Source organism: Leguminivora glycinivorella, chromosome 22 (genome assembly GCF_023078275.1).
Source record: "Leguminivora glycinivorella isolate SPB_JAAS2020 chromosome 22, LegGlyc_1.1, whole genome shotgun sequence".
Classification (NCBI taxonomy): Eukaryota; Metazoa; Arthropoda; class Insecta; order Lepidoptera; family Tortricidae; genus Leguminivora; species Leguminivora glycinivorella.
This window is the reverse complement of record NC_062992.1, coordinates 13001610-13240820: the sequence shown is the minus strand read 5'-3', so window position 1 is coordinate 13240820 and position 239211 is coordinate 13001610. Positions and strand designations below refer to the sequence as shown.

At 39.6% G+C, this 239211-nt stretch overlaps 18 protein-coding genes and 1 long non-coding RNA gene across 28 annotated transcripts; 8 read left to right on the top strand and 11 right to left on the bottom strand.

Moving 5' to 3' along the window:
* Positions 1-1069: 1069 nt before the first annotated feature.
* Positions 1070-1959, top strand: LOC125237767. Its single transcript, XM_048144942.1, has 2 exons — positions 1070-1602; positions 1658-1959. Exons 1-2 carry the CDS (start codon positions 1145-1147, stop codon positions 1680-1682), a joined length of 483 nt encoding a protein of 160 aa, XP_048000899.1. The 5' UTR covers positions 1070-1144; the 3' UTR covers positions 1683-1959.
* Positions 1960-5941: 3982 nt separating this feature from the next.
* On the top strand, positions 5942-19387 carry LOC125237764 (gastrulation defective protein 1 homolog). Its single transcript, XM_048144939.1, is given in 7 exon segments — positions 5942-6444; positions 6805-7047; positions 8001-8112; positions 9090-9285; positions 17927-18123; positions 18421-19278; positions 19281-19387. Coding segments are annotated over 7 exon segments (1956 nt in total). The 5' UTR covers positions 5942-6165; the 3' UTR covers positions 19352-19387.
* A 619-nt stretch (positions 19388-20006) lies between these two features.
* On the top strand, positions 20007-36504 carry LOC125237766 (39S ribosomal protein L39, mitochondrial). Its single transcript, XM_048144941.1, has 8 exons — positions 20007-20156; positions 20239-20418; positions 22415-22515; positions 23078-23219; positions 25062-25277; positions 26362-26475; positions 34810-34916; positions 36379-36504. The coding sequence occupies exons 1-8, from the start codon at positions 20084-20086 to the stop codon at positions 36436-36438; spliced, it is 993 nt and encodes a 330-aa protein (XP_048000898.1). The 5' UTR covers positions 20007-20083; the 3' UTR covers positions 36439-36504.
* Positions 36505-49453: 12949 nt separating this feature from the next.
* Positions 49454-51661, bottom strand: LOC125238116 (zinc finger protein 805-like). Its single transcript, XM_048145403.1, has 3 exons — positions 51552-51661; positions 50779-50990; positions 49454-49743 (listed from the first exon to the last, which is right to left on the bottom strand). Exons 2-3 carry the CDS (start codon positions 50975-50977, stop codon positions 49454-49456), a joined length of 489 nt encoding a protein of 162 aa, XP_048001360.1. The 5' UTR covers positions 50978-50990; positions 51552-51661.
* A 449-nt stretch (positions 51662-52110) lies between these two features.
* Positions 52111-80598, top strand: LOC125237919 (zinc finger protein 271-like). 5 transcript variants are annotated; one of them, XM_048145157.1, is made up of 6 exons: positions 52111-52349; positions 52616-52757; positions 54513-54575; positions 56257-56319; positions 58449-58508; positions 79454-80598. In XM_048145157.1, the coding sequence occupies exons 1-6, from the start codon at positions 52221-52223 to the stop codon at positions 80446-80448; spliced, it is 1452 nt and encodes a 483-aa protein (XP_048001114.1). In that variant the 5' UTR covers positions 52111-52220; the 3' UTR covers positions 80449-80598. The 5 variants fall into 5 exon arrangements, with proteins under 5 accessions (XP_048001114.1, XP_048001117.1, XP_048001113.1 ...); XM_048145160.1 differs by lacking the exon at positions 79454-80598 and adding an exon at positions 74025-75837; XM_048145156.1 differs by lacking the exon at positions 79454-80598 and adding an exon at positions 66591-67678.
* Positions 80599-86199: 5601 nt separating this feature from the next.
* On the bottom strand, positions 86200-91692 carry LOC125237963 (gastrula zinc finger protein XlCGF57.1-like). 2 transcript variants are annotated; one of them, XM_048145215.1, is made up of 6 exons: positions 91393-91692; positions 90855-90981; positions 90656-90721; positions 89737-89799; positions 89120-89182; positions 86200-88252 (listed from the first exon to the last, which is right to left on the bottom strand). In XM_048145215.1, exons 1-6 carry the CDS (start codon positions 91519-91521, stop codon positions 86982-86984), a joined length of 1719 nt encoding a protein of 572 aa, XP_048001172.1. In that variant the 5' UTR covers positions 91522-91692; the 3' UTR covers positions 86200-86981. The 2 variants fall into 2 exon arrangements, with proteins under 2 accessions (XP_048001172.1, XP_048001173.1); XM_048145216.1 differs by having other exon boundaries at positions 86200-88249.
* A 390-nt stretch (positions 91693-92082) lies between these two features.
* LOC125237958 (zinc finger protein OZF-like) lies at positions 92083-104119 on the top strand. Of its 2 annotated transcripts, XM_048145207.1 has the most exons (9): positions 92083-92122; positions 92217-92442; positions 92549-92687; positions 93145-93216; positions 94315-94386; positions 98556-98618; positions 99289-99351; positions 100614-101290; positions 103084-104119. In XM_048145207.1, the coding sequence occupies exons 2-9, from the start codon at positions 92314-92316 to the stop codon at positions 103624-103626; spliced, it is 1758 nt and encodes a 585-aa protein (XP_048001164.1). In that variant the 5' UTR covers positions 92083-92122; positions 92217-92313; the 3' UTR covers positions 103627-104119. The 2 variants fall into 2 exon arrangements, with proteins under 2 accessions (XP_048001164.1, XP_048001165.1); XM_048145208.1 differs by lacking the exons at positions 92083-92122; positions 94315-94386 and having other exon boundaries at positions 92130-92442.
* A 3199-nt stretch (positions 104120-107318) lies between these two features.
* Positions 107319-136165, bottom strand: LOC125237695 (zinc finger protein 260-like). Of its 2 annotated transcripts, none has more exons than XM_048144845.1 (3): positions 136019-136165; positions 110977-111281; positions 107319-110066 (listed from the first exon to the last, which is right to left on the bottom strand). In XM_048144845.1, the coding sequence occupies exons 2-3, from the start codon at positions 111242-111244 to the stop codon at positions 108226-108228; spliced, it is 2109 nt and encodes a 702-aa protein (XP_048000802.1). In that variant the 5' UTR covers positions 111245-111281; positions 136019-136165; the 3' UTR covers positions 107319-108225. The 2 variants fall into 2 exon arrangements, with proteins under 2 accessions (XP_048000802.1, XP_048000804.1); XM_048144847.1 differs by lacking the exons at positions 107319-110066; positions 110977-111281 and adding exons at positions 125438-128390; positions 129409-129778.
* LOC125237696 (zinc finger protein 624-like) lies at positions 125438-127906 on the bottom strand. The gene is made up of 2 exons (XM_048144848.1): positions 126669-127906; positions 125438-125882 (listed from the first exon to the last, which is right to left on the bottom strand). The coding sequence occupies exons 1-2, from the start codon at positions 127904-127906 to the stop codon at positions 125726-125728; spliced, it is 1395 nt and encodes a 464-aa protein (XP_048000805.1). The 3' UTR covers positions 125438-125725.
* Positions 136166-151103: 14938 nt separating the features above from the next.
* On the bottom strand, positions 151104-154082 carry LOC125238114 (zinc finger protein 260-like). Its single transcript, XM_048145402.1, has 2 exons — positions 153806-154082; positions 151104-153086 (listed from the first exon to the last, which is right to left on the bottom strand). The coding sequence occupies exons 1-2, from the start codon at positions 154080-154082 to the stop codon at positions 151309-151311; spliced, it is 2055 nt and encodes a 684-aa protein (XP_048001359.1). The 3' UTR covers positions 151104-151308.
* A 27210-nt stretch (positions 154083-181292) lies between these two features.
* On the top strand, positions 181293-185146 carry LOC125237834 (zinc finger protein 79-like). Its single transcript, XM_048145045.1, has 3 exons — positions 181293-181444; positions 181699-182240; positions 183751-185146. Exons 2-3 carry the CDS (start codon positions 181778-181780, stop codon positions 184539-184541), a joined length of 1254 nt encoding a protein of 417 aa, XP_048001002.1. The 5' UTR covers positions 181293-181444; positions 181699-181777; the 3' UTR covers positions 184542-185146.
* Positions 185147-187594: 2448 nt separating this feature from the next.
* On the bottom strand, positions 187595-191801 carry LOC125237837 (gastrula zinc finger protein XlCGF57.1-like). 2 transcript variants are annotated; one of them, XM_048145048.1, is made up of 3 exons: positions 191593-191801; positions 190061-190526; positions 187595-189364 (listed from the first exon to the last, which is right to left on the bottom strand). In XM_048145048.1, the coding sequence occupies exons 2-3, from the start codon at positions 190488-190490 to the stop codon at positions 188193-188195; spliced, it is 1602 nt and encodes a 533-aa protein (XP_048001005.1). In that variant the 5' UTR covers positions 190491-190526; positions 191593-191801; the 3' UTR covers positions 187595-188192. The 2 variants fall into 2 exon arrangements, with proteins under 2 accessions (XP_048001005.1, XP_048001006.1); XM_048145049.1 differs by having other exon boundaries at positions 190350-190526.
* A 228-nt stretch (positions 191802-192029) lies between these two features.
* On the bottom strand, positions 192030-196431 carry LOC125237679. Of its 2 annotated transcripts, XR_007178360.1 has the most exons (3): positions 195021-196431; positions 192965-194734; positions 192030-192250 (listed from the first exon to the last, which is right to left on the bottom strand). XR_007178360.1 is itself a non-coding variant. In XM_048144820.1 (2 exons), exons 1-2 carry the CDS (start codon positions 196194-196196, stop codon positions 193025-193027), a joined length of 2886 nt encoding a protein of 961 aa, XP_048000777.1. In that variant the 5' UTR covers positions 196197-196431; the 3' UTR covers positions 192550-193024. The 2 variants fall into 2 exon arrangements, 1 of the variants encoding a protein (XP_048000777.1); XM_048144820.1 differs by lacking the exon at positions 192030-192250 and having other exon boundaries at positions 192550-194734.
* Positions 196348-213300, bottom strand: LOC125238113. The gene is made up of 3 exons (XM_048145401.1): positions 212109-213300; positions 196425-196899; positions 196348-196356 (listed from the first exon to the last, which is right to left on the bottom strand). Exons 1-3 carry the CDS (start codon positions 212834-212836, stop codon positions 196348-196350), a joined length of 1212 nt encoding a protein of 403 aa, XP_048001358.1. The 5' UTR covers positions 212837-213300.
* On the bottom strand, positions 198991-201481 carry LOC125237678. Its single transcript, XR_007178359.1, has 3 exons — positions 200772-201481; positions 200512-200636; positions 198991-200133 (listed from the first exon to the last, which is right to left on the bottom strand). It is a non-coding gene; the product is annotated as an uncharacterized LOC125237678 (long non-coding RNA).
* LOC125237677 lies at positions 203006-209540 on the top strand. Its single transcript, XM_048144819.1, has 7 exons — positions 203006-203221; positions 204350-204571; positions 205058-205324; positions 205633-205701; positions 205830-206038; positions 206699-206858; positions 207638-209540. Exons 1-7 carry the CDS (start codon positions 203017-203019, stop codon positions 207763-207765), a joined length of 1260 nt encoding a protein of 419 aa, XP_048000776.1. The 5' UTR covers positions 203006-203016; the 3' UTR covers positions 207766-209540.
* LOC125238112 lies at positions 212904-216491 on the bottom strand. The gene is made up of 3 exons (XM_048145400.1): positions 215408-216491; positions 213247-214180; positions 212904-212960 (listed from the first exon to the last, which is right to left on the bottom strand). The coding sequence occupies exons 2-3, from the start codon at positions 214144-214146 to the stop codon at positions 212904-212906; spliced, it is 957 nt and encodes a 318-aa protein (XP_048001357.1). The 5' UTR covers positions 214147-214180; positions 215408-216491.
* A 2905-nt stretch (positions 216492-219396) lies between these two features.
* Positions 219397-224219, top strand: LOC125237874 (zinc finger protein 782-like). The gene is made up of 3 exons (XM_048145103.1): positions 219397-219581; positions 220700-221060; positions 223125-224219. The coding sequence occupies exons 2-3, from the start codon at positions 220736-220738 to the stop codon at positions 224042-224044; spliced, it is 1245 nt and encodes a 414-aa protein (XP_048001060.1). The 5' UTR covers positions 219397-219581; positions 220700-220735; the 3' UTR covers positions 224045-224219.
* Positions 224220-226375: 2156 nt separating this feature from the next.
* On the bottom strand, positions 226376-238367 carry LOC125238013 (myrosinase 1-like). Its single transcript, XM_048145292.1, has 11 exons — positions 238236-238367; positions 237629-237744; positions 236315-236462; positions 235354-235520; positions 234488-234745; positions 233721-233809; positions 232162-232309; positions 230272-230432; positions 229290-229442; positions 227918-228009; positions 226376-227392 (listed from the first exon to the last, which is right to left on the bottom strand). The coding sequence occupies exons 1-11, from the start codon at positions 238256-238258 to the stop codon at positions 227245-227247; spliced, it is 1503 nt and encodes a 500-aa protein (XP_048001249.1). The 5' UTR covers positions 238259-238367; the 3' UTR covers positions 226376-227244.
* Positions 238368-239211: the final 844 nt, after the last annotated feature.

The window sequence follows — 239211 nt, the reverse complement described above, 5'->3', positions numbered from 1 at the left end:
ATCATTCAAAAGTATTTTTGTATCGATTGGTTTAACATTCGGCAGAGAAAATCGAATACATTTGGTTTTCTTAGAATTAAGAAGTAAATTGTTGACAGTAAACCACTGCAGTACATCAGCTAACGTGCTATTAATTACATTGTAATCCGTAGATTTTCGGTCAGCATTAAAAAGCAGTGATGTATCATCAGCAAAAAGTACTATTTCACAAAAGTTTTTCACTATACATGGCAAATCATTTATATAAACCAAAAACAGGAATGGACCTAAAATTGAGCCTTGTGGCACTCCTAATTGGACTACAGTCCCGCTAGAGCGAGTTTTGTTAACAACTACTGTTTGTGTTCTATTGCTAAGGTAAGAAGACATAAAGTTTAGGGCATTTATAGACAAACCATAGTGTTCTAATTTCAAAATGAGCGTTCCATGATCCACACAATCAAAGGCTTTTGAAAGATCACAAAATATGCCAATTGCATCACAAGAATTTTCCCAAAAATTATATATATGTTTAATGAGTACCGAAGCAGCATCGGTCGTGGAACGGCCCCTTGTGAAACCGAACTGTTTGCTTGTAAGTAATCTATGTCTGTTGAAGTGTCCCAGTAGATTCGTATCCCCACTCGTGCTACCGGGAAAACTCTTGTTCCAGGAGATCTGTACTAGGAAGTTCAAATGGGATGAGATTCTGCCTGAAGACTTGTTGACATCATGGAGGAACATAATTAAAGATTTAAAAGCTGTTAACGAAGTAGAACTGCCCCGACATGTTACAAGTGGAGTAAAGCCGGGTTGTACTAAGTACGAACTACATTGCTTCACTGACGCGTCAATGAATGCATATGCAGCAGTCGTCTACTTGCGTGTCATAACTGAAGAGCATGTATCAACTTCGTTTCTTATGTCTAAGTGCAGAATAACCCCGGCAGAAGACAAGAGCGATCTCAAAATTCCTAGACTTGAATTGCTAGGGTGTCTGATAGGAAGTAGACTTCTGAAGTATGTCAAAAGCCACCTAGACCTAAATATATGCAAGATATATTTGTGGACGGATAGTCAAATTGTCCTAGCTTGGATCGAATCAAGTAGGCTGCTTCCACCATTTGTATTGAGACGAGTCAATGAGATCAAGCAAATTAAGGATATGTTAGGAGTAGAGCAGCGCTATGTTAACTCAAAACAAAACCCTGCAGATATAGCTACTAGGCCAGAACTGTGGCATCAAAAACGGGATCTATGGCTCCATGGTCCAGATTTTCTTCTACAAGACCAAAACAATTGGCCAAAGCAGCAGAAGAACGAAGAATTGTGCTTGGTTGGGAGGGCCCTGGACATGGTGGACGGTCCAGAGATGACAATGAGAGGATATGAAGACCAAGATAATGAACTTGACTTTCCTGAATTGGAAGAAAATTCTGCACCCACTACACTTCATGAAAGTTTGGATTCTTTGCAAGACCTCTCAGAAAAAGAGTCAGTGTCCGAAATAAAGAAGTTGCAAGGAAAATACTTTTCAGAAGAAGTTTCAGGAAAGGTCACTAGTTTGTTACGAAACTTAGGTCTCTTTAGAGATGAAGATGGGATCTTGAGATGCAAAGGAAGGTTCGCAAATGCAAATTTATCATATGATAAGAGATATCCCATTTTGATTCCGAAGAAATCACCCTTCACAACCGAGATAATACTGAAGACGCATAGAGATAACTACCATGTTGGTGTACCGCACACGCTAAGCATATTACGCGAGAAGTATTGGATCCCTCATGGGCGAGCCCAAGTTCAGAAAACCCTAAAGATGTGTTCACAGTGTGAGAAATATGCCGGAGGTCCTTACAAACTGCCACCACCACCTGCACTACCCAGTGAAAGGGTTAACTATAGTTCTCCATTTACCTTCACTGGATTAGACTACCTCGGACCGGTTTTAGTGGAGACAAATACTGGCAGAGAAAAACGATGGATTTGTCTAATGACATGCCTAGCAGTTCGTGCTGTACATTTGGAGTTGGTCAAGGCTTTGACAGCTGAGGAGTGTTTGCTAGCGATACGGCGTTTCGTAGCTGCCAGAGTGGAAATTCATTACGCAGCTTGCACCCTGGCAAGGCGGTTTCTATGAACGTTTAGTTGGACTGGTAAAACACTGCTTGAAGCGCACACTTGATAAGCATTTATTAACTGATGGTCAAATGCAGACAGTAGTGAAGGAGATTGAGGCTGTCTTGAACACTAGACCTTTGACTGCAGTGGGTTCTGACCCAGAGGCAGTGCTGCGGCCAGCAGATTTTCTATCCCTAGGTGAGTGCCTAGAGATAAACTCAGAACTTTGCGAAGGAACCTCACAAGGCACCAATACAAAAGTCGACTTGGTCGAAGGCTGGAAGAGAGGTCAGAGGATACTTAACGAATATAAAGAGATGTTCACCAACCAATACCTACCAAGTCTGCGGGATAGTTTCAGCCACTCTCATAAACAACCGCGAGTGATATCAAAGAAGTCTCCAGAAGTTGGTGACATCGTCCAGATCAAGAATGACTCCAAAAATAGGATCAATTGGAAGGTTGGCAGAATTTCAAGCTTGATCCGAAGCCGTGACGGTGAATGCCGAGCAGCCAAAGTTGTAGTTGGGAATACAGAATTCACGAGATCCATAGCACACCTGTATCCGTTAGAGTCTGACACGTACGGCCCAACAGATTATGCACGTTTACCAACACAAGACACTGAAATGGCAGAGATACCAGCTGAGCCCATGGAGATAGTTGAAATTAGAGAACCCCCGAAAGTACCTGATACGATGGTATCTCCTGAGCCCGAGATGGAGATTGATGAGTTAACAATCCCTACTGAATCGACAATCGAGAGAGAAGTTGTGTTAGATTCTGAAACTAGTCCTATGCAAACTGAGCAAGCTTCTGATAATGATATACCCGACGAGACAGAAGTGAAAGAGACAATTGTTATGGAAGACCAGCCACAGGAAGTGACTAGAGCAAGGCGGAACGCTGCCATTTGGGCTAGAGAACGAATAGCCGAATGGACGCGCCAGCTGATGACGCTACTTATGTGATCTTCTCGCCTTCGGGAGTGTCGCGGAGATCGCGAAGTCTGTTATTGTGGTATGTATCCAAACCGTCACTCTTAGCGTATTCTTCACTGGTAACACTGGCGATGGAGGTGAGCAAGTGTCAGAGGTGACCGCGAGGAGAAAAGAGCGGAAACGAGTTGAGACACGTGGAGAGATGTGCTCTGAGTACTGGTACGTAATTCGCCGTGTGGCACGTGTACGACGCTCTTGGTAAGTGAGACATTGCTATATTTGATATACTCATGGATATTGCAGTGACCATGAGTTAACGGCTACCTTGAGATAGAGCTGAGTTGTTGAGTTGAGCGATATTCTGTGTGTAGCTCGAGTTTGAATGCAACATGTGAGGTGGCTGGTATGCTATCGGTTTGAGTTACTGGAGGTTACTTTATGGAGGCTGATGGATGAGCTGTAGGGGTTGTTGTGGAGGCTCGTCGGGGACCACATGGTTCCCACCTCAGTACTCATCGCAAGTTCTTGAGCATGCCAGTTGTGCCGTGCATCCACCGATAAGAGCCACGGGACTTGGGGCCCTTCTAATTTTCCCTGAGAGAGTTTAGAGGTTGCATTCATAACAAGAGATGAGATCGAGTTAGATTTGAGATGGAATTGTACGCCCATCGAGTGTTGATTCATGGTCGGTGCAATGGCTATGTTGTACTGTGTTATATGTATAGACCCATGTAGCCAGATTGCTGTTACATCCCTTCTAGAGTAAAATCTCCGCTACACCCTTATTTGCCAAGAGTGGCACTGAAATCTGAGTAATTTCATGTGCTCTGCCTACCCCTTCATGGGACACAGGCGTGATTGTATGTATGTATGTATGAAATTTCTATAAAAATATTGTTTCTGTGTTAAGTACATAAACTTTGAGTGATATTAATCTACATTCAAAATGAGAAAAAAGTAAATTTTTAGACAGATCTTATGCTTAATTTGTCAAATTAAGGGATTAGTAGTCAAAGCGGACCTCAGGCTCTCACGAGCCGTGGCGAATGCCGGGACAACGCAAGGAGGATGATGATGATGTACATACATACATACATACAATCACGCCTGTATCCCATGAAGGGGTAGGCAGAGCACATGAAACTACTCAAGTTTCAGTGCCACTCTTGGCAAATAAACGGTTGACAGAAAACGAAACTGTGACATTGCAGATGATGATATTTCGGTATTTAATGATGAAACTGTTAATTTTAAACGTAAATTTAATCAAATACTTTGTACTAGCTACTAACCCCAGGCCCAGAGCTAAGGGGGGAGCGAGCCGGGGCCCTTGCCCGTGCCAAGTCCAAGTTCATTTTAAGGAATTTATAAATATTTTTAGTTTTTACCACTCCTTGAAAAAAGACTAGATCAGGTACTAACTTAACTAACTCAATAGGTATTAGGTATTCGTTGAATTTTATATTAATTGCTAACATGCTCACGTTGTAAAATTTCAAATATTATGATAAAACAACATGTGTCACTAGCATAGCTATTTGAAGGTAATTAAAAATATAGGTGTATTTAATATTCACGTGTAAATAGTTATTTACAATGCTACTACAACAACATTATATCATATGAATTGTCCTAGATGTTTTCATTGTTCATAGAGTATAGAAAAGGCCTGCTGTGATCAATAAATAAACAAATATTGGGGACACCTTACACAGATCAACTTAGCCCCAAACTAAGCAAAGCTTGTACTATGGGTGCTAAACGGCAATATACATACTTATATTACTTATATACATAGAAAACATCCATGACTCGAGAAATAAAATATCTGTGCTCATAACAAAAATAAATGCCCTTACCGGGATTCCAACCCAGGACCAAGGAAATATGCTTAGAAAAAGTGTGAAATACCTTTTTAAACCTACCCACCATAAAATTAACCAACAAATAAAATTCACCAAGATGAAAGAATTATTAAAATGAACCTATTTTTATAGAAATCCAACATAAATATGTAACATTACTTCACTTTCATATAACTTAGGGCATGATGAGATATTAGACAAAAGTCTTGTGCATTTTAATATTGAGCTTAGGAAGTAATGCAGTTAATTTGGACAAGGACTGGACAGTAGCAAAGAACTTAATTGCTCATTTTAGATATAGGTAGGTCTAATATATATGTATATTCACGTAAAAAATATTTTTTATTACCTACTAAATTAGTAAGAATTAATTTGATGTGTAGTATCTGCGCCAATTATATGAAATTATGCTTTAAGAAAGTTTATGGCCAATGCGACACAAATTGAATTAAATATTTATGATTTGAAACAAGAATAATGAAATAAAATTAAGTTTTGAGATTGTAGATGTTGGGAGAAATGCCGGTGGATACATTTATTTTGATGCCAGGGACTGCATGAAGCTAACAAAGCAATAAGTTCATTACCTGAAATCCTTTGTGTTAGTCCTCCTCTATTATCTTGGATTATTAACAAATAATTAGTATTTAACACAAGACTCTTGGAAATTAAAGCGAATAAATGGGATAAACGTAACTCAAGGACATTTTCGATAATTTCGACTAATCAAAACGAATCGAAAATGGTAAATTCGATGATTTATTCCGCTTCATGTCGATTATCGATTCCGTTTTTTGACATAAGTATTATATTTTTGTTTTGTGTACATTATAGGCCTATAGTAGTACAGTATAAATTAAATTATTTACTGATAGTATATGCATAATTGTTTACCTAATTATATAATGTAATTAAGTTCGTAAATCAGTAAATCAGCTATGGTTTCGAAACCGGTAACAGGGAGCGATTTGCCATGGACATCACTATTATTTAAAGTCAATGCCATTGCTGTCAATTTTGACAACTTGCATTGCGTTGGTTGACTTGGTTGAATGATTGATTGATTCGATTGAATTTTATTTAGTGATAACTATCATGCACTGTTAAAATCAGGGATTATAAAACATGAAATAAAGTAATACGTGTATGTACAACATTCAGAAAGTTGCAAAGACATATCCATGAAAGTTTTCTAAGCACAAGAGTTCATCTTATCAGTTTGCACTAGAAAAACTCACTATATCTTAATTTATCACAAAAACATGAGTAAGAAGCCCATATCTTTCGGCAAAATCAGTTTTAACATCGCAAAAGCACCAGAAAATACTAAAAATGAAGAAAACACACCAGACACAGCCACCTCAGGTTTCGGTACTTTTGGTCGCACTCTCATACAGGAACAGAAGGAAATAGATGAGATAACAGACGATCTGGAGAGTCAGCATGTGCAGCAAGTCATGGGGATCAAGAATTTTGGGAAGAAGGCCAAGAATTTCAATGTGGAGGAGATGATGGAACAAGCAAGAAAGACTGCTCAAGAAGTGAGTAATATGTAATACTTTAAAAAAAAATTACTAATAGATTTGTTTAGGGTATGTTTTCGGGCAAAAGCTTCCACTTATTTGCATAATAAGCACTTTTTCCTTATTCCTCTGTCATATTTTACGAACATAGTATGCATAATTCAAAATGTTTTTAAGTGTCACTGAACTCATCTAAGATAGTATAGTAATGTTAAACTATTTTTTGTAACAAATGATGAGGTGCAATATTCTTTTTTATTCTGTTACCATATTTTCTTCCAGATTTTAAATAAAAAAATTGTTTGGCTTTTACAAATATGAACTTTACTTAAAAAATATAAGGAGTTGGTTTTAAGATAAGCATCCTCATTAACACAGGTTAGTAAAAAAAAGTTAGAAGAAGAAGCAGCTAAGCCAGCAGAACCGGAAGATACACCACCAGACGAAGAAGAAGACATCATTGGGCCTCTACCACCTCCGGCCAGTGAGATCCCGACGGCACCAGTACCGGTGGAAAAGAGTAAGAAAGAGCAGAATGGAGATGACAGTTATGATGAGCTCAGCAGTTCTGAAGATGAGGAGGAACTGAGCTTGGAAAAGAGGATACCGAACACTCATGAGGTTTGTTTTTATATTACATATGATTTTAAGAATGAAGTATCTAGAACTACTAACTAACTACTAGTGCGACTGGAACTAGAGTCTACTTGTATAGAGTTGTGCCTGCTACTCCTGCTAGTTCACTAAAAAGATCGCTCCTAAATGGTACAATCTCCGAAGTGTACTAGTTCGTACATCCGGACATTTAGTACAGTAGTACACCGAGATAGTGAGAGACAAATTGTGCATATGGCGTAAAGTAACGCTCGCTCGTAGTAGCAGAGAGCTGTTCGGCCGTTTTCACGCGCTCTCAGTCTGAGTCAGTCGGTTCTAATTCGGTTGCGGTCGGATCGCTTTGCTGTCATTGTCACTCCTCGGCTCTTCGCTCCCATTCTGTTGCGCGTGTGTGAGTGTACTAAATATACTAGAGAGCAGAATCATTCGAGAGTAGTTCGGTCTAGTACAGTATTCTATTCTAAATACTATTCTATATTACTCAAGCCTAATAATAGGCATGGATTACTAAGTAGTAATCACTAATCATATTCAGCAAAACTTCACATATTATTTCACTTAAAATTAGTAAATTGAAAAAATGCACACTCTGAGTGATCTGAAGTTTTTGGGAAGAAATAATAAGAAAAATACAGTCATAAGGGACCGGCCACACTTAAGAGACGCATGTCCTGAGGTGCGGAACCGACGCCCGCGCCACGCCGCCTGAATGTAATTCAAAAAACGTCTCCTCAGTACATTTTGTACAGGAAGGACGTAAGACGCGCCCCCAGACGGCGGACACATCCAGGCGGCGTGGCGGAGACGTCCGTTGCGCGCCCCGAGACACGCGACGCCTAAGTGGGGACGCTACCTAAAGTAACTTATTTAATATCTCAGATGTTTTCTGTCTTTAGGTAATATATGAGATAAATTTTCATACAGCCATTTTTGTTTTAACACCCCACGTTGTATTGCAGGTGGAAATGCTGCACGGCTCCAAAGCTGTGGTGGCGCTGGCTGTGGACCCGTCCGGAGCCCGCCTGGCAACAGGGTCCGTCGACTATGAAGTCTCCTTCTGGGATTTTGCAGGTACTTACATATTATCTTATCTTAAATCTGCGGGGGGCCTTTGATACACTTCGACCCATCGGGATCTTTTGTGCAATTACCCCCTATATACATATCACTAATATATATATATTATTACTAGCTTTTGCTTGCGGCTTCGTTCGCGTTAAATTCGAAAATTGCGGAATGTTCCATGCTAACTTCCACCCCCCTTTTTATTTTGCCCCAACACTGACTGTTACTTAACAATTTATAACACGGTGTGACAGGGACAGCCTGCCATCGCGATGTCCCAGTCACACTCACACCGTGTTATATAACGTTATACAGGGTGTAAACCTAATACGGGCGAACCTCTTAACGGTGGTGAGTAATTGAGTATAGGACATAAAAAATGGAATTATATAACTTTTACTTAAAATTGAAATATTTTATTTATCCATACAAATTAATTCGGCCCGCAACGTAATGCAAACACGCGTTAAACGCTCGTTGACAGTTGTCATTGATTGTCATTGCAACCACGTTTATAGTACATTGCTGCTGGGAAATTTTTCAAAAATTAATTATGGGCTGAAATTTAAGAGTAACTCAAAAACACCTCTTAATTAATGATAACAATATTGAATTACCTATATGCCTGGTTTCATTTATCGCCCTTATTACGTTTACGCGCTGTATAAAAGCCAGTGTGGGACGACCATTAGGGAAGTGGGGGTTAGAAAGAGACAAAAAGTAGCCTATGTCACTCTCCACCCCTTCAACTATCTCCACCTAAAAAATCACATCAATTCGTCGCTCCGTTTTGCCGTGAAAGACGGACAAACAAACAGATTTTAACACTCCCATTTATAATATTAAGTCCATACTAGTTGTTTGTTTAACTTAATTTAAAAATATGTAATACCGCTCTCAGACGTTTCTGGCGTTTCTGCGTGATAATAAACAGATTTAAAACTTATAGATCATTCCCAAAAAAATGTATCAAATTCTTACAGGCATGGATTCCTCAATGCGTTCCTTCCGCACCTTGCAACCCTGCGAGTCACATCCAATCCGGGCGCTCCAGTACTCGGCCACCGGTGACTCCATACTAGTGGTCAGCGGCTCCGCGCAAGCGAAGGTGTTAGACCGGGACGGCTTTGAGATACTCGAGTGTGTGAAGGGGGACCAGTATATCGCTGACATGGCTAGGTAAGTTTGTTTGCTTTTCAAAAATGTCTGCTTTTCAAAAATGCTTTTTATAATTTATTATTATTATTTGTATGTCTTTCGTTTATCTCGGGACCATGGGGTCCCGGACATTTGGAAGGCGTGCGTGGGGCCGAAGCCAACAGCGCAGAGGCCCTTAAGACAATTTAATCTAAAAGGTGATGTGACACCAACCAACGCTTATCCCTGTATGCACTATAGTAATGCACCCAAGGACAAGCCCCGGTTAGTGTAAAACTATTGCAATGAAATGAAAAAAAATATACTGGGCTATTGGGTTGGGTCTCTCTAGGGAGGATACCCGAAACAAAACCGAGCAAGCCCAACGGCTCCGAGGTGGCAGCCCCACCATTGGGCTAGGGTATAGTGGACTAATCCTTCGCTTACCCGAAACTCAACGATTAAAGAAACTGAAACAGTGCAAAACCGGACCGATCAAACTACGACGACTTTTGGCATGAAAATACGGACACGAATTGCTTGCTGGAACGTGCGAACACTGAGCGAAGATAGCCGACTAGCCCAAGCAGAAGCAGAAATGCTCCGATACAAACTGCAAATACTCGGTCTCAGTGAAGTGCGCAGAAATGGATTCGGAGAACTGAGAACGTCCAGGGGCCTCACTTTTCTTTACTCCGGGAAGGAAGACGAAGAGGGTGTACGTGAGAAAGGCGTAGGATTCCTCCTTTCTGATGTTGCGAAGCAGAGCCTACTGGACTGGAAACCCATCTCAGATAGAATCGTCACAGCCCGATTTAACAGTAAGGCCCGCAAGATAACCGTCGTTCAATGTTACGCGCCGACAAACCTGGCATCAAGAGAAGACAAGGACGATTTCTATAGTGCACTCAACCTAACTTTGAAAAACACCCGCAAGCAGGACATAGTCATCGTCATGGGGGATCTCAATGCCAAGGTTGGCACAGACAACGACGGATGTCAGAGACACATGGGCACAAATGGGCTGGGAGTCCGGAATGAGAACGGGGAGAGATTTTTGGAATTCTGCCAAAACAACGACCTTACCATCGGAGGCACATTATTCATTCATGGACACCACCATAAGTACACATGGAACTCACCCGATGGAGTCACCAAGAACCAGATTGACCATCTTGCCATCAGCTCCAAATGGCGTTCATCACTGCTCGACGTTCGTAACCGCCGTGGCGCGGATATCGACAGTGACCACCACCTAGTCGTCGCTGAGGTGCGGCTCAAAGTAGCTGTAGCCCGAGCTGCCAGCGCGACTACCAAGATGGGCAAACGCTTCGAGGTCAACAAGCTGCAGGACCCAGATGTAGGAGACGCCTTTAGACTCGAGCTGCGAAACCGTTTCTCCGTTCTCAAAGCGGACCCTACCACTTCTGTCGACGCGGAGTGGAACCACATCAAAATGGCCTATACAGAGACCAGCTCCGTCGTCCTTGGACACAAAACGCACACACGCGAAGACTGGATGTCACAAAATACCTGGCAACTCATCGAAGAAAGGCGCGGGTTACATCTTCAGCTCCTGGCAACTAGTGACGAGGCAGTGCGCGAAGACCTGAGGCGCCGATACGGACAAGTTCGCAGAAAAATCTACCGCAGTACCCGTCATGACCGTCGAGTATGGGCTGAGGAGGTTGCGGACTGTGCCCAACGCGCTGTCAACTCCGGAAATCTCAGGGAGATGTACAAGGCGACGAAGACCTTGGCCGGAAATAGACCAAACGACCCCGCTACGCTTGCAAGTGCGGCCATGCCCACACAAGGGGTCGTTACAACCGAAGTAGTAATATCCGACTAAAACAGGAGAGACCTCATATGAAAGCCGACATTTGCAAACCAGTAATGTTACTAGTAATATACTCAAGAAGGGAGACCTCAGTGACTGTGGCAATTGGAGAGGCATCAATTCCTTCCAAGGTGCTCTGAGGATCATCTTGGATATATGGGTCGTTACATAAAAATAGATAAAAAATAATTTCTTTTGTGATAAAAAATATTTCTTTTTTATTGATACAAAGGATACATGTTGCACTGTATTATAACAAAAAATATTACCTACCTAACGTCAATTAGTAAACTACCAACATTACCAGTAATATTCCCAATACTACCGAGTATTTTACCAATCTTACTGGTAATATTACTATAGTAGTATGATATGAAAGTTACAATGAATCATAATTTTAAGGAATAATATGGCGAAAATATAACGATTTTTTTTAATCTGTTTTAATTTGTTGTATTAAGGTACCGTACCAATATTAGGGTTCCGTACCTTAATGGAAAAACAGAACCTTATAGGATCACCGTCTGTCTGTCACAGTCATAGCTAATTTTCTCCGAAACTACGGAATCGAATAACTTGAAATTTGATAGACGTATGTAACCTTGTGACCCGAAGACGGACATGTAACTTACATTAATACATTTCTATCATAGGGGTCACTTTTGGGGGTAATGTGAAAATTAAAAATTAAAGATTTTTGAATGAAAGTTTCTTACATACTATCACATGAAAGAGCTTATTATAGAACTATAGGCATCTGAAAAATGTTTGTTTTTAATTAATTTAGAAATAATTTAAGAAAAGAGGCATTAAATAACCCGTTCCAGAACCGAAAGGTGGTAAGGCGGGGTTAGACAGCCGCTGGCTTTGCACTACATCTGTAGCAACGTGTCTGTCTGTATAAACATTTTCATTTATGATTTTTCCCAGCTAAACCGTATTTTTGATCACCTGATCACCAGGGCCGCAGATCCGGAAGGCGAAATAATAGAAATTTTCCTGCATACTCCATATTTCCTATCACCAGTAGAACCAGGACCATAGAACCGAAAGGTGGTAAGGCAGGGTTACACAGCCGTAGGCACACAGATTAGTTTATGTATTGTAAATAGTAGAAAATTAATAAGGTAGTATTTTATTTTTGCTTCAATCTCATCTAACAAATTTTCGTTAAACTGTAAATAGTATAAAAATGGTCCGATAATGGAGTTTCACTTCTTACTGTACCTCCGAGTACAAAAGAGAGAGAAAAAAAAGCGCCCGCCTACTCGTACTTGGCGTGTTTTTTTTTCACATTACCTATTCGGTACAACAACACATAGTCAACACAAAGTTATTGGGTACCTAATGCAGACTTGCATTAAAGTAGATAGGTACCGTAAACTGGGGTTACATTGATCAGTTTATAATTTAAACTTCTCTAACTTCTAAATTTAATAAAAAAAATGGGAACTACTTTTAATGGGATATACTTTTTTTAGTCTTTCGCTGCTAAAAATCTAGAAAGGCTAACAAAATAATGTACGGAGAGAGAAAAAATGACGAAAACTATAATTTTTTTGGTAATCGAATGTAACCCCTTACAGAAGTATTTTATCTCAAGGAAACATAAAAATCGTTTCGCAAGTTCAAAAGTTACAGCTGTTTAATGCTTTTTTGGGGTTACTTTGATCAAAGACATAAATTACCATCTTCGAAAAATCAACTTTATTTAAGATTGTCTCAATATTTATCACAAAAAGAGATCAAATTGTCAGCCTCAATAAGTACCTTAACATAATACACAATAATCAACTTTGTGTACCTAAGTATGGTCAATGTTACCCCATGCAGGTGATCAAAGACACCCCACAAACTAAATAATTAGTAATAAAATGCCTAGTTTGAATTTTAACACAAAACTCAATAGAATGATATACCTAAACATATTTCTGGCAAGCTAATATTCACTGTGAACCTTTTACTTTAATACCCACTAAGTTAGTTTAGAAGTTATTAGAACATGATAAATAGCGATAAACTATACTTACATATTGACAAGAGATTTGCACTGCCCACGACCATACTTGTTCATTGCGTTAGTGCAACTAATGGTAGTAACTATCGATAGTGCCAACGCCTTTAAAAACACCATAAGGGTTCCTGTTGTACCTTTTTGGTATGGAACCCTAAAAATGGACAGATGCGTTGGGACATTTTTTTTTTATACTACGTCGGTGGCAAACAAGTATACGGCCCGCCTGATGTAAAGCGGTCACCGTAACCTATGGACGCCTGCAACTCAAACAGTGTCACATGCGCGTTGCCACCCCATTAGACATGTAGAATTTTGCGTTTAAAGATAAAACGAAGTTTTTATCAATGCAACCCCAAGTATCAAAGTAACCCCACTAGTAAAATAGTTTTTATATATAATGGAACAGGGACAAAATATCCAAATATTAGATATATCTGCCACAAGCCACGAGATACCACAAAATTATACGAAGTATATTTGCAGTTGGTGACAATATAGGAAAGGAATGTTTCCAGTAAGACTGGTAATTTACTCGGTATTATTGGGAATATTACTAGTAAGATTGGTAATTTACTCCTCGGGGCACTCTACGAGTTTTTTTAAGTTTTATGATGGCGACTTAGTAATACATAATTAAAAAAATAACCATCGCGTCTCATAAAAATCGCAAATTTTGTATATTACCCGGTTTTGGTAATATTACCGGTAAGATTGGTATTTTACTGCCTTCGACACCTTGAGATAATATTCCCAAATGGAGTCCCCGAGAAAAAAATACTGGTAACGAAGTATTTTACCGACGACCCATCACTAATCGGCACAGAGGGTGTGGAGACAGTCCACAAATTTACGTACCTTGGTAGTGTAGTGTCGGAAACTGGAGGGACCGAAGAGGACATCGCTTCGAGGATCGCCAAGGCGAGAGCAACCTTCGCACGACTCCGTCCTATATGGCAATCGCGGAAACTGACTCGGAGAGTTAAGCTCAAGATATTCCGGTCCAACGTGAAACCCGTGTTGCTGTACGGATGTGAGACGTGGAAGGTCACTAAGGACATCTCGCAACGGATCCAGGTCTTTGTCAACCGCTGTCTTCGCCGCATTCTCGAAATATACTGGCCCGAGAAAATCTCCAACACAGCTCTGTGGGAACGCTGCGGTGAGACGCCGATCAACCAGCAGATCAAACGCCGCAAATGGAACTGGATTGGCCATACGCTCCGAAGGGACCCCGACCACATACCGAGGCAAGCCCTAGACTGGAATCCCCAAGGAAAGCGAAGACGTGCCCGCCCTAAGCAGTCCTGGCGGAGGACGATCACTGCAGAAGCGAAGGCGATAGGGATGACCTGGAGCGAAGTAAAGCGCGAAGCTCAAAACCGCTCGGGATGGCGACGCACTGTGGATGCCCTCTGCCCCATCTAGGGGACATAGGACATTAAGTCAAGTCAAGTAAGTCATTGGGTTGGGTCAGTGTGCTAGTGACCGGTCTATGGAAAGGTCTATGACATATGCCTTGATCATATGTTTTAAAAACACGAAAAAATAGGCAGGCGGTGACTCGCTAACTCAATATATGGGTCCAGGAAACGGCCGCTCGCACGGAGCGACAAGGGGACAACTTAGCGTGAGCGGCTCAGGGTGTGGAGAGGTGTGCGCCGCTTTGTACCCAGTCTGTACGAAACAGCCACTGTGCCAACTCGCGTCTTATGCATATTTCACTTCCACCCTGCGAGCATATAGCTCTGGCACCCCACTCTGAACGGCCGGTTAAGGCAAGCCAGAGGTGAGAATCCTGCGGCCCCTGCTCAGTGTTCTCTCCAGCCGGCCAGTGAAGGCAAGCCGGAGGGAGGGGCCTGACCGACTCTCGGGGGCATGGGACCCAAGGGACGCCACTTCCCATTCAGCTCGCCACAAGCTGCCCTGCGGGCTTATTATTATTATTTGTTTGTCTTTTCCTTATCTCGGGACCATGGGGTCCCGGACCTTTGGGAGGCATGCGTGGGGCCGAAGCCAACAGCACAGAGACATTTTTAAGACATTTTAATCTAAAGCAACACTTGAAGAGAGGCTAGAGGTTGTCGAGAGGTGAGACTGCGGTAGCCAGATCCCGGTGATCCGTTCAGCAGGCCGCCGACGTTATGACATTTTACACTTCCAACCTGGAGCATAGGTCCCGCTCTTGCGAATCCACTCTGGCCGGCCGGTTAAGGCAAGCTCAGAGGCGAGGGCCATAAAAAAGGGCCCTCTGGAATAGGGGTCCGCGGTGTCGTCAGCGTCACTCACCGTCAGCTCGCCACAAGCTGCCCCCTCGGGCTTATTATTATTATTATAACCTTTATTTATTTCTTTTCTTAGATTATTATTATTTCCTTTATTTATTTTGCTTCTTAGGTTAAGCTTTTTATAATATGAATATAAAAGTAAAATACAAAAACACATACAAAACAATATAAAAACATATAAACACATTATAAAAAACCTAACCTAGGGTGCCGCCAGCAGCGGGGCAGGGCCCAAGCTGCCGGTGGTTAGGGCTGCAGAGAGAGGAACCGTCGGACTATCCGCGCCGTGTCCAAGATCACCGCCTTCTGCATCTGGCCCTTGATCCAGCCACCTAGCGAGAGTCTCTTAAGATGTTGATCGAGACTCTTCGCTATGAGACCGTTCGCTGAAACGACTATCGGAACAATGATCGTTGAATCAACATCCCACATGGCGGTTATCTCGTGAGCCAAGTCTAGGTACTTACTGGACTTGTCCTTCTCGGCTTTCACGAGATTCTCATCATGGGGGATGGTGATGTCAACGAGCACGGCCCGGCGTTGCGGTCGATCTATTATCACAATGTCAGGCTTATTGGCTACAATAGTCCTGTCAGTGATAATAGATCGATCCCAATAGAGCGTGGCACGACCATTTTCAAGAACTGGCGCAGGCAAGTACTTGTAGTACGGTACTTCGCGGTCCACAAGGCCGTATTGAAGAGCAAGTTGCTGGTGAATAATCCTGGCTACGAGATTATGTCTGTGCAGGTACTCGCCGTTAGCAAGATGAGAACAACCGGAAATGATATGCCTGAGTGACTCTCCGGGACGGCGGCATGCCCGACAAATGTCGACCGTACCGTCCTTCAGGATATATTTCCGGTAGTTGTTTGTTATTATTATTATTTGTATGTCTTACCATATCTCGGGACCATGGGGTCCCGGACTTTTGGGAGGCATGTATGGGGCCGAAGCCAACAGCACAGAGGCCCTTTTAGACACTTTAATCTAAAGGCAAGGGATACATCTGGCGGATACCATCCCCGAGCGCACAATATGATACATCCAGAGATGGTCCCCGCCAGGTGTAAAGACTATTTCAGTGCAGCACTTTTGTGTTGCGATGGGAACTAAGGTCATAGGCTATTGTTGTGCAAGTTGGATGGACTGGATAATGGTCTATGGGGGGAGACTATCGGACACCTGCCATGACAACTAGTCTCAAGATTGTAAAAGACAGGCGGTGACTCGCCAACTCATTGAGTGGGCCCTGCAAAACGGCCGCACGCACGGTGCGACAACAGAGCAACACTTGAAGAGTGGCTGAAAGGTTGTCGAGAGGTGAGACTGCGGTAGCCAGATCCCGGTGATCCGTTCAGCAGGCCGCCGACGTTATGACATTTTACACTTCCAACCTGGAGCATAGGTCCCGCTCTTGCGAATCCACTCTGGCCGGCCGGTTAAGGCAAGCTCAGAGGCGAGGGCCATAAAAAAGGGCCCTCTGGAATAGGGGTCCGCGGTGTCGTCAGCGTCACTCACCGTCAGCTCGCCACAAGCTGCCCCCTCGGGCTTATTATTATTATCTTTATTTCTTTCAAATCTTAGGCTAGGCTGTTTATAATATGAGTATAAAAGTAAAATACAAAACCACTTACAAAACAATATAAAACACATATAAACACATTATAAAAAACCTAACCTAGGGTGCCGCCAGCAGCGGGGCAGGGCCCAAGCTGCCGGTGGTTAGGGCTGCAGAGAGAGGAACCGTCGAACTATCCGCGCTGTGTCCAAGATCACCGCCTTCTGCATCTGGCCCTTGATCCAGCCACCTAGCGAGAGTCTCTTAAGATGTTGGTCGAGACTCTTCGCTATGAGACCGTTCGCTGAAACGACTATCGGAACAATGATCGTTGATTCAACATCCCACATGGCGGTTATCTCGTGAGCCAAGTCTAGGTACTTACTGGACTTGTCCTTCTCGGCTTTATTATTATTATTAATAAACTATTATTTAGAGCCTAATGTGTCCCACTGCTGGGCAAAGGCCTCCCTCTTCTTTCTATAGTACGATCTAAAATTTGACGTTTGATTGACCAGTTAACCTACCAACAATCCTGCTTTTTACTACATATTTATCAAACTCATATTTAATTTGATGGAGAAAGGAGGGCGAACAAAATTAACATTTCAATTATCAGGTAAGGTTAGCTATCCAAAGTTTGCTTTTCAAAAATGTCTGTTTTTAAAAAGTAAGGTACAGCGGGACAAATCTCGACTGGGGCGGCAATTGTAACTAATCCATTTTTTCCATTATTATTACACTATAATGTTGAGTATTACATGTATCCATTGAACACGCCTACCATATATAACCGGTGGACACTCAATTTAATAATGCAAACATTGTAAAACATGGACAAAATGGACCAATTACATTTGCCCCCAGTCAAGATTTGCCCCGCTGTACCTTATCTAAAAGTAAACTGTTTGGCCAGTTTAATAAGTGTGTACAAAATTCTGTGTGACAAGTGAGGATGAGATCCATAATCATAATTTCAGAACCAAAGGCCACTGCGCGGCCCTGAACAGCGGCTGCTGGCACCCGCACATCCGCGAGGAGTTCCTGACTTGTTCACAAGATGGCACGCTCCGGCTGTGGCGCGCCGACGCGCCCCGGCAACACAAGGCGGTGATCAAGCCGAGACAACAGGGCGGCCTGAAGACTAACCCTACTGCTTGCGCTTTCTCTAGAGACGGTAATATCTTTGACCTAGAAAAAACACTAAAAATACGAGGATGAAATCACTAAAATAAAATAATGCGAACGATTTTTTGAACAGCTGATAGTTCAAACTAAGAATTCGCCTGGAACTAGCCTCCTAGAAATATTTTCTTTAACCATGAGCAAAAGTTTAGTTATTTATGTTTTAATGCTTTCCTAAAATGTTTGCTTGTCATTTTTGAGGACACTTATTATAATTTAGTGTGTCATAATGTTCCTAAAACGATTTCAACGATATTATTAATTCAAATAAAATTTATCCCTTACGCAGGTAACACGGTCGCCGCCGGCTGTTTCGACGGCTCCATCCAAATGTGGGACCACAGGAAGAACTTCGTCAACACATCAGTCCTGCTCCGAGACGCGCACCAGAAACAGACCGAAATCTCCAGCATCGCCTACTCATATCTAGGATCCTACCTCGCCAGCAGAAGCAATGATGAAACCCTCAAACTATGGGACTTGAGAAACTTCAAGAAACCCCTAAACGTCTTCAGCAATCTATTCTCAAGGTATGAGCAAACTGACTGCGGTTTTAGCCCTGACGATGCTATGGTATTCACCGGAGAGTCTCTACAAAGAAACCAAGAAGTTGGTCGACTGATATTTTACAACACTAAAACTTTTGAAAAGGTCACCGAGATTGGTGTGGCGAAATCACATGTCATTAAAGGAATTTGGCATGCGAAGTTAAATCAGATCTTTGTGAGCTGCGGTAACGGTGTTGTCAAGTGTTACTATGATCAGAAGCGAAGTTTGAGAGGTGCGAAGCTATGTATAGTGAAGACACATAGAAAGAAACATTCAGTTGAAGTAGTAAGCTCTCAACAGATAATAACACCTCATGCTTTACCTCTATTTAGACAAGAGAAGTTAAGAACTAGCAAGAAGAAGATGGAGAAAGAACGGTTAGACCCGGTAAAGTCTCATCGGCCTGACTTACCAATCACTTCAGGACAAGGAGGTAGAGTTGCTGCTTCGGGTAGTACGCTCAGTTCATTCGTGATCAGGAATCTAGGGTTAAGTAAACGTGTGGATGATGACCAGGACCCGAGGGAAGCCATTTTGAAGTACGCTAAGGATGCCGAAGAGAATCCGTTCTGGGTCGCCCCGGCTTATAAGAAAACTCAGCGAAGCCGATCTTTCAGAATGGAGACGAGGATGGAGATGGGCCTTCGGATCCGAAGAAATCGAAATCGTAATTTTATTTGTAAGAAATAAATGTTAAATTAACATTGCTTTTGGTTTTATTTATAAATTGTTGCTACGTATTTCGTTATATTTGATATGTGCAAGTAGTTAATAGTTTTGATAAGAACAAAACTTCACCACAGAGAAGAATATAATATTCGGCAATAGTACATTACGATAAAAGTGCGTAAAAAAGGAAGTTCGAAACGAGTGGCGATAAAATAACACGACCGAAGGGAGTGTTTTAAATCGACACGAGTAATTTCCTTTTCGCAAATGAACGACGCGTTCATTTTATGTCTGGTCGAAACTTCGGAGGGCCATCTGTATTGAAAAACGTCGTGCGATACACTTGCGAAAAGGAAATTCGTTACTCGTGTCGATTTAAAATACTCCCATCGGCACTCGTTTCGAACCTCCTTTTTTACCCACTAGTATTGTAATGTAGATTTTTACTATTATTTGCCAAGACCATCGAGTAAGTGAATTGAATCGATTATCGACGATTTCTTCGAGTCGTACATGGAATTTGCGATATTTACCGGTTTTTTAGCACTACTAGTGTCAGAAAGTCTATTTGAGTCGAGTGACAAGCCGCTCAAGTCTTCAGATTTCCGATTTCGGAAACCGTCATTTGATATGTCTTAAACGTCATTAAAAAGATAACCTAAAATAAAAAAATAACCTCAAAAAATACACTTAACTCGTTTATTTTTATTTATAAATAAATTGAAAGCATAAAAATGAAACGACAAATGATGCATTTATCGCGAAATTTACTACAAAATAAATGCAGTAATACATATTCTTTATCAAGTAAGTATCGCAACTTAATTTTTTAATGTTATAACTTATTCTGCTAAAGAAAACTTTTTACTTAATATCCTGGTTATTTCAGGATATTTAAGTTCACAAGAGGCGATAGAGCGTCGCCACCACCTTTTTTCACTAGAGAAGAAGCGTCAGCTGGAAAGTGTGGGCCGCATTGAGAAGATCGAAGTACAATACAAGGGTGTTCCCAAAGACTGCACTCTGATCATGAATAAAGACATTTCGACTCCTCACGATTGTGCGAAACGTAAGTATTTTGTAACTATTGGGGTGTGTAAAGTAATCAAGTAATTTATTTGCTTTCATGTAGTACTTAAATGCACTTAAAGTTAGAAGTGTCTTATTGTATGGAGAAAACAAGAATTTTCTTGGTAGTTTTCTAGTTTTTGTCTACACACTGAATAATAAATAAAAATAAAATATATAAATATTATAGGACATTCTTATACAGATTGACTGAGTCCCACGGTAAGCTTAAGAAGGCTTGTGTTGCGGGTACTCAGAGAATGATGTATATAATATACAAATACTTATATACATAGAAAACATCCATGACTCAGGAACAAATATCTGTGCTCACCACACAAATAAATGCCCTTACCGGGATTCGAACCCAGGACCGCGGCTTAGCAGGCAGGGTCACTATGCACTAGACCAAACCAGTTGTCATAACATATAACTGACATAGGCGAACTTATCCATTTTAGGGATTTCATCCACTAAACCTTGAAGCAATTTGATCGAGACCTTTAAAATCATTCAAGGGTACTATGACTGTCCAGAACTAGTCGACCTGTTCACTCGAAATTCAAACACGCGCACAAGAGGACACAACATAAAACTTGTAATAACAAAGCACAAAACAAATATCGGTATAAAACTTCATTACAAACAGAATAGTGCAAGCTTGGAACAAATTACCCTCTGAAGTTGTGAACTCTACCAGTGTTAATCAATTTAAAAATAGACTAGACAAACTATCTAAGTAGTGAAATCGTGCAAAGTGAACTATGATTTAGACGTACCAGCATCAGCTGCCTGTCAGGCTTGCCTTCACTGGCCGGCTGGAGTGAACACTGAGCAGGGGCCGCAGGACTCTCACCTCTGGCTTGCCTTAACCGGCCGTCCAGAGTGGGGTGCCAGAGCTATATGCTTGCAGGGTGGAAGTGAAATGTGCATAAGACGCGAGTTGGCACAGTGGCTGTTTCGTACAGACTGGGTAGAAAGCGGCGCACACCTCTCCGCACCCTGAGCCGCTCACGAAATGTTGTCCCCTTGTCGCTCCGTGCGAGCGGCCGTTTTCGGGGACCCATATAGTGAGTTGGCGAGTCACCGCCTGCCTATTTTGTCATGTTTTATAACATATGAGCAAGGCAGTTGCCATAGTATTTCCGATAGCACCGGTTACCAATCCACCAGCAACTCAACCTAATAGCCCGGTTTCTTTTTGTACCATTTTCTTACAATAGTTCTACATTAACCGGGGCTTGTCCTTGGGTGCATTACTATAGTGCAGACAGGGATAATCGCCGGTTAGTGTCACATTACTTTTTAAATTAAACTGTCTTAAAGGGCCTCTGCGCTGTTGGCTTCGGCCCCACGCACGCCTCCCAAAAGTCCGGGACCCCATGGTCCCGAGAACTGGAAAAGACAAACAAATAATAATAATAATTAAGAGAGAATGGACAATTTTCTGGGTACTTTAGTGGATGAAATCCAGCACAATGATCATATGAGAAATTATACAAAAACTAACTTTTGCCCGCGGCTTCGCTCGCGTTAAATTCGAAAATAGGAATGCTCCATACAAACTTTCACCCCTCGTTTTAGGGAAGTGGGGGGTTAGAAAGAGACAAAAAGTAGCCTGTCACCACACCTCGGACACTGGCGATTAAATATATGAAACAGGCGCGTACCTAGCACACAGTGTAAGCTCGTGTAGGTGAACGCGTACTATGCTTGTATGAGTGACATATGACAGGTCGACTGTTCGCGTTTTTGACAGACGGTAACTGTGAGGTAACCGAGAGGGGGTGGGCGGCACTTTCAGCGGGGAGCGGGAGTGGCCATACTGTATGATAATACTCTTTATTATACTGTGCTGTCACTCTGTCCACTTAAAAAATCGCGTCTATTCGTCGCTCCGTTTTGCCGTGAAATATGGACAAACAAACAGACACACACGCTTTCCCATTTATAATATTAGTATAGATATGCTGGCTTACATATATGATATGTTGCAGATCTGAGTGAGTGGCACGCGGAGAGCAGTGCGCTGGCCCTTATTGATGGTGCTGTGCACTGGGACATGCACCGGCCTCTGACCGAAAACTGCACACTTGAAGTAGGTATTTTGTACAATCATCATCATCCTTTCATATCCCCTCTTTTCCTATTTCCTAGGCGAACTTTTCTCGAACAAATCGGGGAAATATTGCAAAAAGGCCAGGTCAGTACTCGAAACCGACGAGCGTGTATGAGAAACGTTATGAAAGTGTGTGAAGCGAAAGTGGATCGTAGTAAATGGAAATCCGTGTGGAAAGGCGTGATTGTATGTATGTATGAATACTAAAGTTAATAATAAAACACATTGCAAGGAATATAATGCCCACAGTAAATACAATTTTAATTATTCTGAGAAAGTGTCATTTTGAATTTTTGTTATTACGAAACTAATTACATTTCGGATATTGGATGTAATACGCCAATGTCATTTTGGCATTTAAATGTATTGAAAATTGGTATTTTTGTAATTTTAGACGTTTTACTACTAATCCGTTTTAACATTGCGACATTCTAAGAACATGGTATTATAAAATTAGGTTGTAACGAACCGTAATAATCTGAATAATTCCTCAGAGCACTCCCCATTATACATGCGATAAAATACTTAAATACAAGTTCAGTTCCAGAGCTACAACAGCGCGGAGCCTCAGCAAGTGAACAAGGCGTTCTGGCGCTCCTGCTCGTTCCTGCTGGGCGCCGTGGCTACGCGCGCATTCAAGGACAAGGTCGAGGTCAAGCTCCACAGCTTCCCGGGACCCGATAGTAAGTAAATATTGATATGATACGATACGATCATTTATTGATAAAATATGTTTTACATGTCATTCTCTTAATTCTAAGTACTTATGCTAACAAATCTGTTACATAGGTTTATCAGTCTTTGGTTCACCAACCAGTTGTTTTTTTTTTTTACATAAATAACGTTTTATTAATGGACGTATTGTGGCTTAATTATATAGCTCAGTCTGGCACTTGAAAATAGTCGTCTAAGGAGTAGTAAGCTTCAGATACTAGTTTATTTTTAAGTTTATTTTTAAACAAGTAATAAGATGTAGCATTTTTGATATCATGCGGTAATGCGTTATATATCTTGGGTCCTACCGTGTGCATACACTTTCTCGACGCCACAAGCCTTGTTCGGGGAGGTCGCAGTTCGTCACACCTCCTGCTGTTCGCCCCTCGTGTGTCGCCCCGTGTAGGAAAGTGCGAGAGATTACGTCTCACATACTTTGCGATTTCGAGGATGTATACACATGGTAAGGTAAGTACCTTTATTTTTTTAAACAGTTCTTGAGCAGGGTGGTCCCAAGAGACTCCTGCCATGCAACGGATCGCGCGTTTCTGCATAAAGAATGGTTTCATGCGGTCGGTTTAACACAGTATAAAACCAGTAATAATTCTTCTAACAAATTTTGCGCTGCGCGGTTTGTCCTTGAGTAGCACTCGCACGCAGCGAGGTGCAGCGAGTACATGCGGAACCGGATGATGCCGGTCGCGTCAGTACGCGACGCGCTGCGTGCTACCAGGGGAGGCTCACTCCGCGATTTTATCGCCGCGCTACAAGTACATCCTAGCGGCCGCGAGTTCGCGGCCTACTCAGGGGTGGCGCGCGTTCTCACGGAATGCACGTTCGCACTTTCTATTGTTACTTTACGTCGCGAGTTTTTTTAAGGTTCATATGCGATGACCGCGTGTCGAATGGCTAATAATACTTAGTTAAATAGACATCATGAATAAAATAAATACCATAGGACATTCTTACACAGATCTATACTACTAATTAAGTCCCACGAAAAAGTTCAATAAGGCTTGTAATGTTGGAACTTGAACAAAAAATATATAAATACAGTATATATACCTAGAAAGTACCCAAGACTTGAATATAATAGTATAACATTTTATGTGAGTATTAATTCGTTTTAATCCATAGGTAACCCTATCGCCGCACGCCGCGCACGTGCGGCTCGTTTCTTTGTAAGAATTTTGTAGGTATTTAAAAAGGCGGCATTTCGTAAACATCAAAGCAGTGAGCCTTCTGTACTTGTACTATTATATATTCTGTGGTGCTACCAAGGTCGCGCGCGGCGCGTGCGAGAGATCCAAATAACGATTCGGCTCAAGATAGAAAGGCGTATAAAGATCTTGTGGAGACCCTATGCACCTATCGGATGATGAATAGGTACGCGATATAATCCGTTTCCATAGTTTTATTTCATGAGTAACTATCGCGGAAACCGAAGACAATAATGTGAGAGTGAACGGGAAAACGTTCCACTTTGTCGATTGCTATAAAGCCGTTTTGTCAGTTCATTCATACAAAGATACAAGTCAATCTCGCCTTAATGGTAACTGACAAAGTGGGACGTTTACTGAACACACTCACATATTTTTTATTTTATTTAATACTAGCTTTTGCCTGCGGCTTCGCTCGCGTTAGAAAGAGACAAAAAGTAGCCTATGTCACTCTCCATCCCTTCAACTATCTCCACTTAAAAAATCACGTCAATTCGTCGCTCCGTTTTGCCGTGAAAGACGGACAAACAAACAGACACACACACTTTCCCATTTATAATATTAGTATGGATAATGTAATTTTCCTTGCAGTCCGCTCGGGCTCGTTCATATACGACGTGGCGCTCTCGTTGCCGGCCTGGCAGCCATCTTCGCAAGAGCTGCACACACTGACAGCTGAGTTTGTATCTCTGAGCCGCCGCGCGGCCGCCATGGAGCGGCTCGAGGTCTCTGAGGAACTTGCGAAGGAGATGTTTGTCGAGAACGAGTTTAAGGTCCAGCAGATACCTAGCATTGCTAAGGCTAATGGTGAGTTTTCACTCGTTTTTTAGGGTTCCGTAGTCAACTAGGAACCCTTATAATTTCGCCATGTCTGTCCGTCCGTCCGTCCGTCCGCGGATAATCTCAGTAACCGTTAGCACTAGAAAGCTGAAATTTGGTATCAATATGTATATCAATCACGCCGACAAAGTGGTAAAATAAAAAGTGGAAAAAAATGTTTTGTTAGGGTACCCCCCCTACATGTAAAGTGGGGACTGATTTTTTTTTTCATTCCAACCCCAACGTGTGATATATTGTTGGATAGGTATTTAAAAATGAATATGGGTTTACTCAAATCGTTTTTTGATAATATTAATATTTTCGGAAATAATCGCTCCTAAAGGAAAAAAAAGTGCGTGCCCCCCTCTAACTTTTGAACCATATGTTTAAAAAATATGAAAAAAATCACAAAAGTAGAACTTTATAAAGACTTTCTAGGAAAATTGTTTTGAATTTGATACGTTCAGTAGTTTTTGAGAAAAATACGGAAAACTACGGAACCCTACACTGAGCGTGGCCCGACACGCTCTTGGCCGGTTTTAAGTTATATTTGTATTGATAGAAATATATTAGACGTCCAGACTTTTAATAACAAAACTACCGTGAGATACTGACATATTAAACATGTAAAATCGGGTAACTTACGTAAAATTCTCCAAAATCGCTCGACATGTTTTGCTCCGTACTGAGGAGCAGTTTCGTTGAGCGTGCGCGATGACGATGGTATCCCGACGCAGACGTAGTGATAACTACAAACTACAGATTTCGTAAATGTTACTTTTATAAGACCAGAAATTAAAGTTATTTGATTAAATTCGTTTAACAGTTAACATTAAGTCTAAAAAACCGTACCTATGAAATTATTAACTGCTTTGCAAATTTTGAGATTTCGTACATTATAAAAAAACACACTCCAGAAAAAAAACTGTTTTTTTTTCATGTTTTTTTAAGCCACAAATAGAACCGTTTTTTTGCAACCCTATAGGCAAGATTGCCATCCTCAGTCAGCTGTTCGAAAATCAAAATAGTCTCTGTGAACTTCTGTGTAAGATTAAGTTTAACTTGTCCGCAGGCAAGGTCACGCTATACAGGGTGGAAAATCACGTTGACATCTCGAAGGGGCCGCTCATAAATCACGCGGCGCAGGTCGGCCGAGTCGGTGTCACCGCCGTTCACAGGCTAGAAGGTATTTTATTTATTTAAACTAAGGTTTAAAATTAAGGTTTAATCTTGCAAGACCTTAAATGACACCTTAATTCATTTTGGCATAATTCAAAATTGAGTGTTCATTAGGGATGTACCGACTAGTCGCCGACTAGTCGGGAAAGCCGACTATCCGGCCACATTTGTAGTCGGCGAGTAGTCGGCGACTAGTCGGCAAAAAGGGCCGATTAGTCGGCACTTCATTAGTGATAGAAAAACAGTACAAAATTAAATTATCAGCTAAAAATTATGGTTGTATTATTTAGCTATTAGTAATTCCTTTTTTTCTCAATACAACAAATATCTGTTATCGCCACAGAAATAAATTTCCTACCTAGGATTATCGACTTCATAGGCAGGATCACTACCCACTAAGCCAAACCAGTTGTTAAAAATGGAAAATGTATATAAATATTGTCATGAACCTTTGCACATCTGTAAAAAATCATGAAAAGCGCGAAGGAAGGACCAAAAATGACATTCAAAATGTGAATTTATCGAAAATTATGTTCTGGCCGACTAGCCGACTAGTCGGCCGACTAATCGGCCACCCAAGCGCCGACTAGTCGGTAGTCGGCCTAGTCGGCCAAATCAATAGTCGGTACATCCCTAGTGTTCATGTCTGGGTTTCGAAAGGCTGAGGTTTAATGTTTCTGCGATAAGTCGTAGAAATGGCGGCGGCGGCGTGATGTGAAAACCTCGCTACGCTCGGTATTCAATTATGGAATCCTTTGCTTCGTTCGGAATTCAACAAACGCCCTCGCAGATACCTCACTTTGCTCCCTTGTTACACATCATCATCATCATCCTCCTTGCGTTGCATTTGCCACGGCTTATGTTAGCCTGGGGCCTTGACAACTAATCCCAAGATTTGGCGTAGGGACTAGTTTTATGAAAGCGACTGCCATCTGACCTTCCAACCCGAAGGGTAACTAGGCCTTATTGGAATTAGTCCGGTTTCCTCACGATGTTTTCCTTCACGGAAAAGCGACTGGCAAATAGCAAATGTCATTTCTCACATAAGTTCAGAAAAACACAACATACATACATACAATCACGCCTGTATTCCATAAAGGGGTAGGCAATACACATGAAAATACTAAAGCTTCAGTGCCACTCTTGGCAAATAAGGGGTTGAAAGAAAACGAAACTGTGACATTGCAGTGACAGGTTGCCAGCCTCTCGCCTACGCCACAATTTAATCCATATCCCACAGTCGCCTTCTATGACACCCACGGAAAGAAGGGGTTGGTGAAATCCTTAACCCGTCACCACACAGGCAACACATTCCACTATTTATTTATTTATTTATTTAAACTTTATTGCACAAATTTACAAAAAAGAGTACAAATGGCGGACTTAACGCCTTGAGGCATTCTCTACCAGTCAACCATTGGGCTAAACAGAAAGCTTAGTTTGGTGCAGGATTTTAAAAATTAAATAAGAAAACACAAGTCTGTATTCATACTTATCGCAATAAACCTACTTATATACATATGTTCAGAATTAAAAAAAAATATATGTATATATTTCGTAATGACAACACCAATAGAACACTGGTTCAAAATTAGCGTCAAGTCATTCTCTCTTGCTCGTAAAAGCTCCGCGCGGTAAGCTGCATTTTGTAGCCCGCTTTCGTCGAATATTTAATTTTCGTATTAGCTGTGTTTAAACTAGTCAAAAGTTGCTAGAAATAGATTCTGTGCCTTGAGATCAGAAGAAGAAGACACTGGAGCTGTGATATATCAGGCGTGCAGGTAACCTTGGAGTATTGGTGAGTACGATCTGGTCTCTGAGGACCTCGCCGCCTGACACAGGAGCTTCTACATCCTACAAGCCCAGGTTAGTTGCCTTCCCTCTGAATTTCAAGGTGTTTTTTCGAAGTAATCTCATAACTGTTTTTTTCGTGTTCATAACCTTGTGTCGATCAAAATTAAAAAACCCAAAATTTACAGCCCGCTTAAACATTATCGCACATTTATTATTTGGTCCTACGACCCGGAGCTTGGAAAGAGCCTGTGGAGCTTTAGTTTTGTCCTGTTTTAAGCTATTCTTCATTAATTTGGTGTAAAATATTTCGTTTCGTGTTCCCACCAAAAATAGAGGGTAAGCTTATAAAATTATAAATTCTTTCGTGTGTGACTCCACAGATACGTGAAATTGTATAGGTCTGTGGAAATTGTGTGAAACGGAACGCAACTTTACCATAGACATTAGTGACAGTGACATTGACGTTAGACTTGTCTTGTGTCATATTATCGTAAACAACTTGGTATTTTCGAAGTTTTCAAACCTTTTCGTAGTGTAGTGCCTAGTTTTATATTCATCAACAATGAGTGACGATGAACCGGGATGTGCTGACAATTCGCGGGTAGCGCGTGACTATGCTGTGTTTAGATTAGAACACATAGAAGCCTCCAATCTTCTTGGTTATGTTGAACAAGACTTGATTGATTTAAGTAATCAGTTTCATAAAGCTCAAATCAAAGTATTAGCAAGTTTAAGCGCTGTACAGAGGCAGTCGGAGTGTGCGTTAACAAGAGAATTTGAGACTAAATTGAAAGCTGTCCAAGCTAGATTGCGCGCTCAGTTACTGAGTGATATCAAACCAGTAGAGGTCGCGACCCCGTTGAACCTGGCTCATTTGCCCAAAATTTCGATAAAAGCCTTCGATGGAGAACTTGAGTCGTGGGTTGCATTTCGTGATTTGTTTGACTCCCTGATTCATCGGCGGAACATACCTAAGGTAGAAAAACTGCATTATTTAGTAACCAGCTGTCAGGGTCATGCTTATGATTTGATAAAAGGATTTCCGTTGTCTGATGACAACTATGATGTTGCATATCAAACATTAGTAAAGTATTACAATAAAAAGCGACAAATTGCTATAGTATATTATGAAAAATTATTAAATTGCGAGTCGATGAAAAATAAGCATGATATTGACAGAGTAAGCCGTCTTTTCTGTGAAAATCTTGACATTTTGTCTAAATTTCAATTGCCTGACAAGAATTTTATGCTGTTTTATCTTTTGTGGTCCAAATTGGATGTTAGTACACGCGAGGCCTTCGAGTTACAGTTGGAATCTAATGTGGATATTCCCAAATTTGAAGACTTACAGTCATTTATAGAAAAAAGAGGTCAAGCCTTGGAAAACTCCAATAGTAAAATAAAAGTACCTGCGGTAAATAATAAATCAAATAAACCCGTTACTCATATAGTTAAAAATAAAACTTCACTGATGGTGCCCTCAGCGCCTATTCTAAACTGCCCAGTGTGTGCTTCCACTGGTCATGAGTTGGAAAAATGTCCCAGTTTTTTAAACTTATCTCCCATTGATAGATTTTCGAAAGTGAAAGAGAAGAGGCTGTGTATTGTATGCCTAAAGCCCTCTCATAGTATGAGACATTGTAGATCAGCTGTTCGCTGCAATAAATGTAGTTTTCGACATAATTCCCTGCTTCATTTCGAAAAGGAAAAGGTGGTTGAGGATGGTCAAGAGTCCAAACCCACTACACAGTTGACTGCATTGTCCGTGCACACTCATGACACACCAGTAGTTTTTGCTACTGCTCTCGCCCGCATTAAAGATGGTATGGGTCGTCTGGTGCCTGTACGGATTCTTTTCGACAACGCTTCGGCTTGTAATTTTATAACTAAGCCGTTTGCAGAGAGACTTGGGCTACCAATAACTAGGTGTCACCGATCTATCAACGGTATCGAGTATATATCAACAGCACCACTGGGGTCCACAGTTTGTGAAATATTTCCCACTAAGGGAAATAACAAATTTTCTTTCGAAGCCTTCGTTCTGTCGACAATTTGTCCGAATATGCCTTATAGTGAATTGGATTCTTCGGCATGGACACATCTGAAGGATCTTGATCTTGCTGATCCTCAGTATTATAACCCAGGGCCTGTTGACATTCTAATGAATGTGGGTCTTTTGGTGTCAGCCCTTCAACCTGGTCTAGTGAAGGGTGAGGAAGGTCAACCCGCAGCGATCAACACTGTCTTTGGTTGGTTAGTCATGGGTGACTGTGGCGTAGATATTGAGTCCTCTCGTTATCGTTCTCGTTCTCGAACAACTCCTGAAAACAAAAAGGATTGTTATCATGTTTCGTCGCTCTCTTTAAGAGAAAATAATAATCAGACTCGGGAAATTAAAAATGTCGTAAGTCCTAGTACTGATTTATTTAAAACCAATTTATCGTGTCGTAGTGGCGATGGCCTCTTGAGTGATCCCAAGATGTGTCTTCTCGTTTCGTCGGTGTCTTTGGACAATAGTATCAAAAGGTTTTGGGAAATAGAAAGTGTCGTTAGCCCAAACTCTGTTACTTTGAGCAAAGATGATTTGTCGTGTGAAAACCTTATGGGTGCGAAATATTGTCGGAATCCTGAAGGAAGAATGGTGGTCCCATTGACTTTCAATAACCTTCAGGATCGCCCCCGGTTTTCCAACTCTCGTGAAATCGCACTTAGGCGACTTCTAAATTTAGAAAAGAAGTTTGATATTAACTCTGAATTTCGGACAGCATATGTCAATTTTATGAATGACTATTTGGAGTGTGGTCACATGGAGGAGGTCAAGGCTCCTTCGTCGGCTGAAGGTCCTTTTTATTATATACCTCATCATGGAATTTTACGCCCCGATTCGGTTTCTACCCCTTTGAGGACGGTCTTTAATGCTAGCGCCAAGGATAGTCAGGGAAAGTCTCTTAATGACACTCTGCTGCCAGGGCCAAAATTACAAAAGAATATTTTCGATTTATTAATTCGGTTTCGTTGGCATGCTGTCGTGTTCACTGGGGACATTAAACAAATGTATCGCCAATTTTTGGTGGATAAGCAAGACTGTGATTATCAACGCATACTTTGGCGTCCGTCTCCTTCTGAACCTGTTAAGGACTTTCGCCTGCTTACGGTAACTTACGGCGTCTCCTGTGCACCCTACCAAGCATTGTGGTGTATCTCGAAGCTGGCGCAGGAGTTTAGCGATACTGCTCCCCTGGGTGCCGCCGTTCTCAACAGGGACACGTACGTTGATGACATCGTATCAGGCGCAGATTCGGTAGAAAATGCCATACTTATTCGTGATGAGTTAATAGAAATCTTAACTTCTGCTCGGTTACATTTAAGGAAATGGACTTCCAACGATCAAGGGTTCCTTGCTAATTTGTCAGATTCCGATTTATATTCGGAACATTTTCGTAATTTCGAAGACGTTCACGACGTCTCCTTAAAGATTTTAGGTTTGTTATGGCAACCTAAATCTGACACATTTTCGTTTAAAACCTCCAACGTTGAGTGCCGTTGCACAAAACGGTCGATACTTTCAGAGATCGCTAGGATCTTTGATCCCTTGGGGTTCCTTTCGCCAGTGGTCTTCCTGGCAAAATATTTTATGCAGTTGTTGTGGGCCTCCGGACTCCACTGGGATGCGGATGCTCCAGCACCCATCGCTGAACAGTGGCTCAAGTTAAAATCTCAACTGTCGTGTTTGAGCGCATTGTCAATACCTCGTCGCATGGTTTTGTCCCATGACATTCAGATTCATGGCTTTTGTGATGCTTCGGAGCGAGGGTATTGCGCAATAGTGTTTTTTCGTATGGTTAATGATGACGAAGACATTATCATTCGTCTTTGTTGCGCCAAAAGTAAAATTTCCCCACTTAAACGGTTGTCCATTGCGCGTTTGGAATTGTTGGCTGCTGTGCTTTTAGCTGATCTTGTAACGTCAGTTCGTCATGCATTAAAGGACTTCCATTTTGACGTCAAAACTTATGCTTGGTCTGATTCCACCGTGGCCTTGACATGGATTCGGTCATGTCCGTCGCGATGGAAAACGTTTGTCGCAAATCGGACCGCGGCGATTCAAGAGCAAATTGCTCCTGATTGCTGGCACCATGTATCGAGTGGTGATAATCCAGCGGATCACGGATCTCGGGGTTGCTTCCCGCTGACTTATTGCAGTGCCAGTCATGGTGGGCGGGGCCTACGTGGTTGTCTTGTCCTGAAAAGGATTGGCCAAAGTCCCTCGTGCAAAGTGACGGAGCGGCATTCGAGGAAGAAAAAGTTTTAACATTGTTTAGCGCAATGAACTCGAGTTTTATCGAGCAAATCCTTTCGAAATATTCGTCATTTCGTCGTATCGTAAATATTTTGGCGTATTGCTTTCGTTTTCTTCATAATTTCATGAACCCTTCGTTGAAAGCCTCGGTTCTGACCCTGTCGACGTGTGAAACCAACTCGGTGATACGATTTCTCGTAAGGCATGTCCAGGAGCATGTCTTTTCGACCGAAATTCGTCTCATCAAAAAGGGTTTAACTAACTCCCTGCACAAACCTCTTCGGAAATTAAATCTGTTTATCGATGAAGAGGATTTGTTGAGGGTGGGCGGAAGGTTGACCCATAATCACACGCTCGACTACGATAAGAAACACCCCATGCTGTTGCCGCGTGAACATCGGCTGACGGCTTTGGTGATAGAAGAATATCATCGTAGGTTTTCCCATCCGGGGTTACAAACCCTGCACAACCTTATTGTTCAGGATTTCTGGATTCTCTCGCCTAAGCGGGCGATCCATTCTGTCGTTTCGTCATGCATCAGATGCTTTCGCGTGCGCCCACAAGTGGCCCCACCTCCTCTCATGGGAGACTTACCGTCATTTCGTATTAGCCAGTTGAAACCATTTTCTTCTGCTGCAGTGGATTATGCAGGGCCTTTCACAATTTCGTTGGGTAGGGCAAGAGGCAGCAAATCCTATAAAGCATATATTTGTGTCTTCGTTTGCACTGCCACCAAGGCAGTCCATTTTGAACTCGTTTCTGAGCTCACTTCAGAAGCCTACTTGGCAGCCCTGCGCCGCTTCATCTCGCGTCGCGGCCGCTGCTCAAGAATTATATCGGACCAAGGCCGAAATTTTATTGGCGCCAGCAATATACTTAAAGATTTAATGGCGAATGCTTCCCAGAAGGAGCAAATTGAATTCGTTTTCAACCCGCCGGGTAGTCCACATTTCTCGGGCTTGGCCGAAGCTGGGGTCAAATCAGTTAAAACTCATCTGTCACGGGTAATAGGTTTACAACGTTTGACTTATGAAGAATTTTATTCTGTCCTGACCCAATTAGAGTCTATGCTGAACTCACGGCCTTTATCGCCCGTCAGTTCAGACCCTAACGACCTATCGGTACTAACTCCTGGTCATTTCCTCACACTCGAACCTTTAACGATATTACCAGAAAGCAATTTCACTGATGTTAAGATTAGTCCACTTCAAAGGTGGAAACTACTTCAAAAAATACACCAAGATTTTTGGCGCAAATGGCACTTGGAATACTTGCACACCTTGCACCAACGCCAAAAATGGTTCAACAAACACCCTGACTTAAAAGTTGGGACTCTTGTTCTCATTGTTAATGAGCAATGCAGCCCACTTAATTGGCCTTTAGGCCGTATCGTGCAATTGCATCCTGGGAACGACGGGATTTGTCGCGTCGCCACCATTCGCACAGCCTCTGGACAGTATAAACGCCCAGTTGTAAAACTGTGCCCTTTACCTCTTAACGATAACTAACGTCCCCGTGGTGCGTCACTCATGTAGAGTCTGAATAAAACTCAAGTGTGTGACAAAAATTAGCAATAATTTAGATATAATTACTTTCCATATAGCTTATAAACTTAAAAAAAAAATAACTTACTGTATTTTTGGTGGGCGGTAATGTTCAGAATTAAAAAAAAATATATGTATATATTTCGTAATGACAACACCAATAGAACACTGGTTCAAAATTAGCGTCAAGTCATTCTCTCTTGCTCGTAAAAGCTCCGCGCGGTAAGCTGCATTTTGTAGCCCGCTTTCGTCGAATATTTAATTTTCGTATTAGCTGTGTTTAAACTAGTCAAAAGTTGCTAGAAATAGATTCTGTGCCTTGAGATCAGAAGAAGAAGACACTGGAGCTGTGATATATCAGGCGTGCAGGTAACCTTGGAGTATTGGTGAGTACGATCTGGTCTCTGAGGACCTCGCCGCCTGACACAGGAGCTTCTACATCCTACAAGCCCAGGTTAGTTGCCTTCCCTCTGAATTTCAAGGTGTTTTTTCGAAGTAATCTCATAACTGTTTTTTCGTGTTCATAACCTTGTGTCGATCAAAATTAAAAAACCCAAAATTTACAGCCCGCTTAAACATTATCGCACAACATATAATAAATACATATTCCGAATAAAATAAAATATATATTAAACATAAATATATATTACCTATACATAAATATATATTATACATACATATATATAATAATTGTTCACCGCAGGTCCGAGCGACTTTCAGTTGTACCGGTTCCAAGGCGTGGCGCTGCCCGCGGGGGTCATTCTGAACCACTTCGCGTTTAAAGTGCTCACTGATCGCGCACAGAAATTGGTAAGATTTCTTGTCTTTGCATTAACTTGAGCCTATCATTAAATCACAGACCAACCCCTATAGACATCCATTACAAGACGACTCGCGGTCGCCAGCCTTCCTAGTATTTGCACTGATATAAGCGCGGGCGCTCGCCGTGCCCGATCAGTAGCGACCAAGTAACAGACCCGAAAGCAGCGCGTGTTTTTCGCAGTAAAAAAACTGAAAAAGGGTATTTTGATGTCTTAAAGATGTCCACCTGTAGTGTGAAATGGTGTGGAAAGGTAACAAGAAGCTCAAATTTAAAAACAGACGTCATTACATTCCACATAAAAGTCATATTTATAATTTATTCAGAGCCGGCATAGGTCAACTTACATTGGCCACTTACGCGTCAGTAGAGGGACAGTCCCTTTTCATCTGGCGCGACTGCCCGCCGTCCTTGAAACGGCCAATCACAACGCGCTTAACACATTCCCCGCCCGCTCCTCGCACCCCTGGCACTGGTGACTCGTATCGCGAACAAAATATACAAGAATGCCACTCTATAGGAGGTTCTCTGTGCATTAAATGAACTCTGGTCTAGCATTGAACTCATGCACTAATAGGCGAAATATCAAATGATATTGGGGGCCTTAGGGCCGGGTGCATCAAACCGTCTGTCATCGTTAAAGCGTTCGTTAACCCTTAAATGCATGTTTTTTTTTTCTTTTAACCATATATGAATATATGTGATAGACAATGGTTTTCTGACTCTGGGAAAAAAAATAAAAAAAAATTATTTAATACCGATTTTAATACTAAATCAGTGTTAGAAGTTAAATAGGCCAAAACTTATATAAATATATAATTATTGGTAAGTTTTATTTGTAAAGTTTGACTACTATTAGAAAGGTACACTATTTGTGAAACCCCCATGATAAAATGTTTAAACATAAACTAATTACTAACTCCGAAAAAATCTGCCTAAATCATATACTAAAAATCGCCATAATCCTGTTTTTTCACACTTTTCCGCCATTTCTTTATCCTTAAATAATAAATAGTAAATCATAATATTATTTAATTTATTTAATTATTTATTAAATAATAATGAATACTGAATAATAATCCATACTAATATTATAAATGGGAAAGTGTGTGTGTCAGTTTGTTTGTCCGTCTTTCACGGCAAAACGGAGCGACGAATTGACGTGATTTTTTAGGTGGAGATAGTTGAAGGGATGGAGAGTGACATAGGCTACTTTTTGTCTCTTTCTAACGCGAGCGAAGCCGCGGGCAAAGGCTAGTTAAGCTATAAATGTGATTTTGGATAGCTACATATTGAGCCACGGGCCATCAAATATATGATGCATATATACATCACCATGCATTTAAGGGTTAAATTGTATTGTACGGGAAGTTCCTAGACGTCTGCAGCGTTAGTCAAATGTGGTATTGATACAACTGGCCCTTACTATAATTATGAATATTTCAATTTCAGAACCCGTCGCGGTCACCGCTCGGGCCGTGGGAGCCCCGCCAGGCGGCGGCGCGGGCGTAGACACACACACTGTACTGATACATAGCTAGACTTGTTATAAGGAATTATAGAATACTGATATAAGTTGCCATGGTGTTTTATTCGTTTCATGACTATTTCATCAAAGACATATGTAACTCCGTATAGACGGATAAGGTCTAAGAAATAAACGTACCTCAAAGTCATAGAGAAAAACGTACGGTGGCCTAGATGGCGTTATACCTTTGGGGAACGCTCGGCTAGATGGCGCTAATATTAATATTTGACATTTTAACACATATCAAGCTAACAATAAGGGCCACATTGTCAAAACTGAGGTTTAAAAGTTTTGTGTCGAGAGATGGCAGTCTGTGCACTGTGATTATGATTACACATTTTACTTTGACAGTAACTCTCTATAATACTCGATCCTCTTTGATTTCATTTATTCCATTGCCAAACGTGTTCATTTGTAGAGTTCGGTCTTACATTTGGTCATTATTAAACATGGTACATGATTAGTTGTTGATTGCTAGCACAGTATTTAAGAGTACTATTTTACAGTATGGCCACTCCCGCTCCCCGCTGAAAGTGCCGCCGAAAGGGGGTGCGGTTACCTCACAGTTACTGCTTGTCAAAAACGCGAACAATCGACCTGTCATATCTCACTCATACAAGCATGCTTCGCGTTCGCCTACACGAGCTTAGACTGTGTGCTAGGAACGCGCCTCTTTCATATATTTGATCGCCAGTGTCCTAAGTGTGCTGCCAGGGTGTACAATATTGGATTTTAAATTAGCCTTCTTTACATTAACGCTTGGAGAAAGGAGATCAGGAAAACCAAAAGATCTTTGTGTCAATGAAATCAAAAACAGCGGGGACAGACTGGATGGAAAAGGCAAAAAAAAGAAGTGATTGGAGGCAGCTGGAGGAGGCCTCCACCCGTATAGGAGCCATGTCTTAACTTGTATATGTATTACCAAAGAGGATCGAGTATTATAGAGAATGACTGTCAAAGTAAAATGTGTAATCACAGTGCATAGACTGCCATCTCTCGACACAAGCTTAAAACTTTTGAACCTCAGTTTTGTCAATTTGGCCCATATTCTTAGCTTGGTATGTTTTAAAATGTCAAATATTGATATTAGCGCCATCTAGCCGAGCGTACCCCAAAGGTGTATCGCCATCTAGCTCACCGTACCTTTTTCTGTATGGTTTTGGGGTACGTTTTTTTCTTAGACTTTATCGGTCTTTACGAAGTTATATAGGTCTTTGGTATTACCTAATTAACTATTTATTTATAGATTACAACTAGGGAACAAATCAAATTATTTTATTGAATATTCTTACATACACTAGTGAAATTTCGTCGGGTACCGCAGCGGGTGGGTGGTCTAGTGGTAAAGACGTTAGCCGCGTAAGCTGAAGACCCTGGTTCGATTCCCGGCTCGGCCACCAGTGGGCCTTGTCGTTTTTTATTTCGTATATGATATCTATTTCAATTAATTATTTATAGATTGTTTAACCCTTCGTATGTGTTTGATAAGGATCTTAACATAAGGTGTTGGACTTTTAAAAAATGATATCAAATCAGTAATTTATTACATAGGTATGTACATAAAATGATTACATTTTGTTTGTGGACAGCTATGAAGTATGAACCTAGGGCACTGCAAATTTATATCCTTAGCTAGCTTACTATCTTAATTGACAACAGTTCAAAATTTTCAATGTCCCTAAATCGAAAACCATTTCGAGATATACGCCTCTAGATCACAAAAATATATTTTTTAATATTTTTTTTCCTTATTTTTTAGTAAAAAATCTTAAAAATAGTTAAAAGGGGAAGTGACGTTACGTAGCTGAGTCAGACTATTCAGAGCTGCCACTATAACCAAAAAAATCTTCCGGTTGGGATGTCACTTGAGTTTGACTATGACGCTTATCATCGCTAGTAGTATGGAGATTAGAGGTAAGGAGCGGAAGCTTTAAGTTTCAGAAGTGCAGATATAAAAACCAGGTGGCGCTGCAATTGCATTGCAGGTACATAAAAGCGTTTGACACGTCATTTTCGACTGGTCTACTTTGACAGATTTCTCTCCGTATACTTCTACAGTCCATAGCTCATATTTGTTGACAGGCAGACATCTCGGACTGTTTAAGCTGACTGTTAAAACTTTTTTTTTTTTTGGAATGATTTTGTCGTTTTCTTAGGTGTATGAAACAACACATGTGACGTCAAAAAGCCGTATCTTGACGTTTGTAACTTACGCTCTTTCTGTTCGAAGTAGTAATAAAAAGGGATTTTCGCATTAAAATAGCAATTTTTGGGAAAAATAAAAAATACGTGTATCTTTAAATATTGAGTTTTTTCAAACCAAACAATAAAAAGTAGTAGTCGAAAATATGAAATGTTGTCAATTCTTCGTGTAGGTGAGCGCGTACCATGCTTTTATGAGTGAGATATGACAGGCTGACTGTTCGCGTATTTGACAGGCGGCAACTGTGCGGTAACCGGGAGGGGGTGCGCGGCACTTTCAGCGGGGAGCGGCAGTGGCCATACTGTACGATAGTACTCTTTATTATACTGTGCTACAGTGTCTCGTCTGCCAAAAACTTAATATTATAACAGTTTACGACTTATATTACAAGCAGAAGGAATTGAAAACAATACTTATTAATACTATTGTAATATTAGCTAAAAATTGTTGAGCATTAGACTTTTCGTTCGTCGCGACATCTATTGACAAGTAGCAGTACTGATAATTTACGATGATAGGCTAGATGTCACTACAAATAACTCGCATTCACTGATGTATGGAGTTACAACTCTTCCGTTACTTATTCCTCTATGGTAACGTCTTAAGAATTTACCACGCCTTTCCTCCCGTGGGTGTAGTAGAAGTCGACTATTGAATATTGGTTCCATTGTGGTGTGGTTTCTTACACCATTACATAGCATAACAGACCAGGTTCAACCGTAAAACATTTTTTTATAAATATTCCAAATTATACTAGTTCTGGTTGTAAACGTCGACACACTTGAATAAAAAAAAAAGTCATTTATTGTCGCAAATAATTTTAAGGTACAATTACTTAAGTATTTATTTCTATCATGCAACTAAGAGTAAGCTACGCTATGATACAGTACAATCATGTCTATGTTCTATATTAGCTATGATCACAACTTTGAGGACTTAAATATTAACTAAGTAACTACCAACAGTTAAATACTAGGTGCGACAATAGGCTCGAGACTCAGCTTGTGCCGCGAGTCTAGTGACTGCACAGCTCTGTTTTTCAGCCCGTACCTATTTCAAATTCCTCCTATTAGTTCCTATTTGAATCAGGCGGTTGTATTTCCATAATGTACAGGGGGGCAAATCTCGACTGGGGGGCAAATGTAACGGTCCCATTTCTTCCATGTTTTACAATGTTTGCATTATTAAATAGAGTGTCCATCGGTTATATATGGTAGGCGTGTTCAGTAGAAACATGTAGAACTCAACATCATAGTGTAATACTGGAAAAAATTTACTAATTACAATTGCCCAAAGTCGAGATTGTCCCGCTGTACCTTACTAAATTACTACGGGAGATCGTATATGCGGTGACTTTGAGTTGGCTTGAATGCTCCGTCTAGGAGTTGAGCCGGCATGCAACTGTCTACCATTTGTGGAACTATGGTACACTGGAGTGCTTTGCTCTGATGTGGCTTTTTAAATTACATTTAGCTCGACAAGCATAGTTACAGTGGCTACACGTATATGGTTTCTGTCCTGTGTATTTCATCAAATGATTTTTCAAATGTGCTCTCTGACTGCATTTGTAATCGCAATGGTTACATGCGTAAGGCTTCTCGCCAGTGTGAGTTCTTATGTGATCTATTAAGTTTTTTTTATTACAGCTTCTGTATTCACAGGAGTCGCATTGGAAATACTTTTCACCAGTGTGTATTAATTCGTGTTGTCTTAAAGTTGATTTATGAAGGCATTTGAAATCGCAACTTTTGCACGAGTGAGGGTACTCCCCGCTGTGTTTTTTCCGGTGAGCTAATAGTAACCGTTTCATAGAGCCAGTGTAGTTGCAATCGCGACACTGATACGGCTTTGGCCCTTTATGTGTTCCCAGGTGTTCCTTCAAATGTGTTTTCTGAGAGAATTTATAATCGCAGTAGGTACAGGTAAATGTTCTGTCGCCAGTGTGTATGATTTCGTAATGAAGCCTTACTACTTAACGTATATTCACAATATCTACATTTGTAAGGGGTTTCTCCGGTGTGTGTCATTACATGACGTCGTAACACAGCCTTGACACTGAACTTAGAGTCACAATAACTACATTTGTAACGTGTCTCTCTTGTGTGTATTTTTTTGTGTTTTTCTAAGTTCGTTCGATTACTTCCTTTGTAATCACAGTCCGTACACGAAAAAGGCTTTTCACCAGTATGCTGTCTGATATGAGTTTCTAAGTATCTTTCATTGCTGCCTTTATAATCACAGTAGTCACATGCGTAAGGTTTGTCACCAGTGTGTTTTCTTAAGTGTAATTGTAAGTGTTTAATGATGAACTAATTGAGCGGACTGTAATTTAATAAAATATCTTTAAGACGAAATTGACAAAGATAACTCGAAATTTTAGAGATTTAAACAAACACTTACTGGGGAAAAAACAGTGCATATGTCACATACCTTTTAGCATGAGGTTCCAGTGGGTTGGTTTCAGCTCGCTTACCATCAGCCTTGGTATGCAAGGCGCACGTGCGGGCCCGGCTTACCGTCTCCTCGAGCCCAGAACTGTTCTTGGAGCAGAGCTTTCTTCCTGTCCACTTTGATAATGTGACTAGCACTGAGTTTAAACTTAATTTAACGACAATTGTTGGGAAAATGTGACTTTAACTATTTAATTAGCAATAAATGGCAATTTTAATGCAGCGACGCGTTCGCAAGTTAGATCGAGAGCGAAAAGAATGTGAGGTAATGGCTACCGGAAATGATTAGTGCCGGGCTAAACACACCGGAAGCTAAAGACAAAATAGTGTTGTTTCTTTAAAAAACCGATATTCATACGAAAGTTGAACATACCGCTCACCTAAATATGCAATATTTACTCTACAAATAGTGCTAGAGTTCGACAAACTACTTAAAAACTATAATGTTAAACTAAGTGATAATACTAGAACGACGAAAGTTAATTTGAAAGTGGTAAAGGACACAGCTTCACAACTGGTCTTCTGTACTGACCAGTGGCAGTTTGAATTGTGACCACTCTACAGACACCGTCAACTCCGGGATGTAAAGCAACGATGCGCCCAAGGGGCCATTTTAAAGGGCTTGTCTGTTCGTTAATCAACAAGACCAAGGAACCCACGACAATGTTTGTATTTACTTTATTCCATTTAGTCCTCTGTTGTAGAGTATGGACGTACTCAGCGTGCCATCTACGCCAGAAGTCTTGATGCATTTTCTGTATCATTTTCCAACGATTACAGACACTTACTTTTTGATCTACAAGATTTTCCTCTGGGACAATCGACAACGGTTCCAGAGTTAAAAAATGGCCTGGAGTTAAGGCTGAGAGATCACTAGGATCCGAGCTAAGAGGTGTCAATGGACGAGAGTTGAGCATAGACTCAATCTGAGTCAGAATTGTATAAAGTTCCTCGAAGGTTAACCTTTGATTACCTACAACCCGTGCGAGGTGAGTCTTAACCGAGCGTATCCCGGCTTCAGCTAATCCGTTAAAATGAGGCGTACCCGGAGGGTTAAACGAGAATTTAATTTCTTGGGCATCAGCAGCACCTTTCATGAGTGAACCAAGATAGTTACTAGCGCCCACAAAATTCCTACCCTGGTCAGAGACAATGTTACTGCATCGACCACGACGAGCGACAAACCGTTTAAGAACACAGAGGAAAGCTTCTGTCGACAACTCTGAAGCAAGCTCTATGTGAATGGCTTTGGTACTAGTACATACAAAAACACAGATGTAACCTTTGTACGTTTTCGCACCACGGCCACGACCGAAAGCGATATCAAATGGTCCTCCATAATCAATGGCGACACTCGAAAAAGGTTTAATTTGCGAGACGCGAAAAGTAGGCAAATTTCCCATAAGCGGCGGAGATGCCGCAGAGGGATTGGCACGAAAGCATTTCACGCAGCCTCCAATCACTGCCTGAATTGCTCGCTTTGGCGACAAAATCCAAAACGTTTGCGCAAGTAAATTTTGTAAAGTTTGGGCACCTGGATGTAGAAATCTTTTATGATATTCGTCAATTATTAAAATAGTGAGTCGGTGGGAGCGAGGCAATAAAATGGGATGTTTGACAGAAAATTTAATAGGAGAATTTGCCAAGCGACCGCCCACCCTGACAATACCCTGACTGTCAATGAATAATGAAAGCTTGCGCAAACCCTTTGGCAATGCGTTCAAACGATCCTCCCTTAATTGATTGATCTCTACACTGAACGAAGTGAGCTGCACATGTTTTACTAAAAACATGAGAGCTGCAGTGGTTTCAGCTGACTGTAGAGATCCGACAACTTTTCCATCCTTAGCTGACCGTAAAAAACGGAAACAGTAGGCTAACACACGCTTTAATGTGAAAAGCGAGGAGAACCTGCTAAGGACTTCATCAATTAAGTTAGGATCGGCCGTCACGAGTAAGCTACAAATACGTTGTTCCTCTACAATACAGTCATTGCTTGGATCGTGCAAAGGTGAGCAAGGCCAATCCTTCTCTTCCTTTACCAACCACGACGGACCCTTCCACCAAATATCACACTCTACCAAATCTTCAGGCAGTAACCCCTGGATCCTGCATCAGCAGGATTGTGGTGTGTACTGACGTGACGCCAGCGATCAGGAGCAACAAGATCCTGGATATGGCTCACACGATTTGCAACAAATGTTTTCCAGCGTGAAGGGCACGACTTGATCCAAGCTAACGTTACGGTCGAGTCTGACCATGCAAATATTTCCTGAACAACATAGAGAGGTTTTAATGCCTCTTGTGTTGACTGCATCAGGTCTGCCAACAACACGGCAGCCTGCAGTTCCAATCGAGGAATTGATAATTTACGCAGAGGCGCAACCTTACTTTTGGCACAGCAAAGCTCTACAAAAGTAGAGCCTTGTGTGTCATCGACACGACAGAAGACGACAGCAGCGTAACCACGCTCCGACGCATCACAAAATCCATGCAATTGTAATGAAACAAACGAATGGATGATGCGACGGGGAATATCGACAGATTTCAACGACGGAAGTTGATCGGTAAATTTCATCCATTCTGATGTGATTGCTTCTGGAGCATCATCGTCCCATTGCACCCCAGATGACCACAAGACCTGCATTAAATATTTAGCGTGAAACGTGACAGGACATAAGAATCCTAGCGGGTCATATATGCGCGCTATATTCGATAAAATAGTACGTTTAGTACATTTCTGATCACGTGGTGTTGCAACCTCAAATTGGAACGAATCTGTTTGTGGACGCCATAACAATCCCAATATTTTAAGGGACAAATCCGAAAGTTCATCAAAATGTTTAAAATCACTCGAATACAACTCAGAAGATGGAAGGTCAACGATAAAACCTTTATGGTTGGAGGTCCATTTTCTCAAATGGAACCCACCCGACGACAAAATTTCAGATAAATCTGATCTAATTTTTAAAGCTTGCTCAATAGAGTCAGCGCCTGTCACGACATCATCAACATAAATGTCTCTCCCAAGCACTTGTGACCCTTCAGGATAGGAGTCAGCAGTCTCCTCCGCTATCTGTGCTATTGTGCGCAAAGCTTGATACGGAGCCGATTTCACACCATAAGTTACCGTCCGCAAACGATAGTCTTTAACTGGGCCGTCAGTCGAAGGTCGCCACAATATCCGCTGATACTCAGCGTCCTCGTTTGGCACGAGGATTTGACGATACATGGCCTTTATGTCACCCGTAAAGACTATTTTATGCCATCGAAACCTAGTAAGGACATCAAAAATATTAGTTTGTAACTTAGGTCCAGCTAGTAGTGTATCATTAAGCGAAATCCCATTGCTGTCACGACAACTTGCGTCAAAAACGGCTCTCAGAGGTGTACTGACAGATTCGGGGCGCAAAATACCATGATGTGGGATGTAATTAAAATTCCCGACACTAGAGACAGGCGGCGCAACCTGCTCCATATGACCACTGACCTCATACTCTTCCATAAAGGAGGCATAAGCTTTACGAAAATCCGCATGCTTTGTAAGCTTGCGTTCCAACGAAAAAAATCTCCGCATTGCAATTTCACGAGTGTGCGAAAAGGTAGGCTTGTTCGAAGGATCGACGAAAGGTAGAGGTACCTCGAACCGGCCTTCACTCGTGCGACAATAATTTGCACGGAAGTTATCTTCACATAGTTGATCCTCTTTCGACAAGATAGGTTTACTCGGACCACAAATATTTTCTAGTTCCCAGAACCTTTTAAGAGAATCATCCAACGACAGCGACAAGTTTGATTGTGAAGCATTCGACACGAAAAAACAATTTTTCCGACAATTAGTGAAAGATTGTGTACGAGAGGCATAACAGTCACCCATCAGAACCCATCCGAAAACAGTCTCCAAAGCCTTTGACTGCCCCTTCCGGCCCTCCTTTTTACCACTTAAAATGGAAGATGCAAAGATCTCTGCATTTAAGAGTAAATCTATTGGGCCCGGCTTCGCAAAGTCAGGGTCAGCGAGAGGTAGACCTTGAATGTGATGCCATTCCGATGTATTGACTCTATAGTATGGTTGCTCCGGACAGATAACTGGAAGCACTGACGCTTGGAAGTCAAAATTAACCATTTCTGATCCAATAGGTTTAACAGAGCATGATAACATACCCTTAGGTGCAACTTCAGATAGTCCAATTCCAGTAATTGGCTCGCTAGTATCATCTACCTGTAAACCTAATCTTCGAGCACAGTCATGGGAAATAAAATTGACACCACTAGCACCGTCCAAAAGAGCACGAGCTATTTGATAATTACCTGAACTATCCCGAACAGCTACCCGAGCAGTAGCAAATAAAACTAATCCATTACTTTGGACCGACGTCAAAGTCACTTTGCTATTTAAACCGCTCACTGTTGGCTGAGGTGCTGGTTCAGCCTCTGGCGAAGCCGGTTCCTTTTTTTCAAAGTGTAATAGAGTGTTGTGGGAACAACCGCATATACTGCACCGACAATCCGATCGACATTGTTTAACTTTATGAGTTTTGGAGAAACAACAAACACACAAGCCCTTGTTTTTCACCACCTTAAACCGCTCCAAAGTGTCTAAAACCTTAAACTTCTTACAATTTTCTAAATTATGCAGTTCAGTACAGAAAACACATATATTTTGTTGTGTGGCAACTAGTGTTACCTTGCCTTTACCTTTATTGGCACTTGCTACGGGCTTAACCTCCGTTACTTCCAGAGCACGGACTTGTTTTTCAACAAACTCTTGTAGTGATTCAAACTTTGGAATTTCATTGGAATTGAACTCGAGGAGGAAGGCCTCCCGAGTCGCCTTGTCTAATTTTCCCCACAACAGATGAAATAACATAAAGTTTTTATTGGGTAAGTCGAACCTTTCTAACACTTGTAATGTTTCTCTAAAAACACGGTTAACTTTATCTAGTTCAGTTGAAGACTTGGTCTTCACCTGTTCACAAAGTAAAATCTTTTCATAGTACCCAAAGGCAATTTGCCGTTTTCTATTGTAAAAATTGTTTAAAGCATTGTAAGCATCCATGTAACTGTTGTCCGAAATTGGGTAATTCTTAATCAAATCTAAAGCCTTACCTTGACACGATGTCATAAGATAATGCAGCTTTTCAATGTTTGAAATATTCCTTTTATGAATTAAAGAATCAAAGAGTTCCTTAAATGACAACCAATTGTGCAAGGAGCCATCAAATGGTTTCACAACAATTTTAGGTAACTTCGCTGAATTATTATCACTACTATCTTGTTTGTCAACAGTTTCATGTTTGCTTGTAATGACAGGCTCAGCTTTCCTTAACCTTGTCAAGACTGACTTTACTTTTTGTTCAAAATCGACAGTAACCGAGAACTCCGTATTTACATCCTTTGTTTTCTTCATTATAGCCTTTTGGGCACGATGAAAGTCTTCAACTATTGGGTTTAAGTCGGCCGCGACATAACCCTCTAAATCTATACAATCAAAGATTAACTCTAACCGCATAACCGCGTAATTGCGTTCAACCCTATCCATGTCAACGTCTCTATTGCTCACATCAATGTCCGACATTTTTCACGTAATAATCACTGTTGATTTATCGAAAAACGAGAACGAAAATATAAATAAACAGTTTACGTTACTCAAGAATATTATATACCATGGATTTTGCGTGCCGACCAATGAGTTGAAGCCAGGTTCATTCACCTTTACTCCTATGTTCTATCTCTTTCCGACACTGTGATGTATTGCCAGATTAGTTACTAAAAAAAACGTATAAAACATTCTTCAATCAAATTGACTTACTTTTCTTTGTATTATACGAAAAAAAACTCAATCAAAAACCTTATTTCTCCGGTATTTACCTCCTGCGTACTATGGGAACACTAATAATAAAAAAATATGCCCAATATGTCAGAATTGTCAAAAGTCATTCACCGATTCAGATATTTATTTTGCGAAATAAACGTTTTTCGACGATTTACTTAAGTTCTGCGCTATGTATTGCATAGTGAACCATTGTGGAAGTAAATGGAAACCGAAATCCGACGTAAAATTTCACAAGTAAGTACTTATTTTACCAAAATGTTCATAAACCTCGCTGGCAATAAATTTTCTGCTATTTTGCTTGTAATCTTGGTTAGTTCTTATCATTATATTGTTTTCATTGTCTCAAATTATATCAAAATTCCCACGAATAGGTTTAGAACGATAAATATGACCTTTAAAGAAAAATAATGCTATGTGTGGTTTTACGACTAGGGTGACCAATCTTTTTTCTTGCATGGTATTTACTCTTATTGAATGGAGCTAAATCTATCAACTTGGTACGGTTTCTATGTTCATAGTTCATATCACAGTATAATAATACCAACTTTATTGTTTATGTCTTTACAATTAACATGAATAATATTAAACTTTTCAGTGTTCCAAAAGATGAAGGAAGGAGGCAGCGTTGGCTGTCGATTGTACCGATAAAAGGAAATGTTTCAGAGCGTTCGACAATTTGCAGATTTGCACTTTAAGCCTGAAGATTATGACACAGAAAGAAATTTTAAAAATCGGTCCAGTAACGACGGAGATATCGTGGCATAAACATTAAATTGAGATACATATATATATATATACATGCGAAGAGAATTGAAATACGTACGAATTGAGAACCACCTTCCTTGAGATTTGGGGCGGCGCTTAAAAATAAAGATACTGTTTTAAAACGTCCTAGTATTTCATTATTTCCCCATTGACAAATACTTCCCTTATATTTTTGTGGCTATTCCCACTAGTTACCACCAAGTTTTTACCTGTCCTAACTACTGGGATTTTCCCCACATTGTTAATTACCACACCGGGGGTTGATAGCTACTGGGATTAGTTTTCCCAGTAGTTACTACCAAAATATTATTGTGATAGTTTAAAGTGACTGAAACATTTTTTAATAAATACAGGTGTCAGTAAAAGAAAAGTTATATTTTAAGCCTCGTGTTGCAACACTCACCACGCTCTTATTCTGGAAAGGTTCTGAAAAAAAAATCCCAGTAGTTTACCACTGGTAAAAACTGTACCGTATTTTGTGGCGTAAGGCAAAGTAACTGCAGAGTGGTATAGAAATGGACCTTATTGGCGGTTGACAAATTAGTAAGGTGCATTAGAGTAATTCCGAATGACAGAAATGTTCAGATAATTCCGAAAGGGGAATCTTGATATGACGGAAATAATGGTGATTTCTATGCGACTTTCCTAATTAGACGACTTTCGGAATTGCCCTAATGTACCTTACTTTTTGAGTTTGTGAGGATGGATGTTCACTTTCGTGATAAAACGATTGATCGGATTTGAATTTAATAAGTTACAAAATTAATCAGTCGTATAAACGTAATACGTCAAATTCCGCGGGATATCCCTAATGTATGCTTAATCATGGACACCCTAAAGAAAGAGATGCAAGACCGGCGTGACGTAATTCAAGGTCAAATTTTCTGGCTTCAACGTAATGTTCGGCACGCAATATCCATGGTATATAATATTCTTGACGTTACTCAATAAAATTAACTTGTTGACTTTGACAATGACAGATGAGATGACAACCGAATTGTTGCCATACACCAAAGCATAGACTAAGACCGAACGAGATGAGCGGATTGAACGAACTGTCACACTGCTACCAACCTAACTAAATTCTACTATAAAAGTCACACTTCCGGTCAGCCATTAACCGAATCGAGAATTAAAAGTTTTACCCACCAATTTATTAGAAAAATATTACGACACGACAAATTTGATATTTTACTAAAAATAGGTAACTTTTCAACGGATCCGGCTCGAAGGACCAAATGTTTAATGATGAACTAATTGAGCGGACTGTAATTTAATAAAATATCTTTAAGACGAAATTGACAAAGATAACTCGAAATTTTAGAGATTTAAACAAACACTTACTGGGAAAAAACAGTGCATATGTCACATACCTTTTAGCATGAGGTTCCAGTGGGTTGGTTTCAGCTCGCTTACCATCAGCCTTGGTATGCAAGGCGCACGTGCGGGCCCGGCTTACCGTCTCCTCGAGCCCAGAACTGTTCTTGGAGCAGAGCTTTCTTCCTGTCCACTTTGATAATGTGACTAGCACTGAGTTTAAACTTAATTTAACGACAATTGTTGGGAAAATGTGACTTTAACTATTTAATTAGCAATAAATGGCAATTTTAATGCAGCGACGCGTTCGCAAGTTAGATCGAGAGCGAAAAGAATGTGAGGTAATGGCTACCGGAAATGATTAGTGCCGGGCTAAACACACCGGAAGCTAAAGACAAAATAGTGTTGTTTCTTTAAAAAACCGATATTCATACGAAAGTTGAACAGTAAGTTAGATTTAAAAATGCATTTGTAATCACAGAGGCTACATTGGAATGGCGTTTCGCCAGTGTGTTTAGATGTCCTTTTACCCGGCAGCTGTAGTCGCACTGGCTACACTTGAACGGCTTCTCCCCAGTGTGTATCATGTGGTGACTACGTAAAAGTGATTCCGAAATGCATTTATAATCACAGTAAGTGCATTGAAAACACTTTTCGCCAGTACGTGTCCTCTTGTGTACCATGGTGAGTGGTTCCTTGGCGTTGCTGTCCGAACCCACTGCAACAAAACAATTGAAACATAACTTATCTATAGCGTACTACTAACAGTCACTCAATAACATCTCGCAATAACGTAACAACAAAATTAAAATTTTTGAAAAACCCCCGACCGTGACATAGTTGACCGATTATCATGAAACATTGCTAAGAACACTCCCGCCTAACGCAGACAAAAAAAACGAAATCTAAATCGGTTCATCCGTTCGGGAGCTACGGTGCCACAGACAGACAGACACGTCAAACTTATAACACCCCGTTTTTTTATGGTAAGTGATGATGCGGTCTACGGTGGAGCACGCTTACCTATGAGATACTTATTTACTCTTGCTTTAAAGAGACCTGGATTGTACTCATGTGGAAACACAGACTCAGGCAGGGCATTCCACTCCTTGGCGGTTCGCAAAATAAATGTTGAAGCTTTATATAATGGAGATAAGTTAGTTTTGAATTTAGACTTTTAGGGTGGTTTGGGATTTGGGTATTTCGGTGTTAGGCTATTTTGAATTTATGTTTATATGAGAATATGTGTTTTTGACTTTATGTTGTACTGTGTAAAAAGGTAATTTGAGTTTAGGTTCAAATGAACCAGAAACTGAAATAATACACCAGCTGCCAGTGCACTCCGCACTAGGACACATCTTCGTTGTCGTATCCTCATGGCTGAGGGACGTGACGAGTGTGGATGCTCTTCACCAGTTGTCTCCACGCCACTCGATCCTGGGCCCGGTGCATGCTAGCCTGCAAAGTGGTCTTTGTCACAGACGTTATTCTGTCTGCCTAACGCGTGCCCATGCTTCCACTTCTTCGCTTCCTTGCCATGCGTCCCGTGATTGTGAGTTTCTCTAGACTATCTGGTGCGGTTCTGCTCAGATGGCCGAAGAAACCCAGCACACGTTGGGTGCAAATAGTGGAGAGTCGCGTTTTGATGCCGAGTTCCTCAAGAATAGAGACGTTTGTACGGCGTTCAGTCCATGAGATCCGGAGCATTCTACACTATACTGAGCATTCGGAGGACACATAGTAACAAACTAACCTTGGCCCACTTCAGGATGAATGTACTCCTCGGGACTCAGCACAAGCTCATCCATAACCACATGGTCAGTGTACAATCTAGCCATGTTCGATCCGCTTGAGCCACTTTCTTCACGCTTCTGTTCTTCCTTCACAGACAGCTCTAAAGGGTCAGCCTTCATACACACCACTTCTACCTTAACACATGTCTCTTGTGACATGTGAGCAGATTAGCTGTGAATGGTAAACAAGAAGAATTATTTAATAAGCATCCATAATAAATGTCATAAAATCACTTGAGTAGTTATATTCCATGATGAAGAACAGATTATATAAGTAATTAGTAATATTAGTAAGATAATCTTTTTGATACTAATTCACGAAAACCAGTTAATTATTACTTTTCCTTCATGTTGTCTCATTTGCTTGAATGAAAGCTTACTCTGAGCTTGTTTGATAGAGGGAGTGATTGAGAAGGCAACTAGCATGGACGGCAAAAGAATATGAAATTTATACATATAACCCCAGCGTATAAAACAAACAAAATAGGGCTAGAACACTTTTCTGTTGGTGAATATTAATTGTAATTTTTAACTTCAGAGATTTCAGTCAGAGGCTGCATAAACGAATCACAGATACCTTATACTATTGTAAGTACAAAGTTTCAGCGCAGACTGTTCTGCGTGGTTCTGCCCTCTCAAAACGATAATGATAGCGTAACTACTCTAATATTAGAGAACCAAGATTTAAACAAATATATCAAAACATAATGTAAGTAATAAAAGTAACACGTACCTTTCTCTCTTCAGATTCGCGCACAAAATCAACGAAAGCGGTCTATTTTCAACTATTTTTTGTATACTTAACAGAAACTACTATAATATGTGGGTATTTATGACTCAAGCTGGTACAAGTACAGGCACAGAAAGAATGATTAAAGTTCGTGCACTGAAGTCTAAAAATAAAACAACGCAGAGAAATCAAGATACATTATTTACATTTTTTATCAGATAAGCCATAAAAATAAGCCCTCCCTCGCTTGACATTTAAGTTTGAGCTGTTTGAGTATATGAATATAGTTTGAGTTTATAAAATGTATACAAGAGCGGCTTTTCACTTGACTTAAACAGGAATATTTGACACACGGAGTGATGTAAAACCGGTAAATAAATAACTTACGAAATTAACACACGATCGGTCCGAACTACAACCTTTGGTAAGAGATCGTATGTGGTGCGGTCGTGTGCTAGCATTTTAAATGGACTGGGCGAAGAATAAAATCATATGCTTATAGTATTTTAATTTATTGGAAGCATTGGCAACTTGGCCATCAGCTCATATGCTTATAGCCTAGCCTGTCAGTGTCATTAATTTTGAGGTTAGGTTAGTTTCGAAATCGTTTTACGTTCTGCCTTTTTCCAGAGCGTTTTATCAAATATATTCGCATACTACACTGATGCCGTAATGGACGTGACACAAGCTTGTGGCTGCTGCCTGCTGCGTCCTCCGGAAAAGGACCTGACGACGCCGTACACACATCTTGGTGAAACGGAGATCTATGCCGACATGCTCAACCATTGCTTCAATATACGAGTAAGTTGAAGCTTCTAAGAGGTCGTGAAACCAAAGAAAGTTCCTGATTTCAAAACTTGGCCCGTAAATGGGCAATAATGCACGGCCAGGATCGCTGCGTGCGGACTCTTAATTTGATTTTGAGTGTGTAAAGAATGTGTTAGATTATTCCGATCACATATGTAGCGACGCTGTCGATCTAACACATAATGATGATGAGACACTTCCCTTGCTGGCTGTGTTACAGAGCCTGTTAATATTAATTTTACTGTGAATTTATCTTGTAGCTGGCACTGGATGCCCCTGGCTCGTGCGGCATCTGCTCTGCGTGCGTGGGCCGCCTGCGAGACGCGAGCGACTTCAAGCTGCAAGTGCAGCGCAGCCAGGCGGAGCTGAGAGCACGGCTGCCAGGGCCAAGCCGAGTCAAAGGTATGAAAACACTTTTTACCCATTAACACTTGATTTACGCCCTTATTCATTATAAAATTACTGAACGATTAATTAAAAAAAGTGTTTTGTCCCTTTCTCACAAGTACACAAGCTAATATGACAGAAAGGGACAAGACACTTTTTTAACTAATCAATTCAGTAATTTTTTTATGAATAAAGGCAGTAAGTCTTTAAACTGTTCCTGTTCAATAAAAATGTCAACATTATTGCACTAGTTTTCGTCTACACAATTGCAATTTTCACTTGTTTGTTCAGTGTTATGTTACAGTAGGCACATCTACATTGGTTGTTTGCCATACAAGGCCATTTCCTTGTAATGTGCTCACTGCTCACTCAGTGTGGACCTGCCTAATAAATCACTTTTTATTTTATTTTATTTATTTCATAAGGAACAATAACATGACATGAGCAGGATACAGTTAAGTAGTATAAAGGAACTGATAACTATTAATTATTGCCTATATTGCAATAACAATTGTACACAACATTTTATTATAAATAATTTAAATCCACACTAAGTACTTATATGTATAAACCTAATACTAACATGCTAGTGCATAATAAATGAAAAGAAACAATTACTTTAATGTTCGAGAACCTTACATCTTACAATATGGCTGATAAAGACATGCTCAAAATTCTGCTCGCTGTTTGTGCTATATAACTATTATTACAATCACTATGCCACACTTCATACTCAAGCAGAAGCTAGTAACATTAATAATTATATCCAAAACAATTTATTTATTTACATGAACATATTTACATAATTATATAAGAAACTAACACTAAACTAAGACTAAACTTAAACAAAGCAAAACAACAATCTATACTTAACTAATCTATTCTTAACTTACTTAACTAACTATCAGTCAAAAATCCCCCCCGCGTCATCCCTGGTGCAAAGGTGCCCAACACGCTCGCAGCATTGCCACGCTGAATCGCGATGGACAACCTCTGCACCAGGAATGACCCGGAGCGGGGATCTAGGCCCCTATCCCTCAACGGTTCAAATCAGTAACATTATCTAATAAAGCTTTTTAGGCTTACAAATATTTGAAGATAACACGACTTTGGAAGAACTGGAGTAAATAATAATATTGTTTCAGATACCACAATAGTTACTCGTTATCAGTATGCGATGTAACCTGTTTCTATAGAAATAAAACTATGGAAACGGGTATAATGAATTTAAAATTCATCCCGACGTTTCGAACACTTTACAACATGACGAAGGCTGTGAGGCATTTGTGTTGTATGGTGTTGGACATTTGCAGTTTGTTCTTTGTCAATTTTGTGTAGATTAATTGGTTAATTATTTTTTAACAGAGTAATGGTAAATTTTTTGAATATTGTATTATAACTGGCTTTATTAATAGTGTGTGAACCTGCCTTAGAAATCTATATTATTTGTGGTCATGGTTCGTTGATATTTCTTGTATGTGGGTAGCTTTTGCACATTGTAATTTTTCCTCAGTCACCCGTTGACCACGAACGCTGTAAAGAGTTCGAAACGTCGGGATGAATTTTAAATTCATTATACGCGATTTAACCCGTTTCCATAATTTTATTTCATAAGTAACTATCGCGGTAACCGAAGATAATATTCTGTTTCCATAGTTTTATTTCATGAAGTAAATAATATTTTGTAAAAAAAAACAAGTCTTTGGCGTCAACTGTAATTCAAAGCCCGTAAAAAAGACTTTATTTTATAATTTATATTGCTTTTTGCAGAAGAACCCGAGGTCAAGTTAGAAATACTGCATGGAGACAGGACTAGTGAGGACCCTTTGTTACGTGAGTATCAGAACAACATAATAGGCTACTTGTTTCCTAGTCAAATCAGCTTCTTTTTAAGAACTGTTAAAACGAGTTTCAATGTCTTGCTCATATGGAATTAATATGAAATCTAATGGAGTAATGTCACTGTCAACTCAGTTAATTTTTCTATTTTTACCTGACTTATTAAAGCGACTGCAATCTGATCTTCGAACCCGAAGGGTAAACTAGGCCTTATTGGAATTAGTCCGTTTCCTCACGATGGTTGTTCCTTCACCGGAAAGCGACTGGCGAATGTCAAATGACATTTTGCACATACCTACTTCTTTGCATCCTGTTACCCTCTGCTGGGGTGTAGCTAGAATCATATTTCTCCATTTACTCCGGTCTTGGGCAGTTTGGGTAACCTCCTCCCACCCCATGCCTAGTACCCTGAGCTCCTGCTGAACCGTGCGACTCCTGGTGGATTTAGGGCGGCATGGTATTGCGCTTTCCGGGTATATTCCAGGTGAGGGCCATTTTGGATAGGTGGGTATCAGGTTTTCTGAGGATGTGTCAATCAATCAATCAATCAATCATTTATTCATAAATAATAATTTACACGTCACATCGTCATATTACAATTAGCATTTCTATTATTAGTGCGGGGCGGAAACGGCTAATTAGTATGAGAGTACAGTCCCTGCTGGCAGAAAGCATGAAACTTGGCATGTATACATATAGCTTATAGGTTTATAAGAAAATATGGAAATAGAAACACGCCGAGGTGTCAATGTTTCCCCTCTTTCCCCCCACTTTTGTTTCCCTGATTTCAGTTTTTTAATATTTCCATGATGTCTAGGAGAAATATTTTCTTCATAAAATTCTCTACAATATTGTCTTTGGAAGTATAAAGCTAGAACTTATAATTTTCAAACTATGCTGATTTTCCCCTAACGATATTTCTCTTTGGCGACCTGAACGATAAGTAAGACTACCGACTTTGTTCTTTTACCTGTGGCGATGTTGCTTCACAAAATTGTTTCTTGGGTCAAACTGATCTGATTTAGCTCAATAGTCATGAAATCGCACGTCACTACCCCCCACAAAGACAAGGGGAAAGGGCCGGTTTGAAAGTATAACTTTCAAAGACAATATTGTAGAGAATTTTATGAAGAATATACTTCTCCTGGACATCGTGATGGTAGCTTTCACGGTTTTCATGGAAATATTAAAAAACTGAAATCAGGGATACAAAAGTGGGGGGAAAGAGGGGAAACATTGACACCTCGGCGTGTTTCTACTTCCATATTTTCTTATAAACCTATAAGCTATATACATGCCAAGTTTCATGCTTTCTGCCAGACCGGACTGTACATCTGGTTAAGAACTCGTACTACATAGTTCGTATGGGTAAAAATAATAATAGTAGGTACTTAATCTAGTATTAAATAGTATTAACCGTAGTTTTATAATTTGCTATTCGTATTACATTTGTAGGTATTTTACATGCATGTTTTTATTTAGTTTAATTCCGAGTATGAATGTTCCGTTTAAGCTGACCGAAAGCTTTGTTTATTAGAGACTTCGCACATAAGTTCAGAAAAACTCATTGGTACGAGCCGGGATTCGAACACGTGACCTCCGGATTATTAATTATTATCTGAATATGTCGCAAGAAATTTTAACGTCTTTAAATATTCTTTCATGTTTGTTTTAGAAGAAGAAGTCCTTATAAAGCTAGAAAAGGAAGACGAAGATCAGACACATGACGAGAATTTGCGTAAGTAACTATTTGAATTTTATTACTTAACTTGTGACGTAATTACTAACGACTTACTTACTTATAAACGTACTCTAAACTTATCAAGTCGATAAAGTTCTTATGACGAGTAAGAACGAGACGGATTAAGATAAAGATGAACAACGGAATTGACCGTAGTTGAGAAAGACCATCGACGATCGTGACGAATACAGAATGGCTTACGAAAGCAGAATCGGACAAATTTTATTACAGTAACTTTGTCGCTTGAATGTATGGGGCAGTATGCGTCAAATCCGGTAGTTCAGAATATTTGCAGACTTGTTTATGATGTTGGCCTAATGAATAATCCAAGTTTGTGACCTCGAGCGCCGAACGCAACTTTGTCAAAAATCGAGAAAACCGCGAAAAAATTGTTTCTTTTTCAAATTTTGGTGATTATAACCCTAAAGGACCAGTTTTTGAAAAACCTTTCTCAGGACGTTTTTAAAGTACACTAAATTTGCTAGAATCTGATACTAAAATTGTAGCAAAGTATATCAGAACTACCGGATTTGATGCACTACGACACACATGTGACTAAGAACGAACGAGACGATCCAAGAGAATACCGTAATTTTGTATGTGGCTGACATGTCAGTTGTGCAAGCTATAGTCATGTGTATTGCGGGCCTAATAGTAAGTTTCATTATTATTCCTAAAAGATGTCTATCTTTTATTCATTTCATTTTCAGAATTTACGTCCCCCCAATTAGCGTAAGTTGTTAACAAATATTAACTCGCTGTTAGATTTGTAACGACAATTAATCATAAAATCTGTCAAAAAAATTACTTGTTTCACATTCTGAATGTAGATTATATCTTAAAATTAATTAACACAAAAACAATATTTTTATTGAAATTTCATGCTTAATTATTGTCACAAAACTAACAGTTAGTCAATTTTTCTTAACCACTTACGCTAATTGGGGGGTCCCAAATTCTGAAAATGCTCAGACTTCGGCATTTTTTGTAGAGTTTTGTTGACAGTAACTCTCTATTGCATATATATCGTCACTACTTTAAAAAAAATCTCGTATCTCACGCTGCTCCTCAAAGTTAAAACGCAGTAAGTCTATATGCATTCCATACATACTTACTACAATTTTCTTTTCATTGACAGACGAAGATACAAGTTTTTTTTTAAGTAGTGACGATATGACAGCAGACTTTAAATAACCTTTCTCTTCATTTAGAATAGGGTACTTGCCTTCTAGTCAAATCAGCTTCTTTTTAAAAACTCTCAAAACGAATTTGAACGATTTTCTAATATAGAATTAATATGAAATTGTGCCGAGTGACGCCACGGTCAACTGATTCACTTTATATCTTTCTCTCCGACTTATAAAATAGAAGTTGGGTTCAAAAATAATTGTGTCCATGTTTTTCTTATAATTATCTAATGCTTTTTTCGTGCATGGAATAATAGTATATTACGATACTAGTGCGAAAAAAAGGAAGTTCGAAACGAGTGGCAATATTAAAACACGACCAGTACTTCTGTACTCTCAATCTTCTGGAAAAGATTAGAAAAAAACTGGTCCTTTTGGGTTATAATCGCCAAAATTTGAAAAAGAAACGATTTTTTCGCGGTTTTTTTCGATTTTTGACAAAGTTGCGTTTGGCGCTCGAGGTCACAAACTTGGATTATTCATTAGGCTAATATCATAAACAAGCCTACGTTTAAGTCTACAATACATGCAATACTACAATACATGTATCGTAATGTACTATTATTTTAACTGCGTAATAGACTGATAAAGTCTAAGAAAAAAACGTACCTCAAAGCCATAGAGAAAAAGGTACGGTGGCCTAGATGGCTTTACACCTTTGGGGAGCGCTTGGCTAGATGGCGCTAATATTAATATTTGATATTTTAACACATATCAAGCAAACAATATGGGCCAAATTGTCAAAACTGAGGTTCAAAAGTTTTAAGCTTGTGTCGAGAGATGGCAGTCTATGCACTGTGATTACACATTTTACTTTGACAATAACTCTATAATACTCGATCCTCTTTGCTACAGGCGAGTAGCCTATTAAGTGTGCGGGTTTCTAGCTCTGTATTATTATAATGTGAGCAACGGCCTGAAGCAGAGTTGTTGTTGTAGTGGAGGAGCGTGCAGTCTCGGAGGCGTCGGACGCGACGAGCGCCGAGGACCGCCAGTCGGGTGAGTTTATTTATTTATTCCTTAAATTAACATTGACAGCCTAATAGCTAAACTTGAAACACACACAGGAGGGTATAAACATGGTACAATTATACAAAATAGTGTGACGGAACATACTACTGGCCTATTTCAGACGATTTATAAAAAAAATATTTTTAAATTAAAGGAAAAATTCACACCGGCAGCTTATTTATTCAATAAAAGTGAAACAGTTTTTACATAACCCAAACTGTAGAACAGCAATGCAATGCAATGTGGTGCAATGTCCGAGAGACATCGCTTTTGATGACTAAAGAGACCTATGCGAGAGCGACATATTTTGCCAAATAGCTGACAAGGGAAGCTTGCAACTGATTGCGACGTTTCGCTATAGTGTCTTTCTCCCATTTGTCAGCAAGTGCCGCAAACCAGGTCTCATCGACGAACTTGCGACCATCTCCAACGCACTTTCGCCACTCCGTCCGCTTCTCCGCAAGCTTCTCCCAGTTTTGGTAGTCGATTTTAAAGGCTGCCATGCCCCTCTTGGCGCAGTCTTTGAAGCGAAGCAATGGTCTCCCAACATATCTTTTGGCTTTTACTTCGCCTAGAAGAACATGGCATAAAATACATAAAATAGTGCTCACACGTGGATCGAACTTGGAGTGGTGATAGACTCCAAGTGACGGGCGCTGACCGCAAGGACTTGCGACTCCGTGCTTGTGAAACAGGTGAATTACTTACCATCAGGTGTGATCGTGGTCAAACGTCTACCTATTCATACTAAAAAAAAAACATATCCAGTTTGCTGTCGCTGGCCAGTATGTCATTGAGAAGGGTTAAAGCGTGGTGCAGTGGAAAGTGCGACAGAGCATAGGAATAGAGTCTGTCGGCGAGGACGGAGTTCTAAACCGGTGACTGGATGCATTTTGAGTGAAATAAGCGACAACAAGGAAGGGTTAGATATTTGGCCGCTTATTAACCTAACATAGACATTAGGTATTGTATTATACATCTACACAATTATGAATGGCCATTGACTTTAATTGTTGATCCGCTTCTTGGACTTTACAGTGGATAAGTCATAGCTTAACTATGAAATAACAAAATTATTGTGGCCTCTAAATGGCTCAACAATTAAAGTCCTTCAGTATACGATTGTGTTTGTACACAAAATTGTAACTTGTAAAAGCGTTTTTAGAAACAAAATGTCATCCTGCTAATTTTTGTTTTGTTGGGCTCGGAATCACTAGCAGAAAAAAAAAGAAAAAAGAAGAAAAAAAACATAGTAGTTTGCAATACCTCACGCGTATACAGCTACAATATTTAGAAGCGGGTAAAACAGCGCACAAAAAGTATAGGACATCCTGAGTTACTTTTTTTAAATATAGACACACCTGTACCGTTCGTGTTCAGAAATATTAGTTTATGAAAATGAAATATTACAAAAGAAAAATTTATTTCAAGTAGGCATATTACAATGCGCATATGAACGTCAAATAAAGCTACGCCGGCTCTAACCCTACGCCTCAGCCTCGAGAAAATTTCAGTCCCCCTCAGTTGGAGGGGGGTATTCACTATGAGACCGGCAAGAAATGCCGCTTCTTTTCAAAACATTACATCTTATCATTAACATGCATTAAATAACAAAATGCAATTTAACATGCAAGAGTATTCATCAAAAAATATTAACAGACTACTGACTTTATAGAAATTTAATTTCAATACAATATATTATTTAATTATTCTTTTCTATGATTAAATACACATCTCTTTTAGTTTATCGGTGAGTTACTTCTGTAGCGTTTTTGATTCGCTACTTTTGCTACTGTGCAAGTGAAAAAAAAATCTTTATTCTTATTAAGGCCTGACTCGTAACGGATTTGTCAAATTCAAAACTGTTTTAACGGTACCAGAGCCGGCCGAATCAAAGTATGTTTTTCTATAATGTGTTTAAAATGTATTTAAAATTTATTATTTATTAGTAAATTCATCATTCTCCATTTCTCCTCGCTCATGTTGTAAGTTTTGTTGTATGCCCTCCATCGTACATCCGACAGTGTTTTTCGACACATTCTTAGTTTTAGTCCTATCAAGGACTATCTTTTTTTAAATATTTTGGTGGCTTATGGTTGGTGTCATTTAAATGAATGAATTTCTTAGACACTCCATCCTATTCCGGTTAATAGGTGAATACTATGAGACTTCGTTAAATTAAGTTTTTTACCCGATTTGAAGAGCGTTGGCTTTAGCAGGCTGCTGGCTTCATAGCTGTGGTGGATGATATCCAGCTATTGTCAGAATAAAGTTGAAAGATCATATTATTAAATAAAATCTGCGAACAGCTTCGTTCAGCAGTTTTTGTTGTAGATTTTTTATCGAAAAGTGGTTACTTTGCTTTAAATGCTTAGTAACGGACACTGCATCGACTGAATTCCTAGTAAAGTGGATATTTGGAGACTCATCTACATTATCATTGTTTCATAGGAATCGTAAAGAAATTGCCTTTCAGATAAGGTATAATGTTGGTTGCCTGGTAGTGTTGAAAATGATTTAAATGCAAGTTTCGTCAACAGGAATCAAGTTTTTGACAGCAATTTGTCGCCGAATTATTTTCAGCGATCACTTTAATTTTATCTATCTAGTTAGTTGAGAATTGCTTTTAAACATGATTCTAACATAATAATTTTGTGAATCTGGCAATTTGAATGGTGTAATGTATATATAAAGTAAGCTAGAAATTATACAAGAAAAAGCACTCTGAATTTGACAAATCCGTTACGAATCAGGCCTTAGTACGTTTTTAGAACGTTTATACGTCACGCATCAGAAGAACAAATGTTTTGGACATCCCTTGTTAGTGGAATGATGGTGAGTGTCGATTCTAGACCGAGCCCCATGATTTTACGATTTGAGAGAATCAGGTTTTCATTATTTTTTCCCATTTATTATTTAAGATCACCAGTGAGTAGACATGAGATTTATCCAAAAAAAAAAATTAACCGGGCATATTAAAAAAATACAAATTGCTTTCAAAATTTACTCTGAATCTACGCGTTTCCAGAAAAAAAAAACCTTTTTAATACACAGTTTAGTCTGTTCAGAAAGAGTCGCGTAATGTATTGGACCCCATACAATTCGCGACTCTTACTTTCCAAACAGACTCTTCTATCTTTAAATGAATGTGTTGCGGGTACTCAGACAACGATAAACATAATATACAAATACTTATATACATAGAAAATATCCATGACTCAGGAACAAATATCTGTGCTCCTCACACAAATAAATGCCCTTACCGGGATTCGAACCCGGGACCGCGGCGTAGCAGGCAGGGTCACTACGCGCTTAGCCAGACCGGTCGTCAACACAGGCTGTACGTATTAACAAAGGCATATATAACTCCGTAAAGACAGATAAAGTCTAAGAAAAAAACGTACCTCAGCTTCTGTATGGTAATACAGAAAAAGGTACATACGGTGACTTAGATGGCATTACACCTTTAGGGTACGCTCAGCTAAATGGCGCTATTATTCATATTTGACATTTTAACACATATCAAGCTAAGAATATGGGACAAATTGTCAACACTGAGGTTCAAAAGTTTCAAGCCTGTGTCAAGAGATGGCAGTCTATGCACTTTGATTAGTTGATTACACATTTTACTTCGACAGTAACTCTCTATAATACTTGATCCTCTTTGGTATTAATAATAGCGGGACAGTGAACGCAGAATCAAACCAAAACCCGTACAAAAAGCATTGCAGATGAAGGTTGGTTTCAAGAAGGATCAAGACCGTATTTAGTAAAGGCAGGATAATTGGATGGAGTGCTAAAATTCCCACCAGGCGGACCGTATACCTGTTTTCCACCGGCGTGGTATAAAAAAGTGATAGTCAAAACTACAGGTTACAAAAATATTTTGGAAGGCAAAAAATGTGAATGCGTTACAAAGACAAAAAAAAAAAATAAGGAATATGTAAAAAAAAATTGGAACAAGGAAAAAAAACGCCAGTTCATAAAAGCGAGGATTCGAGGTATGACAGTGTTATAGGACATCGCCTTATTTGCGTTTTTTGTTTCAGTATGTCCGGCTGGGTCGGCTCGTTCCGTTGTGCTCAAGCGCACTCTCGTAGCGACTGATCACAATATAGACAAACCTTACACCTGCGATCACTGCGGCAAATGTTACACAACCAAGTCTGTTTTAAGAAAACACATACAACTCATTCATTTGTCGATATCAAAACCGAGACGCCGCCCGAAGACAGGCAATGTAGAGAAGCCTATTCTTCAATGTACTTATTGTGACTACAAGACCCATAAAAAGGATCATTTAGTTTGTCACGTAAGAATACACACTGGAGAAAAACCATATAAGTGTAGGCACTGCAACTATAAGAGCACTCGCAAGGGAGGCTTACGAACACATCAAAAGACTCACAACGTGGACAAACCATACACGTGCAGTCATTGCGGATTCAAGTGCTGGCTGAAATCTGACTTGAAAAAACATGAGTTGACACATGGGGAGAAGCTCTTTCATCGATGTACCTACTGTGACTATAAAAGCCATATAAAAGAACGCATACGACGCCATATAAGAACACACACTGGAGAGAAGCCATACAAATGTAGTCATTGCGACTACGCGTCCGCACAGCAGAGTTCCTTAATAAAACACCAAATTCTTCACTCCAAAGAGAAGACTTTTCAATGTAGAAGTTGCTACTTCAGAAGTGGGAAAAAATCTGATTTAGAGAAGCACCAATTGACACATGCTGGCGAGAAGCGATTTGAATGTTGCTACTGTGATTTCAAAAGCAAGTATAATGCAAACCTTCAAGTTCATCTCAGAGTACACACAGGCGAAAAACCTTATTCGTGTAGTTATTGTGATAAAAAATTCAGTCGAAAGGAACGATTTCTCGCACATCAAAAACTACACTCAGGTGAAAAACCTTATGCATGCCGCGAATGCGATAGCAAATTCTACAATAAATCAGGTTTGAATCGTCACCAGAAAAAGCATGGGCATGTAGCGATGGCTAAAACAAATGCAGACACTCCTGTTTAATAAGGTCTATCGCTTTTTCAATAATGAAGGGCGTGGCGATATAAAGTTATATACATAGACGTCATAGACTAATTTCGCTGTCCACTGTGGGACGAGGCTGATACATCTTTAAAATACTAATAGGTTACTTTCAGGTCAGGTATGATAATATTTATTGAAAATAAACGTATTCCTGAATAAAAAGTACAAACATGTTTTATTTCACTTTAGTTCTTTGCCATTCCTACAACCTCAATACGAATATTTTGAAAATGCTCACACTGGAAAAAAATTTTATCTATAAAAAGTTTCGATAGATGGCGTGACTGTGTAAGTAATAATAATAATAAAATAAGTGATGCTCGCATCGGTGAACTGGTTATTCGGGGACTTCTTCAGAGAAACCGAGGGTTTAGCCTGTGCAATTGCGGACGAAGTTATGATGACGAACAACTACCGGACCGGAAATATGTCCTGAAGAACGGTACGGTAGACATTTGTCTGGCATGCCGCCGTCCCGGAGAGTCACTCAGGCATATCATCTCCGGTTGTTCTCATCTTGCTAACGGTGAGTACTTGCACAGACATAATCTCGTAGCCAGGATTATTCACCAGCAGCTTGCTCTTCAATACGGCCTTGTGGACCGCGAAATACCGTACTACAAGTACTTACCTGCGCCAGTTCTCGAAAATGGTCCTGCCACGCTCTATTGGAATCGATCTATTATCACTGACAGGACTATTGTAGCATTTGTAGCCAATAAGCCTGACATTGTGATAATAGATCGACCGCAACGCCGGGCCGTGCTCGTCGACATCACCGTCCCCCATGATGAGAATCTCGTGAAAGCCGAGAAGGACAAGTCCAGTAAGTACCTAGACTAGGCTCACGAGATAACCGCCATGTGGAATGTTGATTCGACGATCATTGTTCCGATAGTCGTTTCAGCTAACGGTCTCATAGCGAAGAGTCTCGACCAACATCTTAGGTGATGCTCGTTGACATCACCATCCCCCACGACGAGAATCTTGAGAAAGACAAGTCCAGTAAGTACCCAAACTTGACTTACGAGTTAACCGCTCTGTGGGATGTTGATGCGGTCCTTCCATTCATTGTCCCGGTAGTCGTTTCAGTAAACGGTCTCTCTCTGTGTTCCTTGCTAAAATACAAGTCAGGGATACTTATTTCCTTTGTTTTGATTTTACTGTTGTAATTGTAGCACCGGTCACAATCTTAGCCTCCAGGTTGACTGGTAGATAATGCTTTAAAGCTTTAAGTCCGCCTTTTGTACTGCAAGATTTTTCTTTCGTGCAATAAAGACTAAATAAATAAAATAAATAAATAAATACTTCATAGTGCGAATGTGGGTTAGACGAAGGCACGGTGGATCACATTTTCTTCTAGTTCGAGATTCAATTACTCTTTGTATGACGTTTTACCTATTTGTATGACGGTTGTCCAGGATCGAACCTGATAACATCTGCATACGAAGCACATTACCACGAGACTACGTCTTGACTTGCTAAATCTGACGAAATCAGCCTACTGTCTCAATAACGTCTAATGTCATGTCATGTCCCTGAGAGACATCTCCTGGCGGAGAAATTTGTAAATCAGTTTACCCTGACAGCCGGTCATTTCTGCGACTGTTCAGCAGCTGTAGAGCTGTATGGCAGATTTGGTGGCATTGTGGTTGTAGGTACTGATAGTAGATGATTGATTTGATGTTTGTATTTATTCTTAATTCATAATTGACACTAATCGATGCAAAAAACAAATGTTACCGAAAGCAGTGGTTTATTTATATGCTAAACCCCTATAACGGAGCTCGTGGACCATAGACTGGTCCACACCATCAAAATACATCCTATATACCAATATTACCAATGACGCTGTTAATTAACAGTTTATGCTATTTCCCCCCCTAGAATTTTCCCAATTGTTGCCACGTGTTTAGGTCTCTCAGGAGGAAAATGGAAAACTTGTGTAATTACACTAATTACTTTTACATTTCGACTATATTAATGCTACTAGTCAGTAGAGATGATGTGCGAGTGCCTAAAACTAAATTCCTATTTAAGTTGACGCGCGCAGGAGGGCAGGCGGATTTGCCTCTATACTTTTGACAGGCGCTACATACTTCAACGCCACGGCTGGGCTCACAACTTTAAATTCCGTCATAACTTTTTTCTGGTACGCCAAAAAAAATTGAAAAAAAGTAAATATTGACTAAGATATCAATTAGTAGTGTTGTCTAGAACTATGTAAACTAAAAATGGTCCAGACATCCTGACGTCAGAATGTCTGGCCACTTTATTCGCTCGATTTTTCGATATCAGTGGAGGTACCAAATATATGTAATCAGGTACCAAATAGTATCAAATAGGTACTAAATTTTAGTATGTACTAAACATCAAATATCTGTAGTGGTCCAGGGGTCCTGACGTTCACCCTTATTTGCCATTTTTTTATGGGATACAGGCGTGATTGTATGTATGTACATAACATAAAACTGTAAACAGTCTTAGTCATTGTCAAAAATTGTATCTATATATATTTCTATGTTTTTTCTTCCTCTATTCCATCCGCTATGTTGCTTGCTTTAAGAAACTGTCATTCGCTTCCCGCTCTTTCTCACTAATGTTGGCACAGTGTTATATGTGTCATTTTGTGTTTGTTTGTGTCGTCCATAACATTGTTTTTTTTTTTTCGTTTTAGGTTCCCAATCTATCCTTCCAATATTACATCAAAATTTCACCGAACACTCGTTTAAAAACGTCAAAAGTTTCCACCTCGACATTGGCAGAATTCACCTTGCTTAAATTAGCGAGGAGTAAAAGCCACGACGGAGACAAAAAAAACGGTCTCATAGCAAAGTGTCTCGACCAGCGTTTCGCGAGACTCATGGCTAGGTAGCTCGATCAAAGGTCAGATCCAGAAGGCAGTGATCTCGGACTTGGCGCTATGGTCCGGCGGTTCCTCTCTCTCCGACCCTTTTATTTTGTTATTTATTCTTTATTCATCGCCTTATTTGCGTTTTTTGTTTCAGTTTGTCCGGCTGGGTCGGCTCGTTCCGTTGTGCTCAAGCGCACTCACGTAGCGACTGATCACAATAAAGACAAACCTTACACCTGCGATCACTGTGCCAAATGTTACACAACCAAGTCTGTTTTAAGAAAACACATACAACGCATTCATTTATCGACATCAAAACCGAGACATCGTCCAAAAACACGCAATGTAGAGAAGCCTATTCTTCAATGTACCTATTGTGACTACAAGACCCGTAAAAAGGATCACTTAATTTGTCACATAAGAATACACACTGGAGAAAAGCCATATAAGTGTAGCCACTGCAACTACAAAAGCACTCGCAAGGGAGACTTACGAACACATCAAAAGACTCACAACGTGGACAAACCATACACGTGCAGCCAATGCGGCTTTAAATGTTGGTTGAAATCGGACTTACAAAAACATGAGATGTCACATGGCGAGAAGCCCTTTCACCGATGTACCTACTGTGACTATAAAACCCATTTAAAAGCAGACATACGACGCCACATAAGAACACACACTGGAGAGAAACCGTATAAATGTAGTCATTGCGACTACAAGTGCACACAGCAGAGTTCCTTAATACAACACCAAATTATTCACTCCAAAGAGAAGACTTTTCAATGTAGAACTTGCTACTTCAAGAGTGCGGAAAAATCTGATTTACGGAAACACCAATTGACACATTCTGTCGATAAGCGATTTAAATGCAGCTACTGTGATTACACACACAAGAATAATTCAAATTTACAAGTTCACCTTAGAATACACACGGGTGAAAAACCATATTCCTGTAGTTTCTGTGATAAAAAATTTGCTCAAAAGCATAATTTTGTCGCACATCAACAAATTCACACTGGAGTAAAAGCTTATGCTTGCAGCGAATGCGATTGCAAGTTCTACAATAAATCAAGTCTGAATCGTCACCAGAAAAAGCATGGGCACGTAGCGATGGCTAAAACAAATGCAGACCCTCCGGTACAATAAGATCTATCGATTTTTCAATAATGAAGGGCGTTGCGATATAAAGTTATATACATACACTAATTTCGCTGCCCACTGGTACGAGGCTGATACATCTTTAAAAACCGGCCAAGAGCATGTCGGGCCACGCTCAGTGTAGGGTTCCGTAGTTTTCCGTATTTTTCTCAAAAACTACTGAACCTATCAAGTTCAAAACAATTTTCCTAGAAAGTCTTTATAAAGTTCTACTTTTGTGATTTTTTTCATATTTTTTAAACATATGGTTCAAAAGTTAGAGGGGGGGGGGACGCACTTTTTTTTCCTTTAGGAGCGATTATTTCCGAAAATATTAATATTATCAAAAAACGATCTTAGTAAACCCTTATTTATTTTTAAATACCTATCCAACAATATATCACACGTCGGGGTTGGAATGAAAAAAAAAAATCAGCCCCCACTTTACATGTAGGGGGGGTACCCTAATAAAACATTTTTTTTCCATTTTTTATTTTTGCACTTTGTTGGCGTGATTGATATACATATTGGTACCAAATTTCAGCTCTCTAGTGCTTACAGTTACTGAGATTATCCGCGGACGGACGGACGGACAGACAGACATGGCGAAACTATAAGGGTTCCTAGTTGACTACGGAACCCTAAAAACCAACAGGTTACTTTCAGATAGATAATATTTATTGAAAATAAAAATATTCCTGAATAAAACACGTAAGAAACATGTTTTATTTCATCTCATTTCCTGGCCATTCCTACAACCTAAATACGATTGTTTTGGTTATGATCACACTGGAAAAAAATGTAATCTATAAAAAGTTTCAGACCATTTACGGTAGATGTCGTGACGAATGAAGTAATAATAATAATAATAATAGGTGATGCTTGTTGACATCACCATCCCCCATGACGAGAATCTTAAGGAAGACAAGACAAGATAACCGCTATGTGGGATGTTGATGCGGTCCTTCGATCATTCTCCCTATGGTCGTTTCATTAAACGGTCTCATAGCTGGATTCAACCTACTGTAAAAGTGTCTCCAGACACTTTTACTGTAGGTTGAGCACGCACGAATCCTCACCACTGATAAGTTGAACTAGAACGCACTACTGCCCATGTACTACTTTAAGTACTGATAAGCTGAGCCAGAACGCACTAATCCTATCTACTATCTGGAGGGGGGTCAAAATGCCCTGGTTTTGGGTGATGACCTTTTTTTAACAGCCACACCGTCGGACTCATTATGTTAGTTGATGTTACCAAGTGGGCGGGGTGTTGGTTCAAGATGTCGCTTTCCTATTGGTCGTTGATATCATTAATGAGGGGTCATTACTAATTACCCTCATTAATTAGGCCACACCCCTTGGATTTAGATGCTGCTCTCCCATTGGTCGTCGGGATCCGGAATAAGGATCATTACTAACTTACACACATTAATTATGTCACATTATTAGGTTTTTCATGGAGAGACTTTCCGATTGGTTTTTGTGATTTATTCTCATTCCTAATGAAATTGCTTGTGTATGATTCCTTATTAACTAAAAAAGTTTAACTGTATGTTTTTAAAGCATAGCGAAAACATGAGTACTTACTCAAACATCGATGTATTGAAACTAGATTTTAATAGCTTTTAAAAAGGAACACTTGAAAAAAGCATTAGGAAAATGTTTGCACTCACGTTGTAACATACTCTTCAGGGATTCATAGTAAAAACCGAAAAATTAAATGTTATAAAATATTTAAAAAGTATCGATTAATCAATTTGTACAAACACATAAGTTAACATCTAAACATGTGACTTATAGTAATCTCATTACTAATTCTACTTACAGTTGAGAAAACATCACTAAACTATAGACTTTTTTTGTATAGTATATTAAATTGTAATATACCTACATGTATTCATAAATCAAACACATGTCTACTATGATAATTTTAATGAAATAATATTCTAAACATGTGACTTATAGTAATATCATTACTAATTCTACTTACAGTTGAGAAAACATCACTAAAATATATTTTTACTTATTTGATATTTTTTTACAAATTCTCTATATATTTGAGAATCAAACTTTCAAGTCGCGTTTTCAGAACTTTCTTTTTTAATACTTATCATTTAGCAGTATAACGATGAAATATAAGTTAGTTAGAGTAATATAGCATTGTTTCGCATTTGAAATGACCCCCAACATCTTGTGCATGACCGTAGTCCAGTCAGAAATGGGGGGTTATCAGTTAAACAATAGCAAAATGTTAACATATGAAAAGGAAAACACATTTCCTCATTAGTTTTAAGTTATTTTTGTTTACTTAATACTTTTGTTTTTGTTTTTGTAACTCATGATTTTTTTGGAGAGTTGGTCTTGACTTGAATCTAAAAATTAAAAACAATCTAAAAACTTTATTGGTGCTGGTGAATATTTTGATTCATTTGCTCGAAAACCACTGGGTTATCATAAAACATTTTTAAAAAGAAATGTCAAGAAGTGGTATTGCAATCACCAATAACTGCAAAGTTATTTTACATCAGTTTGTGGTAAATACTGTTTAGTTTATTTTTATTTATCATTAGTTTTAAGTTATTTTTGTTTACTTAATACTTTTGTTTTTGTTTTTGTAACTCATGATTTTTTTGGAGAGTTGGTCTTGACTTGAATCTAAAAATTAAAAACAATCTAAAAACTTTATTGGTGCTGGTGAATATTTTGATTCATTTGCTCGAAAACCACTGGGTTATCATAAAACATTTTTAAAAATAAATGTCAAGAAGTGGTATTGCAATCACCAATAACTGCAAAGTTATTTTACATCAGTTTGTGGTAAATACTGTTTAGTTTATTTTTATTTATCATTAGTTTTAAGTTATTTTTGTTTACTTAATACTTTTGTTTTTGTAACTCATGATTTTTTTTGGAGAGTTGGTCTTGACTTGAATCTAAAAATTAAAAACAATCTAAAAACTTTATTGGTGCTGGTGAATATTTTGATTCATTTGCTCGAAAACCACTGGGTTATCATAAAACATTTTTAAAAATAAATGTCAAGAAGTGGTATTGCAATCACCAATAACTGCAAAGTTATTTTACATCAGTTTGTGGTAAATACTGTTTAGTTTATTTTTATTTATCATTAGTTTTAAGTTATTTTTGTTTACTTAATACTTTTGTTTTTGTTTTTGTTTTTGTAACTCATGATTTTTTTTGGAGAGTTGGTCTTGACTTGAATCTAAAAATTAAAAACAATCTAATAACTTTATTGGTGCTGGTGAATATTTTGATTCATTTGCTCGAAAACCACTGGGTTATCATAAAACATTTTTAAAAATAAATGTCAAGAAGTGGTATTGCAATCACCAATAACTACAAAGTTATTTTACATCAGTTTGTGGTAAATACTGTTTAGTTTATTTTTATTTATCATTAGTTTTAAGTTATTTTTGTTTACTTAATACTTTTGTTTTTGTTTTTGTAACTCATGATTTTTTAATAGCTACTAAATTCTAACAATTTCCAAGACCGTGGTGGAAATGAAACCACCGTTTAAGTGGATAATTGCCGTAAGAAGAAAAGTGTCATCTATCCTCTGAAGTTTTACTTAAAGTGCGTAATCATTTGATACAAGTATTGAATAGAATTTACGGTGAATTTGCAGTGCAAACTTTATTGGAGGTAGAAAAGCCGATGTTGTTTACTCATGTGTGCTCCTGTGTACAAATCGAAACGGATTGACGAAAATGCGTAAATATCGAGGTTTCAATGGGACGAAGGAGCACGAGAACAATAGAAGCAGGAAGCAGTACATCCACTGAAAGCTTATCACATTTTAAGTTAAATTCCTGATAAATTATTTCATCGCATTGATGTGATATTTGGTAAACCTGAAAATATACATATTAAAAAAAAGTATTACTTTTTTTATTTCAGTACGTTTCAATTAAAAGGTGCAATCTAAAACAAATATTTTATTAGGATTTTATGCTCAGACAGGATGAAAGTGGCACAAGTAACCCATTTTGAACTTGAGAACTTGTATTTATATACCGATATATAAGCTCAGTTTGCTGCAGAAACTTGTGTTTTGCTCGCTGACTCTTCGCCATTAACTGTTTTGTAAATAAAAACACTCCCTTAGTATTGTAATTTATTATTACATATTTTATAGGCTGCCTACACATTTAGGCGACCACAAGTGCACCCAGCAAAGTTCTTTACTAAAACACCAAATTATACACTCTAAAGAGAAAAGTTTTCAATGTACAATTTGCTACTTCAAGAGTCCGGAAAAGTCAGATTTACAAAAACACCAATTGACACATTCTGAGGAGAAGCGTTTTGAATGCAGCTATTGTGATTTCAACAGCAAGTATAATGCTAACTTACAAATTCACCTCAGAGTTCACACAGGGGAAAAGCCTTATTCGTGTAGTTATTGTGATAAAAAATTCGCTCGAAAATATAACTTTATTGCACATGAACAAATACACACTGATGTTGTAAAACGTTATGCATGCAATGAATGTGATTACAAATGCCGTGATAAATCCAACCTGCGTCGTCACCAGAAGAAACATGGGACAAAGCCTAAAATGTAGCAATCGCCTTTACAATGCAATACAATACAATACAATACAATACTCTTTATTGCACACCTAGATAAAATACAACAATACAAAACTAGGAAGCAACTCGAACAAAGGTAAACAACAGGCGGTCTTATCGCTGAAGAGCGATTTCTTCCAGACAACCTTAAGGTAGCGGAAATTGATAAATTTACATAATGTCAGTAGGTGTCAGCAAATTCGAAGAAATAAACTTATCGCACAATATAGACTAAAAATTTAACATACATAAACATACATATATAAAGATAAATAACTAAATGCATTTGGTCGTGGGCAGCGTATTAAGGTGGATGATGTTCTCTCATCATAGTGCAGCACGTCGTTTGGCATTCCGCAGGGTGGCGTGTTGTCTCCATTGTTATTTTCCATTTTTATTAACTCCATAACTTCAAAGCTTGCTTCGCAATATCACCTCTATGCCGACGATCTTCAGATTTACTCACAGGGCGTTATAGGAGATCTTCCATCTATGATCTGTACGATAAATGGCGACTTAGAGACCATCTCGAGTTGGAGTCGTAGTTTTGGCCTTAAAGTCAACCCTGCAAAGACCCAAGCTATTGTTATTGGGAGCTCAAAACTACTTCCCCGGTTAGACTTTGCCAATGTTCCCCCTATTTATTTTGATGCCGTTCTGATTCCGTATACGCAACAAGTAAAGAACCTTGGCATCATCATTGACGGTACGTTATCCTGGGGACCCCAGGTGAGCGAAGTCAGCAGGAAGGTATTTGCGGCAGCTGGTTCTCTTAGGAGACTACGTAACTTCCTCCCCATTCCTACCAAAATTGCCCTCGCACAATCACTTCTCCTTCCCATTTTGGATTACGCTGATGTGGCTTATCTCGTTCTCACTGAGGAGCAACTTAGTATAAGCTTGAGCGTATCCAAAACGTCTGAATTAGGTTTATATTTGGGTTACGCAAATATGACCATGTATCTCACTTCCGTTTGCAGCTCAAGTGGCTCCCTATCCGTCTTCGTCGTAACTTTCACATTTTGTCTCTTCTTTATTCTATCCTATTTAACCCTGCTACTCCCCGCTATCTTAAAAATCGCTTTAGTTATCACAATGTCACAGTTTCGTTTTCTTTCAACCCCTTATTTGCCAAGAGTGGCACTGAAGCTTTAGTAGTTTCATGTGTTCTGCCTACCCCTTTATGGGATACAGGCGTGATTGTATGTATGTATGTAACTAAATGCATAAATATATAAATAAATACACATATAATAGTACCAGGTTATTTAGAAGGAATAATCAGACCAAAATATCATGGAAGAGTTAAAAAATGGAGTTTAATTAGTCTCTTGAAAGAGTTAGGAGACTGAGCACGTCTTATGTCATGAGGTAGAGAATTCCAAAGTCGCACAGCTTGAAAAGTAAAAGAATGATTATAGAATTTTGAAGTAGAGGAGGGGACAGAAAGAATTAAATTCTGGGCGCACCTAGTAGAACAGAGATAACTAAAGCGATTTTTAGGATAGCGGGGAGTAGCAGGGTTAAATAGGATAGAATAAAGAAGAGACAAAATGTGAAAGTTACGACGAAGACGGATAGGGAGCCATTTGAGCTGCAAACGGAAGTGAGATACATGGTCATATTTGCGTAACCCAAATATAAACCTAATTCAGACGTTTTGGATACGCTCAAGCTTATACTAAGTTGCTCCTCAGTGAGATCGAGATAGGCCACATCAGCGTAATCCAAAATGGGAAGGAGAAGTGATTGTGCGAGGGCAAGAAGAGTGACCATGTATCTCACTTCCGTTTGCAGCTCAAGTTATAGGGTAACATGATATTTAAGAGCTTAATATATTTTGTTTCAGTCCGCTCGGACATAACGCCTGCGGCTCGTTCCGTGGGACCAGACCGCCTCGCCGGTGTCGCGACTATTCACACTGTAGACAAACCATATGGCTGCGATCACTGTGGCAAACATTTTAGAAACAAGTCAGTTATAAGGAAACACATACAACGCACTCATTTATGGAGTGCTGCATCCAATCTCCGATGTCGCCAGAGAATAAAAAACAAAGAAAAGTCATTTCATCTATGTACCTACTGTGACTATAAAACCCTTAAAAAAGATCACTTAAAACGTCACATCAGAACACACACAGGAGAAAAACCATTCAAGTGCAGCAACTGTGGCTTCACAGCCGGTCAGAAAGAAGACCTACGAAGACACCAAAAGATTCACTACGCAGACAAACCATACACCTGTAATCAATGCGGATTTAAGAGCTGGTTGAAATCTGACTTACAAAAACATGAGTTGACACATGGAGAGAAGCCCATTCATAAATGTACTTACTGTAACTACACATTCCGTAGAAAAGATCACTTACAACGTCACATTAGAATACACACAGGAGAGAAGCCATACAAATGCAATCATTGCGACTACAAGTGCACCCAGCAGAGTTCTTTACAAACACACCAAATTATACACTCCAAAGAGAATACATTTCATTGTAGAATTTGCTACTTCAAGAGTCCCAAAAAATCAGATTTACAGAAACACCAATTGACACATGCTGACGAGAAGCGTTTTCAATGCAGCTACTGTGATTTCAAAAGCAAGTATAATTCTAACCTACAAGTTCATCTCAGAGTACACACAGGTGAAAAACCATACTCCTGTAGTTATTGTAATAAAAAATTCGCTCTAAAACATACCTTATTTGCACATGAACAAATACACACTGATGCTGAAAAACTTTTTGCATGCAACGAATGCGATTACAAATGCCGTGCTAAATCCACACTACGTCGTCACCAGAAGATCCATCGGACGAAACCTTAAAATGTATCAAGTGCTACAAGTGGTGGAAATCTGTATTGTACAAGGCCGGTCAGAAAGAAGACTTACGACGACACCAAATGATTCACAACGCAGATAAACCATACACGTGTAATCAATGTGGATTCAAGTGCTGGTTGAAATGTGACTTACAAAAACAAAAGTTCACAAATGGTGAGGAGCCCGTTCTTAACTGTACTCACTGTCAGCTCACGTTCCGCAGAAAAGATTACTTCGAACGTCACATAACAATACACACAGGAGAGAAGCCATACAAATGTAGTCATTGCGACTACAAGTGCTCCCAGCAAAGTTCTTTACTGAAACACCAAATTATACACTCTTAAGAGAAAACTTTTCAATGTAGAATTTGCTACTTCAAGAGTCCGAAAAAGTCAGATTTACAGAAACACCAATTGACACATTCTGAGAAGCGTTTTGAATGCAGCTATTGTGATTTCAACAGCAAGTATAATGCTAACTTACAAAGTCACCTCACATTACACACAGGTGAAAAGCATTATTCCTGTAGTTATTGTGATAAAAAATCGCTCAAAAATATAACTTAATTGCACATGAACAAAAAAACACTGATGCTGAAAAACCTTATGCATGCAAAGAATGTTACAAATGCCGTGATAATTCCAACCTACGTCGTCACCAGAAGAAACATGGGACAAAGCCTAAAAAGTAGCGATTGCTTTTACAAAGCCTACAAAATGTCAACCCTCCGTTACAATGAAATGTTACATATTTATAGCTCTTCCGATTTTATGTAATGTTTTGGTCAATATCTGTGATTTCCGCTATAGTACGGTACGAGGCTGTAGCGTATTAAAAAAGTGATTTTATAGCTATGATGAAATGTGTATGAATATTCTTGTGAAATAAGCACCAGTTTTTTTTTCACTTCCTTCCTTGCCATTTCTTCAACCTAGTAGTAACTTAACAACAAGTGTATCACAAAGTATGATGTAAGATTGTCCCTATAATGAATGTTATATTTTTAATATTGTATAGAGATTTAAACTAACACGATCTATACTCATATTATTAAATACTCATAAAGCGGGACTTAATCGCGTAAAACTTACGTTTCTATTTAACCCGACGTTTCGGGCATGACATTACGTCCGCGGTCACGGGTAGACTAAAGACTCTGATAAACGTAATCACATTTAGCACTCACGATGCGTTTTTAACCGATTAAAATGTACACTAAGGAAAATATTTGATTTTCATATTGTTAATCCAAACCAAATTTTGGCGTTACGTACCACATAACACAAAAGCTGAACCACTTTACTGTCAGACCGCCCGTCGAAATTAGTATTTTTGTCCAATCCAGTCCCTTTAGACTCGTGCTTAAGAGAAATGGCGCAGTAATTTAAACAAATTATAGGGTAACATGATATTTAAGAGCTTAATATATTTTGTTTCAGTCCGCTCGGACATAACGCCTGCGGCTCGTTCCGTGGGACCAGACCGCCTCGCCGGTGTCGCGACTATTCACATTGTAGACAAACCATATGGCTGCGATCACTGTGGCAAACATTTTAGAAACAAGTCAGTTATAAGGAAACACATACAACACACTCATTTATCCAGTGCTGCATCCAACCTCCGGCGTTGCCAGAGAATAAAAAACAAAGAAAAGTCGTTTCATCAATGTACCTACTGTGACTATAAAACCCATAAAAAATATCACTTAAACCGTCACATCACAACACACACCGGAGAAAAGCCATTCAAGTGCAGCAGCTGTGGCTACAAGACCGGTCAGAAAGAAGACCTACGAAAACACCAAAAGATTCACAACGCAGACAAACAATATACGTGTAGTCAATGCGGCTTCAAGTGCTGGTTGCAATGTGATCTTGAAAAACACAAGAAGGCACACGATGAGAAGCCTTTTCATCGATGTACTTATTGTGATTACAAAACCTTAAGAAAGATCACTTACGAAGTCACCTAAGAATACACACAGGACAGAAGCCATACAAATGTAGTCATTGCGACTACGCGTGCACACAGCAAAGTTCCTTAATGAAGCACCAAATTATTCACACGAAGGAAAAAACTTTTCAATGCAGAGTTTGCTACTTCAAATGTGGGAAAAAATCTGATTTAGAGAAGCACCAAATGACACATGCAAACGAGAAGCGTTTTGAATGTAGCTACTGTAATTTCAAAAGCAAGTATAATGCAAACCTTCAAGTTCATCTCAGAGTACACACAGGTGAAAAACCTTATTCGTGTAGTTATTGTGATAAAAAATTCAGTCGAAAGGAACGATTTCTCGAACATCAACAACTACACTCAGGTGAAAAACCGTATGCATGCAGCGAATGCGATAACAAATTCTATAATAAATCAGGTTTGAATCGTCACCAGAAAAAACATGGGCATGTAGCGATGGCTAAAACAAATGCAGACACTCCTGTTTAAGAAGATCTATCGCTTATTCAATAATGAATGGCGTGGCCATATAAAGTTATATACATACACTAATTTCGCTGTCCACTATGGTACGATGCTGATACATCTTTTAAATACTAAGCCTTCGTCTGTGTTTGATAAGGATCCTAACATAAGATAATGAACTTTAAAAAATTATATCAAAGTAATTTTTTTATGACAAGTCTACAAATGCCAACCCTTCGTTACAATGAGATGCTACATCTTTACAGTTCTTCCGATTTTATGTAATGTTTTGGTGAATAGTTGTAATTTCAAGCTGGCGAGGACCCCACGAATGACAAATGGACGCGTTCAAGTCATGTTAAGGCAGTGTTGCACGTTTGCGTCCGTGGCCCACAAATGGTCTCGCCGGAAGACCAGCGCTGACTGTATGGTTATCATTATGCTAAGACGGGACCATTTCGTGGTAAACGATAATTTTATATTACGCTACAATACAATACAATACTCTTTATTGCACACCTCACATAGTTTACAAGTAATGCACAAGAAACAAAAACAAATTAAACAGAGGTAACAACAGGCAGTCTTTTCGCTTAAGAGCGATTTCTTCCAGACAAACTTTGGGTACTGGAGTTAATATAATCAGAATATAGGGTAAGTGGCTCTAACAAATATGAGAAGTAGAATTTAAATACAACCAAACAACACAAAACACTCATGCAAATACACATACATAAATAAGTATGACTATAAACATACATGAACATACACACATAAATACATACATAAAAAGGTTTATATTAATAAAGAAACAAACAACAGTATATTATGTTATAATAGTTAAATGTGTTTATTTGTATTGTAATACCTATTTGTAATGTTTACCACGAATAAATGATTTCTATTATATTTCCGCTAAGGTTCGATACAATGCTATAGCGTGTTAAAAAAGTAAATTTGTAGCTATGATTAAAAGTATTTATTGAAAATATAAATCTTCTTATAAAATAAGCGCAAGTTATTTTATTTCACATCCTTCCCAACCTAGAGTCTGGCTAATGAAAGTTGAGTATTTTTTTTAACAGCAACCCTGGGAATATGTCGTCGATTGTCAGCCGTCAGTGTGACTGTCTTCTTCTTCTTGGTTAGGGGCTTTGTAAGGCTTCAGAGCGCCTTATGTATCACTGCGGCCATTTCTGATCTATTGTGATCGCCACCTATTACAACTCTCGATCAAGTCCTACAAATTCAAAGATTTGTAGTATCTTTTTGAGATCGAGATACCTCACATCCTCTTGGTGTATTTGATAGCTGCCCAGAATCATGTTACGTGTGCGCATTAGAGAGGGGCACTCTGCCAGGATGTGCAGGGGCGTTTCATCAGACTCTAGACAAAACCTGCACCGCCCGTTTGCACGTTTCCCGATAGTGTGCATGTGACTGTCACTTTAACGAATTTCGGTAAAAGTTAACAGTGTAATCTATAAAGAATAATGAATAAAACGATAAAAAGTATTAAAATAAGTGCTGTAAATAAAATATAAATAATAAAAAGTACGTCCATGTAGTGTGTTGCCTGCTCCAAAATTTTAACATTGCCACTTTTTTGCGGGTTCAGCTTTCATTAGCTAGACTCTAGTAGCAACTTAACAACGATTGTATTAAAAATTATGATTCTCTATAATATTATATTTTTAGTATTCTATACAAATTCCAAGATTGAAATGATAAAGACACAATAAACACTCATTTAGCGCTCACCATACGTTTTTAACCGATTTAAATATACACTAAGAACAATATTTGATTTTCACAGTATTAATCCAAGCCTAATTTTAGCGTTACGTACTTACGTACCGCAACCGCATAAAACAAAAAACTAAACCACTTTACTGTCAGACCGCCCGTTCGAATATTAGTATTTTTGGCCGGCCCCTTCAGACTCGTGCTTACGAGAATTAGCGCATTAATTAAACCAAATTATAAAGGATAATATTATTTCTAAAAGTTTAATATATTTTGTTTCAGTCCGCTCGGACATATCGCTTGTGGCTCGTTCCGTGGGACCAGACAACATCGCCGGTGTCGCAACTATTCACACTGTAGACAAACCATATGGCTGCGATCACTGTGGCAAACATTTTAGAAACAAGTCAGTTATAAGGAAACACATACAAAGCACTCATTTATCGAGTGCTGCATCCAATCTCCGATGTCGCCAGAGAATAAAAAACGAAGAAAAGTCATTTCAAGAATGTACCTACTGTGACTATAAAACCCATCATAAAGGTCACTTAAAACGCCACATCAGAACACACACTGGAGAAAAACCATTCAAGTGCAACAACTGTGACTTCAAGGCCGGTCAGAAAGAACACCTACGAAGACACCAAAAGATTCACAACGCAGACAAACCACACACGTGTAATCAATGCGGATTCAAGTGCTGGTTGAAATCTGACTTACAAAAACATGAGTTGACACATGGGGAGAATGTCGAAACGAATGCGCCCATTCATAAATGTACTTACTGTAACTACACATTCCGTAGAAAAGATCACTTACAACGTCACAATAGAATACACACAGGAGAGAAGCCATACAAATGCAATCATTGCGACTACAAGTGCGCCCAGGAAAGTTCTTTACTAACACACCAAATGATACACTCTAAAGAGAAGACATTTCAGTGTAGAATTTGCTACTTCAAGAGTCTGAAAAAATCAGATTTACAGAAACACCAATTGACACATGCTGATGAGAAGCGTTTTCAATGCAGCTACTGTCATTTCAAAAGCAAGTCTAATTCTAACCTACAAGTTCATCTCAGAGTACACACAGGTGAAAAACCTTATTCCTGTAGTTACTGTGATAAAAAATTCGCTCAAAAACATATCTTATTTGCACATGAACAAATACACACTGATGCTGAAAAACCTTTTGCATGCAACCAATGCGATTACAAATGCCGTGCTAAATCCAAACTACGTCGTCACCAGAAGATCCATCGGACGAAGCCTTAAAACGTATCAAGTGCTACAAGTGGTTGAAATCTGTATTGTACAGTCGACTACAAAGAGATGTATACACTTTTTTACCTTATTGCATCGTATCTTATCTTATCTTAAATCTGCGGGGGCCCTTCCGGATACACTTCGACCCATCGGGATCTTTTGTGCAATTACCCCCTTTGATCCTTTAGCTATTCAGGAGCTTCTCGACCATCTCTACGTATCGGATGATGAGGCTCATGGGTAGCTCTCTGAAGTCCTTTGGTGCTAGGTAGCCTGCTCCAAAGTTCCTCATTCTTTGTGACACATTAGATGTCTGACGGTCTCTTCCTCTTCGCCACACATGCGACAATCAGTGTTGTCAGCGTGTCTCTTGGCCAAAATTCCTTTGACCCCGTAATGGCCTGTGAACACCCCCGTTATAATTCGGAGTTATCTTTTGCCTAGCTTTCCTAGCTTTTTGCTCCATCCAGAGTCTACACTCCGCATAAAGAGCTTTGAATGCTTCAGACCTACCAGGGCATCCCACTCTTTTTGGTGATTAGCCTTTGTTTGATCTTTCATAGCCGTTTTAATGGTTCCTTGTGAAAGGCCCACAAAAGGTCCGGACGGACATGAAGTTGTCTTCAGATCCGGCCTTGGCAAGTTCATCAGCATTTTCATTGCCAATGAAGCCTTCGTGTCCCGGTATCCATACCAGTTGCACCTTGTTTTGCCTTCCAAGCTTGTTAAGAGCTTGGATGCCGTTTAATACCAGTCTAGAGTCAACTCTGGGCGATGTAAAGGCTTTGAGTGCCGCCTGACTGTCGCTGAGTATATAGATATTCTTACCTTGGGTTTGTCTAACTATATTCTCATGTACACAGGCAATTATTGCATATGTCTCAGCTTGGAAGACAGTGGCATAATTGCCCATGCTGATACTACCACTGTGGTCATTTGCATAAATGCCTGCGCCCATACCAGATGCCATCTTGGACCCGTCTGTATACCAGATGATGGTATTGTCATCGGGGGTGGGTGCCTCTAGGCCCTCATTCCATTCGGCTCTACCTTATTGCATTGTAATAAGGTGAAAAAATGGATACATCTCTTTGTAGTCGACTGTACAAGGCCGGTCAGAAAGAAGACCAACAAAGACACCGAAAGATTCACAACGCAGATAAACCATACACGTGTAATCAATGTGGATTCAAGTGCTGGTTGAAATCTGACTTACAAAAACAAGAGTTGACACCATTCATAAATGTACTTGCTATAATTACACATACCGTGGAAAATATCACTTACAGCTTCACATAAAAAAATACACACAGGAGAGAAGCCATACAAATGTAGTCACTGCGACTACAAGTGCACCCAGGCAAAGTTCTTTACTATAACGCAGCAAATTATTCATTCTAAAATGAAGATATTTCAATGTAGAATTTGCTACTTCAAGAGTGCGCAAAAGTCAGATTTAGAGAAACATCAATTGACACATGCTGACGAGAAGCGTTTTCAATGCAGCTGCTGTGATTTCAAAAGCAAGTATAATGCTAACCTACAAGTTTACCTTAGAGTACACACAGGTGAAAAACCTTATTCCTGTAGTTATGGTGATAAACAATTCGCTCTAAAACGGACCGTTATTGCACATAAACAAATACACACTGATGCTGAAAAGCCGTATGCATGCAACGAATGCGATTACAAATGCCGTTATAAATCCAATCTACGTCGTCACCAAAAGAAACACAGGACAAAGCCTTAAAAGCAGTTGCTAGAAGTTCAGAAAAATAGTGACCACATGGCTCAGAACGCTTTCTTATGAAAATATGGAGAAACTTCTAAAAGTTGACAAGCACACACACACATCCAAAATACACACAAATGCACAGTTTCACACAGTTGAGTAAATTATATTATAGTTAATTTACCTGTATTTTTTAACCCCCGACGCAAAAACCACGGGGTGTTATAAGTGTGACGTATCTGTCCGTCTGTCTGTCTGTGTGTGTGTCTGTCTGTGGCATCATAGCTCCCGAACGGATGAACCGATTAAGATTTAGTTTTTTTTTTGTTTGAAAGCTGAGTTAGTTAATTTAATTAGTTTTAGGATGCCTCGCTGTTAATTGATTGTTAATCTACATTAACAGTGGAGTCTGGGCTGACGAGACAGGCTGAGCTTAGTTTATTAGGATCCAGAGCAGTTGGACCTGTAAATTGCTTACTTATGGTACCTGCATTTATTTCTTTCCTTTATTCATCTTTCGTCTTAAGTTAACTGTTTATAATATGAATATAAAAGTAAGATACAAAAACACATACAAAACAATATAAAAAACATACAGGTTGCCCGGTAATTAATGGACAACCTTTTATCCACCAAGAGAGCACCTTATACTGGTCCAGAAAATCGACTTTAAGGTTTAGTAAAAGTCGCCAGGTTTTCGAGATTTTCACACTTTTTAAAATGTCAATGGATATTAATGGACAACCTTTTAACCACCAAGAGGGCACCTTATACTGGTCCAGAAAATCGACATTAAGGTTTAGTAAAAGTAGCCTGGTTTTCGAGATTTTCACAATTTTTAAAATTTTAATACTACCTAAAATTTTAAACAGTGTGAAAATCTCGAAAACTAGGCGACTTTTACTAAACCTTAAAGTCGATTTTCTGGACCAGTATAAGGTGCCCTCTTGGTGGTTAAAAGGTTGTCCATTAATTACCGGGCACCCGGTATAAATTAACACATTATAAAAACCTAACCTAGGATGCCGCCAGCAGCGGGGCAGGGCCCAGGCGTACCTGCATTTATTATTGTTAAAAGTACATATACTTAGGATAGGCACAAAATCCTATAAATGTTTATTTGTACCTACCAAGGATTATTTATATAGGATTTACAGTCTCCATACTAAGAATCGTACCTCATTTTTTAGCGCCACCTATTAAATACTATCATAACTACATTGATGATGCCTACATTTTTATTTCAAATGTGTATTGACGTGATATTATGATATTAAAATAAAGAAGCATGTCATTTGTTCTTATAGAAAATAAAAACACGCAAAAATATTTGGGGAAAATATGATTTTGGCCACTTCCAGGCTGTTTAGGATCTAGTTTTAAGGCCCATACATTTCAGGGGTACGCTTTTATGTATGGGCTTTGTCTGTCCCGTAATTCCCGTATTATATATGGTCCTTGGTACCTACTAAATAAATAAATAAATTTGAAAAATTTGAAGTTCAAATCCTCTTTGTTCAAAATTCTACCTACCTAACCATATATGTAACGTTATTTTTTTTAATACTACGTCGGTGGCAAACAAGCATACGACCCGCCTGATGTAAAGCGGTCACCGTAACCTATGGACGCCTGCAACTCAAACAGTGTCACAAGCGCGTTGCCACCCCATTAGAAACTTGTACACTCCCCTTTGCTGTGTTAAGTATAAGTACACAACAAAAAGGAGTGTGTTACGTATGTGTTCAAACAAGTTTTCTGGTCTATGCCGTCGACACAGCCGTTGTGTTCAACACGTTCGTATTTCTATACCGCTGGCGTAGCAAGTTGACTTATGCCAGTGGCACAGGAATGATAATTGAATAATTTTTACCGGCATATTGTATGGCTAGTAGTGAAATAGTGCCGGGGATGAATGTGTTCAATTAAATAATTTATTTATTTATTTATTTTATTTATTTATTTATTTATTTACAAAACATGTTAACAGCATAACAGTCGAAACTAAATCACTGCTAACTACATAGAATAAAACATACAACACAGCAACAGTAAATAACAACAAAAGATATCTAAACACAATTTATCTTACCTACATTTTAACTGTAGTAGGCCTTGCATCCATCCTCTCACAGAACTTCAGACACTCATCACGCACAACAACCTGTCTGCTTGCAAATAAGTCGCACTGAGGGGCTGATGCGAGGAACGCATTCAGGAGGACCAAGGAACGCACCAGAGGGGAATTCCTGCGCGCTACAGTACGTGAAGCCGGGACTGCCAGTAGGCAACGGTCCCGAGGTCTGAAATCAATTCTGGTCTTTGAGGGGACGTACAGACGCACCATTTGCTCGACCAGTTCGGGGCAGTCCGACTCCCCACGCAGGACGCTACAGGCAGTAGTGAGAAGTGCATGATTACGTCTTACCTCCAGAGAGAGAAAACCCAGCACGCCCAGCAAGAATTTGGTGGGATATAAAAACGGGTAGTACCCATACATTTTTTTATAAAGGGATCGTAAGAACACTTTTTGCACTCTCTCTAGAAGTAAGACGTAAGATGCTTCGTAAGGGTTCCAAACGACGAAGGCCGACTCGACTTTGAATAATGACTTTGTATTCATCGATGCTCCAAGTGTTTAACCCCCGACGCAAAAATCTTTCTCCCGGAGCAAAACGTAGTGATTCAATGCTCTTTGAGCCCAAACCACGCAAGTTATGATACAATGAGTATAATATATTCTGCCCAAAAACAGCCAAGAAGCGGCTAGAATTTATTCTGGTGAGTGGAATCTTTCTTACGTGTCGAAAAGGACATCTAGCGGGTTACCATGACGTGCTAAAGCCGTTCAGTTTAGGTTGAGAGAGAGGGACGGAGCTATATGACTGCTATAGCTGTGTCCCTTTCTCTCAACCTAAACGTCCTAAACTGAACGTCTTTAGTAGGTCATGGTAACCCCTCAGATTCCTGTTCAATACTAGAAAGCTGCAATAGAGACAAATAGGTAATAGTTATTTGTATTACAAGGGGGCAAAGTTGTTGTTTAACCGCACGTGCCAATATTGATACCCGAACAAGCGAAAGATTCCAATATTGAAGCGAGCGTAGCGAGTGGTTCAAAAAGTGGAATCTTGAACGTTGCGAGGGACTCAAGGCACGTAGGTTAAACAAACTTTGCCACCGAACAAAATACTAACTATAAAACATCAAACTAAATCAAATCCAGCAATCTATTCAATATTTATGATTCAAAATAATGATTTGTAGGGCAATTCTACCAGCCAGCTCAAGGCATCAAGTTAAAATTTGTATAAAATTACTTTGCACTCTTGTGGATAAGATGAAATTTTGCTACCCGTTTTCGAATAGCAAAATTGATCTTTACCAGTTGGTGTGGTGAAAATAAATAAACGCTGTCGGCCTACTTAATGGAAAATAACTAAACCCTAACCACAAAATTAAAATTTTGAAAAAAACCCCGACTGTGACATAGTAGACCGATTTTCATGAAACATAGCTAAGAACACTCCCGACTAACTCAGCTTTCAGAAAAAAAAACTAAATCGGTTCATCCGTTCGGGAGCTACGATACCACAGACAGACAGACAGACACGTCAAACTTACCCCCGCCGTTTCGTCGTTTTTGCGTAGGGGGTTAAAAACAAAGTGGCGATATTTTTATTTGCCTTATTAGTGTAGGGACTGAAGGGTGTAGTGAAGGGAATGGATAGCTCTATCAAAATTCACTGGTCTACAAAAAGTAGAATAGAAAAACATTATCGGCGGACGTCGTGTTTCGGCGGTTCCGCGACAACCTGCCGAACCCTACGCCGTGTCAGACGACGCAACGGGGCCACGCTGTTACGTCGTCGCCTAAATAGAATATTGTTTTTTTTTCTCGTCTGTTTTTAATCTGTTTTTTTTTTACTATTTATGTGCTATACCTATTGTTTTTATTTTTTAGTTTCACATTGCCTTGGTTTTACTGTTATGCTGTGTAACTTATTTGAATAATAAAATAATCAAAATAAAATAATGATTATTTATTTCAAGATATACATTAATTGTCTAACCTAGGGCCCATTTCTCGAAGCTACAAGTTACAATTTACAAGTGGTAGTCACTGTCTTATACGACAAATTGAAAAGAGACTTCCGCTTGTAACTTTCAGCTTTGAGAAATGGGCTACTTGTCATATACATCACCTGAACATCTAATTTTTAAATATTTAAATTTCACACTTATCAAATTTAACACTTATCTATGTGGATAAAGTATCCGTCACGCTTTGGTAAGTATGTCAGTGTGAGAGTGACAGATGTCTTATCCACGTGGGTATGTGATAAAAATGTATGCATAATACCTACGCTGGCTGTACAAGGGAGTACAGCCAGCCAGCCAGAAGTAGGGTAGCTCCGGGTAGGAGATTGATGAACACAGTAGATAGTGGTTTGCAGATTAGGTGTAATCTTGTACTCTTCTCCAAGTGATCTCCCCCATACTCGTTTACATCTTATTATATATAATTAATGTACGTGCCGGTTGAGTGAGTTGCTTCACGAGTGGAGGTGATCTATCGCTATCTTAGTATCTAACATCTTATTATCGCTATACGTGTAGATACTAAGGTTTGCTTATCACAGCGCGTTATCTGTACGGGGCAGCACAGAAGTCCCTGTTTGTTAATGTAACGTGGAATATCAAGAATAATCTGTAAGTTTCCGATTCAGGTCAACAGGCGACTACCCCTCTGCCGTAACCCCGGCGTCTCGCGGGCGCTCCAGGCCGCACTTGTACTTGCTGTCGCGAACTAGTTAGGATTCGTCTCAGTATGTTTATACTTCTTCTGGTGACGTCGTAAGCTTGAGCTGTGACTACATTTGTAATCACAATGACTACAACTATATGGTTTCTCTCCAGTGTGTATTTTCTCGTGTGTTTTTAGGTTAGAAATCTGATTGCATTTGTAATCACAGTGGCTACACCGAAAAGGCTTCCTCCTAGTATGTGTAATCAGGTGACGTCGCAGGTTGAATTTATGACTGAACTTGAGATCACAATGACTACAGTTGTAAGGTTTTTCTCTGGTGTGTATCCTCAGGTGTCTCTTTAAGTGTGATTCATCGTAGCTTTTGTAATCACAGTGGCTACATTTTAAAGGCTTGTCTCCAGTGTGTATCCCCAGGTGTCTTTTTAAGTGTGCTTTTTTAGTGGCATTATAATCACAGTGGCTACATTTGTAAGGCTTCTCGCCAGTATGTATCCTTTCGTGTTCTCGTAAATTTGAACTATAACTGCTCTTGTAGTCGCAATGACTACATGTGTATGGCTTCTCTTTAGTGTGTATCCTTTGATGAGCTCTTAAGTTTGATATCGCCCTGCACCTGTACCCGCAATCGCTACATTTAAACGGCTTCGCTCCAGTGTGTGTCATCAGGTGTGTTCGTAAGTGTGATTTGGTAGTGCACTTGTAGTCGCAATAACTACATCCGTGAAGCTGTTTCCTCTGTTTGTGCGTCTTCTGGTGATGTCGCAGATTTGATTCCATACTGCATTTAAAATCACAGTCACTACAATTATACGATTCTTCAGCAATGTGTATTGTGTGGTGTTCGAGTAAATCACTTTTGCACGACTTTGTGTAACTACTGTGACTGCAATTGAAGTTATCCTGTAACGAGTGACTCTTTAAATGGATCTCCAATGTTTTCTTGCAACTTGTTGTATATTCGCATTCAGCACACATGAAATTAGAAACACCAGCATGTTCACTTTTCTTGTAATCTGCCACAAGCAATTTGGTTTGAATTGTAGACTTACAAAAATCACAAGCATATGGTTTTGGTCCCGTTGAATTACAAGAATCACAAGAAATGAGTTTAGTTCCAGTCAACAAGTGTGTGTTTTGTATGTGTTTCCTTAAACTAGACTTGTTGCTGAAACGTTCGTCACAGTGTTCGCAGGCGTATGGTATGTCCCCACTGTAAGCAGTTGCGTCGCCGCGGAGGCGCTCGAGCACCACGGAACAAGCCATAGCGAGCTGTTCCCGGGCGCGGGCGGAGCTGCCGTCCGAACACACTGCAACAGAATTAACAGAAATAAAGAAAGTTTTAAAACCGGTTTATCGCGAATTAAAAATAAGTTCTCAAAGTTTCGTGATTACAACCAGCACTTGTTGGTACCTACCCCAATAACTATAAAATAGGCTTATGTCGTTCACAAACTATGAACTGTTAGGAATAAAACCCCATCAATGACCGAAATGAACTGAATCTTTTCGTGCTCTGTGAATCGGTCTTTGCTCATTTAGTTCAGTATAGGAGCGGCGAACGCGAGCGGTTCGGAACGAGAACGAGTGTGTGACTGCGCCGACCGAGAGCGAGAGCTACTTAGCAGAGCAACACAAAAACGCCAAGTTTTCATATTAGGCTTCGGTTACTTACAACCTTTCGGCCCGGAATGTTATTCTTGGTGATTCGTATCATTTTGACACTATTCGTTCCCATTCGTTCTGAACTTTCCGACCGTCGTGGTCGCTGGTCTGGCTGAACTAAATGAGCAAAGACCTAAAAGAGCGAACTAGTTCGTGGGAGCGATTGAACGAGATCGGAGCGCTCCGATCAACGAACGAAACGGCACAAGCCTACTATAAAACCCGCCGGGCCGTTTCTCGACACACAAGAGGGAGGTTATAAATTAGGGCCAGTCTCTGACGCAGTGCGCCATTTTTTGTCTGGTACTGAGTGGCAATTCTAGGCACACAAAGCCCATGAGGGCAACACTGAAACTTCTCACAATAGAGGGAGGCAGAGAAGTGTATAGTATTCATGGTCTTTACCTATTATAGTCAATGTTTTCCTTAACCTTGGTAAACATGATAAAGTGAAATAGACTTCATACACGAAAGAAAAAGCCACACCGATGACAAAATAACATAAGAGCACTAACCCGCCGCCGCCGCTGGCGAGTCGCTCGCCGCGTCCCACTCCGACTTGACGAGCGGGTCTGCCCCTGGAACAACACGCTGAGACATGTACATTACCCGTCATATAGGGGCCACTTGTATCTACCACACAGTCAGCACAGCAAATGATAGTTATGATACTATCATAGGCTAGTTTTCTACTAGTCAAATCAGCTTCTTTTTAAGAACTGCCAAAACGATTTGCTAATATGGAATTACTATGAAATAGTGAGGAGTGACGGTCAATTAATTTACTTTATATCTTTCTTCTCTTTAACTTATTAAATAGAAATTATGTTTAAACATAACTACTGTCCATATTTTTCTTCTAATTATGTAGTGCTTTATTTCATGCACTGCATAAAATATTGTATTTTAAGTATAGTCTATTGTATAATGTGCGTACAATCTTTGAAAGGTTTTATTCATATTGTAAAGGCAAGCGCCTATCTGGATCAAAACATGTATTTGGGGGTTATTGTAAATATTCAATTTCAAGTGAAATTAGTTAAAATCTCATTGAACTATTAGGGGTGACAGGTGAGGATGATAATTTGTAGCTTAGGAGCTTAAAGATAATCTTTAGCAAACATGTACTAACCCGTGAGTTCCTCGGCTTTCCATCTGCCAATTTCCTCCTGCTCTACCAGTATGGGCTCTTCATCTGAAACAAAGATCTATTATTTAAACAGCAGAGTACACAATCACAGCTTCATGAAGCACTCATGCTGTCAGGTCACCATTGATCAGTGCCACGTTGCTTTATAACCAAAGCCCGGATGACGGGAGAAATTATGTGTAAAAATTACTGCAACATTATGCTGAGTCGCGGCCCTTTTTAATATCCATGTTTGACCTAATTATTTTAATTTTAACATTGTAACATTGTGATATTAAATAAAGCCATTCTATGTCTATGTCTATGTCTACATCTCAATATTGCGAGAAAACACATAAGTAGATAAAATGTCGATAAAAAGCACGATATACTCGACCACCATTACGAAATAATTTTTTTATTTCAATACTTTATATAATTTTCATAATAAACAATTAGTATTTTGTTAATATATATTTTTCAATTATTGGTGATTATTATAGTATGTAATTAGTTTACTGAAATAATAAATAATAAGCTTACACATTATGTTACAATATGACATGTAAGATAATAACTATAATAAAGATCAATAAATTTCTGATTCAAAAATTGTTCGTATGGATGTCGATAAAATAGTCGATATTTAATTAAGCACTATTGAAAAGTGTATTATTGCTCCCGTCATCCGGGCTTTGTTTATAACTCCGTGCAGCAGGCAGCACTGCCGACCTGCTGCGAGCACCCCCCATTGTAGATACAGCCTTTGTTTTTTAATGCTATCTCTTTAAATTGACATCAGTGTAAGCATAACATAAAAATGAGTCTTTGCCACTAACCCCTCCAAAGCAAGTTAGTGAACGTACCTACATTTAGTATTAAGGGAGGTAAGCAAGAACTTGCAAACAATGAAAGTACTCACATAACACATCAAACTCAACGTTGTCATCCGCACACTCATCAGCCTGCTCCAATTTGACCGCAGCCTCTGAACGGCAAAACACATGTTGTTTAATGATTTTGTTGTCATAAATATACAAAAATAAATGATCAATTAATAATAAACATATAATTGTTTTCTTGACATGCTAACATTCACAAAATGAGTTGTCTAAGCTAACCTTTGGCAAGCAGTGCCAGTAGCTCCGCCTGGCTGCGCTGCACTTGCAGTTTGAAGTCGCTTGCGTCTCGCAGGCGGCCCACGCACGCAGAGCAGATGCCGCACGAGCCCGAGCCATCTAGTGCCAACTGCAAATTAGATAACCACACTTGCTAGTGTATTTTCATTAAAAAATATATATATATTGGCAATATTTATTGAGAAACTAACATGATCTTCACTCATATTATCAAATACGATTAAGTCTTGTATTTATTTGATAATATTTATTGAGAAGTTTTGATTACGACATTGATGCATCTCCTGTCCTGTGAATCCTGTGATCTACATTTTACGTGTTGCCTCCCTGACAACACTTACGTGCGAATTTACAAGTACGACAAAGATGCAAAACTCCGAACATGGTCCGCGATAGGCCTTTCACATTCTTCACAATGTGCTAGCGGCGCACTAAACGCTGAGTTTTCATTAATGTCCTCAATAGGCACAATTTTTGACTTGTGTAGGTTTAGCTACATTAACCGGATAGTCGTACTAACTTGTACATCAAAGCACTCCTTCATCATGTCGGCATATATCTCCGTTTTCCCAAGAAGTGCGTACGGTGTCGTCAGGCCCTTGTCCGGAGGACGCCGCAGGCAGCAACGACACGCGCGCGTCACGTCCATCACAACTGCAATGACTCTAATCGAATACCACGACGAGGCGAGCGTACAGTTCTCTTATTATAGATATTATATTAGGTAAATAATGAAACATACATAATTAGGGTTAAACGATTAGCACCGTTCTCAACCAATTCTCAACTTTAGGCTACGGGTAACTCTGGTCAGCCTAAAGTTGAGAACGTGGCTGACAGTGACACTGACAATGACAAATACCGTTGGCAAAGGGCACGTTCAGAAAACAATAAAGTTTAATAGCTGTAACAGATGAGCGTTCGTATCAGACTGCGACTTTTGTCCAAATGACTTTGGTCCAAATACTCAATACTATTATAGGAGATAAGGACTAGTAAAGGATCCCTCTTTTATAAAGCCACAAATTTTGTGATCAAAATGGATCAAATAGATGGAACTAAACATAGAAAGCAGTCCGGTATAACCGTCTAAAACTTTTCTTGTTACTAGATTTTCTGAACGTACCGTAAGTAATTATAACATATCTGTGGTGTCATGTCGTGCATGTCATGTCACTGCTGTCGTCACGTCACTGTCAATTCATGCATTCAATCATGTTGTTTTCGTGTTTGTATGTTTTGTACACATGGTTTGTAATAAATAAATTTTATATCGTTTATGCGGCTACGTGCAATTTGTATTTTTTGTAGTCGTGCTAAATTAATGCATATTTCTATTTTCAGAAGCAAAAGTCCGAGAGCTATTCTGTAATTAATTAATAATAACGTTGCGGCATTCTTCTGAGTCCGTTCGAGTACTGCGCACCGCACGGTTGTGGTGATGGACGTGACGCGCGCGTGTCGCTGCTGCCTGTGGCGTCCTCCGGACAAGGACCTGACGACGCCGTACACACTTTTTGGGAAAACTGAAATATATGCCGACATGATCAAAGAGTGCTTCGGTTTATATGTAAGTATGACCGCTGTTTAATGTTGTTAGACTAACAATTGTGTTAATTTTTTTTTTCACTGTGTATGTACTAGTAATTCGGATAACATGATAATTTAACGTCCAGTTGGCACTGGATGGCTCGGGCTCGTGCGGCATCTGCTCTGCGTGCGTGGGCCGCCTGCGAGACGCGAGCGACTTCAAGCTGCAAGTGCAGCGCAGCCAGGCGGAGCTGCAGGCGCGCACGCAGGGAGAGAACATCAAAGGTGACACTCAGGCACACATCAACATATAAATATTCAATTTAAGAGTTTTGATTTTAGTTCTTAGCAAAAGTCCATTAAAAACTATGTTACAATCGCATTGTGAACTGCAATGTTGGACGACTGGTCTGGCATAGTTGGTAGTGACCCTGCCTGCTAAGCTGCGGTCCTGGGTTCGAATCCCTGTAAGGGCATTTATTTGTGTGATGAGCACAGATATTTATTCCTGAGTCATGTTTGATGTTTTCTATGTATATAAGTATTTATATAATGTGTATATCATTGTCTGAGTACTCACAACACAATCCTTCTTGAGCTTACCGTGGGACTCAGTCAATCTGTGCAAGAATGTCTTGTTCTGTGCAAGATTGACTGCCCTTTATATCCCCCCAGATAATGTTATTTGAACTTAGAGAAAATTGTTTGAGCGGTGATGTGATTTATGTTCTGTTTGCTCTAGAGGAAGAATCTGCAGTTGAGCCAGAGACTCCTGTAATCCTGGAGGAAGGTGGGAGCAGTGAGCCTGGACCGGGTGAGTCTACTCCTTGCCAATAATAATTATTATTGATGACCGGTCTGGCCTAGCGTGTAGTGACTTCTTCTTCTTCTTTATATCCTGTTACCCTCTGCTGGGGTGTAGGGCTCGAATCATATTTCTCCATTTACTCCGGTCTTGGGCAGTTTGAGTGACCTCCTCCCACCCCATGTCTAGCACCCTGAGCTCCTGCTGAACCGAACAACGCCAGGTAGATTTAGGGCGGCATGGTTTGCGCTTTCCGGGTACATTCCAGGTGAGGGCCATTTTGAATAGGTGGGTATCAGGTTTTCTGAGGATGTGTCCAATCCAATGCCATTTCCGCGTCTGTATTTCTTCTTGTACGGGTGCTTGTCCAGTTATTCTCCATAAGTGGGCGTTTGTGATCCAGTTAGGCCAAAAGATACGCAGGAGGAGAGGGTTCGAATCCCGGTAAGGGCATATATTTGTGCGATGAGCACAGATATTTATTTCTGAGTCATGTTTGATGTTTTCTATGTATATAAGTATTTATATATAAATGTGTATATCATTGTCTGAGTACCCACAACACAAGCCTTCTTGAACTTACCGTGGGACTCAGTCAATCTGTGCAAGAATGTCCTATAATATTTATTTATTTATAATGTTACATGAGTGTGCCATAAACACGCAGTAGCGCTGGTAGCTTAGCGGTAATTGTACGTGTGACTTTCGTGCCAGAGGTCGCGGGTTCGAATCCCGGCTCGCACCAATGAGTTTTTCGGAATTTATGTGCGAAATGTCATTTGATATTTGCCAGTCGCTTTTCGGTGAACATGGTTTCTGGAGAACATGGTGAGGAAACTGGACTAATTCCAATAAGGTCTAGTTTACCGTTTGGGTTGGAAGGTCAGATGGCAGTCGCTTTCGTAAAAATAGTGCCTACGCCAAATCTTGGGATTAGTTGTCAAAGCGGACCCCATGAGCTGTGGAAAATGCCGGGATAACGCAAGGAGGATGATGATGGAACACTCAGGCTGAAGATTGACTGGCCGTTATCCCCCCAGATAATGTTATTTGAACTTAGAGAAAATTGTTTGAGCGGTGATGTGATTTATGTTCTGTTTGCTCTAGAGGAAGAATCTGCAGTTGAGCCAGAGACTCCTGTAATCCTGGAGGAAGGTGGGAACAGTGAGCCTGGACCGGGTGAGTCTACTCCTCGCCAATAGTAATAATTATTTAACCCTTATAATAATAATAATAATAAAGGTCTCATAGCGAAGAGTCTCGACCAACATCTTAAGAGACTCTCGTTTATAAATATTGTGCTCGTTGACATCACCATCCCCCATGATGAGAATCTCGTGAAAGCCGAGAAGGAGAAGTCCAGTAAGTACCTAGACTTGGCTCACGAGATAACCGCCATGTGGGATGTTGATTCAACGATCATTGTTCCGATAGTCGTTTCAGCGAACGGTCTCATAGCGAAGAGTCTCGACCAACATCTTAAGAGACTCTCGCTAGGTGGCTGGATCAAGGGCCAGATGCAGAAGGCGGTGATCTTGGACACGGCGCGGATAGTCCGACGGTTCCTCTCTCTGCAGCCCTAACCACCGGCAGCTTGGGCCCTGCCCGCTGCTGGCGGCACCCTAGGTTAGGTTTTTTTCATCTCTAGACGTCAATGAGTTCGGACGTGTTAATTAAGATATTTAATTATTCGCGTGCATAATTCTGCATTTCGTGCGTAATCTGGGTCATTACTCAGCTATCGCGTTTCGTGGCTGTAGTATAATGTCGACATAGGATAACTAAGTGTTTGAAATGTCAAACGGGAATAGTCCCTTTAACCGGAGTGGCCTAACGCGCCGCAGCCCGCCCTCGACGCCCACGCCGCAGCCCGTCCCGCCCGCGCCCGCGCCCGCAAACATGGAGCAGGATGAAGAGCCCCCGAAGGTCATTGCTACAAGTGACATCAAAGCTTGGTTTAAAAAGATAGATCTAAACTTGCAAGACATTAGCCAAACAGCAGCAGAAGGTAAACTTAACATTGACCAGAAGCTCAGAATAAGCACTCTTTGTCGCAACGTGACTCATTACGCCTCACAAATGGCTATTGAGTACCAATCGCTAAAATCCCATGCGATCCAAGCTTATCAGTCGCATCAAGCTCACCAGGAAAAAACTGACCTAGTGCAACGCATCCAAGACCTACAGAGGACGATTGAGGAATCCAGCCGACCAGCCCCTGGACCAGTTTCATTTGCCGATGCCCTGAAGAAATCTGGAACGAGGTATGTCCAACCGTCTAATATCAGCTCAGTCGCAATATACCCTGTGGACAAATTGAAGTCGAGCGAGGAGACAAAATCCCTCGTTCAAAAGATTATTCGGCCCGACGAAATGAAACTGCACGTGAGAGGGTTACGCAAAGTAAGAAACGGCGGTGTAGTGATAAGCACTGATTCTAAAGAGGACATTGTAAAACTGAAACAATCATCACAGTTCACTACCTCTGGACTCACTGTTGACGAGCCACTAAAACGCAAGCCCAGAATTGTCATAATTGGAGTTCCCGCGGAAATGCATGAAAATGATGTCCTGAAGTGCATTTATAAACAAAACTTGGACGATAAGATACAGGACTGGACGCTCGAGAAATTTTTGACCGCTACGAGACTTAGTCACAAATCCGGGAAAAAGGATGCTGAGTCCTGTAATTACATAATTGAGGTTCCTGGAGTGATCCGCAAGGCCCTAATTAAGAATGACAGGATTTTTGTGAACTGGTCGTCGTGCCCAGTGAGAGATTTCACCCTAGTCACACGTTGCTTCAAATGCCAGCTCTACAATCATGCTGCAAAGACCTGCAAAATGGAGTGCAACATCTGCGGACATTGCGGGGAAGCGGGTCACACTTTCAAAGAATGTCCAAAAAAGGACAAACCTCCGAAGTGTGCAACCTGTTCGCACTTCAAGAAACCGAACGACCATCAAACAGGCGACCCCGACTGCCCAGCGAGACAAATGGCTGAGAAAAGATTCATAAATTCTGTAGACTATGAAGGCGCTTAGGAGCGCCTCTTAACATATTTTCATAGTACTTTTTATTCCCATTAGATTATCCTTCTTATGTATAATATGATCTTGCTCCACCTAATAGACAATTTTCTGTGTCAGAGTCTAAAGTATACGATGTCGCGGCTCTCACACAAATTTCTGGCTCTGCCGGAACCCACTGACAATTTTAGCAATTTAAATAACTCTACAGAACCTTATTTTAACATACTTAAGTCACGTAATGCATGCAATTTGTCACTAATGAAGCATAAACAAACTTGAAAATGATTTACGTAAATTTGACTTTGACCCTGTTTATTAAAATTCTGCTGATATAGGAAATAGCATGTTATACTTTAGTAAAAATGTGTATCAAGCTAAATTACTTAACACAAGAAAAACACGTATTACTCATATACACCCATGTAGCTATGTTTATTGTATGACGTAGGTACGATGATACAGAAATTTTGCTTATGGTTGTAAATTAATTAATTACCTAGTTGAGAACCTGCTGTAATATGTTTTTTGTTTATTTATAATTAAAATAATTAGCTTTATTATAGTGAATAATTAATAATAATTTACCAATTAAGTCCTTGTTATTGCCTGAAACACAGGAACTATCCTAGCTCAGGCATTTGTATAAATCATCCCTTGTAAAATTCTTAGTCTTTAAGAAAAACCAATGTACACTTATGTTATTCATAATAAATTATTTCTATTTCTATTTCTATTTCTATAATTTCACTTTTACTAAACTATACACATATAATAGCGGTCTAAATCTTATGTTTTTCATCAAAATTCGGCTTTTCAAAAGTGTGAGGATTGAGTGAGCATAAGAAACTATTTGTAAAAAATTAAATACGTAACTAGGTGATCTAAAATTTATAGAGGTAGGTTGGCATATTTTTTACTAAATGTTAGTATATACCTAAATATTATATGTTAAATGAATACATTCACTGTTTTCGTTGGTAGTTTGTGAGAACTGAGTGAGCACATGTTAATGACTGTATCTTTTGAGTTATCTTTTTACAAATTCAGAGATTCGTTTTACAATTGTTTTAGAACTTTTACTATGATGGAATTAGTCTGGTTTCCTCACAATGTTTTCCTTCACCGAGCGATTGGCAAATATCAAATGACATTTCGCACATAAGTTCCGAAAAACTCATTGGTACAGTCAAGTGCAAAAATATGTATCGAAATAATCGTCTCATAAATATGGTACTACGCTCTTATTACACCGGACTAAGATGCTATGTTGCTATGGGACATATTTTTGAGTAAGATATGTACACCCATATTTTTACACTTGACCAAAGACCTATATAACTTCGTATAGACCGATAAAGTCTAAGAAAAAAACGTACCCCAATTCCATACAGAAAAAGGTACGGTGAACTAGATGGCGATACACTTTTGGGGTACGCTTGGCTAGATGGCGCTAATATTAATATTTGACATTTTAAAACATATCAAGCTAAGAATATGGGCCAAATTGTCAAAACTGAGGTTCAAAAGTTTTAAGACTGTGTCGAGAGATGGCAGTCTATGCACTGTGATTATTATTTTACTTTGACAGTAACTCTCTTTAATACTCGATCCTCTTTGACTTGACTGTACGAGCCAGGGTTGGAAACTTCGAACCCGCGACCTCCGCATAGTCTGGATCGAAATTCGCACGCTTTTACCGCCAGGCCACCAGCGTTTCTTTTTTATAAATAATAAAAAAACAGTTTTTATAATGACATACAACATACAATCACGCCTGTATCCCATGAAGGGGTAGGCAGAACACATGAAACTACTAAAGCTTCAGTGCCACTCTTGGCAAATAAGGGGTTGAAAGAAAACGAAACTGTGACATTGCAGTGACAGGTTGCCAGCCTCTCGCCTACGCCACAATTTAACCCATATCCCATAGTCGCCTTCTACGACACCCACGGGAAGAAAGGGGGTGGTGAAATTCTTAACCCGTCACCACACAGGCAATATATTTTTATAATGAGTAAAAGAAATAAATAAAATCTAGTTTTTATGCCATCCTAAATACACCGGGCCAAACGACGCCACGGAGCCACGTCATCGCCCAAATCAATTGTTTAGTTATAATTTTTTATTGTTTGTTTTCTATTTCATGTTCTTATTTACTGTTTTTTTTTTTTATTTAAGTTTCATGACGCATTGGATTTATCTGTAAATCATTGAGATATGTTTTCAAAATAAATAAATAAATGTGTGAGACCGGTCAAATTTGAAAGTGATTTTTTACACATGACACTAACCATAAATTCCTGCCTTGGTTTCAGATGAAGAGCTCCGAATCACACCGGACGTTGCGGACGAAGACGCGACGAGTGACGACATGGCGCGTGAGTGCAAACTTGAATATAAACGGTGTCATTTTTAGCGGTCCGTAGTCAACTAGGAACCCTTATAGTATCTCATGTCTGTCTGTCTGTCTGTCCGTCCGCGGATAACCTCAGTGACCGTTAACACTAGAAAGTCGAAATTTGGTACCAATACGTATATCAATTACGCAGTTGGGGTTAGGGGGTGCCGGCGCTTAAGACCTTTTGTTACTTAGCTGTGATGTCTGAACGAAGAAAGTACCTTTAAACTGGCCACTTGGCCGGTTTTAGTACCAAGATTTGGTTGATCGCCTATTCGAAATAAAAATAACGATGCTAATTTGAAATTTTATATGTAATTATCATACATCGGGGTACTAATTATTAGAGAAAAGAAAATGAGAGAATTTAATACTTTTAACCCCCGACGCAAAAACGACGGGGTGTTATAAGACTTATAAGTTTCACGTGTCTGTGGCATCGCAGCCCCCGAACGGGTGTGCCGATTTAGATTTAGTTTTTTTTTTAAAAGCTGAGTTAGTCGGGAGTGTTCTTAGCCATGTTTTATGAATCGATCCACTATGTCGGAGGTTTTTTCAAAATTTTAATTTTGTGGTTATGTTATTACAATTGAATATGAATACTACTAGTATAATGTGAGACGCGGCCTGAAGCAGAGTTGTTGTTGTAGTGGAGGCGCGGACAGCCGAGGCGGAGGTGTCGGACGCGGCGAGAGGCGAGGACCGCGTGTCGGGTGAGCACACACACACATACACACCAGCACCACAGAATTACAGTTAAACCAGAATGAGTAGTTAGGTCAAAAAGTGTGTCCATATGAGAGGTCATTGTTTGGGCTGGTGTCCCTCTCGCACTTACTACAATGTCAACATTATTCAGTGACGTCATCTTTGTCATACATTGGGGATACCAGTCAATTTTCAAAGTGACTACCAAATCTACTAATACCCATTTGAACGTATTTTTTAATTATACAAATCTTTGATTTATTGGCATTAAAATAATTGTTACATTATAACTATTTTCCAATTCTTTGAAATATATCGAAACCCTAGTTTGAATATAACACTAAAATAATATAAGTTATAAAGTCAGGTAATATACAGACAAAATACTACTATGGTAACCTCATAAACACTGGCCACACGTGCGAGAGGGACACCAGCCCAAACAATGCCCTCTCATGTGGATCGTTTTCGCTAGTCTGATATACGATCACCTTTCTGTCTCAGTGATAAAGTTCAATTTAGTATGGCAAAAAATGTGATAACACAATCTAGTTTAATAATTATAAATCTATGGCACACACACACACACATACAGTCATACACACACATCCACTCGCTGCTAACGTATGGTACCGAACTATGGGGCAGAGCCTCTGAGTGGCTACGAGTATTCTCGACGCAAAAACGTGTAATTAGAGCGATGGCCGGAGTGTCTGCGGACTCTGCGGACGCCTCAGCTCGTGAGCTGTTTAAAGAATTCCATATCCTGCCCCTTCCATGCTTGTATCATTGTCAAGTAGCCGTCTTCTCTTACGGATACATTCATGAATTCAAGCTCAGGGAGACGAATCAGACGTGCTTCAGCCGGGACAGGTTACTTGGCCGAGCAAAACGCGCGTACTGCCTCGGCGGAGGCAAGTCTATATAGCACCAGGGGCGGCTCACTCCGAGATTCTATCGCCGCGCTACAAGTACATGCCGGAGGCCACCAGTTCGCGGCCCATTCAGTGGTGACGACCTTCGCGCGGCGCAATATAATTCATTGTCGGCTGCTCGCGTGCGGTCCGTTTGTTAATGTAGGCAAGAATTTAGAATGGCGGCATTTTGTGAACATCAAAGGAGTGAGCCGGCTTGATTGTTACGTTTGTTATAGGTCAGTTAAAATAAATAAAAAAACAAGCATTTGACGAGTCCTGTTAAATTAATTTAATTGACTGAATCTCGTTGTAAATGTCTATATAAATTGTTTTGTTAATGTTTGTTGCAGCGTGTTCGAACACCATCGCCGCCCGCGCCCGGGAACAACTTGCGATGGCTTGTTCCGTGGTGCTCAAGCGCCTCCGCGGCGACGAGACTGCTCACACTGGAGGCAAACCATACGCATGCGAACACTGTGGCGAACGTTTCAGAAACAAGTTTAGTCTAAGGAAACACACACGAATCGCACATCTGTCGACAGGGCCATTTTCATGTGATTTTTGTAATTCTACTTTTCAAACTAAATTGCTTGTAGTAGAACACGTGAAAAGCGAACATGGTGTTTCGAATTTTATGTGCGCTGATTGTGATTATACAACGAGTTCCAAGAAAACTCTGGAGATCCATTTGAAGAGTCACTTATTAGAAAATAACTTCAATTGTAGTCACCGCAGTTACAAAAGTCTGTCTAAAAGTGATTTACTCGAACACCAAACAATGCAAATTGCTGACAAATATTTCATGTGTAACCAGTGTGACTACAAATGCAGTCAACAGTCAAGTTTACGTAATCACCAGGCGACTCATACTGGGGTCAAGTTATTTGAATGCAGCCACTGTGATTATAAGAGCTGTCATAAATCACACTTGATAGTACATAAAAGATTACACACTGGCGAGAAACCTTACAAATGTAGTAATTGTGGCTACAGATGCAGTGACAGCTCAAACTTACGGAAACACGAAATGAGAGTGTGTGTGTGGATTGAGTGAGCACCTTCCGAAAATAAAAAAAAATATGCTGATCATTTAGTAAAAGTTCTAAAACAATTGTAAAACGAATCTCTGAATTTGTAAAAAGATAAATCAAAAGATACAGCCATTAACATGTGCTCACTCAGTTCTCACAAACTACCAACGAAAACAGTGAATATATTCATTTAACATATAATATTTATATACTAACATTTAGTAAAAAATAGGCCAACCTACCTCTATAAATATTAGATCACCTAGTGACGTATTAAATTTTTTACAAATAGTTTCTTATGCTCACTCAATCCACACACTTTTGAAAAGCCGAATTTTGATGAAAAACATAAGATTTAGACCGCTATTATATGTGTATAGTTTAGTAAAAGTGAAATGGGAATTTGTAAAATACAAAACGAACCACTAACGTGTCAGGTTTTTTTATAATAAATTTTTGTAAGTGCTCACTCAGTCCACACGTTTTGAGAAAGTTAAAAATGTAAATATCTTACGATTTGTAGCACCTAAGACACTCGAAAGTACTTCAACATTTAGTAAAAATTTTTACTAAATATCCACCATCTAATATTTTATATTCGTTGTCTGGTTTTAAAGATATTCAGACATAACTTTTCTCATACAAATGTATCAAGTAGGGTGACCACACTATGTCGGCTCCTGATTTTCCCCACCTTCCCATTGTCATATTGAGATTGGGGAGTTTCGTTCAATTTTGATAATAGTTTACCGGATTTGTAAGTGGGAGCGAGAAAAGAATAACTATTTCTCGCTCCCACTTACAAATCCGGTACGCTCATCTGTTAGCGCGATTAGATTACCAGGTTCTGGTTTCTTACTAGTGAAGTATTATATTCTTTGTTTCTTACCAATTATCATTCATGTCCTTTTTAATGCATGCATGTCGATATGGTTATTATCCTGACGTCGATAAAAATTACACAATACACATCATCACTAGGCCAAGAACATAACCTAAAAACAGTTTGCAGATGGATAATTAATATGGTATTAGTTTAATATTATCAAAATTGAACGAACGAAACTCCCCAATCTCAATATGACAATGGGAAGGTGGGGAAAATCAGGAGCCGACATAGTGTGGTCACCCTACTTGATACATTTGTATGAGAAAAGTTATGTCTGAATATCTTTAAAACCAGACAACGAATATAAAATATTAGATGGTGGACATTTAGTAAAAATTTTTACTAAATGTTGAAGTACTTTCGAGTGTCTTAGGTGCTACAAATCGTAAGATATTTACATTTTTAACTTTCTCAAAACGTGTGGACTGAGTGAGCACTTACAAAAATTTATTATAAAAAAACCTGACACGTTAGTGGTTCGTTTTGTATTTTACAAATTCCCATTTCACTTTTACTAAACTATACACATATAATAGCGGTCTAAATCTTATGTTTTTCATCAAAATTCGGCTTTTCAAAAGTGTGTGGATTGAGTGAGCATAAGAAACTATTTGTAAAAAATTTAATACGTCACTAGGTGATCTAATATTTATAGAGGTAGGTTGGCCTATTTTTTACTAAATGTTAGTATATAAATATTATATGTTAAATGAATATATTCACTGTTTTCGTTGGTAGTTTGTGAGAACTGAGTGAGCACATGTTAATGGCTGTATCTTTTGATTTATCTTTTTACAAATTCAGAGATTCGTTTTACAATTGTTTTAGAACTTTTACTAAATGATCAGCATATTTTTTTTTATTTTCGGAAGGTGCTCACTCAATCCACACACACACGAAATGAGACATACCGGCGAGAAGCTGTTTCGGTGTAGCCAATGTGATTACAAATGCAATTTTAAACAACGCTTGAAAATACACGAAAGAATACATACTGGCGAAAAGCCTTATCAGTGTAGTTACTGTGTTTATAAATGCAGTTATATAGCAAGCTTACGAAGACACTTGACGATACATACCGGGACGGAGCTTTTTGTATGTAGCCACTGTGACTACAAGACCAATGATAAAGTATCCATAAAAAGTCACCAAGAACTACACATCGGGAAAAAGCCTCTTCAATGCAGCCACTGTCACTACAAATGCACTTATAAATCAACTTTACGAAGACACCTGATAACACATAGCGGGGTGAAGCGATTCCAATGTAGCATCTGTGACTACAAGAGCAATAATAAAACACACATAAAAATCCACCAGGTGATACACACCGGAGAAAAGCCTTACAAATGTAGCAGTTGTGATTACAAATGTAATCAGATATCTAACTTACGAGGTCACCAGAAGAAGCGTAAACATACTGAGTCGAAGCCTAACCAGTAGCGACAGAGAGTACTAGTGCGGCCTGGAGACACAGTTTTGAAAAACACCGCGGAGGGGTTGTCGCCTGTTGACCTGAATCGGAAACTTGCAGTTTATTCTTAACATTATGCTTTATAGTTACAAGCAGGGACTTCTGTGCTGCCCCCTGCAGATAACGCGCGCTCCCTTGTACTAATGCAATCATAGTAATTAAGCCAGTAAATTTATACCTACATCCATACTAATATTATAAATAGGAAAGTGCGTGTGTTTGTTTGTTTGTCCGTCCTTCACGGCAAAACGGAGCGACGAATTGACGTGATTTTTTAAGTGGAGATAGTTGAAGGGATGGAGAGTGACATAGACTACTTTATATCTCTTTCTGACGCCAGCGAAGCCGCGGTCAAAAGCTAGTGTTTTATAAAACAATATACTTAGAAATGAGATGTGTAGGTGCAGTTTATGGACGAGTCAGACAACTGATGTATTTTCTGAAATAAAAATAAATAATTCAATAATACTTTTTTCAAATCACTGATTGTTCAAAGAGCTATCCATTCCTTACCTACGCCCCGCAGTCTCATCACCGATAAGGTTAAGAAAATATAAATACCGCTATTGTTTTATTTGTTTTCCCATTTACTACCGTCTGTCTGTTCATCCGTTTCAACCAGTGTGCCAAGAAACTACCGATACAGTTGAAATTCGGTATTGGTAAACGCAAATGATCAAAAATGGTAGTGAAAAAAAAATCTCTTACACAAATTGACTTGAGTTCCACTGTAAGTTCAAGAAGGCTGTGTTGTGGGTACTCACTTAGACGATTTAATAGATTTGTACACATAGAAAGGAACAAATATCTTTGCTCATCACTTGTTTCCTTTTTTTTAATTATAAATGGGCTGACTCTTGGCCACAGACTAGCCAAAGGCTTACTTGACCTACGATGGAGTGAGCTCGCCCAGAAGATGCCTGTTCACTCTTGATTTGAAGGTTGCCGGGCTATATGAGTAAAATGCCTGGCATTCAAACCCAGGGCCGCGGTTTAGCAGGCAAGGTCTCTGCCAGCTAAACCAGACCGGTTGTCAAAGGTTAGTCTTATTCTCATGAGCAACACTCTCACTCTTGATGCGAGTTCGCCCGTCCCGTGCGCTCGCAGTCGCGTCGCCATCGGGCCCGACAGGGGGCACCACGAGTTTCACTCTTACCCACATTAGACAGACATTTTATTAATAATATTATAAAACAGCGGGTAAAGTAAATGTACTACAAATAACAAACAATAGTTATTTGTTATACAAGGGGGCAAAGTTGTATTTTAACGCCGAGTGTGGAATTGAAAAACGAGCAAGTGAAAGGATTCTATAGTTGAACCATGAGCGAAGCAAGTGGTTCGAGAATAGAATCCTGAACTTGCGAGTTTTTTAACACACGAGAAGTAAAATACATTTGCACACAAAACTTTTTCCCTCACTATAGCGAGGAAACTACAACGCAAAAAAATGCGTTTATCACTGCTTCCAGTTCCACAGGAGGAAAATCATCTTTATTACTAGATTCACCTACTCTTATCAATTTTAAAGTAGTTAATTTGACTTTATTCGAGGTTATTACTTTACCCACTAGTGGATAAAATGCGTTTTTACCCGCTGGTATTAAAGGACAAAACACGTGTTTCCGAGCTATAGTGAGGGGAAAAACAAATTAAAAAGAACAAAACAAATTAGAAAGAAACAAATTAAACTAAAAGTTAAGAGGCTAAACTAAACTAAATTGGAACCCTAGGCCACTGTAGAACTATGTCATAGTGACGTTATAAATCAGATTGTAAGAAATTCAAAAGAAAAAAGGTCATTTGGAACTCAAGGAAAAACTGGCCTCTAAGAAGCTCGGGGTACTCAATAGAGCGAAACAGTACCTACTTAACATCGGGTCACCGGCTTTAGCTATACAAAGCACAGGTTCGACCTCATATGGAGTACTGTTCTTATCTTTGGTCTGGAGCACCGAAATACCAACTTCTTCCACTTGATTCTATCCAACGTCGGGCAGTTCGTATTGTTGGCGATTCCGATCTCACAGCCGGTTGAGTTTGTTTAGATCCTCTTAGCCTTCGGAGAGATGTTGGCTCTCTGTGCTTGTTCTACCGTTTGTACAACAACGGGGAATGCTCTGATGAACTCTTTGATTTGGTGCCACCGTCGCGCTTTTATCACCGCACCTCCCGCCAAAGAAACAAAATTCATCCTCACTTTCTCGACACGTGGCAAACCAAGAACAAACGGACCTCTCGCTCGTTTTTGCCCAGGGTGGCTAGCCGAATGGCACAATCGCTCACGAAACGCTCACGAAACGAAGCGCTAGTAGATATCTATCTCTATCGCGCTTGCGTATTGGCGCGACAGAGCCAGCGGCGTATCGCTTTCGTTTGGCGTCGGAGAAATGCCATTCGGCTACGGGACCAGAACGTGAAAGTTGTGGAATGAGCTACCTTCTGAGGTGTTTCCCTTGCGCTATGATATGGGGTTCTTCAAGAGCAGGTATTTAGGGTTCTCAAAGATCGGCAACGCATAAGTGACTCCCCTGATGTTAGATACTTATGTCCATGGGCGGCAATGACTGCTCTCGTTCTCTGCCTATTTCATTAAAAAACTCTTACTGCTGCATTTTGACATGGTTGTAGAGAATTCAAAGTGGCCTAGGGTTCCAATTGGTTGGCTGTACATACCTACGCTTACCCTTCCAGAACATGTAGATAATTATACTTATAATACTTACTGCTGCGCGCAACTTGGTGCGGCGAGAACGGTGGGAGTTTGACCCGCACAAAATACCTTCTAGTAGACTGAAGTGAAGACTAGTAATCAATCGTTATTTCTTTAATCGAACCTCTTAGCGCGTTGAATTTGCGTCTAAAAAACAAATAGCTTAATCGCACGCCCATTGCTGTCGCATCGCGTCGCTTACGCAAGACACCCCATATGAAGCCAGCGGTTTGATACCCCCCCATACTCATGAAGTGGGGAGTGATTTCTAAACTAAGTTTGTAATGTAACCGTATAAGCAAGTGTTTATTAGGTGTGTAATTACTATTTGAGTAGGTATCTTATCTAGCCTAGACTCAGGTCTCACTAGGATGGATGAAAAATAAAACAATTTAAATTTTGATCACTTAAGTTTTATTTATAAGGTCATAAAATTAAGTACTACTTACAGTCACCGGCATAAATAAGTGATGATTTCTGTACCTTTTCATATTAAAGTCTTATTTGAAATGTCATACGAAATTGTCAAACAATTAAAAGCGACAATATATTTGACGCGGCGAATAATCCCTACGGCAGTCCTTTCTATTGTCCCAGATTTGTAATAAACTCTTTTTGACACATGACAGCGTCCACAAAACGTAAATTCGCGCAACCTAATGATATTTTAAATAAAATCCTGTAATAATATTTAAAAAAATCAAGTACTTAAAAACAATATTTCGCTTACTTTAAACATAATCTAACACATGTTACATTTTTGCGGTTCTTCGAGTGAGTATTTTACGATATTAATTTATCACGCAGGATTTACTTATTATGTCATTTATCATTCATTTTTAAACTAGTGCTGTGGCAGTTTGTCATTTCGATTCAAATGACATTTCAGTAAGTTGATAAAATTCGTATATTTGTTTAAGCGCCTCCTTGTACACAGGGCCTAATCGATTCAACCAATTCGACATTAATTGTTAGATTTGGCAAACGATACGTCTTAGCCACATCGCAACATACTTCAAAACAAATGTGTCAAAAATGTGAACTTAAAAATCCGGGACAATAGTCGCACATTTACAGAATAAGTAAAATATTCTTATCTAGACGTGAAACATGGGTATATTCGGTATGTGCCACAACGAAGTTGACGAGTAGAAATAACAATGTGTAAATTACTAACTTAGGTATACAATTTTTGATATACCGCTAGTGCGTTTTCACATTATCCGATCCGATATCGGATGACGGACCGTATCCCGTACATATTTACAGGAGCCATTTTGAATTTCTTCCATTGAAATCTTTCCGAGTCTCAGACGTTCCTCTCTGGACGGCCAATGAAGGCAAGCCAGAGCTGAGAGCCCTGCGGGTCCCCTTGGGGTTCCACTCCGGCCGGCGAAGACACGCCGGAGACGGAGACCCTGACCGACTCTCGGGAACACTCGGGTCCTTGGGGTCGTCACTCCCCAACAGCTCGCCACAAGCTGCCCTTTTATTATTATTGTCAATTTATTTCCAAACATGTGACATTTATAAAACATTAATGTTATATAGGTACACATATATTTATTCCCTAAACTGGGTAGGCAGAGCACATGAAACTACTCAAGATTCAGTGCCACGGCAATAATTATAATAATGACATGTGTTACCTATTTATAATATTGTCTGAACAACTTTTGTACCATATTTTAAGCAAAATAAAAAATATTTCATTTCATAAATGACATATTATAATGTAGGTTATCAATGAACTAAATATCGGAAAGAAGTCACTAGTGTCACTTAGTTCGTGCCAGAAAAATATCTAGGCATAATAACTACACTTGTAGTCGCAATGACTAGAAGTTTAAGGTTTCTATTTAGTGTTCCTGTGTATTTTTTGGTGAACTTTTAAGTATTCTTTCCGCTTGCACCTATAGTCGCAATAGGTACATTTAAATAGCTTCACTTCAACGTGTATCACCTGATGTTTTTTTAAGTATGACTTCTCACTGCATTTGTAATCACAGTGGCTACACTCGAAAGGCTTCTTGCCAGTGTGTTTTCTTTCATGGACTCGTAAATTTGACCCATCACTGCACTTGTAATCGCAATAACTACAGCTATACGGCTTTTCTTTAGTGTGTACGCTTTGGTGAACTCGCAAGGCATGTTTATCCCTACACCTGTACTCGCAATAGCTACATTGAAATGGCTTTACCCCAGTATGTGTCACCAGGTGTTTTATTAGTCGTGACTTATAAATGCATTTGTAGTCACAGTGGCTACAAGTGAACAGCTTCTCTTTAGTGTGTACTATTTGGTGAACTCGTAACTTTGACTTCTCCCTGGTCGTGTACTCGCAATTGCTGCATCTAAATGGCATCTTTTCAGTGTGTATCATCAGGTGTTTTCGTAAGTCTGAACTACGACTGCACTTGTAGTCGCAATGACTACAAGAGTAAGGCTTTTCTTTTGTGTGTACTATTTGGTGAACTAGTAAGTCACGTTTCCGCCAGCTCCTGTACTCGCAATTGCTACATTTAAATGACTTCCTCGCAGTATGTGTTATCAGGTGTTTTATCAGACGTGATTTCTGACTGCATTTGTAGCCACAGTGGCTACATTCAAATGGCTTCTCACCAGTATGTATCTTTACATGGCTTCGCAAGCTTGAACTACTACTACACTTGTAGTCGCAATGACTGCAAGCGTACGGTTTCTCTTTAGTGTGTATTCTTTGGTGAACTTGTAACGTCGCTTTGTCCCTGCACCTGTACTCGCAATAGCTACATTTAAATGGTTTCGCCTCAGTATGAATGATCAGGTGTTTTATCAGACGTGATTTCTGGCTGCATTTGTAGCCACAGTGGTTACACTCAAAAGGCTTCTCGCCAGTATGTGTCCTTTCATGGACTCGTATGGATGAATTATTACTGCATTTGAAGTCGCAATGACTACAAGCGTACGGCTTTTCTTTTGTGTGTACCCGTTGGTGAACTCGCAAGGTATATTCCCGCCTGCACCTGTACTCGCAATTGCTACATTTAAATGGTTTCTCACCAGTATGTATCATTTCATGGCCTCGTAAGGCTGAACTATGACTGCACTTGTAGTCGCAGTGACTACAACTGTACAGCTTCTTTTTTGTATGCACTCTTTGGTGAACTTGTAAGTCCTGTTTCACCCTAGTCCGGTACTTGCAATTGCTACATTTGAATGGCTTCGCTCCAGTGTGTATCATCAGGTGTCTTTGCAAGTCTGATTTTTTACTGCACCTGTAGTCGCAGTGACTACAATTGTACGGCTTACCTTTAGATGTTTGGTGAGCCCGTAAGTTTTCTTTGCGTTCGTTCTTGTAATGGGTCATCAGATGAGTCTCTAAACCTTTCTTAAAGCATGTTGTGTACTCACATTCAGCGCAGATGAAATTTGTAACACCGTGTTCGCTTTTCTCGTGCTCTATTACAAGTAATTTGGTTTCAAACGTAGAACTACAAAAATCACAAGCATATTTCTTGAGTCCTGATGATAAGTGTGTACACTGCGTGTGTTTCCTTAAAGCGGACGTATTTATAAAACGTTCGTCACAGTATTCGCATGCGTATGGTTTGCCCCCACTGTGGGCAGTCGCGTCGCCGCGGAGGCGCTCGAGCACCACGGAACAAGCCATCGCGAGCTGTTCCCTGGCGCGAGCGGCGCTGCCGTCCGAACACACTGCAACAAAAATTAACAAAATAATTTAAATGGATATCGCGTATGATGACCAACATAACCGCGCTGCGTTCAATGTCACTAAATAGCAAGCAACACGCTGACAATAGCAAATTGGAAGTAGTTTGAATGTCCAGTGACGAGGCCATCACTTTTTGTTTTAATGTGTGTGCTATAATTCAGACGCGGAAATGGCAGTGGATTGGACACATCCTCAGAAAACCTGATACTAACCTATCCAAAATGGCCCTCATCTGGAATATACCCGGAAAGCGCTAACCATGCCGCCCTAAATCGACCTGGCGTCGTTCGGTTCAGCAGGAGCTCAGAGTGCTAGGCATGGGGTGGGAGGAGGTCACCCAAACTGCCCAAGACCGGAGTAAATGGAGAAATATGATTCGAGCCCTACGCCCCAGCAGAGGGTAACAGGATGCAAAGGAGAAAGAAGAGTGTGCTTTAATTAATATTCAAGACATTTATTTATGTAGGCCTCAAGGCAAATGTATTCATAACATTCAATGAAATAATAGTAAGTTTTTTGCAAAAATTGGCACAAGCTTTTATAGCCGTACCTTTCATTGAACAGTCATCGAATGCTCTTCGAGAAGTTTCTAAAAACCCCTTACTCGATGGGGATACGACGTTTCACGACAGTTCCTATGACCACCTTTCTGCTCCATCACCAGATCAGCTTCATGATACCATAATATTGCATTATCAAGTGATTTACTTCCTACGTTTTGACGCACACTAACATACTAACAAGGCAAGTGGAATAAAAGCTTGTAAAAATAGAAATACATGATATAATTATAGTACATTACGATACAAGTGCGGAAAAAAGGAAGTTCGAAATGTGTGGCGATAAATTTAGTTTATTATTATTATAAATTATGATTAATAGTAAACTGACCTGGTAGTGGGAGCACTTGTGGGCGGTGCCACTCCTCGGGGCCCAGCACGAGCTCGTCCTTGACCTCGTGCCCGGTGTACAGCCCGGCCCGCACGGCCGCCGCGCTCACTCCCCGCGCGCTGTCCTCGCGCTCCCGCTCCTCCTCCGCACACGCCTCTCCGGGCTCCGTCTTCACACACACCTCTCCGGGCTCCGTCTTCACACACACCTCTCCGGGCTCCGTCTTCAGACAAACCGTCTCTGCCTCCATTGCAGTAGCTAGTGACATAGTTGAGCTCCTGATGCAAGCTGGTCACAGTGAGAACCTGCAATGCAAGTACTGCAAGTAGTAGGTAATTGAATAATTTTAGAGTATCATAACAACAGCCATGGAAACCAATTTGACCGACATAATTGATAAAGCTCTTTAACCTTTAGATTTGAACGCCAAAGACGGCAAATGACGTCAACGGAAAACCGTGCCACTGACGCCACGGGGGTAAATTAAGGATGGGTAAAGAAATTATACACTAACATAAAAGTGGGGTGATTTTCGATATATTTTCATTTAAAAAATGCATGACGTCAAATGCCGTCGCTGGCGGTCACGATTTTCCGTTTAAGTCTCTGGCGGCTAAAAGGATAATAAAGATAAAAAAAAGAAATAACCAATTATCAGAAAGACTTTTGTGGTAATTCATCAGTTAATCATTATTATAGTAAGATGCATATTAGGCACGGCAAAAACAAACACCGCAGATGCGCCGGGCGGGCGATATCAAAAGGACAGCTGGGAAAAAGTGGCTCCAGATCGCACAAAACCATGACCAGTGGAGCATGTTGAAGGAGACCTACACCCGAAGGGTAGAAACAGGCTAAGGGGGCGTCCATTAATCGCGTCATACGTTTTTGGCTTATTATAGACCCCCCCCCCACCCCCATGGTGATCTTTGGTGATATTTTCAGGACCCCCTCCCCCCTGGCCAATATGACGTGTAATTTTTTGGCAACTTAAGTAGACTTTTTTCCAACCCACGAATCAACCAAATCTTGGCACAAAATTCAAATTTTTCTATGAGAATTAAACCTTTAAGGTTCCGTACCTCAAAAAGGAAACCACTGACCGAAACAACTGAACCGATTAAGTTGTTTGGCACACATTACACACATATGTAAAGTTGTGACCCAAAGACGGGCATGTAAATGTTTATCTTATCTTATCTATCTTAAAAAAAATATCAAATGAAAGAGCGTTAATTGGGCCATTTTTTTTTTCAAAGTTGTCTACCCCACTTTTTAGGGTTCCGTAGTCAACTAGGAACCCTTATAGTTTCGCCATGTCTGTCTGTCCGTCCGTCCGTCCGTCCGTCCGTCCGTCCGTCCGTCCGTCCGTCCGTCCGTCCGTCCGTCCGTCCGTGGATAATCTCAGTAACCGTTAGCACTAGACAGCTGAAATTTGGTACCAATATGTATATAAATCACGCCAACAAAGTGCAAAAATAAAAAATGGAATAAAATGTTTTATTGGGGTACCCCCCCTACGTGTAAAGTGGGGACTGAATTTTTTTTTAATTCCAACCCCAACGTGTGATATATTGTTGGATAGGTATTTAAAAATGAATAAGGGTTTACTAAGACCGTTTTTTGATAATATTAATATTTTTGGAAATAATCGCTCCTAAAGGAAAAAAAGCGCGTCCCCCCCCCTCTAACTTTTGAACCATATGTTTAAAAAATATGAAAAAAATCACAAAAGTAGAACTTTATAAAGACTTTCTAGGAAAATTGTTTTGAACTTGATAGGTTCAGTAGTTTTTGAGAAAAATACGGAAAACTACGGAACCCTACACTGAGCGTGGCCCGACACGCTCTTGGCCGGTTTTTTTTTTATTTGGATTTTTTTATGTGCTTTCCACTCAGAATCGCGGGCTCTTTCAATCCTAATAGGAGTAAAAAAGTGTCCCAAGGTTTTTCTCTATTCCGTTACCATTTTTAGGGTTCCGTAGTCAACTAGGAACCCTTATAGTTTCGCCATGTCTGTCTGTCCGTCCGTCCGTCCGTCCGTCCGTCCGCGGATAATCTCAGTAACCGTTAGCACTAGAAAGCTGAAATTTGGTACCAATATGTATATCAATCACGCCAACAAAGTGCAAAAATAAAAAATGGAAAAAAATGTTTTATTAGGGTACCCCCCCTACATGTAAACTGGGGGCTGATATTTTTTTCATTCCAACCCCAACGTGTGATATATTGTTGGATAGGTATTGAAAAATGAATAAGGGTTTGCTAAGATTGTTTTTTGATAATAATAATATTTTCGGAAATAATCGCTCCGAAAGGAAAAAAAATGCGTTCCCCCCCCCTCTAACTTTTGAACCATATGTTTAAAAAATATGAAAAAAATCACAAAAGTAGAACTTTATAAATACTTTCTAGGAAAATTGTTTTGAACTTGATAGGTTCAGTAGTTTTTGAGAAAAATACGGAAAACTACGGAACCCTACACTGAGCGTGGCCCGACACGCTCTTGGCCGGTTTTTCATACATTTTGTATGGCGGTAACGGAATGGAAGGTCTAAAAAAAAATATGGAAATATTGGGACATTTTTTTCTCCTATCACGATCAAAAGACCTCGCGATTCTGAATATGAATTGCGTAAAAAATACCCATGTGACAGAAAAAGTGGGGTGGACAACTTAGAAAAAAATGGCCCTTATACGTATTTCAAAGATATATGTTTTTAATAATTTTCAGTCAAGTAGGTAATTTTCAAGTAATTAAAGAAAACAGGCAAAAATGACCATTCCCTTATCTCCGAAACTAATTAGCATAAAATTTTCAAAAAATACCCGAGATAGCCTTTAATGTATAGATTACAAGAAAACCTATTAGAAATATGTAGTCAAACCTAAATTGGACTTAGAAGAAAAAACTCAAATTACGAATTTCACTCACTGGGGCTGCAAGGAGTTACCAAATCTTTTGAAAGTGTTGAGTGCGTTTGAATATTACATGTACATTCATTTTTGTTTCGTCTTTAGGGTTCCGTAGTCAACTAGGAACCCTTATAGTTTCGCCATGTCTGTCTGTCCGTCCGTCCGTCCGTCCGTCCGCGGGTAATCTCAGTGACCGTTAGCACTAGAAAGCTGAAATTTGGTACCAATTTGTATATCAATCACGCCAATAAAGTGGTAAAATAAAAATGGAAAAAAATGTTTTGTTAGGGTACCCCCCCTACATGTAAAGTGGGGACTGATTATTTTTTCATTCCAACCCCAACGTGTGATATATTGTTAGATAGGTATTTAAAAATGAATAAGGGTTTACTAAAATCGTTTTTTGATAATATTAATATTTTCGGAAATAATCGCTCCTAAAGGAAAAAAAAGTGTCCCCCCCCTCTAACTTTTAAACCATATGTTTAAAAAATATGAAAAAATCACAAAAGTAGAACTTTATAAAGACTTTCTAAGAAAATTGTTTTGAACTTGATAGGTTAAGTAGTTTTTGAGAAAAATACGGAAAACTACGGAATTCTACACTGAGCGTGGCCCGACACGCTCTTGGCCGGTTTTTTATAAATTGTTCAAAATATCGATTATTTTATTTTCAAAAATGACTTAGCGCCTCCAGAAGGCGCTTAAGCTCTTCTTGTGATGTAAGGAACCCTTGCAACACGAGTCCAACTCACACTTGGCCGGTTTTTAAGTGTTATGGCTCTTCTATGATTCCGCCAACGTCAAGGCTTAGGAAGGCACGCGTTTTTTGAAGACAGTTGGCCGGTGAGCTCTACATTTGTCAAATTTGCCGCCTTTTTTCAGTGCCATGATTAGGTTGACCGTCTATAACACTGTCCGTGTACACGTGATGAGGGCAAACTAAAAAAACCTTTGAAAATTAAAAATAACTGACTGCACACAGCTCTATTTTTCTCACTTGATGGTCTCATCGGAAGATCAGCGCTGGAAGTCACCAGCAACACGCTGAGATGCAGCCATTTCGTGGCACTTCATTCCTTTCTGTTGTTGTAATGTGCAATTAATCTTGACTGTGTTCACGAATAAATTATATTCTATTCTATTCTGTTCTCTTTGCACTGCACAACGCAAGTTCTGACTGTAAAAGTTGATATAAAAATAGCTCAGAAATATGATTTTTTCTTTACGTTAGTGTAACAAAAAAAAATACACGTGATATGTTCCTAACCCCCCCCCCCACCCCCCATGGTGATATTTGGTGATTTTTTCATGACTCCCTCCCCCCCCTATGCAGTATGACGCGATTAATGGACGCCCCCTAAAGAGAGAGAGAGATATTAGGCAAGTAGGGCAATTAGAAATATTCTTACAAGCAGCTGCAGAAAATTGGTGGAATATCAGAGCAAAAAAGACATACGTCTGTGGATTGTGTAACCTTAGCTACTGTTTAATAGACCTGTCCAAACAGAGTGACACAGATTAAGTGTTGGAAGGCATTAGCCGGCTCAACAAAGAGCAAGGAGCGTAGTGAGGCTGCTCACATTTACCAAGCAAGCAAATTACCTCAAAGGCTGCTTACAATTTTGTGCTAAGTTATTACCGTGACTATTACACAAAGACCTTCAGAACAACCATGTTATAGAATTTACAAGGCATTAAATACTAAATGCCACTGACTAGCAATAGAGATACAACTAGGAACAAATCAAATTATTTTATTGAATATTTTATTGATTTTTTCTTTTTTCAAGTAGTCACACTACTGTCCGAATCAAATCAAATATCTCTATTGCTATAAATTTAAATATATATCATCCCACCAGTGGGCCCTGTCGTTTTTTCTTTCGTGTATGATATCTATTTTTTATAGCAATAAGAGGCCTTATTCCTAAAGACGAGCGTTTTTTGCAAAATAGAACCTTTTTCATTCAAAATTATAAAGAAACTATAAATGATTATTAAAAAAATGATAATGTTCCTAAAAGTACATATCTTAAGCTAGAAAGTCAATTGGTACTACTTTAAAATATGTCTTTTTATACTTCCGAAAAATCAGTTTTTTCGGAAGACGTTTTCAATTTTCATAGTGGGATAGCTCGTTTAGAATCGTGATTGTGCTGTTAAAAATGTTATTTGGGGTAATAAATGATCACAATCCTATTTGTTATATCCTGTACGAGTTAGCTAATACTTTGACATTTTAAGATTTACTTGAAATGGTGGATAAATAACCTTCCGTATCCTCCCCATTTTTTCGATAAAAAGAGGTTTACATTATGTATTTTTCCTGCGATTCCTGCATTTTTTGTAACTCTTAAATAATATTATCCTAAACTAGAACTTCTTATTGACCTATAAGAAAAAAATCATACATATAAGATATACCTTTCTGTCGATAGATATGTTTTTAAAACATCTAAAATTCGAATAAAAGACACTGTGCTAACGCGAGCCCGCTCAGTCTGCGCCGAGCGCTCGTAGACAACGGACCTGCGTTTGATCGTCCGGCGCACCTAGCTTTCGTAAGCAGCTCGATAGTTCCGAGAAGTGCCGTAAACTGCGACTAAACAAATCTTGATCCTTTTTACACCTTATGCAATTTTAGCATTCGACATGCTTTTCATATGATTTTGGATTTTAAGTTATACGTGACTAGTTTTTTAAAGGTGCGCGGGGCCCGAGGGCCCCGCGGTGTTCTTTTTTGTTTTTTGTGTTTGCTTTTTTGTTTTTTGCTTTTGCTTTTGCTTTTTGTTTTTGTGTTTTGCTTTTGCTTTTTGTTTTTGTGCTTTGCTTGTTTGATTTATTGCTTTGCTTGTTTGCTTTTTTGCTTCAGCCTTTGCGTGCTTGTGAGCACTCTCTGCCCGCAGCTCGGCCTGCGGCCTCGCGTGCTTGGGAGCCTGTCAGACACGCTCCGGGCCTTCGGCCCTCCGCGTAGTTACTGTGGGGCTTGTAGGGAAGTTGGAGCTTAAACACGACCCAATAGTAAAAGTGTCTTGAGAAGCTCACGACGGGCCTACGGCCTGCGGCCTCCGGCCCGTCGTTTCGCTTCTCTAAGACACTTTTACTATTGGGTCGTGTTTAAGCTCCAACTTCCCGGACCGCCGGCGAGCCGATCAGGGACGCTCCGGGCCTTCGGCCCTACGCGGAGCTCGGCCTTCGGCCTTCGCTGGGTTCGAAGCTCCGCGTCGGGCCTTCGGCCCGCCGCTTCGCTTGTTAAGATACTTTTAATTATTCTTCTGCTTGGGAGCACAGTCTGTACGCAGCTCGGCCTGCGGCCTTCGCGTACTTGGGAGCACTCTGCCCGCAGCTCGGCCTGCGGCCTTCGCGTGCTTGGGAGTCTCTCAGACACGCTCCGGGCCTTCGGCCCTCCGCGTAGTTACTGTGGGGGTTGTAGGGAAGTTGGAGCTTAAACACGACCCAATAGTAAAAGTGTCTTGAGAAGCTCACGACGGGCCTGCGGCCTGCGGCCTCCGGCCCGTCGTTTCGCTCTATGACACTTTTACTATTGGGTCGTGTTTAAGCTCCAACTTCCCGGTCCGCCGGCGAGCCGATCAGGGACGCTCCGGGCCTTCGGCCCTACGCGGAGCTCGGCCTTCGGCCTTCGCTGGGTTTCGAAGCTCCGCGTCGGGCCTTCGGCCCGCCGCTACGCTTAATACTTTTAATTATTGTTCTGCTTGGGAGCACAGTCTGTACGCAGCTCGGCCTGCGGCCTTCGCGTGCTTGGGAGCACTCTGCCCGCAGCTCGGCCTGCGGCCTTCGCGTGCTTGGAAGCCTCTCAGGCACGCTCCGCGTAGTTACTGTGAGATTTGTAGGTAAGTTGGAGCTTAAACACGACCCAATATTAAAAGTGTCTTGAGACTCTAAGACACTTTTACTATTGGGTCGTGTTTAAACTCCAACTTCCCGGTCCGCCGGCGAGCCGATCAGGGACGCTCCGGGCCTTCGGCCCTACGCGGAGCTCGGCCTTCGGCCTTCGCTGGGTTTCGAAGCTCCGCGTCGGGCCTTTGGCCCGCCGCTTCGCTTATTTAGATACTTTTTGTTATTGTTTTCTTGGGAGCACAGTCTGCACGCAGCTCGGTCTGCGGCCTTCGCGTGCTTGGGAGCACTCTGCCCGCAGCTCGGCCTGCGGCCTTCGCGTACTTGGGAGCCTGTCAGACACGCTCCGGGCCTTCGGCCCTCCACGTAGTTACTGTGGGGATTGCAGGATTTGTAGGGAAGTTGGACCTCCGGCCTGCGGCCTCCGGCCCACCGCGTCGCTTTTTAGACACTTTTACTTATATTTTCTTGCTTGGGAGCACTGTCTGTACGCAGCTCGGAACTTGGACCGGAGCAATGACCGTCGGGCTGGTAGGGAAATTTGACTTTGTCCCCTCTCGCCGCCGTTTTTGACTTTTCCAAAAATTTTTTTTTTCATTTCTGTTTTTGGCCCCCGCTCTTACCACGTGCCAAATTTGAACGCGCTCGGACCGAAAATAAAAAAAAAAATTTCAAAGTCGGCCATTTTGAAATTTTGTAAATGCCATTCGATGGACCTCAGATAACTGTACAACATTAGTTTAAGCACTATTAACCTTTTTCCTACCGTTACGGAGCTATGGGGATTTAAAAAAAAACCTCCATACAAACTGGTAGGGAAATTTGACTTTGTCCCCTCTCGCCACCGTTTTTGACTTTTCCAAATTTTTTTTTTCTCATTTCTTTTTTTGGCCCCCGTTCTTACCACGTGCCAAATTTGAACGCGCTCGGACCGAAAATAAAAAAAAAAATTTTCAAAGTCGGCCATTTTGAAATTTTGTAAATGCCATTCGATGGACCTCAGATAACTGTACAACATTAGTTCAAGCACTATTAACCTTTTCCCTACCGTTACGGAGCTATGGGGATTTAAAAAAAAGGACCTCCATACAAATTTCAATTGGCCTTCAAAGGGCGCCATTTTGAATTTTTCAAAATTTTCTTTTTGTGTACTAATCTTGAGGTGGCTGTCTACCCGTGTGCAAAATTTCAGCGCGCTCGGACCATTTTGAAATTTTTCAAAAAAAAAAGTCAGCCATTTTGATTTTTTTTTAATGCCATTCGATGGACCTCGGGTGGCTGTATAACATTTGTTTGAGCACTTTTCACTTCTTTGTACCGTTACGGAGCTATGGTAATTAAAAGAAAAACCTCCATTCAAATTTCAATTGGCCCTCAAAGGCCGCCATTTTGAATTTTTCAAAATTTTCTTTTTGAATACTAATCTTAGCGCGACCGTCCATCCGTGTGCCAAATCTCAGCGCGCTAGGACCATTTTGAAAATTTTCAAAAAAAAAAAGTCGGCCATTTTGATTTTTTTTTAATGCAACTTTTTTCTACTCGGATACCTGTATGACATTTGGTCGAGCACCCCACGGCTATCTCTTACGGTTTAAAAGTTGCCATACAAAATAAAAGTGGCCAGTTTTCCCACATTTGTAGCACTTTTCAATTTTTTTTTATTTCATTCGAATCGAGGCCACTTGGAGATTCTATGACCAAAATTTGAGCTCTCTACGACAAACTTGAAAAATGGTCAAAAAAAAAGTCGGCCATTTTGAAAAAAAAAATGGCGGCGTCAAAAACTGCCCAGGGTCCTCTATGACATTTGGTCGAACACTCCCTGGCTAACTCCAGCCGTTTGACCAGGCCGTCCGACATTTTTTTACCCGGAACCGGTAGACCGACGATCTGATCTATCCGGGGTCGCAGGACCAAACTCTATACGACCACACCAAACACTGCCACCCGCAAAAACTCCTTCTGCCCATTTTTTGAAAAATGTCAGTCGGGTTGTAGCTTTATATTATATAGAAGTTTGTTGAGAGTTTGAATTATTATTATATTTTGGGACCAGGATGAGGTTCTGGTTCTCATGATTATGGAGTCAGGCAGGCGATGTTCAACAGAACTGCTATTCTACTTATCATAACTCCACCATGTTTGGGCTCATTAGAATTGGGCTGATGAGCACCATCGATCTAGATGAGGTCCAAGGTCTCATGATGGAGTCAGGAGGTGGTCAACAGAACTGCTATTCTCCTCATCATAACCCCATCATGTTTGGGCTCATTAGATTTGGGCTGACGGGCACCATCGAACTAGATGAGGTCCAAGGTCTCATGACGGGGTCAGGAGGTGGCCAACAGAACTGCTATTCTCCTCATCATAACCCCATCATGTTCGGGCTCATTAGATTTGGGCTGACAAGCACCATCGAACTAGATGAGGTCCAGGGTCTCATGATGGAGTCAGGAGGTGGTCAACAGAACTGCTATTCTCCTCATCATAACCCCATCATGTTTGGGCTCATTAGATTTGGGCTGACGAGCACCACCGAACTAGATGAGGTCCAAGGTCTTATGACGGGGTCAGGAGGTGGCCAACAGAACTGCTATTCTCCTCATCATAACCCCATCATGTTCGGGCTCATTAGATTTGGGCTGACGAGCACCATCGAACTAGATGAGGTCCAGGGTCTCATGATGGAGTCAGGAGGTGGTCAACAGAACTGCTATTCTCCTCATCATAACCCCATCATGTTTGGGCTCATTAGATTTGGGCTGACGAGCACCACCGAACTAGATGAGGTCCAAGGTCTTATGACGGGGTCAGGAGGTGGCCAACAGAACTGCTATTCTCCTCATCATAACCCCATCATGTTCGGGCTCATTAGATTTGGGCTGACGAGCACCATCGAACTAGATGAGGTCCAAGGTCTCATGATGGAGTCAGGAGGTGGTCAACAGAACTGCTATTCTCCTCATCATAACCCCATCATGTTTGGGCTCATTAGATTTGGGCTGACGAGCACCATCGAACTAGATTAGGTCCAGGGTCTCATGATGGAGTCAGGAGGTGGCCAACAGAACTGCTATTCTCCTCATCATAATCCCATCATGTTCGGGCTCATTAGATTTGGGCTGACGAGCACCATCGAACTAGACGAGGTCCAAGTTCTCATGATGGAGTCAGGAGGTGGTCAACAGAACTGCTATTCTCCTCATCATAACCCCATCATGTTTGGGCTCATTATAAATATGTGGAAGGTCGTTAATAATAATAAATGTTTTATTAGGGTACCCCTACATGTAAAGAGGGGGCAGATATTTTTTTTCATTTCAACCCCAACGTGTGATATATTGTTAGATAGGTATTTAAAAATGAATTAGGTTTTACTAAGATCGATTTTTGATAATTTTCATATTTTCGGAAATAATCGCTATAACTTTTGAACCATATGTTTAAAAATATGAAAAAAATCACAAAAGTAGAACTTTACAAAGACTTTCTTTGAAAATTTGTTTTGAACTTTATAGGTTAGTTTTTGAGAAAAATACGGAAAACTACGGAACCCTACACTGAGCGTGGCCCGACACGCTTTTGGCCGGTTTTTATTTTATTTTAATACTTTTCTGTGCTATTCATACATAGCCACCCTAGGGGATTCAGTATTGACAGCTTCTTTTTTTTTCTTTCTGCATATATTTGTTTCCGCTTTTAAGTTTATTGTAAATAAGACTGCTTGCACTTACATTGAGATTATAATTACATAATGCTATTAAATTAAATCTAATGAAGCGTTGTTTTATTTCCTAAATCTCAAAACCCTTTAAATCGAATATGTATAGTAATGAGCAAAAATTTTACCGCAGGCTTTCCAAACCGACGATGCTTGATCAGCTACTTTTAGAACGAACATGTACACCGTGTCCAATAAGTCCGAATACTCACATTTTACCTCAGTTCTAAAGATATAGGGATCACAGGCCATCAAATTCTTATTTAAACTGAAGAGTATATTCCTTTTAATAAAATACAAGCACAAAGTTCATGAAATTTCCGAAGTGTCTAAGAAAAACAAAGAGGTAAAGTGCCAACAAAATACTTGCTCGGCACGCAGGTGACGAGTTATTTTTTATAAACAGAATCTGTATGTGATAAAACAGACGCCACGTGTCCAAAATAAACTATTATGGGTACCGAGGATAGATAACGTTCCGGGCAACTAGAAAAATGTGCCTAGGTTCCAGAGCTCACCATCGGCCCAGGTGTGGGATGCAGTATGTAAGCGAGGTAAACTACCTTCAGTACTTACAGATAAAAGCGTTAAAATCAACGTTTTTTTCTTTAAAACCAAGGTTTTGGAGAAAAAAATGCCTTAAAGTTAAAAAGGATGCTTGGGAATGAGTATCATGTGTCCCAACAAGACGCACCTCCAGCACATTCGGCAAATGGTATTCTAGCGTAGTTTCAGACTAATTTGGCAGTTTTTTATCCGAAACATGAGTGGCCACCCAGGCCTCCAGGTTTAGGCGTATTAGACTACTTTGTATGGTCATACATGCTTTGAAGACTAAATTTTTATAAAATCATAAACCTAGATCATTTCAAAAAGATTATTGAGAGTATTTGGGATGAAATGTGAAGAAAACGGTGCGTGCCGCGTGTGATCCGTTTGAGAAGCGTTTGAGGCTGGTAAACAAGTTAATGCTGGAGTTATTCCAAAACATTTGTTGTGAATGTAGTAAATAAGAGTGCCATTCATAAAATATAATAATAATGTAGTAACTATTTGTTCATTTTGTTTTATTGGCTATTTGTGCTGTATTCAAACTTATTGGACACGGTGTACATATTTTGATTTTCACCCTTTAAAATGTTTCTAAGATGCAACGTTTTGCAAATTTGGTCACGTCATGCACAGTTAAACTGTGGAATGAATTGTCGCCAGCGGTATTTCCGGACCAATGCGACCATCAAACCTTCAAGAAAAGAGCGTACATCCATCTTAAAGGCCGGCAACGCACCTGGTGCTTCTGGTGTCCATGGGCGGCAGTGATCGCTTACCATCAGGCAGCCTATCTGCTCGTTTGCCTCCTATCCCATAAAAAAACGTTTAATATTTTTTAAGAAAAAAAAAACCGCCGCCTTTCGGGTTGTGGTGAAAGCTACTTGCGAATGTTGGATTATGTAGAAATGTGTAGGTATTTTTTTAATGCTTTAATTATTTGATGGCAACACAAATCAATATACGTATAACGCTAAGGTTTGAGGAGTTTCTCAATTCCTCATGAATCCGATTATAAGAAATCGAAGCTTGACAAACTTTGACTTGAAAACTCAATAATTATGCTTAACAAACATAACTAAATAATGAAATTTGACGAAACGTTTTTCGGCGAAACGGCAGGACACCACCAAATGTCACTGTTCTGGACGTAAGTGCATGCTGTTCTTATAAAAATATGAAAGTCACTATAACTGTGATAATTTCCGAAAATATTAATATTATCAAAAAACGATCTTAGTAAACCCTTATTCATTTTTAAATACCTATCTAAAAATATATCACACGTTGGGGTTGGAATGAAAAAAAAAATCAGCCCCCACTTTACACTAATAAAACATTTTTTTCCATTTTTCATTTTTGCACTTTGTTGACGTGATTGATATACATATTGTTACTAAATTTCAGCTTTCTAGTGCTTACGGGTACTGAGATTATCCGCGGACGGACGGACGGACGGACGGACGGATGGACAGACAGACATGGCGAAACTATAAGAGTTCCTAGTTGACTACGGAACCCTAAAAAACAGAAATCACTATTAAACTATTCTCTAATTTCAAGTTCCTAACTAAAATTTTCCTAATAAAAAAAAACAAATTGATCCCGCTACAAACTTTCACCCCCTTTTTCCCTCTACTAGGGGTGTAAATTTTCATAATCGATTCTTATCTCTTCGAAATTTTGTTAATGCAATCTATACAAATTTCGACTTTCTAGCTTTCGTAGTTTCGGCTCAGCGGTGTTGGTTGTTGAATCAATCAATTAGGAAACCTGAATTTATATATGTACATGTAGACTAATACTATACTTTTACTACATTCATATACCTTATTTACTACTACCATACCATGAATATGAAATTAAATAAAGAGTCCCCATATAAAATTGAAAATTATGTTATTAGCAATTTAATTCAAAACTATCAAGATTATTCGTGTCTGCGTTGAAACGCGCGTTGAGTTGCCGGTGCTTGCGTACCGAGCGCCAACGCCATCTATCGATGGCCGTTTCGTGAAATTGATGAGCGCTCTAAGGAGTAAGGGGTCTTAAGATTATGAAAATTAAGACTGTCTGTTGCCGGCCTAAGAGCCCGCGCACACGGATGCAACAGTTGCACGGAGACATTTTTTGTCTCTGTCGTCACTCCTTAGACGCACGACAGAGACAAAAAATGTCGCCGTGCAACTGTTGCATCCGTGTGCGCGGAGCGTAATAATACTCTTTCCCTGGGCGCACACGGAGGCGACAGTTGCACGGCGACATTTTTTGTCTCTGTCGTTACTACATGCGTCCAAGACAGAGACAAAAAATGTCGCCGTGCAACTGTCGCCTCCGTGTGCGCTCAGCCTTTGGTTGCACTGCAACGAGCGCTCACAGACGGATTGAGAACCCCCTTCCTTGAGATTTGGGGAGGCGGTTAAAAATAAATCACTACAGTTGTATGCGCTATTAATTGCTTTTACTGACTTACTGTGCAGTAAGTTACTGACTTACCGCAAGTGTGTACAGTCAACCAATTGGAACCCTAGGCCACTGTAGAACTATGTCAAAGTGACGCTATAAACCAGATTGTAAGAAATCTCATACTGAAATGACAACATTCTGACATGGTTGTAGAAAATGTATGCCCAGGGGTTCCAATTGGTTGACTGTACCATAGATTAAATAAGAGAAGATCATACCATCCCATACATTTAAATGCGACCGCTTAAGAACGCGCATACACTACACCACACATAGATGGCGCCACAAAAAAATGTCTTGTAAATTTCGATTATACTTGTAGATGGCATTAAGTATCACTTTTGACATAGATTTATGGCTCGAAAGTGACACTTAACGCCAATGTACAAATAATCGATGGCAACAAGGCATTTTTTTTGTGGCGCCATCTACGTGTGGTGTAGTGTATGCGTGTTCTTAGGCGGTCGCATTTTAATGTATGGGATGATCTTCTTATTCTATGACTGTATACGTGTACATACGCTTAGCCTTCCAGAACATTTGTAGATATACTTACTGCAGCGCGCAACTTGGCGCGGTGAGAACGGTGGGCGTTTGACCCGCACAAAATACGTACTAATTCTGAAGTAGAAAGGACTTTCTAGCCAAATAATAAGGTTTTGCTAGTCAGGATATATTATATTAATTACAGTAACTACCGCCAGCCTCATCAATATTTATTTCATCGATGAACGATAACGGCAGCAGAGTGAGGCCACCCCTCGGACACTGGCGATCAAATATATGAAAGAGGCGCGTTCCTGACACACATTCTAAGCTCGTGTAGGTGAACGCGTACCATGCTTGTATGAGTGAGATATGACAGGTCGACTGTTCGCGTTTTTGACAGGCGATAACTTTACTGTGAGGAGTTGAGGACCGTTTCAGGAGAAAAAAAAATTACTACCAATGTTTAGCATATAATCAAAGCAATTTGTATATAATTTGAAAATATAACAAAAAATACATTTGGACAGGATTCCCGAGCACTAGGCGTACTAGCTCAAGCAAGCGGCAAGGTATAGCGCTAATTTCAGCGGTGGCCTAACTTGATACGTTGCCCACTACTCATTGAATTATCAAATTTAGATCTAAGTCTAAGCGCAGGAAGCCTCAGAGGAGAACTTGTTTGACGAAGCTTCTCTTCCGCGAGCGCCCGGCGCCTCCGCAGGCTCCAGGCCGCACTAGTACTCGCTCTCGCTACTGGTTAGGCTTCGCCTTTCTGACTTTACACCTCTTCCGGTGACGTGATATGCTTGAGCTGTCACTGCATTTGTAATCACAATGACTACAAGTATAAGGCTTCTCTTTAGTGTGCATTCTTACGTGAACTCGTAAGTAACCTTTCTGCTTGCACCTATAGTCGCAATAGCTACATTTAAATGGCTTTGCCTCAGTATGCGTTACCAGGTGTTTTATTAGCACTGATTTCCGACTGCATTTGTAGCCACAGTGGTTACACTCAAATGGCTTCTCACCAGTATGTGTCCTCACATGCCCTCGTAAATCTGAACTATGACTGCACTTGTAGTCGCAATGACTACAGCTGTATGGCTTCTCTTTAGTGTGTACCCTTTGGTGAAGTTGCAAGTTATATTTCAGCCCACATCTGTACTCGCAATTGCTACATTTAAATGGCTTCGCCTTAGTATGCGTTATCAGGTGTTGTATTAGGTGTGCTTTCCGACAGCATTTGTAGTCACAGTGGTTACACTCAAATGGCTTCTCATCAGTATGTATCTTCATATGGTCTCGCAACCTTGAACTTAGACTGCATTTGTAGTCGCAATGACTACAAGTGTACGGATTCTCTTTGTTGTGTATTTTTTGGTGAAGTTGTAAGTGTGCTTTCCGCCTGCACCTGTAGTCGCAATTACTACATTTAAATGGTTTCTCCTCAGTGTGTATTCTCTGATGTCTTTTTAAATATGATCTCGCATAGCATTTGTAATCACAATGGTTACACTCGATAGGCTTCTCGCCACTATGCATCTTTTCGTGCACTCGCAAGGTTGAACTACATCTGCACTTGTAGTCGCAATGACTACAAGTGAACCGCTGCGGCTGTGTGTGTGACGTGCGTGTGTGTGGCTCTTTAGTGTGCATTCTTTCGTGAACTCGTAAGTAATCTTTATGCTTGCACCTATAGTCGCAATAGCTACATTTAAATGGCTTTGCCTCAGTATGCGTTACCAGGTGTTTTATTAGCACTGATTTCCGACTGCATTTGTAGCCACAGTGGTTACACTCAAATGGCTTCTCACCAGTATGTGTCCTCACATGCCCTCGTAAATCTGAACTATGACTGCACTTGTAGTCGCAATGACTACAGCTGTATGGCTTCTCTTTAGTGTGTACCCTTTGGTGAAGTTGCAAGTTATATTTCAGCCCACATCTGTACTCGCAATTGCTACATTTAAATGGCTTCGCCTTAGTATGCGTCATCAGGTGTTTTATTAAGTGTGCTTTCCGACGGCATTTGTAGTCACAGTGGTTACACTCAAATGGCTTCTCATCAGTATGTATCTTCATATGGTCTCGCAACCTTGAACTTAGACTGCATTTGTAGTCGCAATGACTACAAGTGTACGGATTCTCTTTGTTGTGTATTTTTTGGTGAAGTTGTAAGTGTGCTTTCCGCCTGCACCTGTAGTCGCAATTACTACATTTAAATGGTTTCTCCTCAGTGTGTATTCTCTGATGTCTTTTTAAATATGATCTCGCATAGCATTTGTAATCACAATGGTTACACTCGATAGGCTTCTCGCCACTATGCATCTTTTCGTGCACTCGCAAGGTTGAACTACATCTGCACTTGTAGTCGCAATGACTACAAGTGAACCGCTGCGGCTGTGTGTGTGACGTGCGTGTGTGTGGCTCTTTAGTGTGGATTCTTTGGTGAACGAGTAAGTAGCTTTTATGCTTGCTTCTGTAGTCACAATGGCTACATTTAAATGGCTTCGCTTCAGTGTGAAGTATCATGTGTGATCGTATGTATTTCTTCAGACTGCATTTGTAATCACACTGGTCACAATGAAACCGCTTCTCGCGAGTGTGAACGACTTCATGCCTTCGCAATTCTGAAATATTACTGCACTTGTAGTCGCAATGACTACATTTGCTTTTTTTTTCAGGCTTTTCTCCAGTGTGTACCTTCTGGTGTTGTCGTAAACGTGATTTATCCTTGCATTTGTAACCGCAGTGGTTACACTCAAATGGCTTATCATCAGTATGTGTTCTTTCATGACTTCGTAAGGCTGAACTATCTGCGCTCTTGTAGTTGCATTGACTACATTTGTAGGGTTTATATCCAGTGTGTACCATCTGATGTCTATTTAAGCGTGATTTTGCACTGCATTTGTAATCACAGGAGCTACACATGAAAAGCTTCTCAGTATGTGTCCTTTGGTGTTCTCGTAATTCGGAACTGTAAAGAGACTTGTAGTCGTACTGATTGCAAGCGTACGGCTTCTCTTTAATTATTTGGTGAGTCATTCCATTCCGTTCGTTCTTGTAATGGCTCTTTAGATGAGCTCTAAATCTTTCTTAGAGCACGTTCTGTACTCACATTCAGCGCAGATGAAATTCGTAACACCGTGTTCGCTTTTCTCGTGCTCTACTAGAAGTAAATTGGTTTCAAACATAGAACTACAAACATCACAAGCAAATTTCTTGAGTCCTAATGATAAGTGTGTACACTGCATGTGTTTCTTTAAAGCGGATGTATTTATAAAATGTTTGTCACAGTGTTCGCAGACATATGGTTTGTCTCTACTGTGAGCAGTCGCGTCGCCGCGGAGGCGCTCGAGCACCACGGAACAGGTCATCGCGAGCTGTTCCCGGGCGCGGCCGCCGTCGGAACACACTGCAAAATTAACAAAATTATTGAAACGGATTAAATCACTCCATCGAAAGGGCGCTCATCCACATACATTGCAAAAATGGTTCACACACGCACAAAAGCAAAAAGGAAGTTGTTGAGATGTCCAGTGATGAGGCTATCACTTTTTAACCGCCTTCCAAATCTCAAAGGAAGGGGTTTTCAATTCGTCTGTATTTTTTTTTTTAATATTTGTTCCTCGATATCTCCGTCGTTACTGGACCGATTTAGTTTTTTTTTTGATTGAATGTATATGCATACAGATTGGTCCCATTTTTCTCAGAACCCAGTTCTGATGATGGGATCCTGGAGAAATCGAGGGAACTCCTCAAATCTGAAAGGCATACATATGGTGATTTTTGGGTTTTTAAAGGAACAGCATGCATTTACGTACGGAACAGTGACGTTTGGTGCAGTGGAAATCCTGATGATGGTCAGAATGGAACTCCTCAAATCTGAACGGCACACTTATAGTGACTTTGGTATTTTTATAAGAACAGCATGCACTTACGTCCAGAACAGTGACATTTGGTGCAGTGGAACTGCTGATGATGGTCAGAACGGAACTCCTCAAATCTGAACGGCACACCTATAGTGACTTTGGTATTTTTATAAGAACATCATGCACTTACGTCCAGAACAGTGACATTTGGTGCAGTGGAACTACTGATGAAGAGTGAGCCGCCCCTGGTTAGAGTTCCGTTCTGATAATCATTCTCATCTGTAAGTACTTCAGAATCATCCAGATTTCAAAATTGGTTCAGAAATGACGGAGATATCGAATAACATTAAAAAATATACAGACGAATTGATAACATAATCCAACATATGAAAGTATTTATTACCAGAAACCCAAAAGAAGGCGGTTTTTTTTTTCTTAAAAATTATTTTTTATTAATATTCAAGACATATTATTTATGTAGGCCTCGCGGCAAATGTATTTATAACATTCAATGAAATAAAATAGAACGACATGATAAGTTACTTCAGATAGTAAACTGACCTGGTAGTGGGAGCACTTGCGGGCGGTGCCACTCCTCGGGGCCCAGCACGAGCTCGTCCTTGACCTCGTGCCCGGTGTACAGCCCGGCCCGCGCGGCCGCCGCGCTCACTCCCCGCGCGCTGTCCTCGCGCTCCCGCTCCTCCTCCGCACACGCCTCTCCGGGCTCCGTCTTCACACACACCTCTCCGGGCTCCGTCTTCACACACGCCTCTCCGGGCTCCGTCTTCACACACACCTCTCCGGGCTCCGTCTTCACACACGCCTCTCCAGGCTCTGTCTTCAGACAAACTGCCTCTGCCTCCATTGCAGTTGCTAGTGACATAGTTGAGCTCCTGCAAGCTGGTCACAGTGAGAACCGGCAATGCAAGTACTGCAAGTAGTAGGTAATTGAATAATTTTAAAGTGTCATAACAACAGCCATGGAAACCAATTTGACCGACATAATTGATAAAGCTCTTTAACCTTTTGATTTGAACGCCAAAGACGGCAAATGACGTCAACGGAAAACCGTGCACAGATAGAAAATATCTCTTCAAGCAAAGAAACCTATTTGAACCAAGAGATATCCAGTTTCCCATATCAGGAAGATTTTAATTGCCGAATGTTAAACCAATCGATACAAAAATACTTTTGAATGATGAATGCTTAGAGATGGTAGATACAACACTGTTTCTTGGTTTAACATTGGACAAAAATCTACAATGGAGTCCTCATATAAAGAAACTAGCAAGCAAATTAAGTTCAGCCGCATACGCCGTTAGGAGAATCAGGCAACTGACTAATGTTGAGACAGCTCGCCTAGTGTATCATAGTTATTTTCACAGTGTAATGTCATACGGTATTCTGGTTTGGGGCAAAGCAGCTGACATACAGACTATCTTTGTATTACAAAAGAGAGCCATTCGTTCTATTTACAACTTAGGAACACGTGAATCAGTAAGAGAACTCTTCAAAGAAATTAATATCTTAACTGTAGCTTCCCAATACATTTATGATAGTATAATTTATGTTGTTAAGAATTTAGACTGTTTCACTAAGAATTCTGATATCCATAATTATAACACTAGAAACAAAAATAAGCTTGCCATAAAGAAGTTTCGTGTCCGTAAAGTACAGAAGTCATTTGTTGGGCAATGCATTCATTTTTATAATAAGTTACCTGACACTGCTTTGAGATTACCCCTCCCAGCTCTTAAGAACTACTTAAAAAAATCATTGATGTTAAAGGCTTATTACAGAGTCGAGGACTATTTGACAGACAAACATGCATGGCCCGAACCAGACACTACAAAAAACGAATAGCAATTAAAATAATTGTATTATGTATAGAGGACACAGTTCAGATAAGAAAGCACATCAAATATTTTATATTTTATGTTGTGTAGGTAAATTACATATTTAATGATATTGAGATTCATATTATCTTTTTCTTCTATGACAATTTGATATGTTTTCTCTGAAGAAGAACGACGTATTATTAAGCAATAATATAATTTATTGAAATTGATTTCCATAGAGTACCTAGTCTGTTCATATTCTTTGATGAATACTTTTGCATGTTAAATTGTATGTTGTTATTTAATGCATGTTAATTATAAGATGTAATGTTTTGAAAAGAAGTTGCCCGCCGAGTTTCTTGCCGGTCCCATAGTGGATACCCCCCTCCCAACTGAGGGGGGACTGAAATCTTCTCGAGGCTGAGGCGTAGGGTTAGAGCCGGCGTAGCTTTATTTGACGTTCATATGCGCATTGTAATATGCCTACTTGAAAAATAAATATTTCATTTTCATTTTCATAATTACTTGATATAAAACATAAAATGTCTCAATGTTTATTACTTGCACTAACCATTTTATATCTTAACATGATTAGCAAAACAATCTTTTTTTAAAAACTTAATCATTTATTCCAAGAGCGTAAACGTTTTGTTCAGTGATAATTATTACTCAGAAGCAAATCAGCAAGTTCTTAAAAACAAGTATAATATTTCTTGGTTCTAAGTAATAAAATTGTTGTATTAAGAGTTATGACGGTTTTCGGTTAAGAGTTATGCATAATTAAAGTAAAAGTTAATGTTTCTTGTGGTGAAACAATTAGTTACTTACACCAAATATATACATTTTTCATTTTAAAAGTTCTGACGGTATTAGATGAAGATTTACATGTTTGAAGTTAGATTTAATGTTTCTTGGGGTGAAACAGTAAGTATCTTAAACCAAATATACTTACTTCTTGGATGTAATTTATCTTATTTCATTTAAAATATATAATTTCTTGAAATGAAATTTTATATTTCTTAGATTGAGTAAATAATGTTTGTAGCGGGGGTGCGCGCGGGGAGAGAAGGGAAAGCCGAAATGACGTGAGAGGTGTGTATTATGTTCAATAACCCGTACGTTACAAGCTTATAACTCAGAACGAAGACGAGTTCCCCAGCCAGTTAGAGAGAGAGAGAGAGAACTGGAGCGGAAGCACGTTTAGGATAGTCCTCAATAATAGCGCGTAGTTCCCAGAGGGAAGCAGGGGGCTATTATGTCGGAATTTGTATTCCTATGATTCGATACATATCAAGTTCCAACCGGCGAGCCTAACCAAATCGGGAAAAATCTTAACACCGCGATGTACGAATTCTATGGGCTGGGGTCAGCGCCATCTAGCGGGTTTTTTGGTAACTAAACCGGTGTCGCCGCTCGGCGCGCGAACTAAATCTTGAAGCAAAACTTTATTATTTTTCGATCTAAACGTGTTGATTCTCAAATGGAACTTGTAGGCATTAAATCAAGAATTTGTGATATGAAGCCAAGAATGTAATAAATCTTGACCTAAGTCCGTGTTGATTTTTTATTTAAAACCTGCTCGAATTATGAATGAAGTCTATAAGCATCAAACCAAGAATTATTATAATCAAGCCAAGATTGTTCTAAATCTTGAAGTTAAACCTTGATATTTTTTGATTTGAACTTGTTGATTCTCAAATGGAGCTTGTAGACATTAAATCAAGAATTTGTGACACAAAGCCAAGAACTTAATAAATCTTGACATAAATCTGTGTTTATTTTTGTTTTAAGTTATTCTGGAACTTTGAATGGAGTTGCAAAGCATCAAATCAAGAACTATTAAAATCAAGCCAAGATTGAACTAAATCTTGACGTAAAACCGTGTATTTTTTTTATTTAAACTTTTATGTCTTGACTGTAGAACGTAAAAGTTAAAATAAGAAATTATGATTTCCTATTAAAAACGCAGAATTCTTGTAGTTAAATTGTGGTGAATCTTCTTTTAACAGGTTTTTATTTTTGCTTTGATAAAGGTTACTTGAACCAAAGACGTTTTTTAAGAACTAGCATATTCATACTAAAACGGTGTAATATTTTGTTGCAAATAAATACTTCTTTGATTCAAATCTGTCCTATTTGTACCAAATGTATATAAAGTTACGACTGAACAATTTTGATTCTTCTTTGAAAAAGGAATATCCCTTTAGGTTAAGACCATGTTATTAGATGAAGAATTATATTATTCCTTTTAAATAACAGTGTTTGAGAGAGTTTTCCGTCTTAAATTAAAATATCTTTTCTATCTGTGTGCCACTGACGCCACGGGGGTAAACTAAGGATGGGTAAAGAAATTATGCTAACATAAAAGTAGGGTGATTTTCGATATATTTTCATTGAAAAAATGCATGACGTCAAACGCCGTCGCTGGCGTCGTGGTCACGATTTTCCGTTTAAGTCTCTGGCGGCCAAAAGGTTAATAACGATAAAAAAAAGAAATAACCAATTATCAGAAAGACTTTTGTGGTAATTCATCAGTTAAACCCTTTTTTAGTAAGATCAAGGACCATTTAATATTATAATCGTCCTTGGTAAGATGCATATTAGACACGGCAAAAAGACCGCAGATGCGCTGGGCGGGCGATATCAAAAGGACAGCTGGGAATAAGTGGCTCCAGATCGCACAAAACGTGACCAGTGGAGCATGTTGAAGAGAGATATTAGGCAAGTAGGGCAATTAGAAATATTCTTACAAGCAGCTGCAGAAAATTGCTGGAATATCAGAGCAAAAAAGACATATGTCTGTGGATTGTGTAACCTTAGCTACTGTTTAACCCTTAAATGCATGAATTTTTCTTTTATTTATTTATTTATTTATTTATGTTATGGAGAACCAACAGCTATAAAACTAGCAGTATACAACAAGATATGATTCAGAAAGCCAATTACAGGATCTCACAGATAGATACAAAGTAATATTAATTAAACTAATGCTAGCACTTATACCAACGCACACACATGCTCACAAAAGTGGAATATAAAGAAAGAGAAAACAAAACAGAAAGTTAAGTAATTAAAAAGGAAAAGAAATAATTATAATAATAATCACTCACAAAGAACACCGCTTAACCAATAATTGCCTCACATTCGAAACTTTACAATTAAAAATATCAATGTCAATGTCCTTCGACAACTCATTCAGCCGACGACTCGCTCGAACTAGGAAGCTATTCTGTTTACACCTGGATGATGCAGTCATGACAGATAAAGGGGGATAGTACCTCTTAGAACGAAAGGGGGTATTAAAAGCAAGCTTACCAAGTAACTCGGAACAATCAGCTGCACCACTGGTAATATTCAAGAGAAAGGAAATATCAGATATGTCACGTCTTTTTCTCAGTGGTGGTGCTTCTTACAAATACTTAAATAACTGGATGAACTATAGTAATGCTTTAGTTTGTAGCATAAAAATTTTATAAATTTTTGTTGCACGCGCTCAATCCGGTCCACATAAGTGTTATAGCAAGGGTTCCAAACCTGTGATGCGTATTCTAATTTACTCCTCACGTATGAACAATAAAGGACTTTAACGGTTTTAGCTTGAGTGAAGTATATGGAATTACGCATTATAAAACCTAGAGATTTAAGTGCCCCACTAATAATGCTATCAATGTGCCTATCGAATAAAAGTTTGGAGTCATGAATAACCCCCAAGTCCTTCATGTAGGTTACTCGCTCAAGCGGGTGGCCTTTAAGTGTATATGATGTAGAAGTCAGGTTACGTTGACGGGAGTTTAAAGAGATATTAATATATGTGACAGACAATGGTTTTCTGACTCTGGGAAAAACAATAAAAAAAAATATTTAAGATCGATTTTTATACTAAATCAGTGTTAGAAGTTAAATAGGCCAAATCTTATTTATATAAATATAACGTAATTCGTAAGTTTTATTTAACAAAAAATTACTACTATTAAAAAGGTACACTATTTGTGAAACCTTTATGATAAAATGTTTAAACATAAACTAATTACTAACTCTGTAAAAATCAGCCTAAATCACATACTAAAAATCGCCATCGTCCTGTTTTTTCACACTTTTCCGTCATTTCATCTTAATACTTAAATAATAAATAGTAAATCATTCTATTATTTAATTTATTTAATGGTTCATTGAATAATAATAAGTAATGAATAATAATTAAGCAATAAATGTTAGTTTTCGATAGCTACATATCGAGCCACGGGCCATCAAATATATGATGCATATATACATCACCATGCATTTAAGGGTTAATAGACCTGTCCAAACAGAGCAACACAGAATAAAGTGATGGAAGGCATTAGCCGGCTCAACAAAGAGCAAGGAGCGTAGTGAGGCTGCTCACATTTACCAAGCAAGCAAATTACCTCAGAAGGCTGCTTACAATTTTGTGCAAAGTTATTACTGTGACTATTACACAAAAACCTTCAGAACAACCATGTTATAGAATTTACAAGGCATTAAATACTAAATGCCACTGACTAGCAATAGAGATACAACTAGGAACAAATCAAATTATTTTATTGAATATTTTATCGATTTTTTCTTTTTTCAAGTAGTCACACTACTGTCCGAATCAAATCAAATATCTCTATTGCTATAAATTTAAATATATATCTGGACGACCGGTCTGGCGCAGTCGGTAGTGATCCTGCCTGCTACGCCGCGGTCCCGGGTTCGAATCCCGGTATGGGCATTTATTTGTGTGATGAACACAGATATTTGTTCCTGAGTCATGGATGTTTTCTATGTATATAAGTATTTATATATTATATATATCGTTGTCTGAGTACCCACAACACAAGCCTTCTTGAGCTTACCGTGGGTCTCAGTCAATCTGTGTAAGAATGTCCTATAATATTTATTTATTTATTTATTATTTATATATATCATCCCACCAGTGGGCCCTGTCGTTTTTTCTTTCGTGTATGATATCTATTTTTTATAGCAATAGAGATATTTGATTTTTTTTAATATTAATTGTAAAAATTTATGAAATACTTATGTAGATAATTATGTGTTTACCATGAATAAACTATTGAATCTGAATCTGAATTTGATTCGGATAGAGTTGGAGAGAGACGCATCTACGTGAACAAACATAAATAAGAACAAACTACGTTAAAACCTTGGGTAGCGACAAATAAGTTAACTCGCAATTAACCTTACTTGGTATGAGGTCTTTCGACCCAGTACCGCACCAAACGTATTAAAGGAGCCGCAATCGAATAAGAACACGTATGAGCGATGAGATGTATGCACCCTTAGATTAATAATTCTATGTATGCACCTACCTTTCAAGTATAACGGGTAACTAAGGAACTTGAAATATTTTTTGACTGGTCAATAACTCCAACACTCGCGTCGTAGACGCGGCGCGTTGGCACAACTACTTAATTAAATGTGAATATTGCGCAAAAACTTTAAACAAACAAACCAAACCAAAAGCTTAACATAACCTCAAATATATGACAGTTCTGTGGTGGTTATACTAAGGCCGGCAACAGACAGTCTTAAAAATTCATAATCTTAAAAAAAAAGTTGGTTGTCTGTAAAGTCGGTTTACGGACGGTAGTTTGACGTGATAACGTCAAACATTACAGTAGTATAGACAGGGGCGGCTCACTCCGCGATTCTATCGCCGCGCTACAAAGTACATGCTGGCGGCCGCGAGTTCGCGGCCTAATAATGAGTGGCGCGCGGTGCGTTTTCACGGAACTCACGTTCCCACTTTCTATTGTTACTTTACGTCGCGAGTTTTTTAAAGCTTCTTTTAAAATGAATGGCTTATAATGCTTAGTTAAATAAACATCATGAATAAAATAGGACAATATTACACAGATCTACTATTGCTTAAGTCACACGGAAAAGTTCAATAAGGCTTGTGATGTTGGGATTTCAACAATAATATATAAATACTGTACATGTATATACCTAGAAAGTACCCAAGACTTGAATATAATAGCATTTTATCTGAGTATTAAATCGTTTTAATTCATAGGCAACCCTATCGTCCGACGCTGCGCACCGGCTCGTTTCTTTGTTAGAATTTTGTAGGCATTCAAAAGGCGGCATTTCGTGAACATCAAAGCAGTGGGCCTTCTGTACTTGTACTATTATATATTCTGAGGTATAGATTAAACGATGAGATATTCAAATGCAAGAATTACTTATCTATATTGCCGCAATTGTATTGAACACACATGAAAATCACAATAACATTTCAATTCACTTTATAAACATTTGAATTCACGTGTATCTTTTATGCTAGGCTAGGCGCGATGACTGCGGCCGGTGTGATTAATACGTTAGGCCGTTTTCACATTAAATTTATCCGATCCGATATCGGAAGGGTTTCAATAGAAAAAATCCAAGATGGCGCCTGTAATGTATGGGATATCGGTCCGACATCCGATATCGGATCGGATAATGTGAAAACGCACTTAGGGTCGCCGCGCCGGTCGGTCGGCCCAATGAAATAAAATGCAAAAATATTTTATGAATTTTATGATTTACTTTTATAAAATGGTCATTTAATTTTTTACCTTCCCTAGACTTTAGGCAGGTAGGTATAAAATACATATACGTACTTTGTAGTGTAGTCACATAAATGCAAGCTCTGTCTACCCCGCAGGGGATATAGGCGTGATTATATGTATGTATGTTTTCACTAATATCCACCATTACCAATATTATAAAACAGAAACAAAAAAGATCACTAGTACTAATAAATTACTACGTATTACGTAATACTCAGAAAAGCAGTACGTGCCGCACGACTATACAGGCGGGCGTTTCGCGGCCCTCTCCTCTGCCCTCTGCCACTTGTTACGCCGGTGGAACGGCTAGCGTGTGCCTGAAAATGGTCCATACACAAACCACCTTTCGTGCCGCGCTCTCGCTTGCTGGCCTTGGGGAACGGGACAATGACGTCATCTTTTTCGTGCATGCAGCCCGTAGTAACGAGTTATTAGACGTTATCACGTCAAAATTGTATGCAAACTGACACTGACAGATCTGTCAGTTTGCATACAAATCTTTTTTAAGATTATGAAAATTAAGACTGTCTGTTGCCGGCCTAAGAGCCCGCGCACACGGATGCAACAGTTGCACGGAGACATTTTTTGTCTCTGTCGTCACTCCTTAGACGCACGACAGAGACAAAAAATGTCGCCGTACAACTGTTGCATCCGTGTGCGCGGAGCGTAATAATACTCTTTCCCTGGGCGCACACGGAGGCGACAGTTGCACGGCGACATTTTTTGTCTCTGTCGTTACTACATGCGTCCAAGACAGAGACAAAAAATGTCGCCGTGCAACTGTCGCCTCCGTGTGCGCTCAGCCTTTGGTTGCACTGCAACGAGCGCTCACAGACGGATTGAGAACCCCTTCCTTGAGATTTGGGGAGGCGGTTAAAAATAAATCACTACAGTTGTATGCGCTATTAATTGCTTTTACTGACTTACTGTGCAGTAAGTTACTGACTTACCGCAAGTGTGTACAGTCAACCAATTGGAACCCTAGGCCACTGTAGAACTATGTCAAAGTGACGCTATAAACCAGATTGTAAGAAATCTCATACTGAAATGACAACATTCTGACATGGTTGTAGAAAATGTATGCCCAGGGGTTCCAATTGGTTGACTGTACCATAGATTAAATAAGAGAAGATCATACCATCCCATACATTTAAATGCGACCGCCTAAGAACGCGCATACACTACACCACACATAGATGGCGCCACAAAAAAATGTCTTGTAAATTTCGATTATACTTGTAGATGGCATTAAGTATCACTTTTGACATAGATTTATGGCTCGAAAGTGACACTTAACGCCAATGTACAAATAATCGATGGCAACAAGGCATTTTTTTTGTGGCGCCATCTACGTGTGGTGTAGTGTATGCGTGTTCTTAGGCGGTCGCATTTTAATGTATGGGATGATCTTCTTATTCTATGACTGTATACGTGTACATACGCTTAGCCTTCCAGAACATTTGTAGATATAAGTACTTACTGCAGCGCGCAACTTGGCGCGGTGAGAACGGTGGGCGTTTGACCCGCACAAAATACGTACTAATTCTGAAGTAGAAAGGACTTTCTAGCCAAATAATAAGGTTTTGCTAGTCAGGATATATTATATTAATTACAGTAGCTACCGCCAGCCTCATCAATATTTATTTCATCGATGAACGATAACGGCAGCAGAGTGAGGCCACCCCTCGGACACTGGCGATCAAATATATGAAAGAGGCGCGTTCCTGACACACAGGCTGGCAACCCCGGCTGTCAAACGATAAGCAGCTGATTTTACTAGGTCCCTTTAAAATAATTATTTTTTAAGGATATTTTGTGTAATAATTACTATTGTTTAATGATGAACTAATTGAGCGGACTGTAATTTAATAAAATATCTTTAAGACGAAATTGACAAAGATAACTCGAAATTTTAGAGATTTAAACAAAACACTTACTGGGGAAAAACAGTGCATATGTCACATACCTTTTAGCATGAGGTTCCAGTGGGTTGGTTTCAGCTCGCTTACCATCAGCCTTGGTATGCAAGGCGCACGTGCGGGCCCGGCTTACCGTCTCCTCGAGCCCAGAACTGTTCTTGGAGCAGAGCTTTCTTCCTGTCCACTTTGATAATGTGACTAGCACTGAGTTTAAACTTAATTTAACGATAATTGTTGGGAAAATGTGACTTTAACTATTTAATTAGCAATAAATGGCAATTTTAATGCAGCGACGCGTTCGCAAGTTAGATCGAGAGCGAAAAGAATGTGAGGTAATGGCTACCGGAAATGATTAGTGCCGGGCTAAACACACCGGAAGCTAAAGACAAAATAGTGTTGTTTCTTTAAAAAACCGATATTCATACGAAAGTTGAACATACCGCTCACCTAAATATGCAATATTTACTCTACAAATAGTGCTAGAGTTCGACAAACTACTTAAAAACTATAATGTTAAACTAAGTGATAATACTAGAACGACGAAAGTTAATTTGAAAGTGGTAAAGGACACAGCTTCACAACTGGTCTTCTGTACTGACCAGTAGCAGTTTGAATTGTGACCACTCTACAGACACCGTCAACTCCGGGATGTAGAGCAACGATGCGCCCAAGAGGCCATTTTAAAGGGCTTGTCTGTTCGTTAATCAACAAGACCAAGGAACCCACGACAATGTTTGTATTTACTTTATTCCATTTAGTCCTCTGTTGTAGAGTATGGACGTACTCAGCGTGCCATCTACGCCAGAAGTCTTGATGCATTTTCTGTATCATTTTCCAACGATTACATACACTTACTTTTTTATCTACAAGATTTTCCTCTGGGACAATTGACAACGGTTCCAGAGTTAAAAAATGGCCTGGAGTTAAGGCTGAGAGATCACTAGGATCCGAGCTAAGAGGTGTCAATGGACGAGAGTTGAGCATAGACTCAATCTGAGTCAGAATTGTATAAAATTCCTCGAAGGTTAACCTTTGATTACCTACAACCCGTGCGAGGTGAGTCTTAACCGAGCGTATCCCGGCTTCAGCTAATCCGTTAAAATGAGGCGTACCCGGAGGGTTAAACGAGAATTTAATTTCTTGGGCATCAGCAGCACCTTTCATGAGTGAACCAAGATAGTTACTAGCGCCCACAAAATTCCTACCCTGGTCAGAGACAATGTTACTGCATCGACCACGACGAGCGACAAACCGTTTAAGAACACAGAGGAAAGCTTCTGTTGACAACTCTGAAGCAAGCTCTATGTGAATGGCTTTGGTACTAGTACATACAAAAACACAGATGTAACCTTTGTACGTTTTCGCACCACGGCCACGACCGAAAGCGATATCAAATGGTCCTCCATAATCAATGGCGACACTCGAAAAAGGTTTAATTTGCGAGACGCGAAAAGTAGGCAAATTTCCCATAAGCGGCGGAGATGCCGCAGAGGGATTAGCACGAAAGCATTTCACGCAGCCTCCAATCACTGCCTGAATTGCTCGCTTTGGCGACAAAATCCAAAACGTTTGCGCAAGTAAATTTTGTAAAGTTTGGGCACCTGGATGTAAAAATCTTTTATGATATTCGTCAATTATTAAAATAGTGAGTCGGTGGGAGCGAGGCAATAAAATGGGATGTTTGACAGAACATTTAATAGGAGAATTTGCCAAGCGACCGCCCACCCTGACAATACCCTGACTGTCAATGAATAATGAAAGCTTGCGCAAACCCTTTGGCAATGCGTTCAAACGATCCTCCCTTAATTGATTGATCTCTACACTGAAAGAAGTGAGCTGCACATGTTTTACTAAAAACATGAGAGCTGCAGTGGTTTCAGCTGACTGTAGAGATCCGACAACTTTTCCATCCTTAGCTGACCGTAAAAAACGGAAACAGTAGGCTAACACACGCTTTAATGTGAAAAGCGAGGAGAACCTGCTAAGGACTTCATCAATTAAGTTAGGATCGGCCGTCACGAGCAAGCTACAAATACGTTGTTCCTCTACAATACAGTCATTGCTTGGATCGTGCAAAGGTGAGCAAGGCCAATCCTTCTCTTCCTTTACCAACCACGACGGACCCTTCCACCAAATATCACACTCTACCAAATCTTCAGGCAGTAACCCCTGGATCCTGCATCAGCAGGATTGTGGTGTGTACTGACGTGACGCCAGCGATCAGGAGCAACAAGATCCTGGATATGGCTCACACGATTTGCAACAAATGTTTTCCAGCGTGAAGGGCACGACTTGATCCAAGCTAACGTTACGGTCGAGTCTGACCATGCAAATATTTCCTGAACAACATAGAGAGGTTTTAATGCCTCTTGTGTTGACTGCATCAGGTCTGCCAACAACACGGCAGCCTGCAGTTCCAATCGAGGAATTGATAATTTACGCAGAGGCGCAACCTTACTTTTGGCACAGCAAAGCTCTACAAAAGTAGAGCCTTGTGTGTCATCGACACGACAGAAGACGACAGCAGCGTAACCACGCTCCGACGCATCACAAAATCCATGCAATTGTAATGAAACAAACGAATGGATGATGCGACGGGGAATAACGACAGATTTCAACGACGGAAGTTGATCGGTAAATTTCATCCATTCTGATGTGATTGCTTCTGGAACATCATCGTCCCATTGCACCCCAGATGACCACAAGACCTGCATTAAATATTTAGCGTGAAACGTGACAGGACATAAGAATCCTAGCGGGTCATATATGCGCGCTATATTCGATAAAATAGTACGTTTAGTACATTTCTGATCACGTGGTGTTGCAACCTCAAATTGGAACGAGTCTGTTTGTGGACGCCATAACAATCCCAATATTTTAAGGGACAAATCCGAAAGTTCATCAAAATGTTTAAAATCACTCGAATACAACTCAGAAGATGGAAGGTCAACGATAAAACCTTTATGGTTGGAGGTCCATTTTCTCAAATGGAACCCACCCGACGACAAAATTTCAGATAAATCTGATCTAATTTTTAAAGCTTGCTCAATAGAGTCAGCGCCTGTCACGACATCATCAACATAAATGTCTCTCCCAAGCACTTGTGACCCTTCAGGATAGGAATCAGCAGTCTCCTCCGCTATCTGTGCTATTGTGCGCAAAGCTTGATACGGAGCCGATTTCACACCATAAGTTACCGTCCGCAAACGATAGTCTTTAACTGGGCCGTCAGTCGAAGGTCGCCACAATATCCGCTGATACTCAGCGTCCTCGTTTGGCACGAGGATTTGACGATACATGGCCTTTATGTCACCCGTAAAGACTATTTTATGCCATCGAAACCTAGTAAGGACATCAAAAATATTAGTTTGTAACTTAGGTCCAGCTAGTAGTGTATCATTAAGCGAAATCCCATTGCTGTCACGACAACTTGCGTCAAAAACGGCTCTCAGAGGTGTACTGACAGATTCGGGGCGCAAAATACCATGATGTGGGATGTAATTAAAAGTCCCGACACTAGAGACAGGCGGCGCAACCTGCTCCATATGACCACTGACCTCATACTCTTCCAAAAAGGAGGCATAAGCTTTACGAAAATCCGCATGCTTTGTAAGCTTGCGTTCCAACGAAAAAAATCTCCGCATTGCAATTTCACGAGTGTGCGAAAAGGTAGGCTTGTTCGAAGGATCGACGAAAGGTAGAGGTACCTCGAACCGGCCTTCACTCGTGCGACAATAATTTGCACGGAAGTTATCTTCACATAGTTGATCCTCTTTCGACAAGATAGGTTTACTCGGACCACAAATATTTTCTAGTTCCCAGAACCTTTTAAGAGAATCATCCAACGACAGCGACAAGTTTGATTGTGAAGCATTCGACACGAAAAAACAATCTTTCCGACAATTAGTGAAAGATTGTGTACGAGAGGCATAACAGTCACCCATCAGAACCCATCCGAAAACAGTCTCCAAAGCCTTTGACTGCCCCTTCCGGCCCTCCTTCTTACCACTTAAAATGGAAGATGCAAAGATCTCTGCATTTAAAAGTAAATCTATTGGGCCCGGCTTCGCAAAGTCAGGGTCAGCGAGAGGTAGACCTTGAATGTGATGCCATTCCGATGTATTGACTCTATAGTATGGTTGCTCCGGACAGATAACTGGAAGCACTGACGCTTGGAAGTCAAAATTAACCATTTCTGATCCAATAGGTTTAACAGAGCATGATAACATACCCTTAGGTGCAACTTCAGATAGTCCAATTCCAGTAATTGGCTCGCTAGTATCATCTACCTGTAAACCTAATCTTCGAGCACAGTCATGGGAAATAAAATTGACACCACTAGCACCGTCCAAAAGAGCACGAGCTATTTGATAATTACCTGAACTATCCCGAACAGCTACCCGAGCAGTAGCAAATAAAACTAATCCATTACTTTGGACCGACGTCAAAGTCACTTTGCTATTTAAACCGCTCACCGTTGGCTGAGGTGCTGGTTCAGCCTCTGGCGAAGCCGGTTCCCTTTTTCCAAAGTGTAATAAAGTGTTGTGGGAACAACCGCATATACTGCACCGACAATCTGATTGACATTGTTTGACTTTATGAGTTTTGGAGAAACAACAAACACACAAGCCCTTGTTTTTCACCACCTTAAACCGCTCCGAAGTGTCTAAAACTTTAAATTTTTTACAATTCTCTAAGTTATGCAGTTCAGTACAGAAAACACATATATTTTGTTGTGTGGCAACTAGTGTTACCTTGCCTTTACCTTTATTGGCACTTGTTACGGGCTTAACCTCCGTTACTTCCAGAGCGCGGACTTGTTTTTCAACAAACTCTTGTAGCAATTCAAACTTTGGAATTTCATTGGAATTGAACTCGAGGAGGAAGGCCTCCCGAGTCGCCTTGTCCAATTTTCCCCACAACAGATGAAATAACATAAAGTTTTTATCGGGTAAGTCGAATCTTTCTAACACTTGTAATGTTTCTCTAAAAACACGATGAACTTTTTCTAATTCAGTTGAAGACTTGGTCTTCACCTGTTCACAAAGTAAAATCTTTTCATAGTACCCAAAGGCAATTTGCCGTTTTCTATTGTAAAACTTGTTTAAAGCATTGTAAGCATCCATGTAACTGTTGTCCGAAATTGGGTAATTCTTAATCAAATCTAAAGCCTTACCTTGACACGATGTCATAAGATAATGCAGCTTTTCAATGTTCGAAATATTCCTTTTATGAATTAAGGAATCAAAGAGTTCCTTAAATGACAACCAATTGTGCAAGGAGCCATCAAATGGTTTCACAACAATTTTAGGTAACTTCGCTGAATTATTATCACTACTATCATGTTTGTCAACAGTTTCATGTTTGCTTGTAATGACAGGCTCAGCTTTCCTTAACCTTGTCAAGATTGACTTTACTTTTTGTTCAAAATCGACAGTAACCGAGAACTCCGTATTTACATCCTTTGTTTTCTTCATTATAGCCTTTTGGGCACGATGAAAGTCTTCAACTATTGGGTTTAAGTCGGCCGCGACATAACCCTCTAAATCTATACAATCAAAGATTAACTCTAACCGCATAACCGCGTAATTGCGTTCAACCCTATCCATGTCAACGTCTCTATTGCTCACATCAATGTCCGACATTTTTCACGTAATAATCACTGTTGATTTATCGAAAAACGAGAACGAAAATATAAATAAACAGTTTACGTTACTCAATAAAATTAACTTGTTGACTTTGACAATGACAGATGAGATGACAACCGAATTGTTGCCATACACCAAAGCATAGACTAAGACCGAACGAGATGAGCGGATTGAACGAACTGTCACACTGCTACCAACCTAACTAAATTCTACTATAAAGTCACACTTCCGGTCAGCCATTAACCGAATCGAGAATTAAAGTTTTACCCACCAATTTATTAGAAAAATATTACGACACGACAAATTTGATATTTTACTAAAAATAGGTAACTTTTCAACGGATCCGGCCGAAGGAACAAATGTTTAATGATGAACTAATTGAGCGGACTGTAATTTAATAAAATATCTTTAAGACGAAATTGACAAAGATAACTCGAAATTTTAGAGATTTAAACAAAACACTTACTGGGGAAAAAACAGTGCATATGTCACATACCTTTTAGCATGAGGTTCCAGTGGGTTGGTTTCAGCTCGCTTACCATCAGCCTTGGTATGCAAGGCGCACGTGCGGGCCCGGCTTACCGTCTCCTCGAGCCCAGAACTGTTCTTGGAGCAGAGCTTTCTTCCTGTCCACTTTGATAATGTGACTAGCACTGAGTTTAAACTTAATTTAACGATAATTGTTGGGAAAATGTGACTTTAACTATTTAATTAGCAATAAATGGCAATTTTAATGCAGCGACGCGTTCGCAAGTTAGATCGAGAGCGAAAAGAATGTGAGGTAATGGCTACCGGAAATGATTAGTGCCGGGCTAAACACACCGGAAGCTAAAGACAAAATAGTGTTGTTTCTTTAAAAAACCGATATTCATACGAAAGTTGAACAACTATTTTAAGTGTAAACTAAGTAGATTTAACATTAAGTTTTGTATAAATATAATAAGTGAAGTGTTTTAGTGACGTTTACCAGTGTCTTTGATGTCTCAGGTTTGTAGCCGTTATAGGTTATAAATTTGAAATATCTGTTCGCCTTTGTACACTTTCTAGGTCGTATTGTCACTAGTTATTGTTAATTGTGTTTTTCAATTCAGTGTTAACGTGTGTACAAGGCTAGAACAAGTGTAGACATAGTTAAGCGTCATTATTTCATGTAAGTACCTACCTGCAACCGCTGAGCTTGAGTAAGCAATTTCTTGCTTTGTTTTAGTGTTTAGTACATTAAAAACCCATCTACAATGCAAACACGCAGAGCAGCTGCAGCAGCCGCAGCAGCGGCTCTCCAGCAGGAGCCTGAAAAGTGTGATAAGCTCCAACTTACCTTGCTGGAATTAAAACAATCCAAGGAATTTAGTGCTCAATTGCTCAGTGAAAGAGAAGACAGTGAGAAAGAGCTATTATTAGTAATTGATAGGAACGATAAGTTGAAAAAGCAACTGTGTACATTAGAGAGTGATTACAATAATGTAAATTCAGAGCGGGCCCGGCTTCAGGAGACGGTTGACAGGTTTATGGAGTGCAATGCTGCATATGAACAGGCCCTGAAAGACATCGACTCATTGGAGAGAGCACTGCACGACGCCCACGAACAAATCTACGAGCTACGGGAGGCCCAAAACCAAGCAGCTGCGGCACACACTCAGACCTTGTTCGAGGAACTGGTCCGGCCTGACTCCCAGTTGGTTACCGCAGCAATTGAAATCCCTTTGGTCGCTACAGATTTAGCCAATGATACCACCACACCAAGGTTAGTAAATTGCAGCGGAAACAAACTAAAGAAATATATTAAATTGAATAAAGTCATTAGAAAAAAAGAAAAACTGTCAAAAATAAATAAATTGTTTTTCAAAAAATTAAAATATTGTAAAGTTAATATAGGCTTAGTGGATAAGTTGGATTTGTATTCTGCTCAGTTAGAAAATAGTAAATTACAGTATGAAACTGACACACAGGCGTTAAAATCAAAAATTCAGACTTTGGAGGATTCAATAAAATCTTTGGAAGGCATAAATGAAAGTTCAAAAAAAGTTATTAATGAATATTCTTTGGCTATGGATGACTTAATATCCCAGATAAAGCATAATTCAGACCGCTTTGAGTCGTTGACCAATGCCCAGTCATGTGCATGTAAGCAGGTGACCGGGGATTTGTCAACCAGCACACTCTACCCAAGCCTGTATGACAGTTTACAACAACAGCATATAAGTGGTAGTAGCTCTTTCGACACTTCTCTAAAATGTATACCTAAGCCTAATGTTATTATGTACTGTGATGAAATTGGAAGCGATATGAGCTCATTTCTAAACTTTTACTTAAAGGGACTTAGTACAATCAACCATTGTTTGCCTCATAGTAGTTTTGAAAATATTTTAAAACAAATTTTAAATGACAGTGATATTCATTCTCAGACGACACTGCTTATCTTTATGGGAAATAGGGGCAATGTGAACAAAAATAATTTGGTCAAATACTTTGAACAGTTAAACTCAATGGCAGTGCATAAAATTATTTTTTTCACATTCCCCTACTGTTCCCAAATGTCAGAGGCAGAAAATAACACTAGACATAAGTTAAATATAGCTTTATATAATCTTTGTACATATAGTAGTAAGGTTAGCATAATTGACACTAACAAATTTGTTAGTAAATACCATATGCCTATGGTATTTTTGACTAAAGGTAATTGTTACCTTTCAAATTATTATAAAAGACAAATAGCATTATCGCTATCCTATTTACTTGACATTTCTGCCAAAAATTTGGCAGACAATTCTGCTCCTATTGAGCAGCAAAGTATGAACTTGGAATTGGTTCCAGTCATAACCAATGATTTAAACTAGCTTTTAAGACAAAAGATTCTGTCTCTGGCAATCTAGACTTAAGTAAATATAAGGAAAAAACTGTAAGCAAGGGAAGTATATCCACCTGGTGCATCAAAATATTCAATGTATTAGAGGTAAAGATTTACAAATTGAACTTTTTATGAAGGATTTTTATATAGATATTTTATGTATTACTGAACACTGGTTAAAAAATAATGAATTAATGCCTCAATTTATTAATCACCAGGTAGGAAGTTCGTTCACCAGGCATAGTTCCATACATGGTGGGTCGTTAATTATAATAAATAATCAGTTAAAATTTAAGGAACGCAAGGATATTGTGTCCATGTCTGTTGAACGGACTATAGAACTAAGTGCAGTAGAATTGGAGCAATTTATTGTTGTGTGCGTGTATAGGCCGCCGTTAAGTAATTTTGAATTATTTGAAAGCATAATGGAATCTGTGCTACTGAAAATATCGCCTTCCAGCAAGAAATTACTTATTTGCGGCGACTTTAATGTAAATATTTTAGAAAATTCGACATTAAGTTGTAGGCTGTTGAATTTTTTCAAATCATGTAATCTGAACCACATTTTTATGGAGCCTACTAGAGTGACTGCTACTAGTGCAACCTGTATAGATAATATTTTCACAGATATTTTTCCTATTACAAAAAATGTAATCAGCAATTTAGAGTCCGACCATTTAGGTCAATTAATGGTATTTGAAGCTGCTAGGAAAAATACCTTGAAAAAACAGATAACTTTTGTACCAGTAACCTCGGACCGCGTGGAAAGAATGAAACAGAGTTTAGTTCAGGCGCTACCCGTTCTGTCTCCAAACATGAGTCCTAATGATATGTATAATTCATTCTTTCACACATATATGGAAAATTATAATACGATATTTACAACAAAAACGGTCACGGTTAGTGATGCATCAGTTTTTAGTGAGTGGGCAACTGCAGAGTTACATCAACGAAGACGTGCATTGTATGCCTTGTATGAGGAACGGCGGTTTAATACGAGTGATGAATTTAAAGAACATGTCAAACAATTTTCGAAACAGTTTAAATTAGATTGTCATACCGCTAAACGTAATTATTTAAGCAAGAAAATTAAAAGTAGTTCTGATATAATTAAAGCAACGTGGAAAGTAATTAACGTGGAGACTGGTCGGTCAAAGCAAAGAACAAATGAACTGAAATTAAAAATTGATGGCAAAATTGTAGATTCCAATTTAGAAGTAGCAACAGAATTTGAAAAGTTCTTCACTGATATACCAGTTTCCACGACTAGGCACTTAAATTCATCACCCGCATCTGCCGTTACATTGTTAGAAGATAATGTCACAGAATGTAGTAGAGACCTTGTATTTGAACATGTTAGTACCTCGGATATAATTAAGGCATTTCAATCAATTAATGTTAAAAAACTTGTGACCTCTGGGGAGTCTCTGTCCATGGTGTTAAATCTTTAATAGAAATTGTAGCGCCTGACTTGGTAGTTATCTTTAATAACAGTGTTGATTGTGGTGAGTTTCCTGATCTTATGAAACACAGTAAAGTCATTCCATTATTTAAATCTGGTAGCACATCCGACCCCACTAATTTTAGACCGATATCAGTGTTACCGACATTCAGCAAAATTTTTGAAAAGTTAGTGTTATTTCAGCTATTGCAACATTTTAACATCAATAATCTAATGCACAATAAACAATTTGGTTTTACACGGGGTCGCTCAACAACCGACGCTGGTGTTGAGCTAATCAAACAGATTTTCGATGCCTGGGAGGAGTCACAGGATGCCTTGGGTATCTTCTGTGATTTATCTAAGGCTTTCGATTGCGTCTGTCATGAAACACTGATCAGGAAATTGCACTACTATGGAGTGCGAGGATCGGCACTGAATTTAGTCAAATCTTACTTACACGATAGAATACAAAGGGTCGACGTGAATGGACAGCGCTCACCGGGGTCACTAGTCTCTATGGGTGTACCGCAGGGATCAATATTGGGGCCTTTCCTGTTCCTTATCTACATTAATGACCTGCCATATCTTGTAAAGACCCACCATGATATAGTATTGTTTGCAGATGATACTTCCCTTATTTTCAAAGTCAAACGTCAGCAACAAACTTGTGAAAATGTAAACAATGCTATTTCCGAAGTAGTTAATTGGTTTAGTGTTAATAACTTATTGTTAAATGAGAAAAAGACTAAATGTATTAAGTTTGTAACGAGTAATGCTAAAAATGAACAAGCAAGTGTCGTTGTGAAGGATGAGGAATTGGAACTGGTAGATAGTACAGTTTTTCTTGGCATAACTTTAGATTCTAAACTTCAGTGGGGTCCCCATATTGCTACCCTCTCGAATAGACTGAGCTCTGCAGCATTTGCAGTGAGCAAGATCCGTCAGTTAACAGACGTGGAAACAGCTCGATTAGTTTATTTTAGTTACTTTCACAGCATTATGTCATATGGTATTTTACTATGGGGCAGTGCTTCAGAGATAAATACCATATTTGTTCTGCAGAAGAGGGCTATTCGAGCAATATACAAAATGAACCATAGAGACTCACTTAGAGATAAGTTTAAGGACATTAATATAATGACAGTGCATTGTCAATATATTTATGAGAATATTATGTATGTACATAAAAACATTTGTAAATTTAAGAAAAACTGTGATGTACATAATATAAACACTAGAAATAAGCATAAGCTTGCAGTGCCCTTCACTCGGCTCCATAAAATTAAAAAATCATTCATGGGTAATTGTGTAAGATTTTATAACAAACTTCCTAATGCCATCACTGAACTGTCTTTTAATCGATTTAAACATTATGTAAAGCGTATACTGATCTCTAAAGCCTACTACAGCACACAAGACTACATGAATGATGAAACACCGTGGGATACAAGTATTGTTGAAAACCATTAATTATATAGCTTATTAATGATGATAATTATTGATAATTCAATGTATTTTTATACAATTTTTTTTGACATTTAGAATTTATTCTAGAAGTTTTTATACTAGTATTTTTTTATACAATTTAGATTGATATCATTTTATTAAATCAATGTAGTTTTAAAACAATATTGTTTATTGCACCAATAAATTGCTCTGATATTTAGAATAAGATGAATATTGTACACTGTTGACAATTTAAAAGTGCTTATTGTAAGCCTATTTGAATAAAGAATATTTTGATTGATTGATTGATTGACACATTCTAAGCTCGTATAGGTGAACGCGTACCATGCTTGTATGAGTGAGATATGACAGGTCGACTGTTCGCGTTTTTGACAGGCGATAACTTTACTGTGAGGAGTTGAGGACCGTTTCAGGAGAAAAAAAAATTACTACCAATGTTTAGCATATAATCAAAGCAATTTGTATACAATTTGAAAATATAACAAAAAATACATTTGGACAGGATTCCCGAGCACTAGGCGTACTAGCTCAAGCAAGCGGCAAGGTATAGCGCTAATTTCAGCGGTGGCCTAACTTGATACGTTGCCCACTACTCATTGAGTTATCAAATTTAGATCTAAGCGCAGGAAACCTCAGAGGAGAACTTGTTTGACGAAGCTTCTCCTCCGCGAGCGCCCGGCGCCTCCGCGGGCTCCAGGCCGCACTAGTACTCGCTCTCGCTACTGGTTAGGCTTCGCCTTTCTGACTTTACACCTCTTCCGGTGACGTGATATGCTTGAGCTGTCACTGCATTTGTAATCACAATGACTACAAGTATAAGGCTTCTCTTTAGTGTGCACTCTTTCGTGAACTCGTAAGTAATCTTTCTGCTTGCACCTATAGTCGCAATAGCTACATTTAAATGGCTTTGCCTCAGTATGCGTTATCAGGTGTTTTATTAGCACAGATTTCCGATTGCATTTGTAGCCACAGTGGTTACACTCAAATGGCTTCTCACCAGTATGTGTAGTCACATGCTCTCGTAAAGCTGAACTATGACTGCACTTGTAGTCGCAATGACTACAGCTGTATGGCTTCTCTTTAGTGTGTACCCTTTGGTGAATTTGCAAGTTATATTTCAGCCCACATCTGTACTCGCAATTGCTACATTTAAATGGCTTCGCCTTAGTATGCGTCATCAGGTGTTGTATTAGGTGTGCTTTCCGACGGCATTTGTAGTCACAGTGGTTACACTCAAATGGCTTCTCATCAGTATGTATCTTCATATGGTCTCGCAACCTTGAACTTAGACTGCATTTGTAGTCGCAATGACTACAAGTGTACGGATTCTCTTTGTTGTGTATTTTTTGGTGAAGTTGTAAGTGTGCTTTCCGCCTGCACCTGTAGTCGCAATTACTACATTTAAATGGTTTCTCCTCAGTGTGTATTCTCTGATGTCTTTTTAAGTATGATCTCGCATAGCATTTGTAATCACACTGGTTACACTCGATAGGCTTCTCGCCATTACGCATCTTTTCGTGTTGTCTTTGGTGGACGAGTAAGTAGCCTTTATGCTTGCTTCTGTAGTCACAATGGCTACATTTAAATGGCTTCGCTTCAGTGTGAATTATCATGTGTGCTCGTAAGTAGTTCTTCAGACTGCATTTGTAATCACACTGGTCACAATGAAACCGCTTCTCGCGAGTGTGAACGACTTCATGCCTTCGCAATAGTGAAATATTACTGCACTTGTAGTCGCAATGACTACATTTGCTTTTTGTTTCAGGCTTTTCTCCAGTGTGTACCTTCTGGTGTTGTCGTAAACGTGATTTATCCTTGCATTTGTAACCGCAGTGGTTACACTCAAATGGCTTATCATCAGTATGTGTTCTTTCATGACTTCGTAAGGCTGAACTATCTGCGCTCTTGTAGTTGCATTGACTACATTTGTAGGGTTTATATCCAGTGTGTACCATCTGATGTCTATTTAAGCGTGATTTTGCACTGCATTTGTAATCACAGGAGCTACACATGAAAAGCTTCTCAGTATGTGTCCTTTGGTGTTCTCGTAATTCGGAACTGTAAAGAGACTTGTAGTCGCACTGATTGCAAGCGTACGGCTTCTCTTTAATTATTTGGTGAGTCATTCCACTCCGTTCGTTCTTGTAATGGCTCTTTAGATGAGTCTCTAAACCTTTCTTAGAGCACGTTGTGTACTCACATTCAGCGCAGATGAACTTTATAACACCGTGTTCGCTTTTCACGTGCTCTATTACAAGGAATTTGGTTTGAAACATAGAACTGCAAACATCACAAGCAAATTTCTTAAGTCCTGATGATAAGTGTGTACTCTGCATGTGTTTCTTTAAAGCGGATGTATTTATAAAATGTCTGTCACAGTGTTCGCAGCCATATGGTTCGTCTCTACCGTGAGCAGTCGCGTCGCCGCGGAGGCGCTCGAGCACCACGGAACAGGTCATCGCGAGCTGTTCCCGGGCGCGGCCGCCGTCGGAACACACTGCAAAATTAACAAAATAATTGAAACGGATTAAATCACTCCAGCGAAAGGGCGCTCATCCACATACATTGCAAAAATGGTTCACACACGCACAAAAGCAAAAAGGAAGTTGTTGGAATGTCCAGTGATGAGGCTATCAATTTTTTTTTTAATTAATATTAGGCTTGTGTCGTTTACGAACTATGAACTGTTAGGAATAAAATCCCATCAATGACCGAAATGAACTAAATCTTTCTGTGGTCTGAGAATCGGTTTTTGCTCATTTAGTTCAGTATAGGATCGGCGAGCGCGAGCGGTTTGGATCGAGAACGAGTGTGTGACTGTGCCGACCGAGAGCGAGAGCTACTTAGCAGAGCAACAAATAAAGTCAAGTTTTCATATTATACTTCGGTTACTTACAACCTTTCGGCCCGGAATGTTACTATCTGTGGACTATTCGTATAACTTTGACACTATTCGGTCCCATTCGTTCTGATCTTTCCGACCGCAGTAGTCGCTGGTCTGGCTGAACTAAATGAGCAAAAGACCTAAAAGAGCTAACTAGTTCATGGGAGCGATTGAACGAGATCTGACTTCGATCAACGAACGAAACGGCACAAGCCTAATTAATATTCAAGACATATTATTTATGTAGGCCTCACGGCAAATGTATTTATAACATTCAATGAAATAAAATATTGTAGAAAGACATGATAAGTTACTTCAGATAGTAAACTGACCTGGTAGTGGGAGCACTTGTGGGCGGTGCCACTCCTCGGGGCCCAGCACGAGCTCGTCCTTGACCTCGTGCCCGGTGTACAGCCCGGCCCGCACGGCCGCCGCGCTCACTCCCCGCGCGCTGTCCTCGCGCTCCCGCTCCTCCTCCGCACACGCCTCTCCGGGCTCCGTCTTCAAACACTCCTCTCCGGGCTCCGTCTTCACACACACCTCTCCGGGCTCCGTCTTCACACACACCTCTCCAGGCTCCGTCTTCAGACAAACCGCCTCTGCCTCCATTGCAGTTTGTCACAGAACCTGCAATGCAAGTAGTAGGTAGTTGAACAATTTTAGTGTCATAACAATCGCCATAGTAACCAATATGACTGACATAACTGACAAAGCTCTTTAATGAAACCGAAACACCTAAAACCTTATTTCCACACCTGAAACCTCTGCCGACAACTGGATACAGGCTTTATCAGTTATTACAACTGCCTGCCTGCTTTACAAATAATAAAATAATAATAATAAAATAATGATAATCAAGATAATAGATCGATCGCAACGCCGGGCCGTGCTCGTCGACATCACCATCGCCCATGATGAGAATCTCGTGAAAGCCGAGAAGGACAAGTCCAGTAAGTACCTAGACTTGGCTTACGAGATAACCGCCATGTGGGATGTTGATTCGACAATCATTGTCCCGATAGTCGTTTCAGCGAACGGTCTCATAGCGAAGAGTCTAGACCAACATCTTAAGAGACTCTCGCTAGGTGGCTGGATCAAGGGTCAGATGCAGAAGGCGGTGATCTTGGACACAGCGCAGATAGCCCGACGGGTCCTCTCTCTGCAGCCCTACCCACCGGCAGCTTGGGCCCTGCTCCGCTGCTGGCGGCACCCTAGGTTAGGTTTTTTATAATGTGTTTATTTTGTATTGTTTTGTATGTGGTTTTGTATTTTACTTTTATAATCATATTATAAAAAAACCTAGCCTAAGAAATAAAATGAATAAAGAGAATCAAGATAAAAAAAAGAAATAACCAATTAACAGACAAAGAGCTTTGTGGTAATTAATCACTATTACAGTTAGATGAGTATTAGGCAAGTAGGGCATTAAAAATATCCTTACAAGCAGCTGCAGAAAATTGGTGGAACATCAGAGCAAAAAAGACATACGTCTGTGGATTGTGTAACGGTACCTACTGTTTGATAGACCTGTCCAAACAGGGCGACACAGAATAAAGAGTGTTGGAAGGTATTAGGGTCAGCCAAAGAGCAAGGAGCGAAGTGAGGATGCTCACATTTACCAAGCGAGCAAATTACCTCGGAAGGCTGCTCACAATTCTGTCTCCGTCACTGCTGTGACTCTTACACAAAGACCTTCATAACAACCATGTTATTAATTTACAAGTCATTAAATACTAAATGCCACTGACTAGTTTAGTGAAAGGTCAAATGCAGTGCAGGGGAAGTAAATCAGATATGTATGTATTAACAGAATTAGTAAGTTATTATGATTTCCTCACAGGCTTGGTATTACCTGCTACATGTAATATAAGAAATATTTGATTTGATTCGGATAGAGTTGGAGAGAGACGCATCTACGAGAACAAACATAAATAAGAACAAAATACATTAACACTTTGGGTTGCGACAAATAAGTCAACTCGCAATTAACCATACTTAGCAAACGTGTTAAAGGAACCGCAACCGAATAATTAACAACACGTATGAGCGATGAGATGTATTTATTTATTTTATTTATTTTGATACACTAGCAGCTCTTCGAGCTGATGCGTGTATATCACTGCACTTGTGTTTATTTTGCACTTTTCAAAGATCTAATATAATTGTCCAGTCTATTTTTGAAACAGTTCACTGGCGGCGCGCTAATAACAGTGTATGTACCCTTATATTAATAATCATTACCTTTAAGTATGCGGCTACCTTTCACGTATAACGAGTAACTAAGGAACTTGAAATATTTTCATTCACTGGTCAATAACTCCAACATTCGCGTCGTAGACGCGGCGCGTTGGCACAACTACTTACTTAAAAGTGAATATTAACGAAATTCTTAGTGCGTTAAACAAACAAACCAAAGCTCGCAAACATAACCTCAAAAGTATGACAGATGACAGTTCTGTGGTTGACCATCAAGCTAGGAACATACTACGCTGACGTCCGTCGTATCGACCGCGGACGGGAATCTGGACAATGAAATTACACATAACCGTGCAAACTATCGGTCGACGGACGTACTACGAACATACTACGCGGACGTCCGTCGTAAAGCTAGGAACATACTACGCGGACGTCCGTCGTAAAACGACCGCGACCGCGACCTATCAGTGTGCACGGAACAAAACATCCAGAGAGCCAGATTTCGATCGGACGTCCGTGCGCTCAAGGCCTCGTCCGCGTCCGTCAACCGATAGTTTGCACGGTCATATGTATTTCCATTGTCCAGATTCCCGTCCGCGGTCGATTCACGACGGACGTCCGCGTAGTGTGTTCCTAGCTTAAAACGACCGCGACCGCGACCTATCAGTGTGCACCATAGATTTAGAATTATTAAACTAGATTGTTTAGTTAGGTCAAAAAGTGTGTCCACATGAGAGGTAATTGTTTGGGCTGGTGTCCCTCTCGCACTTGCTGACAATGTCAACATTATTCAGTGACGTCATCACTGTCATAAATTGGGGATACCAGTCAATTTTCAAAGTTACTACTAAATCTACTAACACCCAATTGAAAGTATTTTTTAATTATACAAATCTTTGATTTACTGGTGTGATGTAGTATGTATTTACCTATGTCAGTAGTACGTAAGCACTGCCTATATAATCGTGTACCTTGCCTAATATCAGTCAGAATAAATCATATATTCATCGAAGCTGTTGTTTCTCTAATGCCATCCGTACATGGCGACCCTGCCTTTTAAGGCAGCGGCCTCGTGTTCGCGAGTGCAAGGTTGTAATTAATTAAAAATGAAGGAACTAAATTAAATAAAAATTAAACAATTTGTGGACTAAAGTGGCAGAACAAGCAGTGTTTTGTTAAAGACTGAACAATGTCTGTGGGACTATACCCCATTTGGGCGAAGTGGCAGTGTATTCGTTATAAGCTAATGTCACATCAATAATGCAGTACGACGTTACCTACTGTTAAAATGGGGTCCGGCACATCTAAACCACAAGAGGTAATCATCGCGCAGACGGCTTCAGGAGGAAACAATGAAGCAAATGCCTCGGTGAAGGATTTGGCATACCACGTCAGCAACACCAACATAGTCCTGATGACCATACTTGTCATTATTGCTCTGATCTTCGTGTACGGGCTATACAAGATATATTTGAGATGCCATAAGAAGATGATCCGTAGGGAAATTAACGGTCAAGTGGCCTTCAGGCGATCCTTTGGACTCGGGAAGAGGACCGGAGCAGCAGATGCGGTGTAACAGTTTTTTTTTTACGACGCCTTCCTCGGACTTTTGACGGCACGGTGACGCAATGCGACGAAAGTGAAGTGTTATGTGGTTCAAATGTGAGTTAGTAGAATTAATTACCTATAACATAGATTAATTTTAATATAAATTTATCTAAAACGTATCATATATGTTCGTCAAGTAAATGCCTTTAAGGCGATGTTTCAAGAGCTTACAGATTTATACAATGAATTAAGCAAACTTAAGCAAAATATTTCTAAGTTAAGTCTTGAAAAAAGAACAGAAAAGAAATTAAATGAAAAGTTGATAACAGCAAAAGAGTTATATGATACGTTTTTGGAGTATTCAAAAGTGATAGATAATAAAATCTTAAAAGGAGAAGTTACCAGCGATACAGTAGTATATATTGACGAATTACGTAATAATATCGAACATCTATATAACAAAATATACCAATTTTGTACGAGCAGTCATATTGTAAAGTCAACCGCCATGGAAAAATTCGATCTCAAAACGGCAGTCCACCTCTTACCTATTATGACCGGTGATGAGGATACGACTAAAAAATTAATCGATGCCATTGAGCTATATAAATCAATGTTAGAAACGGACGGTATAAGAAAATTAATTAATTTCGTGCTCAAGACACGTTTATCTGAAAATGCCAAGTTACGAATGTCACAGTCATACACAGACTGTGAGTCGCTTATTCTGGACCTAAAAAATAATTTCCTAACCAAAAAGTCAAGTACTGCTATTCACAGTAAGTTAATGCAAATAAAACAGCAATCACTTTCGATTGATGAATTCGGTACACAAATTGAACAGTTGTTCGTTGATTTAACAATTTCTCAAGCCGACGGTGACCAAAATGCGCACAAGGTATTAAAACCTATAAATGAGAAGCTGGCGATAAAAAGGTTCACCGACGGGTTGCGAAATCCTACTTTAGGGATCATACTGGCAGCCAGGAATCTACCAACATTAAAGGATGCGATTCAAGCCGCGAAGGACGAGGAGATTTCGTCCACACGGGAGAACGGCGAGGTTCCAATCTTTGTCAATCGAAGGGGAATTACAGGTCAGTATAACCCACGCACAGGCCGAGGCTTCAATAACTCGCGTCGGGGAGCACCCGGCAACATGCAAGTGCGGAATTCCTATTACGGGAATCGGGCCTCGCGAGGTAGCTATACTCAAAATGAAACTGGGCGCGGTTTTGGAAATCCGACCCGCGGATTTTATAGGTTTAGATCTGATAACGTATTTACCCGAAGGTCCAAAAGTCAGCCCAATATATATGTAGCCGAAGAGCCGCAGCCTTCGACGTCAAGTCAGGATCAGGAAACTAAAAACACGACAGAAAACCCAGGTTACGAATTTTTTCGTCCCTAATACGATATATGCATACAGATACGACAGTTCCTTAGAAGTAGTAATTGGAGACGACACGTTTCAGATGCTAGCAGATACGGGCGCCGCCGTATCGGCCGTGAAATATGAAACAGTTTCGCGGCTAAATATTCCAATCCAAAAGCAAATCGTTCCTATAATCGGTCTCGGCGGCGATCTTTACACAGAAGGCTATGCTTACATAGAGTTTACTTTACATGGACACCGCTTATGTCATAAATTTCACGTACTTAGAAACTTACCTTGCGGTCCTAGTGCCATACTAGGGCGGGACTTTTTACGTAAACATAAGTGTATTATAGACTACGAACAGAACACATTCACCTTAAATACAGCTACATTAGGGAAAATAACGGTACCCTTACAGCTAGGAGCATTAGGTAAAAATAACTATTTAACTTTACCGCCAAGATGTGAAAAAATATTCTTTATAGAAACTGAAGTAACCGAGGATTGTATAGTAATTTCAAAGGAGCTTTGCAATGGCGTATTTTTGGCAGGAGGATTATGTACACCGAAAGCAGGGAGAATACCAGTTCTGTTACTAAATACTAGAGATACAGAAGTGCATCTTAGTTATTTTAGGCCCGAAATACAAAAGATTAGACAATATACTTTATGTATGTTTGAAGATGCAAAAGTTAATGGGGACAGGGTGCGTAAAATGTTTTCACTTTTAGAGTTAAATCATCTAAATAGTGAAGAAAAAACCTCAATTCAGAATATTTGCGCAAAGTTTTCAGATATATTTTATATACCCGGTGATACATTAACGCCCTCAAAATTAGACCCACAGAATATTCACTTAAAACCCGATGCAACACCTGTTTTTGTCAAACAGTATAGATTACCACATTCTCAAAAATCAGAACTTGAAAACCAGGTACAAAAAATGTTACAAGAAAAAATAATCGAACCAACGCAAAGCGAGTGGTCGAGCCCAGTCCTTTTAGTACCTAAACACCCAGATTCAGAGGGTAATAAAAAATGGAGATTGGTAATAGATTTTCGAAAATTAAATGACCGTATAATGGACGATAAATTCCCTCTCCCTAACGTCCATGATATATTAGACTCATTGTCCGGTTCTATGTACTTCAGTCATTTAGATCTACATCAAGGGTTCTTCCAACTCAGCTTAGCTGAAAAAGTAGGCCATACACTTCGTTTGTATCCCCTTCAGGGCAATATTGCATGACTAGGCTACCAATGGGATTAAAAATTAGCCCGAGTTCTTTTTCAAGGGCAATGACGATAGCCATGTCGGGCCTTAACTACGAAAAGTGCTTAATATACATGGACGACCTTGTTTGCTTTGGAAGAAATTTGGATATGCACAACAAAAATCTGATGGCTATTTTCAGTCGCTTACGTAAATTCAATTTAAAATTAAATCCGAACAAGTGTGAATTTTTGAAGAAAGAACTTCTTTATCTAGGACACGTAGTGTCGGCGGATGGTATTAAACCGGACCCGGATAAAGTTAAAGTTTTACAGGGGTATCCGGAGCCACAAAACACAGAGGATGTAAAAAGATTCGTCGCCTTTGCTAATTATTATAGAAAATTTATTCCAAATTTTGCCGCTACATGTATACCTTTAAATAATTTAACACGTAAAAACGTGACATTCAAATGGGACGACGATTGCAAACAAGCATTTTTATCCCTTAAGCAGTCATTAGCCACGCCACCCGTACTTCAATACCCGGATTTTCGAGAAGAGAACAAATTTATTTTAAAAACTGACGCGTCCGGAATAGCAATAGGTTCTCTACTTTGCAACGGAAACGGACACCCCGTAGCGTACGCAAGCCGTAGCTTAAATAAATCAGAAATTAATTATCCAACCGTGGAAAAAGAGCTTCTCGCGATTACGTGGTCCATTAAGTATTTTCGACCTTATCTCTATGGGCGGCACTTCATAGTAGAAACTGACCACAAACCGCTAGTGTATTTATTTAATATGACTAATCCCACTGGCAGATTAATTAAATTCAGGCTGCTCCTTGAGGAATATAACTTTGTGGTACGATATGTAAAAGGGACCGACAATGTTTCTGCAGACGCATTGTCGCGTATAACTTTAACAAGTGACGACTTGAAAAAGATGAGCGAAAATTACATATCGGTATTAACTCGCGCGCGAAGAAAACAAATGGAGCAGCAAAATAATACTCATGTTGATAGGGCTTCCGATGATAGGATTGATCACCCTAGAGTCGTAGAAGTACTTAAACCCCCGAGAAGTTATACGGAGCTACGATTTTTAAATGAAAACGAGTGGGAAGTTTTAAGTAGCAAGTGTCACGAAATACATGCCGATTACGCATATGACAAAGCAAAGTCTATTATTTATGTTAGGCCGGTAACCCGATCGCATCGCGCACGAGTTGCCTTTGCGAGGGAACTGAGCGAATTTTGTAATAAAATATCAGTCGACTGTTTATACATTTTTAGGAATATTGAGAACATAACTTTAATTAAAGAACTAGCTCAAACCATTAACGATATGACGCAGTGGTCCGGACCCTTCTTGCGCATATTGAAGAGCACTACCCGGATTGACAACCACGATACACAGCGCGTGATATTAAATGACTACCACATGCTCCCTACTAGCGGACATGCTGGAATCAGACGTATGCTAAATAATATTCGGCAACGTTATTTTTGGCCAGGATTAGAAAAAGACGTTGCAGAATTTGTCAAAAGATGTGACAAATGCCAACGTCAAAAATACTTTAGAAATACAAAGGAACCAATGGTCATAACGACTACAGGTAACTTTGCCTTTGATAGGTTATTTTTAGATTTAGTGGGCCCCTTAGTTAAGGATAGCAATAATTACACTTATATATTAACGCTGCAATGCGACTTGACCAAATACGTCGAGGCGTATCCGCTTACATCTAAGGACACAGTCTCAGTGGCAACCGCTTTTGTTAACAGTTTCATTTTGAGATATGGTATTCCTCGAGAAATAATAACTGACCGGGGTACTGAATTTTTGTCATCCACAATGCAGGAAGTATGCAAACTTTTAAACATAAGTCATTTAAAGTCAACGTCTTACCATCATCAAACCATAGGTTCCTTAGAAAATAATCACAAACATTTAATTTCTTACTTACGCATTCAAACTAATAATGAAACTAACAATTGGAGTTCATGGCTACCCTACTGGTGTTTTGCTTACAATACGACTGTTCATTCAGAAACCCGATACACTCCATATGAACTTGTCTTTGGCCGACGATGCAATATACCGAGTAATCTTTGTGATTCATTAGATCCTATGTATAACTTCAATGACTATTCCTTTGAATTAAAATACCGATTACAAAAATCCCAATATGACGCAAAATGTAATTTAATTCAAGGGAAAACATTAAGAAAAGCGCAGTACGACCACAAGGTTAACCCTGTAACTTATAAATCCGGCGATATGATTTTGATTAAAAATGAAGCGCTTAGTAATAAGTTAGACCCGCTGTATAAAGGGCCTTTCCTAGTTGTAAGACAAATTGACCCTAACGTTGTAATCATAGTTAAGGATAAAGAGGTGTCGGTTCATAAAAACCGTACAAAGTTGTACTCACCTTAGCAAATTATGTTTAAGTACCTACCCTTCTTTTTTTTTTGTTTCTTTATTTATGTAATGTTGAGAAAAAAAAAAAAAAGAAAAATAATAATTTTCTTTTTTTTTCCTTTTTTGGTGGGGCGTGTGATGTAGTATGTATTTACCTATGTCAGTAGTACGTAAGCACTGCCTATATAATCGTGTACCTTGCCTAATATCAGTCAGAATAAATCATATATTCATCGAAGCTGTTGTTTCTCTAATGCCATCCGTACATGGCATCAAAATAATTATAGACGGAGAGCTGGCAGGATTTTGGAGTAGGTCCTTGAGGCAACCTGGAAAGGTGCTCAGATGCTTCTCTGATCATAGCCAACATCAGGTCTGCAAGTCTGGCAGCTGGGGAGCGGGGCTTTATCGAGCTATGAATTTTTAAAGATTTAATTTTTTGAGGCCCAAAAAAGGTGTTTGAGGCAACCTGGAATTATTAAAAAGTGAAAATAGAGTTCCTCAGAAGTCGCATAGTATTTATGCCAGATCATTTGGCCGGGTCCTTCACCGTGCCAGAACGGTACAAAGTGGTAAAAAAAAAATTCCAAAAAAGGTTCTTGAGGCAGTCTGTCATTTTTACCAGTGAAAGATGAGGGTCTAAATAGCCATGGAAAAATAATGCCATGACATGAGGTGGGGTCCGTACCCTGCCATTCGATCTTGAAAGTCAATTTTTTAGTTTTTCGTAAATAACTCGTAAACGGTGGCCCACAGCAAAAAAATATGTTAAACAGAAAATATCTACATAAAATTTCCTACAAGAAAGGTTATGTACGTTTTTTCGATAGGATCAATATATAAATGGATAATTTAGTAAGAAAGTTTTTTTTAATCGATTACATGCTCCGTTTTTCGTCAATACCTCGTAAACGGTGGCCCACAGCAAAAAATTATGTTAAACAGAAAATATCTACATAAAATTTCCTATAAGAAAGGTTATATAACTTTTTTCGCTAGGATCAATTTTTTAGTTGGAAAGTATTTTAAATAGATATTTGGGCCGTTTTTTGTTGATAACTCAAAAACGGTGGCTCACAGCCAAAAATAATGTTAGACAGAATTAATCTACATAATATTTCCTACAAGAAAGGTTCTATACGTTTTTTCGCTAGAATCAATATTTTAGTTGGAAAGTATTTTTAAATACATTTCATGGGCAGTTTTTTGTTAATAACTCGAATTCGGTGGCTCACAGCCAAAAATAATGTTAAACAGAATTAATCTACATAATATTTCCCATAAGAAAGGTTCTATAACATTTTTCGCTAGAATCAATATTTTAGTTGGAAATTATTTTTAAATAGATTTCATGGGCCGTTTTTTGTTAATAACTCGAAATCGGTGGCTCACAGCCAAAACTAATGTTACACAGAATTAATCTTCATAATATTTCCTACAAGAAAGGTTCTATAATATTTTTCGCTAGGATCAATATTTTAGTTGGGAAATATTTTTAAATAGATTTCATGGGCCGTTTTTTGTAAATACCTCGTAAACGGTGGCCCACAGCTAAATAAAATGTTCACGAGAATAAAATCTACATAAAATTTCCTATAAGAAAGGTTCTATACGTTTTTTCGCTAGGATCAATATTTTAGTTGGAAAGTATTTTGAAATAGATTACATGGGCCGCTTTTTGTTAATAACATCAAAAACGGTGCCCCATTACCAGAAATAATATTAAACAGAAATAATCTATATAATATTTGCTACAAGAAACGTTATGTATGATTTTTCGTTAGGATCAATATTTTAGTAGGACAGTATTTTAAATAGATTACACGAGCCGTTTTTTGCAAATAACTCGAAAACGGTGGTCCACAGCTAAATCAATCTTCAACGGGAATAACAAACATAAAATTTGCTACAATAAAAGTTTTGTACGTTTTTTCGCTAGGATCTATTGATCCTAAAATTGATAATGATAACGTTAAAAAATATTATTATATTTAAATAGATTTATTTATTTATTTACACAAAGAAAATTACACAGTATGACAGTATACAAAACTAAAGCACCGTGAATTTTAAATAAACATTACAACAAGTAACACAAAATTAAATATTAAATAAACAGCAAAATCAAAACATTACATACCATAACATAACTAATAAATAACAGATGAAGGCCTAGCATCCAATCCCACACAAAACCTCATGCATTCGTCACGTATAAACGCCCATCTGCTCGCAAGAATATCAACATTAGGTGCCACGTCTAAAAACTCATTCACTATTTGCAGTGCACGAACTAGCGGTTACTTGCGGCAAAACACGGTTCGAGCGGCCGGCACCGCCAGTAGGGGTAATATGCTTTTCGTGAATGTAGGCATCACGAAAAGCATATTTCGTCACAGAGGGAACAAATAGACGGACCAGCTGGGATACTAAAACCGGGCAATCTGACTCCCCCTTCAAAATACCACATGCAACAGACATCAGCACGACATTACGCCTAACTTCTAACGAGAAGAAACCCAACGTCCCCAAAAGGAATTTTGTTGGGTACAAGAATTGGTAATACCCGTACATTTTTTTATAAAAGAAACGCAAAAATGTTTTTTTGGACCTTTTCGAGCAGCAGGATGTAGGGCGCTTCATGGGGATTCCAAACGGCTGAGGCTGTCTCAAGCTTACTTCTCATGAGGGCAGTATAAAGAAGCTTTATGTCCCTGGGATTGTCAAATTCTTTGGCGTTGCGGACAACAAACCCAAGCCTGCGGTAACAGTCTGCAGCAAGCATTGTTATGTGCTCATGAAAGTTAAGGTGGGAATCTAAAACAACCCCCAAGTCCCGTATCAATGTGACACGGGCGATGGGTTTCCACCCCAGGAGATACTGCCTACACAGGGGACTACGCGCTTTACAAAAAGTAATAACCGCACAGTTGTCAACATTGAACTGAAGTTTCAGAAGTTTGTTTACAAGACTCAATTCATAAACCCGATCAATATCACTTTGTAAAGATTGTAAGTCAGAATCTTCCTGGACCCTGTAAATTAGTTTCAGGTCGTCAGCATAGAGTAGGCATTGCGCATGCTTAGGCACCAAGGCCAGATCATTGACCATAACACCAAAGAGCAGAGGATCCAGAATAGAGCCCTGACTGACCCCGGAACGGGTGGGGTAGGCACTCGACACATAGCATCCGTGCTGCACATATTGCCGTCTATCACGTAGATAACTAGCAAAAAGGCAAAACAGTTTAGGCGAGAAACCAATGCTGCATAATTTGCTTAAGAGTACGTCGTTATCTACGCGATCAAAGGCTTTTTTTAAATCAAAGTACAGCACGTCCACCTGCATCCCTCTATCTAAGTAGCGCGAAACGGAATCAACCAAGGTTAAGAGGCCTTATTCCTAAAGAAGAGCGTTTTTTGCAAAATGTAACATTTTTCATTCAAAACTATATAGAAACTAGGGATGTACCGACTAGTCGCCGACTAGTCGGGAAAGCCGACTATCCGGCCACATTTGTAGTCGGCGATTAGTCGGCGACTAGTCGGCAAAACAGGCCGATTAGTCGGCACTTTATAAGTCATAGAAAAATAGTACAAAAATAAATTAACAGCTGATATAATTGTATTATGTACCGTTTCGTTATACCTTGGTTAGTCAAAAGCACAAATATCTGGTTACTTATCATCAAAAAAATAAATGTCCTACCTAGGGCTACCGGGTGTCATAGGCAGGATCACTAACCTACCCACTAAGCCAAACCGGTTGTTAGAAATGGAAAATGTATAAATATTCTCCTAGAGCCAAAAATTAACTAGTAAAAAAAATTTAAAGCGCGAACGAAGGACAACAAACATAATTCTAAATTTCTGATGAATTTAGTCGAAAATTATGCTCCGGCCGACTAGCCGACTAATCGGCCACCCAAGCGCCGACTAGTCGGTAGTCGGCCTAGTCGGCCAAATCAATAGTCGGTACATCCCTAATAGAAACTATACTTAAGTGATTATTAAAAAACTGATAATGTTCCTAAAAGAACATATCTTAAGCTAGTTAATCATAATATAATATTTTAAAATATGTCTTTTTATACTTAAAACAAATCAGTTTTTTCGGTAGACGTTTTCAAATTTCGTAGTGGGATCACTCGTTTAGAATCGTGATTGTGCTGTTAAATATGTTATTTGGGGTAATAAATGATCACAATCCTATTTGTTATATCCAGCACGGGAAGCATGGTCGCGCGATAGACGATAAAATATCAGGCCGTCCGGATATCGCACTTACAAATAGTGCGATAGGGACGGCCTGCTATTTTATCGTCTATCGCGCGACCATGCTCCCCGTGCTGTACGAGGTAATCATAGTTTGACATTTTAAGATTTATTTGAAATGGTGGATTTAATAAATAACCTTCCGTATCTTCCCCATTTTTTCGATAAAAAGAGGTTTACATTATGTATTTTTCCTGGGATTCCTGCATGTATTGTAACTCTTAAATAATATTATCCTAAACTAGAACTTCTTGTTGACATATAAGAAAAAAATTATACATATAGGACATACCTTTCTGTCGACAGACATTTTTTTAAAGCACCTAAAATTCGAATAAAATACACTGTGTTGATACGGGCCCGCTCAGTCTGCGCCGAGCGCTCGTAGGTCGTAGACAACGGACTTGCGTTCGATCGTCCGGCGCTCCTTGCTTTCGTAAGTAGCTAGATAGTTCCGAGAAATGCTGTATACTGCGACTTAACAAACCTTGATCCCGTGGGTGGCAAATAGGGTATGCAAACCGGTTAACCGGTTAACCGAAAAACCGGTTAACCGAGACTTTTTAGCCTCGGTTAAAAACCGGTTTTCATAGTCTCTAACCGGTTAATAACCGAAACTATATTTATATCCCAAAATTACCAAATTAGGCATAAAAAAGGGTCAAAAGTACGTAATTATTCAATGTTTTGTAACAATAAAGATTTATTTATCACTTTTCATTGACAACATTACGCACCTGCACTGAATTTCTTAAAGAAGTCACAGTATAATCATGATTTTATAATCTAACTAAACGTGAAGATTAAACAATAGTCCCGAGTCCATTCAAATATACATTTTATACAGTAGAGTCCGGTTAGTATTACGACTCAGCATATACCTAACGTCCAACCGCTTACAATAACCGACTAACGGAAGCACAGGTATTTTTTTGGTTTTCATATGTGATATTATGAAAGTACATCCGTTAATTACGACTCCGGTTTTAACGACCAACCGCATTTTACGACGTAATTTTACGCAAAATCCGTCCGTCAAGTCCGGTTACAACGACGAGTGACAACGTTCTTACTAGTAAATTGAGGAAACAAAGCTATTTCCGCCCCAAGCATGGCCCCCTGTCTTGCCTACAAGTAGCGAGATGAGATTGTGGCCATGTGACAATTGGTTCGCCTCGGATCTAATCTATAAGCTAAACAGAACCCACTTTTTATTTTTCGATTGCGTATAAACTATAGTTTTACTTAATAAAAAAATCAATTGTCATATTAATTACGTAAATCGAGGTTCAAGGAATGCGACTATTTATTATTACGATATACGACAGTAATTTGCCGGTGATGAACAAGCACGCATACTAAAAAATGACATATCTTTAAACCGAAATGAAACTCGTTTTGTACGGCGTCCAGTTAGTACGACCAAAGACATATGAAACTCCGTATAGACGGATAAAGTCTAAGAAAACAACGTACCTCAAAGCCCTAGAGAAAAAGGTACGGTGGCCTAGATGGCGTTACACCTTTGGGGAACGCTCGGCTAGATAGTGCTAATATTAATATTTGACATTTTAACACATATCAAGCTAACAATATGGGCCAAATTGTCAAAACTGAGGTTCAAAAGTTTTAAGCTTGGGTCCAGAAATGGCAATCTATGCATTATCTGTGATTACACATTTTACTTTGACAGTAACTCTCTATAATACTCGATCCTCTTTGGTACGATGTAATATCAGCGGTCCCTTGGGCGTCGTTATAACCGGACTCTACTGTATATTTCAAATTATATATTTAAAATAAAGGGAAAATGAAGATCTTAGTTTTCTTACGTTAATTCCTTGTATTACTAGTGTCTCTGGGAGCTATAGACCTCCGCGACATGCTTAGAAAACGCAGTACAACAAACACAGTAAAGTCACGACAGTTTTAAGCGCCATATACACTATTGGCACTCAAGTCCTTTATGGCAATTTCTGCATTTTACAAAATTTCCAAAAGCTGGATAAAAACGATGTTCAATATCTTCATCGTGCAAGTAATACCTGCTACGATATCATAAACAACAGAATTCTTGAAGGTAATGGTAATATTATTGCGTAGTACGGTAATTTACTAAAAATCCGCAAAACCGGTTAAAAACCGGTTAACCGGTTTTGAAGGTATAGGTTCGGTTATTAACCGGTTTTTAAAGTTAACCGGTTTTTGCAAACCCTAGTGGCAAACAGGCATACGGTCTTATATATAGCTGCAACCCCACTGATTTCTAACCTCTCCCTATATCTGGAGAACGGCTAAACCGATTTCGAAGGTCGAAGTGTCTTTGTATAGAGGGAGCGGGGAGACGTGTGGGAAAAATATGGAATCTGGTCTGCGACTCTTGGGTCAAAAAATGTTGGACGGCCTGGCTAAACGGGGGGAGATATTGGGGGTGCTCGCCCAAATGTCATAGAGGACCCTGGGCAGTTTTTGAGGCCGCCATTTTTTTTTCAAAATGGCCGACTTGTTTTTTGTCGATTTTTCAAGTTTATCCTAGAGTGCTCAAATTTTGGTCATAGAATCTCTCTAGGGTCTAGATTAGAATGATATAAAAAAAATTTGAAAAATGCTACAAATGGGAAAAAAAATTCCACTTTTTTTGTATGGCAACTTTTAAACCGTAAGAGATAGCCGGGGGGTGCTCGATCAAATGTCATACAGGAGCCCGAGTAGAAAAAAGTTGCATCAAAAAAATTCAAAATGGCCGACTTTTTTTTTCAAGTTGGTCCGAGCGCGCTGAAATTTTGCATGCGGAGAGGTATGGGCCCTTAGAATACAAATGTCAAAAAAATGTTTTCGAAAATCCAAGATGGCCGCCGTTATGGCAAAATAATTTTTTCAAGTATTTTCGCGAGCCCAAAGGGCGAGCTTCAGGGTGGGAGGCCGAAGGCCGACCCCGCGGAGGGCCGCAGGAACGGGGCTCACCTTTAGGCTCCCACCCGGGCCAAATCAAAGTAATTTCACTGGGGGCATAAAGTGCTCCCATACAATTTCCTTACAAAAGTGTCTTAAACAAGCGTAACCGGCGGGCCGAAGGCCCAACGGTAGAGCTTCGGAGCCGAGCGAAGGCCGAAGGCCGAGCTCCGCGTAGGGCCTAAGGCCCGGAGCGTCCCTGATGGACTCGCCGGCGGTCCGGGAAGTTGGAAAAATACTTTCCAACTAAAATATTGATCCTAGCGAAAAATATTAAAGAACCTTTCTTGTAGGAAATATTATGAAGATTAATTCTGTGAAACATTAGTTTTGGCTGTGAGCCACCGATTTCGAGTTATTAACAAAAAACGGCCCATGAAATCTATTCAAAAATACTTTCCAACTAAAATATTGATTCTAGCGAAAAATGTTATAGAACCTTTCTTGTAGGAAATATTATTTAGATTAATTCTGTATAACATTATTTTTGGCTGTGAGCCACCGATTTCGAGTTATTAACAAAAAACTGCCCATGAAATCTATTTAAAAATACTTTCCAACTAAAATATTGATCCTAGCGAAAAATCTTATAGAACCTTTCTTGTAGGAAATATCGACTCTTTTATTTTAACCCTAGAATCCATTCGCTAGTTCGTGTTGCAATTCCACACTCGGTTAAAATACAACTTTGCTCCCTTGTATAACAAATAACTATTGCTTGTTTTTAATTATTGCACTGTCAGGAAAATCTAGTTAGTTTATAAATCGCGTGTAATGTCTAATCGGCTAGGAAAACCTTGTTTTTATACCGCGACCTTGATTTACTAGGGGGCCGGTCTCTCTTACCAACGTCATACTATGTTCAATGATTTTGAAACTAAGGATAAATTTATAGAAAATGGCGCGAAATTAAAATGTTGTATGGGACGATAAACAGTATAAATATTCACGATTTTTTTTTATATACTACGTCGGTGGCAAACAAGCATACGGCCCGCCTGATGTAAAGCGGTCACCGTAACCTATTGACGCCTGCAACTCAAACAGTGTCACATGCGCGTTGCCACCCCATTAGAAACTTGTACATTCCCTTTTTAACGCTTTGGGGCTAAAAGTATTGTATAACTAAAATATTGATCCTAGCGAAAAATCTTATAGAACCTTTCTTGTAGAAAATATTATGTAGATTAATTCTGTCTAACATTATTTTTGGCTGTGAGCCACCGTTTTTGAGTTATCAACAAAAAACGGCTCAAATATCTATTTAAAAATACTTTCCAACTAAAAAATTGATCCTAGCGAAAAATATTACAGAACCTTTCTTGTAGGAAATATTATGAAGATTAATTCTGTGTAACATTAGTTTTGGCTGTGAGCCACTGATTTCGAGTTATTAACAAAAAACTGCCCATGAAATCTATTTAAAAATAATTTCCAACTAAAATATTGATTCTAGCGAAAAATGTTATAGAACCCTTCTTGTAGGAAATATTATGTAGATTAATTTTGTGTAACATTAGTTTTGGCTGTGAGCCACCGATTTCGAGTTATTAACAAAAAACGGCCCATGTAATCTATTTAAAAATACTTTCCAACTAAAATATTGATTCTAGCGAAAAATGTTATAGAACCTTTCTTGTGGGAAATATTATGTAGATTAATTCTGTTTAACATTATTTTTGGCTGTGAGCCACCGAATTCGAGTTATTAACAAAAAACTGCCCATGAAATGTATTTAAAAATACTTTCCAACTAAAATATTGATTCTAGCGAAAAAACGTATAGAACCTTTCTTGTAGGAAATATTATGTAGATTAATTCTGTCTAACATTATTTTTGGCTGTGAGCCACTGTTTTTGAGTTATCAACAAAAAACGGCCCAAATATCTATTTAAAAATTCTTTCCAACTAAAAAATTGATCCTAGCGAAAAAAGTTATATAACCTTTCTTATAGGAAATTTTATGTAGATATTTTCTGTTTAACATAATTTTTTGCTGTGGGCCACCGTTTACGAGGTATTGACGAAAAACGGAGCATGTAATCGATTAAAAAAACTTTCGTACTAAATTATCCATTTATATATTGATCCTATCGAAAAAACGTACATAACCTTTCTTGTAGGAAATTTTATGTAGATATTTTCTGTTTAACATATTTTTTTGCTGTGGGCCACCGTTTACGAGTTATTTACGAAAAACTAAAAAATTGACTTTCAAGATCGAATGGCAGGGTACGGACCCCACCTCATGTCATGGCATTATTTTTCCATGGCTATTTAGACCCTCATCTTTCACTGGTAAAAATGACAGACTGCCTCAAGAACCTTTTTTGGAATTTTTTTTTTTACCACTTTGTACCGTTCTGGCACGGTGAAGGACCCGGCCAAATGATCTGGCATAAATACTATGCGACTTCTGAGGAACTCTATTTTCACTTTTTAATAATTCCAGGTTGCCTCAAACACCTTTTTTGGGCCTCAAAAAATTAAATCTTTAAAAATTCATAGCTCGATAAAGCCCCGCTCCCCAGCTGCCAGACTTGCAGACCTGATGTTGGCTATGATCAGAGAAGCATCTGAGCACCTTTCCAGGTTGCCTCAAGGACCTACTCCAAAATCCTGCCAGCTCTTGGACCATTACATTATAATTATTTTCAAATTTTTTGAAATATATTGAAACCCTAGTTAGAATATAACATTAAAATAAAATAAGAAGTTATAAAGTCAGGTAATATACAGATAAAAATACTACTAATATGGGAACCTCATTAACACTGGCAACACGTGCGAGAGGGACACCAGCCCAAACAATGCCCTCTCATGTGGACCGTTTTCGCTAGTCTGATACGATCGACTTTCTGTTTCAGTAATAAGGTTTAATTTCGTATGGCAAAAAATGTGATTGAGCTGTCCCCTGTAAAGGTCTTTGATGATAGTGGACTATCGGCCTGTCGAACTGGTCTCGGACCAGACCATATGCAAACTCCCGTCTGTTACAAATATTCTACTTGTTCTAAACGTACTCTTTGTCTCCGCCAGTCTCCGCTATGCTTATGTGATCCTGATCGCTGTCAGTGTCAAGTCAAGACTGTCAAACCATGAAACCAATAGCCAATAACCAATAGCAATGTTCTGGATCTGACTGTATGTTCGCCGAACCTATCGTCCTTGTTATCGTGGAGGGTTTTGCGCCAATCATATGGTAGTGATCATTTTCCGATAATTATCACTAAACCAACGTCGATCCTCCCTTCACCACCGCCAGAGCCGCTGCTGAAATACAAAATACAGTCAGCAGACTGGCCCAATTATGCTTTTTTTGTCGAAGAGAGTATCAAAGAGAGGAACCCCACTGAGATGGACCAAGAGGGAAAGTATACGTACTTCAAAAATATCATTTTGGAAGCTGCCGACAAATTTATCCCGAAAAAGAAGCCTGCCAGGGTTAAAATTCCTTCCCCCCATGGTGGAACGCAGATTGCACGACTGCCATCAAAAAAGAAACGATGCGGAGCGCCTCTTCAATGAATCCGGTAATTTGGACGATTACATTACTTTTAAAAAAGTTTCGGCTCATACAAAACGTTTCTTAGCAAAGGCTAAAAAGAGGGGCTGGAAGGGGTTCTGCGAGAGCCTATCTCCTAGAACCCCTCCATCTCTTGTATGGCGAAATATTAAGAGATTTAGGGGTTCATTTAATCAAGAATCTAAACCAACAATAGATTCCCCCTGGATGGCAGAATTCGCAGATAGGCTTGCCCCGCCAACTGTCCCTGAGGCGTCCTGTTTGATATCCCCCCGCTGCCACGTTCCTCCTGTTCTCTCGACCAGCCCTTCTCATTTTCAGAGCTTAACCTGGTAATTAATGGTTTAAGGAATACTTCACCTGGAGAGGATGGGATTCCATATTGTTTCCTGTCTAAGCTAAATACTCCCGGACAGGAATATCTGCTTGGCATCATAAACCATGCCTTTAACACAGGAGAGGTTCCAGCAGATTGGAAGTCCCAGGTAGTCATTCCTATCCTAAAGCCGTCTAAAAACCCAGACGAGGCTAATTCCTATCGACCAATCGCTCTTTCTGCAACAATGGGAAAGATATTAGAACACTTGGTTAAAAATAGGCTTGAATGGTTTGTGGAAAACAATGGAATATTAGCAGACACACAGTTCGGTTTCCGAAAGGGGCGTAGCACTATGGATAGCCTAAACATTTTAACGAGTGATATTAGACTTACTTTATCAAAAAACGAATATCTGCTGGGATGTTTCCTCGACATCTCTGCTGCATATGACAATGTGCTTCTTCCGGTGCTCAGGGCTAAAATGCTACAACTGAGCATTCCCGCGAAGATTGTACACATTGTCACCTCGCTATTCATGGGCAGGTCTATCAAAATTAGACAAGGCAACTCCTATTGTCCTCCTCGGACTTTGTGGAGAGGTCTCCCTCAAGGATCGGTACTCAGCCCCCTTCTTTACAACATATACACATATGACTTAGAACAATCTGTCTTATCCTTCTGTAACATCTTGCAGTACGCTGATGATCTTGTCTTATATACGATGGCAAAGTCAATGGATAAAGCAACTGCTAGTCTGAACACGGCTCTGGGTTACCTTGGGGATTGGCTCGGTGACCATGGGCTTACTCTATCTCCGACAAAGAGTTGTACTGTTACATTTAGCCGCAGAAGGAACATGCCAACAACTGATGTATACTATGACGGTGTCAGAATTCCGAGTAAGGAGTCTGTAAAGTTTCTAGGTGTTATTTTGGACCATAAAATGTCTGGCACTCTGCACCACAAATACATAATAGGTAAATGTGAAAAAAATATCAACATACTACGAGCACTGTCCGGGGTGTGGTGGGGTTCTCATCCTTATTGCCAGAAGTTACTATATAATGCCATCATACGCAGTCATATAGATTATGGGTCACTTTTAATGGAACCTTGCAATAAGGATGGCCTTGACAAACTAGACCTCATCCAGGCAAAATGCTTGAGGATTATACTTGGCGCTATGAGGTGTTCTCCGAAGAATGGCATGCAGGTAGAAAGTGTTGACCCTCCACTGGCTCTCCGCAGACAGTATCTTGCGGACAGATTCTTAATCAAGAGCAGCTCATACTATAGCCACTTGATGCTTCCACGCTTGTGGCCGCTGGCGCTGGAGGTCACTGAAAACAGATATTGGACTTTTAAAGTTTTCCCAAGAACAGTAATATCTTTTTCCAAATTAATTAATATCTACCCCAATTTATATAAATCCGGTACTAATCCCATATTTGAAGTAGCATTTGAAACCCTTATATATACTCCTAAAGTAATATTAGATATAGGCATTTTCAAAAATGATCCAGGAGCAAACAATAAATTCAATAAATTTTTAGAAAAATGGTCAAATTACTTACCGATGTTTACTGACGCTTCCAAGATGGATGCGACCAGTTGCGTGGGAGCAGCAGTGTGGATTCCTCGATACAATATAGCTCTCCCATTTAAATGTCCTCCACAATCTTCAATTTTTACAGGCGAAGCAGTTGCTATCCTTGAGGCTGTCAAATATGCAGAGACACACAACATTAGTAAAGCTATTATTTTTACTGATAGTAAAAGTTGCCTGCAGGCTATTATTGGCAACCAATTTAAAATGAAAATAAAGTTCCCTTTGATTTTAGAAATCAAAACCGTACTTCGCAGGTGTGAGTCAAAGGGTCTAACCATAGTTCTGAGTTGGATTCCTAGCCACTGTGGCATTAATGGCAATGAGATGGTTGATACATGGGCAAGGCAAGCTATCGACATTGGTTCAGTGAAATCGGTAATTTACAGTACTGACCTTTTGAGTGGCGCACTCGCAGACATGTTTGCCACATGGCAGGAGCAATGGGATATCTCGAAATTGCAGACGGGCAAGCACTATGGATGTGTGCAACCTCGTATCACTCGGAAGCCGTGGTTCTATCGTTTTCGTAATTCTCCTAAATGGGTTATATCCACAATTTGCCGGTTGCGATTGGGAAAAGTATGCACTCCGTTATTTCTGGCTATGACTGGTGTCCGCGCGAACTCATTATGCCAATGCGGGCAAGAGGAGGGTAACTTGGATCACATCTTCTTTTCTTGTTCAATGTGTAGCTACTCACTGTACGATGTATTGCCCGAAAGTGTACCACGACCTATATGCTTTAGCTCGCTACTTTGTTACATGGATTCGACCTTAACTTCTATCCTAATTAAATATTTACAAACAAATAACATTAAACTATAAATAACGTAAATTCATTCTCACTCTCATCTATAATATTCTATTACTTCATTTATTCCTATTATACATATAATATGGTTTTCTTTTCTTTCATTTCCCTCATGTTGGCATTACTAACATTCTGTCATCCGCTTCCCGCTTCTTCGCTAATCAATTTGTGTAAGTGTTGTCATGTGTTTGTCAGTGACGTTCATAACAAATGTTTTGTTTTAGGTTTTCCCTTCACATCCTTCATAAAAAATTAAAAAAAAATAAAAATACCGAACATTCTCCTCACGTGTGAAAGTCAAAGCTACGATAACACCAAGCCAATACTGACATTGGCAAATTCACCCTGTGCAAATTGGCAGGGAGTAAAAGCCAAAGCAAAAAAAAAAAAAAAAAAAAAAAACCAATAGCCATCTTTGTTCTTGTTCTTTGCTTGTTCTAGTTCTAGTTGTTCTTCTAGTCAGTAAAATGACTAAAACGTAGTGATTATGTTCTCTTATTTCTCTTAGCTAGTCAGGTTCTAGCAGACCTAGCAGTAGCACGGAAGTATAACTAAAACAAGTTCTAGTTCTTGAGATTGATCGGCATTTGAATCAAGAATTGAGTGTTACTTTCTATGTTTTATTTACCTTATTTAACACTTTCGCTACCAAGAACCCGACTGTCGGGCACACCGCTCGTAGAAGCGTAGCCGATTACATGGGTTTCCCCGTATGTAGCGAAAATGTCGTAGCGCCGCGTAGAGCCCGGTTTCGAAAGTGTTAAGTAGTTATTTATATCGGCGCGACGTGTCTACGATACCTATTTTGTGTTTGATGAGTAGAAAAAAAAAATGCTTTCGTTTCGTTGATTGTTCGACTTCAAACTTGTTATTGTTGAAAGGTAGGTGCTTCCCTATCTCCTTAACTTAAATTGTCCCGTTTCCCCTAACACTTAACAAATTAGTTTATAGTATTTCTACAGCAGTGATCTAAAGAATATATTATAATAAGTTAATAACCCTTCTTAAATGTTTTGAGATATGATCGTGACTTTTCTCCCTCTACCTTCCCTAAAACTTCAAATGAGGACATATAACATAACCATTAAATAAATGTCATATACATAGAAAAAGTGATCCGATGGCCAAGTGGTTTTACAGGCATCCGTCCGGTTAACGGTGTATGTTGGTTTGATTCCAGCTCGGAACACTTGGAGGCCTTGGTCACTTTTTAACCGACTTCAAAAAAGGAGGAGGTTCTCAATTCGACTGATTTATTTTTTATTTTTTTTGGTATGTATGTTACTCGATATCTCTGAGAATCGGGGACCGATTTTCAAAATTTTTTTTTTGATCGAACGGGTATAACCCTGAGATGATCCCATTGGCACCAAGTCGGGGTCTGATGATGGGATCTTGGACAAATCGAGGGAACCCTTCAAATGTTATAGGCACATGTAATGTTTTTTGTGTATTTTTCAAAGGTACACCAGTATTTGCGCCTGATGGTAATAATTTTATGTGGCTGAGCTGATGATGGAAGGTCAACTCCTCAACGGTTAGGAGTTAAAGGACAATTCTTTCACTACTGTACATATATTCGGACTGATACATATAATTCTATATAGTGTTACTACTTATATACAAATTAAAATATTTTCAAATGAGAATAATTTGATTTGTTCTAAGATTATAACATAACCCTTAATGATCTCCTACATTACGTGATTGTAATTTAGCTAAGAATTAGGCTAGGCTAGCCGATGGCAGATGAAACTTCAAAAAAAAAAAAAAAAAAAGGCTGGCTGTAGTCTGAAGCAGAATCCGAATTCATAATTTTAATTTATTGCATAGAATTAACACTTACAGTTAAACATGAAATAAAACTATGGAAACGGATTTTTAAATTCATTATACGCGATTAAATCCGTTTCCATAGTTTTATTTCATGAGTAACTATCGCGGTAACCGAAGACAATATTACTTACAGTTAAAACTTACTATGCTTATAAGTATTTCTTGTGAGTTGAAGTGATATGCATGATGAGATCAAAATATGAATGGCACCTCTTTCCATAGGGTTACCCTCATCTGGCAGAATCATTTTGGTCAGAAACACACTTCGTTAACAAACGTAACTTCTGCCAAGAACTGTTATATTAATAAAATAAATGTAAAAAAAGTTCCTGCAAGACATTAGTGTTCCCTTTCCTGACATTACTGATGATGAACACACATACTATTCAAGTAGCAAAGTATGAATCTAATATTTTTGCTTTTTTTAAATAGTAACAAAAGCCATGCTACAAGTATTAGTAATTCGTCTTCCATGTTGATCATGTATTTGCAGACATTCAGTAGATCTCTGATCAATTGGAATTTGTAAAAACGTGTGAGACAAGGCCTCAGAGTTCAGAGTATGAGTTACGTTAAATGTTATAGATCAAGAGCCCAGGCCCGCCAGACCTTCCTCAAATTCTCAAGGATGAAACTTTGGGACAATGTAGAGTTCACATCGGCGTTTAATGTGTGCATATTTTCTAGTTCGGCCCATCGGCCAATTTTTTGCTATCAAGTGATGAAGGTGAAAAAAAAAAGTGCTTACTTTCCTTAAATTCTCAAGGCTGATTTTTATATATGTGTTAGAGCACGTTGTTAGAAATTGGTTATCATCAATGCCAGACCGTTTCCGCCGGCCATAACTTTTACCAGACGCGACAAAGTTGGCAAAAAACGACTCTAACTTACCTCATTTTCTCAAGCCTGATTTTGATATATGATACGCAGGGACCTATAACTAGACCGTTTGTAAGCAGCCAGACCAATCGGATGGACCCAACCATCCGCCAGACTGACTTAAAGTTTCGATATGAGCATTAGTAGAATTGAAATATTCCGGGTCTATAAAAGCTAAAAACTTGAATTTTCTACATTAAGCTACGTGTATATTGTATACTTGACGTAATAAGCGACTTTCAAAAATTTTACTTCTAAGGAAATAAAAAAATGAAAGTTTATATGTGGTGCAAGGTTAATTTTAAGCTATGAATTTTATTTACACTGCGTAAGTACATGTGTATTTTATTATAAATATAACTTTTACCAGACGCGACAAAGTTGGCAAAAAACGACTCTAACTTACCTCATTTTCTCAAGCCTGATTTTGATATATGATACGCAAGGACCTGTAACTAGACCATTTGTAAGCAGCCAGACCAATCGGATGGACCCAACCATCCGCCAGACCGACTTAAAGTTTCGATATGAGCATTAGTAGAATTGAAATATTCCGGGTCTATAAAAGCTAAAAACTTAAATGTTCTACATTAAGCTACGTGTATATTGTATACTTGACGTAATAAGCGACTTTCAAAAATTTGACTTCTAAGGAAAAAAAAAATGAAAGTTTATATGTGGTGCAAGATTAATTTTAAGCTATGAATTTTATTTACACTGCGTAAGTACATGTGTATTTTATTATAAATATAACTTTTACCAGACGCGACAAAGTTGGCAAAAAACGACTCTAACTTACCTCATTTTCTCAAGCCTGATTTTGATATATGATACGCAAGGACCTGTAACTAGACCATTTGTAAGCAGCCAGACCAATCGGATGGACCCAACCATCCGCCAGACCGACTTAAAGTTTCGATATGAGTATTAGTAGAATTGAAATATTCCGGGTCTATAAAAGCTAAAAACTTGAATTTTCTACATTAAGCTACGTGTATATTGTATACTTGACGTAATAAGCGACTTTCAAAAATTTTACTTCTAAAGAAATAAAAAAATGAAAGTTTATATGTGGTACAAGATTAATTTTAAGCTATGAATTTTATTTACACTGCGTAAGTACATGTGTATTTTATTATAAATATAACTTTTACCAGACGCGACAAAGTTGGCAAAAAACGACTCTAACTTACCTCATTTTCTCAAGCCTGATTTTGATATATGATACGCAAGGACCTGTAACTAGACCATTTGTAAGCAGCCAGACCAATCGGATGGACCCAACCATCCGCCAGACCGACTTAAAGTTTCGATATGAGCATTAGTAGAATTGAAATATTCCGGGTCTATAAAAGCTAAAAACTTGAATTTTCTACATTAAGCTACGTGTATATTGTATACTTGACGTAATAAGTGACGTGATAAGAATGCTCCGGATATCGTGGACCCAGCGGCGCACTAATGTGTCTATTCTTCAGGAGCTCAAAGTCAAACAAAGACTGTCAGATGTCGTTCACTCTCGCACCCTTAGCTATTTCGGTCACGTTACACGTAGGGAAGACTCCGCCATAGAGAGACTTGTTGTTCAGGGAAGAGTGGGCGGTACAAGACCCAGACTGCGCCCCTCAATGCGATGGACAGACCAAGTGAGGGCTCTCACCGGGTCACCCTTAAATCTCTGCGCGCGGAACGCTGCAAATAGAGCAATATGGCGGGAAACCATTAAAAAGGCAGCACAACGACCCCAATGACCACGACTACTCTGACAAGAGTATACGACTAAGAAGAAGAGTCGCACCTGCAACGTCATACTTCGCTGCCAATTATATGGCACATAACATCAATATTTCATACCATGTTTGAGAAAAATTTTTTGAAAGTCGCTTATTACGTCAAGTATACAATATACACGTAGCTTAATGTAGAAAATTCAAGTTTTTAGCTTTTATAGACCCGGAATATTTCAATTCTACTAATGCTCATATCGAAACTTTAAGTCGGTCTGGCGGATGGTTGGGTCCATCCGATTGGTCTGGCTGCTTACAAACGGTCTGGTTACAGGTCCCTGCGTATCATATACCAAAATCAGGCTTGAGAAAATGAGGTAAGTTAGAGTCGTTGTTTGCCAACTTTGTCGCGTCTGGTAAAAGTTATATTTATAATAAAATATACATGTAACTTACGCAGTGTAAATAAAATTCATAGCTTAAAATTAATCTTGCACCACATATAAACTTCAGTTTTTTATTTCCTTAGAAGTAAAATTTTTGAAAGTCGCTTATTACGTCATGTATACAATATACACGTAGCTTAATGTAGAAAATTCAAGTTTTTAGCTTTTATAGACCCGGAATATTTCAATTCTACTAATGCTCATATCGAAACTTTAAGTCGGTCTGGCGGATGGTTGGGTCCATCCGATTGGTCTGGCTGCTTACAAACGGTCTAGTTACAGGTCCCTGCGTATCATATATCAAAATCAGGCTTGAGAAAATGAGGTAAGTTAGAGTCGTTTTTTGCCAACTTTGTCGCGTCTGGTAAAAGTTATGGCCGGCGGAAATGGTCTGGCATTGATGATAACCAATTTCTAACAACGTGCTCTAACACATATATAAAAATCAGCCTTGAGAATTTAAGGAAAGTAAGCACTTTTTTTTTTCACCTTCATCACTTGATAGCAAAAAATTGGCCGATGGGCCGAACTAGAAAATATGCACACATTAACCGCCGATATGAACTCTACATTGTCCCAAAGTTTCATCCTTGAGAATTTGAGGAAGGTCTGGCGGGCCTGGGCTCTGGGTCTATTACATGTAAATAATAGTTACGGGTTGTCGTGAAGGTCATTGTTGAAGTGCGTATTTAGTTACTAACATGATCATTAACATAGCTCTGTTCATGTTTGAGAGAGCAGAGAAACAAAAAAAAATGTGGAGTGTGCATTGTAATGAACATCAGGCCTTGCAACAATACTTAAATGTCCACACAATTGAACAGTAGGTAAGCTCCTACAGTTGTAAGTCTTCCTTGTTCCTGTATTTGATGGAATGAATATAAATTAAACAACAAGATAGATAGATAGATAAAAGCTTTATTTGAATGCTGCAATAACACACAATTACAAATGCAACACAGAACAACAAAAAGAGAAGAAAAAAAAACATACAATTGACACATTGATTGAACAAAACACACCTTGATCTATTCTGGTTGCTGCAACACTCCTCAATTCAGGTACACTCCTTGGATTGCAGGTTCTCACTGTCACCAGCTTATAGGAGCTCAACTATGTCACTAGCAATTGCAATGGAGGCAGAGGCGGTTTGACTGAAGATGCAGCCCGGAGAGGTGTGTGTGAAGACAGAGCCTGGAGAGGTGTGTGTGAAGACGGAGCCCGTAGAGGTGTGTGTGAACATGGAGCCCGGAGAGGTGTGTGTGAAGACAGAGCCAGGAGAGGTGTGTGTGAAGACAGAGCCTGGAGAGGTGTGTGTGAAGACAGAGCCTGGAGAGGTTTGTGTGAAGACAGAGCCTGGAGAAGTGTGTGTGAAGACGGAGCCCGGAGAGGTGTGTGTGATGACGGAGCCTAGAGAGGTGTGTTTGAAGACGGAGCCCGGAGAGGTGTGTGTGAAGATGGATCCTGGAGAGGCGTGTTTGGCGGAGGAGCGGGAGCGCGAGGACAGCGCGCGCGGAGTGAGCGCGGCGGCCGCGCGGGCCGGGCTGTACACCGGCCACGAGGTTAAGGAGCTCGTGCTGGGCCCCGAGGAGTGGCAACATTCTCAAATGCTCCCATTACCAGGTTAGTTTAATACCTACTACTTGGCCTATTTGTTGTGTTAGCGTAAAATAAGATATACAAACATATTGTTTGTAAGTAAGTCATCATTTATTGTCAGATTGTGCATTGGGGAAAGTTTTTCTCAATTTGTGGCTTAGGAACAGTATCGAGTGGCATTAAAATATTTATTTTTGTCAAAATTGACCTTGATGTTTTTTTTTTTAACCCCCGACGCAAAAACGACAGGGTGTTATAAGTTTGACGTGTATGTCTGCCTGTTTGTCTGTCCGTGTGTGTGCCTATCTGTGGAATCGTAGCTCCCGAACGGATGAACCGCTTTAGATTTATCTGCGCAAAGCCCACTATTGACCCTTTGTAATTGTTTAACCGCCGCCCCAAATCTCAAGGGTTCTCAATTCGTCTGTATTTTTAGGGTTCCGTAGTCAACTAGGAACCCTTATAGTTTCGCCATGTCTGTCTGTCCGTCCGTCCGTCCGTCCGTCCGTCCGTCCGTCCGCGGATAATCTCAGTAACCGTTAGCACTAGAAAGCTGAAATTTGGTACCAATATGTATATCAATCACGCCAACAAAGTGCAAAAATAAAAAATGGAAAAAAATGTTTTATTAGGGTACCCCCCCTACATGTAAAGTGGGGGCTGATTTTTTTTTCATTCCAACCCCAACGTGTGATATATTGTTGGATAGGTATTTAAAAATGAATAAGGGTTTACTAAGATCGTTTTTTGATAAAATTAATATTTTCGGAAATAATCGCTATTAAAGGAAAAAAAAGTGCGTCCCCCCCCCTCTAACTTTTGAACCATAAGTTTAAAAAATATGAAAAAAATCACAAAAGTAGAACTTTATAAAGACTTTCTAGGAAAATTGTTTTGAACTTGATAGGTTCAGTAGTTTTTGAGAAAACTACGGAACCCTACACTGAGCGTGGCCCGACACGCTCTTGGCCGGTTTTTTTTACGTTCAGAACAGTGACATTTGGTGCTGTGGAACTGATGATGATCAGAACGGAACTCCTCAAATCCAACGACACACTTATAGTGACTTTGGTATTTCTTATTCTTATAGCACTTACAGCATGCATTTCACGTCCAGAACAGCGACATTTATTTCTTGGGAGATTTGTTATTTTTGTTATGTTTGTTAAGATTGAGTTGAGTTACTAAGTCAAATTTTGTCAAGCTCGATTTCTTATAATTGGATATCGGATTCATGAGGAATTGAGGAAACTCCTCAAACCTTAACGGTATACGTACTCGTATATTCATTTGGGTTTCCATCCACGCACAATGGCCTCTATCTTTGAGGCTAAGTGCGGAAACCGGAGCCCATAACCATAACCATAACCATATTGGGTTTCCATCAAATAATCAAAAAAGTACATTAAAAGCAGTTTTAAAAAATATTTACACATTTCTACATAATCTAACATTTGCAAGTACCTTTCACCAGAACCCCAAAAGCGGCGGTTTTTTTTTTCTTAAAAATGATTTTTGTTAATTTATGTTGCAGTGTGTTCAGACGGCAGCGCCGCCCGCGCCCGGGAACACAAGAAAAGCGAACATGATGCTAAAAATTTCCTCTGCGCTGAATGTGAGTACACTACGTGCTCTATCAAAAGTTTGGAGACTCATCTGAAGAGCCATTACAAGAACAAACGCAAAGGAAACTTACGAGTTCACCAAAAAGCTAAAGGTAAACCGCACACTTGTAGTTATTGTGACTACAAGACCATTCATAAATCAAACTTACGAAAACACCTGATGACACACACTGGAGCGAAGCCATTTAAATGTAGCAATTGCGAGTACAGGTGCAGGGCGATATCAAACTTAAGAGTTCATCAAAGGATACACACTAAAGAGAAACCATACACATGTAGTCATTGCGACTACAAGAGCAGTCATAGTTCAAGGTTACGAGAACACGAACGGACACATACTGGCGAGAAGCCTTACAAATGTAGCCACTGCGATTATAATGCCAATAAAAAATCAAACTTGAAAATACACCTGAGGATACACACCGGAGACAATTTTAAATGTAGCCACTGTGATTACAAGACCAATATAAAATCACACTTGAAAAGACACATGGGGAAACACACTGGAGACAAGCCTTTCAAATGCAGCCACTGTGATTACAAGAGCAATGAAAAATCATCCTTGAAAAGACACCTGGGGATACACACTAGAGAAAAACCTTACAACTGTAGTCATTGTGATCTCAAGTTCAGTCATAAATTCAACCTGCGACGTCACCAGAAGAAGTATAAACATACTGAGTCGACGCCTAACCAGTAGCGACAGCGAGTGCTAGTGCGGCCTGGAGCACCTGTGGAGGCGCCGGGCGCTCGCGGAGGTGTCATGAAGGGTACGGTCGTGGCGGAGGGCTATCTCGGTGTCGCCTGTTGACCTGAATCGGAAACATGCAGATTATTCTTGACTTTCCAGTTACTTGAACAAGCAGGGACTTCTGTGCTGCCCCCTACAGCTAACGCGCGCTCCCTTGTACTAATGCAATCATAGTAATTAAGCTTACTGGCTACATGATGTTGTATAAAGAAAATATACTGAGAAATGAGATGTGCAGGCGCAGTTTATGGACGGGTCAGATAACTGATGTATTTTCTGAAATAAAAATTATCATTCAATTTTTTTTTTTCAAATCAGTGTTTGTGTAAAAAGCTATCCCGTCTTTACCTACACCCCCTAGTCCACTCCTCGATAACGTCAAAGCAAATAAGAATATCTACCGCTTTTGATTTTATTCATTTTCCCATTTACCAGCGAAGGTCGAGTTCCGCGTAGGGCCGAAGGCTCGGAGCGTCCCTGAGAGGCTCCCAAGCAAGCGAGGCCGCAGTCCGAGCTGCGGACAGACAGTGCTCCCGCGAAGAACAATGAGGCGCGCTGGCAGACCGGGAAGTTGGCCCCTCGTCCGCCGTTTCGCTTCTCTAAGCCACTTTTACTATTGGGTTGTGTTTAAGCTACAAATTCCGTACAACCCCCATTGTATTTCGAAGACCGAAGGATACGTATCTAGCTAAGTGTAGGTCACTAGTACCTATTACCCTTGCTTTAGTTTGGGGCTAATAGGTTCGTTCTGTGTTAGGTTTCCCCCAATATATTTAAGCATTTTTTTATGTTTACAACTAAGTATAAGTGCTCAACAAGTAACTATTATTACAATCTCGAATGAATGAATTAACATTTGAAAACGACATAATTCTCAAGCAGCCGCGATAATAATATGTATTACCGCAGAAAATATAATAGTACAAGTAAAGAAGGCCCACTGCTTTGATGTTTACGAAATGCCGCCTCTTTAAATGCCTACAATTTTTTTACAAAGAAACGAGCCGCACGTGCGCAGCGTCCGGCGACAGGGTTGCCTATGGGTTTAAACGAATTAACAATTAGATAAAAAGTTATGCTATTATATTAAGTATTGGGTACTTTCTAGTTATATATGTTTATACAGTATTCATATATTTTTGCTTAAGTTTCAACATCACAAGACTTATTTAAAGTCACACACAGGTCGAACGCGATTAATTAACATTATTTTTACCTTTTTTCCCAACGTTTCGGCCAGGTTGCACTGGCCGTGGTCGCGGAAGACTGACGTCCCAGCAAAGTGTCACCGGAGATGTAAACAACACAAAACTACCCGATATTAATTTATATAAATGTTCGGGGTAGACAAATAAATATAATCTACGCACGACACACAGCACTCACAACATCCGCGCACTGGTCCGAAGATAGATCTTTTGGTTTGAACACTTTGAACATTTGAATCACTGGTCCCCATGTTGGCGATAATCTATACCCGTCTTCCCTGTTAAAGTTTTTAGGATATTTTTTAATTTCGATCGCCTCCCTCACAATCCGGGGATAATAGTGTCGCTCGGTGGAAAGAACTTTGGGTTTGTGTAGCTCAATCCAGTGATTCGTTTCCGCAGTAGTTTAAATATGTGTACAAAGCGCGAGAACTTAAAGTATCACAAGACTTATTGAACTTTTCCGTGGCATTTAATCAATAGTACCTAGATCTGTGTAAGTATAAGATTGGCCTATTTTATTCATGATGCCTATTAAACTAAGCATTATTAGCCATTCAAAATCGGACATCGCATATGAACCTTAAAAAAAAACTCGCGTCGTAAAGTAACAATAGAAAGTGCGAACGTGCGTTCCGTGAGAACGCGCGCCACATACATTTTAACATAATTTTTATATTTGAATTTAAATTACAATTTATACAATACTAATTTTACCTAATGTATAAAGCTACTACAATTAATTAGAGATGTATAAGGTTTCTTCAAGTCGAATTACAACTAAAACTACACATAATATAAGAAAGTATTAACTTGATTAACAGACATAAAAATCAAAGTCTAAAATTACTTTAGATGTGACAATGACTCTAAATGTCACAACTTAAGGCTGCTTTCGAGAAAAACGTCAAAATAATTTAAAATTGATAGTTTTAGTCGGTGAAATACTACACTTTCCGTTATCTAATAGATATATTTAATTAATGTTTCAATTAGAGCATCTTATTATTGTGATACTTATCAGACTGGATTTTAGAAAAATAACTCGTTCAATTAATTATGAATTTTTCTCAGATACACGTTTAGGAAAACCCGCGTATAGTGCTGGATTAGTCGATCTTATTTGTAAAATTTGGAATACTGAAACTGGTAAATTTATAATACGTATATCCTGTACTACAAACTTTTCAGACTACATTTTTATTATAAGGCTTTTAAAAAGAGTAAACAAGGCTAAGACGAATTCAATTTTTTTCAGAAATTACCTAAAATTATGTGACAATTTCTTTTAAAAACTACATCACATCGGAGTTATTTTCGTACAAAATTAATCTGCAAGGTTTACTAAAATTGATATTATGCCGTAGAGATTATAAGTTTCTATTATATATTTTAGGCAATTTTTTGAAAACGAGCCTTCCCCGTCACAATTATTGCCACTTCTCATATTTTGTTAGACCAAGTAGAAAAAGTCCTATAATATGTTATATATTTGTAAACTACTCGGAAAGTTCTTTAATATGATACAACACACAGTATGATTAAGCGCTCGGTTGCGATTTCACAATTTTTCACATGAAAGCCCTCTTAAGATAACATGTATAGTATACTTCAGCTCAGGACCGGGACAAGTGGCGTACTAGAAGAGAGGCCTATGCTCAGCAGTGGGCGATAAAGGGCTGATATGATGATGATAGTATACTTAATCTATTTATCCTCAGAGGTGTATCTTAGGGTCTCCAAGAGTCAAAATCATATAATTAAAATATTAACTAAAAAAAAGAAACAATCGAGAACCGAGGTAAGCGTGTAATATAAATCAGGATTAAAGTTACTAATTCGTTTTAATAGCCCCTGGTAGATTAAACAGACCGGTCTTCACAGACAGCACCCGTTCACGAGCATGACGCGTATCACAGCCATCGCCTCCCTCAACCTTCATTCGGGAAAGTGGCGACCCGATCAACGACGCCACCTTAAGCAAAGACTTTTAAGCGAGCATGACATGTTCAAGCTGCCAGGCTAAAATAAATTCAAATGATAAATTACATGTATCATTAGGTGCGCGTTTCAACATTACTTGATATCAGAGTGGCTTGTCTCAAATCAAAAGGCTTCACGCCAGTGTGTGTCATTTCGTGTCTTCCAACCGTTCAACCAAATCTTGGCACTAAAAAAGCCCCAAATTCAAATTTTCAATGGAAATTCAACCCTCGCTTGTAGGTATTTTCAATCAATGTGAGTTATGGCTCGTTGAAGATGCCGCCAACGTCAAGGTTTAGGGAGGCACGCGTTTTATTAAGACAATTGGCTGCTGAGCCCTCCATTTTTCAATCATCAAGATTTGGTTGACTCTCTATACCGCTGCACTGTAGTCACGATTACTACATTTTCAAGGTATTTTTCCAGTGTGCATCCTCTGATGTGATTTTAAATGTGATTTCCTACTGCATTTGTAATCACAGTGGCTACACTCAAATGGCTTCTCACCAGTATGTACCTTTACATGGACTCGTAAGGCTGAACTATTGCTGCACTTGTAGTCGCAATGACTACATGTGTAGGACTTCTCTTTAGTGTGTACCTTTTGGTGAAGTCGCAAGGCATCTTTCCGCCTGCACCTGTACTCGCAATTGCTACATTTAAATGGCTTTGCCTTACTATGTGTCAACAGGTGTTTTGTTAGGTGTGATTTCTGACAGCATTTGTAATCACAGTGGCTACACTCAAATGGTTTCTCACCAGTATGTACCTTTAGATGGACTCGTAACCTTGAACTATAACTACACTTGTAGTCGCAATGAATACAAGTGTACGGCTTCTCTCTTGTGTGTACCCGTTGGTGAGCTCGCAAGGTATCTTTCCGCCTGCACTTGTACTCGCAATTGCTACATTTAAATGGCTTTGCCTCAGTATGTGTCCTCTCATGGACTCGTAAGGCTGAACTATGACTGCACTTGTAGTCGCAATGGCTACAACTGTAAGGCTTTTCATTTGTATGGATTCTTTGGTGAACTCGTAACTGTCCTTTCTGCCTGCACCTGTACTCGCAATTGCTACATTTAAATGGCTTCGCTCCAGTGTGTATCAGCAGGTGTCTTTGCAAGTCTGATTTTTTACTGCACTTGTAGTCGCAGTGACTACAATTGTACGGCTTACCTTTAGTTGTTTGGTGAGTCCGTAAGTTTTCTTTGCGTTTGTTCTTGTAATGACTCCTTAGATGAGTCTCTAAACCTTTCTTAGAGCACGTTGTGTACTCACATTCAGCGCAGATGAACTTTATAACACCGTGTTCGCTTTTCTTGTGTTCTATTACAAGTAATTTGGTTTGAAACGTAGAACTACAAAAATCACAAGCAAATTTCTTGAGTCCTGATGATAAGTGTGTACACTGCATGTGTTTCTTTAAAGCGGATTTATTTATAAAACGTTCGTCACAGTGTTCGCAGCCATATGGTTTCCCTCCACTGTGAGCTGTCGCGTCGCCGCGGAGACGCTCGTGTCCCACGGAGTCCGCCATCGCGAGCTGTTCCCTGGCGCGGGCGGCGCTGCCGTCCGAACACACTGCAACAAACATTAACAAATACATTTTTTTTATACTACGTCGATGGCAAACAGGTATACGGCCAGCCTGATGGAAAGCGGTCACCGTAACCTATGGACGCCTGCAACTCAAGGGGTGTCACATGCGCTTTGTCGACCCATTAGAAAATTCAAAACACGGTATGTACACAACACGTATTTTGACAAGAGGTCAATGAGGGCAACTACCAGATCCCGTGTTGCTACTCGAAAACGATTTTAGAAGGCCTTCCCTCACATGATGATATGATGCTTGGCTTTTACAGATTTTGAAAAAAAAAAATACAGCATGCGAGAAAAGGGTCCATTTTGACAAAAATAAATATTCATTCGCCACAATTTGTACCAATCAATCCCATTCGTATTTATTAATATTATTTGTTAATGCACAGGCAGCTTAAAGCTGATACGTGCGTCAATGTCCAGATGCACTTGTGTTTTGTGCATTGAATAAATATTTATCAAATCTGTTTTTAAGAGTTCACTGTGAGTGCACTGATTATGGTTTCGGGCAAACTGTTCCACACTCTCTCCACGCGGCTAGACAGCAAGTGACGTCTAGGGTTGCTACTACTCTGTGTCGGTAACCACAAACTGAAAATTGACAAGAACTTTCCCATACAATGTAGAGATATATAAAAGTATATTTTATTAGGTTACTCAAGATAGCAAACTGACCTGGTAATGGGAGCACTTGCGGTCCGTGCCACTCTTCGGAGCCCAGAATGAGCTCGTCCTTGACCTCGTGGTTGGTGTACAGCCCGGCCTGCGCGGCCGCCGCGCTCACTCCGCGCCGCGCGCTGTCCTCGCGCACCTGCACCTCCGCCACACACACCTCTCTAGGCTCCGTCTTCATGTACACCTCTTCGGGCTCCGTCACACACGCCTTTCTGGGCTGCATCTTCACACACACCTCTCCAGGCTCTGTCTTCACACACACTTCTTCAAGCTCCATCTTCACACACACCTCTCCAGGCTCTGTCTTCACAAACCCCTCTCCGGGCTCCATCTTCACACACACCTCTCCAGGCTCCATCTTCACACACACCTCTCCGGGCTCCGTCTTCACACAAACCTCCTCTGCCTCCATTGCAGTTGCTAGTGACATTGTATCGTGCTTCTGCAAGCTGGTCACCGTGAGAACCTGCAATACAAGTAGGTAGGTAATGGAATTGTGGAGTGTCACAACAACCACAACAGCGATAACTAGTTATTGCTTGCCATGGAAATTGCCATGAATGACTGCTCACACTGTGTGGAGCCTCTTAACGTCCTCAGGGGCACACTGCCTCAGACAAGACATGTATGTGCAGCAGAATGTAGAAGCTATAGAAATAATAAATACCACAGACAAAAGAGACAAATGGTGCAGTTAAAGTTACTGAGACATCAACAGAATTAGAAGTTATTTTAAGTAATTCCTAAGTGGCATGCTCTCATTTTGGAGTAGGCTTGTGCCGTTTTGTTCATTGATCGAAGCGCTCCAATCTCGTTCAATCGCTCCCACGAACTAGTTCGCTCTTTTAGGTCTTTTGCTCATTTAGTTCAGCCAGACCAGCGACCACTGCGGTCGGAAAGATCAGAACGAATGGGACCGAATAGTGTCAAAATGATACGAATAGTCCACAGATAGTAACATTCCGGGCCCAAAGGTTGTAAGTAGCCGAAGTTTAATATGAAAACTTGACGTTTTTTTGTTGCTCTGCTAATTAGCTCTCGCTCTCGGTCGGCGCAGTCACACACTCGTTCTCGATCCAAACCGCTCGCGCTCACCGATCCTATACTGAACTAAATGAGCAAAGACCGAATCTCAGAGCCTGGAAAGATTCAGTTCATTTCGGTCATTGATGGGATTTTATTCCTAACAGTTCACAGTTCACGAACGACACAAGCCTATTTTGGAGGCCAAGATCGTCTTTGGATCACCGAGCCATACTAGTTAGTGAGTTTAATGCTAAAATATAATGTTCTAAGTATGTCTGTTATCCTCCGTCATTCTTTCTCACTTGATGGTCTCATCTGCGCTGGAAGTCACCAGCAACATGCTGAGATGAGGCCATTTTGTGGCAATTCATTTCTTTTTCTGTTATAATGTGTAATTTATCTTTACAGTGTTCTCGAATAAGATATTCTATTCTATAATTTGATTTGAATAAAGTTGGACACAGACGCAAATACGTTTAAGGAGCTACAACCGAAAAACAACTTACGTGAGAGATGAAATATGAAAGCACCTTCCAGCACCTTTATAGTTTCAACTATAACAAGTTTCAGTCGAAGTAGTGTAGTGATAGTGCAAGTCTTTTTTATTCACTGGGAATCAACTTCAAAGTTCCTAAGCATCGTAGACACGACGTGCTGGTACAACTTTTTCATTTAAATCGATAAATAAACACGAAATTCTGTGTACAAAAACAGATTTATTAAACCAACATAACCTCCAAAATATGATATTGACAGTCAACCATAAACACTATAGGGGTGATTACATCCATGCGTTGCATCGCGCCCGATGACGAACCGGAGATCGGTACTTGTAGAGTAATTTTTCATATAATGAAAAGCAAAGAGCATTGAATCACTACGTTTTATGAAAAGGAAAAATATATATAAAACAGTGCCGTAAAGGGTTTTGTGGCCGACTCTCCCCCAACCACGTACGGTATATAAATAAGACCGTAAAAGGGGAAAGGCGGCCACTAATATATTAATGTGGGGGTGTAGGGGTAACAGAATGCTTAGCATACATACATTCATCTCCTATGAAGGATTCTTTGTCCTCGCTCTCTCTGATCCACTTCTCCTGGGCCAGGGGAGCTTCAATCTGCTTCGCTTTACTTATGGCGGCTAGTTGTATACCACCGAGATCTGTGGGTTTAATTGCTCATGAATATGGTATTCTCATACAACCATCACCTACCATACATATACGATTATCTCTACAGCAAAGGAGAACCATCTTACCCGGCCAGACGAAGGTTCCAAGGACCCCCCCCGCGGGGAGTCCGCCGACACATCAAAGGTCGGATAACTCGGACGCCTAACATCCGAGCCGAGGTATACTGCCGCACATCGACACACCTCTAGCCGGGCTGCCGAAGCCGCCACGGCCTCTCGCACGCTGGGGCACGTCAAGTCTACCCAGGTGGAGTTGAAAGCTGGGGCACGTCAAGTCTTACCCAGACAGAGTTGAGAGCTGGGGCACGTCAAGTCTTACCCAGACAGAGTTGAGAGCTGGGGCACGTCAAGTCTTACCCAGACAGAGTTGAGAGCTGGGGCACGTCAAGTCTTACCCAGACAGAGAAACCTAGTCTGCCTTACCTAAGATGGTCTCAGGAATAGCTTCCACGGCAGGTTCCGTGGCAAGCTAAACTCATACGAACTTACTGTTCTTCTATTAAGGAGATCATTGCATAGAGAAACCATACCACCACTGCGAGCACCAAGTAACATAAAATACTTAGCTTTAGACGACTCAGGACAGCTGTGGGCTTCCTCACTGTATCTTACACTTTCATGCACTCGCACGCTTCGCGCCATACCGGGTTTAACCTTACTACTTGCCACGTTGGAATAACTTACCACAGTTCCACCCACGAGGGCGCTGTTCAGTGTTGCCGCTAGGAAATTCGTATTGTGGCATTAGATATTCGCGCCTGTCGCGACACACCCCGCCTCAGGCAGCAGCACGGCGACTAAATTGCTGGTCCATTCCTTGATCTTCTCAAGGGCTCGGAGAGCTGCCGCTCTCTTAGGTCTTGATTCTTCGTGTTGTCCTTCTGGCGTAACTTCCTCTAGGTGGTGTGACTCGGGATCATTCTGGTCGTAAAACTCGAGGTCGACGACCGCGAGTGGCTCTGGTTCGGACATAGACTTAGGCTTAGGCTCGTTTAACTCACTAGACATAAACTCAACCGCTTGTTTAGAGGAACACTTTCCCTCTACTGGCGAGGCATGAGGCTGTACTTCTTCTTGCTGATCTCTAACTTCATGAGTGAATCTCTGCTCAGATGAAGGCTCAGCAACGTCGTTGAGGGATTCCACTGTCTGGTCATCCTTGCCTGATGGACGTGGAAGATCAGGAAGCTGCACCGGTTCTTCAACACTTTCGTCATAAGATGATGTTTGTTTGCACTGCTCTTCTCCATCTTCGATCTCTAGCGGGTAGAGATGCGCGATAGATCTTGTATACTCTGTATCTCCTACTCGTACCTTGGCGACCCTACATAAACCGTCGGCGCCTTCCTTTAAAGATACTATTTTCCCAACTTTCCAATTTATCCTGTTCTTCGTGTCACCTTTAATCTGCACGATTTGACCTATCTTAGGTGCTAACTTTGATGTTACTCTAGGTTCTTTAGGATGGTGGGAATATCTTTCTCTCAAATTTAGGAGATACCGGTTCTCAAACATCTCTTTAAATTCTCGTAGAATTATCCGTGCTTTCTTCCAACCTTTAATTAAGTGGTCCTTAGTCACCGTCCCTTGCGACGTTGTAGGATCCTTATCTGAAGTTTCCATAATGATACACTTTCCCATGGTAAGAAAGTCTGAAGGTTTTAGTACATGATCCGGCTCTGAATCTACGTAAGTTAAGGGTCTTGTGTTAAGAACTGCTTCTATTTCTTTCACCGCTGTTACTAGCTGGGTGTCATTCAACAAATGTTTCTGTAATGTTTTCTTCATACAGTTTTTAACTAAACCAACTAATCTCTCATAGAATCCTCCATGCCATGGTGCTAATTGTGGTATAAATTTCCATTTTATCTCTTTCTCTACGCAGTATGGGTTCTGAAGAATCTCTGAGAGTAACTTGTAGTGAGCCGCATTATCAGACGTTATTAAGGTAGGTACACCTCTTGCTGAAATCATTCTACGTAAGGCCATTAAACCTTCTTCCGCAGTTAAGTCCTTTACAACTTCTAAGTGAATGGCTCTTACGGCTAAGCATGTGTAGAGGCTAATCCACCTTTTACAATTGCCATTCCCATTGTTAACTAGAAGTGGTCCCAGATAGTCGGTACCAACGTATGTGAATGGAGAGCTATAATTGACCCTCTCTTTTGGTAACGCAGGAGTTTCCGGTAGTTTATATGGCCCTCCGTCATGCTTCATACATTCGGAGCACTTCCTCAAAATCTTCTGAACTTGGCTTCTTCCTTGTGGTATCCAGTAAGTTTCCCTTATCTTGTCTAGCGTGTGACTTACTCCAACATGCTTATTTTCTTGATGAGTCTTCATTATAATTTCGTTGGTGAAATCTGAATCTTTCGGTATAAGTATAGGGTAGCGTTTATCAAATGACCAGTCTGCGTGTTTCATACGACCTTTACACCTCAGTAACTCATCTATGTCTTTAACATACATACATACAATCACGCCTGTATCCCATAAAGGGGTAGGCAGAACACATGAAACTACTAAAGCTTCAGTGCCACTCTTGGCAAATAAGGGGTTGAAAGAAAACGAAACTGTGACATTGCAGTGACAGGTTGCCAGCCTCTCGCCTACGCCACAATTGAACCCATATCCCATAGTCGCCTTCTACGACACCCACGGGAAGAAAGGGGGTGGTGAAATTCTTAACCCGTCACCACACAGAAACCCGCCTTTAAATACGCTATGCCTTGTTCGCTATGTCTTTAAATACGCCTAAATTCAAACTTAGACTAGTTACCTTTCCTTCTACCTCTAGAGGAAAGTATTCAGCTTGAATTTCTTTCAAATTTAGTAACTGATCCGGCATCTGATCATTGTCTTGACTCGCTACTTCCTTTGTAGTTGTACTCTCCTCCGTTTCCATCGGACTAACATTGTGTATGTCTGGATCAACTATTTCCATCAGTTCTTCGTCTTCTTGGATCCCAAGACCCTCCCCAATCAAGAGAGAACTGGTTGGTCCACCGCCAGAAGTTGTTGGCCACGTCTTCGGATCTTGAACTATAAATTGTGGACCACTCAGCCATTTCTCCCTGTCCTCTCTTGAACAGGTGGGTCTGGTGCCGACGTCAGCTGGATTTAGGTCTGATGGAAGGTATCTGATCTCCAGATCTTTATTTGTTTTGATCTCTTCTATCCGCCTGGCAACGAAGGGTGGCAATAGCTTGTCAGATTTGCACCATTCTATGACGATCTGGCTGTCGGTCCATAAGACTTGCCTTACTATCTTCTGCTGGAGAAACTTAAGAACAAACTTTATCAGTCTACTGCCAATCAGTACTCCTAAAAGTTCAAGACGGGGTATCTTGAGACTCTCCTGATCCTTTATTGGTATCAGACGGGATTTACCAATAATGAAGCTTTTCTCCGAGCCGCAAACTAAAAAGACTGATGCTGCATAAGCCTGTAGAGAGGCATCGGTGAAACAGTGTAGTTGGTAGCCTTTTCCCACTGGTGTCTTCATGTAGCATCTGTCCACCGACACCTTCCTAATGGCTTCTAAGTTCTGTCGGATCTTGTTCCATTCTTCCGTTAGTTCGCTTGATAATGGTGAGTCCCATGACACTCCAGCTTTCCAAAGCTCTTGTAAAAAGAGTTTACATGATAGGGTATAAGGTACTGCATAACCACATGGATCGTAGATTGATGCAATAGTTTTCAGTATTCCTCTTTTCGTGACAGCTTCTTCTTGTAAGTTAGGTTTCAACTGGAGAGTATCCTTTTTGATGTCCCATTCCAAACCAAGTACCTTTACTTTATCTTCTTTACATGTATCAGAGACTTTCTTCATAAATTCCCTAGAATTCGAACTCCAATCCCTGAGTGACATTGAAATGTCTTGAAAAGATCCTTTTAGATTTTTGTAGAGTTTCATCGCCTCATCCGTAGTGTCGGTACCCGAAACAAAGTTATCCACATATATGTCATTTGCTTTCTGTCTGACTTGCTGATCTTCTGCGTTGGACAGGTGGTGCTTAATAGTCGCATTAAGCAAAAACGGTGATGAAATGACGCCAAATGGAACTCTACAAAACCTAAGGTATAGTAGGTTGTCTTGAGATACCGGTTTAGAGGTATCTTTGAGCCACAAGAATCTGGTTACATCACGATCCTTCTTGTGTAACACCATCTGTAAAAACGCCTTTTCAATATCTGAGGTTAAACCTATCCGATGAGTTCTAAATTTTATAAGTAAGCCAGTGAGGTCTTCTAACATGAGTGGTCCTCTGTACAAACATTCGTTCAGACTCTTGGTGTCTTTGCTACTCTTAGAGCTAGCATCATAAACTATTCTCATAGGTTTTCCTCGGTGACGTACTCCATGGAAAGGTAAGTAGTGAACGACGTTACCCGTTGACGTTCTTGAAGTAGGTACAACTTCTATTATACCTTTATCTAATTGTTCTTTAAACGTATCGCTGTATGCTAATAACGTATCTTGATTCATACGCTTCAATAAGCTTGATAAACGACCAAAAGCCATTCCAAAATTATTAGGTAAATCCGGTGGATAAGTTATCCAAGGCCAGCTTACCGTGTAACGATTATTTAATTTTAAAGTTGTATCATTAAAATATTTGATGGCTTTCTATGACGATCTGGCTGTCGGTCCATAAGACTTGCCTTACTATCTTCTGCTGGAGAAACTTAAGAACAAACTTTATCAGTCTACTGCCAATCAGTACTCCTAAAAGTTCAAGACGGGGTATCTTGAGACTCTCCTGATCCTTTATTGGTATCAGACGGGATTTACCAATAATGAAGCTTTTCTCCGAGCCGCAAACTAAAAAGACTGATGCTGCATAAGCCTGTAGAGAGGCATCGGTGAAACAGTGTAGTTGGTAGCCTTTTCCCACTGGTGTCTTCATGTAGCATCTGTCCACCGACACCTTCCTAATGGCTTCTAAGTTCTGTCGGATCTTGTTCCATTCTTCCGTTAGTTCGCTTGATAATGGTGAGTCCCATGACACTCCAGCTTTCCAAAGCTCTTGTAAAAGAGTTTACATGATAGGGTATAAGGTACTGCATAACCACATGGATCGTAGATTGATGCAATAGTTTTCAGTATTCCTCTTTTCGTGACAGCTTCTTCTTGTAAGTTAGGTTTCAACTGGAGAGTATCCTTTTTGATGTCCCATTCCAAACCAAGTACCTTTACTTTATCTTCTTTACATGTATCAGAGACTTTCTTCATAAATTCCCTAGAATTCGAACTCCAATCCCTGAGTGACATTGAAATGTCTTGAAAAGATCCTTTTAGATTTTTGTAGAGTTTCATCGCCTCATCCGTACCCTAGTAGCATTTATCGTTGGGGTGTCCTCGCCAACGGTTGGTTTATTGTTGGGAGATGATAATCGGTCTACCAACAAAGCCCCAACATTGGACCTACCGCATAGAGATTCTGTTGTTTTTCCCACACACGTGTAACATTGGGCCTACTAGCTTTACGGTAGGATAACTAACGAAGATTTTTTACCATAGGTAGAACATTGGGCTAACTGCATTAAATTCCACGAAAATATATTGTGGTTAAATACGCAGTGGGCCAACGATGTAATACCAACGTAATATTTTCCACAAACCGACAACAATGGGCCATCAGCTTCTACAGTTGGCCAGCCCACAAGGTTTATTGTGTAATTTCCCACAAACCTCTAACGATGGCCCTACGAGCTCTACGGTTGGTTAACCGACGATGAATTTGTAGATTTAGTGTACCATTAAAATGCAATGGGCCAACGATGTAATACCAACGTAATATTTTCCACAAACCGACAACAATGGGCCATCAGCTTCTACAGTTGGCCAGCCCACAAGGTTTATTGTGTAATTTCCCACAAACCTCTAACGATGGCCCTACGAGCTCTACGGTTGGTTAACCGACGATGAATTTGTAGATTTAGTGTACCATTAAAATGCAATGGGCCAACGATGTAATACCAACGTAATATTTTCCACAAACCGACAACAATGGGCCATCAGCTTCTACAGTTGGCCAGCCCACAAGGTTTATTGTGTAATTTCCCACAAACCTCTAACGATGGCCCTACGAGCTCTACGGTTGGTTAACCGATGATGAATTTGTAGATTTAGTGTACCATTAAAATGCAATGGGCCAACGATGTAATACCAACGTAATATTTTCCACAAACTGACAACAGTGGGCCAACGACTGCTACAGTTGGCCAGCCCACAAAGTTTATTGTGTAATTTCCCACAAACCTCTAACGATGGCCCTACGAGCTTTACGGTTGGTTAACCGATGATGAATTTGTAGCTTTAGTGTACCATTAAAATGCAATGGGCCAACGATGTAATACCAACGTAATATTTTCCACAAACGGACTTGGATTAACCAATCAGGAATATCGTAGGATTATCCAGCCTTTCAGGCCTTCCAGCTCCAGCATATCAGACCCTTACCATATATAATCAAAAGAACTCGTCAATACGGATAAGACGAATCGAAACTCGTCACGCAATATATAATTTCACTAACAAGATTTGGTTAACAGGAGATACACTGGCTGGACTAAAAGTAATAAGCCTAATCAAAAGATTGTAAATAAAAATAGTTTGATCGGATATTATGTTTTCATATAATGCAGACCGCTACTAGCTCTCCTTTGTAGAAAAAAATATTTCATCAGAATAAAAAGTCATGAAGTAAAATGTCATAATCATTTATTTCTCTACAATAATAAATAAAATCATAATGAAATGAAATTAAGAACTAGCCTAATCTACAATAGCTACGCCATTTAGGCATTGTACCAAGGAATGCAGGAGACATTTCCTCGTTGTATCGCAATGCTGATACGTTGTAGGCTTGTGGCGGTCATGAACTAAGTACTGTTAGGAATGAAATCCCATAAAGGACCGATAGGAACTAAATCTTTTTGCACGGTCTTAATCGGTCCTTATTAGGTCCTATAGTTCAGTGGGATCGCAGAGCGCTTGACTGAGTGAAGTGATAACAGACGGAACGAAACAGTAAAAAATGCCATTGGCACAAGTGAGAAAGAGATGAAAGGAATGTTTAAGGTCTAAATCTATGCGGGAAAATGAAATATTTTCTATATACAATAAACTTGGATAATATTATAGGTAGGTACTACAACTTGGAATTATATTCAATTACCAAAGATTGGAGAAATATCATGTGTAAAAGGAGACTGGAATGAAATGTATCAGACCTATTATCATCCCTGACTCCCAATAACCACTGATCTAAAGGAACTAAAAGACCAACTAGTTCATTTGACCGATTGACCGAGAGTGGAGTACTCTCTGTAGTGAATGAGCCTAGTTGTGGGAGGAAAAGTTGAAGTAAAATTAAGAAGTTATTTTTTATCATGCAGAAACATCTGCAAATGATACGTGAATTTAAATGTGAATTTTTCCATTTTTCCTTTAATTTAAAATTAACAAGGTTTTGTACTTTATTAGGAGCTTCCAGCTTCCATTGACTCTGAACTACTGTCAGAGTCATCATCATTAAACACACTTAAAATAAACGATTCTAGTTCTTCCGTTATTCTGTTTCTGGTTTTACACTGAGCTTCAATATTGAGCACATGATCAGTCATTTTCTTCCAAAGCTCTGGTGTTATGCTGTCAAAAGCTTCTTGAATTTTCAAGGTCAGCTGCTGGTATGCCAAAATTTATGCTTGTGACTCTTCTCTTTGCTGAGCTCCAGATTAGCTCTATCTTGTGGGCTTGTCTGATCTTTTCTTCCCTGGAGTACAGAAGATATCATGGTTAGCTTTTCTCTCAATATTTATTCTTTTCAATGTAGAAAAACTGATATCTGTAAGGAAACATTTAATTATATAAACACCATTTACATATACATTATAGGACATGTAGTACAGCTCCATCCATATATTGTACGGCCTGATAGCTAATTCAGTTTAAGAACAAGCAAGTCTTGTATAATATAAACCCAATACATTCTTATAAGCACTGTAGGTTTCACAAACAATAAAATTATTTTGGCCCTGCATACAATAAGTATAATCGTAATTTTGGTTGTATTAAATCTATAATTATATGTGTTATAGCAAGTCCATTTAATAAAAATTAAAATTGAGTGTTAAGTGAATCAACATGATAGTCAAAGTAGGTAGGTAACCTATGCTAATCTATTTTTGAAAAAGACAATTACTTAATTCAGTTTAATATTTACCAGTCATTGACGATATTTCCTCTAAATACTTGTTTTGACTGAGCAAATCTTTTCAATCAGCAAGTCTTTCAGCATCCCAAGATTTTCTAAAAGAACTTGTTTTTCTTCAGAAACGTCGAATTTTCCTGAAAAGAATAAATACACCGTTAAATTCCATCATTTAAAAAAAATAGATAGAACCGAAAGATATACGTATTTAATGAACTGTAGATTGGTGATATACTTAAACAAAAGTATCAAAATTATTATGATCTACTAACCTACAAATTTGGACACCACTTCTAGACACTCTGTTTTCCCTTTCTTCTTGTTTTTGTTTGCATTTGCATATCACGGCAAAAATATCGCGAATATCATCATGGACTCAACAATAAGTAATTAGATAGCTAGAGCTTGAGTAGCTTGTCATTTGTCAAAGTTATCAATGTCAGAATGACATTTTATTGGGTGTTGCCACTCAATATTTCATTAGACTATAATGTGACACGAGTTTTACTTTTACATTTCTGATTAGTGAGAGATTATAAACGTGTATATAATCTACACGGCCCAAACGTCGGGAATACTTATATATACTGCCCCTCTCACCCCGTCGTACACTCAGCAGGGCTCTATATTATATCATTTTTCTGTATAATTGGCAACACGCGATAATGGTGCCCCGCCCGGCTCTTCCTTAATCAGTGTTGCTAGACGGTTCCAAAAGTCACAATTTTGCTGACTTTTAGCCCTCCTTGGTGACATGGGAGTTACGATTTTCAGACAATTTTGGTGACTTTTCGGGCTAGCCTGAAAATCTTGAAATGTCACGAATTTATTTTGGAGAAGTGCCAATGCAGTATTATCTAATATGAACGTACCGTACGGTAGTTTACTAAGCCCATAAGCCTTAATTTGACCCGAGCCCGACTTCACATCACGGTTTATGTGAAGGAGTAAATTAATAGTTTGATTGTAATTTGTAATCATTATTTTATGTTAGTACGATGGTTAATTTTATGAAGTCTGTGATGTAATGCTCTTTGTACTGCAAGGTACGCGGTACGGCTTGAGTTCTTTAAAGTATTTTAAGTAATGTAAACATTCTAGACATTACTGTATATTATATTTATTTATTGCACTTAAAAAATAAGTACAAATGGTGGGCTTAGTGCCTTAAAGCATTCTCCACCAGTCAACCACTGGGTCAAAAAGAAACTATATAAGGATTTACTTTTTATTTAAATAAATGGCTACACCTGTAGTGATTCTCCGACATTTTTTTAGCCTATTATTGATTCGCCGACAACAATTGGCCGAATGCCATTTAGCAGAATAATCAAACTATAAGCTGTCACTTTTAGTCAAATTACGTTATGTATAGAATCTTAGTAATTTGCACAGAAGCGACAGTTTAGTTCGCTTCTGTGCAAATTATCTGAACTATTATTGGACAATTTCATTTAGCAAAGTAATATTTTCGTTTAGGCCACGTTTAAGTTGAATAACGTTTCACATTTGATACATCGTTCAAACATTTTCGAATAAAAGGACAATATTGTTGACTGTAGAAGCAAATAAATTAGGAATTTCTGATACGGTATCCCTTTGAAATTTTCATATTTTATATTGCAATTGTTTCATAAAAGTGACAGTGAGGTGGACTTATTACTTTCTTCTCACTCTCACTTTCGTAAAAAAAGTTTCGTTTTTAGGATTCTGTACCTCAAAAAGGAAAAACGGAAACCTTATAGGATCACTCGTGTGTCTGTCTGTCCGTCTGTCACAGCCAATTTTCTCCAAAATGTGTGACCCAAAAAAACGGACATGTAATTTATATAAAGAAAATATGCTATAGACAAAGTTTGCATGCAAGTTTAACATCTTACTATACATAGTAAAATGTTAAACGAAACGTGACTTGTGAGTCCAGGGCCCTGGCAACACTGCTTCCTATTCTTTTTCCTTTCGGACCTTGCGCAGCTTGGTGCCGGGCAGGCATGGCGTCGCGTCGCTTGCGCCGGCACCGGTGTATTTTCTTTGGTGATGTGAGCAATTAGTAAAGCAAGGGAAATTTCTCGTATTTGGCGTCAACATTCAGTGATCAGGTAAGTCAAGATGATATTTTTGGCTACCACGAATGTTATTTTGAGTATCTATCTATGTAGTGTGCTCTGTTATGATTTCTGCGTAATAAGTAATCAATGATATATTATGGTGCCTTCATTTAAGTTGTAATGAATAACATTAAGTCGGAAATACATTATTACACGCCACATGACGCGAATCAAATTGCAGTTTTTTGCTATTCACATAGTACATCCGACGCGTCACCTTGCTCCGTACACGTTTAAAATGGCGGTCATGGCGTCGCGTGTTAATAATGTGTTTTCGCCTATATTAACGGGTTTTTTCGGTTTTAGTGTGTGATACATGACAATAACCTCTAACAATAGTGTGCAAAAATACATTAATCAGCCGGGTCCACACAGCGAGGCACGTCCTGTATTTTTTCTGTGTAGCGGCATGTATAGCGTCGTTGAGTTTGCTGAAGATAGTGGTGGAGGGGTCAGTATAGTTAGACGCGAATGGCTGACGCCCGGGAAGCAGCGATGTCTGTGGCCGCCCCAAAAATTGATGACCAAGTTTAATAAATGTATTGATGGAACGATTACAGCTGACACGAATTCCTGGGAAATATTCGAAATAAAGCGTGTATTCTATGAGACTGGTTAGTGCGTGCTTGCATGCGATAATTTGTGAGATTTCTTCTACATCACAAGTAAAAACCAATCTTAATAGTTATTTGTTTTACAAGGGGGCAAAGTTGTTATTTAACCGCACGTGCCAATATTGATACCCGAGCAAGCAGAAGATTCCAATAATGAACCACAAGCGTAGAGAGTGGTTCAAAAAGTGGAATCTTGAGTGATACGAGGGTTTCAAGGCACGAATGCTAAACAAACTTTGCCACTGAGTGAAACTCAACATTTTTCACCACATCAACAAAATACTGACAACAAAACATTTAACTAAATAAAAACCATCAATTTATTAAATATTTATGATTCAAATTCATAATTTGTGAGTAAATTCTACCAGCCAGCTTAAGACTGGATAAAATGCAATTTTGCTATCCATTTTCTAATAACAAACTAAGCCTTTACCGGTAGGTGTGGTGAAAAATAAATTCCCCTCCAAGTTTTCTTTAAAAGTTATATTGTCTCATGATCATGAAAATAATATGCATGTAAGATTGGTTTTACTCTACCACCTGTTTACAGTTTTTAACAGGTAATTTTTTGAATTGTTTATCACTTCTTTAATTTAATTGTTTCTAAGGGAGACTAGGATTAGCTGTCCAACCTGGGTTAACTGGATTTAGGCCCACTTGCACCATCTAAGTTTAGCTAACTAACCCGGGATATGTCAAAAGACATGTCAAGAATGTATGGACTGGCTGGACTAAACCCTCGAGTCAGCCTTAGTCCATACATTCTTGACATATTCTGGGTAATTTTGCTAACCCTAGAATTACCTAGATGGTGCAAACTGGCATTTTAATATGACCTATATTAAAATCTAGATATTTGCAGAATCAGACATATTTTATAAGGTCAAAACACCTGGACATTGTGTAAATATTTTTTCTCAGACATTTTAGAAACCCAGTCAAATCATCTTTTTGCCTTGTGCCAAGAAACTTTAAAAATAACTCCCAGATGGCATACAAATAAAATATAACTGTGAGACCAGGTTGAATGGCAGCTTAAAAGAAAGTCGGCTAATAAAGTTTTTTTTTTACAATAGTTGCAACATTTAATGGACTTATTGGTTTAAAAACGTTTTTTTATTTTAGATAGTTTGGCAAAAGCAAGAGACAAAGAAAAACAAGCTGAAGAGGAGTCAGAAGTGAATAGTGATAGCAACGATGTATTTATTCGAAAACGCAAAAAGACTAAAAAAATCTATGATAGTGACAGTTGCAGTAATTCAGATGACAATAACATTGTATACCCTACACCGCCAGCTACCAAATTAGTATTTCCTGCTAAAACATCGGAGAGGGCATCTTGTACAGGTATTTTTTTTACCAGTAATTCTAAGAAGCAGAAGTAGTTACTTAGCAAGCTCTTTACAATAGTTGTTTGTAGATCATCTTGACTACTTGGTTTGCTTTGATATTACCTATTACATTAGAGATAGTGTACATTAGAAAATTGTATAACTTTATCCATGACTTATGTCTTCTCAACAGTATATTATTACTTTAATATATATGTTTTGAATACTAAATACAGTAGGCATGTTTATTTAAAATGAGGAATTAATCTACTGGTCTAAATGTGGTACTATTCGAACATTTTATTTTAGGTATAGTATTTTTTTTTGTTACAGAAGTTTCATAAATCCGTTTTTAATTTAATTCACCAGAGACTGGATTTTCGTGGCACTTTTGAGCGGTCACTCTGTATCTGTGCTAACAAAATTACTTAGATGTTTGTGTTATTGAGATATTTTGTCACCTAGTATTAAGGCATATTATTACAAGAGATTACTTTCACAGGTGAAAAATCAAATAAACATACTGTTTATAGTGATGATGATTATGAGGCTTATACTGATGAAAAAAATAGGACTTATCGGAAGCAAGTAACTTCTTCGGTGCAATCTACACCTGTCGGCTCAAAATCCCAAAAGCAACGCTCTAGACCGGTATATACAGAACTGAACAAAAGTGATGATGATACAGATCTGAGCATACGTGAAAATTCCAAGGAAAGCTCTGCGAAGACTACAGACAGTGAAGTGTCACAGCTTCTGCAAAGTCCAAGTGAGTATGTTTTACTACCTACACCCAACGCAAGTTAAAAATAAATATTTTATGGCATGTATTATGATGATCAGTCTTCATGATGATATGAATTTCATAGATTTATCATTATTTTTAAACTTGTTTTAAGTTGTTCGCATCAAGAAGTATGCATCAAGCCTAGTAACACAGTTCCTTTATATGTTTATGAGACAGTCTGCAGTTTCATTCATTTTAAGACTTGATAAGAATATGGTCTTTTAAGACTAAGTAGGTTAATATGACGACTTAATTATGATCACCTAATTTAAAAATCTTTTTATTTTCAGGTGGCCTGGATAACCTAGACTTGACAATAACACCATTTATAAATGAGAAGCCAAATTCACAAGCCTTAGGTGAGAGGAGTTAACTACTCTTAGTGCCATTCATAAGTTGCATCTGCATTTTTACCTTACTACCCTGTTGTAAATTTGAATACCTAAAGTAAATATTTGCTAACATTATATTATTATATTAATTTCAGATGTCATAGCTAAGCACTTAGCTCGAATTGAAGCTGACTTGAAAGAGATGCAAATCGCACAGAATGAGATATTAATTAGGATGCGATCATCTTCTGTCTCGATGGAACATTCACTGCCAGGGGAAATAACATTGCCATGTGAGGACAGCAAGGACTTGATTGATATTGAAAAGTGGATAAACGCAGCTCCCGAGAACAGAAAACTTTTGGTATGTCATCTATTATTATTACTTTGTCATATGTGACCATCCATGGCTAGAGGGTCCTCAAGGCCATGTGTAATTAGTATAATGCAATTTGTATTTTGCTCATACTGTTTTGAGGTATTTTTCATTATTGACCAAGGTGATGTATGTATAATTTGTTTAAGTAGGACGCGTCGACGCCTCACCAACGTAAACATTTTTTTAAGATATCAGTAACTACATATAAAACCGCTTTTGGTAAAAAAAAATGAATTCTTCTCATTAGTCTCATAATTTCTTTTGAATATGATGGGTATTGAAATATCCCCTAGAATAGTATAAATTTTATTCAAATCTCATGAGTAGAGCCTGAGCAGCTAACAACTTTCGGAACGGCCCTCGTACAAACACCTGACTAAAACTGCCGCATTGACATCCGTCTTCTAGTTCTTTTTTATAAAAAAAAAAATCATGTTACCTGATTAGCCGCGACCACACTGGCCGCACGTCTTGCGAGACAGTGCCTCGAGAGGAAAACTTCCGTGCTCATGCGAGCACGTTTGCCTCGCCCGAGCACAAATTTATGCTCGGCGAGATGGCAGCCCTCAGTCAGCTGTTCGAAAATAGTTCACGTAAACTATTTTACTTAAAAAGTTTAATTTACGGCATGTTTTGCATTTTCAGATAAATCATCTAAGCCTCGTGGGAGGTCCCAAGATACCTGTTATAATACGAAGAATACTGGAAAAGCTTTTTTCAAACAATTTGGCAGTTCTTTGTAATTGGACAGGAAAAAATAAGAAAATAGCTCTCAAGGACTTGGGACTAATAAAAATTATAAGAGGTAAGGGTCTGTCTCAGAGCATCAAACATATTTAAATATACCTTTGGGTTTAAATGGCTTAAAAGCCATTTTGGCAAAAATCAGTTAGGTATATAGGTATCAGCAGCGGCTGATCCATACAAGCCGATTCCCACCGGCTTGCCTAAAATTGATTACTTAGGTACTAGTAAAGTAGCTAATGTTAAGGTAGGTGGTTTCTTTTTGCTCAGTGTAGCAGAAATTTTCACCAGCCGCCGCTGATAGGTATATCATTTTTCTCACAATTTTGAGCTCTATCGATCTGTATTATAAGATTCATCTAAATACTGAATTAACAGCTAGCAGTTTTGCAAACTGGTCGTTTGTGTGATAGTCATTTTGTGATCAATAAGTTGTTAGTCAGCGAGTGGCAGCAGAAGATATGGATACTTGACTGTCTCCAATTTAACCCTTAAATGCATAGTGATGTATATATGCATCATGCGTTTTTGACTCATTTACAGCATGTCAAATTTCAAATTTGAATAAATCTTTGTGAAGGTCATGCATTTAAGAGTTAAATTAATCTTGCTTGACTTATATTGACCGGGATATAGACCGTGATTAATGCAACTGCGTCGAAATATCGGGACCTCGACAAAAATCAAAAAGGTATTCACGGTTATTTTCATTAGACTTATATTGACCGCAATATAAGTCTAATGAAAATAACCGTGAATCATTCAAAACTCTTAATCTTGCTTGCCCTAACTGACCTTATTGACCTTAGCTAATTGCGTATGTATTTACATCTTTTATAGACGCAGTGCGGTTGAACCAGGTTGCAGCCAACGCTACTGATGCTGAGATACAAGAAATAATATCAAATTGGTTCAGATTCACTAAAGACCGCAATGGAGGACGGGAAGCCCGAAGAGCCAAGCAGTAGCAAACACGGTGTTACAAAAAAAACAAAAAAACGAAGTCTAGCTCGTAAGACAATACAAATCAAACAAGAGTTACGTTTACTCACTTCTCATTCCAATACTGAACATGAATCACTCTTAAGTGCAGATCGCAGTTCTATTAGGGAAGATTACGGTACAATTGACGTAGCTTCTAATTCAAATATTTCAATTGATGACTATACTCAAGAACCCTTAAGAGATATTGATGTTCCATCTGATTCAGAGGATAATATTAATTCTTTTCTTGTATTGTGGTCTAAGAAACATAATATAAGTCACTCTGCTCTCAACGATTTGCTAAAAAAGTTGCAACCTTGGCATCCTTCTTTACCGAAGGATGCCCGAACATTATTAGAAACGCCGCGTAATGTAAACGTTATAGATTGTGCTGGTGGATCGTATGTATACTTTGGTCTTGAAATATATATAGTAGAAAGAGCTTCTAAAGGCACAACATCTAAAAACTACCCGTTCATGCAACGAAAAATGTCACAAAGAGAGTGTTCATTTTTATCAGTAACACTTAATGTCGATGGTTTGCCGATACACTCTAGTACTACTCATTCTTTTTGGCCCATTTTATGTATTTTAGATCAATCTCCCGACAAGCAGCCATTTATTGTAGCACTTTATTACGGGCAATCGAAGCCCAACAATGCTGCTGTATTTCTGCGTCCCTTTGTAGAAGAATGTTTACGGTTAGAGCAGAATGGTTTATATGTTAATGGAGTAAAGTTTGAATTTCGAGTAAGTTGCATCATAGCAGATGCACCAGCTAGGGCATTTATAAAATGTATCAAATCTCACAATTCCTTGCACGCTTGTGAGAAGTGTCAACAAGAAGGTGTATATATTGGAAGAACTGTGTGGCCATATTCATCTGAATTATCTCTTAGAACTGATATTGGATTTGTTAATCAAGAATATGAAGACCATCAGATTTTAAAAAGTATACTAACAGAACTTGATGTAGGGTTGGTCACTCAAGTACCACTCGATTTTATGCATCTAGTTTGCCTAGGAGTTGTGAAAAAAATGATTCGTTGTTGGATTGAAAATGGACCGAAAGAGTGCAAACTAAATATTCGCAAAATTGATGAAATATCTAGGCGCTTGCTACTCTGTCATAATCATTACCCTGCCGAGTTTTCTAGGCGTCCTCGGCCATTGAAATTATTTAAGTATTGGAAAGCCACCGAGTTCAGAGCGTTTGTCCTCTATATAGGTCCTGTTGTATTGCAGAAAATTTTCCCGAATGGATCTATTTATAAACATTTTATGATGTTGCATTGCGCGATATACATACTATGCAGTGAAGATATATCTCAAAATGATCAGTGGCGGTCTTATGCTGACAGCCTTTTGCATTGCTTTGTAAAAAATAGTCGAATATTCTATAGCGAAGAATTTACTGTTTATAACGTGCATAATCTTTTGCATCTGGCAGCAGATGTGTATAATTTCGGATCATTAGATTTATTCTCTGCATTTCCTTTCGAAAATTTCATGTCAAAAATAAAACGATTAGTTCGTTCACACAACATGCCTCTAGAACAAGTTGCTAAGAGGCTGGGTGAAAAGTCCAATTATAGTCTGCCTCAGAAAACAATTCCAGTTAAAAAGCAAGGAGGTATAATAAAAAAATCCCAATTTTTGACAATTGTGTACTAAGTACATGTCTTGGGGATTCATGCTTCGTAACTTTAAACGGTGATATTGTAGTCATTAAGAAGATAAAAAAATGTCCGAAGTCTGATGACTATATTTTGCAATGTAATTCCTTCTTAAATAAATCCGATTTTTATGTGGAACCAATCGAAAGTAGCAAATTAGGCATTTATAAAGTTAGTCACGGCACAAACAGAAAAAAAATTATCTCGTCACAGTTGCACAAAAAGTGTTTACTGTTACCCAACTTTTGTGATAATGATGACTCTTTTGTATGTATACCCTTTGTCAGCTCAAAGTTATACTATTAAGTATGGCCAAAGACTAAGGTACCGGCCACATCAGAGCGTCGCGTGTCTCGGGGCGTGCAACGGACGTCCGCGCTACGCCACCTGAGTGTAATTCAAAAAGCGTCTCAGTACATTTTGTATAGGAAGGACGTAAGGCGCGCCGCCAAGCGGCGCGGCGCGCGCCACGCCCCCGCCACGCCACCTGGGGCGCGTCTTACGTCCTTCCTATACAAAATGTACTGAGGAGACGTTTTTTGAATTACACTGAGGCGGCGTGGCGCGGACGTCCGTTGCGCGCCCCGAGACACGCGACGCTCTGGTGTGGCCGGTCACTAATAGAAGTATATGTACTTAATTAAGACCAGTAAGGCTCCATTAAAATTGTATTAATTGTTGATTTAAAGTATAAGTATATTTTGAAAATATTTTTTGTGGAATATTAAGTCATAATGGCAATATTTTTTTTCGGTTCATAGAACAGTAATTAATAATATAAGAAAGACTTTAAAAAGGGTCAAGTAGCCTATTACCACCTGCACGGGAAGCATGATCGCGCGATAGATGATAAAATATCAGGCCGTCCCTATCGCACTTACAAATAGTGCGATAGGGACGGCCTGCTATTTTGTGCTGCTACCACCAAATTGTTACCAGTGTACTTATTATTGTGTTGTACTCTTTCTTTAATACGTATGTCATTTCACACTGGTGTACAAATTTTTTAAATTAATTAAAGTCACAAAACTGACACAGACCTTTTTTTTTAACATCTTACGCTAACTGGTTGTACACACTCACGGTCTTTAATTGTTGAGCCATTTAGAGGCCACAATAACTTTGTTATTTCATAGTTAAGCTATGTCGTGCCCAGTATAAAATGAGCTAGAAATGGATCAACAATTTAAGTCCGTGACTACCCATTTTCTGAAATTCCTTATTTATACATCGCACCTTTAGAATTGTACCGACCTAACTTTTAAATACAACTTTTATGAGAATTAGCACGGTCGGTACAATTCTAATGGTGCGACATATTCCATAGGGCCTCCGAAGGAAACTCTTGAGGGTGCCTGTCCACTGGAGTGGAGCGAGGCAGCGGAGCGGTGAGCGAGGTAAAAATCCACCAATAGAATATCATAAAATCTCCGCTCCTGATATTCCATTGGTAGATTTTTACCTCGCTCATAGTTCCGCTGCCTCGCTCCGCTCCAGTGGACAGGCACCCTGAGAGACCCTAACGTAGGCCCTCCGACAGAGATGTTTATAAGGCCCTACGTTGATAATCAACGGATGGCCCTTCAGCTATTACCATTCCGTAGGGCCTCCGAAGATACTACCTGAAAGGCCCTATGTATGGACAAGAAACTGAGGGCCAACAGCTGTAACTATTAGGTAGGGCCTTCGTCGGAAATGTTTCAAAGGCCCTACGTGGAAAATCGAGTGAGGGCCCTACGTAGGATCTTCAACGTGGGCCCAACTTGTTTAAGAGTTGAATAAATAACGTTTAGCCAACGGTAGGGCCTCTTCTATAAATACGCAGTTGGCCCGACGTAGTTGGCCCCTTGTTGATTCTATCGTTGGTCCTTCTATTCCTAGGGGTGACACGCCGGACGGTTGGCCAACCTAAAGGTGGACAAAGGCCCAACAAGCAGCCAACTCAAAATGCTACTAGGGTAGTGTCGGTACCCGAAACAAAGTTATCCACATATATGTCATTTGCTTTCTGTCTGACTTGCTGATCTTCTGCGTTGGACAGGTGGTGCTTAATAGTCGCATTAAGCAAAAACGGTGATGAAATGACGCCAAATGGAACTCTACAAAACCTAAGGTATAGTAGGTTGTCTTGAGATACCGGTTTAGAGGTATCTTTGAGCCACAAGAATCTGGTTACATCACGATCCTTCTTGTGTAACACCATCTGTAAAAACGCCTTTTCAATATCTGAGGTTAAACCTATCCGATGAGTTCTAAATTTTATAAGTAAGCCAGTGAGGTCTTCTAACATGAGTGGTCCTCTGTACAAACATTCGTTCAGACTCTTGGTGTCTTTGCTACTCTTAGAGCTAGCATCATAAACTATTCTCATAGGTTTTCCTCGGTGACGTACTCCATGGAAAGGTAAGTAGTGAACGACGTTACCCGTTGACGTTCTTGAAGTAGGTACAACTTCTATTATACCTTTATCTAATTGTTCTTTAAACGTATCGCTGTATGCTAATAACGTATCTTGATTCATACGCTTCAATAAGCTTGATAAACGACCAAAAGCCATTCCAAAATTATTAGGTAAATCCGGTGGATAAGTTATCCAAGGCCAGCTTACCGTGTAACGATTATTTAATTTTAAAGTTGTATCATTAAAATATTTGATGGCTTCTTCTTCTCTAGTTGCTCTTGGGGAATCACTAATACCTATACATTCTAGTTCCCAAAGGCTCTTTATGTCTCCATTACAAAGAGGTGGATCTGGCTGATGAAGCTTCGTTTCAATGCAAGTCTGAGTGTAAGTCACTACGTACGACTCGTCTCTAAGCTGTGGTTCTGCTCTACCACTAATTATCCAACCAAGTGCAGAGTCGATTAGAAACAAATTGCTATCCAGTTGTACCTTTTTCTCGTAAGTTATGTTGCAGTAATATTCGTTTCCAACCAAGATCTGTACAGGTCCGCTTAGCGACCCGTCGTCCGCTAGTGTATATGACTCCGGTAAGTTCTTCATCTTGACATTAGGTATATAACCTCTGGAGATATGCTCTACGCAGTTAGCCTGTATTACTATGTTCTTGTTTGTTCTAGATAGTAGATGAAGGGTGACTATTGGGCTATGTATCTCTCTGGGAGGATCGTCGCCGAAGGTGAATACTACTAGATGACTCTCTTCTTCGACGGGAAGTTTTAATTCCTTTGCAGTCCGGAATGTTACATAAGAGCGTTGGGAACCTGGATCTAAAAGAAGCCTATATTTAAATTGTTTATTCTTATCATCTATGGGGCTTGCATAAACTGTTGCCGTTTGGAGTGCTGTGATTCCCTCTTCTAGAACCGTCAGGACTGACTCTTCTCCGTTGTATCCTTCTGAAAATTTAAAGGACATAATGCTCTATTATGCGGTACTTCTCCTTTACAACGGGCACACCTTCTCTTTCTCCAGCAAGCATTTGCTACGTGATTCTTACTGAAGCAGATGTAGCATCGTCCTGCAAGTCGTTTCTTCCTTTCTGCTAAAGTAGATGCTTCAGGGCAACTATCATTATAATGGCCCCCTTCGCAAAATATACACACCAATCCCTTCTTAGCCCCTGGAGCACTTCGCTGAGTTTCTGCCTGATCTTTGTTTGAAGTTGAAGTTTGGTTTGGTCTGTTTCCTTTATTGTCATATTTCTTGAAACCCTTAAACTTCTTTAGTACCGGTCTCTTATCAAAGCGTCCCTGATGGTTTTGTTTACTCTGGTTACTGTGTTGTAGTTGGGACTGGTTTGCGTATCTCGCACGTTTTGCATTCACATGAAGAGTCCCGACCGTACTAGCTTCTGTCTCTTGAGGGCGTTTCCTACCCGATATCCTTTCCACGTCCTCTTTGGCAGTGATGATTTTATCCAGGTGGCTTCTCAGTTCTTGAATGGAATCATCCTTAACTTTAAGTTTTATTTCGTATACTAGATCAGAAGGAAACTTCTCTAGTAGCATGAAGCGCAGATGGTTGTGGTTAATGTTCTCACCTAGTGATTCTAAAATCTTAAGATTCCTTTCGATTTCGTTGAAAGTCCTTCTATAGTCATCCGCACTGCCTTTGGCCATCTTAATTTTATATAATGTTGCATAGTGCGCGTCTATAAGATGTGAAGTTTTCCCGAACCTTTCCTTCAGTATCGTAACGGCAATAGCATAGTTGGTGCTTGTAGTCGCTAGACCGTCAATGACTTTTTTGGCATCTCCCGTGACTGAAGTCTTAAGATAAGAAAGCTTGTCAACATCCGGCAGGTTCCTTGCATCGATGTTGCTTCTGAAGGCATCCCAAAATTCATACCACGCCAGTACATCCCCATTATACACCGGCAGCTGGAGCTTAGGAAGTCTGCACGAGGAGTTCGCTTCAGTCAGCTTCTCTGATGGTTTGCTTGATGTAGATATCTGGTCAATCTTCACCTTAAGTTCAGCTAAAGTCTCCTCTGCTTGAAGTTGAAGTCCACTTATCAAGCAGATTTCATCAGATGCGGGTGTCGAAGCCAGCCTAAAGTACTCCGTCAGGTCTCCGCTAAGTCTTTTCAGTGTTGCTTCTAATTTACTGTATGTGATCTGAGCCTGCACTAAATTTTCTAAATTAACAGTACCCGGAATTACTTCTAAGTCCGTTGTGAGTTTGTCGTTAATGAGCCTAAGCCTTGCTAAAAGAATGTCGTCCATTCTGTTGTTTGTCTAGACCGTAGTCTTGTCTAGCCTGTAACGCACAGAAACAAACCCGTTTAACCTTAATTCCCTAATAATATGAACGGTCACACCAATAAAGTAATTTAATATTTTAGGTTAATTAACTTTTAATAACTCCACATATTATTTATTTTAATAATCTCAAAGTATTGAAATTTAAATCCAACTAAAAATCTCTAAAATCCATTCAAGTTTGAAACTAAAGAAAGAAAAGTCGAAGTCATTTAAATTTAATTAATTAAAACAATTGACTTAATTATGAACAGATGTTTCTTTTATTTGAAATTATTATGAAAGGAAGTAAAATAATAAATTTATGATAGGCAACATAACATACACACTGACATACGAATGTGTAATCTTTGTTTATCATTTATAGATTACAGCAGCCTAAGTCATGTCAAAATCAGTAAGTGACGTTGACGTTTATACACTGGTACCACAATACAAAATCTTCTGTCACTAACTTAAGCTCGCTTGCAAAATGATGAAAGTTAACGTTTTTATTTTGTTTATTTGTTTGGTTTATTTATTTATTAACTTTTTATTTTTACTTCACTTGTTTGATAGTTAATTATTTAAAAATTATTTAGTTTTATTTCACTCATTTGTTTGTTTAATTATTGGAACACTTCACGAAACACTTATTTAATAAATCTAAAAACACTTAAATGTCACCACAATATCCTGTAAAGAAGATGTTAGCTTATATATACACACAGCACAATTGTTATTTTTATAAACTGCAAACCCAATCAGAAAGGAAGTAAGTTGTATTTCTAAACTTCCAATAAGATGCATGATGAAATAAAAATATACCTAACTATATATCTTAAGGACCCTAGAAAATGTTCAAAAAGGTCCTTTCTAGACTGTGAAAATATTAAAATCCGCCATGTACATCCGATGTTCTAAACCGCGCTAATAAGAACCGTATTACCATGATGATAGGGTCCATTTTCATCTACTAAATATCACTTCGTTAATTTCTAGAAAGTTAAAATATTTTAATAAAAGAACGTAATAGACCCGTATTTCCATGGTGATCCTCATAAATATCGAAAGAAACTTCACTAAAATTAGATAATTTTCCTTGGTTGGTTGGACGTCCAAAGTTAGCCCAAACTTTGGACAACAATCATGGCCGCCGTCGCTCACTTCGAAGTAAATGACGATCGCATTCTCTTGTTTTAAAGAATTAAGTTGTATTGCTGCAATGTAGATGTTTAAAACTTACCGAGAAGTAGTCTTGTCCGGGTATTAAGTAGTCTTATCCGGGGGTTTGGCCAATTCCGATGTAAAAGTTGTTTGTCTTGTCCGGTGTGGTTGGCGGTGGCGAATTCACTGTACCTATGAACGTAAATGAACAAATTTTTGATGATCCAACTTATTTACACGCTCATCACTTCGTCGGTGCACTTTTTATTACAATATTTACAATGATTACCTGTATAATTTAAGGAACCTTCCTGTGGAACTCGCGACTGTTCAACGACCTTCCGCCAACGATTCAAAATGGACGGACGAGTACTGTACAACCTTCAATGTTGCCAAAGTCAACTTAATTCCCCCCCAAAATTTCGATAAAATATGAAACGAATTTCGGACTCTTATCGGTAATTCTCATAATAATTATATTGATTCCTTATAAATAGCCATACACCCGAATTCTTAAAACTAAATTTATAATTCTAAAGTAAAAAGAAAACATACGAAGTAAAATATAGAGTGCAAACCCGTCTTTACTACGCGCATATTTCCTATAAGATACTTATTAGTTATTACGACTATTATTTGTCTTCTTATTATACTCCTATAAATCAGCCAATTTTTCAATATATTAAACAATTAATATGTCATAAAATTGAATAGGTTACCTACTTATATCTAGGCACAGCTTGTTATAACTTAATTATCTAACCGTCTAATTGGAAAATTAGTTCTTGCATAAATTTTCCAAGTCGAATCCGTTTAGTAACCGATTTCTTCATCTTCTTTAGTTATCTTGATAATCCCGACAATCCGTACATTTCCGTCGATTTTGTGGGTAATCTTCTTAGTGTAGCAACACCTGCCCTCATCTGGCACCATTACTAGACGCCTTGCGTAGCCTATTCTTGCGGTTATGTTGGTAACACGAAGGCACTATTACACAATGGTATTTCTCTTAAAATTAAATTAATGAATATCATACTTGATAAATACAGACAAATGCTCCAATATTTTTTATTTATTTTTATCTCTGAATATTCTTCCTGATAATTTACAACTACATTCTAATTGTAAAATAAATCATAAATACATCCATAACGGAAACGTAATCGTTCTGTTTCCAGCCACCATGATGCAATTTCTTCAAGTTGGTACTCCGTACATTCCGTACAATTGATATTCCGCTTGTTACGCAAAATATAAAATATGACTTATTTACTCAAATTATCTTCAATTAATAAATACAAATGCCAGCCTCTTTATTTAAACGAGCCTAAATTAATGCCGAACCAGACTTCGTAAGAAAACACTTCAAACATATTCGCATAAAATAATATCTCGCAGCTTCTGTTACCAGTAGCGCCATCTATGATTTCTGTTAGTAAAGATGTCTGATTATATTGAAAATGTATGCCTTGCATTCTTTATTTATATTATAAGCCTTGATTCTTTATCTGCTGGATCCCAGCATCTCCACCATTGTGGCCGACTCTCCCCCAACCACGTACGGTATATAAATAAGACCGTAAAAGGGGAAAGGCGGCCACTAATATATTAATATGGGGGTGTAGGGGTAACAGAATGCTTAGCATACATACATTCATCTCCTATGAAGGATTCTTTGTCCTCGCTCTCTCTGATCCACTTCTCCTGGGCCAGGGGAGCTTCAATCTGCTTCGCTTTACTTATGGCGGCTAGTTGTATACCACCGAGATCTGTGGGTTTAATTGCTCATGAATATGGTATTCTCATACAACCATCACCTACCATACACAGGGCCGGATTAAGGGTAGAGCGAGTGGAGCGGCCGCTCTAGGCGCCACATGGTAAGGGGGCGCCAAAATCGAGAATGTGGAAAAATCCATACAAAAAATTATACGTTGCGTGGGAGCGCACCTATCACAAAATGGCCAGAGGAGTCGGAAATGAATCCACCTATTGAAAATCTAGATTTGTAATTCAGTAGATTAAGTGGAAAGTTGCACCACATTGCCATTCGGGCGCTGATGCTAGGGCGCCGTAAAAAGAGGATTCTAGCCCTTGACGAACCACGTTGTTGTGCGGCGAACGGCAAAGTTACGTCGCTATCCAAACGCAAAAATATAAGTCTAGTGTCTACCCGATAGTCCAAAGCGGAATTCCTCATAAAGCCAAAGGCGCAAAACGTCTCAGGGAGGAGCAAATTTGTGAGTCGCAGCTCTACAGATGATACATACATACATACATACAATCACGCCTGTATCCCATAAAGGGGTAGGCAGAACACATGAAACTACTAAAGCTTCAGTGCCACTCTTGGCAAATAAGGGGTTGAAAGAAAACGAAACTGTGACATTGCAGTGACAGGTTGCCATCAGCCTCTCGCCTACGCCACAATTTAACCCATATCCCACAGTCGCCTTCTACGACACCCACGGAAAGAAAGGGGGTGGTGAAATTCTTAACCCGTCACCACACAGGCACAGGCAGGTCTACAGATGATAAAAGCTTGAAAGTTCACGGATTCCCCGCTGGCGGAGAATAATTAATTGAGTCAATAGGAAAAAAAATCGCGCTCGCTACGCTCGCGCTTCTACTATTTATAATTTTCTTCTCTTTTAGTTAGGACAAATTCCGAATCTGACCCTTTAGCACAACTTGCCTTGTCGCGCGCGAGTCCATACATCACGCGCGACTTCAAGTATGGACTCGCGCGCGACAAGGCAACTTGTGCTAGAGGGGCTGCTTTCCTGACTTGGCCACTATAGTGCTCCATTTTGCTTGTTATTTCACACGTAACTATACTAGGGTGCGACTACGAAAGTTCAAGCATTTGTCCCTTTTGCACTCTGTATGATGAAATCCATAAATTCTGTATTGCGTTAATCTTCAAATTACGGCATTACTATTTAAAAAAATTTCGCGCTCGCTGCGCTCGCGATTTATTTTCCTACGTAGTGAGACTTCTTCCCAAGGGCGCCGAAACTCAAACTCGCTCTACCCTGATCGAGTGCACGGGCCGGCGCTGACCATACATATACGATTATCTCTACAGCAAAGGAGAACCATCTTACCCGGCCAGACGAAGGTTCCAAGGACCCCCCCCGCGGGGAGTCCGCCGACACATCAAAGGTCGGATAACTCGGACGCCTAACATCCGAGCCGAGGTATACTGCCGCACATCGACACACCTCTAGCCGGGCTGCCGAAGCCGCCACGGCTCTCGCACGCTGGGGCACGTCAAGTCTACCCAGGTGGAGTTGAAAGCTGGGGCACGTCAAGTCTTACCCAGACAGAGTTGAGAGCTGGGGCACGTCAAGTCTTACCCAGACAGAGTTGAGAGCTGGGGCACGTCAAGTCTTACCCAGACAGAGTTGAGAGCTGGGGCACGTCAAGTCTTACCCAGACAGAGAAACCTAGTCTGCCTTACCTAAGATGGTCTCAGGAATAGCTTCCACGGCAGGTTCCGTGGCAAGCTAAACTCATACGAACTTACTGTTCTTCTATTAAGGAGATCATTGCATAGAGAAACCATACCACCACTGCGAGCACCAAGTAACATAAAATACTTAGCTTTAGACGACTCAGGACAGCTGTGGGCTTCCTCACTGTATCTTACACTTTCATGCACTCGCACGCTTCGCGCCATACCGGGTTTAACCTTACTACTTGCCACGTTGGAATAACTTACCACAGTTCCACCCACGAGGGCGCTGTTCAGTGTTGCCGCTAGGAAATTCGTATTGTGGCATTAGATATTCGCGCCTGTCGCGACAGGTTTCATCGCTTACCAAAATACAACGCATCTGTATAATAACCAATGAAAGCAGTAAACATACCGGATTACTGAATATACTCTTCAAATTCTCTATTCTTTAACAAAGTTCCTTGCAAAGTCTTGGATCCGACGAAGTTAGCGAACTCCCGTCTGTTATGGTTGTTCTACTTTTTCCGAACGTACCCTTCGTCTGCGGCGTCTCCGCTGTCATTTCTGCCATCAATACTATTCAATACTTCACTTCAATAGTAAAAATTTTGAGGTCGTGTAATGCTTAGTTTTATGGTGAATCGGTTTATATAGAGAATTGCGTGTTAATTTCACTTTAATCAATAAGTAGTTGTACTAGCGCAACGTGTAACGATAACTATTTTGTTTTTGCACAGTAAATGTACTTCCGCTTTCGTTGATTGTTCGACTTAAAACTTGTTATAGTTGAAAGGTAGGTGCTTGGGTATCTCACGTATTCTATACCTCATTAATTTCTACTAAAGCGTTTGTCCTCTTTGACCTAACTCTGAAATCTAGCAAGTCTGTAGTATTTTGTATTTCTCTGTAGTTACTCTCTTTAAAGTGATCTAAAGAGTACAACTGTACAATAACCCACTTTAAAAAATTTGAGTTCGGTCATTCTCGAGGCATAAGGGCGAATTCTAACTACCGCGACTCATTTGTTTTCAGTGGAATTTCAGTTCTAATTCTAATTTATCAGAATTCCACTGCCTCCTAGTCAAATCAGCTTCTTTTTAAGAATGTCAAAACGAATTTGAATGTCTTGCTAATATGGAATTTATATGAAATCGAATTGAGTGACGTCACGGTCAACTCAGTTACTGTGTCCATGTTTTTCATATAATTATCTGATGCTTTATTTCGTTCATGGTATAAACTATTTTATAATAACTACAGTCAAGTTCCCTTTTAGAAAATGGAGTAGACGATTGAGAATTACTGAGTTATGACTGGAATAATTCCCCTCTCCAAGGGGACACCGAGCTACAATGGGGGTATGAATTCAGATTCTGATATACTAGACTATGTAAACATTAGTTTGTGTCTAAATAGTAGGCCTTGCCTGTCCTTAAAATGTTTTATACCATGCATGAAAAATGCATCAGAAAATTATAGTATAGTCATGGTCAACTCATACTTATCTTTGTATACAACTTATAATAATTAATTTCATTTAAACATAACTACTGGCCATGTTTTACTTAGAATTATCTGTTTAATAATGATGGAGTGGACTGTAGAAATTCGAGCAAAATTGGGGAACAACAGGGAGTCAGTTAGGCAACTGAACATTATTCATATTCATATTCATTTATTCATAAAATTTACAATTTTACATGTCAAAGTTAAAGTTAAATTATCATAATTAGGGTACAATGCAATATTACATTTTAAAAATAGAAAATACTCTCAAATAAATTCAATAATTAATTAAAAAAAAATACTTATCTGATGCTTTATTTTGTACATGGCATAAAATATTTTATTTTCCCCAAGTTTCATATTACTACATTACTAACAATACTTAACCTAGTTCTTGCATTGCAGGTTGTCACAGAGACCAGCTTTTCAAAAGACAAAAATATGTCTCTAGCTTCAGAAGACGCTGTTTGTGTGAAGATAGAGCCCGGAGAGGAGTGTCTGAAACCAGAGTCTGGCGAGATGTGTGTAAAGACAGAGCCCGTAGAGGTGTCTGTGAAGATAGAGCCTGTCGAGATCTGTGTGGAGATAGTGCCTGAAGAGATGTGCGGGATGATGGAGCCCGGGGAATCGAGCATGGAGGAGCGGGATTGTGAAGACGGGGAGTGGCATGAAGAGTGTGCGGACACTGAAGCCGGGATGTACACTGACTATGAGAATGAGTATGCGCTGTGCCCTGAGGAGTGGGACCAAGCAGGCACATTACAAGGTCAGTGATGATTTACAATAACTTTTGTTGCGTTAGAATGCACAGCTGGACAAGGGTGCTGAGACTGGCGAGTTTGTATAGCAAGGCAACGGCATGGTGTTATTCAGTCTAGAGTTGTAGACTATGGGTCTCATCAGCCTAGGGTGTCCCAGATAACCATAAGTATCTGATGGCACATGTCAAAAATAATATTACAAAGTAATAAAGGTTGTGGCAATACACTTGTTCAATTGTTTAATTAAATTTCATTTAACAGAAATTAAGTCACTCATTTCTTAGAGAAATTAACTGTATTTGACCTAATGAAAATTTTACGGAGATATACTAAAGCACATGGTGTAAGTATCATTTAGGGCCGCTTGCACCAATGAAAATGGAACCACCATCACCATACACCCATTTGTGTGCGTGTGGATTGAGTGAACACCTTCCGAAAAAAAAAAATATGCTGATCATTTAGTAAAAGTTCTAAAACAAAACAATTGTAATCTCTGAATTTGTAAAAAGATAAATCTAAAGATACACTTATTAACATGTGCTCACTCAGTCCCACGAAAACAGTGAATGTATTCATTTAACATATAATATTTATATACTAACATTTAGTAAAAACTATGCCAACTTACCTCTATAAATTTTAGATCACCTAGTCACGTATTAAATTTTTTACAAATAGTTTCTTATGCGTACTAAATCCTCACACTTTTGAAAACCCAAATTTTGATGAAAAACATAAGATTTAGACCGCTAGTATATGTGTATAGTTTAGTAAAAGTGATATGGGGATTTGTAAAATACAAAACGAACCACTAACATGTCAGGTTTTTTTATAATAAATTTTTGTAAGTGTTTACTCAGTCCACACGTTTTGAGAAAGTTAAAAATGTAAATATCTCAAGATTTGTAGCACCACAGAAACTCTAAAGTACTTCAACATTTAGTAAAAAATCTTACTAAATATCCACCATCTAATATTTTATATTCGTTGTCTGTTTTAAAGATATTCAGATATAACTTTTCTCATACAAATGTATCATGTAGGGTGACCACACTATGTCGGCTCCTGATTTCCCCGCCTTCTGATTGTCATATTGATTGGGGAATTTCGTTCAATTTTGATAATAGTTTATATTAAACTAATACCATATTAATTCTCAATCTGCAAACTGTTTTTGGGTTATGTTCTTGGCCTAGTGATAATAAAAACCTAGGAATAATAAAAACAAATTTAACTTTTTCCTTAATTTTTGTACAAACTTTTTGAGAACTGATGTCATACAAATCAGTTACTTGGGAACTGCCTTGTCTTTATTTTATTAGGCTACTTGCCTCCTAGTCAAATCAGCTTCTTTTTAAGAACTGTCAAAACGAATTTCAACGACTTGCTCATATGAACTTTATATGAAATCGAATTGAGTGACGTCACGGTCAACTCGGTTACTTTAAATATTTCTACCTGACCTATTAAATAAAAATTGGATTTAAAAATAACTTCTTTCCATGTTTTTCTTATAGTTATCTGATGCTTTATTTTGTTCACAGTTTCCACACCACTTGTGGCCACAGTTTCGTTTTCTTTTAACCCCTTATTTGCCAAGAGTGGCCCTGAAGCTTTAGTAGTTTCATGTGCTCTGCCTACCCCTTTATGGGATACAGGCGTGATTGTATGTATGTATGTATGTATGCTTTATTGTGTGCATGGTATAAAATATTTTATTTTAACTCCAGTCAAGTTCCCTTTTGAAATAAAGTTTACCCAACCCTTCTTTTAAGTTTGTAACTTGTATTATTCCTCTTTCATACGCAGGTATCTTCAGCCGCTAAAAATAAACAATAACTTACAATAGGGAAGTTGATTGTAGTTAAAAGCCCTAGACCTAAACACCTAAAATATACCTAAATATAATAACTCATCTAGCAAATAAAAAAAAAAACAGCTAGCAAGTATCTGGCACTAGTATCAGGGGGCCTTGCAAACTGTATCTTGCCCACATCTAATTTAGGTCTTGCCCCGCCACTGATGCAATGTAATCTTAAAATTTTTTTTGTTAATTTGTGTTGCAGTGTGTTCGGACGGCAGCGCTGGAGAACAAAGCGGTCAGGAATCCCACACAACACAACACTCGATGACACACTCTGAAGACAAGCCATTTAAATGTAGCTACTGCGAATACACGTGCAAGCGTAAAGAAAACTTAATAACACATCGGAGAATGCACACTGGCGAAAAGCCATACAAGTGTGTTTTTTGCGACTTCAAGTGCACTCAGAAAAATAACTTAAGGAATCATGAAAGGACTCACACTGGGGACAAACCTTTCCAGTGTCGCCACTGTGGTTACAAATGCAGTCGGAAATCACACCTAGACATGCACATGATGATACACACTGACTCAAAGCCATTTAAATGTAGCGAATGCGACTACAGGTGCAGGCAGATGGGAACCTTACGAGTTCACCAAAGAGTACACACTGATGAGAAGCCGTACAGTTGTAGTCATTGCGACTACAAGTGCAGAGACAGTTCAACGTTACGAGATCACGAAAGGACACATACTGGCGAAAAGCCCTTTGAGTGCAGCCTTTGTGATTACAAATGCTGTGACAAATCAAACTTACGGAAGCACAATTTGAAACACACTGGTGAGAAGCCTTTCAGTTGTGACTCCTGTGATTACAAATGCAGTGTTAAATCTTACTTGAAAAGGCATCAGATGAAACACACCGGAGAGAAACCTTACAAGTGTAGTCATTGCGACTACAAGTGCATAACTAGTTCGGACTTAAGAAATCATGAAAGGACACATACTGGCGATAAGCCTTTTCAGTGTACCCAGTGCGAGTACAAATGCAGTAATAAAACGAGTCTACGGAAACATGTGATGATACATAATGAAGTGAGGCCATTCAGTTGTAGCCAGTGCGACTATACATGCAATAGGAAATCAAGCCTTCAACGACACCAGATGAAGCATACTACATAATATAGCAAAGTCAATGTGTGGCCTCAGTGATCGCAAGTGTCGTCAGTCTATATCTATAATATGCCAACTTGCGAGATTGCAGAACTATAGAAAACTAGCTTTTGCTCGCGTTAAATTGGACAACAGGCTACTTGACCCTTTTTTAAAGTCTATCTTATATTATTAATTACTGTCCAATTAACCGAAAAAAATAGTACCATATTTTATTACGACTTGAAAACCGCAAAAACATTTTCTCAAACATGGTATGAAATATTGATGTTATGTGCCTTATAATTGGCAGCGAAGTATGACGTTGCAGGTGCGGCTAGGACGATTTATAGATAATGGAATTTCATACAAACCTTGCAGGCCAAGGCCGGCAAAGTCTTCTTTTTTAATTTCCAAACACAGATAATTGTGACATAACATCCAGGTATTTAGCCAATTAAAAAAAAAACTACAAGGGGCTTTATAGACGTGCCGACTGCAACTGGTACGGGCCCTAGACAATATTTGATTTTGGGTGCGTTTTCATACAAAAAAAAATTTTTTTCGTTTTTTTTTTATTTTTTTTTTAACTTTTTGTTTTCTTATAAGCGTATACGAGGTATCAAAGGGGAACGAAAATTCGATTATTTTTGCGCTACGACGCACCGTTTAGGAGATACAGCCATCCAAAGTTACTATTTTCAGTAGACTTTATTTATTTCATACCATGTTTGAGAAAAGCACTATACATACCTCGGCGGGAAATGGGGTTGCCCGCCTCAGACCTATATGTCTATATGTCTTCGGCCGGCAACCCCCTTTGTCCCGGCCTCTGTAGTAATGTACTATTATAAAGTACACTTTCACTTAATCAGACAAAAACAACATCAGCCATGTCAATCTATAGGTTGTCTGTGCATGACGTAAATCGAATTGAACACGAAATTTTCTGACATATAAAAAAATAAAAAGTAAAATCATTTATTCATGTACCATGTGTATATAAGTATGAGGCATAAAGTTCATCATGTCAGTGATTGACTCGACATGAAGTTAAGTTAGGTTCTATGACGTCACTACATGTCTGACAGCGTTTTCGGTGGCCAAAGTTAAAAAAAATATTACACACATTTTTAATCGAAAATACGTAGCCAGTAGCCACCATACACTTTTAATACCCAAAATCTATAAACATTGGTTTCTTATGTGAAATACTACAGGAAATAATCATTTGCATTTGCAATCTATTTCCTGCTACCCTAAGGTTGTCTGGTAGAGATCGCTTTTTAGCGATAAGACCGCCTGTTGTTACCTGCTTCTTAATATGTTTTTTTTTGTAATCTCATTGTAAATAAGTGGTGTACAATAAAGTATATATTATTATCGATCCCAACCGGACTAATATGTGTTAACTTCAGGGAGCGTTTTAGGGACCATCCCCACTCAGGCGACGCATGTCAGAGACGCGGAACAGACGTCAGCGCCACGCCGCCCGAATGTAATTTAAAAAAACGTCTTCTCAGTACACTTTGTATAGGAAGGACGAGCAAGGGACGGGCAACGGACGTCGCTGGGGGCGCGTCTTACGTCCTTCCTATACAAAATGTACTGAGGAGACTTTTTTTTTAAATTACATTCGGGCGGCGTGGCGCTGACGTCCGTTCCGCGTCTCTGGATATGCGTCGCCTGAGTGGGGATGGTCCCTTAGAGTGGCGCGGATGACATCAACTTGACACAAATTGGTCGTGCGGATCGCTCCGCGCGGACGGTCCGCGCGACACTCAAACCAGCCTTAGAGAAAAGGGAAGTTAGAAAGAGACAACAAGTAGTTTAACGCGATCGAAGCCGCGCAAGTCGCGCAACACACGCCTTCTTGAGCCTAGCGTGAGAGTAAGTCGATCTGTATAATAATGTCCTAATATAATGTTAATATTTATGTGTCACGCCTAGATATTTAATTACGTTATCATAATTTATAATATTTTATTTAAAAGCGACTCGTAAAAATTGTCATAGAGATTTACCGCGTCAAGATTAGTACTTAATTTTTAATTTTACTCCTCGCCATACTTTTTTGAAATAAATGATACGTTTGTGATGATTGTTTTTATTTAGTCATTTATTGCAACCATAGTGTATCTGTAATCTTAACAACTAGGTACACCCATCTATCATCATGGGCTAGAGTGTACAGTCGCCATCAGATATATAAGAGCGCCCGAGGTACTCAAAAATATCTGAACACGCCTCTATTGCCTAGGCGTTAGAGGCGTGTTCAGATATTTTTGAGTACCTCGGGCGCTCTTATATATCTGATGGCGACTGTACACCGATCTTAAGATGGCAGTCTATGCACTATGATTACACATTTTACTTCGACAGTAACTCTCTATAATACTTACTCGATCTTCTTTGCCCAAAGCCAGCGCCCATCGGCTTCCCGCGCACGCGCGCAGTAACGAAAAAATTGAAAACGCATTGTTTGACTCTGTAACCATGGTAACGCTTTGACGATAGTGCGCGGTAAGTGGCGGGAATGGCTTTGGGCAGCTGCGCTGGCTGTGTAAAATACAGGAAACAGTGTGAATTTCACGAAAGTTATTCTAGAAAACAATTAAAAATTAAGTGCATAGTCGTAGAAAAAGTATTGCATGCAACGATGTTTACTGAGTAAGAAAATAGTCGTGGCGTCTTAATAACAATTTTCGGCTTCGCCTCAAATTGTTACCCACGCCAGTCGTCTTTTTGACCTCCTGACCTGACCTTTGACGCCTGTTGCAAAAATACTATTATCATAGGGGTTTCTCAAATAGTGTACCTTTCTAACAGTAGTAAAACTTTTCTTACAAATTTTACCAATAATTATAAATTTATATAAATAAGATTTAGCCTATTTTATTATGATTTATCTAACACCGATTTAGTATTAAAACCGATGTAAATATTTTTCTTAGAGTCAGAAAACCATAGTATATCACATATATCAATTTATCGTTAAAATAAAAAATCATGCATATCCACAATCAGGCGACGCACGTCGTAAGTCGTAAGCGACGCGTCACTTGAAGCGCGCGCCGCGTCGATCAGGGCGCGACTTACGTCCTTCCTATACAAAATGTACTAAAGAGGCGTTTTTTAAATTACACTCGGGCTGCGCGGCGCTGACGTCCGTTCCGCGTCTTACGACATGCGTCACTTGAGTGTGGGTTGTCGCTAAACATAAGTTAAGTTTATTGTATTGCACGCGTAGTGTTGTGAGCCGGCGCGACGCTGCGGGCTCCCGCGCGCGCCACGCCCGCGTAGAACCGCGCGGAGGCGCGCGCGGCGCGGGGACGCAGAGGCGAGCTGAAATCCACGGCGTATAGACCGAAGCGCGACCTGGCACAGTTAACGAATCACTCGTTTAAACTTTATTGCACAAAATAAATACTGACCCCCTTATTCATAACAGTTAACAAGCCGATAAAAATCGTTTGTCCTTTTCTATCACACCAATACGTCGTAAAGGGCCAAGCGATTTTTATCAGCTCGATAACTTTAGCGAACGTTTAACAATTGGGGGTTGTGTTGTACAAGAAGCGAGACCGGGAGAAGTGGCGTACTAGAAGCACAGTAAAATAGAGTACTATCGTACAGTACTGCCACTCCCGCACCCCGCGCTGAAAGTGCCGCCCACCCCCTCTCGGTTACCTCACAGTTACCGCCTGTCAAAAACGCGAACTGTCGACCTGTCATATTTCACTCATACAAGCATAGTACGCGTTCACCTACACGAGCTTAGATTGTGTGTTAGGGACGCGCCTCTTTCATATATTTGATCGCCAGTGTCCGAGATGTGCTAGAAGAGAGGCCTATGCTCAGTGGGCGATTAAGGGCTGATATGATGATGATGAGTATACGTACGTGTAGCCAGCCACCCACTCGAAGTTGTCGAGCAGCGACCACGCCGTGTAGCCAACCACTCGCACCGCGTCCTCGTTCATCGCCAAGAGAACCTGATCATTTATTGTTTTAAAGACAGTGATAACAACTTAATTAATAGAGAGCGGATTTCAGGTAGCGATTTAAATATTAATAAGGATATGACTAGTGCAATTTTTTAAATACATGTCATGTGGTTTATAATAAGGTCTTACAAACTATTGTTACTACCTATATCGCACACCGAAAACTTCGCTGAATAATTAGATTAAATTAATGTTATTTTTCCAACAAACTACTTTTAAAGAAAAGTTAAATAAAGGAGTTTGTATACAGGAAGCGAATTATTTTAATTTTTCTATTCTTTGAGTCGTAAACGTGAAATACGCAGAAGAAATATTTAAAAAAAATACAAATATTTATTTGTTCTTCTCAGTATTTATTTTCCTTCTTAGGCTAGGTATTTTTATAATATGATTATAAAAGTAAAATAAAAAACCGCATACAAAGCAATACAATAGTTATTTGTTATACAAGGGGGCAAATTTGTATTTTAACGCCGAGTGTGGAATTGAAAAACGAGCAAGTGAAAGGATTCTATAGTTGAACCACGAGCGAAGCGAGTGGTTCGAGAATAGAATCCTGAACTTGCGAGTTTTTTAACACAATACATTTGCACCCGAGTGTAACACAAAACTTTTCCCCTCATTATAGCGAGGAAACTACAACGCAAAAAATGCGTTTATCACTGCTTCCAGTAGTTCCACAGGTGGTAAATCATCTTTATTACTAGATTTACCTACTTTTATCCATTTTAAAGCAGTTAATTTGATTTTATTCAAGGTCTAATTACTTTACCCACTAGTGAATAAAATGCGTTTTTACCCGCTGGTATTAAAGGACAAAACACGTGTTTCCGAGCTAGTGAGGGGAAAAATATATAAACACATTATAAAAAACCTAACCTAGGGTGCCGCCAGTAGCGGGGCAGGGCCCAAGCTGCCGGTGGTTAGGGCTGCAGAGAGAGGAACCGTCGGACATCCACGCCGTGTCCAAGATCACCGCCTTCTGCATCTGGCCCTTGATCCAGCCACCTAGCGAGAGTCTCTTAAGATGTTGGTCGAGACTCTTCGCTATGAGACCGTTCGCTGAAACGACTATCGGAACAATGATCGTTGATTCAACATCCCACATTGGCAACATCCCTCTCTCTGCAGCCCTAACCACCGATAGCTTGGGCCCTGCCCCGCTGCTAGTTTTTTATAATATGTTTATATGTTTTTATTGTTTTGTTGAGGACCTCTCCGTACTGCTGCAGCAGTTCTGGCTCCACCTGCAGGATGTAGCTAGTCACCTGCTCCAAGTAGTCCCTGTAGTATTGGACCCGGTCCCGGTCTTGGAGCTGTGCGCCGGTGTCGGAGTACCCGTTCTCGGTGATCAGGATCTTCACGTCCCCGTACTGCTGCTTGATCAGCTGCAGGAGCCGCCGAAGGCCTTGAGGGTTCACCTGCAGGTTGACAAAATCATTAGAAAGAGACAAAAAGTAGCCTTTGTCACTCCCTACCCTTTTCAACTATTGCCAAAAAATCACGTCAATTCATAGCTTTCGCCCGCGAACAGACACATTTTCCCATTTATAATATTAAATAGTATAGTATACCGGTAGTATCACTGTCCAACGCTCTAGGTCACGCGGCCACGGTAGGCCTAAGAAGCGCTGGCTGGACGTCGTGACAGCGGACATGCAAGAGAACAATCTCACGCCTAAGGATGCCGAAGACCGGGCAAAGTGGAGAAGATTGAGCAGGAAAGCGGACCCTTGCGCTAGGCCGGGAAAACGCTAGGTTGAAGAAGAAGAAGATAGTATAGTATGGACTCGACTCGTCTCTTCAACCAGTGTGTCCTGCCCACCATGATATACGGTGCCGAGACATGGACGCTCACTAAAAAGGCTGTGCATAAGATACGGGTAGCCAGATAGCGATGGAGCGCACCATGTTCGGCATTAAGCTTCAAGATCGAGTGAGGAATGTCGAAATCCGACGCCGCACCAAGGTGTGGGACGTGGGTGACGTCATTTCCAAACTCAAATGGAATTGGGCGGGGCGTGTTGCCAGGCAGTGATGGCAGGTGGACCAAAATGTTGACCGAATGGTGCCCGCTATCGGATGTAAGAAGCGCCTGGAATCCGTTTGGCTCGTTGGGTGGACGACATTCGAAAAACTGCGGGGCACTTCTGGATGAGATTAGGCCGGGACTGGGATAAGTGGCGTACACAAAGGGAGGCCTATGCTCAGCAGCAAATGATGATGATATTATGGATAACAGTAACAGACCTTTAGCCAAGACGCTGCAGCAGCCCCCCAATGTGGCCTAGTCTCCAGGGCTGCCTCCACTTCTTCGATTCCTTGCATCATGTATTGCAGCGGCTCGCCGGGGACTGCGGCGCGCACCACGCGAGACGTGTAGTGGTTCAGCCCGTAGTAGTCGAATGATCCTGTGTAGAGGTCAACTGGGTTCTTGGAAAAATATAAATTTGTAATACCAAATAAAAAATAATATACCAAGATTTGATTGAAATCAAACACAGATCAATACAACAAGATGGCCCTTACAGGGCGACTCGCGGTCACCAAGCATACGACAAATCAGGTTTATAAAAGTTTGAACGCGTGCGACACCGATCAGTAGCGCCCAAGTATACGACCCGCTAACAGTGTCCGTGTCCGCTCGGGAAAAAATCTTAAATAATCAATTTTGGTTGCAAACAATGGTCTCTTACAGCATAAAGTGGTGTGGCAAGTCTTCTAACACTTCTACATGTAAAAAAGATGGAACAACATTCCACAGTTAAGTCAAATTAATTATTTTGTTGAATATTGTTTATTGTCCGCGGAGTTCATTTATACTGGTCAATATGGTTGTGCTGAGCGGCGCCGAGGCGCGTCCATCCCTCTTTACCGAGTTAACAATGTGATATGCTATCCCTTTCACGTAAACGACTAGGCATGGGGCCATGTTAGTTTATGTCTGTTGCGGGAACTTCGTACTGCCGTTCGTACCATGTGCTACCATTTTATGAAATATAAAAGAAAGCAGATTTGTAATAGTGAATAATTATCTAGAATCTGTAGAGTCTGTAGTGGTATTTAGTTCATTGATTAGTTTAGAATATTTAGTTGGTTATTTAACTTAGTAAACGTAAGTAAAAATGCACAGTTTAGTTATTAGTTACTAGAATGATTTTTATTGAGATGCTATCACAATTATCATCCTCCTTGCGTTATCCCGGCATCGGCATTCGCCACGGCTCATGGGAGCCTGGGGTCCGCTTTGGAAACTACTACCAAAATTTGGCGTAGGCACTAGTTTTATGAAAGCGACTGCCATCTGACCTTCCAACCCGAAGGGTAACTAGGCCTTATTATAATTTAATTATAATATTATAATTTGTTGCAAAACAAATTCACCACAGTACTGGTACCGGTACCATTGTCTATAATAGACATGTCCCATTCCCATCCCTACTGCTAATCATAAAGGCGCGCCATTATTTGAAACGACCAATGGCAGCACCGTGCGCGCCCGCCTCACCCCGCAAGGATTGGTGATTTGCGTCTCGAACAATATCGCTTGCATTTGGCTTCTAGTGGGGTGTTCTGTGAAATCAAATAATCTTTACATTGCAAGCGACGATCACTATATGTGTGTGCACGGGAAAACGTTCGACTTTGTCGATTGCTATAAAGCCGCTTTGTCAGCTTATTCCAAAGACATATGTAACTCCGTACTATAGACGGATAAGGTCTAAGAAAAAAACGTACCTCAAAGCCATAGAGAAAAAGGTGCGGTGGCCAAGATGGCGTTACACCTTTGGGGAACGCTCGGCTAGATGGCCCTAATATTAATATTTGACATTTTAACACATATCAAGCTAAGAATATGGCCCAAATTGTGGCCACGGCCAGTGTGGTCCTCTAGTGCGTCTTGTGGCTGAGAAGGGTGCGGGTAACGACCTCACCGTGCGAGTAACGCCCTCACGGGTTACCTTTCACAAGTTGTAAACGCAGGCAGTCTGGAGCGCGGGTAGCCCTCCCTGTTGCTTTTATACGCCATGTACCGCTCCAGCGCGGGCGGCCAGCCTCCTGTGGCTGAGAAGGGTGCGAGTAACGACCTCACAATGCCAGTAACGCCCTTATCGTGCGAGTAACGCCCTCACGGGTTACCTTTCACAAGTCGTATCTCATCCTGTGTGAACGCAGGCAGTCTGGAACGCGAGAAGCCCTCCCTCTTGCTTTTATCTGCCATGTACCGCTGCAGCGCGGGCGGCCAGCCTCCTGTGGCTGAGAATATGGGGTGCGAGTAACGACCGAACTGGAACACAGAATAAATAAGTATAGGCTACTAGACTAGACAGACTTTGGGTATTAAAAGTGTATGTTGATTACTTATTTTTGATGAAAAATGTGTGTAATTTTTTTTTGGCCACCGAAAACACTGTCAGCGATGTAGTGACGTCATCGAATTCGAACTTACTTCATGTTAAAACAATATTAGTGATTGTTGCATAATGAACTTTATACCTCATACTCAAAAGTCAGAAAATGTTGTTTTTGAGTAGAATATGACCTGACCTGATGCACAGATAATCTATATTACTTGCACCACCAAAAACGGCGAGTTAACCCGAGGTTAACCCACTATTTTGTATGGAATTTGACAGTTGACAGCCGACTTAAGCTTGAGTCAAGCTTGAGTTAAGCGGGTGGTGCAATTTCCTTTAGCAAAGAAATAGTTATTTGTTATACAAGGGGGCAAAGTTGTATTTTAACGCTGAGTGTGGAATTGAAAAACGAGCAAGTGAAAGGATTCTATAGTTGAACCACGAACGAAGCGAGTGGTTCGAGAATAGAACCCTGAACTTGCGAGTTTTTTATCACACGAGAAGTAAAATACATTTGCACCCGAGTGTAACACAAAACTTTTCCCCTCACTATAGCGAGGAAACTACAACGCAAAAAATGCGTTTATCACTGCCTCCAGTAGTTCCACAGGTGGTAAAAATCATCTTTATTACTAGATTCACCTACTTTTATCAATTTTAAAGCAGTTAATTTGACTTTATTCAAGGTCAAATTACTTTACCCACTAGTGGATAAAATGCGTTTTTACCCGCTGGTATTAAAGGACAAAACACGTGTTTCCGAGCTAGTGAGGGGAAAATAAGTTAAGTTTACATAATACCTAAAGTGCATTTAAATCACAGACCAACCCCTATAGACATCCATTACAAGACGACTGGCGGTCACCAGCCTTACTTGTATTTGCCATGATAAAAGCGCGGGCGCTCGCCGTGCCCGATCAGTAACGACCAAGTAACCGACCCGAAAGCAGCTCGTGTTTTTCGCAATAAAAAAATTGAAAAAGGGTATTTTGATGCCTTAAAGATGTCCACCTGTAGTGTGAAATGGTGTGGAAAGGTAACAAGAAGTTCAAATTTAAAAACGGACGGTATTACATTCCACAAATAAGTCATATTTATAATTTATTCAGAGCCGGCATAGGTCAACTTACACTGGCCACTTACGCGACAGTAGAGGGACAGTCATACTTCTGTCCCTTTTCATCTGGCGCGACTGCCTGCCGTCCTTGAAACGACCAATCGCAGCGCGCTAAACACATTCCCCTCCCGCTCCTCGCGCCCCAAGCACTGGTGATTTGTAGCACGCACAAAATTTACAAGATTGGCACTCTATAGGAGGTTCTCTGTGATTTAAATACTTACTAAATATTCTCTGGCCAGCAGAGTGATTTCCAAGTCCATGTCGGTTTTCGGTTCGAACCAGCTCTCCTGGTTCGCGATCGACACTTCACCTGACAAAAAGATTGTAAGTAGCTTAGTTTTAAAATACCACTTTCTGGCAGTTAATGTACGTCATCCTATCTAAATCCTAGGCCCGTGTAGAACCTTTTCACAGTAAAAGTCAAAGTGACTGCTACAGCAAATAAAGCACGGTGTCAATATGACAGGGTTCTAGAGTGGCCTCGGATTCTACAATAATTGGTTGACTGTAGCTATCTAACTTTAACACCTAAACTTGATGTGAAATGGATAAGCTTTTATGATTGAATAATAAGTAATTACCTAGGTTGCGAGATAACAGACAGACAGACGGGCACAGCGGTCCTATAAGTGTTCGGCTTTTTCCTTTTAACTATATAAAAATGAAAAAAAAAATTGGTAATTAAAGATTCCGTTTGTTTTTAATATTAATAATAATATTTTCCGCCTATCACGGATTTTTTTCCGGCTAGGTTTTCTCACCATGATACTTCAGCTTAAATTCCTCCTGATACACCCTATACACTGTAGCATGGGCTAATAGCACATGCTTTGTACACAGGAGCGCCCCAACTTCATGATCCTTAACCCCTGGAGCCAAGAATCCTCTGTAGCTGACGTTACAAATGGTGCCAGACTCGTTGATGATGACCCAGATGTTCAGTTGGTCGCTCCGTCACACTGTTACTGAAAAATTCCCTTCTACTCACCATGATATTTCGGTTTAAATTCCTTTTGGTACACCCTATACGCTGTAGCATGGGCTAACAGCACATGCTTTGTACACAGGAGCGCCCCAACTTCATGATCCTTAACCCCTGGAGCCAAGAATCCTCTGTAGCTGACGTCACAAATGGTGCCGGGTTCGTTGATGGTGATCCAAGTGTGTACGCGATCGGCGAAGAGGGAGAACGCGACTCGAGCGTAATCCGCAAACCAGTCTACTATGAGGGGGTTTGTCCAGCCTCCTGGAATTAACAGTTTTGATTTAATCGGGCGACTTGGGCGATGCACTGAGGCGCGTTTGGTGTCCATAATTTATGGAAACTTTGGGTAAAATTAAGGTCACTGTTTGAGTTCAATCCTATAACTTATATAGGTATGATCAGCCTGTATACACGGTGAAATAAAAAGGACCGTTCAAACTCTGCATACCTAGTGATTTTTGAGGTCATAATGGACAAGATTTATTATGGGGCCAATGCTGACATCGCAAAAAAACAAATTGGCTGTTTCATCAGTTTTGACTGTCATCTGTCATGATGCCGCTCATTTCTATGGAACAGCCAAATTTGTTTTCGCGATTTCAGCATTGGCCCCATAATAAATCTTTATCATTATTACCTCAGAAGTCACTATTTAGGTATGCGTTTGAACGGTCCATTTTATTTCACCGTGTGTGTAGAGAACTCATCGAGATCCTGCAGTTTTTGCGGCAAATACACCACGATATATTCATCACAGGATGCCGTGATGTGTGCTGCTTATAGTGTTGCTGTGCTCTTGCAGGGTCCATGTGAGACATATTATTCTATTATATTTATAGAGAAGTACTTATATATTATAGAAATCTCACCAAGTTCCTGTAACCTCTGCGGCAAGTCCCAGTGGTACAGTGTGACCATAGGTGAGATGCCGCGCTCCAGCAGCCCGTCAATAATCGCGCTGTAGTACCGACGGCCGTCTTCGCTAACCTTGTTGCTGAAGCCGTGTGGCAGTAAGCGAGGCCAGGATATCGAGAACCTGAAAAGGAAATAAATATTGAGGGACATCTTACACAAATAAACCTAGCCGCAAACTAAGCAAAGCTTAGCCATGGGTGCTAAGCGACGATATACATATAAATAGATAAATACATACTTATACAGTCCAGGCCCCGTAGCCGAATGGCATTTCGACGCCAAACGAAAGCGATACGCCGCTGGCTCTGTCGCGCCAATACGCAAGCGCGATAGAGATAGATATCTACTAGCGCTTCGTTTCGTGAGCGTTTCGTGAGCGATTGTGCCATTCGGCTAGCCACCCAGGCCCCGTAGCCGAATGGCATTTCTCCGACGCCAAACGAAAGCGATACGCCGCTGGCTCTGTCGCGCCAATACGCAAGCGCGATAGAGATAGATATCTACTAGCGCTTCGTTTCGTGAGCGTTTCGTGAGCGATTGTGCCATTCGGCTAGCCACCCTGAGAAGGTATTCAAGGTATGTGTCCATTACTTATATTAATATTATCTTCTTATCTGTATGACCTTCCTATGTCTGTTGTTTTCCCCAATAAAGAAAAAAAATATATAAATGGGAAAGTGTGTGTGTCTGTTTGTTTGTCCGTCTTTCATGGCAAAACGAAGCAACGAACTGACGTGATTTTTTTAGTGGAGACAGTTGAAGGGATGGAGAGTGACATAGGCTACTTTTTGTCTCTTTCTAACCCCCCACTTTCCCAAAATTGGGGGTGAAAGTTTGTATGGAGCATTCCACAATTAGAGAATTTAACGCGAGTGAAGCCGCGGGGAAGAGCTAGTATGAAATAAGTGTGGATACCTGTAGAAGTCTACTCCCATGTCCTGCACCAACCGCAGGTCCTCTTCCCAAAGGTGGTAGGAGTCGCATGCCACATCGGCGTTGCTGCGGTCGTATATCGACTCTGGCCGAGAGTGGATCATGCGGTCCCAAATGCTCTCGCCTTTGTCTGAAACACAGACCTAACCCTTTAGCACAACTTGCCTTGTCGCGCGCGAGTCCATACATCAAGGGCGACTTCAAGTGTGGACTCGCGCGCGACAAGGCAAGTAGTGCCAGCAGGGTTAGCACATGATTGCCTCGAGAGTATGTCGCCGCGAGATAGACTACCCGTCCTTATGTCATTAATACAGTTAGAAGAAGACGTGTCATCTATCTCGCGGCCATCATGTGCTAGGCCTACAGAGGGGCTAGAGTGTAAATTTCATTCGATAGTTACAATACAAATTTCAAATTCTGAAAAACGCCTGAAATAATGGGCCGATTTTCATCAAACATGGCTAAGAACACTCCCGAGTAATTCAGCTTTAAACAAAATAAACGAAATCTAAATCGGTTCATCCGTTCGAAAGCTACGATGTCAGACACAGACAGGCACGTCAAGCTTATAAGTTATAACAACCGTCGTCGTTTTTGCGTTAGGGGTTAAAACGTAGCAAAAAAATTAACCTTCGCCCAAACATTTTCAATCAATTTGTCGATGATTCCACTAATGTCAAGGTTTAAGAAGGCACGCGTTTTATGAAGATAATTGGCCGATGTGCCCTACTTAATTATAGTGCGTAAGACTAGTATACATCTTGTATATAGTTAGTTAAGTTTTGTTAGTTCATAAGTAAACAATATTTGTACGCCTGTCGGGGCAAAACAAGAATCGTGCTGTGGATATTTTTTTTTAACACCTATGTATATACGCTTGTTTTATGCAAATAAAATAATCATTCATTCATTCATTCATTCATTCATTCATTCATTCATTCATTCATTCATTCATTCATTCATTCATACTTTTTTCAAATTTGTCGCCTTTTCTTAGAGCCAAGATTTGAACGTCTATACCTAAATACAATGCCTAACTTTGCGGACCCACAGTATAAGAAAGAGTACTACTATCGTACAGTATGGCCACTCCCGCTCCCCGCTGAAAGTGCCGCCCACCCCCTCTCGGTTACCTCACAGTTACCGCCTGTCAAAAACGCGAACAGTCGATCTGTCATATTTCACTCATACAAGCATGGTACGCGTTCACCTACACGAGCTTAGACTGTGTGCTAGGAACGCGCCTCTTTCATATATTTGATCGCCAGTGTCCGAGGTGTGGCGGTGTTCACTTACCGCTAGCATTCCAGCCGCCTTCGATCTGGTAAGCGGAGGTAGCGACCCCGAATTGAAAACCCGGAGGGAAGCGCAAGCTAGTCACGCTCTCGCTCGTTACAGTCACCGCTAACACTCTGAAAATTCATTTGCACCCGAGTGTAACACAAAACATTTCTCCTCACTATAGCGAGGAAACTACAACGCAAAAAAATGCGTTTATCACTACTTCCAGTAGTTCCACAGGTGGTAAATCATCTTTATTACTAGATTCACCTACTTTTATCAATTTTAAAGCAGTTAATTTGACTTTATTCAAGGTCAAATTACTTTACCCACTAGTGGATAAAATGCGTTTTTACCCGCTAGTATTAAAGGACAAAACGCGTGTTTCCGAGCTAGTGAGGGGAAAAAGAGCCTTTACCAGTTGGTGTGGTGAAAATAACTATTGTTTATGTAGGTAAGCAGTAAACACATTATCATCATACCTTATTTTTGCCGTTCTATTAAGTTAATGCACTCTTATCTTGTACATTTATACTCGTAATATACGAAATGCCTACAATAGGAGAAGAATAGGTATACGATAAGTTTAAATTATTAATTGTTATTTCTTTAAGTCACTCACCCTACAACTGCTAGGAGATACATCTTGCGGACGACTGAGAAGTTTGTGAATTGCGATATCGATATTTTTTATAAATAAATTATTTGTGTCGGAGTTAATTAAGTCAAAGGTTCCAGTCACCGTAAGAACGAGATTTGCTTTATACAAATTTTATGACAAGTTAAACTGTTTTTTATAGTAATCGACTACGCGTGACTTTTTGCTTGGAAAGACACATAAACAATTACATTCTACATGTTATCTTTATGATTTATTAATGAGTACATTTGCACGAAACTTACGCAGATAAGCTGCATATTTCGACGAATAATACTATATTCTCTAATATAGTATTATTCGTCGCACTCACTCACTCGTAAACGGTGTTATTACATGCCTGCATACTGATACGTAATGAGCTACTTTACCGTTCTAGAGGAATATAATGCCCACAGTTAATACAATTTTAGGTATTCTGAGAAAGTGTCATTTTGAATTTTTGTTATTATGAAACTAATAGGTACATTTCAGATATTGGATGTAATATTGCAAACTACAGTTTTTCACGGATATGTTTTATCCACGGTGTTTTTTAAAACATCTTCTTCACTCGTGGTGGCAATGATTACACGTGTATGGCTTTTCTCCTGTGTATATCGTTTCGTGCCTTTGTAAGTTGTCCTTTTGACTACTCTTTCGCATTAGCTGCATTTAAATAGCTTCAGAAATCTTTACAAAGTATTTCTGTTGCGGTATTATTATTGCAGCTTCTTTTCAGAATGTGTCATTAAATAAACTCTTAAGAACTATTAGAGCACTTGTTGCAATTATTGCATGTGCATGACTTTTCTCCAGTGTGTATTCTTTGGTGAATTTAAAGGCACTGTTTCAGACTGCATTTATAATCAACGCTACAATTAAATGGTTTTTCCCTTATATGTATCATGGATGAAACTATCAAGACCTGTCTGTGTTTGTCAACACAGTGACTACAATG

Bases quoted from the DNA above. Each gene is read 5' to 3' on its own strand.
- LOC125237767 (XM_048144942.1), top strand. From the start codon at position 1,145: ATGTTAGGAGTAGAGCAGCGCTATGTTAACTCAAAACAAAACCCTGCA. The intron at 1,603-1,657 runs GTTCGCAAATGC...TTGATTCCGAAG, and splicing joins ATCTTGAGATGCAAAGGAAG to AAATCACCCTTCACAACCGA.
- LOC125237766 (XM_048144941.1), top strand. From the start codon at position 20,084: ATGAAACGACAAATGATGCATTTATCGCGAAATTTACTACAAAATAAA. The intron at 23,220-25,061 runs GTAAGTAAATAT...TTTTCCTTGCAG, and splicing joins CAGCTTCCCGGGACCCGATA to TCCGCTCGGGCTCGTTCATA. The intron at 25,278-26,361 runs GTGAGTTTTCAC...ACTTGTCCGCAG, and splicing joins TAGCATTGCTAAGGCTAATG to GCAAGGTCACGCTATACAGG.
- LOC125238116 (XM_048145403.1), bottom strand. From the start codon at position 50,977: ATGTCACAAGAGACATGTGTTAAGGTAGAAGTGGTGTGTATGAAGGCT. The intron at 49,744-50,778 runs GTTAGTTTGTTA...GTTTTGTTGCAG, and splicing joins TCATCCTGAAGTGGGCCAAG to TGGGTTCGGACAGCAACGCC.
- LOC125237919 (XM_048145157.1), top strand. From the start codon at position 52,221: ATGGACGTGACACAAGCTTGTGGCTGCTGCCTGCTGCGTCCTCCGGAA. The intron at 52,758-54,512 runs GTATGAAAACAC...TGCTTTTTGCAG, and splicing joins AGGGCCAAGCCGAGTCAAAG to AAGAACCCGAGGTCAAGTTA. The intron at 54,576-56,256 runs GTGAGTATCAGA...TGTTTGTTTTAG, and splicing joins TAGTGAGGACCCTTTGTTAC to AAGAAGAAGTCCTTATAAAG.
- LOC125237963 (XM_048145215.1), bottom strand. From the start codon at position 91,521: ATGGACGTGACGCGCGCGTGTCGTTGCTGCCTGCGGCGTCCTCCGGAC. The intron at 90,982-91,392 runs GTTAGTACGACT...TCTAATTTGCAG, and splicing joins AGGAGTGCTTTGATGTACAA to TTGGCACTAGATGGCTCGGG. The intron at 90,722-90,854 runs GTTAGCTTAGAC...TTTGCCGTTCAG, and splicing joins ACTGGCACTGCTTGCCAAAG to AGGCTGCGGTCAAATTGGAG.
- LOC125237958 (XM_048145207.1), top strand. From the start codon at position 92,314: ATGGACGTGACGCGCGCGTGTCGCTGCTGCCTGTGGCGTCCTCCGGAC. The intron at 92,688-93,144 runs GTGACACTCAGG...TGTTTGCTCTAG, and splicing joins GCAGGGAGAGAACATCAAAG to AGGAAGAATCTGCAGTTGAG. The intron at 99,352-100,613 runs GTGAGCACACAC...TGTTTGTTGCAG, and splicing joins AGGCGAGGACCGCGTGTCGG to CGTGTTCGAACACCATCGCC.
- LOC125237695 (XM_048144845.1), bottom strand. From the start codon at position 111,244: ATGTCACTAGCTACTGCAATGGAGGCAGAGACGGTTTGTCTGAAGACG. The intron at 110,067-110,976 runs GTCAGTTTACTA...TTTTTGTTGCAG, and splicing joins ACAAGTGCTCCCACTACCAG to TGTGTTCGGACGGCAGCGCC.
- LOC125237696 (XM_048144848.1), bottom strand. From the start codon at position 127,906: ATGTGTAGCTCCTGTGATTACAAATGCAGTGCAAAATCACGCTTAAAT. The intron at 125,883-126,668 runs GTGCAAGCATAA...TTGCGACTATAG, and splicing joins TGTAGCTATTGCGACTATAG to GTGCAAGCAGAAAGGTTACT.
- LOC125238114 (XM_048145402.1), bottom strand. From the start codon at position 154,082: ATGGAGGCAGAGGCGGTTTGTCTGAAGACGGAGCCTGGAGAGGTGTGT. The intron at 153,087-153,805 runs GTCAGTTTACTA...TTAATTTTGCAG, and splicing joins ACAAGTGCTCCCACTACCAG to TGTGTTCCGACGGCGGCCGC.
- LOC125237834 (XM_048145045.1), top strand. From the start codon at position 181,778: ATGCAGCCCGGAGAGGTGTGTGTGAAGACAGAGCCTGGAGAGGTGTGT. The intron at 182,241-183,750 runs GTTAGTTTAATA...TTTATGTTGCAG, and splicing joins TCAAATGCTCCCATTACCAG to TGTGTTCAGACGGCAGCGCC.
- LOC125237837 (XM_048145048.1), bottom strand. From the start codon at position 190,490: ATGTCACTAGCAACTGCAATGGAGGCAGAGGAGGTTTGTGTGAAGACG. The intron at 189,365-190,060 runs GTCAGTTTGCTA...TGTTTGTTGCAG, and splicing joins GCAAGTGCTCCCATTACCAG to TGTGTTCGGACGGCAGCGCC.
- LOC125237679 (XM_048144820.1), bottom strand. From the start codon at position 196,196: ATGAAACTCTACAAAAATCTAAAAGGATCTTTTCAAGACATTTCAATG. The intron at 194,735-195,020 runs ATAGCGAACAAG...TATGTTAAAGAC, and splicing joins ATTTAGGCGTATTTAAAGAC to ATAGATGAGTTACTGAGGTG.
- LOC125237677 (XM_048144819.1), top strand. From the start codon at position 203,017: ATGTATAGCGTCGTTGAGTTTGCTGAAGATAGTGGTGGAGGGGTCAGT. The intron at 205,702-205,829 runs GTGAGAGGAGTT...TATTAATTTCAG, and splicing joins GCCAAATTCACAAGCCTTAG to ATGTCATAGCTAAGCACTTA. The intron at 206,859-207,637 runs GTAAGGGTCTGT...CATCTTTTATAG, and splicing joins ACTAATAAAAATTATAAGAG to ACGCAGTGCGGTTGAACCAG.
- LOC125238113 (XM_048145401.1), bottom strand. From the start codon at position 212,836: ATGTCCTTTAAATTTTCAGAAGGATACAACGGAGAAGAGTCAGTCCTG. The intron at 196,900-212,108 runs ATATTTTAATGA...GAAAGCCATCAA, and splicing joins AGAGAAGAAGAAGCCATCAA to ATATTTTAATGATACAACTT.
- LOC125238112 (XM_048145400.1), bottom strand. From the start codon at position 214,146: ATGGACGACATTCTTTTAGCAAGGCTTAGGCTCATTAACGACAAACTC. The intron at 212,961-213,246 runs GTGAATGCAAAA...CTACTTTAGCAG, and splicing joins GTACGGTCGGGACTCTTCAT to AAAGGAAGAAACGACTTGCA.
- LOC125237874 (XM_048145103.1), top strand. From the start codon at position 220,736: ATGTCTCTAGCTTCAGAAGACGCTGTTTGTGTGAAGATAGAGCCCGGA. The intron at 221,061-223,124 runs GTCAGTGATGAT...TTTGTGTTGCAG, and splicing joins CCAAGCAGGCACATTACAAG to TGTGTTCGGACGGCAGCGCT.
- LOC125238013 (XM_048145292.1), bottom strand. From the start codon at position 238,258: ATGTATCTCCTAGCAGTTGTAGG. The intron at 232,310-233,720 runs GTAAGTATTTAA...TCTGTGTTCCAG, and splicing joins TGCTGGCCAGAGAATATTTA to TTCGGTCGTTACTCGCACCC. The intron at 228,010-229,289 runs GTGACTAGCTAC...ATAAATGATCAG, and splicing joins ACAGGGACTACTTGGAGCAG to GTTCTCTTGGCGATGAACGA.